This window comes from Peromyscus californicus, unplaced genomic scaffold, assembly GCF_007827085.1.
Source record: "Peromyscus californicus insignis strain IS unplaced genomic scaffold, ASM782708v3 Scaffold_8__1_contigs__length_139910024, whole genome shotgun sequence".
Classification (NCBI taxonomy): domain Eukaryota; kingdom Metazoa; phylum Chordata; class Mammalia; order Rodentia; family Cricetidae; genus Peromyscus; species Peromyscus californicus.
This window is the reverse complement of record NW_026294606.1, coordinates 26,685,438-26,973,795: the sequence shown is the minus strand read 5'-3', so window position 1 is coordinate 26,973,795 and position 288,358 is coordinate 26,685,438. Positions and strand designations below refer to the sequence as shown.

Here is a 288,358-nt window from a genome sequence, read left to right as displayed (position 1 = left end):
GAGGAAAGAACTGTCTCCACAAAGGTGTCCTCTGACCTCCACACACATGCCTCCACATACCTGTGCATGGGCACATGTGAACACACACACACACACACACACACACACACACACACACACACACACACATTTTTAAAAATTAAAGAAAAAAAGGTAGAACCAACAGTCAAAATATATCCGTGATGGTCTGAATGCGTATTCCAAAACTAACGTGTCAGGACTTTAATCTCTGATGTGTCTGTGTTAAGAGATGGGGCAGACTAAGATGTATTCAGGTCATGAGGTCTCCACACTCATGAATACATGCATTTATACACTGTACATTTATACCATTGTGGCTTTTCTCTCTTCTGCTCCTTGAATTTAGTATACCTCCATAGTCCACGGCATCTAAGATACCATCTTGGAAGTGTAGATCAGTCCTTACTAGGTGCTGGCACGTAAACCAGAGACTTTACAGCCTCCAGAAATTTTTGGAATTTTTTTTGTCCTTTATAAAGTACCTAGTCTCAGATATTTTCTTATAACAACAGAAAATGGACTAAAACAACACATGAATCACCTTAAATTCCTTAATGCTTGGCTGGGCATGGTGGTGCACAACTTTGATCCCAGCACTTGGGAAGCAGAGGCAGATGGATCTGTGTGAGTTCGAGGCCAGCTTGATCTACATAATGAGTTCCTGGCCAGCCAGAGAAAAATATAATTTTTGAGATCTGCTCAAAGAAATGTTCCATAATGTATTGAAATGCCCAAGCACAGGATCTGTCTATACAAGCAAGTGAATGAGTTCTTAAGTCTGGAAGGATTACTGATCCAGGGCTTCAACAACCACCTCCCACGGCCCTTTTAATGTCCTTTTGTGGCAGGGCTCATGGAAACAGCAGGGTGTTTGAGTACTGGGATCTCCCTTTTGTAGAGCATATAATAAGTACATTTTAAAATTTTTATCTAAACTTCCTGGTCCAACAAACTGATATTCTAATTGTACTATAAAATTATAAGAGACTGAGGAACTACTTGCTAAGCTAGAGTAATTTTCCATACAACCTAAAATCCAGAAGCCCTTGTCTTCGGACATATCGAGAGGTTATCTCTCCCTGTCATCGTGGAAAGCTGTGAGACTCATATGTAAACATAAACACTCTGCACACATGTGTGTTTGTAGTCAGGGCAAAGAGCATGCGGCGTGTGGTGAGCCCCGAATACATCCACTTCTCAGCTTCTTTTGCCCTACAAGGCTTAGGATGGACTTTGTGCTCAGGTTATGAATTCTCACTGAGAGAAATCAAAAAGGAACTCACAGTTACTGAGTGCTCTCTGGAAGCCGGAAACTTTACATAAGTTATCTACAGTGTGCGCAACAGCTCTTCAAGTTCTGGAGAGAGGATTGTGTAACCCACCCAAGGACGCACAGCCGGCAAGTGACAAACACACTTGAAATCCTAGTTTTTCTGACCCCAAAGTTCAGGGTCTGTTCACCAGACCAGGAGTTGACAAACTGAAGTTGGTGGGCTAAATCTAGTCCGCCACTTTGATTTTTTCCACTGCCTGTGAGGAAAACAAAACAATATTTTACATTTTAAAAATAGAAATATTTAAGAAAAAAAGATTATTTATGACTTGCAAAAATTACATGAATTCTCTTGCCTTTTTTTTTGTTTGTTTTTTTACTTCAAAGTATCTGACAGTAAAGCCTTATTGGAATATGGCTGTTGTGGGGTATTTGTACACTGTGTGAAGATGTGTTGCTGACTGGCCAATAGCTAGGCAGCAGAGACAGGGGGGACTTCCAGAAAAAGAGAGGAACTGGGGATTATTCTAGGTGCTTGAGGGATACACCAAGGAGACACGGAGAGAGTCGGACATACAGAGTGAAAGGAAGGTAAAAAGCCATGAGGAAAAATGTAGATGAATATAAATGGGTTAATTTAACTTGTAAGAGCTGGTGGGACAAGCCTAAGCTAAGGCCCAGCTTTCATAACTAGTAAGAAGTTTCTGTGTCGTTATTTGTGAGCTGGCGGCCCAAAGAAAGATCTTCCTACATTCGGCCCTCCTGTTTGATTACTTATTGTCTGTGGTTACTTTTGTACTTCCATAGCTATAACAGAAACTTTAAGTTTGGCAAAATCTAATGTATTTTACTACCTAGACCTTGACAGAAAGAGTTTGCCGTGTTCAGCCCTAGACTCCATAACCTTCCATGGAATCTTTTGACAGATTTAAAAAAAACAGAAGTCCACAAAGTGCTGTGTTATGTTCTGTATGGCAAATGTGTTGCTCTGATTGGTTGGCAAATAAATCACTGATTGGCCAGTGGCCAGGCAGGAAGTATAGGCAGGACAAGGAGGAGAATAAAGCTGGGAAGTGGAAGGCTGCGTCAGAGAGACACTGCCAGCTGCCGCGATGAGAAACAGCATGTGAAGATGCCGGTAAGCCACGAGCCACGTGGCAAGATATAGATTAATGGAAATGGATTAATTTAAACTATAAGAACAGTTAGCAAGAAGCCTGCCACGGCCATACAGTTTGTAACCAATATAAGTCTCTGTGTTTACTTGGTTGGGTCTGAGAGGCTGCGGGACTGACGTGTGACAGAGATTTGTCCTGACTGTGGGCCAGGCAGGAAAACTCTAGCTACAACAAAGATTTAATAATTGTGCCCCAAACTGAACACATTGGTTTTGTTTTATAGAGTTTCAGTCACTCAATAAAAGCAAAAACCACGAATTACTACCAAATACACCTCAAAGAGACCCACAGCAGGACCCCCAGTATTGCCTCACAGAACCAGTAATCCGGGCGGGCTCTGGCAGCCCTCAGAATGGTGGGAGGTGTGGGAAATGTTAGGCCAGAGAACACAAGCCTCACAGTCCATTATAAACTTTGGGACAGGGTTGAGGAGGGAATGAATGACCTTAAGTTATGAGCTGAAACAGTAGATGCCAATAAAGTGCCTAAGAAAATATGTCAAATAGATTGCTTTAGAAAGAGTTCAGATTTTTTTTCTAGTGTAAATATAACAGCAACTAAACTTAAAAGTCTTAAAATTAAAGAAACTACTTTTTCTTTTAACTTTTTTCTATAACCAAGCTCTGTTTAGTATTTAAAAGTATCTGAGTCAGATGTGGTGGCACACACTTTTAATCCCAGCAGAGCAGAGGCAGGCAGATCTCTGTGAATTCAAGTCCAGCCTGGTCCATATAGTGAGTTTCAGGACAGCTAGAGCTACATAAAGACCCTGTCTGAAAAATTAATAATTTAATTTAATTTAATAAAAAAAATCTAAAAAACTGAGACCACTAAACATTTTGATGAGAGAAAAAAATAGCTGAAGAGAACAATTCAGTAAGCAAGCATTGAGGTGCTCTCTTGGGAAGAAAATCAGTGATTTGCACTGATTGATGTAGATTCACAGGCTAGGTGGCTTCTACCACAGACATTTACTGTCCCCTGGTTTGGTTGTTTGTTTTTCGTGGGGCATTTTTGCTTGTTTGTTTGTTTGGTTTGGTTTGGTTTGGGTTTTGGTTTTCTGAAACAGAGTTTCTCTGTATAGTCCTGGCTGTCCTGGAACTCACACTGTAAACCAGGCTGGCCTCGAACTCCTAGAGATCCACCTGCCTCTGCCTCCTGAGTGCTGGGATTAAAGGAGTGTGCACCACCACTATCTCCTGATTTTAAAGCTGAGGGTTGGCAGGGTTGCTTCAGGGGAAAACTCTAGACAGATTAAATTAAATGAGGTTTACCGAGCGAAAAACATTTCACAACTCAAGCGACAGCCATCATGGAGGAGGTGGAGAGAAGCAGGCGAGCAGCTTTCATAGACCACAAAAGCAAACTAGAAAAATCACCTGATTGGCTACAGCCAGGCTTTTGCTTTATTGGGAGCTGTGTGATCAGCTGGATGCTGGTGACTGGCTGAAATATGACGATTTGTGATTTGCTGGAGCTCAGCTCTTTATGATGAAAATGACACTAAGTTGTGTTGTAGCTTTTTACCTAGGAACTGTAAGTTTGGAGATAGTCTCAGAGCAGTGGCTTGTTGCTGCTGCTGCTGCCTCCTCCTCCTCCTCTTCTCTTTTAGATTCTTTTATGAGTGTTTTGCCTGTATATATATATATATATATATATACACACACACACACACACACACACACACACACACACACACACACACACACACAGATTCTTCTCTGCCTGGCACTCTCTCGACAGTACCTGTATCGCCCTGAGACTCCAAACTCAGCCTTTCAACACTAACTACAGGCTTTGACTCTAACCTTCCCTCAAAACCCCTGACCCACCTAAAGATCGGGAAGTCACCCCATAATCTTTTCAGAAGGCCTGGTGGCTGGGTAGCCTGTAATTTCCTTGACTCGCATGGCCCATTCCCACAAAGCACAGATGGGCTCTGGACGGGACAATTGCTGGTATTTAGGAGACTCTGGATTGGCTCTTCAGGACTGATGGTTTTCCAGCAGCCACAGTTCACCGAGGGTTGTCTGGAGAGCCCGGTTTTAAAGGGTTGGAGGCGGGGTTTTGTTCCCCAACCCCTTTCCAAGCGCAGCCAGTGTGTCCACAGGGGTCCCACGCAACTGAAAATGGAAAAAAATCACCAAAACCCTTAACCAATTCACTTGCCTTCAATTTTCTGCCACGTATCACTCACAAGTAACATAAGAAACCGTTTTTCCTGCTGCCTGTGAGGACAGCCTGAAAATGGTTAGCACCAATGGCTGATTAGCCTGAGCCACAGGGAGGGAAATGTAAGATGTTAATGTTGCTTTTTTTATATGGAGCATTATGGAGTATTAATAAACACTTATTTTTCAGTGTCAAACACCACAATATGTACCTATCCCTAAAAGTGTTTGCAAAATAGGCAATAACTGCTCTAAATAGACGGTCCCTGAATGGCGAATAAATAAATAAAAATAAGAAATAAGAAAATTAACAACAGGAAAGAAGAGTTTTGTGTGTGTAGGCTGACGGGGGTGGGTGTGGGGGTGGGGGGAAGGCCACCAGGGGTGTCCATGACTCAGTCTTGTCCTCACTGGTACCCTTAGCACAGCAGGGAGGCAGGGCCACCGGCAAGAGCAATGTCTATTTTTATTTGTTTGTTTGTTTGTTTGTTTATTGGTTTTTCGAGACAGAATTTCTCTGTGTAGCTTTGTGCCTTTCCTGGAACTCAATTTGTAGACCAAGCTGGCCTTGAACTCACAGAGATCCGCCTGACTCTGCCTCCCAAGGGCGCCACCACCGCCCAGCTAAGAGCAATGTCTATAGGACAAATTGGATGCCAGGGAGGGGAGCTCTGGAGCTCTCGGGAATGGATTGAGTTCCAGATCAGGAAATGGAAGAGCGCTGAGGATGGATGGTGATGGTTGCATAACAACGTTGTACTTAATGCCAATTAGTTATATATTCAAAACCGGTCAACACAGAGGTGGGCGAAAGGAACTGTAACGTAGTAGTAGAATATACACACGAGGCCCTAGGTCCAGCCTTCTAGTACCACCACACACATACCTCAAGAAGGTAATTTTTTTGTTTTGTAAATGTTGTCAAAGTAAAAAAAAATATACATTGAGTATGTATTTTACTTTGATTCTCAGAAGAGACAGTAAGCTTAAGAAAATCATACATGGTGTGCTGGTTTTGACTCGATGTTTTTCCTCCAACTCTAGCTGGCCTTCCGTGTCTCAATGCAGTATGCTTCTGCACAGCCATGAGGAGGAGTCAAGGGTTCAAGGGCAGGGTGAGCTGAAGAGAGCCATCTAGACCCAAGCTCTGGTTCATGTCAGGATCCGAGAAGAAAGAACGAAGCTTATCCCAACCACTCCAGATCCAGAGGATCTAATGCCCTCTCCAACCTCTGCAGGCATCTGCATTCATGTGGTACACAGACTTGTAGGCACACAAAACACCCATATACATGAAATTAAAATAAAAGCCTGGCCGGGCGGTGGTGGCGCACGCCTTTAATCCCAGCACTCGGGAGGCAGAGCCAGGCGGATCTCTGTGAGTTTGAGGCCAGCCTGGGCTACCAAGTGAGTTCCAGGACAGGCGCAAAGCTACACAGAGAAACCCTGTCTCGAAAAACCAAAAAAAAAAAAAAAAAAAAGCCTGATTGTCTCCCTTGAGTTCCCTGTTGTACGTGTCATTCCGGGTATTGTTTTAAAGGAAAGTCAAGTCCAAGTGTAAGAGGGATGCTTTGGAGATTCAAGATATACTGTTTACGCTACATTTGTGTGTGTGTGATTGTAAAAAGGAGGAATTGGGTATAATATTTCATTACCTGTGGGGTTCATATGTTATGTTACATTTGTTCCATTTAAATCAGGGATATTACTGCTGCCTCCAGGTTCCTGCCATTTGAGTTCCTGTCCTGACTTCCTTAGATGATGAACAGTAATATGGATGTGTAAGCCAAATAAACCCTTTCCTCCTCAACTTGCTTTTTGGTCATGGTGTTTCATTATAGCAATAGAAACCCTAACTAAGACAACATCCCTCATCCCTCCTGAATCTCCAAGGCTGACAAAACCATTCTACCTATTTTTTCAAATTGGTCTCTACTAGGTATCTTCTATCATTAGAATCATGCAGTTATTTGTGCATGTGACGGAGTGTGTGCATGTGTGTGTGTGTGTGTGTGTGTGTGTGTGTGTGTGTGTGTGTGTGTTAATTCACTTTCTATTGCTATGATAAAATAACATGACTAAAAGCAATTTCGGAGGTGTCTTAGTTAGGGTTTCTATTGCTGTGAAAAAACACCATGACCACTGCAACTCTTATAAAAGAAAACATTTCATTGGGGCAGCTCACTTACAGTTTCAGAGGTTTAGTCCATTATCCTCATGGTGGGGAGAATGGTAATGTGCGAGCAGACATGGTGCTAGAGAAGTAGCTGAGAGTCCTACATCTTGCAGGCCACAGGAAGTCGACTGAGACACTGGGCAGTATCCTGAGCATAGGAAACCTCAAAGCTCACCCCCACAGTGACACACTTCCTCCAACAAGGCCATACCCATTCCAACAAAGCCATGCCTCCTAATAGTGCTACTCCCGATGAGATTATGGGGGCCAATTACATTCAAACTACAGCAGGAAGAAGGGGTTTATTTGGCTTACTCATTGCAATCACAGTCCAGCATGAGAGGAAGTCAGGGTAGAGACTCAAGCAGGAACCTGGAGATTGGAGTAGAAACAGAGGCCTTGGAGCTGTGCTACCTACTGGCTAGTTTCCCACAGTTTATTCTTCTATTTTACACAGCCAGGATTATTTGCCCTGGGGTAATACCACCCACAGTGGGCTGGGCCCTTCTAAGTCAATAATTAATCAAGAAAATGCCCGACAGACTTGCCTACAGGCCAATCTAATGGAAGCAGTTTCTCAATTGACATTCCTTCTTTCCAGGTGACTCTTTGTATCAGGTACACAAAAAAATAACCAGCACATATATGTATGTGTATATGTGTGTGTTTATGTATGTGTATATATGTGTGTACATGTGTGTATATATAAACATGGGACTGATTTGTTGTTTTTAACATAGTCTTTCATTTTCATTCATGTTGTAGTGTGTGTCTGATTTCCTTCCTTTTGATCCATGAACATTCCATTGCATGTATTTCTCACATTTTGTTTGTCCGTCCATCCTTTAATGGAAGTTTGAGGTTGCTTCTGCCTTTCAGCTACTATGTGCAATGCTGCCCTGTGCCTGTGTGTGTGAATGTTCAATGGAAATGATGACTGGTGAGCTCTGAGTGTCCAGAAAAATAAAGTAGGTGACCTCTCTCACACTAGTACTGAGAAATCATTTATTTCATGGAACTGGAAACGTTAGAGCAGGAAACAGTTATAAAACCATCCTCTCTATTTATTTACAGACAAGGAAACAGACATGAGGCAACCAAACAAGGATGTCTTATAAAATGTGCAGCCTCTTGCAGGGGGAGGGGATGTTGGAAGGGAACCCCTCTCCCAGGCAAAATTATCTTCATGGCTTGTCATGTCACATACCTCAAATTCCCTGCACTGGAGATAGATTTACTTGGATGAAGACACTGGTAATATTACCAGAAATTTTCTAGTAAAATATAAATAGCTCCAAGGAAGTCATTGCTGACCCACAATCCCCTGTCTGGAAAGGCTGGTTTTCCACAGAACAGGAGGTTAGAGTAGGGTGCTGTGGGAACAGAGCTGCACCAACTGTGGTGGGCAGGAGTATTCCTGAGTGTAATCCTGAGTGCAGATGCTCCACAAGATACAGCTGCCTCATTCGGGGTCCAAGCATCCAGCAGTCGCCAGTACCAAATTCAGAGGCTAAAGGTGTGATGGAGTTGGGAGTGAATCTTTAACCGCAGCACTTAGAAGGTAGAGGCAGGTGGATCTCTCTGAGTTCAAGGTCAGTCTGGTCAGTTCCAGGCTAGCCAAAGGTATATAGTGAGATCTCAAAAAACAAACAAACGAAAGAAAAAAGGCTGAAGACTAAGCTAGCTGTGCTGGTAGATTCCTGTCTTCTTAGCGTTTGGAGGGAAAAGGTAAAGATCTTAAGTCCTTGGCTAGCCTGAGCTGCATAGCCAGGCTCTGTCCTTCAAAGCGGGAGTGGGGCTGGGTGTGGTGGTGCATACCTTTGATCCCAGCACTCTGGAGACAGGCAGAAGATCTCTGGGAATTCAAGACCTGCTCAGTCTACATCATAAGGGCTACTACAGAGAGAGAGACCTTGTCTCAAGAGGGGGGTGGCCACTTAAGATTCACCAAGGCAACTGACAGTATACCGTGCTGCATTTCAAAGTGCATGCCTTCTGTAAGCGACTGTGCTGAGACTCCAGTCTGGGTGTTAATGTTGCAGGTCCTTCTCCACCACCATCTGAGGCATACTCATTATTTTCTTTAGCTAGGCAGGAGAGAGAACAAGAGAGATTTTCAGAAAGGATTTTTTCAAGATGAAGTAAAAGAGAAAGTTACTATTAGAAGTGTGTGTTTCCTTATTTTGCCCTCAGATAGGAAAAAGTCTAGTTCTCACTGAATTCGTGGAGTTTTTTTGTTTGTTTGTTTGCAAGAAGACATGGAGACTGAGTAATTAATGACGGAGATCTGAGTGATTAAGAATGTTTACAGACATTAGTTATATGTTTAAGGAACTAGGTAGGAATCATACTCAGATGAGAACCCAGAAGAAAATCCGCTTTGGTTTTTATTTTGTTGTTGATTTTCTTTTTGTTTTTGTTTTTTTTTTTATTTTGTTTTTTTTTTCAGTTTTTTGAGATAGGGCCTCATGTTTCCCAGACCATAGGTTCTAGATCCAAGGATGACTTTGAAATCCTGGTCCTCCTGAATCCAACTGCCAGGGTTTACAGGCATGCACCACCACGCCCAGCCCTGAAGAGAATGTGATGGCAAAGCTGCAGATCCCACACCCAAAGATTCAATCAATCAAAGATGGAAAATATTTGGGGAGTGGGGGAGCATGCACCTGGAGTATACACACACAGACTTTTGTTACTTTTCAATCTTCCTTAAACAGTACAGGACAACAACTATTTACACAGCCCTTGCATTTATTGAGTAGTATAAGTCATCTACAGATGATCTGAAGGATATGGGAAGACATACATAGGTTATATGCGAATACTATGCTGTGCTAGTATATAAGCTTTATGGACTTGAATATTCACAGATTTTAGTACAGGATGGGGTGTGTGTGTCTGGAAAAATCCTTCAAGAATAAAAAGGGTCCTTCTATTGTGATGTGTATTCTATTGATAAGCGTAATCTACAGTGGCAAAATAAATTGGTACCAAATTAATTAAACAATAAATTAATAAATGTAGCTCCTAACATCAGTCCAGTTCCCTTTGTGATTGTGTTTGGTTTATGTTACAAGTTAACCAAGTCAACATCACACACCCCAAGAGGCAAGCCTCACATTACCTTTCAGTTTCTTCCCAGGAGGGTTTTTAACCTGTGTCTCCCATGGCCTAAGAAAGAACACCAGAGCCTATCGTACAATCCTCTTTAACAGCTCCTACCACTGAGTTAATATTCTAAGAACTGAACTAGGGACTGTTAGATACCAGTGAAGCTCCCCTCTCCAGTCTGCAAGCTCCATTTTGTCTTTCTGTTGAATACACGCATACACACGTACAAGTACACACACAGACACAGACAGACAGACAGACAGACACACACACACACACACACACACACACACACACACACACACGTTTGAAGAGATGGTTCAGTGAGTAAAGTACTACTGTGGAAGTGTAGAACCTGACTTTGGATCCCCAACAGCCATATAAAAAGTCAGATGTAACAATATAGGCCTATATCCCAGCATCAGGAAAGCAGACACAGGCATGTCTGTGGAGCTTCCTAGCCAGCGAGTTAAGCCAAGGAGTCCCAGATTGATTAAGAGAGCTTGTCTCAACAAACACCCTACATTTGACCTCTGATCTCCACATACACACACACATACACACCCGCACCCTCACACATAACATACACACACAATTAAGGGATTCACGTAGATACCTGTAGTCGCAGCCAAAATGAGTCCAGGAGTTCTGGAAAACCTGGGGGATGTAGGAATGGGGGCGAGGGAGGGAAGGAGAAAGGCAGGGCATAGGGCATCCCTTCAATAGGCTAGAATACATTCTTCTAGCATGTCTCATACTGTTGTACCCTGACTGATCACTTGGCATAGATTTTCAACTTTATAATGGTATAAATGTACGCCTACGCAACCGTTTTGCTTTTCACTTTGAGTACAATATTCAGTAAGATACCTGGCACATAACACTGTCATAAAATAGTTTGCTTTAGATGGTTTTGCTCACTGAAGATTAACCTAAGTGTTCTGATTTATGTTAAGGTGGGTGGGGCTACGCTAGGATCGTCAATAGTTTGGGTGTCTTCACTGTCCTTTTGGTTTATGATATTTTGATTGGCAGTGGGTCTATCAGGATATAACCCCTGCATCAGCAGACATGTGTCTGTCTGTATACAGTTGTGCAGCTGGCGTGCATCCTTTGATGTTTACAGTCTTCACAGGTCTCCTTCAGGCTTTTAAGTAGAGGTGTGAGCAGGGTTTGGTCTCTCCAAAGCCCATTCAGAACGCACCCCTGCAAGCTGTTCTTGCCGTCTGGTCCCTCTCATGTGAGTGGCAGCCACACAAAAGCAAAGGAATGCCGCCTTTATAACATGCTAGCCAAGAGGGATCAGCTTTGGCCGGAACAGAAGCCATCCTGGTGACCAGAGGATCATGCATAAAGATAGCAGATGAGAGAAGATGCCCTGTCAGGTGGACTTGGAGGAGGAGGATGGTAAAGCTGGTATGTAGAGCAGGCGCCAGAATCAGCAAGAGGAACTGGAAATATGAGCTGGTTGGTCTTGGATAGAAATAGTGTGTTGTTGCTGGGAGTAGAAGGGACCATGGAAGAATCAAGCAGGAAACTAAGGAAAGAAGAAAAGAGCCGTGAAGGAGAAGCACTGGATGTAGTCACAGAAGTGGGGAGGAGGCCCACACAGGGTACACACCCTTCAGCTTCCAATGCTATTTCCCCATGGAAGGAAGGGTGCTGTGGGATAATCTTTTTTTTTTTTTTTTTTTTTTTTTTTTGGTTTTTCGAGACAGGGTTTCTCTATGTAGCTTTGCGCCTTTCCTGGAACTCACTTGGTAGCCCAGGCTGGCCTCGAACTCACAGAGATCCGCCTGCCTCTGCCTCCCGAGTGCTGGGATTAAAGGCGTGCGCCACCACTGCCCGGCAAGGGATAATCTTTTTATACACTGTGAAGATGTGTCTTTGCCAAGACATCTTCTGATTTGTTTAATAAAAAAAAACAGACTGGCTGGTAGCTAGGCAGGAGGTATATATAGGTGGGACAGCCAGACATAGAGGACACTGGGAAGAGAAAGGGTGGGGTCTCAGAAGTCTCTGGAAACACAGAGAGAAGGAAGATGAACATGCTGTGTTGAAAGAAGGTACCGGGTTGGGGATTTAGCTCAGTGGTAGAGTGCTTGCCTAGCAAGCACAAGGCTCTGAGTTCAGTCCTCAGCTCTAGAAAAAAAAAAGAAAGAAAAAAGAAAGAAAGAAAGAAAGAAAGAAAGAAAGAAAGAAAGAAAGAAAGAAAGAAAGAAAGAAAGAAAGAAAGAAGGTACCACCACATGACAGAGGGTAGATAAGAAATATGGATTAATTTAAAATGTAAGAGTTAACTAGTAACAAGTCTGAGCTATCAGCCAAACATGTATAATAAATATTAAGTCTCCGTGACAGTTATTTGAGATCTGGTAGGCCCTATGTAGCCTTCCTCCCTCAACCTGCCTTTCCTTTGGTCATTGTCCTTACTTAGTTTTTCTTACTTTCTCTGCAGATATGTGCCCCTTATAGGAAGTCTACCTCTGTGTATCACCCCTGTAGCACTTGACAAGAACCTCATAAGGGAATTCCAGCTTTGTGATAATAGCCAGCTCCATCTTTCAGGTCCAAATTAGGGTTTCAGATGCAATTAAGGTCCTAACAGCAAGGCTTCCCACTCACAAAAGGCTGGAGGCATCTAGCCATGAGCCAACACAATAAGAAGTAGAAGCTGACTGGGGAGTCAGGAAGAGGGCTAGGGAAAGGTGACATAAGAAAAGGCTGTTGTTGGCCGGCGGTGGTGGTGCACGCCTTTAATCCCAGCACTTGGGAGGCAGAGGCAGGCAGATCTCTGTGAGTTCGAGGCCAGCCTGGTCTACAAAGCAAGTTCCAGGAAAGGCACAAAGCTGCACAGAGAAACCCTGTCTCAAAAAAAAAAAAAAAAAAAAAAAAAAAAGAAAAGGCTGTTGTTGGATGTGGTCACACGCCTTTAATCCCAGTACTGGGGAGGCAGAAGCATGTGGACCTCTATGAGTTCAAGGCCAGACTGGTCTACATCGCCAGTTCCAGGCTAACCAGGGCTACACAGTGAGATCCCATCTCAGAAAAACAAAAAAGAAAAGGCTGTATACATGAGAGAGAAATACAAAGTCCTAGGTGGTCACTGTGATCTTTGCAAAAGTACAGGTCTGAGAAATGAGGAGTAGCTGGGCATGGTGGCACACGTCTTTAATCCTGGCACTGGGAGGTAGAGGCAGGTGGACCTCTGTGAGTTCAAGAACAGCCTAGTCTACAAAGCAATTTCCAGGATAGCTAAGGCTGTTACATGGAGAAAACTTGTCAAAGAAAGAAAGAAAGGAAGGAAGGAAGGAAGGAAGGAAGGAAGGAAGGAAGGAAGAGAGGAAGGGAGGAAGAAAGAGAGGAAGGGAGGAAGAAAGGAAAGAGAGAGAGAGAGAGAGAGAGAGAGAGAGAGAGGGAGGGAGGGAGAAAGGAAGGAAGGAAGGAGGAGTAAAGGCATCAAAGGTTGGCAATGTGAGAAGCTGCACAAAAGTAATTACAACATTGATGTCGTGGCCACTGAAAGCCATACAGATTCCGAGGTCTGGGCTGCCACCTGAGGCCATGCTGACATCCGGGCTGGCCCCCTCCTTGTCAGCAACCAAAATGGGAGAGATGGCCTCACCCCTTACCGTGTTCTTGGGAGAGCTGACCTTGATGGTGTGGGTGCAGGAGAGCTGGCTCTACCCTTTGCCTGGAGGGGCGAGTCCCTGTAGAGGCCCAGCCTGATCTACTCAGCTACCACCCAGGCTCACATCCAAGGCTTTGAGTCAGCCCACCTCAACTTCTACCCCATCTATGACCTCTGGAGTATTTGAAGGGATTGTTCCTGTGGAACCATAGCCACTGGATCATCATGACCCAGGACAACATCAGGATATCTGAGAGAAGTTTCGGTGAGGGTCCAGTATTGACGATGTACCAGAAGCCAGAGGTCTTGAACCAGACCAACAACTCATTGCAAGTTGAACATTTGCAAGTAAAGCTGTCTGGGCATAAGGGTATACTGTGTGACACACAGCAGCTCCCAGTGCAACTACGACTAATGAAGAGGTGATGGAGAGGCAGGAAAGACAATGGAGCAAAATGTTTTTCTTTCTTTTTTTTCTTTTGGGGGGAGGCTACAAGAGTGGAGGGCAGACATGGAAGAACTGGGAAATGAGTGGGATTGGGGTACATGATGTGAAATTCCCAAAGAATCAAAAAAATGTAAAAAAAAAAAATATTTGCAACACCTGGACTCTTTTTTGGTATCAGAAAAAAAACGTGAAGGTCAACAGATTGGATCAATGGAGTCTTTGTGCTGGTCCTGCTGTTTGCTTTGTTTTGTGTTTTTGAGACAGAGTCTGGCAGTGTGGCTCAGGTTGGCCTTGAGTTCTTTACCCTTCCTCCCCCGCCTCTGAGTGTTAGTATTAGAAGGCTGTGCCCCAACAACTAGCTTAATATGGATCATGAGTGGTGCCATGCAGACATTTATCTGGAAGAATCCTGTGGGCACCTGGGCTCAAGGTCAGTCATATGACTCATCTGACCAACAGAGGAGTTGACGAAGACCATGGTCCATTTCAATAAGGTCCTCAGGAGTGACTCTTAGGAGTAAGGATAGCACGAGGCACTTAGTCAGGATAAAGTAAACAAGGGGTGTGGAGAAAGGGAGATAGGAACGGTCCTTTGCTTTAGGAAATGCAGACTCATGAGGCACCATGTCCATATGGCCTACCAGACAGTTCCCCCAAGTTCTGTGACATCCCATCCCTCCCGTCACTTCTGCAAAGAACACAGTAGGAGGGGCTTGTCATCTGGAGACTTGGGACACTGGGCCATGGTAGGCCTAAATACAATACTAGGCAGTCATCCGCTGGTGTGTACAGGGAGTTGTTTCGGAACACTCCTTGTCATGGAGATGAAAATCCATGGGTTCTCAAGTCTCTTATATAAAAACGGCAAATACTTCATAGAACTTACACAAAACCTCCATATCCTCCCACACACTTTAGACCTTCTCCAGGTGATTTATACTACCTAAAACAATAGGAATGCCATCTCAGTAATTGTTACAGTGTGGTGCACAGGGAATAAGGGCAAGGAAAATGTCTGTGACATGTAGTAGAGGAAGTCTATCACATCACAACACAACACGCAGCTACACAGGCACACTGCCCAGACCCTGAGGAACCTGCACTGCAGTGTGCCATGGCATTTAGGCATGTTGATGTGTGTGCTACAGGCTGGGAATGTAGCTCAGTTGGTAGGAGGCTTACTTTGCATCTGTGAGACCCTGGGTTTGATCTCCAGCACCATTTTAAAAAGTGAATACTGGACCAGGAGAATAGTTCAGACAGTAAACAAGCCTCCGGAGTGGATGGTTAGCCCTAGAACCTACATAAAAGCAAACAAGAAACTTGGCATGCTAATGTGTACCTCTAATCCCAGCACTGGGGAGGCAGAGAGAGGAAGATCCCTGGGCTCAGTCAGCTTTCCTCAACTAGTGAGTTCCAGGCCTACAAAAGTCATTGTCCAAAAAAAAAAAAAAAAATCAAGTGGATGTTGCCTGAGGATAATGACATCCAAGGTTGTCCTCAGGTTTCAACACACACACACACACACACACACACACACACACACACACACACACACACAGGAAAGTACACACTTTCATGCATGCACATACACGTGCACCTGCACACACATAAACACATGCGTGCACACACGCAATGCATGTAAAAATATGTTCTATAATGTAACAAGTTAATCTTATTTTGTTGCTTTCTACCATAAAGCTCCCTTCAGCCACAAACTTGCCCCTTTTTTTGTGACAACCTGAGTTCCAGCCTCAGAGGCTACATCTAGGGATCTGGTTTGAGCAAGGACGCTTGGCTTTGAATCCAATTTGAGAAGTTGGGGGTGGAGCAAGAGCTGGAAGGTCATAAATGAGAAAGGTGGGACCCGGAATGAGAAAGGCAACAGGCTCTGGCTCCATTAAATTGTCTTTGCTCCATTTCTTTTCCCATGTGCTGGATTGAAGTATGTTTGTCCTCAGCCATAAGAACCAGATCTTTTCGGGCCCATTAGTTAACAAATCACATCTCCATCTCCACGCTCGGCTATAAAGACCTAGTGGAACTTGTGCCTACCCGGCTGTAAGGCAAACTAGAAAGCCAAGGCTTAGCTGTATTCATTCTTAGAAAGTGCTTGCCACTTAGATTCAGGAATTTGATTTTTCAAGTTTTCATAATTACTTCACCCAAATCAGTTTGTGTGGAAACTGCTTTTGACCAGAATTTTTTTTTTCAGACAACCATCATTAAGCAATTGTATTGCTCTATCTCACTTTATACAATTTTCACTGAAAGCACATTGATAAACATCAGCCAGGCCAGTTACTGGATGTCACCCTCGCTCCCCGAGGGCAAATTTCCAGAGCAGTCTGTACCTGTTGGCCGGTCCTCACAGGAACACAGTGATAACACGGCTCTTCTGGAAAGTTTGCAGGCATGTTGACCAAAGAAACTCAGAAATGAGGCAACAAGGGCCATAGGTTGTGGCTTTCTCTTTGGAGGGACAGAGTCTCCTGCTTCTGCCACAAAGCAGGCCAAGGGGCTGCTTTCCTGGAGTTCCAGGGACAGGAGAGCCTTCTGTCCCTTAGCTGCTACTTCCTCCTTCCTTGTTTACTCAATAGCCTGCAGCCAGAGGTTGCAAGGAACTCTGCAACACTCTGGGGGAGGTGGCGACTACTTGTCCTGAGCCTCCAAGCTCGTGGGACAGTGGGCCATCGTTCACCAAGATGGTTACAGGTTAACAAAGAAGGGACTGGACTCAAGAAGAGGTCCAAGTTCTGCACAAGAGAGCAGACTCTAAATGTAGCTAGAGGCAGAGCACTCCCTGCAAGGGAAGATTGCCTGAAGGAAAGGCTCCAGCACCTATAACCGAAAACTGATTAACCGCAGTTCCCGTGTGCACTTCTCTGACTGTTAAGATAGAACAGTGGACCAGCCATGCACGTCCTCCTCATTGGTTCCTCCAGTTTCAGAAAGACGAGGCCCACTAACATGCGCAGTGTAGCAGAGTGACCAGGAGGCCAGGGAGAACTCAGGAGGTGATGAGTAAGTTGAGAAACTAATGATAACAAGGAAGAGAGGGCTTTAGAGCAGAGGATGATTCTGCGTGCCACACCAAGGTTCTCATGTGACACTCCAAGCCCCATAGCTTCATCCTTGAAGGTTGTAGAGGGGGTAGGGTGGAACTGATGTGTTCACAGATAACTACACTCACCCATTGGCTCTTGAATTGTGGGTAGTTTTGAGGGAATGGAGTTCCTACATAACAAGGGCCCAGTGTGCAGAGCACAGTTTCTCTTTAAAGATTCAAATGCATCCTGAGCTGCAGAGCTCTTAAAATGTGTTAACAGTTGTTGTTGGTTGGTTGGTTAGTTGGCTGGCTGGCTGGTTGGTTGGTTGCTTAGTTGGTTTTTTTGGTTTTTCGAGACAGAGTTTTTCTGTGTAGCACTGTCTGTCCTGGAGTTCACTCTGTAGACCAGGCTAGCCTCGAACTTACAGAGATCCCCCTGCCTCTACCTCCCAAGAGCTTGGATTAAAGGTGTGCACCACCACCCCCAGCTCCACATTCCCACACAAGTCCCTCTGGATCCCATATGTTGCCACACCATGCTGGTTGTGAGGTGGGCCCAAACACTTGCATCTCTGGTCTCACTGGTCCTGTCTGTAAAAGGAGAGAAAACGTAATCACGTAAGGTTTACACAAGTAACTTCTAGGAAAGCACGTGGATGGGAACTGGCAGTCCGGCCTTGTGAGCTACTGCACTGCTGAGGTTCACATGACCCATCACCCACCTCTCTCCTGCGACTCCTCCTTCCTTGGGCTTCTGCGGCTTTGCACTAGACTGACTCTCTTTCTTTGACAGTTCCATTTCAGGTTACTTTACAGCTTCCCCTTCTTCCTCTCACTTCCTGGAAGCCCTTCAGAGTGCTCAGAAACTCCATCCGTGTGCCGTGACACCAGTTATCGCCTCAATGTCGACTAGTCATAAGCCTGTCTCCGGCCCAACCTCCCCCGCACAGGACCTCACCCACTCTCTCAGCCTTGCTGCTCCCTACCCATGTCACATCAGCATCTCAGACCCTGCTTACCATCTTTCCCAGACCTGGTCCTTCTTCAGAAGTGCTCTTTGACGGTGGGCAGCTTCCCCACTACCCCACACCGAAGACTCTCCTCCTCCACACTGTAGTGTGCCACACCTAGGGAATCAGTAAAGCCCGGCCTGATGCCTCCCCAGCAGCTCCAAAACCATCATGTCATTCTTCCCTCACCACCCCCACATCTTATTATGGTCACTGTAGCTATGGCAACCTCCTCCCAAAGATCTCCTTGCCTCTGGTATGTGTCTGTTATCTCTACTTCCCTTTGCTCAAGTCCCACACACCACAGTAAACTGACCTCACACTGTTCAGAGTTGAGAAAGGCCGTTCAAGCTCAAATTTTCTCCACCTACCATCCCACCAAGCCTCCTTCTGTATCTGCTGGCGTCCTCAGTTCTCCTCTTGACCATCCCTTCTTCTGAACTCCACGTCCTTGCCTGTTACTGTACTCTAGGGCTGCTCATCCACACTTACCCCTCTCCTATCCCTATCCACACCAAGTTCCAATTCCCATTATCCTAATAAAGGGTTGGTGCCAAAGGCAAAGGGATTCCCACCAGGGCTGGAAAGTAAACATGCTAGCTGCCAGTGCCAACATCCAGACTTTCTTCTGGCACATCAACTATCACCAGGGATCACAGCCCAGCTGAGAAAACCAGCAGCCGTGTGGCAAACACCAAACTCAATGCACTGAGGAGATTAGACCCTGGGGAAATAAGCACTACAGGAAAGAGGTGAGCGTTAAATTAAGTATAATTAGTGTCTTGGGAGGAGGTGTGCGAGGATGCTAAATCCATGAATGACCGGCTGCTCCGAAGAAGATACCAGAGTGCCGGGAAATTGAACACATAATTGCTCAGTGAGAACTCAGCTGATGGGGCCAGTCACAGAAGGTTGCCCTGAGTGGTGTGAGTCAACTGAATGGAAAGATGGGCTGATTTGCCCAAAATAAAGGTCAAAGGTTAAGAGATTTGATGTGAGGCCTGATGAGATGGCCCAGCAGGTAAAGGCACTTGCCACCAAGCTGGACAACAGGAGTTTGAGTCCCAGGCCCCACATGATAAAAGGAATGAACTGACTCCGGAAAGTTGTCCTCTACACACACCATGGCATCATGACACGCATACAAATGCATACATAAATAAATTATTAAATGTAAAAAAGCATAATGTTTTAAAGAAAGAAAGGGATGTAGGGAGGAACATAGAGTAAGGGACACGAAAGCCTGAGCCGTGGGTCACAGCCGCACACACAGCCGCACAACAACCCAGGACCTGGTCAGAGCCAGAAGAGAAATACATTTTACAAGAAAGATTCAAGTCCTTTTATCTTTTTGAGATAAAGTGGTTTTGAGATTATTAAATAATGTGGAAAAAATACTGAGGAACCCATAGTAAGTAGCTGTCATTTCCATTATTAGAAAAATTATTATATATATTATAGGTGTAAATGGTAACAGTTTATTACCATTTCTCCCCGCTCCACATCCCTTTAGAGACAGGATCTCACTACATAGCCCCGGTTGGCCTGGAACTTGCTCTTCTGCCGCCTTTGCCTCTGAGTAAAGGGGGTCACAGGCCTACACCACCACATCTGTGCACCACCACATCTGTGCACCACCACATCTGGCAAGCATCCTTCAAATAACACTGTTTGCTTCATGCAAAACAAATGGATTCCCTTCTCGGTCTTTCAGATCTTTCTCTCTCTCTCTCTCTCTCTCTCTCTCTCTCTCTCTCTCTCTCTCTCTCTCTCTCTCTCTCGGAAACATACACAGCCTTTCAACTCCCGTCACACATCCTCTCTTCTTGTGTAGCCCTCTCCACGGGCTCAGCGCCTGTGCTGTTCACAGGCTGTGCCTGATGCCTCTTGGAAGGCAGTCAGTCCAGCACCCACCCAGGGCAGAGCCCAGCAAACAAAAGATGAGTGGATGAAAGCTCAACCAAGCACCCTCTCTCCCACACCTCCACTGCCTCCAGGGTGTGTGTGTGTGTGTGTGTGTGTGTGTGTGTGTGTGTGTGTGTGTCCCCTGATCAAGAGTGTCCCTGGGCTGAAGGATTCTTCCAGCAAGAGATCTGATTGGGCGCTGCTGGAGGCAGGCCCCCTGCAGTTGCCAGGAGGGAGGAGGAAGAAAGTCTCAGTGGGCAGCGATAACAGGAAGTAGAATCAATCTCCCAGAAGTACAGTGTAAGGAACAGGGTGTCTCACCAGGCAGGAGAAGCCCCAAGGGGCCCCAAGAGCAGCCCCTGTTCATAGTGAGCAGGATCTGAAAAGCAGATTGGAGAGTCTTACATTCTGCCCAGCTAGGCACAAGCCACACCCCCAACCCACCCTCAACTGTCTGTCAGTGTCCTCTCAGTCTAAAATGCCCACACACCCAACAGGGAAGCCTTGGGGAAGAGCACCAAGTCCAATCAGGAACTTTGTGTTCCCAAGATTATCTGGAGGAGGTGCCCAAAATGCCTGGAGTGCAAGCCAAGGTCAATGCCGCATGGCTGAGTGTCCTCTCTCTGGGGTTCAGCTGCAAGATTGAAAGTTCACAGCAAGAAAGGGCAGAGCAAGAAGTCAGCCACGCCGGCCGGCCAGCTGCTCTGAGTGAACCTCAGGTCCAGGAGAGTGCTGGACTTACATTGGCACCTACATTCTGCCGTTCTGAGCATCCATGCCTCACACAGGCTTTCCCTCACCCCTCACTAAGTGTCATTCTCCTGCCTCTTACCACCAAGCTGGGCCATACGAAACTGCCAAACAGTCCCTTGTGTTTGTCCTTTAAAAACGGTGATTTCATGTGGTCCGATAAAATGCTTCGTCAGAATTTTGAAGGCAGAGTTTGTGTATTCTTTGCCCATTTCTTTGAAGGCTGGGCCATGCAGGAGATGAAAGAAATACAAACCACACAGACTGGCGGTTCTGTGCGCTTATTTTATTTCACCTTGCCAAGTAATTCACCAGTAGTTTCTTAGAAAGTCCCTCTGCAGCCCTTAAGTAAAAATTAGTTTGCACGATTTCTCATTACTAAAACGGGGCCCTTCTGTAGTCCAGGCATAATAACTACACACAGAAAGAAAAACAAAACAAGCAAACCAACAAAAAACAGTGGTTTGACTAATACCTTCTGGTGCCATTCACTAGCAGATTCACCAGGACGATCTCAAAAGGAACGTACTGTTGGTCTCATTTCAAAAAATTAAGAAATTCTTATAGAGTTTTGTTTGGTTTGTTTGTTTATCTTGTTGGTGGTGGGGGCAGTTTTGTTTTGTTTTTGTTTCTTTGTTTGTTTTTTGAGACAGGATCTCTCTACATAGCCCTGGCTGTCTTGGAACTCACCCTGTAGACTAGGCTGGCCTTCAACTCAGAGATCCACCTGCCTCTGCCTCCCTAGTGCTGGGATTAAAATGTGTGCCACCATACCTGCTGCTACAGAGTAATTTTAAAAGCAATTATTTAAAAGAAAAATTACAGCCAAGCAACAGGCACTCAGGTGTCTGAAATAGGAGGATCAAGAACTCAAGGCCAGCCTGGTTTTTATAGCAAGAGCCTGTCTCAAAAAGAAAGGGAGCCAGGCATGGTGGCACATGCCTTTAATCAGCATTCAGGAGGCAAAGGCAAACAGATCACTAAGTTCAAGGCTAGCCTGGTCTATATAGTGAGTTCCAAGACAGGCAGGCTGTCTGAGAAACCCTGTATTGAAAAAGAGAGAAAGGGGGTGGGGGGGAGAAAGGAAGAAAGGACTGGGGATGTAACCCAACGGGTAAAGTGTTCACTGTGCAGCCTGAGGACCAAGCCACACAAAGCTGGCTGTAGTAGAGTGTGTCTGTCATTGTGGTCCTCCTGTGGAGAAATGGTGGGTGGGCTCCTGGGCCACCTTGGCTGGTGTACACAGCAGTGAACAGAGAGACTGCTTCAAATAAGGTAGAAAGCAAAGCCCAACACACACACACACACACACACACACACACACACACACACACACACACTCACAAGATCAAGCACATACACACAAACATGCATACATAAGCACACACACAAAAAAAAGAGATAAAGAGAGGAGAAGGAGATAAAGAAGCAGAGAGAAAGGAGGCGAGAGAGAGGGATGCAGGAGGAGAGAAGAGATAAGAGGGGGGAAGGGGGATGGGGAAAGAGAGCAGAGGGGGCAGGAGAAAAGGAGGGAGGGGATGGAAGGAAGGGAAAATAAAGAGAGGAGTGACCAGAAGGACAAAGGAGGAGAGGAGAGGGAAGAGGAGAAAAATTAGGGAACTAGGGAGTCCAGAGGTCAAGAAATCCATAAAATATCACACAGCTGTTACTGTAAACAGTAGAAAGCTAATTCAAGTCTACATGATTCCAGGCCCACCATGCTCTCCCAACCCCACCACTAAGGAAATTTTTTGGAAAACATTTTATTCACACTGAGGGCCATGCAAAAAATAAATGTATCCACAGAAGACAAGCATACCAACAAAAGTATGCAGAGAAGCTGAGAAGCCGCAGTGTCCTGTTAGGGATCCCCTGAGTGCCAAGCATGGTAACACCCACCCTTAATCCTAGCACTTGAAAGGCAAAGGCAAACAGATATGTCAAGTCTACATAGTGAGTTCGAAGCCAGACAGGGCTATATAGTGAGACCCTGTCTGAAAAAAATACAAGAGCTAAAAGAAGAAAACCTGATTTTGTACAAATATCCCATTCTACATCCCCCCCATCCCACAGGCCGCCTCTTTAGCATCTTCAGTGTTCTTGACTTGCAAGACATTTTAACTTGATATACTTTAACCTTTTTTTCCTTTTTCTTTTATTTTTTCTTTTATTGCGTACACTTCTATCATAGCATATAGATTATTGCTAAAAATCAGGAAAAAAAGCATCTTTTTCTGGTGTAATGTGCATGACATACTCACTCACATCTGTGCCATAGTGTCACTGTTTCACATGTGATCCAAGGGTCCCAGTTCCAAAATTTTGCAGTTTTCTTTGTCATTCTTTGGTCCTCAGCCAGGACCACAGGCTGGCCCTGCATCTTTTCCTCTAATATGTAGTTGAGATGTCCATTGCCATGTCGATGAGCTTAATTCTTTTTAATTTTTATCTTTATTTGCATTGGTGTTTGGCCCGAATGTCTGTGTGAGGGAGTCTACGATGGAACGTGAATTACAGACAGTCGTGAACTGACATGTGGGTGCTGGGAATTGAACCCAGGTCCTCTGGAAGAACAGCCAATGCTCCCAACTGCTGAGCCATCTCTCCAGCCCACGGTGAGCTTAATTTGCAGGTCAGGGGCTTGGCCATGAGGCAGTCCACACGTTTGCACATAGAGACACAGAATCTTCCGCAGTGGAGCCTTGCTGTTGCCTGTCAGTGACAAATGAGATACTGAACTGTGACCCTGACTTCTGAGTGCTCGACACCGGGGTGTTGAGCAGTTTCTCCGACTGCCTCTTGGCTGTGCATGTACTCTCTTCTCCACTGCCCTGGCCTGCAAAGGAAGAGCTGCTGCAGAAAAATGGGATAGGAAGTAAAAGGGCAAACACCATCCAACACAGAGCAGAAAATCCACAAATGAGACCTTTTGGAGGGGTGTGAGCTGAAAGTACGGCTCGTGAACTCTTGATATCAGTGCTGTTCTCACTAGTTTTATGTCAACTTGACACAAGCTAGAGTCATCGGAGGAGGGGGAACCTCACTTGAGAAAACGCCTGTGGGTAAGCCTGTGGTTCACTTTTTTGATTAAGGATTGATGTGGGAGGGTCCTATTCACTGTGGGCAGTGCCACCCTGAGCTGGTAGCCCTGGGTGCTATTAGAAAGCAGGCTGAGGGGGCAAGGCAGCAAGTGGCGCTCCTCCAAACTTCTGCTTCAGTTCCTGCCTCCGCGTTCCCTCCCTCCCTGAGTTCCTGTGCTGATTTCCTTTGATGATGGACTGTGATGTGGACCTAGAAGCTGAAATTAACCCTTTCCTCTATAAGTTGCTTTTAGATCATTGTGAGCAACCTAGTGGGTGCTCGATAAGTGTCTTCTGGTGAGGAGAGACCAATTATGTAAAAATTCAAGAGGGTACTTAAGACTGTGGTCATACTTAGGCCACATCAGACATTTACTGGGCAGCATGTGTCTCAAACCTACAGCCCAGGTTTGAAACACTAGATCACACCATTCTCCTACAATCCATTGTTCACTTAGATGTGAGACCTAGGATTTACAGAAAAGAAAGCAAGCAAAAACTAAGATCATACAACTGAATGATTCTACAGAATTTCAAAATAAGAACCACTCCTTAAACCAGATATGGTGGTGGATGCCCATAATTCTAGCACTCAGGAGACTGAGGCTAGAGGATCAGGGGTTAAGGATTACCTGGCTATAAAGCAAGATCCTGTATCAAAAAACAAACTATCGAAAAACCAAAAAAAAAAAAAAAAAAAAAAAAAGAAAACTAAACAAAGGACCTAGAAAACTCTTGAGTACAGCACATCCAGGTTTCGAGAACATCACCCCTGCAGTTGGTCAGGAAGAGGTGTGCACCAAAGTATCATGGCCAGCCCAAGGACACCTTTGGGAAAGAAGGGCCATCATTGGATGAATGTAGAAGAAAAGGAAAAGAACACATCAGCATTTTAAAAGTAGAAGCACAAGCATAGTCCCACCCTCCTCTCAGAATCTCCAAACTTCCTCAGTAAAATCGCCTTGAATTGGGATGTGATCATTCATCTCCACAGTCAACTTGACTTTGGAATCACCTGGGAGACACACTTCTAGATGTGACTGTGAGAGTGCTTCCAGAGAGGTTTAACTGAGGAGAGAGGACCCACCCTGAATACGAGCAGTCAGATCTCAGGTTTTGGAATCCTAGACTGAATAAAAAGGGCGAAAGAGAGAGAAAACTGTGCACCACCATTTCCTCACTGTGGCTGCAGTGTGACCAGCTACCTCATAATCCAGCCACCGTGATTTCCCACCATTGACAAAGCCTTTCCCTTCTCAAACTGTGAGCCAAAATAAAACCTTCTCTGGGGAATGGAGACCCGGCTCAGCAGTGAAGAGCACTTGTTGCTCTTGCAGAGGACCCGGGTTTGGGTCAAGCACCTACTAGGTTGCTCACAATGATCTGCAACTCTAGTTCTAGAGGATCCTACACCCCCTTCTGGCCTCAGGCAAACACACACACACACACACACATAAATAGAAAATTTTAAGTAAATCTTCCCTGCCCTTATACACACACAACAAAAACTCTCAATCCACCATGCATAACTCCAGTTTCAGGAAATTCTATTTTGTGGATGGACATCATCAGACATGCATGTGGTACACACACATATATAGACAAACACTCATATACATAAAAATTAAAAACCCTTTAAAAAAACTTCTGTTGCTATTGGTCATAACAATAAGAAAAGTAACTAATAGATACAGCTAAATACAGATACCCAATGAGACTGGAGAAATGGCTCAGTGGTTAAGACATATTTTGCTCTTGCATAGGGCCTGAGTTCTGTTTCCAGCACGCACGTTGGACAGCTGACAACTGCCTATAACTCCAGCACTGAGGGGAAAGTAACCACCTCTGGCCTCTGTGGGCACCTACACTCACGTGCATGTACACACACACACACACACACACACACACACACACACACACACACACAAATTAAAATGTAATTACAAAAAAAAGGCACAACAGTGGAAAACAGAAAAAGAAGTTCTTGTTTGTTTGTTTGTTTGTTTGTTTGTTTTCCAATCTGGCCACATTGCTAAGAGAAAGAACAATGTCCAAGACCACCTCCACCACCTGCCCAAGACCCTCTTTAGGTTTAAACAGATACGCACAGCTAAACAATCCTGGTCACACTGTGGTCCTGCCCAGCAGCATTGTCTGGGCTTCTGTTCTGCTCCCTCCTGCAAGGTGGTCTGACATGGAGTCAGAACTGTGTGAGATCTCTTTCCAGGAGATGAGGTGTGTGGTCCTACCACCCTCCCCCACCCTCCCTTCCAGCCCCCCAACACACCACCACCACCCCATGTCCCACCCTTCCACCCAACCCCCTCCCCCCACCGGGACTAGCTGGCACCAGGCTCCTGGCTTTTTCCTTCGCCCAGGATGAGATTCCTGGGGAAATTCTGCTCCTTGGGGTCCACTGTTGGTCTAAAAGCCTAAGGAGAAGCACAAGTGTCTCTTTACAGCGTCTTCATTCCTGCCAGGATGGTAACAACTTGGCCTTAGACCTAATTCTGGTCCTTGCCACTAGCTTGTTCCAAGAGCTTGATGGTCCCACCTACAACTGCTGTGCAGAACTTCCTAGGACTTCCACATCTCAAGACTGACTTCCCTGAATCTTAAAGGACCCATGGGAAGGGAATGAGACAATACTTGCAAAGCGACTTTTAAAAGTAGAAAGGGTTGTATCTGGGGTCAGCAAACTAACAAAAGAATGAAGTCCAGATCTGACCTTTTCCTATGCCTGTGGGACAGAATTGGGGGTAAAAGAAGGCCCATAGTGAGGGTGTCTCCAGCTCCCCCAAAATGACTGCAAAGCCACTATTTAATATACAATAGATGGACCCTACATAGCCCAGCAACATTTACACAGTGACCCATGGGGATGAAGTTCTAAACTGCGGGTCTAAACTTGACTTTGTCTCCCAAGAGTTAGTAGTTCAAGAAGACGTGAAAAAAATATTCACAAAAATGGCAGAACCAAACTAATAAGCCCAGAAAACATAAAAAGTTGTTATTGGGAGTGGTGACAGAAACAAACCATGGAGATGGCTAATGTTGATCAGGACCTGGGATAATCTGGGATGTCAATGACAAGGTGACTGGAATGCACTGGTCCTTTGGACCAACACTCGTTTTTGAGGACCAGGACCAGCTCCACTTTCATGCTTTCTCCTCCCTAAGGGAATTTTCATCCTTCCTTTAAAGAAACTCCTGAAGCAATTGGTTTCTAGGACTCAGAGGAATGAATGAATGATTGAATAAATGAATGACAGGGACTTAGATTGGTGCACATCTTAGTTACTTCCTATTGCTGTGGTAAGACACCATGACCAAGGCAACTTATAAAAGCAAGAGCTTATTGGGGCTTACGGTTTCAGAGGGTGAGTCCATGACCATCATGGTAGGGAGCATGGCAGCAGGCAGGCAGGCATGGAACTGGAGCAGTGGCTGAGAGCTCACCTCTTGAGACACCACTAGGCAGAGAGGGTGACACTGGGAATGATGCAAGTCTTTTGAAACCTCAAAGTCCACCCTGGGTGACACATTTTCTTCAATAGGGCCACACCTCCTAATCCTTCTCAATTAACTGGGAACTAAGCATTCAAATACATGAGCCTATAGGAGCCATTCTTGTTCAAATCACTACAATGCATTTATTTAACACATGTTCATTTTATCCAAGTCCTACAGTGGGTTCCAAATATATGCACAAATTCTTTGATATCCTGCCCTTCAAAAGGTAGAGACTAATTCTCCTCTCATTGAGAATAAGTGGTATTTAGTCCTTTTGAACGAATTCCTTAACTGCCAGTGTAACCAAAATAATTATTCAAATGAAACTAGGGCATGGAAGATACAGCAGTTTAGGCTGAGACTGTACCTCAGTAATAGAGTACTTGCCTAGCATGTATGCAGCTCTAAGATCAATTAATTCCCAGAACCAGAAACAATAAAAGGATACAGGAGTTTCTTTTATGCTCTTTCTTCTGGGTCATCACCATAGCATAAATAAGTTACCTTCTTTTTTTTTTTTTTTTTTTTTTTTTGGATTTTTCGAGACAGGGTTTCTCTGTGTAGCTTTGCGCCTTTCCTGGAACTCACTTGGTAGTCCAGGCTGGCCTCGAACTCATAGAGATCCTCCTGGCTCTGCCTCCCGAGTGCTGGGATTAAAGGCGTGCGCCACCACCGCCCGGCAAGTTACCTTCTTATACTGGATACTTTCATGGCAACTTGACACATGATAGAGTTACCTGAAAGGAAGGAACCTCAATTGAGATCCAGCTGTAGAGCATTTTCTTAATTAGTGATTGATGGGGGAGGGCCCTGCCCATTAATTGTAGGTGGTGCCATCCCTGGGCTGGTGATCCTGGATTCTACAAGAAACAAGATGAGCAAGCCATGAGTTGCAAAGTAGTAATCAACACCCACCCCTCCATGGCCTCTCCATCAGCTCCTGCCTCCAGGTTCCTACCCTGTTTGAGTTCCTGTTCTGGCTTCCTCCAATGATGGATTATAACATGGAAGTATAAGCCAAATAAGCCCTTTCTTCCTCAACTTTTGGTCATGGTGTTTCATTGCAGCAATAGAAATTCAATCTAGGGCTTGGGGATTTAGCTTAGTGGTAGAGCGCTTGCCTAGCAAGCGCAAGGCCCTAGGTTCAGTCCTCAGCTCTGAAGAAAAAAAAAAAAAAGAAACCCAATCTAAGGCACTTATCATGTGGGTTTTCAAGCAAATATCTGGAGATTCCTATACAGTTTTTCAGAAACTGAGGCCTCCTGTCAAGGATCATGGGAGTGGCCACCTTGGAGGAGGGCCCTTTAGCCTCTGGATTACAGCAGCCCTGGCTAATATCTTGTCTCCAACCCTCTGAAACAAACACCCGGCAAAGCTGCTCCTGAAATACTGACTCACAAAAACTAAGTGTTAATTAAAAGGTGAGAAAAAAATTGACCAGGTGAAAGGAGCCTGGTACATAGTAAAGCCTATAAAGGCACAATGTGGCATGTGAAATTGGAGAATTGTCAGTAGTAAGAGAAGGACAGCAAACTCTGGGGCCAGGTCATTCAGGGTCTTACGAGCCAAACCTAAGTGTTGACCCTTCCCTAAGAACAACAACCACCGATGAGGTCACATCCTGAGAGGTGTGTGGGTTATCAGAAGGAGGACTGCACACAGGAAAGCAACCAACAAAGTGATGGAAGTCAGAATAAAAAGATCCAAGTCACTGGGCGATGCTGGCGCATGCCTTTAACCTCAACACTCCAGAGGCAGACGCAGGCCGATCTCTGTGAGTCTGAGGCCAGCCTGGGCTACAGAGTGAGATCCAGGACAACCGGGACTACAAAAAGAAACTCCATCGCAGGAAACAAACAAACAAACAAACCAAGATCCCAGTCACGAGCCAGGCATGATGACTTATACCTGTATGCCTAACACTCCAAAGATGTCTGTAGAGACACTGTCTCAAAAAAACAAACAAACAAATAGATACAATAAGTTTTGAAATAGAACTTACAGAAACAGCTGTCGTGGAGAAAGAGAACAGGAAGAATCAACAATGATGACAAGGTCCCTGGCTTGGACAAACAGATGGCTAGTTGTAGGTACCTATCACAAACAGAGAAGACAAGAGGATGTGGGATAAACAGGGTATGTTACATAATGGATCTTACTTATTTATGGCTTTTGGAAACAAGTAGCCTAGACTACTCCCAAACTTGTGATCCTCTTGCCTGACTTACCACTCAGGATTACAGGTATGCCCTGCCACATCCAATTATGTATTAGATATCTGGATCATTTGAGTTGAAGTTTCTGAAAGTTTATGTTCCATAACTGAAAGGAAAGATGTAGTCTAAAGACAGACATGGGGAAACCATTCCCCGCACATGGAGCTCCCATTTGAAGTCTTGACAATAAATGAGATCTCTGCAAACGAGAATGTCCTGGGGCTAGAGAACAGGTATGTCTTTGGAGAATATCAGTCCTGGAGAAACAAGCAAAACATCACTCAAGAGATGTGAAGAAAACTAGAAAACCAGGGTTGGAGAAATGGCTCAGCAGTTAAAAGTGTATACTGCTCTTGCAGATGACCCAAGATCAGGTCTCAGCACCTACTTCAGGTAGCCCATAATCACCTGTAACTCCAGCTCCCAGGGGCTCTGACATCTCTGGCCTCCACAAACACCTGTACCTATGTGCATATAATATTCCACATACACATAACAAAAAAAATAAAAATTAACATTAAAAAACTAGGCGACTAGTGTTTTCCCGGCCTCTAGAGGGCCAGAACTTAAAAGAAAAAAAACAAACAAACAAACAAAAAAAACTAGGAGACTGAGAGAATGGATTCATTCAAAAGATGACAGTAGCAAATGCTGCTGAGAATTCAAATAAAAACTATGACATGCCCTTTAAATATAGCAACAGGGACATTGCCCAAGACCTTGGCAAGCATGTCAATCTTCGGGATGTTCACTTGGAGCTGACAGGGCCATCTTAATAGTTTTAGATATGTGAGAAAGAATTTCCCCCTGTATAAGTAGAAACCCAGTCACTGGTATCACCCCTCCCCCCCGCCCCCCCACACACACTGATCTCTTTCTGAGAAGGTGTTCCTCACTGAATTAGCAGAATGGCCCAAAGCTTTCCTTAAGTGTATCAGAGAAATCACTTATTCAGCCCAGAGCTAATGCGTCCTGGAAAACATTAAGAATCTACCCCAAGGCTAAGGAAGGAAAAGAGGCTTCAGCAACATCTTCTAAGTACAACTAACTCCGCCCTATGTCCTTCTGGAGTAGAAGAAACAACTCCTTTTCAGGGAAACCTGGGAGGACTTATTTCTAGGGCTTTTCACAGCACAGGCAGATACCATCCAAAAGGGCCTTTCTCTGCACTGCAGAGCCTTGAAGCCCAGTTTGAAACCAGCTGCACTCAACTTTACTTCCTTATGTCTCCATGCCCTCGTCTGTCAAAATAAGTGAAAATTTAAGTCACCGCGAAGGGTGGATGAAGTCCATGCCAATTGCCCTGGTGCTCAGCACATCGGAAGATAGGGGGATGCTTTTGTTCTTCCTAGACAATATTATACTGTGAACATTACGATATAGTTATCATCAGAAATCTTTCTGTTTTCCCTGCAACGTGTGAGCCTGCAGGTCCCTCGGCCTCTCCATCACCACCTTCACACACCCCGCTCTTGGCAACCGCTAAGAGACACTGTTCTTGCTGCACACACAAGATCTAGTAGACGTTCCAGCACAATAGTCATGCTTTGGGATGAGTTAGTAAAGATCCAAGGGTATCTACCAAAGGTATTTCTCAGAAAAAAAAAGTGTTGCTCCCGGGAATGGGAAATATCACATGTGGGGAGGCAGAAAAAGCTGGTAAGTAGGAAGCAGAGAAGTTGAAGTCTGCAAGTAGTCTTTCTGTCTAAAGGCCTGAGATCCATTCTGAAACCGCTTGATAGTTAAGTCCAGTAACAGAGCAGCCTGACCGCACAGCAGGGGGGAAAGATAACAGTCCTGTGGGTTGCTGGCTGTTTTATCCTCTCAGGGGAACTCCCTTTAGAAGCAACAGAAGAGGGCAGTTTTAAAAGAATGCATATCTCTTGTAAACGCCACAGACCACCTTCCTATCACTCCATCAGTCTGGAGCTAGAGGTGGTGAAGGTTCTGGGGACCGATGACAATTTGGGAACACCAAAAACAAAACAACAAAAAAAACGGACATAATCCAGCAAAACCCAATAAATTACATGACATTTCAAACCCAGCAGGAGACAAAATGCAGACCCCCCAAAGAGGAAGTAAGGCGGTCACCCTAGCCAAACAATGAAGTCAACACTTTGAAAAGGGGGGGGGGGACATCCAGCACAAAAGGGCAACCTAAATACCTTAAACAACAGAGAGAGCTGTGACCAAGAAGTCTGTGGCTACCAGTCTCTGCCATCGAACTGGCCCTGGGACTCAGATTTGTAAGCTGTCAGCTTCAGGGGTGAGCAAAGAGAAATTAAATGCTCCCATCTTCCATTTTGTCCTGCAAAACTTAACATGAATGACATCAAGTAAAAGAAGAAGGGAATGGGGGGGGCACCGTGAGTGGACAGTCAGTAAGATGACCTGAAGGACCTCGAATGGTATTCATTCAGACCTATGCTGGGGAGATGACCATAAAGATATATTCTTTCATGTAATGAAGCCCTTGTAGGTTATGTCCAAAAGAAAAATCGTAAATGTGAATTAGGGTATTACCTATACCTCTAGGTGATTTCATTTTCATCCTTCATGTTTTGCTGATAAACTGAGGTACAAAGAAATGAAGGAAATCTCCTGAAGTCTGGCAGTGTGAGTCAGCAGCACCATCAGGAAGCTGGGGCTGTGCCTCCTCACTTCCTGGTTTCCTCTATAAATATTAGTGTACATCGCCTTCCTCTCAGACTAGGGTCAATGGTGGCAGCTACACAGTGTAGAGAGGCAGTTTTCCAGCGGGAAGACACAGATTTGAACTCTACTAGGGTGGGGCAAGATATCCTGACATGGGTCAGCAGAAACCGGAACATCTCCCCAGATGGGTCTTTCCCCTTCCTAGGCCTGGAAAACCCATCTAGTCTGATGCTCTAACATCCTCTCGTAGAGGTGTGTCCTCCCAGCTCCCCGCCCATCTCCCGGGCTCTCGGGCAGTGGCTGCGCAAATTAGCAGTGTTCTTTGTCCCCGGAGCTCCAGAATTCAATTGTGCTCCAGTGCGTGCCAAAAGCTCTCAGAGTGTGCCGTGCATTGTAATAAAGCTGGCACGTGCTCTAGCAAAGAATTTAGTTCTGCTTAACGGCCCCCCAGAACATTTGTTTGGTCACCCGTCCCTCTGAAGCAAAATAAGGGGAAGAAAGGAAAGAAAAGGCTGCAAACTGCTTATTTGATGCTTCCAGAGCTTGAGTGGAAGTTTAACTAACTTCAAGGAAAAGCGCGAGAACACTACACCCCCAACTGTTTGAGGACCTTCTGCTTTTCAATGCACCGGAGCTGGGTTCTGGAGCAAAGGGCAGCAGCGATCATTCTAGAGGTTATGTCATAGATGGTGTAACACTACCTTCTGCCCACTGGGATCTTATCAGCCCTCTGTGTTCCTGGTCTATTTTGAGACCCATCTGAGCCTGCTACCTGGGACATGGGTAGTGTTAAAAAACCAGCCTCCAGCTGCCAAGAGGCCAACCAGTCTCATCTGGAAAACAACGACAGGGCAAGACCTCTCTAGGCAGTTGACTTTATGCTTCAGAACATTGCTTCTTTGCCATGAAACTTAGAGGTATGCTACACATTTAGGGGCATGCTGTACATTTAGAGGTATGTTGTAAATGTGTAACTGGGGCCCAAATCAGCTGAGTAGGTATGGAAAAAATAGACGCATTCTGTTACTTAGATCTCTTTGTTATTTAAGCAAGAAGATAGACTATTAAAAAGAATGTCAGCCAGGTGGTGGTAGCACACGCCTTTAAGCCCAGAACTCAGAAGCCTGCCTCTCTGAGTTCAAGGCCAGGGCTACACAGAGAAATCCTGTCTCTAGGTGTGGTGGTGCATGCCTTAAATTCCAGCACTTGGAAGGCAGAAGCAGGAGGATCTCTGTGATTTCCAAGCCAGCCTGATCTACATAGTGAATTCCAGGACAGCCAGTACTACACAGAGTGACCCTGTCTCAAAAACAAACAAACAGACAAAAACAAAACAACAGTAACAAAAATCTCTTAGCCTAGTGTGGCACACACCTTTAATCCCAGCACTCAGGCAGGCAAATCTCTATGCGCTCAAGGCCAGCTTTGTCTACATAGTTTCAGGTCAGCCAGGGTTACATAGTGAGACCCTGTTTCAAAAAAAAAAAAAAAAAACCAAAGAACTCTTTTCTTGAAGCAAAGTCTTGAGCCACCATACTAGACTGTTAAGTCCACACAGTATGTGTAAGTCTTCATTCACGGCCCATGGTCCCAGACACTGACTTCTCTCTTCCTGAAGGCAGGTAGTCAGCTGATCAGTCTAATTATCCTCCTGCTGTATTCTTAGCTGTTCACAAAAGTGGGCAGTCCACGAGCGGCAGCTTCAAGAAGCAGTGCTCCGGTCCTCTGCCTGTCCCTCACGCCAGTGTGGGCCGCCTGGTGCTACCTGTTTCTCCCAACTGCTTCTGTTACTTCCTCACACCCAAGACTGGAATCCCTGGTTTCCGACCTTGACACTCCCTTCTCTCCAACCCTCAAATACAAATGGCTCCCTCACATTTTTCCATCGAGTGAGTGGAGGCAGGGCAGAACTCTTGGAAGGTCAGAGAGTCTTATTGCCAGCATGTGGTTTCGTCCTCCTGAGCTTTTCAGAGTGTGTGTGTGTGTGTGGGGGGGGGGGGGGGTTCTATTGGACAGTCTTTGGGGATTTAAAGTGATTGGTTGGGCTTTGTCTCTACCCATCTCAAAATTATTGGTGCAGCATGGGGATAAAGCTTCTTGTCCAGGACTTAGCCAGAATGCTTGAAGCCTTGGGGGGTAGGTAGGGTGGTATACTTAGAAAACAACCAATTAAGGTCAGCAGCACATGGTTCAGCATCCTGAAATGAAGGTAGGAAAGGAGAGACGAGTTCCCATCAAAGCCTGTGGAGAAGCCAGGCCGTCGAGCCGGAAGGATGCCCTACTTTTTCAGCCACCATATGTGTGGAGCAGTGAGCTCTGCCAGCTTCCACACGGGGCTGGTTGACTTGACAGCTATTGTATGCGATCGCCTTTAAATTGTCTTCTAAGACGCTAGCAAACAAAATGTCTCTCCTATGGAAAAGCCCCAGACTCGTTTGTTTTCCAAATAATTTCTTTTCTTTTTTAATATACTAAAGGCTAAATAAGTCTTTAAAAGTCTCTCCTTCTTGATGACCATTTCTAGCTGTGAAAAGGCCAGAATAATTAGGTTAAGTCACATCCGGCCCAGTGCCATCTGTGCGTCAAGTTCAAGGATGAGCTGGTAGCGGCTAAGCCACTTACATGCCTTCTAGTTCCTGGGAAGTGTAAGCAAGAAGTGATGAATGACAGGGGGCTAAGGAAACAGCTGTCAGTATCTGGCTTCAGTTGCTTCAACCCTTGCCTTTCCAAAGATAAGAGCAAGCGGGTGCTTAAGGCATGAGACCCCTCTGCCATGTTTAAGGTTCTGGAGTCACAGACCCGTGTTCAGATTCAAATTCTGCCGCCGCACCCCCCCACACACAGATAAATAAATAAATAAATCAGCTTAACGTGTCACATCTCTTCATCTGAACAATGGAAAAACAACCATATTTGCCTCACCGAGTTGTGAAGATAGCCATAAAATGCCTGCTGCAGAGCAAGAGCTTGGCAAGGATCAAATAATTAATAGAAAAATGAGTAAAACTTAGTTTGCTAGTAAACAAGCCTCTTCATACCAGTCCTACCTCCAGTTAAGGATTTGGGAGCTCAGCCCTTGAACTGGATCCTCACTCAGCAACGATGCCATCTGCTTGCTGGCTTGTTGTAATACTCCAAGGGTGAAGTCCCTTCGAAAAGTACCCCACTGAAGAGAGAATTATAAACAGTAAGTAGAAAACTGAGGGCAAAAACACATCCTATAACAAGAACCTTCTGAGGCACTCTGAACAATATCTGGGGTCCTCAAAAGAGCACCACATTTTAAGTGTCTATTGCTGTTAAATGCTGCAGCAAACATCTGTATCTTGGTATTTCCAATCTGACAGTGCATATGGATTGTGAAAGCTTTTCCTGGTGTTGGATATTAAAATGAATGCAAGCATCTCTTGGCATCCCAAGGAGATGGATTCTCAAGCTCCCCGCGGATAGCCAAAGTCTCAGATGCTCATTGCTTCTATAAAATAACTATGTATCTGCATAGAATATGCTATAAATGTGTATATATGTATACAAATCATCTTTAGATTACTTGTAACACTTAAAACAATGTAAATGTGGGCAGTGGTTGCGCACTCTTTTAATCCTAGCACCTGGGAGACAGAGGTAGGTGGATCTTTCAAGGCCAGCCAGGTCTACAGAGTAAGTTCCAGGACAGCCAAGGCTACACAGAGAAACTCTGTCTAGAAAAACAAAAACAAAACAAAATGAAAAAACAAAAACAAGAACTCACAGGGTGATAGATTGCTTTGGGTCATTTCTTTGCTGGGCAGTGGTGGCGCACGCCTTTAATCCCAGCACTCAGGAGGCAGAGGCAGGTGGATCTCTGTGAGTTCAAGACCAAAATAGTCTACAGAGTGAGTTCCAGGACAGCCAGGGCTAAACAAAGAAACCCTGTCTTGGAGGGGGGAAAAAAAAGTAAACGCTGAGTCAATAGTTATTATACTGTGATGTTTGGGTACTAGTAACAAAACTTATTACATGTTCAAAATACAGCTTTTAAAATATTTTCTCTCTCTCCCAGCATGTGTGTGTGTTTTCATCACGTGTATGAGCGCTTCCTGCACGTGTGCTTGTGTACCATGTGGATGTCTGGTGCCTGCAGAGGTCAGAAGAGGGCACCAGATATGCAGGAACTGGAGTTAGAACTTGTTGTGAGCTGCTGTGTGGGTGATGGGAACTGAGCCTGGGTCCCGTGCAACAGCAGCAAGTGTTCGTAACTGCTAAGCCATCTCTCCAGCCCCTAATGTATTTTCCATTTGCAGTTAAATATAGAGACATAGAATCCATGAATGTAGAGAGTGAATTGAATGGAAGTATAAAGAAGGAACAAAGAAGGGAGGCCCGGAGCTTCCGAAACAGCTCTGACACATATAAATGGTCCCTGACACCATTTCATCCTTCCGTCATTGTTGTAGGTCAGATGTTGACTCTCTGTCCCCCCTAAATCCCCATGTGTTGAAAGCTTTCTAGCTGATGGGACTTTTGGAAGGTGCTGGGACCTTCAGGAGATGGGGTCTAGTAGGAGGGAATTGGGTCATTGTGGGCTTTTTTTTATTTTTATTTTTTTTGAATTTGTATTCCTTTAAGGGGATGTTGGGAGTCATTATTAGTTATTTTTCACAGTGCCATGAAAACACCAGTCCAACCAAAGTCACTTAAGGAAAGAAATGTTGATTTTTTTTGGGATCATAGTGTGAAGATGCAGTCCACCATGGTAGGGAAGGTGTGGTAATGAAAGCAGCCCTCACTGTGACCTCGGGAGTCCCAGTCAGGAAGCAGAGAAAGATGAGTGCTGTCGCTCAGCTCACTTCTCCCCTTTGTCTTCAGTGTGGGACCCAATTCCATGGGATGTTGCCATTGTTCAAGGTTGATCTTCCCTCCTCAGCTAAGCCTCTCTGGAAACACCTTCACAGACACATTCAGAGGTGTGTCTCCTAGGCGATTTCAAATCCAGTCATGCTGACAATGAAGATTAATTATAGCAGACTCTAGCCCCTTTCCCTACCACCTCTCTCTTTGTTCTGCTACCTTCTCTGTTTATTTACTTTTTTTTTTCAGTTTGCCAAGCTGTGACTGTTTATTAACTGACCAAATTACAAAAATACCATGCCAGACACCTTAGTTCATCCAGCTAATAAACCTGTTAATCTGGTCTTCCCTGTTGCCAGCACCTCCACCATCCACAAAATGAGTTGAGCTGTCTTTCTCTTCTGCAGGGGCTTCACCTTCAACTCTGCGAAATTCCTTCACTTTTTCTTAGGGGTTTCTGCACAGCAGGAACCTTCTTTATTTTTCCCTCTCTGGCACAGCCTCCATGGTTCCAGTAGGAAAAAAAGAGTCTCTCTTTCTCTCTTTAATTTTATTTATTTGGTTTTTCAAGACAGGGTTTCTCTATATAACAACTCTTGGATGCCCTGGAATTTGCTTTGTAAATCACCTTTTCTCTTTTTAAATGAATTTACCTTGGGCGCTTTGTCACACAATGATGGAAAGGTGACTAACACTGCAATACGCTATGCTATAAACAACAAAAACATTGTGTTACATGAAATGAAGCGACACAGGAAGGGCGGGGGCGGAGAACGGCAAAGTTATCGGAGAATAGGAAGGAGCTGGCTTTACATTTACCAAGAGCTTCTCCTCCAGAAATGGTTGCTTTTATCTGCCTGCTCCATACGCAAGTTAAACTTTCAGGTTTTTGTTTCTTTATCATGTGCCCCTCCTGCCATGGATTTTTCTGTGTAACAGCCCTAGCTGCCCTGAACTCTCTCTGTAGTCCAGGCTGGGGTTAAAGAAAGGCATACCCCATACCCCACCACACCTGGTTTAGTTTTTGTTTAGTTAAAAGATACATAAGAATGGTAGAGGGGGTTGGGAAGGTTGGGGGTGGCACATGCCTTTAATCCCAGCACTCAGGAGGCAGAGGCAGGCGGATCCCCCTGAGTTCAAGGCCACCCTGGTCTTTAGAGCGAGTTCCAGGACAGGCACCAAAGTTACACAGAGAAACCCTGTCTGGAAAAGAAAACAAACAAACAAAAAGCTGGGAGGTGGGGGCACACGCCTTTAATCCCAGGCCAGCCTGGTCTACAGAGTGAGTTCTAGAACAGGCTCCAAAGCCACAAAGAAACCATGTCTCTTGAAAAAAACAAAAACAAAAAAAAAAAAAAACAAAAACAGGAAAAGAAAATAAAAGAATAACAAGAAAGCACATGTGGTAATACATTCTTATCACCCCAGCATTTGAGAAGTTCATGTTCATCTTCAGCTACATAAAGAGTTCTGGGCTACACAAGACCCATATTGAGTGCCAATTTGACAGAATCTAGACTCCCTTAGGGGATAACCTTCTAGGCATCCCTGTAAAGAATTACCTAGATTAGATTAATGAAGGTGGGAAGGCGATTTGACTATGGGTTGTACTGTTCTGTGGGCTGCAGTCCAGGCCTGAATTCAAAGGAGAAAAAGCCCAGAGTGCCCTCCACTCATCTCCCTCTACTTCCTTACTGCTGGTGAAATGTGACCAGCTTCTGGAAGCTCTGCTGCCATCATTTGGCCCACTGTGACCTAGTGTAACCTGGAACTGTGAACTAAACTAAGCCAGTCCTTCCTTAGGTAGCATCTTGTCATGTATTTTGTGACAATAACGTAACAAAGTAACATAAGTCACCATTTCTAACACAGAAAGAAAGCCATTATATACATTCAGAAACACATCCAAAGAAATGTATTGGCCGGGCAGTGGTGGCGCACGCCTTTAATCCCAGCACTCAGGAGGCAGAGCCAGGCGGATCCCTGTGAGTTCGAGGCCAGCCTGGGCTACCAAGTGAGTTCCAGGAAAGGCACAAAGCTACACAGAGAAACCCTGTCTCGAAAAAAACAAAACAAAACAAAAAAACAAAAAGAAATGTATTAATTGGTGACAATGCCTTTATATAGCAATACTGTTACTACCTGGTTAGACCTGTGCAAGACTTTGCAGACCCTTTGCAATAGTTCAGCACCCTGTGAGAGTATTCAGTCACTAAGGAGGAAGCACGGACTTAAAGCGGAAACATTTTGTCTCAATGAGGGTTACTATTGATATGATGAAACACCATGACCAAAGCAACTTGGGGAGGAAAGGGTTAATTTCACCCACAGTTCTATGGTGATATTTTATTTGTATTAAAATATTATTTGTATGTTAATAAATAAAGTTGCCCGGAGGTCAGAGCTATTAGCAAGCCATAGGAAAGCAGGGCAGTGGTAGCGTACGCTTGTAATTCCAGCACTTGGTAGGCAGAGCTGGGTAAGTCTCTGTGTGTTCAGGGATACAGCCATTATTGGATAACATGCTTTTAATCTTAATACCAATCATGGAAAACCTGGAGGCCTATACAGACAGGCTGTGAGGAGGCGGTCATGTGGTTGGGTTTACAACCAATGAGAAGGCAGGACAGGAACTCTATATAAAGACTTTAACACAGGGGTAGCTCTGGTTCGGAGAGGTAGGACCACCGCAGGAGGAAGGGTAAGGTTTTAGCTCTTAGCTCTGACCTCTTGGCTTTCTTCTTTGCATTGGTTCTGTGTTTATTATTTAATAAGAAGGTTGGATACATCTACACAGTTCCATATCAAAAGCAGTTCATCCTCAAAACCAGCCAGGACAGGAAACTGGAGGTAGAAGCTGACACGGAGGCCATGGAGGAGTGCTGTTTCCTGGCTCACTCATCATGGCTTGCCCAGCCTGCTTTCTTATAGAACCCAGGACCACCAGCCCAGGGATAGCATGGATCACTAATTAAGAAAATGTCCTACATCGAGATCTTATGGAGACATTTTCTCTTAATTGAGGTTCCCTCCTTTCAGGTAACTCTAGTTTGTGTCAAGTTGACATAAAGTTAGCCAGGACACACAAGAAAGCAGAAAGAGATGCTTGGCACATCTTTAATGGGTTTTTTGGTGATTTAAGTCAAGTGGGATGAAATGCTTTTCCCTTGGGTGGTAGCCTGTGCGTGTAGTCCCAGCTGTTCAGGAGACTGAAGCAAGAAGATTGCTGGAGTTCGGGAGTTTAAGACCAAGCTGAGCCATCTAAGCGGCCTCCATCTAAAACTAATAATAAATATTTTAATTAAAAAAAAAAAGCTTTCCCCTAAGCTTCTGAGTCCATTTGGTTAGTCTCCTGCACTTTGTGTCTTCTCGGTGTATTTGGAAATCCCACCCCATTCCAGTTTTCCAGCTCTCTATAATATATCACCAAATATTTATTGAATGATATCGATCTTGCTTATAACATCAATGGTATCTATACCTTAAATGAACTGCATTCATTGTGTTGTCCTTGTGATATTTTGATGGTTTCCAGATGCATATAGAGCATATGAATAGAAGGGGGGTGGGGATACAGCAAAGCCATTCAAAATAGAACCAGAACCTCAGCTCCCCCATGTGTTTTAAATATATTACCCATACAATTAAGAATACAGTATTATAAACCAGCTCTATAAATCTTAGGGTAAAACCAATAACATAGCAGCTCTTCTTAGCCACAAAGAGGCCCTTAATAATACAGATTTCACGATGACACACTTTGAATATTCCTGAATATTCCATAGCTTCCTAAAATAAACAACAGCACGTTCCATTCTGTGCAAAATGAAGAGGGACATTCTTCTTTCATGTATATGTGTCCATCTTATTTTGGAAAAATTTAAAGACATTTTTAAAAGATGGTTTTTAAAATGCGAAGTAGAACCTGGATGTAATGGCACACACTTTGAATCTTAGGACTCCAGAGGCAGAGGCATCTTGATCTCCTCAAGTTCAAGGTCAGCCTGGTCCTCATAGCAAGTTCCAGGATAGCCATAGCTACATACATTTCATTTATGTACACACACACACACACACACACACACACACACACACACACACACACAGAAAGAGAGAGAGAGAGAGAGAGAGAGAGAGAGAGAGAGAGAGAGAGAGAGAGAAAATTAGATTATTTTAGTGACAACACAGTATAAATACTGTTTAAGACTTAAGAATTGTGCTTTAAGCCAGGTGGTGGTGGCACATGCCTCTAATCCCAGCACTTGGGAGGCAGAGGCAGGAAGATCTCTGTGAGTTCGAGGCCACCCTGGTCTACAAAGAGAGTCCAGGACAGCCAGGGCTGTTACACAGAGAAACCCTGTCTTGGAAAAAAAAAAGGACAACAACAACAAAAAAACCGACTGTGTTCTAAATATAATCACAAACTTCCCAACACTTAATCAGTAACAATAATTCCTTTATGCTCTCCAATACATAGTTAGTAAGTCTTCCCTAAAGGTCCTTAAAAACAATCAGATGTGCCTTTCTTCCCTTTTTTCTGAGTGTGTGTATGTGTGTGTAATATGTAGTGTGTGTGTGTGTGTGTGTGCGCGCGTGTGTGCGCGCGTGCACATAAACAGGTACATGTGTGTACATGTGCACATGAGATCAGCAGTAGACGTTGGATGTCTTACTCAGTCTCTCTCCACCTTATGTTTTGAGACAGGATCCCTCACTGATGGCTAGACCAGCTGGCCAATAAGCTTCAGGAATCCTCCTGTCTCCGCTCCACCCCTCAATGTTGGGGTTACAGATGCATACCCACTGCACCTAGTTTTCTTTGTTTGTTTTGATTTTGAGACAGGCTCTCACTCTGTAGCCCTAGCTGGCCTGGAACTCACAGAGATCTGCCTGTTTCTGCCTCCTGAGTGTTGCCTGGCCTGAATCCATGTGGTGGTCCAAACTCACAACAAGTACTTTACTGACTGAGCCATAGTTCATCCTCCCCACCCCCTTATTGAGACAGCAACTCAGTTTGTAGTTCTGGCTCACCTGAAACTCAGTATGTAGACTAGAGTAGCCTAGACTTTGTAGCTACTGTCTTGCCTCTGCCTCCTGAGTGCTAGGATTACAGGCGTGCATCACCTTGTCCAGTTTCTATCTTCAGTTTTTAAGAACAGTAGCTGTTTTTTGTTTGTTTGTTTTTTAAGATTTATTTTATTTTATGGGAATGAGTATTTTTGCCTGCATGGGTGTATGTGAGTAGACATCAGATTCCCTGGAACTAGAGTTACAGACAGTTGTGAACTGCCATGTGGCTGTTTTTAAGGACTCATGGACCTGAAATCCCCTTGCAGTTCCTCTTAGGAGTATTTCCTTAAATAAATGTTTAGTCATGGGATATTTTATCACAAATTCAACAGTCCCCAGCAGCCATCGCTGGGATGGGTCCCCACTGCTCAGCAGTGGAAACAGGACTGCCAGGAGCCTTTCCTCGTGTCCTCTTCTTACTAAGGCAGCTGCTGAGAACAGAGAGTGAGCAGCTGGTTGGGAGAGCTTTATCCCAATCCCAACTCATCATTAGCTAACTCTACAGAGTAACTTGGAGCGAATTCTTCTCTTATGTGTCTGTGCTGAGGCTGGAAAATGAATGTTAGCCTAAACAACCTCGACATTTCCTCTGGTCCTTAACATTCCACGAGTTTGACTTTCATTTTAATTCTTTTTTTTTTTTTTAAGTCAGTCTTCTATATCTTAGTGCTCTGCATCAGCAAATTCAACCAACTTGGGGTGGAAAGTGTCCCAAAACTAGCACAGCTGTACTAAATATGCAGAGACTGTTTTTCTTGTCCTTGTTTTCTAAACAATACTATGTAACAGCTTTTTACATAGCCTTTATATTGTATCAGGTGTTACAAGTCACCCAGAGGTGACTGAAAGTACATGAGAAAGGACTGGGCGGAGCTCCACCTGCAGGGTGCTCACCTGACACTCAGGAAGCCCTGGGTTCATTCTCCAGCCCTACATAAATGGAGAGTAGTGATGCCAGAACCCTCCAGACACATGAGGATCAGAACCTCAATGTCATCCTACCCTGCAGAGTTTAAAGACAGCCTGAGTTACATGAGACCCTATCTTGAAAGAAAAAGAAAAAGAAACAAACAAACAAAACAAAACAAAAAACAATGTACCTAGGATCTATGCCAATACTACACCATTTTATATGTGGATTTGGGGTATTCAAAGGGAGGGGGCTGGGACCAATGAGGCATGGATGCAGAGGCAACTGACTGATTATGATTATACTATATATCATGGCGCTATTTGCAAAGATAAAAACATTAGACAACAGATTATTTGCGATCATAAAACCAGTCAAAACCCAACTTTCATTCACTTGAGTAAGTCATCAACCATCGTGAGCCTTACTATCTCTCTAATTGCAACTATTTGTTATGAATATGATCTTAACTACTGGACACAAACTTTTAAAGAGGTTTTCTCATATCTATCCTCATAATACCAAAATCCAGTGCCACATCTGGAAACTGGTAGGTACTCAATATATACCTGCTACAAAAACAAATGGTGAGTCCATAATCTGAGGCCACAGATTGTTCCATCTGCCTTACAGGACCCTAAAGAGTAAAATGAGCTGATGCATGTAAATACATACTTTATATTTCATAATTAAAACATAAAATCTTATTGCATGTAAAAACATTCCAAATAGACCAAGCCTTGCTTCTAATGTATGACAAGGGATGAGTGGTGGGCATTTTTCTTTCCTAATCTCAATTTCATCTCTCTTTGTAAAGTGTGTATCTCTCTATCTGCATTTACTTTCCCTCCCTCCAGTACTGGGGATTAAACCTAGGACCTAGCTCATGTTAAACAAGCACTCTACCACTGAGCTTGTCTTATACACTACCCCTCTTTTTACTTTTTTATTTTGATACAGAATCTAAGGTATCCAAACTGTCCTTGAACTTGCTCTGTAGCCCAAGTTGGCCTTGAACTTGAGATCCTCCTGCCTCAGTTTCTTGAATAGCAGAAGTTAAAAACCTGTGCCAGCAGGTCAACTTGCTCTTGCTATCTATCTATCTATCTATCTATCTATCTATCTATCTATCTATCTATCTTATACCTCTATTCACTCATCATCGTTTTTATTTTTCTCTAACAATTATTTGGGGAAATTTTTGGACTTAATGACATTTCTACTTATAGTGTTTTTCTTTACAATACACATTGAGTAGAAACTGTCCTTTGGGGACTGGTGAGGTTCAGTGGGTGAAGGTGCTTGTCACTCAAGCCTAGTGACCTGAGTTTCATCTCAGCAAACCATGTAAAGGTGGAAGGCAAGAATCAACTCCAGAACGTTGTCCTCTGACATGTGGCATTCATGACTCCCCCCATATTATGTGCACACACACAAATCTTGTGTGCACACATAATTGTAATAAAACATTTTTATTTTAAAGAAATTGTCCTTTGAGTCAGGATCTTTCCCTCAAGCTAGCAAGGCTAGCAATCTGCAATCTGGTCCTCTCATGGGGGAAGGAACCCAGACTGCATTGCACTGTGTTGTTGGCATTATTTTAATATGGTGTTTTAACTGTTCACGACCCATCACGTGTACAAAATGACCATCAGTGAGTGTACAGAGCTAGTCAACACTTTCTCATAAGATAGGCTTGGTATTGGGTGACTTGGCCCATCCCTGTCTAGGTCTTGTGATAACAGGTAGGATTAGTGTGTAAAAAGCATCTTCGAGGAACTGGTAAGATGACCCATGGGATGAAGATGTCTGCTATCAAGTCCGATGACCTGAGTTTGAGTTTCATCGCTGGGACTCACATAGTAGAAAGGATCAACTCCTGAGAGCTGGTCCTCAGACCTCCACGTGCACACTGATGTTCCTGACCCCATTTTAATTTTCTTAAGATTTATTAGTTTTATTATTTATGTGTATGAATGTTTTACCTGCATGTATGCATATGTGTGTGCACCACATGCATGCCTGGTATCCTGGGAGGTCAGAGGAGTGTGTCAGATCCCCTAGGTCTAGAGTTACAGACGGTTGTAAGCCAACATTTGGGTGCTGGGAATAGAAGAATCCAGGCCCTCTGCAAGAGCAACAAGTGTTCCTAACTTCTGAGACAACTCTCCAGCCCTCTCCCATTTTAAAAATGTAATAAAATAAATAAAGCATCTTTGAAGGCTGGGCAGTGCTCACCTAGCTTGCTTACAAAAACTGCTTTTTAAAAAAACTTACAACTTGGAATTTACCATATTTATTGTATTGTATTGTATTAAGATTTATTTAGCCAGGCAGTGGTGGCACAAGCTGGGTGGTGGTGGCATACGCCATTAATCCCAGCACTCGGGAGGCAGAGCCAGGCGGATCTCTGTGAGTTCGAGGCCAGCCTGGGCTACCAAGTGAGTTCCAGGAAAGACACAAAGCTACACAGAGAAACCCTGTCTCGAAAAAAAAAAAAAAGATTTATTTATTGTATTGTATTAAGATTTATGGGAAACCAAATGAACTCACAGCCATCTGTAATTAGGAGCTTAGTGCCAATCTTTTTATTTGGATTCAGGGGATCAAACTCAGGACTTGACATATGCTGGGAAATTCTACCACCAATCTGCACTCTCAATCCAATAAGCCAGTCAAATTTAAATAAAACATTTTTCCTCACCTTTTCCATATTAAAATAAGGCAAGAGGCAGTGTAGCATTTATTATATATTTGAGATACATAACATTTCTGACCTGCCATAAACATTCCTAACAAACCTGAATGACGGAAGCTGAATGGGAATAGTTCTTTGAATGTTTCTTCAAAAGCTTATTTCCTTCCTACTTCTTTTTTGTAATGACACTAAATTTATTTTAAATAATTCCTGATGGAGCCATTTTGAAACATAAACATTTCCCTTCATTGTGTTCAAATCTTGTAGGAGCCCTGAAGTGGCAGTTCCTAAAGAGGACTGTTAGTTCTAAGCAACAACACACTCGAGTGCACACATTTATACACACATACACACACACAAACACACACACGTGCACACATGTGCGCACGCTCATGAACACATACACATACATGCACACAAATGGAGACCTTTTTTTTTTTAATTTTAAAAAGTGGACATTATAATCTCTCCTGGATGACATGAGGCCTCTTCCTGCATTGAACACTGACAGGTCTTGTGATAAAGCTGGTGGTGTACTTACTGTATAACAAATAAACTGGATTTATTTATCAAACTTCCTTATTTTTATGGACCACTAAGAAGGAAACCCAGTGAGTCTAAAACTTAATGCCAGGATGTCAGCAAGCAGAAGTCACCAGAGATGTTCAAGTTAAACCTAAGATGTTAAAACTAGTGCACCTGGAATGGATAAAATGTGGTATAAAGGATCTCAGGCACCACCCACTCACCCTGCCGATATAACTTATGGCCATGTTGAGGATCTTCGAAACAACTCTGGAAACCCACGCTCTGGCTCTAGGCTTTCACAATTATTTTCAGGGGGAAGTATTTCCCAAACCGAGAAGATGAAGAACAAACATACGCAGAGAGGTTGAGGGGGGCAGACGGATGCCAGTCACCTTCGCACAGTGGGAAATGAATCGACCTTGCCGAGTGAGTTAAAGAGTAATTTCCAGGTACACATCAGAAGGAACTGTCCAGCTGGTCTCAATGAGCATCAAATCTCTTTAAATTAAGATGGCATGTAATTAAACCATTCAGCTTGTTGACAGGCCTCTCCATGAAGGTAGTTTACTTTCACTTGAAATGACCCTTTTGCTTCCGAATATCCCCACACCCAGAGTGACTCAACTTCATAACACCACCATTAAAATCTCTAGCTTTATGGGCAATAGGCTGAGGCGTAAAGCGTCAGTTACTCTACAGTGAGTCAGATCAAGTATGTGAGTGGCGGGGAGGAGGCTTGGAGGCCAGGTTGGCTTCCAGGGCTGGGGTGTGGCTGATAGCTCAGGCTCTTAGCGCGCCTTTGCTTGAGTGCGAGGATCTGGTCCAAGTCTTCAGTTTACACCCTTCTTCCACCTGACTGGACCACCCCACCCCCATCTGGGGCAGCCTCCCCTGGGAGGCTGACTTTAAAGACTTTAGGTACCATCTCAAACCGGCCCAGAATTCTCTGCACCCTCAGTGTCAGTGTAGGCCTTTCAGACGTTTTTGATTTTGTCTTCCTGGACGCGCCCCCTGGGTTTTTCTAAGCTGTCTGGGCTGATGGGACTAGAGGGTGCCTCGTGCTGTCCTCTGAGCCCAGAACAAGTAAGTATCTGATGACCGATGACCTCCGGGCGGGTCACCTTCACAGTAGCCTCCGCCCCACAGGCCGGTTTACACCGCCGCCTCCTTCTTCGCCTCTAGAAGAGGTGGGCGCGGAAGGCGCTGGAGATGCGGTCGGATCTAGAAGAACTTGTGCTAGCTGGGCCGCGCTTACCCCAGGCACTGCATCCGACTGCAAGATGCTGGGTGCAGGGAACCGCCTCATGCAGCCCTCTCCCTAGTTACCCACTCCGCACAGTTTCCACGGCTCCGCCGCCATCCTCCCGCCCCTCTTCTAGCGCGGAGCCCAGCAGGAGTCGCCTGGTGGGCCGATAGGGGACCGCGCGTTCTCCTCAAGGCCTCGGTGCACGTAGGTGCGCCCCGTAACGTAACTCTAGTGAAGTTTTGTCATGTTCCTCGCCCCTTTCCCAGTCGCCTGCACTCCCGATCTGTCCCCTACCCTGGCAACGCGCAGCCCCGGGCCGGGCCTGGTGACGCGGGGGAGGGGCGCGCGGCGCAGGCAAAGTTGCTGAGTTGCGGTGCAAGCTCAGAAGTTGCAGCTGCGACGGCTGCTTCCCGCCCCCTTCCTGGACTCCGCCGCCCGGAACGCACACCCACTGGTCACCGCCCGCTACCTGCCCTCTCCCTTGCAGCCCCGGCCGGGACTCAGCAGCATCCCCGCCCCGCGCCCACAAGAAGCCCAGGTTTCCAGCGCAGTCGGGCTGGGGGCGGGCGGCGGGCGCACCCCACCTCTGCGTTCCGCCTGGGGGAGAGGGAGTGGGGGGCAGGGTCCCCTCCACCCGTAGGCCCCTGAGCCCAGCTGAGGGAGGGAAGCGGGTTTGCAAACCGGAGTCAGCGTTCCCATTGCCTCCGACCAGGGTCTTTGCCCGGAGGGGCGCGCGGGGGGGAGGTGGGGGCGGGAAGCAAAAAGTCTGGGCCTGGGGCTGAAGTTGCCAACAGGTGCTCACGAGCTCATGTGACCCGGAGGAAGTACACGCAAGGGTAGCCGGAGGTGGGGCGGGGCGGGCTTTCTCAGGGTCCCCCGCAGTGCCAGACACCCGGTGCACCCGCCTGCCGTGGTCCAGGGAGTGCTCGCGGATGGCTCCGAGCACTGGCGCCCTCGCGGCCAGTCGGGGAGTAGGAGGAAGAGGAGGGGGAGGGAAGGGATGCGAAAGTGGGTCAGGAATGTGACTGGATGCACACCCCTCCTCTGGCCGCCCGAGGCAGCCAGCTCCAGCCTTAGAAAGCGAGTCATTTGCTGTTGTGGCTCCGCTGCATTATAGGTGGACAGTTACCAGGGGATCCAGACGAATGTGTTTCTCTGTGACCCATGGGGAAGAAAAACTTAGTTGTCTCAGTAACCGCGTTTGGCTTGGATGCAGTGATGCAGTGAACGTTGTAGGTGAACCTGGCTTTGCAGGAGACAGCAGTTGCACTTAGGGGACCAGAATGGAAAGCTGAGGAGGAGATCCGGCTTTGCTGTGTTTTGTGTTTGTTTGCTGTTTACCGTCTCAGAGGACATCAGTTTACCACAGTTCTTATTAGTGGCGAAGTAGACACAAAAGTTTGAAGTTGATACCCTGGAGTTGGAAGGAACAGGAGACAGTCACAGTTTTGTATTTGGGGAAGGCCTGAGAAACAAACAGTAAAAGCCTTTTATTAAAAGGAGAAGGAGGAGGAGGGAAGGGGTCCAGCCCTCTCAAAGCAGAAGAAGCTGTTGAGTTCCCTCCTGGGTGCTGGAGCAGCTCACAACCCGAGCACGTGATAGGGAAGGAGGAATTGAGATTTGAAAGTGATGGCCTTTGGGGTTGAAGGCAGAGGAGACAGGAAAAGAAAGAAGAAAAGGGGGGGGGGGTGGCGTGGAGGCAAGCTGGGCCTGCACAAAGGGGGACTGGTGTTCGTGGAATTTGTAACTCAGACTTTTCTTGGACACTTCCTGGTTTCTGTCCCATTTTCCTTCCATGTGGTGGACCAGAGTCACATGGTGTAGGGACAGGACTGAGGAACTCATGAGCTGAGAAATCCGTAGACGCTGGAGTTTTTGCTCAGAGGTCAACGGGGTGCTTGGTTCTCCAGAGTCACCCTCGGAGTTAGGTAGCCAGGGTCTTAGGAATTAATGTGAAGTTCTGTTTATTTCCAAAGAAGTCCACATGGGTCAAGATGGATCTTGCTTTGGAAGAGTATATACTTCAAGGAGACAAATCTCGGGCAATTGAGCTGGATAGGAGGACACAGGCCTGGGAAGGGAAAGGGGATCGGGAGTTCAAGGTCATCCTTGGCTACAGAGCCACTTGGAGGCCACCTTGTCTGAAGAAGCAAAAACAAACAACAACCGGGAAAATGTATTTGTTATCAATTGAATCATATCTAAATATGTAAAGGGAGGTTGATTATTTCGCTGTGAAAACTTTTGTAGAGATTTCATCGACAAAAAAAGAAAGTTTTTTTTTTTTTAAATTGGGTGTGGGATTGAAGTGGCCCTGGTTGGCCTGAAATTTTCTATGTAGACCAGGCCAGCTTGTCACTTACAGCAGTCTTCACGCCTCTGCCTTCTAAGTGCTGGGATGACAGATACACCGCCACCACGACCAGCTCTCTTATTCATTTCTCTTGATGCTGGAGATTGAACCCAGGGCCTTGCAGATCCTAGGCACAGTCTATCATTCAGTGGTACTTCCAGCCCAAATTATTATTATTTTGTGCCTGGATGACCTTGGCTGTTGCCTCATGAGTAGAATGGCAATCATGTTAGTTATTGGAACAGCTGGCCTCTATTCGAGTAAAGGATTGTGGCTCTTTAAATTGAATTTTATGCATAGGAGTGTGCTTGTCTACATGTATGTATGTGTGTCACATGTGTGCCTGGTACCTGAAGAAGTCAGAAGAAGGTGGCAGACGTCCTGGAACTGGAGTAGTAGATGATTGTGAGCCAACATGTGGGTATACATGCATTGAACCTGGGTCCTCTGAAGAGTAGCAAGTGTTCTTAACCACGGAGCCATCTCTCCAGCCCAAAGACTGGGCTTTGGAATCTTTATTTCAACTAGAAAACAAACATTGTTATTTTTACTTAGGATGTTTGCATAAGCCATGGAAAGGTTTTATTTAAAATTACAAATGGCGCCGGGTGGCGGTGGTGCATGTTTTAATCCCAGCACTAGGGAGGCAGAGCCAGGTGGATCTCTATGAGTTCAAGGCCAGCCTGGTCTACAGAGCGAGATCCAGGACAGGCACCAAAACTACACAGAGAAACCCTGTCTCGAAAAAAAAAAAAAAAAACAACAACAACAACAAAAGAAACTTTAAGTAAAATGAAGCAGTAAATGTCCTTTTCCCACCTACCCTTTCTCCAAATTTCACCTCTGAATTCATGATTCTTCTATATAGGATGATCTGCCTTTAGTTACAAACCAGATTTAGAACACAAATTAAATTGTGGAAGGAATATATGTCAATAAAGAGTTAGCAACAGGACTCTTTATTAGCTGGGAGGTAGTGGTACATGCCTTTAATACTAGTATTCAGGAGGCAGATCTCTGAATTTGAAGTCAGCCTGGTCTACAACTTGAGTTCCAGGACAGCCAGGGCTATAAAGAGATGCCATGTCTCAAAAAAAAAAAATTGCATTTTTCCTGCTTGTGTATGTATGTGGGTCCATGTGCCATGGTGTATATGGAGTTTCCTCCTTCTACCAGGAGGATTCTAGGGATCAAACTGAGGTTATTAGTCTTAGTGGCAGGTACTCTCACCCACTGAACCATCTCACTGGCCCCAACAAGCCTCATTCCTCTGTACCTTTTGGGGTGCTTTCTAAAGAAACCATCCATGTAGCCGGGAATGGTGGCACACGCCTTTAATCCCAGCACTCGGGAGGCAGAGGCAGATGGATCTCTGAGTTCAAGGCCATCCTGGTCTACAGATTGAGTTCCAGGACAGCCAGGCATACACATTGAAACCCTGTCTCAAAAAAAGAAAAGAAACCATCTTTGCAAAGTAGGGATATGGCTCGGTGATAGAGCACTTGAGGCATGGGTGAGATCCTGGGTTTGTTCTCCAGTACTGGGGAAAAAAAACTTTTTAAAGAAGTTGTCACTGGGAGGTGGTGGCACATGCCTTTAATCCCAACTCCTAGGAGACAGAAGCAGGCAGATTTCTGTGAGTTTGAGACCAGCTTGTTCTACAGAGCAAGTTCCTGGCCAGTCAGAACTACACAGTGTACACAGAAAGACAGCTGTCCTGAGGAGGGAGAAATGACCTATTCATTATATCCGATTTTCACATACGTTGCTATGGGTGATGTGTTAGGAGCCATCGACTCACTGACAGCCCCCCAAATATTTTTTAAATGAGCACATATTTGAACATCTGATCTACCTACACTATGTACTGTGTTAAGCACTATGGGAATTACAGACAAACAAATGGATGTTCCTAAAAAAAAAATGTCAATCCAATAAGGTCTCATTGAGGGTGATAGCTAGATGACAAATGTGAGAAGCTTAGTTGTCCAGACTTTAAACAACATCAGTAAACAAAGCAGGCAGAAGAGAAGATGGTGGATTCATGTACAGAAGTCAGTTGTTGAGAGGTAAAGTGAGAGGTCTAAATATGTTTTTCTTCTGGCTTCTATTTCTCTAAAACATCGACAGTGAGCTTGCACATTGCATCTGTATAAAAAGAAAAGACTGGCTGTTTTTTAGGGTGGTGTTACCACCAGCCAGTGTATGAATGACTGCCAGTGAGGGGCTGGACAAAAATTGTCACTGAAAATTCCAGAAGGAATAGAGAACACAGCAGGCTAGGCTGGTGGGGCTATAAGGTGCCAAGTGCTAAGCTTACCTAGTCAGAGGTGACTGCAGAAGCTACCCAGAAGTTCATGCTTGGGTGTTCTAGGGTGCTGGGAATGTTCTGGTACAATGGATGACAGGTGACAACCATCAAGAAGTAGTTCCGAGGAAGGTCTTAAGACTTGAACTTGGGCCTTAAATGATGGACATGATTTTTGTAGCTAGAAAGAAGGCAGTCCTCACGCTCTGAACCTGTGAGCCAAGAGGCCTGAAGTTGCAGAGCACACACCAGGAATCTGAGTTGACCAGCTTTGCTGGAAAAGAAGGATCAGGTATGAAATTTGTCATTTCAGTGTTCAGATTAGGGACAGACCAATTAGGGACAAGGAATAGCTAGCCAATCTCGGTATGGGGACTTTATCTGCAGATAATGGGGAATTATGGGAAAACTTTAAGCAGGGAAAATACAGACATCCTCAGTTTGTGCTTGGTGGATACTGCTATCTGTTGAGAGTTTGTCTAACCCCGAGTCAAACAAATCCATTTTTCCAATAGCTCAGATGATTGTTAGCAATTTTTAGCAATAATACAGTATGTACAGATGGGTAGTGGTGGCACATGCCATTAATCCCAGCACTGGGGAGGCAGTGGCAGGCAGATCGCTGTGAGTTCGAGCCCAGCTTGGTCTACTAAGACAGTTCAGGACAGCCAGGACTACACAGAGAAACCCTGTCTCACAAAAACCCCCCCAAAAAACCAAAATAAATAAAATATGTTCATCGTCTTATTAGACATAATGTTGCATAGTTAATAGACTCCAGCACAATTAAACATAACTTGAATATGCTGAGGGAAACCAAAAAAATTCTGTGTGACTCACTTTATTCTCTTCACTTTATTGCAGTGGTCTGGAAAGGACCCTGCCATATCACCAAGGTAGGTCGTAGGAAATCAAAGTTAGATTTGGAGGCGGTCAGCCTTGGGGGTCAGGTTGCAGTGGGAGTTTAAAGAACATGAGTAGCTATTCCTGGAACCCAGGAGGACAATGAGAATAACTTGTCAAAAGAAATAGGAGTGGGGATGAAATTTAGTGGTGTATACTTACCTAGTATATGCAAAATATAGTCAAAAATCAAAAAATAATTTTTATAAAGATAAAACAGGGGTTGGCTGGAGAGATGGCTCAGTGGTTAAGAGTGTGCTTGCTGCTTTCAGAGGGCCTGGGTATGGTTCCCAGCATCCATGTTGGGCAGCTCACAACTGTGTATAATTTCAGCTCCAGGGGATCTGATGCCCTCTTCTGGCCTCCACAGGCACCCACACGCACATGCACGCACATATACACACATAAATAATGAAAATGTAAATATTAAAAAAGAAAATGACAATATTTTATTGGATGTGTAAGGGCAGAACTCAGAGGTCAAGGTACCTGATGATGTATGTACATCTAGATGCTTTGAGTGGTAAGAAGATTCACAGAGAGCCTGTGTTCAAAACAAACGGAAAAGTTCTCTTTGAGAAAAACTTGTATTCGAGGTCATGTCAGAACCTGGGTTTAAGTGACTTAGGGGAATGGGTGAGTCATGGATGTGTGCATCACTCACTGGAAGTGATGGCGGGTTCCAGGTGTAACTGAGCACCTGAGTTGGAACCAGTTGGCAAAAGACCTGTTTTAGGGAGCATTCTCAGTGAAAATGTGCCTCCATCCAATTTGGGAAATCTCCCTCCTCTTAGACCACACATTAGTCATTTCTGGGGCTTTTTGGAGAGCCCAAAAGATGGCTCAGCACTGTTCTAACCAAAGTGCTTTAGCTCAGTGGCTCCTGACCTGCCTGATCAGATTAAGGTGCCCCACCCTTAGGCACAGCATCAAATCCTCCTGGGGTCAGCAGTCCGTTTTTTTAATAAGCCCCTTAGAACATCCTGGTGTGGATCTTTTGGGATAACTTTTGCCTTCACCAGTTTACGGTCCAGCTTGAGACACCCCCAGGCCTCCTGCGACTCTCCTAAGGAGACCAAGAAAGTTCCAGCTTTCCATGCATTCTCCTCAAACCCGTCCTCTGTTTGGGGGTTGCACAGACAGCCCTTGACAGGCAGCACTCAAAGTTGTTTTTATCCTAGTGACCTGCTGCCTTCCAAATTTAGCAGTGGTCTGGAAGAGAGGATGGATACCTCAAGTCTTCTGCCCGGCTGGGTTGGAAGGAGGTGGCATTTCTGAGCCCTGTGTGGTGGGCAGTGACTCAAACTGTGTACATGGAAGCCTGTGGAGATGATGCAATAACCCAGCTTGGGCAGACCACTTCCTGTACCTTTGGATTCACAGACCTAGGGTGTGGCGATTGGCAGTATTCTCAGGAGCAGACTGTTTGGCTGACGTCTCAAGGCAGCTCTGTCAGTCTAAGGTGAGATGAGGCAAGCCACAGGCTGTAAGCCCACAAGGTCTCACAGGGTCTACTAGCTTAAACACAGATATATCGTCAGAAATTTGGACTTAGATTCTAAAAGGCCATGGCCATGGATGCAAGAAATACCCACCTACGTATGTGTCTTTATTTATTATTGTTACAAAAGAAATGTGTGTTCTGTTGAACAACAGTCAGATATTTTGTCCCAGCCAACTTTCAGTCAGGCCAGTATTACCTATCCAGCTACAAAGTGATCGTTGGCTCTTCTTTTTGTTTATAAGATATAAAGGGAACAGCTCATGTGTCTACAGTATGACTTGCCTTGGGAATGAGCAGGCGAAAGCTCATGTTTACAATTGACAGTGAAGATTGTAAGTGACAGAAGTCTCACCCCACACTCCACCCTGTTCTTCTGTGTATGCAGGGTTTTGCTGTGTTCACTGGAGTGCTGGAGACTAGAGGGATCAGATCCCCTGGGGCTAGAGTTACAGGTGGTTATGAGTCGAATCAAACTCTGGTCCTCTGGGAGAGCAGTACATCTCTTAACCACTTATCCATTTCTGCAGCCCAAGAGTCCATTTTTAAATGTTATTTTCACAATTACTTACTGTTTCCCCGCAGCCATTCATAAATGCCCACAAAACATATCTGAAGGCCATCACTCCAGCAGGTCAGCTTCAGTTCTAAGTTTGTGTTTTTCCAAAAGAGAAATGCCCTCCCACAGCTGTGGCAGCTGGGGACATGTATAGTTTATTTCATGGCGGTCTGCTTGAAAGTACTGCTGGGTTTATGAAACTCAGAATAAGCTGATTTTACTCAAAACTGCTTTTTGCTTATCAGCCTTAAAAAGATGTATTAAAACCAGTTTGGCAACTTTTTAAATATAGTATGTTAGAAGGCCTAGAGAAGAGAATTATTAAACAATATCAATGTTGGAATGAAAGCAGAACACTTTTTTCAAGACAGGGTTTCTCTGTGTAGCCTTTAGAGCCTGTCCTGGAACTCGTTCTGTAGACCAGGCTGGCCTCGAACTCACAGAGATCCTTCTGCCTCTGCCTCCCGAGTGTTGGCTGGGATTAAAGGCATGAGCCACCACTGCCTGGCGAAAACAGAACACTTTTTAAACAATATTCATGGTGATCACGTCTCTGAATTAGTACGACTCTTTTTTTCCTCATTAGACTGAATTAACGGCCTCCCATTGTGCTGTAAGCCTGTATTTAAGACCTCTTCCCTCCTTCAATAAACAGCATTCAGCATTTAAAAAAAAGAATTAGAAAATATTATTTTGAATTTCTTATAATAAACATTAACTTCAGCCAGAAAAAAAAAGACTGAATTAACAATAGATTTTTTTTTTTTTAATGAGAGTGTTCAAATCAGGCATAAGTAGTGTAGAGTTTCATCAACAACTTGGGAGATGGCTGATCAGGAATGAATACCTGAATACTCACATCCTCACAGTCCTGGTACCCTCTCCTCCCAAGTATGACTTATTAGAACCAATTTAGAAACAGATGTAGCAGCTATTTCTAAATCCTTATACTATGATAGTGTAGAAATACAGGGCTTCAGATGCGATTCATTCCTCCCGCCATCTCTCAGCCTGAAACAGTCTCACGTATATGATTGTCCTGAATTTCTGATCCTCCTGCCTCTACCTCCTAAGTGCTAGGATCACAGATGTGCACCGCCACATTGGAGGATCTGCAGTGCTAAGGACTGAACCCAAGGCTTCCTGCGTGATAGACAAGCACTCTTCCAGCTGAGCTATGTAAAGACACAGGCATAAGCAGCCAAGGACTGCTCCTTAAATGATTAATTTAGGAGTCCCCATTATTTATTTATTTTTTTATGGGGCTAGGTATGAAACCTGGGACCTCACAGACGCTAGGCAATCACACTATGCACCTGATGGTATGCGTTGACTATTTCATACTGCATTTCTAGAATATTTGTCTTTCTCAGTGCACAACAGTTGTGGGCTTCAATAAGACTGCTGGAGTAAAGGGACAATTCATTCATATTGTCAAATTGCAGATCTCTAAAAAAAACTGAGTTGAGACTGTCTTGGGAGTGGAGCATTATCTTAAGGTTAGCTTTTGTTTTAAATCCGAGGTGGTTGGTTGGTTTCTTGTTGAACTAGAGAAGTACTCCAACTTTTAAACCCCAAACTGCAGCCTGGCAGTGGTGGGGCATGCCTTTCATCCCAGCATTTAGGAGGTAGAGGCAGGTGAATCTCTGTGAGCTCAAGGCCAGCCTGGTCTCCAAAGCAAGGTCCAGGACAGCCAGGGCTGTTACACAAAGAAACCTGTCTGTCTCAGGGAAAACAAACAAACAAAAAACTGTAGCTCTCCATACAAGGCTGTGTGTGCAGTGAAACTGTGTGATTAAATGGAAACCTTAGTGCTACACCACTACGAAAGTACGTGGTCTCACGGCTGCACCCCTTTGCCTTGTCAGTCCTGTGTTCAACAGAACTGCTGCAGACTCCTAAAATGTCAGCTGAGCTCTCAGCCTCTGTGTGTCTTACTTTTGATGACTTTGGTCCTCAGCCAGCCTCATACTTGACACTCTGGGCATGGGCAGTGTTGGTGCCACTTGGTCTTGAGCTGTTAATCTTTTTATTATTTCCTGTCATTTTGTCCCGTGATTGATGCTCTTGAGCCCAGGGTGGGGTGGGGGGCGAAATGAACGTGACTTTGAAAATAGCTTTGGAAAGGAATAAGTTAAATTGGGACTTAGGTCTTACTTGAGTATTGTCGGAGGTTTTTGCTCTTTTTGGGGGGCCCGCTAACCAGCTCCCAAATAAATAATACATGGAGGCTTATTATTACTTATGAATGCCCAGCCTTAGCTTGGCTTAGTTTCTAGCCAGCTTTTCTTAACTTATCCCGACTACCTTTTGCCTCTGGGCTTTTCCCGTTCTCTTACTTCTGTAAATCTTACTCTTACTCTGTGGCTTACTGTGTAGCTGGGTGGCTGGCCCCTGGAGTCCTCCTCCTTCTCTGGCTCCTAGATCTTAGCTGTCTCCTCCCAGTTTTCTCTTTCTATATATTCTCTCTGCTTGCCAGCCCTGCCTATCCTTTCTCCTGCCTTGCTATTGGCCAGTTCTTTATTAGACCATCAGGTGTTTTACACAGGCACAGTAACGCAGCTTCACAGAGTTAAACAAGTACAATATAAACAAAAGTAACACACCTTAAAATATTCTACTACACATGAGGAGAGAGAAAGACTAAAAAGAGCACATAGTATGTTTTAGAAGGGTACATGGGGCCTGCCATGGAGGGAGCGAATGTGCTCCTGAATGCCTTGCAAAAGTAAAAGGGGGCGGGCTGGAGAGATGGCTCAGAGGTTAAGAGCACTGCTTGCTCTTCCAAAGGTCCTGAGTTCAATTCCCAGCAACCACATGGTGGCTTACAACCATCTGTAATGAGATCTGGCGCCCTCTTCTGGCCTGCAGGGATACGTGGAGACAGAACACTGTACACATAATAAATAAATAAACCTTTAAAAAAAAAAAAAAAAAAAAAAAAAAAAAAAAAAAAAAAAAGTAAAAGGGGGCTTTTCTGGTGTTTTATCATGCTTGCATAATTCAGATCTCCAGGTCTGTGGTGTAAGGGACAATAAGACCTCCTAGGGTCTCTGCCCAGTTCTATGGAAAAGTTACTGAAAAGGGTCCTCTTCTCTTGAAGTTAAAAATAAAACGAATTTTTGGTTGTAGGCTTAAATATCTTCCCAATATTCCCCCTACCGCGTAGTTCACTCGTGAGGGCTGAGCTTGGCTTGGAAGCTGCCCACCCTGTAGCGTGCAGAGAGACCCTCTGGGATGTGAGAAGAAACAGAACGTCACCTTATGGATTTTTGCCTTTCCTTCTGTAATGTTAGATTTTTCAAGATAAACTATTCTATTGTGACCTTGTAGCATAAAATTTGCTATTGTAACTAATTAAAGCACATAAGCCAGTGGCATGTAAGTAGCACTGTTCTCTACTGTCAACATTTTTTCAATCACCCCCAAACAAAACTCCTGTGTTCATTAAGTATTAACTCCCTATCATATCTTGCTCAAGACCCTCATAACTTCTAGTCTCCTTGCTCTTCCCTGTGGACATTCTGGATATTTCATAGCAGTGGGACATAGTTGTCTTTATCTTTTTGAATCTTGCCTTTTCATCTAGCGTACCTTTTTTTCAAGATTCATCTCTGCCGTAGCATGGGTCAGTACTCCATTCTTTTTCTAATGGCTGAATGGTATCCTATTGCCTGTGTGTGTAGCCCACTTCGTTTAGTCTCCACATGTCTTAAGGTTTCCTTTTAATCACTCGGTTTCATGGTGAGAACAGGCTCCTGTGTTGTTTGTGGCTCTCAGCTGATTTGAATGATGCTGCCAGAAATACTTGCAGGTATCAGTGGGATTGAGCTTGTTGGGTCATATGGTAAAAGTCTTTAACTTTTGGGGGAGCTACCAGGCTGTGTTTCCCTGTGGTTGCACCATTTTACATTGCTTCCTGCAATGCACAGGGCACAGATTTCTTCGTGTCTCTGCTAGTATTTCTTATTCTCCATTTTTCAAAATTCTTGACAATCAGGCTGCATGGTGGTACACACCTTTAATCCCAGCACTCAAGAGGCAGAAGCAGGCAGATAGATCTCCATGAGTTCAAACCAGGCCAGCCTGGGCTATATGGTAAGACCGTGTCTTAAACAACAAATTCTCATCACCTTATTGAAATTAAAGTGGGATCTTATTGAAATTTTTATTTATTTATTTTTATGTGTATTGGTAGTTTACCTGTATGTATGTCTGTGTGAGGGTGGCAAAAACCCCAGAGCTGTAGTTATAGACAGTTGTGAGCTGCCATGTGGGTGCTGGGAATTGAACCTGGGTCCTCTGGAAAAGCAGACAGTGCTCTTAACCACTGAACCATCTCTCCAGCCCCCTCACTGAGATTTTGATTTCTCTGATGATATTGACCCTGTTTCTGGTTTTTGTTTTGTTTTGTTTTGTTTTCTCCCAATACTAGGGCCTTATTCATGCTAACCGCACATTCTACCACTGAGCTACATGTCCATCTCTTCTTTTTATACTCTTATTTCTTTGATGATGATGACGATGTCTGTGTGTGGTGTGTGTGCAGGCAGGCGTGCAATGTGCAAACCAGAGGACAATTTCACCTGCCGACCCGCTTCACCGAGCTTTTCCTTAGTGGTCATTGGTATCACTTCCTTCAAATAACGTTTATTAAATCCCTTGTGCTGCCCTATCTTGCATATTTTATAACATATCTTAGTAGCATATAAAGATATGGGGATACTTGGCTGTATGCAAATGTTTTTTAAAGATAGGAGGACACGCTTTGTTAGGAAACCCTTACTGTGGTCAATGATGATCCATTTTATTCCTTAAAGCCTGATATTAACAGAAGACTGTTTGTTTGTTTATCTGAGATCTTATTTGTTTGGGTCTCATATGGCCCAGGCTGACCTCAATCAAATTCATTATGCAACTGAGGCTGCCTTTGAACTCCTGATCCTCCTGCCTCTCCCACCAGAGTGCTGGAATTACCACCACACCTGAAAGAAGGACGCGTTGATGAAAATCCTTAAACCTTAAGAGAAATCTAATTGATCAAATGTTATGTGTACCGGAGCCTTCCATACGAAATTAAACACTGGGTCCCATAGCTCTCTTTTATGTTACCTTTTGGTACTTAAATTAAATCCTTGATGGGAAATAACCCCAGCCCTTGGAAGACTGAGACAGGAGGATTTCTATAACAGGCTAACCTAGGCTACAAAACAAGTACCTGAGCATACAGGGCTACATAGCAAGACTCTGTCTTAGAGAAAGAGAATGGGAGAAAGGGGCAAGAGAAAGAGAGTGGGAGTAAGGGGACTCTACTTAAACGGTCTTCAAGTTAGAGACTTGTCTTGAGCTTGGTGCAACTGTGTGGTGAATCGAGGCATTTCAGGGTGCTTATGATATTTTTGTTTGTTTGTTTGCTTGCTTGCTTTCTGAGACAGAGTTTTACTATGTAGCTCTGGCTGTCCTGGAACTAGCTCTGTAGACCAGGCTGGCCTCGAACTCACAGAGATCTACCTGTCTCTGCCTCTCAAGTGCTAGGACTAAAGGTGTGCGCCACCACCGCCTGGCACTTATGAATCTTATTAAGAAATGGCATTTGGGGCCAGGGAGAAGGCTCAGTGGGTCGAATGCTTGCTGCCCAAGCAGGAAGACTCGAGTTTGGATTTCTAGCACCTGCATTAAAAAATAAATAAATCTGGACTTGGTAGTCTGTAACCCCTGAACTGGGAAGTACAGACAGGCCAGTGCTGAGCACTTGCTAGCCAGGAAGACCCAGAATAGGGAGCCCTAGGTTCAGTAAAAGACCTTGTTCAAATATGTAGATGTAATTCTAAATGGTGTTATTAAATAAGAAACACAGAGCCAAATAAAGAGTTAAGAGCCCAGAGATCGAACCGTGGCCAAGAGCTAAGACCACCTTATCTTACCACTCGCTGCTGTCCTTCCCCTGAGAGAGAGACCTTCTTCCTGTGTCCTGTCTTTCTATTGCCTTTCTGTTCTGCCTTCTCATTGGTTCTAAACCCAACCACATGACTTCATCACTGCCTGTCTATACAGACCTCCAGGTCTCCATGGTTGGTACTGGAATTAAAGGCGTGTGTCTCCATGCTGGCTATGTCTTTGAACACACAGAGATTTTGCCTGCCCTGTGATCGGATTAAGGGTGTGTGCTACCACTACCAGACTTCTGCTTAATGGCTTGCTCTTAGCTCTGATCCCCAGGCAGCTTTATTAACATACAAATAAAATCACATTTCAGCACAAATAAATTATCACCATACAAATATAAGGTGGAGAGTGAAAGAGGAAACTGATGCTGATGTTGACCCACAGCCTCCACACACACACACAACACAACACAACACATCCCATATGAGGACCAGAACTCACAACTCTTCAGAGACAGACCTGGCTCTAAAATTACCATTATCAGTTAGTATAATGATGTCATTTGCGAAACTCACCTGACTCTGTAAGACCTTCCCTGGGGAAGGATGGAGCTGGTCCAGTCAAGGACACAGCCAGAGCATTTCAGGCGTGGGACTGAGCTGTTAACCGCTTGACTTACCCTTTGTTGTTTTGTCCTCTGAGAGTAAACTTTGTGAAGTTGCCCTAAAATGCCAACTTCTATCAAGGGGTGACATCACCCTCCTGGTAATCCTGGTGTGTTTCTTGGAAAGTGACCACACAAACAGGCGTTCTCCAAATAAAACATTTGTTTCAGTAAACAGGTATTTTACCCAGCCACTCGAGTGGAGGATTTTAAAACCAGTGTTTGTTTTGCCGGCAAACATTTTGTTTCAATCTTTGCAGCTTAACACGTGGGGAAGATTTAAGTGGCTCCTAGAAAAACCAATGCCAGGCTGCGGATGGGAACCTCGGGTTAAGTAGCTATCTATTTGCTGTCAGAGACTGACTTCAATCACACATCCAGAGAACCAGCTAGTGCTTTCTGGATAGCTCTGTACTTGGTTGCAATCCAAATGAAAGTCTCAGGTGTGTGCATGCCTTTAAGCCCAGCACTCAGGAGGCAGAAGCAGGAGGAAGTCAGCATGGTCTACATACCAAGTTCCAGTCCAGCCACGGCTGCATGAGACTTTGCCTCCCTAACCGTTCCCCCCACCCCCCCAACCCCCCACCCTCACAAACAAACAAAACTTAGGTTTTAGGTTTGGGAAGGGCTTTTCATTATTTTCTTATGTCAAAAGATGAGTAGAAAGGAATTATTAAATTGGAAATTGATTGTCCTCAAACTCAAGATCCTCCTGCTTCTTCTTCCTGAGTGCTAGGATTACAGGGACTGGACACCATCCCTGCCAAACTACTTCTGCTACTTGTTTGTCTCAGTTAGTGGTATGGCGAGACGCAGTCATGTTGATGCCTGTAGTTGTGATTTTGTTGCTCGCTGCTTGTAGCCCTCTGGATTCCCACAATGCCATTTTCCACTTTACTCTTGGTGGACATTGGAGCTGTTCTATATTTTGACTCTTATGCAAAAGGCTGTCAATACCTGTCTTAGATGGGGTGACGATTGCCGTGATGAAACATCATAACCTAAAGCAACTCGTGGAGAAAATGGTTCATTTGCTCACACTTCCAGATCTTAGTCCATCATTGGAGGAAGTCAGGACAGGGCAGGGCTGGAATCTGGAAGCAGAAGCTGATGCAGAGGCAATGGAGGGGTGCTGTTTACTGGCCTGCCCAACCTGCTTTTTTTCTTTATAGAACCCAGGACCACAAGCCCAGGGATGGCACCACCCACAATAATCTGTGCCCTTTCCCATCCATCACTGATTAATGCCCTACAGCCAAATCTTATGGATCATTTCTCAGTTGGCGTCCCCTCCTTTCAGATAACTCTAGTTTGTGTCAAGTTGACATAAAACTACCCAGCACGCCGGGCGGTGGTGGCGCACGCCTTTAATCCCAGCACTCAGGAGGCAGAGCCAGGCGGATCTCTGTGAGTTCGAGGCCAGCCTGGACTACCAAGTGAGTTCCAGGAAAGGCGCAAAGCTACACAGAGAAACCCTGTCTCGAAAAAAAAAAAAACCAAAAAACAAAAAACTACCCAGCACAAGACCTGTCTTCTAAATAGTTTTCCTTTGTATTGTGTAAATGTTTCTCCGGGATGGATATGGAAGGTGATGGTGTGTCAGATTGCGTCATAGGATACCTGTTTGTTTGCTTGTTTGTTTTTTCAAGACAGGGTTTTCCTGGCCATCCTGGACCTCGATATGTACACCAGGCTAGCCTCGAACTCAGAGATTTGCTTGTTTCTACCTCCCAAGTTCTGGATTTAAAGGTGTGCACCACCACTGCACCACCACCACCTGACAGGGATACTTGTATCTTTTATCTTTGTGCTATTAGTTACAAAGTTTTCCAAAGTAAATATTTCAGTTGCTACCACTAACAGCAAATGTGGGCTATTTTTCTAATTTTACTGAGTTATAATTGATGTTCATTATGTGTATGCATTTGTGGGTATGTGCACAAGAGTGCAGGTGCCAAACAGAGGCAGAGATCTTTTTTTTAATTCAATTTTATTTATTATTAGTAGTATGTGAGCAGGCATGTGCTACAGCAGTTTGTAGGTCAGAAGTCAACTCTCACAAGTTCTCTCCACAGTCCCAGAGATTGGACTCAGGCTGCCAGGCTTGCAGGGCAAGCTTTTTATGCAATGAACCATCTCCCTGTCCCACGGTTATCTTTTTAAAAAACTTTGCTGAAAGCTGGAAGGATGGCTCAGTGGTTAAAAGCATTGGCTGTTCTCCCAGAGGATTCGGGGTTCAGTTCCCAGCACCTACATGAAGGTTGATAACCCTCTGTAGCTCCAGTTCCAGGGAATCTGGTTCCTTCTTCTGACTCTGTGGGCACCAAATGTGTATGTGGTACACAAACATAGAAGCAGGAAAATACCCATAAACGTTAAAATATAATTAATTAATTAGAAACTTTGCTGAATGAGAATATTTTTTGTTACTCTGCATCCTCACCAAAATTTAATATGCCAGACTTTTTACTCTTTGCCAATGTAGTAAGAACTAAATGGCACTCCTATTATCGTTTTAATTATCTTCCTGATTACTAATTAATAACAATAGGCCGGGCTGGAGAGATGGCTTAGAGGTTAAGAGCACCGACTGCTCTTCCAGAGGTCCTGAGTTCAATTCCCAGCAACCACATGGTGGCTCACAACCATCTGTAATGAGATCTGGCGCCCTCTTCTGTATACATAATAAATAAAGAAATCTTTAAAAAAAAAAAAAAAAAAAAAAGAAAAAAGAAAATCACTTTAAAAAAAAAAAAAAAAAAAATAACAATAGGCCATTTGGATTTCTTTTTTCCCTAAGTATTTATTCAAACTCATTGCCTATTTTCTTTTTTATTTGTTTACTTTTGAGAGTCATTATGTAGCTCAGGTTAGTCTAGGACTGTAGAATGTAGCCCAGGCTGACCTAGACTCTCAGCAGTCCACTCAACTTCTTGAGTATCAATCCCTAGAAAACTGAGCAGGCTCTTGATACCACATGGGGCTCAGTTTTCTGGGGATTGTCTTTTCTTGATGATTCGCTGTTTCTTTTCAGGGAGTTCCTTTGTGCAGCCTGATGTGGCTCCTTCATTGTACGCAGACTTGCTGCGAATATCTTCTGTTTATGTGCCTTAGCTGCACACACATTCTTAATTTTAATCTTTTGGAGTTTATCAACCCCTTCCTTTATGGAGAATACTTTGAATCTTAAAGAAGTATTGTCTTGGGGCTGGGGAGATAGCTCAGAGGTTGAGAGCACTGGCTGCTCTTCCAGAGGACCTGGGTTCAATTCCAGTACCCATATGGCAGCTCAGAACTGTCTGTAACTCCAGTTCCAGGGGATCCAACACCATCACACAGACACAAATGCAGGCAAAATACCAATGCACATAAAATAAATAAATAAATCTTAAAACAAAACAAAACAAAGCTATTGCCTTGGGCTACCAAGATAGCTCAGCGGGTAAAGCACTACCCATGCAAGCATAAGGCCCCGAGTTCTATCTTTAGAGGCAACACTTTTGAAAAGCTGCCTACGATGGCTTGTGTTGGCCATCTCAGCGGTGGGAGACAGGATAGGCAGATCCTTGGGACTTGATGCTCGCTAGCTGTTGAATTGTGTAGGTCAAGTTAGAAACCTTATCCCCCTACACCTGAAGAACAACAAAGGTTGACTTCTGGCTTCCACATGTACCCCCCACTCCACCCCTACAAATAAATTATTCTGAAGCTCAGTGTGGTGAGGTTTTCAAGAAATGCCAGCATTTACGGGAAGATCAGAATTCACTGTCGTCCTTGATTTTATATATAGTGAGTTCCAGGTCAGCTTGGGCTACAAGAGATCCTGTCTTAAACAAACAAGCAAATTATTCCCTATCCCTGAAGATAAACATGATGTTACTCTGCTGTATTCTTTATCAATTTTCCCCCATTCACATTTTGTTATTGCATTTCATTCATGTGGATGTGATTTTGGTGAGTGTTGGCTTTATGAATGGACTCTGTCTTCAGTGCTTGTCTTGGTGACTATTGGGAGGTACTGCCGAGGTGTCATCCTTTTCACACAGTCTGGAATTGTACCTATCACATGTGTGCCCTGCCTGACTATGGGCTTTCTAGTCTGCTCAATGATGGCCATGTCAACTCTCAGGGCTGCAATTAACTGCCACAGCTTTCTGATGACTCATGCCACCCAGGAGGGTAGATTTCTCCAATAGTCAGTCACATTAAAGGCACTGTGCAGAGACATCAGTGTCAGACTCCTGGGTACCGACCCTGCACTGGGTCTCATTGACCATGTGATTCGCAAGAATTTACTTCATCTTGCTGTGCCTCTGTTCTCTCACTTGTAAAATGGGGATCCTGGGCTGAGAGATACAGGCCAATGATAGAATATGTATTTGCCTTGCACAAGGCCCTGGGTTTGATGCCCAGCACCAAAAAGAAAAAGTAAAATACTGAACCATAGCATAGGAGAAGCTGTCTCACATCAGCTGATTAGAAGCAAACACAGCTACCTTTCTGAGAGTAACTGGAAGACTTCAGTGAGTAAATGTGTACTGTATGATATGCACACAGGATCTTATGTGTTTGAACACTGATTCTGTTTGTTCACAGATAGCTTCCTCAACATCCAAGAAAGTCTGATAATTTCCCTTGTAAAGCTCTATCTAGGGGCTGGAAGGATGACTGGGCACTTCTAGAGCAGGAGTTCTCAACCTTCCTAATGCTGCCACCCTTTAAGGCAGCTCCTCATGTTGTGGTGATCCCCCAACCATAAAATTATTTTCGTTGCTACTTTATAACTGTAATCTTGCTATTCTTATTAATCATAATGTAAATATCTGTGTTTTACCATGACCTTAGGCAAGCCCTGTGAAAGGGGTTGAGACCCACAGGTTGAGAAACACTGTTCTGGAGGAACTGAGGTCAAATTCCAGCACCTATGTTGGGTAATTCACAACTGCCTGTGACTCCAGCTTCCAGGGATCCATCTCTCTTTCTGGCCTTTATGAATACCTTCATACACAAGGCACATGCACACAGAGAGACATATAAATATGTAAAAAGTTTTAATAAAAACTAAAACTATCTGAAATATATATTTTATATTCCTATCTATCCCAACATGTGTAGGGCACATTAGCCCATGTATGTGGAATATATTACTTAGTATTAGTATATAACATATATAAATATAAAGCACATTATATAATAATATATAAAGCACATTATATAAATACATATATACACATTTTTGATGCATGAAATGGTATATCAAGCATCTCTGTGTGTATGAGGTCCTTGAAGATATTTAATCTATTTTATGACCTGAATGTGATCATATTTGCTTAACACTAGTCAAATGTCATGAGCCACTGTTTAGAACAGACAAGAAATATGGACAGTATGACAATTCATCATGACCACTGCTCTGTTCTGATAGGACTGAACATTGTTTCTATTTTACCCGATCTGACATTTTACCCAATTCAAACCTTTGTAGACTATTGATTTCTGTTGTTGAAGTTTATCCAAAAATTTGACAGTCTGCTTCATTTTTTTTTTTTTTCTGCTATCTCAGGCTGTTTTCAATCTCTAACTTCTTTCTTACTGGAAGCATTAAGATGTCGCAGAATTTACAGCTAGACCACCCACAGAGTGTCTGGGGTCCTCCTACAGTCTGTGTTTTCTGGTTTTTTTTTTTTTTTTTTTGGTTTTTCGAGACAGGGTTTCTTTGTGTAGCTTTGTGCCTTTCCTGGAACTTGCTTTGTAGACCAGGCTGGCCTCGAACTCACAGAGATCCGCCTGCCTCTGCCTCCTGAGTGCTGGGATTAAAGGCGTGCGCCGCCACCGCCCGGCGAGTCTGTGTTTTCTAATAGTGTGTTTTCTGAATTTGGTATGAGAGGTGCCATCCCATTTGAGTTCAGAGTCACTTTATATGCTGACTAGCATCAGCCTAAGTCAGGACCCCTTAGATAAAAAGCAAATGTCATTCTTTTTCCATTTCCTGTCCCTGTCATAAAAGTATCTGTGGAGTTGTATTTTTTTAATGTATGCTCATACAAAAAAAAAACAAAAAACAAAAAACAAAACCTTATATACAAAAGTTCTTAACAGCATTATTCACAAAGAAGCCCAAATAGGCATTAGTTGGTGGAAAGATAAATAGAATATCGTACATCTCTACAATGGAATATTATCTGACAATAAAATGGGGTGAGATACCCATGCATGCTACAACATGGACGAGCCTTTCAAGCATCATACTAAGCCAGACAGAAGACTAAGTATTATAACTCTAGGATGTAAATTAGAACATCAAAATCAAATGGTCGAATTCATAGAAAAACAGAAAGGAAAGGAAAACATACATCCGTTCTCCTTGCCTCGTGCCCCTCTACCCGCCCCCCCCCCCCCAGTTTCAGTTCTTCAGCATGGACTCCATCACGTGGCTCTGACTCACATGGGAGGCTCAGACTAAAGCTGCCAGGCTGCGTGTGATTTCACTTTGTTGGAGGACACGGAGACTCAAACTGAAACCAGTGAAGAAACCAATGTGTTCTTAATGGTTTTTACCCAAACCATAAGTCCCTCCCTTGGAGAGACGGGGAATCACCCAAAAGTTGGCCCAGTTCCTACAATATGCTGTAGAACAGTATCTGTTGATTTTTTTTCTCAGTATCCGTCAATTCACTTATCACCTGTGTCCACCTCACTCCAGGAATTCATCTAAAACACTAATTCCTGGGCCTGTTCTAGACCAAGGGAACTGGACAGTGTGAAAGGCAGAGAAATTCAGCCTTTCGAAAGGTTCCTGGGAATACTGTCCATCAGGCAGGGCTTGCTACAAATGATGAAGGTGGTGTGGGCTGGGGTTCCATGGATCACTACTTATCACTTAATGGAAAATGTCATCAGATGGAGAATTGGGGTGCTGACACTCATTTAGTGATGTGGTAGGGGAGCACCTCATGTTCTAATAGAAGGTAGGTAGTCTACTGTTAGGGAACTATTGTACAGAAGGGCGGGCAGCAACACAGAGATGTTGGATAGCATATCCAGCATCTAACCTTTAATGCATAGCTGTCATGTTCTTTGTGAACCTCTATGTTAATTTTAAGTTAAGTTGGGTTTCAGCAAAAGGGGACCAGCAGAGTCTACTTCTTTTTGTTTGGACTTTTTATGTTGCTGGGGATTGAACCCAGCCCTTCCTGCATGCTAGGCAAGAGTGCTGCCACTGTGCTACATCTCTACAGGGTCTGCTTGGATCATAGCTGTAGCTTAAGAGTTCTGCTAGATGTTTCATAAATTATTCATTGCTTTAGAAAATCCTTACCAAGTGTTTAGCGTTCCTATGGCTTGGAGTAGGTATCTCACAAAAGAGAGGCATGCACAAAAGCTTTCCGCATATCAGACAAATCAGGAACTTCTTTACCCATGTCCATACATAGATTAGAGGGACTTTGGGGGTTCGGAAGACGACTAGGCTCTATTGTTATGCGGTATTGCCTTATACTGGGCTGTGTGCTAAGCGTTTTAAGTAGTTTTTCACAAACTTGTTTTTTTTTTTTTTTTGTCAAATTCTATTAATAATGCATTTCATGGGAAACTAAGCAAAGAGATATACAGGCTATGCAACTCCTATGTCATAGGTATGATGTGAAGATGATACTCATTTATGGGCATGCCATTTGCTTACCAGTGTCTGTAATGGAAAAGGAGAAAATGCAGACTGTCTCTTGGCTCAGCAGGTAAAGGAGCTTTTGGCACAGGCCTGATGATGTGAGTTAGATTTGGGGAATCCACAGGATGAAAAGAGAGAACTGACTCTTACAAGTTGTCCTCTGAATGGAATAAGTGTGCTGTGGTATGCACATGCCCACCCCCACCTCCCAACACACACACACACACACACACACACACACACACACACACAAATAAGTGGAAAAATTTTGAAAGAGAAAATATGGGAGCTGGAGAAATGGTTCAGCAATTAAGAGCACTTGTTGCTCTTGCAGAAGACCTGGGTTCAGTTCACAGCATCCATATGGTAGTTCACAATCATCCGTAACTCCAGTTTCAGGGGACCTGACACTCACTTCTGACTTTTGTGGGCACCAGGAAGGCATGTGGTGCACAGGCAAAATACCTATATATATATATATATATATATATATATATATATATATATATATATAGATCCTTTTTAAAAGATGACTTCTAAAAGAGAGAGAAGGAGAAAATGTAATCAAAAGTTAAAAAGGAGAAGGAGTATACTGCCATGATGATGATGATAGTAGTGCTGGTTATTTTGCAGCAGAATTTTGCTATGTGGCCCTGGCTCACATGGCTCTCACTGTGTCACTTGGACAGTAACAATCCTCTCACCTCAGCCTCCCAAGTACAAGGATTATAGGCCTGACCCACCACGCCCAGGTATGATTATTATTTTTAGATCTAGTCTTGCATTGGATACATATGCATAGGTTCTAACCCATACTGTCTCTCTCTGATCCAGTATTTTAGAAATAGATGTTTAAATGGAAGAGATATAAAAAGATATCCTCTAGGCCGGGCGGTGGTGGCGCACGCCTTTAAGCCCAGCACTTGGGAGGCAGAGGCAGGCGGATCTCTGTGAGTTCGAGGCCAGCCTGGGCTACCAAGTGAGTTCCAGGAAAGGCACAAAGCTACACAGAGAAACCCTGTCTTGAAAAACCAAAAAAAAAAAAAAGGTATCCTCTAATTAAATTTACTAATTAATGGAAAATAATCATATATATGATATATATCATAAGTATATGATTTTATATATATATATATAAAGTATAGAGTTCCCCAAGTTTTCACACCCCTTTGAGCTTTTTGGCAACATGGGCCTGATTTCAAACCCTGGCTCTATCTAGCACTTCCCGTCTGTTAAATAACCTTTGAGGGCCTCAGTTTTCTCACCTGCCCAATAGGGAAGAAACAATTGTCTTTCTCAGGGATTTGTGAGACATGAAGAGTGATACCTTCATTTCCCGGGCATTCTTTTCTCTACTCCCAGGAGGAGACTTCTTCGTACAGACACCTCTCCAGTGCATTAGCTGCGCAGCTGAACATTTGCATTGTTAGGAAACCATCTGCAGAGATGTTTAATAACATGGACTGGATGAAACAAGTGAGCTGGGTGTGGAGGCTCACACCTGTAATCTCAACACTCTCGAGGCTGAGGCAGGAGGATGCCATGAATTAAGAGCTAGCCTGGATTACACAGTGAGATCTTGGGGTTAGGGGGAAACAGAGAGCAGTACCTACTCCCTACTTTCGTGTTTGAACCATTTACTTCTGAGATGCCTTTGAAAGTTGGTTTGATTAAAGTGAATCAGCTAGGCATGATGGTACTTAGGAGACTGAGGCAAGAGGATCATGAGTTCCAGGCCACCCTGAACTATAGTAAGACCTTGTCTTTAAAGAAAAGTAAGTAAGTAAGTAAATAGACTGGAGAAATAGCTCAGTGGTTTAGAGAACTTGCTGCTCTTGCAGAGGACCTAGGTTTGATTCCTAGCTTCTGCATAGTGGCTCACAACAATCTGTAACTCCAGTTCCTGGGGACCTGGTGCCCTCTTCCAGTCTCTTCTCACACCAAGCGTGCATGTAGTATATAGACATACATACAGATAAAACACTCATGTATATAAAGTAAAATAAATAAATCTAAAAAAATTTAAAACAATAACGTTCTAAAGCTTGCTGGGGTCCTAGTTCCTGAGACCCTCCCTTGGCTCTTACCAGATCTCCTACCCTTAACCTCCCACCTAGGAATCTATAATAAACTTCACTCTAAAATAAAACAAAACAAAAATCTCTATTTTATTTGCTAGATGTGGTCAGTGGAATTAATTTTGAATATCTTGCTAGCACTCAAGGCAACTGGTAGAAGTCATTCCTTGTCCAGTTCAGAGGACCCTAGGAAACTGAAAAGAAACAGTTGTGCAGGAAAAACCCAGCTTTTTGCTTGGCCCCAACACCTTCCTGCTGTGGGTCTTCATAAAGACAACTGGACAGAAACCAGCGAGGTCCCCCGTGATAGAGAGAACAACCTGATTGGTTATGCTGGGCCTTGTGGTGCTGACAAATAACACAACACTGATGCCTCACTTTGTAAAAAAATAGTTTGAAAAATGACCATCAAACCTCTTGCATTGTCTTCTCCAATATTGCATCTATCCAAGGAAAATGAGTGTAGACTGCTCAGACCAACCTGGGATAGCGTCATCGGTGAGCTCCGGCCAGCCATGGCCTGGGAAATGGGGCTTCTGGGTTTAGATCTGGGGAAAGAACAATTAAATACTGTTTTCCACAGACCACCTTAAGGAGGGGGACCAGTTTTCAGCAAGTGCTTTGACAAAGAGACAACTCACTCGATATAAACCAGTTTGAAAGAAGATGCAGGATGTGCCATGAAAGACCATTGGACTTACTCTGAGGAGCTGAGAATTATACTTACAAAACTTAAAACACACCAGCACTCCCACCAATGAGGAGCAAGTTGGAGGGTAGAGTAAGGAGGTCAGTTTTAGACTGTATGGGAGACTGTGCACACGCAGGTGAACACAACACCCTTGATGTTGGCTTAGCCAGAATAGTTGGATGATTCTAGAGGCAAATTATGAAAAACAGAACTCAGGGTGTTTTGTTTTGTTTGAAACAGGGTCTCCCTTTGTAACCCTGGCCGGCCTTGAACTCACTATGTAGATCAGGCTGGCCTGGTCTGCCTACCTCTACCTCTGGAGTGCTGGGATTAAAGGTATTTCCCAGGCCTGGCAAATGATGACCTCTTACTATCATTCTTGATGATATAGCTGTTCTGGAATACTGACATGGGGATTCCTTGGGAATCTCTGATATCTTTTAAGGGGTACATGGAGTCAACACTATTTTCATAACAACATTAAAATATGATTTGTCTTATTCCTTTCTGTTCCCTCTGGCTTTCCCATAGGATGCATGATGTGTGATATTGCAACAGACTGAGCAGAGAACCCAGTGACCTTCCATTAAGCCAGCTATTCAGAGATTTGCAAAAAAGTTAAATAAAGTGGCTCCATTCTTCTCATTAACTCTTTTGTGAGAAAATAGTTATGTTTGTAAAGTATGGTATTGATATTAACACAGGTCTAGTTTGTCATTGTTATTTTAGCTGAACTAAAATTTTTATAGTTCTAAGCTTTGATTTTTAATACATAAAGTACTGATTGGCTCATTAACATACAGGAGCTATCTGGGGTCCTCCATAATTGTAAATGTCCAAAAGAGTCTTGAGGCAAAATGTCTGCGAATCCTCATGTCAAGCATGCACTCACCATAGACTTTGTTGGTCTGGTACGCTAATTATAATACACAAAACAAGAGCTGGCATGTAACCTAGTGGTAGAGAACTTCCCTAGCACTCCCGAGGGACTGGGTTTGATCCTCACTCGGCACTGCAGAACAACAAAAGTCAAAGCAAAATAGTCCACAACGCACAGAATGGCTGTAGCTCCAGAGAGGTGCATGATGTTGTCATCAGTAACCCAGCTCAAATGTGCAGAATTGTTCCCAACAACTAGACACCTCTGCTTTGTGTACTGATATAATCATCTGATGGGTATTCACTTAGCACTAGGATTAATTACAGCGGTTGATAAAAAAGAGAAGGCCCTTGTGGAACTTACTTCTAAAAAAAGTGCACCAAGAAATCAGGACTGTTTTACTAGGACCACACATCCAGCTGGTATCTGTGTCTGTGGAACTGGTAGGCTGAGACTCTCTTGAGAGAATGAGCCCCGTTCCTCACTGCGAGCCAGGCCCTGGGAAGAGAGTCCTGTGCGCATTATTTATTCAGCATGCCAACCCTATAGTAGCGGTGGTCATATGTCTTCATAAGTGAAGACATGGAAAGAAGTGGAGATGGAGAATTTGAGTTGTCAGGTAACAGGGGATAGAACCAAGGGCTGGGTGTGTAACAATGGTAGAGTTCCTGCCGAGAATATGTGGGGCCCTGGTTTTTCACCCTCGACACAGTGGGAGCCAGAATTTGTGCATTTTAATAGCATATTTGTTTTAGGTAGTCTGTTGGACTTCCCATTTACGAGTTCCCACATCCTTTTTAGAGAAAGCATTGATTGCCCAGGTGGTGCTTGTGTATCACAGTGTGTATTTTCAACCATGTTCTCACACAGATCAGGGAGCAATGGGTGAAAAAGCCTCTGCCACGTCCAGGTTGGGAAACTTGTACTGCAAAAGCAGCAGGGTGAATCTGAGTGACATTATCAAAAAGGAGTTGTCTAAATTGAATGAAGGAAGAAGTGCAGCCAGGCAACCAAGAGAACCACCCACAAGGGCACTGACACTGTGGTGCTGGGCTCCAGGAAACCCTCACGGTAAAGCCTGCATCTGGCGTCATCTTTATCACCACAGCCAGTTCAGATGTCAAATTGCTTCTTTCTTTGCCAAAATGATAGTTTGAAGTGTCTGCTAGAGGTGCCCTTCCTGGGTCTGTAACTGGTTTTATTTCTTTTCTTTTTAAAAATAAGTTATTTAGTTAGTTTTCGTTTTTGTTTGTTTGTTTATTTTTTGAGACAGGGTTTCTCTGTGTAGTCCTGTGTGCCCAGGAACTCACTCTGTAGACCAACCAGGCTGGCCTCCAACTCACAGAAATCTGCCTGCCTCTGCCTTCTGAGTGCTGGGATTAAAGGCTTGCACCACCACACCTGGCTTACTTATTTTCTTGAAACAGGGTCTTACTCTAATCTCAAACTGCCCTGGAACTCATTGTGTGCCTAGTCTGGCCTCACACTCTCAACAATTTTGTACCCAAGTACAAAGGTTATAATAGGGAGCCACCAAGTCAGGCTTGGATTTTCATGTGGATTCAAAACCAGTAAGTTTTGTTTCCTCAGCGTTTCCTCGCACTGCCACAACAGTTTTTGTTATTTCTGGTCCCACAGGAGCCTCTGATCTGTCTTGTCTCTTTACCATCTCTCTCCCCTCTACCACCCTCCTGGGGAACTTTCTCCACCTGTGACCAAAAGATACCGTGACTTATAGTCATGCCCTGTGTGGTGACGGCTTTGTGTATTAACTCCAAATACAGTTGATGTTTGCAGCCCAAACCCATGTGATCTGCAATCTTTCAGTGTCTTCCAGAAGTCTAAGGAACTTGGGGTAAGTCCTAAATGGAGAGCTCACAGGTGCATGCATATTTGCAACAAGGCTCCCTGGGTGTGGAATCAGGGCCTCCTCTTGCCCAGTTTTGTGAAACACTGTTTCATTCTCTCAAACAGTGTTTCATTCTATCATTTGAAACACCGACAACAGGTGCTGTGGATACAGCCTGAGACTGATGAATAGTGGAACCGTCAACAAAGAACCATTCCTCAGACCTCTGAGTTCCATGCTGAGTTCAGTTTGCCCAGTTTCCTGTGGACGGTCATCTGAGCAGTTAGCTCCCTGGGAGAACATGTACTTAGCATGTGTGAAGTTGTGGGTTTAATGCCTAGAATTCATCTCTGTACCCCCTCACCTCCCAAAAAAGACAAGTTCCTGAACCAGGCTTGGTGGTACAAGTTACCAGGAGGCCGAAGCAGGGAGTTGCAAGTTGAAAGCCAGCCTGAGTTATTACAATGTTGAGTTCAAGGCCAACTTGGCAATTTAGTTAAGACTGTGTCTCAAAAATTATATATAATAATTAACAGGGCTGGAGATGTAGTTCAGTGGTAGAACACCTGCCTTCTATGCTTGAGGCCCTCAGTTCAAGGACCAGTACCATAATGAGAGACAGACAGAGACAGTCTTTCACCATAAGTAGTTTGGCAACCAAGCTCTCCCTGGGAACACGTGGTGCTCAGCGCATCTTCTTCCCTATGGCTTCTCTTCAGAGAGTTAAGTCACTCTGGCACTCTGAGCGGCAGATCTGTTGCCAAGCTTATCAGCTTCCCACTGACCTTTGTCCTGTTGACTTGGTAAAGTTTGGGTGCATGGAAGGAGCTGGCAGAAAACCAATACATCCCTGTTGAAGCTGTCCTCCCTTTCCTTCCATGGTCCTTTCCCATTCTCTCCACCACAGTTCAAATGAGAATCTTTCCCCATCACTCCCAAGTCTGATGTCCTGGAGAACACTTGTGAAAAGGAAGAGAGGCAGGTCAAGTCAGGTGCTGACAGCCAAATGTGTTTGTAACTGACAAGAAGACGTGGCAAATTGACTCACCCCCCCCCCCCCTTTTTTTTATTTGTTTTTTGAGAGAGTTTCTCTAGGTAACAGCCCTGACTGTCCTGGAACTCACTTTGTTTTTTTTTTTTTTTTTTTTTTTTTTTGGTTTTTCGAGACAGGGTTTCTCTGTGTAGCTTTGAGCCTTTCCTGGAACTCACTTGGTAGCCCAGGCTGGCCTCGAACTCACAGAGATCCGCCTGCCTCTGCCTCCCGAGTGCTGGGATTAAAGGCGTGCGCCACCACCACCTGGCTAAATTGACCCCCTTTTACCATCTCAGCAAACTGATGTTGGCTTTTTCTTACATTTTGAATGTTGGCAGGCCTGCTTTCTTGCCATCTTCAAGGTGAGGCATTCACACAGAAAGAGTAGTATTCAGCTGGCTGGTATAGTTCAAGGTCATCTGAACAAAATAGTTATACTTGGTGTACTGTTTTATTGACAACCCCTTATAAAAGGGTCAAAATCACTATTTCAGATAGGGGCCATGTAGAGAAGAGGACCTCTTTGCTGGTGTGTTTTCTGGGCATCGGTACTGTGTTCACAGTTTATAACAAGGTGATAAGAGCAGGGACTTTTGAGTGACACCGGCTCACTCTGTGACCTTGGTGATTTAATCCCTCTAAACCTTTCTTCCATAAGTGAGGCATTCTGTCCTTCTCAAAGGGTGACTGCAAGGGTTAAATGAGATCATGTAGGCTAATCACATGGCTCAATTTTAAGCCAGGGCTTTTAGTACACATGCACATTTACTCCCAATCAACTTCCTGATCCAAATCTGTGAATGGTGGTACCTGTGTGTGGAGAGTGAGGAGACAGGAGGCTCTCACTATTTAGCATGTGGTCCACATGCCTGTAATCCTAGCACATGGAAGCCCAAAGCAAGAGGATCATAGATTCCAGGCCATCCTAGGTTACATAGGCAGATTTGCAGGGAGGGGAGCCTTTGAAGGAGGGCTGGGGTCTGTGGCTCGATGGTAAAGCACTTGCCTAGCTTGCAGAAGGCCCTGGTTTTAATGCCCAACACTAGCAGTACTGCTTGAGACGGATGGGAAACAGCAAAGGAAATAGGTAGAAGCAAGGCCTCAAGCAATGTGATACTCCTGGAGAATTCCTAGGAGGCCTGAGACAGACCAAGGCCCACAAAGAGATGCAAGCATAGGAGGCTTGGTGGGTGGTTTGTACCCCCCTGCTGGCCCTGAGGGGGCTTCATCTCCTCCCCCTGACCTTTGAAACACTTGCACAAGGATGCAACCAAAAACCTAAAGCACTTGGCAGAGTTCAGGGACTCTGTCCCAGTCCTGCACCTCCTATGACCAAGAAGGCGAGTCATATGGCCTTGTCAAGTCACTTTCTGACCCATGCTGGTGGCAGTCAATGCTTTCAGATTCAACACAGTGAGAAGACTACTCAGCTCTGAACTCTGTGGTCAGGACTTGAGTCTCTGCTTTGCCATTTGAAGGAGCTTCAGCCAGTGACATCCGTTCTCAGGACACTGAGTTCCCTGTTAAATGAGTTAGGCTCATCTGACACTGGAAACTTTCTGCATTTGAGCTCATCTCTCTGAGGGTTTTGTTTTTATTTTTTATTTTTGGTTGTTGTTTTGTGTTTGTTTGTTCGTAGTGCTGAAGACAGAATAAGGAGCCTCCAACATTCTGGGCAAGCCTCTGCCACTAAGCTATATGCCCAGCCCTCAGTCCTTCCCCATCCAGGCAGTGGCGGCGGCACCTCTGTCAGGTTGAGCACCTGGGACACAGGCCCTAAATTTGCCAGCCCTTCTCAGACTCTGGCCTGTTTTTTTTTTTTTTTTTTTTTTTAAGTTGTAGTTTTTGGACCTTGCTGCATACAACCACACCCACAGTTGTTCAAAAATTTCAGCTTACTTTCCAGCATCCTCTCCAGCCTGGCTGTGACTCAGCTGCCCCTCAGCTCCCACCGCTGCACCTGCTCGGCTTCCCTGCGGGGTCTGAGACTGAGAAACGATCATCAGCCACCTTTCGCTTTCGGTGTGCCTCTTCCTGAATGAGTCGGGACTTCCATTTTTTTTTTTTTTCTAGCTTCTCTCTCTCATCTCAAGGGCCACATCTAACAGAATGCTTAAGGGGGGGGGGGGGGTTGACCTCCATTTCTCTATGAATCAAAACAATTTTGGTTTAAATTAAATGCCTTCCATAGAACTTGTTTTAGAAGATTGGAGCGGTTCATTAGAAAGTGAAAGTAGCTGCTAATCCTTTTTAAATGTGAACTAGCAAGTCATTTCACACACACACACACACACACACACACACACACACACACACACACCACCGGAAATTTTGTACAAATGAGCAAAGATGCTTGAATCTTGTCACCATCTGCCTCCTTTTGCCCAGGATGAAGATGTTATAGCTGCCCTTACGAAGCACACTCCTGCTAAACTCCTTAGGTAGAAGAAATAATTGGCTTTTCCTTGAGGGAAGGGTAGTCACAGAGTGCGTCTGAGCCAGTCTCTTGCAAATCCCCTGGGTTTTGAATAATCAGGCCGGTCTAGCTTCCAGTCTGCAACTCTCTTCTCGCTTTCCTTTGAACAAGGCCAGTCCATTGCTCTTTTTCAGCCCAGCTCTGGCACTGAAAAAAAATCCAGTAGGTGGCCAGAGACTGAAGGGAGCTTCAGAGAGCCACTGAATCTGGTTTTAAAAAGAAAGCACACTTGTGTTTTTGTATAGCAAAGAATCTTGAAAAGCTGAATGATGCTTTCACACCCCAGCGTAAGGACAGGTGACTTCTTTCGGTGTGTCACAAGTGGAGATGTTGAACTGTAGCTAAATGACGTTCTCAGGCTAATTCTTGCAACTGGAGCCCCTGCTAGTAAAGCAAGTGCTCAGATCAGACCTCTCAGGCCTACACAGTTTACCCTTTAACGGGGACTTGCTGTCATCCTTCACACCTCCCAGCAAAGCCCCTGGAGTGTGCTCCCTGGCACATGAAAGAAGTCTTTCCACATCACAGGAGCCAAACCCCAGAAGCTCTGAAGGCTGAGAACTTTGCCCTTGTAAACTGCTTTGGTAAAGAACTCTAAGGCAGGAGACTGTGATAAGGAAATTGCTCCGCATTGTTTTATGGTTCCAGCAGTCACCCAGTTTCCTGTAGTGTCCCATGTTCTACTTGAATCCTAGAAGCCTAAGAAGCCAGCATAACCCTGCTGTCACCCAGCTGTAGCATCCCATTCTCCCAGTCTCAGGCACAGGTCGTGTCACGGGGTAGTCTAAGGGGCAGTCTGCATCTTTGAGTCAAGTACCTGCTGGATCTGGCATGACTTCAACATTCACATGGAAGTGTTTTGTTTTCTTTTTTTATTGGGGTAGGGTATGAATTACTGTAATTTTTTACCAGCTTAACTATTTTTAAGTGTAGAGGCCATGGCATGGAGTCCACTCACACCATTGTGTAACCGTCACCACCGTCCAGCTCCACGATCCTCTTCATCTTCCCAAACTGAAATTGGCCTGAAACAATAACAGCTTCCAATTTCTCCTCCCCTAGCCCCTGGCAACCTCCATTCTACTTCCTCTTTCTAGAGTCTTCCTGCTCGAGGAACCTTAAGTAGGTAGAATGGACCGTATTCATGACTGGTTATTTCACCTAGCAGAATGTCCTCAAGGTTTATCAACTTGTAGTGTGTGTCAGAGTCAGTCCCTGCCGTGTGTGTGTGTGTGTGTGTGTGTGTGTGTGTGTGTGTGTGTGTGTGCAGTACTAGTATCAAATGCAGAACCTTGTGCTTGCCAGACAAGTTCTCCTCCAGTGAACTACATAACCCCCCCACCCCATCCTCTTGCAATCTCCTTACTATCTAAAGCTAAGCAGTATCCCAGGGATGGAGAGATGGCTCAGCAGTTAAGAACACTAGCTGCTCTTCCTGAGGATCCAGGTTCAATTCTTAGAGCCCACATGGCAGCTCACAACCATCTGTAACTCCAGTTCCAGCAGAGCTGACACTCTATTCTGGCTTCCACCGGCGTCAGGCATGCCAATGGTGTACAAACACATAGGCAAGGCGAAACATCCATACACAGAACACAGAACTAAAGAAATCTTTAGCGGTTCATGCTTCAACCCTCAAACTCAGGAGGGAGAGGCAGGCCTAATCTATAAGGACTATACAGTGAGATTTTTTTCTTAAAAACAAACAAACAGGCCGGGTGGTGGTGGTGCACGCCTTTAATCCCAGCACTCGGGAGGCAGAGGCAGGCGGATCTCTGTGAGTTCAAGGCCAGTCTGGTCTACAGAGCGAGATCCAGGAAAGGCGCAAAGCTACACAGAGAAACCCTGTCTCAAAACACAAAAACAAACAAACAAACAAAAAAAACAACAAAAAAAGACAAACAAAAAAAGTGTTCGCTAGCTGGGCAGTGGTGGTGCATGCCTTTAATTCCAGCACTGGGGAGGCAGGAACAGGCAGACCTCTTCCAGGTCTACAGAGTGAGTTCCAGGAAAGCCAGGGCTCCACAAAGAAACCCAAGAAAACAAAACAAACAAACAAACAAACAAACAAAAGTGTTCTATATTTCCAATCAATGGACTTGTAAGTCGTTTCCAGCTTTTGGCCACTGTGCATAGTGCTGCTGTCAGCATAAACACACAAATATCTTTCAACACCCTGTTTTCACTTCTTCAGGGTATATACCCAGAAGTGTCATTACTAAATCATATGCCAGTTCTATTTTTAAGTTTTCAAGGAACTGCCAAACTTTTTCCATTCTGACCAATGCAGGCTAGCGGCAGTTTTTCCACACCCTCAACACACTACTTCCTAATTGTTTGGACAGTAGGCATCCGAAAAGGTGCCACCTTCAGCATCATTTGTTTTTTCTTGCCTAGTTCCTACTCCTTTATTTAGAAATTTATAGTAGTTTTTCTAAAATTTTGATGCATTTATTTATTGTGATGTGTGTGTGTGTGTGTGTGTGTGTGTGTGTGTGTGTGTATGTGTGTGTGTGTGTATGTGAATGTGGAGGTCAAAGGACAACTTTTAGGAGTTGGTTTTCTCCTTCTAGCATGAATCATATAGATCATGTTCCTGGAATTGAACTCAAGTTGTCAGCTTGGCAGCAAGCACCTTTCCCCACGGAGCCATCTTGCCAGCATGCTTCATAGTTCAATATCTAGCATCTCTTCTTTCTATGGTTTTTTAGTAAAGTTGTTTTTGTTTACTTCTGTTGTTCTGTTATGTTCTTTTAACAGCATCTCTCAGGCTGGCCTTAAAGCTTTTTTTTAATATTAATTAGTTAATTGATTTCTATGTGTGTATGTATGTGGGTGTGGGTGGAGGTCAGAGGACAACTGGCCGGAGTCGTTTCTCTCTTGTATGGGTTCTGGGAAGCAAACCCAGGCCGTGAGATTTGATGGGAAGCACCTTTACCCATTGAGCCATCTCCCTGGTTCCATCGAGCTGGCCTTCAACTCCTGGTTCTCTTGCCTCAGTCTCCCAAGTGTGGGACTGCAGGTCTGTACTGCCATGCCCAGCACTTCACCAAAATCTTATTTGCTATTCTCATTTGTTTCTTTCAGATGCACCCAAAAATTATTTTTTACATTTCTATATTTTATAGAAATTTTGTTTTATATATTTGAAGTTTTTTATTGGAGTTGCATTTGTCATATAAACTTAGGATGCACATTAAAGGCGTGCACACCTTTAATCCCAATACTTGGGAGGCAGAGGCATATGGATCTCTATGAGTTTGAGGCCAGCCTGGTTGGTCTACAGAGTGACCAGGACAGCCAGAGCTACACAGAGAGGCCTTGTCTCAGAAAAAAAAATGTATATTTTTGATATTCATTGTTTTCATAATGAAAATATATTATGTAGATATGTATATCAGAGAATATTATAATTATCCACTCTCTTCCTTCTTTCTTTCCTTCCTTCCTTCCTTTCTTTTTTTGGTGTTTTGAGATAGAGTCTCTTGATATAGGCCTGGCTGTCCTATAATCCACTATTTAAACCAAACTGCCCTCAAACTCGCAGAGATCCTCCTGCCTCTGCCTCCCAAATGCTGGGATTAAAAGTGTGTGCCACTACACCTGGCTAATTGTCCACTTTCTAAAGCGAAGCAATACTATATTGTAAAGAACATAGTCTTTGCAGACAAGAAGACTTGGGATATTTGTGTGTATGTGTGTGCACATACGCACGCACGCACGCACGCACGCACGCACGCACGCATGCACGCACACACACGCATGCACGCATGTACATGTGTGTGTGTGTGTGTGTGTGTGTGTGTGTGTGTGTGTGTGTGTGTGTGTCTGAATGATAATATATGTATGTGTGTGTAGCCAGGCATGGTGGCACATCCCTTTAATCCCAGCACTCAGGAGGCAGAGGAAGAGGCAGAGGCAGGTGGATCTCTGAGTTTGAGGCCAGCCTGGTCTACAAAGTGAGTTCCAGGACAGCCAGAGCTGTTACACAGAGAAACCCTGTCTCAAAAAACCAAAAAAGTGTGTGTGTATACTAATGATAGGATATATATATATAATGATAGAGTCTTGCTGTAGCTGGGACAGTCTAGAATTTATAATCCTCTACCCCAGTCTTCTAAGTACTTACATCACAAGTGTGTACTCACAAGTCCCAGGAGAGTTGGGTTTAAATCTCAGGTCTGCCACTGACCAGATGCATGACCCTAAGAAAATGTGAGTGCAGTGTTTGTGGCTCTTACACCAATAAATTGTGGCTAATACTGTTAGAGTTCTCTTTAATATATTTCCATTCATTTCTGTGTTTTCTCGTCACACAATGATATGACAGACAATTAATAGTACTGTTAACTTTTCCTTCCCAATATTTATATCTCTTAAATCTGATTCACGTCTTACTGAATTAATGAGGAAAACTAGCCATGCAATGCTATGTAATTATGTTAGTTCTATCTTGTAGGGTATTCTGCTTGGGGAAAGAGTGCTATAACTGTTCATTGGTTTTTGTTGTTGTTTTTTTGTTTGTTTGTTTGTTTTGTTTTGTTTTGTTTTTCGAGACAGGGTTTCTCTGTGTAGCTTTGGTGCCTGTCCTGGATCTCACAGACCAGGCTGGCCTTGAACTCAGAGAGATCCTCCTGGCTAGGCCTCCGGGAGTGCTGGGATTAAAGGTGTGTGCCACCACCACCTTGGCTAAGTATTTCCATTCTTGTTAAGTATTTTAAAAATGGAAATCAGTTTTTTGGGGAGATTTATCCAAGCTAGATATTGTATTGTGTCTAAGTTACAATGTTAATGTTATCCAAAAGCAAGGATAAAAATGAAAGATCCACCTTGTCTTCTTCCTCCCTCCCTCCCTCCCTCCCTCTCTCTCTCTTAATTTTTCTTTCTTTCTTTCTTTCTTTCTCTCTCTCTCTCTCTCTCTCTCTCTCTCTCTCTCTCTCTCTTTCTTTCTTTCTTTCTTTCTTTCTTTCTTTCTTTCTAGATAGGGTCTCTCCATGTGATCCTGACTGGCTTTGAAGTTACAGAGATCTGCTTGCCTCTGCTCCCAAGTGCTGGAATTAAAGGTGTATTACACCCAGCCCAGGGCAAATCTGTACCTTAGTTCACATCTAATTTGAGTTCCACAACATATTTTTATCTTTGATTCCAATTATATAATGAAGCTTAGAACATTTAACCACAAATCATGGGGCTTTTTTTTTTAAATACTTATTTGTTTACTTTTTGTGTGTGTGTACACATACACACCATAGCATCTGTGTGGGGGTTGGAGGACACCTTGCAGGAGTCAATTCTCTCCTATCATGTGGATTCTAGGCATCAAACTTGAGTTGTCAGGTTTAGTAGCAAGCACCCTTATCCACAGAGCTATCTCACTGGTCATAAATGCTATATTCTTTTTTTTGTGTGTGTGTGTGTGTGCCTTTCCTGGAACTCGATCTGTAGACCAGGCTGGCCTGGAACTCACAAAGATCCACCTGACTCTGCCTCCCAAGTGCTGGGATTAAAGGCGTGTGCCACCAACACCCGGCCCACTGCTATTTTCATAACAATTGTTTTCTTGATATGAAAGAAATTTTTCTTAATTTTGATTTGTCGTTATTTATTTTTGTTTCTTTTCCTTGAGACAGGGTCTTACTTGGTAGTCTAGGCTATCCTGGAACCCATTTTGTTCCTCAGACTGGTCTTGAACTTGCGGCAATCCTACCTCAGCCTCTCTATTGGTTCTGATGATAGAGAAAATGAACCAACTCCCACAGGTTGTCTCTGACCTCAGCATATACACACCGTGGCAAATATGCATGCTCACACATGAGTATACACACAGTATATAAATATGTAAGTGTAATTTTAAAAAAATCAAGGGATATAATCTTTAAATTTCCAAACTTCTATTTACAGTGGTTGAAAATATAATTTCCACAACCGTATATACATATATCCTGTTTTCTGAGCTTTGCTAAAACTAGAGGTTGAACTTTTCAAACAGGTTTTACTAGTTCAATGGGGGAAGAAATCTTACTGTGTGGTTTATTACTGTTGATGCTGAATATCCTCGATGTTTACTAAGTATTCATATGTCTTCTTCTATTAATTATTTCTTTCTGTCCTTTGTGTACTTTGAAGTCTTGAAGTGTCCATTTAATTGATTTAGAACATCATAATTAAGAGAAAAGCTTGGAGGCAGAGGCAGGTGGATCTCTGAGTTCAAGGTCAGCCTGGTCCACATAGGGAATACTAGGACAGCCACAACTCTGTGGAAGTGATGGCTGGGTGTGGTGTCCAGTGCCTCTCATCCCAGCCAAGGAACTCTGTGAGTTCCAACACATCCAGAACTACAGTGTGACCCCTACTCAAAACAAAGAGTGGAATTCAGATCGCTACCCCTCAAATCTCTGGGGTTTTTTTGTTTGTTTGTTTGTTTGTTTTTTTGAGACAGGGTTTCTCTGTGTAGTTTTGGTGCCTGTCCTGGATCTCTGTCTATAGACCAGGCTGGCCTCGAACTCACAGATAGTATGTATATTTAAATGCGGAGCTAATTAGGGGGCTGAAGATGGCTTAGAGGTTAGAAATGTGACTTTGTTGGTAGAATACTTGCCTAACATGCACAGGGCCCTGGGTTTAATCCCCGCACCACATAAAACAGGGCATGGTGGTACACACTTGTAAATCCCAATCCTGAGAGGTGAAGAGGCGGACCAGAAATTCAAAGCTGTCTTTGGACACATAGTGACTTTGAGCCCATTCTGGGCTACAGGAGACTGTTTCAGAAAAGGAAGCAAAATAATCTAATTTAAAAACATACAGGAGCTGCAGCTTACTGAGAACCTGCGTGGGCCGGGTGCCTTACTTGGATGCTTTCTGCACATGCTCTCCTTGAATCCTTCTAGCAAGGCTGTGAGTGGTACCCACAGCTCTTCTAAGTAAAGGAACTGACTTCACTCCAGGTAGACACCTGTACTAGAGCAACATCGCAATCGGTATTCGAGCCAGGGCAGCTCCATCCATGCCCTCTCTCTCCGCTGCAGCCTGCCCTTGTTGTCTTCATTTTGTCTGATAAAATACAATTTCTAATAAATTGCAGAGGGAAGGAAGACCTTCAGTTAAGTCTAAATTTTGAATTTCAGCATAGGCAGAAAATAGCATATGTATGAAGAACTGATGGAAATCATTTTGTTATTCTGTTTGTTTGTTTGTTGAGACAGGGTTTCTCTGTGTAGTTTTGGTGCCTGTCCTGGATCTCACTCTGTAGACCAGGCTGGCCTTGAACTCACAGAGATCCACCTGGCTCTGCCTCCCAGGTGCTGGGATTAAAGGCGTGTGCCACCACCACCCGGCCATTTGGTTATTCTTATTTGTTGTTGTTTCTCAAGTCAGGGTTTCTCTGTGTAGCTTTGGCTGTCTTGGAACTTGCTCTTTAGACCAGGCTGGCCTCCAACTCATAGAGATCAGCCTGCCCCTGCCTCTTGAGTGCTGGGATTAAAGGCGAGCACCACCATTACTACCCAGTTTAAAAATCATATTATAAAGATAAATTATGGAAGAGATTCAAAGGGAAGAGGGCCAAGTGCTTTACAGTTTGTTACCAGTCTTCTCTCTCACATTCTCAAAAGAATTGCATCAGATGATTGACTTTAAAGATTGTTACTTGTGCAGGGTGAGGTGGGACACACCTTTAGTCCCAGCACTCGGGAGGCAGGTGATTTAGAGAGGAGCCTGGTCTCCATAATGAATATCAGGACAGCCAGGGCTATTTAAAGAGACTTTGTCTCAGTTAGTTAAAACAAAGATAGTTACTTGGGCATGTGAGATGGCTCAGTAGGTAAAGGCGCTTACAACCAAACCAACAACCTGAGTTTCATACTTGGGACCCACAGGGTGGAAGGAGAAAACCAACTCCTTCAAATTGTGTTAATCCCACCAGGTGAGAAAAAGAGCACTACCACAATTTTTGAGCCAAATTTGAAGAGGGTTTTATTAAATACTGGCCAAAATGATGGATACTTGCCAGGTCCATATTCGGGATTCCTAGAGTATGGCAGTGAATTGCATTAATCAAAGGTTCATAAAGGCAAAACCTACAAGTCTATATGCTTCCCACTTTTGTCCAATCAGGGACAAGCGTACGTTCTGATTACTTCCTGCCTCCATACCTCCTACCTACATGTGATCAAACATAGCCTGTGCAGTTAGGGCAACCAAGCTTGTTTACAGAAGTGAAAAAAGTGGCTTGTTATCTTGCATGAACAACAGTCCCAACATTCCAGCAAGTTATCTGTCCTTGGGCAAGTGGGGCTTACAAGGCATTTTTGTTTTATAGCTCTCCTAAGCACAGTAATTTAAACTTAAAACACAACGTAAGCCATTACAGTTGTCCTCTGACCTCACACATAGAGGCAAGTTTGTGTGTAAATAAAACATAATTAAAAATTTTAAATTAAGAGTTACTTCCAGAGCCAGAAATGTAGTTTGGTTGGTAGAGTTTTTACTTGCCTAGCACGCATGGAGCCCTAGGTCCTGTCCTTAGCACAGAAAAAGGGGAAATGAGGTGATCACTTCATGTAATGGGTTTAATAAATTTTCCTTTTATAACAAAGTTATTACATGTCTATAATAATATATATATATATATATAAAATAGAGACAACCAGAATGAAAAAATAGTAACCTCTTATAATCCCATTACTTAGAAATAAGAACTGCTGAAAATTTCTGTGTTCATGCCCTTTATCTTTTCCCTTTCTTTTCTGGGTGAGGGTTGAGACAGGATTTCACTATGTAACTCTGGCTATCCTAGAGCTCAATACGTAGACCAGGCTGGTCCTGAACTCACAGAGATCTGCCTGCCTCTGAGTGCTGCCACATCTGGTTTTCACATTTATATATGAATATAGGTTTTTTTTTTTGCTTGTTACTTAAACAGAATCGATTAAATATTTATAGTCAGCTTTTTTTTTTCACTTAAAAATATATCATGAAGGGACTAGAGAGATGGCCCAGATGGCTCAGAACACCGGCTACTCTCCCAGAGGACCAGAATTCAGTTCCTAACACCCACGTTAGGTAGCTTACAACTCTCTCTAACTACAGTTTTAAGTCACTGGACACCCTCTTTCGACCTCTGTAGGCACTACATGCCTGAGGTGTTTATGTATTCAGGCACACATACATATATAGATAAAATAAATCTTCAACTGGTGTGGTGGCACATGCATGCCTATATTTCTACTGTTCTGGAGCTGGAGATGGCAGGGTTAGAAGTTAATGATCAGAGTCATCTTTGGGCTACATAGTAAGAACCTGGGATACATGAGACCCCATCATATATTCATGCACACACACATACAACAAATAAATGTTATATATATTATATACTGTGTTATAGGGTGTGTGTGTGTGTGTGTGTGTGTGTGTGTGTGTGTGTGTGTGTGTGTGTGTTTTGCCATAACACTCATATGGAGGTCAAAGGGGAACTCGTAGGCATGGGTCCTAGGAATCCGATGAGATTAGGTGTGTTTAGGAGGATCTGTCGGGTCCTCAGAATCACACTCAGGTCACCTGGCTTTGCAGCAGGTGTCTTTGCCCCCTGAGTCATCGATCTCATCAGTCCATATCATGAACTTTCAAAGTGTAACAGTATCTTCTCCAAGATCATTTTAGTGGGAGCAGAGTGCTTTGTTCAGAGAGCTAAGTAAGATCCGAATTCTGATAAAATGGTTCCAGATTGCAGAATATCCCCCACACCGTGAAGCTCTGTTGGCTGTATTAGGCTAGGGCTGAAATGTCCAATTACAATGGCCTGCTTTGCTTAATTAACAGAAACTTAATCTTTGCATAATAACGTAGGTGCTAAAAGGTTAAGGGGATGAAGAAATGGCTCGCTAGTTAGGAGCACTTGTTGCTCTTGCATAGGATCTAGGTTCAATTCCCAGCATCCACATGGTGGTTCATAACCATCTGTAATTCCAATTCCAGGATGAACTCTTCTGACCTCACACACCAGACACACATAAGGTACCCTGACATACATGCAGACAAAACATCCATATAAAATAAATAAATAAAAATTAATTATAAAAATAAATCCAAAACACACACACATATAGATCTATACATGCGTGCATGCATGTATAGATATGCACACACATACATGCACAGATTATGAAAGTTAATTTCTTGTAGTCTCAAAGCTTGGTTTCTAGATGGGCTTCTCTGTGTGTCTTTACATTTTCTTCTTCTGTACTCTTTCCTATCGTAATCTCTTCTTTAGCTTTTTGCAGAGACAGGGATGGCATCCAGAGCTTTGTAAGCAAGGGCTCTACCGCTGATCTGTATCCCCAGCCCTAATCTCTTTCTATCACGTTAAATTAGAACCCACTAATGTGTCCTCATTTTTCTTTTCTTTTTTTTATGGTGTCTCTTCATTGCAATAGAAACACTAACTAAGACACCCACTCAGTCGATGGAAATTCATGTCTGGTATTGCAAGCTTAGCCATGGTTGGAGAGGTTATAAACCTGAGAGAAGAACCGACTACTGCCCTTGTTCTAAACCAATATATTTCTAATTGAATCCTACACGTATATACCCATAGATAAGTATGGTTCTCATCCCTCATCAAAGAGACTTCTTTTTGAAGATGATGGAGAGCATTACAAAGATTCACAGCTACTCAAAATATGGTAAATAAGGAATTGTGGGCTGGCCTTCTCTTTTTTTTTTTTTTTTAGTTCTTTTTTTTTTATTTTGCAATACAGTTCAGTTCTACATATCAGCCACAGATTCCCTTGTTCTCCCTCCTCCCTCATTTTTCTTTAATAATCTCTTTAAAGAGTGTATCTCCAAATATATCACATCTAGAGACTGGGCTTTAGTACCTTGACGCGGAGATTCATCCTTAACAGTCATACCCTGGCCTTCTCTTAAGATTTGAAACGATTTTTTCTGGACTTGATGACAGGGGTTTTGTAATCCAGATGTTTTGGAAACTGAGGCAGGAAGATTACAAGTTCAGGGTCTGCTTAGACTCCAGAATGAGTTCAAGGCCAGCTTCAGTAATTTAGTGAGATCCTGTCTGGAAAAAAAAGATTAAAAAAAAAAAGTTAAATAAATGAAGAGGGTTTTTGTTGTTGTTTTTAGTTTTTTTGTTTTTTGTTTTTTTAAAGCTGGAAATATAGGTCGGTGGAAGAACATTTTTCCAGTATGCAGGAAGCTCTCTCGAGTTCTGGGGAGAGGGAAAACTTTTAACTATACTTTCTTATTTCTTCTCTATACTGGGTTACAACCAAGGACGTCCTGCATTCCAGGCGAGTCCTCTCACCACTGAGCTGCACCTCCCAGCTGCAGTGGCTTTCTTCTTCCATTTTAGCTTTTGTTTTGTTTTGGTGCTGGGGCTAGAACCCATGGCCTCACATGCTAGACAGGTGCTCTGCTAGTGAACTTTGCTGCTGGTCTACTGGCTTTATTTTAAGAGATCTCTCCGAGGAAATATAGGTTTGGGTTTGTTTGGTTTGGTTTTTCAAGACAGGGTTTCTCTATGTAGTCCTGGCTGTCCTAGAACTCGCTCTGTAGACCAGGCTAGCCAAGAGCTTCCACCTCTGCCCCCTGAATGCTGGGATTAAAGGCGTGTGCCACCACCGCCCAGCGGAGATATGGTTTTAAAAGGTGTGTGTGTGTGTGTGTGTGTGTGTGTGTGTGTGTGTGTCTTTTTAATGGCATTTGTTGTTTTAAACATAACCAGTCTTAAGTCCCTAAGAGCCACTGAATGTCCTAATTTAGTTCCCTGTGCATGTAGAGCATAAAACTGCAGCACGTCCATCAGTAGCTTCTTCCATGAATGACCAAATGGAGGTCAAGTTGCTTCAGTTACGCAAAGACTTCATTTTCACGTCATGCCATTCTCCATATTTTAAAAGATCTTGCTGTGTTGACATGTTAAACTTGTTGGTAGAGTGCTGCCCATGGTAATGCACAGAGCCCTAGACTCAATCCCCGGTATTGCATGGCTGTTTTCAGTGTCGATGGACAGACAGGGTTTTTCATAGCCATCTAGTAGTGTGACTTACTGTAACGTCTTTGGCACTTTTTACAACTGAAAACTCTGAGTCTGATCCTTTGACTGGGGAACATGAGGGCCTGTTCTGTGAGTAGGCTGACCGACGGCCAGGCAGAACCATTACATAGTCAAGGGCTGGCTGGCTGGCTGGACTAGTGAAGTGGCCCGCCTTTTACCAGCATCACTTGAAGCTGAAGTTAAGGAAATTTTGTTTTGGTTCTGACCATCATTCAGTTGAAATTGTAAAAGATACACACTCATGGCTGGGAATGTAACTCTGTGATAAAGCATTTGCCTGGTGAATGCAAGGCCCAGGGGTCAAACCCTAGCACTGGGAAAAGCCAAAAAAGGCTAGATGTACATACTATTTACTGAGGAAGTGTGTACTTTATTTATCTGTACCTCACCTCTCGAATGAAGAGCTCCACCCTACAAAGAAACATGGAATTTTAAGGGCAAGTCTTCTGGACAAAGAAAGATTTTCATGTGATAAGGATGGCAGGACTTTTGTTTATTTGTTTGTTGTTCATCTTGGCTGACCCTTTCAGAGTCCTGGAAAGGAAGGACTAAAAACTTGCACTATGGAGGGAGGATGGGCTCAGAAGAGCCGTGTAACATTTCATGAAGTCTTGTTTATTTCTATCTTTGAAACATACATTTGCCGTCCAGATGTGTGCTAACAGTACATCTGTCTAAAGCCTGATTGGGAAGTGTAACTCAGTGGTAGAGCCCTTGCCTGGCATGTGTGAGGCACTGGGCTCCATCTCCAGCACTGCAGAAATAAGATGATGGCGGCTGGAACCCGGAAGTAAGCTTGGCTGCAGACAGCAAGAGGAGTCGGTCCTCCTGCTTACTTTTGACACATTTCTAACAGCCTTGGTTATCCAGTTTCCTAACCGCTGCAGATTAGAGCAGATCAATTCAAGGGGAAGAGCAGGTTGCTATTGGCAGGCACACAGATTTCAGAGAGAAGTGGCAAGGGTCAGCCAGATAGTGAGGAGGAGGAGAAGCAACACGAAGCAGACAAACACTCCAGCTGGAACGGACTATGGCGTCCCAGGAAGGGCTGGCGAATAGGGTTGGACACCTAAAGACGAACAGTTTCTTCATGAGGTGACCACCTGCAGCCTGTGCTAAATTGTTGTTTATAAAACATTGGAGTGGGCCTGGGAACATAGCTCAGGTCACACGTGTGCCTGGTATGCACAAGGCTTGGGTTTAACCCTTGACACCAAACAAAGGCAACAAAAGCTATTGAGTGATAGTCGTTAGTATAGGAGTTTATGATCGGATCATTTTGTTCATGTATTAGTTTTCTAGTGTTTTAGAAAATGAAGCAAAACCAGAGCAGTATACAGTGCATTTCAGAGAGGAAAAAAAAAAGTGACTTCTATTTCAAATGGGAACCCCTCAACCACCAGAAACGATGCGTTCCTCAAGTCGTCTGTGTCGATAGAGGAATGGTGGACTTAGGGTGACCGAGGTTGCATTAAAGTGTTCTCAGTAGCCCACTCCTACCAGCCTCTTTCCTTTTCTGAGATAGTCTCACTGTGTAGCTCAGGCTGACCTGGAATGTAGACCAGGCTGGTCTGAGGCTCACAGAGATCCACCTGCCTCTGCCTCCTGAGTGCTGAGATTAAAGGTATGTGCCCCCTCTGCCAGCTACTTCCTACTGCGTGTCTGGGACTCCTTAAGGGAGCGTTACTAAGGAAGTTCAGAAGCTGCAGATGACATCTCCCCACCTGCCCAGCCTTCTGCTGCATTTGTTACTCCTAGGCAAACCCTTCCTCCAACCACTTACCCCTTTCCAGCTCCCCTTACCAGCCTCCTCCAGGTTGGTTCAAACGCTGTACACTTTACCACATATAGCTATTAAGAATATGAAGGACTGGGGTTGGGGATTTAGCTCAGTGGTAGAGTGCTTGCCTAGCAAGCGCAAGGCCCTGGGTTCAGTCCTCAGCTCTGGGGGGGGGAAAAAGAATATGAAGGGATTTCCCTTCTCTTAAGAGAGGTTTCATCTCTGGAACCCCTCACTCAGAAATCAATTCCTAGCCTTTCCCTCTCCTCATTCCTCTGTTAGAAATTTGGCTTATCTGGGAGGTGGTGCTTTAATCCCAGCACTCCAGAAGCAGAGGCAGGTGGATCTCTGTGAGTTGGAGGCCAGCCTGGTCTACAGAGCATGTTCCAGGACTGCCAGGGCTGTCTGCTGGGATCAAAGGTGTGTGCCACCACCACCCAGCTCAAATTGGGTAATTTATAAAGAGCACAAAGAACGGTTTGTCTAGCTCATGGTTCTAGATCAATCACATGGCACAGGCATCTGCTCAGCATTTGGTGAGGTTCCTTTTGCTACATCATAACACATTGAGGTGGTGGAGCTGCAGCATCCTGTGGTGATATTGTGTTCCCCAATGTATTATGAACACTAATAAACTTATCTGGGGTCAGAGAACAGAACAGTCACTAGATACAGAGGCCAGAAAACAGTGGCACACACACACCTTTAATCCTAGCATTCCGAAGGCAGAGATCCATCTGGATCTCTGTGAGTTCAAAGCCACACTGGAAACAGGAAGTTTAATTCCAGGAAGTGATGGCAGGAAGCAGAAAGGTATATAAGGCGTGAGGACCAGGAACTAGAGCCTGGTTAAGCTTTTAGGCCTTGAGCAGCAGTTCAGCTGAGATCCATTTGGATGAGGACTCAGAGGCTTCCAGTCTGAGGAAACAGGATCAGCTGAGGAATTGGCAAAGTGAGGTAGCTGTGGCCTATTCTGTTTCTCTGACCTTTCAGCGTTCACCCCAATATCTGGCTCCCAAGTTGTTGTTGTTTTTTTTTTTTTTTTTTTTTATTATTAATAAGACCTTTTAAGATTCATGCTACAGCATCCTATAGGACAGAGTAGACAGGCTGGTGACATTGCTCCCTTAACTCACTGTTATACAGGAGGACCTTGAAGTTTGGATTCTCCTGCCTCTACCTCCAGAGTGCTGGGATTACAGATTGCACCAACCCAGAGCATCATGCATCCTAGACAAGAATTCTACCAACTGAGCTACATCCCTAGCCCCCTTTCTTTCTCCCTTCCTTTTTTTTTTTTTTTTAATAAAGCTATAATCCAGCCAGACATGGCAGTGCTCCTCTGTTATTTTAGCACAAAGGATGCAGAGGCAGGGGTACTGCACGTCAAGGGGCAGCCTGAGCTGCACAGTGGAGACTCTGTCTCAGAAAAACAAAAGAGCAGATAGCCCCTAATTCCATCCTTACCTCCATGACCTCCTTTAATCCTAGTGACCTCCAAAGGCTCCAGCTCCAAAATCCACAAACCTATCAACACTGCACTTTGGAGATCAGGTTTTAGCTTACATTTGTGAGGAGACAAATGACTGGATCCCAATACCCTCTCCCCATGGCTTGAGGAAGTCTGCCTTCTTGTCTCCTTCCTATGTCATTGTTCTCATTCTCTCTCTCTCTCTCTCTCTCTCTCTCTCTCTCTCTCTCTCTCTCTCTCTCTCTCGCCATGAGTCAGATTAGATCAGGACCCACCATAATGGTTCCATCTTCCATCAGTCATCTCTTCAAAGATCTGATACAGTGCCTTTCTGAGGCATTTAGAGTTAAGGCTTGCAAGTAAATTGGTGAGGGGACACAGCTGAGCCCACCATACTTCCTCTGATATTTATACATTCCCCTTCTCATCTTTTTTATTAATTAATTTATTTTTTAATTACACTCATGATATTTATTAATTACACTCATGATATAAATTACATTTGTGGTATTCATTGATTACATTCACAGTATTCATTCAATAACTATACTTATGATATTCATTAATTACATTAATTGTATTCATTTTTTACATTCATGCTATTATGTCCTGATACTACGGTCCGTTTGTGGGGCTTTTCTATCACACAAAACAGAGATTCTGTACTTCGGAAATCATTGTTCTATTTTCCTTTCTTCTTCATCTTGAGATAATGTCTAATCTTTCTGTCTCTATGAATTTGTATATTTTATATATTTCATGTAATACAATTCTATAGTATTTGTCTTTTTTAATGTAAAAACATTTTATGTACAACTGCAGGAGAAATAATACACAGGTAGCTTGAACATAAAAACAGGTTATAATTCAAAAGTCCAGGGTTATTTGAAACTGGAAAATATTTTCTCTGTAGAAAATAGTAAAAATGATAACATTTCCCAATAAGCCCTTTTAGGCCAAATAATAGCTGAATTATAAATATAAATATTGATTAGATTCTGGGATACAGAAGAAACCTATCTTCTTCTGTTCAGAGAGCTATGTTTTACTTAAGTTGTGTAAGTAGATTCCTATTCATCTTCCTCTTCACTGTTTGAATTATGGCAGACATTTTTTATAAGCTAATCCATAATCTATAAAGATTTTAGCCTCCCCTCCTGAAAGTACAGCCAGCATTTTCTTTCATCAGCTTGATATGGTACAAATTCTTATCCTAACAATGAAATGTTTCACTAAAGCTTGCCCAGTGATTGGGCAAAACCAAAACTTATTATAAGCCACAGTCATCCTAGGGTCCCCTCTTCTAGGTAGCCTCCCTGGATCTGTGGGTTGCAGTCTGATTGTCCTTTGCTTTATATCTAGTATCCACTTATGAGTAAGTACATACCATGTTTGTCCTCGTGAGTCTGAGTTACCTCACTCAGGATGACATTTTCTTTTTTTTTTTTCTTTTGGTTTTTCGAGACAGGGTTTCTCTGTGTAGCTTTGCGCCTTTCCTGGAACTCAGTTGGTAGTCCAGGCTGGCCTCGAACTCACAGAGATCCGCCTGCCTCTGCCTCCCAAGTGCTGGGATTAAAGGCGTGCGCCGCCGCCGCCGCCGCCGCCGCCGCCGCCGCCGCCGCCGCCGCCACCACCTGGCAGGATGACATTTTCTAGTTCTATCCATTTGCCTGCAAATTTCATGCTGTCATTGTTTTTCTCTGTTGAGTAGTACTCCATTATGTATATGTGCCACGTTTTCTTAATCTATTCTTCAGTTGAAAGGCATCTAGGTTGTTTCCAGGTTCTGGTTATTATGAATAATGCTACTATGAACATAGTTGGGCATGTATATTTGTGGTATGATTGAGCATTCCTTGGGTATATGCCCAAGAGTGGTATGGCTGAGTCTTGAGATAGATTGATTCCCAATTTTTTTTTTTTTTTTTTTTGGTTTTTCAAGACACGGTTTCTCTTTGTAGCTTTGTGCCTTTCCTGGAACTCGCTTTGGAGACCAGGCTGGCCTTGAACTCACAGAGATCTGCCTGCCTCTGCCTCCCGAGTGCTGGGATTAAAGGCGTGCGCCACCACCGCCCAGCTCGATTCCCAATTTTCTAAAAAACCACCATACTGATTTCCACAGTGGTTGTACAAGTTTGCACTCCCACCAACAGTGGAGGAGTGTTCCCCTTGCTCTACATCCTTTCCAACATTAGCTCTCTGAAGTGCTTTTCATCTTAGCAGTTCTGACAGGTGTAAGATGGTATCTCCGAGTCATTTTGATTTGCATTTCTCTGATGACTAAGGATGTTGAGCAATTCTAAAATGTCTTTCAGCCATTTGAGATTATTTTTTTGAGAATTCTCTGTTTAGCTCTGTAGCCCATTTTTTTTTTTTAAAATGGGATTGTTCAGTATTTTGATGTCTAGTTTCTTGAGTTCTTTATATACTTTGAAGATCAGTCCTCTGTCAGATGTGGGGTTGGTGAAGATTTTTTCCCATTCTGTAGGCTGTCTTTTTGTCTTATTGACCGTGTCTTTTGCTTGAAAAGCTTCTCAGTTTCAAGAGGTCCCATTTATCCCCTTCTCATCTTCTGAGTGCTACTGCACATTGCCCCCACAACAGCCTAAGCAGCTATTTTATACTTTTCCTCCCAACACCAACCCTTTCATCATTTTCTGTGGCAGGTCCATCCCCACGATTGATCTGTGTCTGACTCATTTCTTTTTTTCTAGATCTTCCTTTAGTTTATGTGTGGGAATATTTTCCCTACGTGTATGTATGTGCACCACATTTGTGCCTGGTACCAGCAGAAGTCAGAACAGGGCATCAGATCCCTTGGAACTAGAGTTACAGATGGTTGTGAGCCTTCATGTTGGTACTAGGAATCAAACCCAGGTCCTCTGGAAGAGCATCATAACACAGCACTCTTTAATGCTGAGCTATCTCTCCGGTCCCGATCTCCTTGGTTTTGCTTCATATCTGCTCCAGTTCCTCAACTCAGACTTCACCATCTCACCAGCATCTATCTTTGGATTCTTCTTCCCAGAGAGCCCCAGGCCTGGCTCCTGTTTGACCCCATATTGCTTGCTCTCCTTGCTCTCCCAGCGAGGCCTGCTTTCTTTGTCTTTACTCCCTTTGGTCAGGCCCAGCTCTCACCACCTCAGTCCCACCCCCACCTTGCTAGCCACCTTTCTCTGTTGGCCTGGCCATGCCACACCAGCATCTGATCATGCCCTAGAGGTATAGAGGCTTTTAGACCCCTTCACTTTGTCGGCCTTCCAGCTCTAGTCACCCCCCACTGTTGCCTCTGCCTCTTTAGAGGACAAAGAGAGGGCTGTCTTGTCACCCCACTTCCTTCTGGCATGAAGGCCTTGGAGGGAAACTCAAGAGTTATGTGCGTGAGCCGTGTTAGTCTCAGCCCGTGGCTCTTTCTTGCTCTTTTGTACTGGTAATTTATACATTCAAGGTCATCAGTTACTAACTCTCACAACTTGCCCCTCGCCCCCCATCAATATTTCTTCCGTGTCCCTACAATTCTTCCTCCCTCTCCTTTGTTAGGGGAAGAATGATCATTGTGGGGCTGGAGAGATGATGGCTTTGTGGTTAAGAACACTTGTTGTTCTTGCAAGGGACCCACATCAAATCCCATAACCCACATGGTAGTGCCAATCACCTGTAACTGCAGTCCCAACAGATCTGATGCCCTCTCTGACTTTCCCAGACATCAATGCCATGGCTTCTCAGCCTCAGGGCTAAGTCATCCCAAGGCTGATCTCGTTACCTTTTCTTCTCTGTTACAGACACAGGTGTGTGCTCCTTCCTTCCAAAGCTGTAGCTTTCTGCTTCTGATATCTGTATTCCCTCCCTTTCTGACGTCAGTTTCTTTCCTTTGGACATCAGTTGTCAGAGTGGTTTATCCATTCCCACCTCTTTCACACTGATCCTCCGGGAGAGCTGGCCGCCTCCTTCATGGCACAATCAACACTTGGGACCAGAGAATTCTCCCCTCTGGAGCTTGTCCTGTTCATAGCAACATGTTAGGCAGCATGCCTGGCCTCATTTATTAGGGGCCTAGAGTACCTTTTTTCCAATTTGTGATAGGCTGGAATGTGGAGACATTGCTTAGCATCCCTTGTAGAGCAGAACTGCCTGTTTAAAAACATCAGTGTAGATGCTTAGAAATGTAGATTCTAGGCAGAGGGTGGTTGTGATGGCCCACACCTTTCATCTCAGCACTTGGGAAGCAGAAGCAAAGGCAGGGAGATCTCTGAGTTCAAGGCTAGCCTGGTCTACAGAGTGAGTTCCAGGGCAGCCAGGGTTACACAGAGAAACCCTGTCTCAACAAAACAAACAAAACAACAACAACAAAAGGAATGAGGGTTCTGCCAAGTCATTATTTCCAGTCTCTCTACAGGTGTGTTGAAATCCATAATATGTCTAGCTAAGGCTTCAGCATTATTCTGAACATACAATACTTGCAGAACAGACAGAGGTTTGTACCTCGTGTTTATGTGAGGGAAGGACAATTATAAACAAAACTGTCAAAAGTAAAAAAGTGTAGCATCTTATCTTTCTGATTAAATTCTTTATATAAAGACATGGTCTCGCCGGGCGGTGGTGGCACACGCCTTTAATCCCAGCACGCGGGAGGCAGAGCCAGGCGGATCTCTGTGAGTTCGAGGCCAGCCTGGTCTCCAAAGCGAGTTCCAGGAAAGGCGCAAAGCTACACAGAGAAACCCTGTCTCGAAAAACAAAACAAAACAAAACAAAAAAAAAAAAAAAAAAAAAAAAAAAAAAAGACATGGTCTCACTGTGTAGCTCTAACTGGCCTGGAACTCACTATGTAGACCAGCCTGGCCTCGAACTCACAGAGATCCGCCTGGCTATGCCTCCAGAGTGATCGAATAGGCTTTTTACAAGAATCAGTAATCTAATTCTCAGTTGGCTAACGATAGCAGTAGTAAGGGATGTCGGGCCCCTGGGGTCAGCTGGGGTCTACATTGCAGTTCTACTGTCAGTTATTTGGTATTGGGCCGACAAGTAATGCCACCGCTGTAGAATGGGCACAGTCATAGCACCTACCTGACCAGAGTGTGGAGGGGCTGAAGCATGATCTTAGCTAGAAGCTCACCCTTGGGCCAGCGCCGGGCACAGCGAGTGTCCAGTGAGTGTAGCTGCTACCTTCTCTGTTGCTCCTTTCCTTTCTCTTCCTTCTCAGCAAAGCTCACAGCCTTCACTTCCTCTTCTTCTTTAACCCCTTCCTTCCTAGGCCTGACCTTCCACACTCTCATCAGTCTGGTGTCGCCGCGCGAGCTTGCCTTTTCCCAGTTATGAGCCTTGATGGCTCTGTTTCAGGGTTGACCAGCTTTTCTTCAGAAGCCGCCGCTTCCTTGGCTGGTCGGCTTCAGGGGAAAAAAGAGAGGGCCCTCCTGTCACTCCCACTTCCTTCTCCTCCTAACTGCCGGCATTTCCCTGGGTTCAGCCTGCTGGCCTCTTACACTCCGTTGTCTCTCTGGGCCCTTATGCTGGACCCACGTCCCTGTCTTCTTCCATGCATCTCCTCTCCAAAATTCATGGCACTAGTGAGCTGACTTCCCATCTCTGTAAGTCACAATCAAGGGACCAAAACTAACAGTTTCTACCTCCTCCCCTCCTCCCCCTCTTCCCTCCTGTCCTTCCCATTTCTGCTGCGTTCCTGCAGGGACACTGGCCACTCTAACACCGCTTAGTGACCTCCCTTCTTTTATACCACACTTTTTTTTTTTTTTCAGAGCTGCGGACCGAACCCAGGGCCTTGCACTTGCTAGGCAAGCGCTCTACCACTGAGCTAAATCCCCAACCCCAATACCACACTTCTTGATTAGTGCTCTATAGTTCCTTTCACTTTCTCTCTCCCATATTGAATTGGTCAGTTTCTCTTCATTCCATGGTCCTTGAGTTCACAATCCTCTTGCTGTGTTCAAGCATTCCAGGCCTGTAGCACCATGCCCAGCTTGTGGCCTCATGTCTCGAATCAGTTTTCTCCCCTCTACCTCAGCAGCAGCACCTGAGTTTTCACTCTTTCTGAGGTGAACTCTTCTACTAACTCCTAACGAGTCTTCCTGTCTCTTCTTGTCACCTCCCAGACCACTCTCCACAGTACCATGAAGGAAGCTGGCTGCCCTCCTCTGCAAGCTCGTTCTTGGACAAGGTCCAAGTTTGCTTAGTGGTTTGCAGAGCCCCCTGGCTGTTGCTCCAGCCCCATCTCTTGCTGCCTCCCCCTCCTTCCTCCCAAGCTGCTGTCACCCAGAGGTGTTTGCAGTTCAGGAGCCTGACCTTGTGTTGTGCCTCGGTGCCCTTGTGCCGGCTGCTCCCAGACTTCTCTGTCTGGTGTGCACTGCCTCCTCCTCTCCGCCTGGGAGACACCTCCATGACTCCTGAGACTCAGCAGGCTGTGTCACCTCATCCAAGCAGCCTTCTCCAGGGTCCACATCCTTTCCTTCATTATCCACTTCAAAGGCATGGCCCTATTTCCCATCTATTTCTACCTCAGGTCTCTGTGTCACCTGCTCTGTTACCTTCTACCTCAAATAGGCTCCCATCTCCAGACTTTCTCATTCTTATTATTCTCTTATTTACCTCAGGCATAAGCTTGGTCCTGATTTCTTTACCTCCACTTCCCAACCTTCCCAACCTCTATCAGATGTTTTTCTGACAGCTTTTTTCTCTAAGAGAGCCCCTCTGCTTCCCACCTTGGGTACTCAAGATTTTTCATGGATGATACAGAAAAATTCTATTGGTGTAATCTCACATATTTAATAATGTCCCATCACCTATCAATTCCTGTCCATGTTTTAATCCATCCATCCTAGAATCTGCCAATTTTAGGAAAAGGCCCATAATTTGCTACAATACTGCTTTTATGTCTACTGGTTTTGCTATATATGTTTTATCATATATATATATATGCCCTTTTTGGTGTTAATTTTGGCTTTTGGTGTGTGTGTGCGTGTGTGCGTGTGCGTGTGCGTGTGCGTGTGCGTGTGCGTGTGTGTGTGTGTGTGTGTGTGTGTGTGTGTGTGTGTGTGTGTGTGTGTGTTCTGGCCATGATGGTACCCTCAGAAGTCAGAAGAGGGCATCAGATCCCTGGAGCTAGAGTTATAGACAGTTGTGAGCTATCTGATGTAGGCGCTGGGAACTGAATCTGGTCCTCTGTAAGAGCAGCAAGTGCTCTTAAACACTGAGCCATCTCTCAGTCCTCATATTTTTGTTGTTTTGAGATAGGGTCTGTATAGATAGTCCTGGCTGGCTTGGAATTTGTAGTTATACTTCCGCCTCTGTCTTTCCAGTGTTGGGATTAAAAGTGTGTACCACTATGACTGGCCTGATTTGTCAGTTTTATTCCCAATTTCTATCTCTTAACTTGCTGGTGATTCTCTGTAGCTGACTTCCAATTATTGTGTGTGTGTGTGTGTGTGTGTGTTTGAACATGTGCAGGCATGGATGCATGTACTTTGGTGTACAGGTGGAAGCCAGAGGATAATATTGTGAGGTGGGTTCTCTCCTTCTACAGGGGGGATTTGAGAAATTGAATTTAGGTCACCAGGCTGGGCAGCAAATGACTTTACCTGCTGATCCATCTCAACAACCTTCAAATTCTTATTTACTTTTTAAGCTATTTAGACTAATGCTTCAATAAGCATCTTTGTACAAATTTGATTGAACACATTTTCATTTTTAGTATATGACTTGGGATTAGAATTGCTGGGTCATATTGTCACTTTTTTTTAAATTGGCTTTTCAAAACAGAGTTTCTCTGTGTAACAGCCCTGGCCATCCTGGAACTCTCTCTATAGACCATTCTAGCTTTGAACTCAAAGAGATCTGCCTGCCTCTGCCTCCCCAGTGCTAGGATTAAAGGTGTGTGCCTCTATGCCTGGTTAGAATCTAATTCTTTTTATTATTTTATTATGTTTTATTTTGGCTTGAGATAGGATCTTACACTATAACTATAGCCCAGGCTGGATGGAAGTCATGGCAATCCTCTGAAGTGCTGGGATTACAGGCTTGAGCCACCATGCCTCATTAGAATAATAATAAAAAATTCATGGTGACCTTTTTGTTGCCAGAATTATCTACATGGTATAAAAATGGTGGTGATTTATCATGAGAATCCATGCAACTTTGGACACTTGAAAGTATTTTACAGAATAAACTGAACTGCAAGTAAAACTCCAACTTTGATATTGTTGCTGTTCGTGGTCCAGCATGATGGGGCTAGCCTATAAACCCAAGCACTTGGGCAGTGTTGGCAGAAGGATGGTGAGTATAAGGCTGGCCTGGTCTACAAGGGAAGAGCTAGGGTCAAACAAATACATTCAAACAAGCAGCAGCAAAACCCCTCTGCCTCCCAAGAGACAAGTAAATAAGGTAGCATTGTCAGAGTACCCATCCTTAACCCCCTTCATTTGAACAGGTTATAAACTGGAACCACAAGTCTAATTTCTTTTTTCCCCCCGAGACAGAGTTTCTCTGTGTAGTTTTGGTGCCTGTCCTGGATCTTGCTCTGTAGACCAGGCTGGCCTCGAACTCACAGAGATCTGCCTGGCTCTGCCTCCCGAGTGCTGGGATTAAAGGCGTGCGCCACCACCGTCTGGCACAAGTCTAATTTCTTTGATGACCATGTGAACTATTCTATTTAAAGACCAGTCCTCACAACAACTTTTGGTAATACACTTGGGAGACAGGATGGAGGTAGCAAGATGCTTAGAAGAATGCAACTAGCCGGGCATGGTGCCACATGCCTTTAATCCCAGCATTTGGGAGGCAGAGGCAGGTGTATCTCTGTGAGTTCAAGGCCAGCCTGTTCTACAAAATGAGTTCCAGGACAGCCAGAGCTACATAGTAAGACTGTCTCAAAAAACCCCAAAACCAAATGAAACCAAACAAAAAGAAAAACAAACAAACAAAAAAGAAATTGCTGAGGCTGGTGGAGCACTTGCCTAGCATGAGCCCATGCTGGTACTTCATAAATAAGGCGCGATGGCACTAGGAACCACAAGTTCAAGATTATCCTTAGTTAGCAAGTTCAAGGCTGGCCTGAAGACCTGTCCAAAAAAAAAGGAAAAGAAAAAAATGCTACTACTAAAATTTCACCAGTTAGTTTTGCTCAGCAAACAGTAGACCCTGGGAAACATAACAGGTTCTGAAAACTTACTTTTAATGACTGGAAGTCAAAGAAACAGCCAGCTGAATCAGTTCCCTCACAGTCTGTGGTTTAGCCTACTTATCTCAAGTCAGGGGTAATGGTCCAACTGTTTTTCTTGGGTTCTAGAGAAATCTATCTTGGCCAGGCTTCATTTTGTTCATTCTATCCCCAGACAGACACTTCTGTCTGCAGCCCCTCAGACTAGAGTACATTTGAAGGAAGACTTCAAATTAAAGTCCATAATGGGCTTTACAACTGTAGGGTGCTTGAGCCTTCCAAGAAGAGCCCGTGGGGTGGAGCCAGGGCAAAGGCCATACTAAATAGTATGTAGCAAGCTTTCTGCATGTATAACATCAACCCCGTAGTCCCAAATGCATAACTCTATAGTCCTGTTTTCTGTGCTTTTATCTTCAGAATTTTGGTGTTTGTGTGTGTAAAGGTAACTGTCATTCTTATCTTTCTGAAGATGTATCCAAAGGCCGAGAACAAGCCCCTTTTGGAACCTAAGTAGAAACCGTCTTACTAGTTGGAAACATGTCAGCTGCTTTGTGGAGGAAGCACAGCTGAGGCCTGGTTTCTCTGGGTTCTGTGATAACTCGGGCCAAGGCTGTGTGGTGGCTTCAGGAGCCTCGGGGATGGAGAGAGGCTCGCAGGAGGACCCGAGGTTTCAGAGTTGAAACAGGAGCCCTCTGAGAGAAAGAGATATTACATGTGGCTTCCCTGACGCCTAGAAGGGAGACGTGGATGACACAGCACCAGCCATTCCGTCGCGGGGTGGGGACAAGGTGGAGGTAGACGCCATCCTTAGGCCCCTCTCGGGCAGGCAGCCTCCGCCGAAGCATCACTTGTAGGCAGTGAGAAGGCAAAGCGACCAAAGTGTAGGGCCCTGGCGTTTGTTGGAAGAGAAGCATGCCCCAAAGTCGCTGCGCTGGTGGGAAGGACCAACCTGGGAGAGAAACTGCAAGAGGTTGGGGGCGGGGTGAAGCGCCTGCTCTTTAATCTCCGGCCCCATCCTCTACTCGCCCCACCTGGATGCAGGGCGAGGACCGCGTACAGAAGGAACTGGGCGGGTGGGGCTCCGTTTTCAGATTCAGGGGAGCGGAGCCGGATCTGGGGTCCACCGTCACCACACTACCCTCTCTCGGGCCTCCCAGGCGTCCCCCGCAAGCTCCTCTCCGCACCTCCGCCTCTCCCCTGCTCTGTTAAAATAGTGAAACAAACCGTGTTGTAAAGTGATGGAAAGCCGCGGGCTGAGAGCCACTGGCAGTGAGGGGTTGGAGAGGAGGGGGCGCGGTGGCCGGAGATAGTGGCCAACAGTGAGCGCCGGGTGGGTCGGAATTACGCTCAGCTGCAGCCGCTGAGACCCTTCCCCTCGGGCGGCCGGGCCCGCCCCTGGCCCCAGGCGCCTAGGGAGGGCGTTGGGCAAACTTGGGTCTGCTATTGGGGGTATGGTGGGGACTCCACCTCCATCCATCCTGGGAGAGTGGCAACTGCGGTTGCCTAGCTAAAATTGAGGCGGGGGTGACGACAGGGACAGCCGGGTACCGCGGTCCTCCCGACTCCCCCAGCTCAAGCCGCCGCGGCTGCCGCGGCAGCTCTGTAACACGTCCCCAGGAGACTCGCAGGAGCAACACGTGATGTGTCTACTTATCAGGGTGAGAGGGGGAGAGCGAGTCTCTGAGCGTGCGGGCGAGGAAGCGGGGCGGGGGGCCGTGGCGGGGGCCGAGAAGACGGCTTGGGCAACGGGGTCGCCAGCTCCTCGCCCACCTCCCTCCCTATGGGAGAAAAGGAGGAGGGGAAGTGACTGCGGAGTTGATGAACTTTGCACATCCAGAAACGCCATTTTGATTCCTTTTCCGGAACAAGTTTGCATCTCTCCTCGTTCTCTCCCCGAAGCCCACCGGTCCCCACTGCATCATGCCTGGGAGCCCAGCACCCTGCCGGGCCGTAAGTACGCGTCCCGGGTCCCCGCTTGCGGCACTCTGGTGCCTGCGAGATGTCCGGGGCACTGCCGGAGCGACCTTTTAAAGAACTTTTTGGGGATGGGGAGGGTGAAGTGTGCAGAGAGCGGTGTACTTCTGAAACTCGGCGTTTGGCAGAAAGGACCCGCGCGCCCCACGCCGCGCAGCATGCGCTCGGTTGGGGGTGCGGGGTAGGGGCGGCCGGGATGAGCTGGGCAGCCCTCTCCCCTCGGGCTGCGCGCCCGGCCGCTCCTCCTCCTCCTCCTCCCCTTCCTCCGCTCCTTTCCCCTTCCCGAGCCGCCGGCTCTGCCAACCAGCTCCCTGCGCGAGCCGCCGCAGCGCCCCGCCAGCAGGACCTGATGCGCATCCATATTAGCCGTCCGAGCGCAGGAATCCGGCCCGACCCGCGCCGCCGAGTTTATTTTTAACCAGTACCGCCGGGACTCGGATGGTGCGCGCACCGCGGGCCAGAAACATCTTCCCAGCGCTGCTCTCCATCTTCCGCCCTCTCTCCCCCGACATCCTCCCCCCCCATGTGGGAGGGGAAACTTTTCTCCTACATACTTTCTAGTCTCTCTCGGGTCGGGAAGCACGGAGATGACGGAGCCCGCCCGCCACCGCAAGGTATCCGGGGGTGCCCACCCGGGGTGCAAGGCGCGGGGGCTGAGCGTTCGGGGCTGCTCAGTGGGAGCATCCGCCGCGCCCTGCTCTGCGGACTTTGATCCTCCCGGGCGGACGGCGCCGGCCGGGAGGGGCGGCAAGCAGCCCCGCGCCCTCTGCGGGCTCCCGGCTGGCTGCGGGGCTGCGGGCGACCACCGTCGCTGGGGAGGAGGGGAGGCGGCGACCGGGGCCGAGCCGACACGTATTGTTGGTGACTCTGAGGCTGACTGGGTACGAGCTTTGGGGGAGCCCCCGGCTTGGGGCGAGCTTGCATCGCGGAGGGGGGGCTCGCGCCCGGCGCCGTCACGAGCACAGGAAGGAGGCCGGGAGCATCCGAGGCGGGGCCGGCGCCCGCCCCACCGCCCAGCTGTGGAGCGCGCTAGGAAACTTTTGTCCGCCGCCCGCTGGACCAATTTTTCTGGAGTTCTGGGGCTTCGCTTTCTCCTCACACCCCGGCCCGCACCGCCGAGCAAGGAGGCTGGGGGAAGCTGGGGACCGTGGTGGGGGGGAACCGACGACGTCGAGAGTCAGCGCCCCCCCCCCCCCCATCAGGCCCAGCTCCCCGCTCCCCCACCCGGTTCGCGGTCTCTTAGGAAACTGCGACCTTAATGGTTGCTAAGGAGCAGGGGAGGTCCTTCCCGTCGCCGGCCCCCTCCTTGGGAGGTGGTGTGTTTTCTGTACAGGGCCAGGGTCGCGTCGAGGATGTGACCCTCTCTCCAGCCCCGGGTGAGTGCGGGGCGCGGCGACGGTGCCCGCGGGCAGCGGGCCGAGGTCTAGGGGCGCGGGGACCCCACTGGGCTCGGGCTCGGCCACTTGACAGGCGCCGCATGCAACTTGCGTCCCTCGTCCTCGGTGCATCCGTGATGGGTTATAAAAGAGGAGGAAAGTTATTTCTCCTTGCTCAGCAGATTTGCCCTCCCTCGCTCCTTACTGGTTAAGAGATAGAACGTGAGCCCAGATCCGGACGAGCAGTTCACATTCCATTACGAAATTCTACACGGCTTCAGAGCCAGCAGCAGCACACATTCGGGGCACTTCGGAGGGGATTTTCTTCTTTGGGGGATGCTGGTAGTGGTGGTGGTGGAGACCGATACAGGGGTGAATAAAAAACAACCTTTTGGGGATGTTGAAAACCTTGCCTTCAGGTTTTCAGCCCTCAGTCTTGTTTTAGAGTTTAGAGCTAAGCATATCCTTGCTAAAGCTTATGGGAAGAAAGTTTGCCTGTTGGATGTTGGAAGTTGGCTGACTTGCTGCTTGTGCATCCTCTGGTTGTGAGATTACTTTTTCAGATAATATGGTGGTCTGTGTCTGAGTGCGAGTGTGTTGTGCAATAGTTAATTGGAGTGGAAGGTGGAGAAATGAGAACAGCCAAGAAAAGAATGTGTTGATGTTTTTTCACATCCTCTAAGTTTGATGCTTTCTTGAGTAGGCAGGTATAGTTTCCAGGATAATTTAACCCGGAAGTCTGAGTTGGAGGCTAAAGTCTTGGTTTAAACTCTTAAGAAAATTCTGTGCGTGCTCAAAGAAGCCATAGTTTTTGTGGAAAGAGTTCAGTATACTCTTCAAACATTATGTGCAAGGGTGGACTCGTTTTAGAGATTTGGAGTTGATTTTTTTGTTTTGTTTTGTTTTACCTCTGCCAATTGGGGTATCTCCTGATGGGTCTTGCTTTGATGTATTTGGTTACACTGATGAATTAAACATTTGAATGGCTCTAATCAAGTTTTAAATGTATGAAAAAAATGCCTTTCCCAATTTTTACAAAAGGAAGGGGAGAGAGGAGTACTTTGATTTAATTGTTTCCCTGTCTCCCTTTCCGGTTAGTCTACTTGCACTGTCCCAATCTTAACAAAGTATTTTTAAAGCAAGCTAGTTGTCTTTTCAGGGTGTTTGGTTTTCAAGAAAGCATTTACTCCTAAGAAATGCTGCTGATGCTCAGTGGTACATGGAATATTATTCTCGGCGTTTCCCTGGATACCACTTTATTTCTCATCAGAAACTCAGACAGCACCCTCACCATAGACGTGATGGGGAGCATTTGTCTGACTCAGCTGGTACAGGTGGTGCATCCATTCCTAACCGTTTACATCATCAAACAAGTGACCTTTTGATGGAAGGGGCCTTTATTTTAGATTTCTTCAGGCAGAACTATCCAAGAGAGCTTATTTGCATCCAGTGCAGGTACTTGAGTGTGGAAGGAGGAAAATAAAGCCTAAGTGTATTAGTCCTCATCTGATCAGCAGCTGTTTATTGGTTATCTGCCCTAAGTCAGACCCTGGCTAGCAGCTGTTGGCAAACTTCTGTTTTTTGCTTTTCTGTTTGGAACTGCTGTGTTGGTTCACTTCCTAGGTCAGTTTGGAAGTCTTTCTTGGTATTGTGTGCTCACTTGCTAACATCACTTAACAGCTTCAGCTAAGTACATTTCCTGGTTAATGAAGTTGAAGAATTCTATCCTCTTAGGGTTTTGCATGGCATAGTTAATATAAACTTTTACAAAAATTGGCTAAACAGGCCCTCTAGAAGCAGTGAGAAGTGGGTGCTTTTGATGTTTCTATTCATTATCCTTCTGAAAAGTAGGTGGTGCTTAGAAGGTCATAGGATAAGGGTTGCTAAGCAGCTAAACAGAAGGATGCTAAAATTAACCGAAGCTTTTTTGAAAGGGAGTCCTTCCCTGTTTTACATTATTTACTAGGTTTAATTAATTTCTGAATCCTACGTGTTTTTTCACCTAGGAAGGTAGGATGTTAAAGTTGATTTTTGTTTTTGTTATTTAAATAGTCTTTCTTTTGTAAGTGTCTTTAATTGAAGTTCAGTATTCTCTGACCCAGTGCTGTGGTATCAAATGGCAGCTTGTCTGGGATGACTTTCTTGTCTGTTAAGAGGTTGAACTTCCCCCTTGTTAATGTGTGTGTGACTTCACCTGCTTTCGAATTAATAACAGATTTTTATGTTTGTTTTGGAAATTCTACATAATCCACAAAGTGGTGTTTTACTTTTGTTTTATATTTAAATTATTTGCACTTCAAAAGATAGAAGTGCAATATAGTATCAATAGTAACTACAGTATTGTCTCCTGATAAGGAGACAATAGCTTTCTTTCCTCCTGGATTAGATGTGGATGTGACTGTTCCTGGTCCATGTTACCCTACTTCTGTGGCTCTTTTTATTCAATCCAGCTCAGAGATAACCTTTTAAAAAACCGTTATTCTGGGTTTAGAATATATTTGGAAGGACTGAGCAGATGTTGGAAGGCAAAAAGTATTGTGGTTTGCATTTTGCCTTGAGTGTGTTACAAGGTTCTGGAAGTTTTTCCTGGAGATGAAAGATGGCAGGTTGGGTTGAACTGGTGGCTGGAAACTACCACTTCTGTTGAGTGTCAGACCTGCTGCAAAGTAGAAGCTCCCCTGCCTCAAGGTTATATGTCTTTCTGATCCATCAAACAGGCCTTGTTGAGTCATATTTTTTATATTCAAATATAATTGAGAGATTGTCAGGTTTCCTCGTTTCTTTTCTCTCAATTTTTAGATTTAGACTCTAATTCTTGAGTAGAAACCATCAAGTCTCTCTCTTAAATGCAGGGGTCAAAGAATGCTTGCCATGCCCAGGGGTAGAGGATAAATCAGAGGTAAAAAGGTGTACCATCTGAACCCAGAGGGAGGCATGAGATGTGCTTTCTGAAATGCATCGCTTACCTTTAATTTCCCCCACTCCCACATGGCAAGCCGACCAAGGAAAGGAAACCTGTCTGTTGGTGTTTTCTTTACTGCAGAGGTAGAAGAATGAGGAAGGTGGGGAGGAGCTTTTCCTCGTTAGCAGTTAGTCTTGCTGGGCTCTGTCATCAGCCCAGCTTTTCTCAAGGTCTCTCTTGTCACGTTCCTTGGGTGCCCAACTTGGTCTGAAGGGCAGCCGAGCATGCCTGGAGATTTCACTCTGCTTGTTGGCAGCTGAAGCGGGGTGGGTGGGTAGGGAGGAGGGGACAGGGAGCTGGGATCCTGCATCCTGCTTTGATGGGCCTGCAGGCTGCAGGTTAGCCGTCTGCCCATCAGTAAAGGTGACTGCTGGTGAATAGGCGCTTCAGACAAAGCAGTGGGAGAGGGTGGAGACTGTTTGTTCTGTATGATTCAAGCAACTAATGCTAAGAGAATTCGAAAACCTCGGTAAAGGCCGGGGCCTGGGGACTGGCCGCTTCGGCAGCGATTCACCTGAGGGCTCCTTGAGGGCGGTGGAACTCACGGTGGAGAAAGAGAATGAAAACCCCCACTGGCTCTGTCAGACAGCCAGACTGAAGAGAAAAAGTCTCAGTGGGGGTAATTAGATAAAGCTTTTAAATGCTCTATTTGTTTTTCCCCTGAGCTTGCTTGGTATTTCATCCCTTTACCCCCTTTTCCAAGACTGGGGAAGGAGTGTTACAAAAGCGTTTGATGGGCTGGTTGTTGAATTACTTTTACATCTCCTTCTTTTTTTAAATTTTTTTTTATTTGGGTGTAGCTTCTTGGACTAAGTTTCAGCCTCTTTTTGTGAAGACAGTTAGCAAATATTCTAAGTTTAAACTCAGAACAGCACAGATTTACAGCTAGGTCCATCCTGACCTCTGACTCCTCACTGCTGGTTGGAAGCAGCCTGGCCTCAGAGGACTTAGCATTTCCTATATACTGTGGATTTCTCTCTTGGTGGTGTTTGAAAATAAGGCCAGACCCTTTTGGAAGTAATTCTCTGCTTGAATTTGAAGGTGTCATAGAATTAATTCAGACAAACACAAACAGCCCACTAGCAGCGTTACTGCTGCTGAGTGTGATTATACACATCTTTTCAGTGGCTTTTCTACCTCAGGGCATTGTTGGGAGGGTGAAATTAATGTTCTAGAAACTCAAAATCTATATATGGAAAAAAGTGGTGTATTTTGAGCTCAACACGTTTTGTGGGTGTCCAGTCCAGATTTCCTTTCCAGGATGTTTTACAATTCCTTTACCTTTGACTGAATTTACCTAGAAATTTCTCTTAAAGCGGGGAGGGGGGGAGGAGAAATAGGGGAAATGACACACTGCATTTTTGCTTCCAGGGTGGGGAGCAGGCACAACCAGCAGATTCTTCTTAGTGGGGTTCACTTAAGGATGAGCTTTAAGAGAAATCCAAGAGGCAGCCTTAGGACTTACTCACCATCAAAGGCATGGCTGACTGCCTGTTGGTTGTAGCAGTGTCTGGGTATATTTTACTCTGACCACTTCCCAGCCCCATTGGGGAGGGATTCTGTTGGCCTTCAAGGAAGGAGACCAGATGCTAATACACTTCCTGCAGGGCAGCAATGCAGGGCAGCCTCCCTCCACTCATATGCAATAGAGACTTGATTATTCATCTCCCCGTGTGTCCAGGAGCCAGGGTGGAAAGGTCTACCTTCCAGTGGTTGAGCTGAGGGTGCAGCTCTGCCCTGCTGAGCCCTGGGTTTGATCCCTAGGACCACCAAGGTAAAGGGGGGTGGATGGTACAGTAGTAGTTGTACCACACATACAAGCTGAATGTGCACTCCATATTGCATGCATCTTGTGGGGAGATGCAGAATTCCATAAAGTAGGTAAGCTCTTCATGGCATGCCTGTAAGAGAGCTCGGTTGGCAGGTTCAAAGTTTCACGGACAGTTGGGGGGTGGTGAAAATGTTGAGTGGTGTTAAATACGTTTGAAAACCCCGGTAGTAAGTTCCAGGACTCAACTGCTTCTAAAACAACCTAGATGCACTGACAGGAAGCCGCTCCCGGAGGTGGCTCCGCTCTCCCATCACTCTGCAGCCACACTGGCAGGTCTCCCTCATTTTGTAAGTTATGTGGAATATACCTTTTTTTTTTTTTTAAGTGTTTGAACTAGCCCTTACTTGCTTGATGCTTTTGGGCACTCTGTCTCTCTTCATTTTGCTTCTCGAATTTTTGTAAAATTCTTACATAATTATCTATCTATCTGAGCCCAGTCTTTGATCCAGACATCTTGAGAGGGGGTGGGTTATCCCATGGCAAGATAGGCGAGAGAGGTAAGAAGGAGCGAGCACAGGGGTGGGGGTAGAGGGACAGTTATTGTATGTACGTGCTTGCGACCCCAGAAGGAAATGTCTAGCAGTGGCAGGAGAGAGATACAAACACCCCTGGCTTTAACCCTTTCCCTTGTCTCCTCTGCTACCACCCTGTGCCTCTCACACTGGTGGCAGCAGGCTAGGCCTGGAGCCCTGAGGGTAAAGGAGCCAGTGTTTCAGACAGGAAGGACTGTGATGTCCTGGGCTCCCAGTCCCGCTGTGTGCCTCAGGACCATAGCTTCCATCTCTCACACCAGTGGACCAGCTGTGCCCAGGGCACACAGTGCCACAGCTCAGCAGCCATCTTTCAGGCCCTTACCTGGGACTGAACGGCCTCCAGCCTTTGGGTGTTTTCCTGCCCTCTTCTCTCACCTCTGAACGGGCAACTCCCAGCTCTTTCTTTTTACAGCTTTGCCCAAGCTGGAACCTTCAGGCACCTCGCCCTGCAGGTCCTTGTAAAAATGAAAGTCATCTCCCTCCCTTCTAGAAAGGGATCTGCAGGGTGTCGTGTACCCAGGCGGCCAGGCCAGGCCAGGCCAGGCTGTCTGCCTCCCTGTCTTCCGAGCCTGTCCCTCCAATGGGCAGAGCCCCTCCTGGTGTTGCAAATGTCTCTTAAGTTAATTTCCTGTCACCGGTTCCTGCCTCCTGCAGTCTACCCTGCATTGTCCACAGAGTGGTGTGTATTGTCCGCTTAGAAACATCCCGTGGTTGCTTGTGTCTCCAGGAAGACATCCAAGTGCCTTCACATGGCCCACAAGGACCTCCATCAGCTGCTTCCACATGCAATCTCTGGCCTCAGCTCTTGCCAGTCCCCCTTCACCACTGCCATGCTGAGCCATTTCTCCATGCTTTCAAGGCTGCTGTTCTTCCTGGGTGTCCCCAGCTCTTCTCCAGCTAGAATTCTTTCTTACCTTTTTTTTTTTTTAAAACTCAAACCCTGTCTTCTGGGGACTATTCTGTCCTCCTTACAGAATATCCCCCACCCCCACCCCCATGTTTTCCCACCTCAGGAACATTTTTCCCATCCCTAGTATCTAGCCTGATGATTGCTTAGCTGGTACTCATGCCTTAGCATGTGCTGAGTTCTGATACAGAAACCAGTAGATTTTGGAGAAGAGCCATGTGGAATTTGGAACCGAGGCCTAAATAGTGCTACAGATGCAGCTAGGGAAAGAGCCATGCACGTTTTTCTGCACACCCATCATGCCAAGGTTTGGTTCTAGGTGCACATTGATGGGAAAGTCTTGGATTTCTGAAATCCTAAAATAAAAGTTGGCTCAGTTTCATTTAAAAGAGGGGAAAAAAATTGAATGCTTGGTTGCTCTAAAAGCTGTCACACTGGGGCCTTTACTAATTATAACCACTTTTCATGGCTCTTGGTTTGAAGTTTACATTAAATAGGAGAGATGGGCACCCAGATCAAAGACGAGAGCATTTCAGAGCTCCAGTGAGTGGGCCCATTTTCTCTGCTTAGTTAGAGTTTTGCTTCATTAGTGGTATGAGTTAATAGGAGTGTTGGTCTGTGTATAATTCAACTTCTTTTCCCCCCATTACTCCTTGGACTTAAAACACCAAGCCAGAAACATACAGGATATGGATCTTCCTTCATTCCTCCTTCATTTGTGTGTGTATGCGTACACACACTTGGTAAATATAGGCCATAGGAATGAAGACTTGTCATTATTTTAGGGGACTGTCCTTTATGCTGACTGAAACGGCTCTGGAACAAATGCTTCTGAATACACAAAATCATCTCAGTCTTAACCTTCTTAAAAAGATACACACTTTGTCTAGAAATGAGAGGATCCTGGGGAACTGGAGTCGGGCTTTAAAAACACATCATGGTGGCTCACTTTGTAGAGCACTTGCTTAGCATCCAGGAAGCCCTCCATTCGATACTCAGAACTCAGAAAATGGAGACAGGAGGACCAGAAGTTCAAGGCCATCCTCAGCTATATAGTTAGTTTGTGGCAAGCCTAGAGTGCATGATACCCTGTTTCAAGAAAACCAAACCATAATATAAAACTCTAGCCATGGGTTTCCTTGCTAAATAATCACACACACACACACACACACACACACACACACACACAGAGAGAGAGAGAGAGAGAGAGAGAGAGAGAGAGAGAGAGAGAGAGAGAGAGAGAGACCAAAGAGCCAAACATTAACAGAAATTTACAGCATCCTTTTTTTAAGGATGAAGTTTTTGATACTGCCATATGCAAGGACATGGTTTTGTCCCTCAGTAATGCATTCACACTTTCAGTCTTAAACACTTACCCGTTCCGTTAGCTGTAGGTCAAACTGAGATTTGGCAGCTGCAATCAGCTGTGCTAACTTTTAATTTTAACTGAATTCCTTTCTGATGGAGAAAGTAAAATTTTTGTTTTTTTGAGACAGAGTCTTTCTACATAGTCCTGATTGCCCTGGAACTTTCTATATAGACCAGACTGGCCTCAAACTCACAGAGATCCACCTGCTTCTGCCTAGGAGTCCTGGGATTACAAAGCAAATTTTATTTATTTATTTTTGAGGCAGGGTTTCTCTCTGTGTATTCCTGACTGTCTTAGGACTCACTCTGTAGACCAGAATCTTAAAATTCAGGGATTCACCTGCCTCTGCCTTTGGAGTGCTGGGATTAAAGGTGGGCGCCACCACTGCCCAGCATAGAAAGTACAGATTTTGAAAAGCCATTTTCTCTTTTACTGTAGGACATTTAATTGTTTGGAGAATGATTTTTATAGAAATGTTCAGTGAACATCTCAAAGTGGTTCCCATAGAATGGTTAATTAAATCTGTATTTGGCTAAGCACTTGAAGTTTGAAATCAAGTATAATTTACCTTTGTGTGCAGTGCTGGGTACTGAATTTAGGGCACTGCACATGCTAGGCAAGCACCTCTGCCTCTGGGTTATAGCTTTGCTGTTTTACATAATTTTTTTTTTTTTTTTTTTTTGAGGCATGAGGCAGGATTTCACTGTGTAGTACAGGCTGGTCCCAAGGTTACCTTAAATCTGAGTGCTGGGATACCACACCTGAACACCAAGCATGGTTTACACTTCTCTGAATTGGATCGTTAGCCATTGACTGCATTGTTGGTGATGAACGTAGTGCCTTGCAGATGCTTGGCAAATGTTACAGCAAAAGAAAAAAAAAATCATGATTTCTTTTCTGTGTGTCACCTGAGTCAAGGAAACATGTTCCTCCTTCTTGTTGTAGGAAAACGGCTTGCAGATTATAATTCATAATGGCCCCGTGGACTTAAAGTGATCAGGCCCTAAAACGTTGTTGTGATGAGGTTTCTTTAGCAAGTTCGTGTTTAAATTATCATTTATTTGATGAGTGAAGTTTTTAACTTGCTTTGCTGTGTGAAATTTCAAAGGGATGTTTTTTCAGGCTGGAACAATAAATGTCGCTGTGCAGTTTAAACAACAAAAACAAAAAAAAACCCAACTAAATATTGTATCAGCCAATTCAGTATCAATTCAGTCTCTTAGGAAAACAGGTAGTTTTTCATCACTTTTACGAATCCCATGGTATTTTTTTTTTATGTATTCTAATATGCATAAATGTTTATTTACTTTGTGATGATACTGATGATCACCAAAGCTTTAGTTAGGGAGAGAAATGCCTGTTAGCCTTGAAGAGGACACATTTACATACAGAGAGGCATGGTCAGCAATGTGTGATTGATGTCTGGGCCATAAATTAGCATGAAGAGGGAGGCCGGGTCAGTGGAGGATTCTGGGTGACGGGCCAGGAAAGGCATCCTGTGGAAGTGACATTTGTGCAAGTACTTCAGAGGACAGCTTGCTCCAAGGCCTGGGGATTGGAAGAGGGACTGTCCCTAAGGAAGGAAAAGACAAGTACTGCACGGCAAGAGTGGTAACAGCTAGGCTTTATGTTCATCTCTTAGAAATTACATTTTCCTCTACCTGTACTGTTTATTTGGTTAAAAAATATGTCCCTAGCATAGATGAAGCGTGAAATGTCATAAATGATGAGAGAGGGGACATCAGGTAGACTCTTAGAGGGAGCAATTGAATGGCTTTCTTTTTCTACCTTCTCTCTTTTTTAGTTTCCTGATTTTTAAAGGGAACAGGAACTTTGTTCTCCATGGTCTGAGCTTTTGAATTGTATTCAGATGAGATGTACACATAAAGTATTATTGTTATTTTAAATTGTGTTTTTGTTGTTTTGTTTTGTTTTTCGAGACAGGGTTTCTCTGTGAAACAGTCCTGGCTGTCCTGGGACTCACTCTGTAGATCAGGCTGGCCTGGAACTCACAGAGATCCTCCTGCCTTTGCCTCCCGAGGGCTGGGATTAAAGGCGTGCGCCACCACCGCCCCGGCGCGTTTATTTATTTGTGAGTGTGAAGGTCAGAGGACAGCTTGGGAATCAATTCTCTCTTGAGATGATGTGGATCCCTAGGACTGAACTCAAGTGGACAGGCTTGGTGAAGAGCGCGTCCCCCCACTGAGCCACCTCACCTGCCCTGTACCTCACCTGCCCTGTACGCTCAACACTTAAGAGCTGGTGAGTTTTCATTCATTCTGCTTTTACTGTTTTTGGTTTAGGAGCAGAGGGCTCGTGGGAAGAGGCTTTAGGTAAGGTACCCAGACTAGGATGCTTCAGTATTGCTCAGATCAGGGCCCTTTTCATGACCTGGTTTTCTAACTTAGTTGTTCATTAGAAGCACGTGAAGTCCCCCAGGGGTCACTCGATGCCCTTGCTGTCTTCTTGGTAGTTGCATCAATATTTTATTTGACAGAAAACTTGTGTATCTTCTGTGTGTATACTGGACTCTCCCTTAGATCTGTGGGTGCCAAAGACAAAGGTTGAACCTTGGAATTCCACAAGGGAGGAGGAACTTGCCCCTTGAGAGTGGTTGTCGGTCTGGTATCCGTACACTCGGTGATGGCAGACTCACCACCCATCACCCAGGCATCCTTCGGGTCTCTACTGTGCCGACTTTCTTCCCTAGCTAACAGAAATCTTTTTGGAACCAGGCAGAGTGTTTTCTGCTGAGTTGGTACACACTGGAGACTGGCATGCAGGCGTGTTCCTTGTACTCTTGCCATGAGGAGAAGAACGGCAATCTGACTCTCAGAAAGTTCCATGAGGTTCGGGGCTAAGCCAGCAGCAAGTAGCCAGCCATGTCCTACTGAGGACTCTTGCTTCCTGGGGATGGGTGTACTTGTCTACACAGCCACCCCTTGTGCCTGAGTTGGGCCCACCTGTAAGATGGCCTCACAGAGAAGGCTCATCAGTGTTTTTCTCTGAGGCCCTTCAAATATTAGTTAACCTCAAGGAAGCCCCACTAAGCCTCAGAGGTAATGACTTTTTCACTGTTCTCAGTCTTTTTCTTTTTTTCTGGTTTTTTGAGACAGGGTTTCTGTATGTAGCCTTGGCAGTCATGGAATTCACTCTTTAGACCAGGCTGGCCTTGAACTTACAAGGATACACCTGCCTCCTGAGTGCTGGGATTAAAGGTGTATCCCGTAGGACTCCGGGCAGCTCTGGTCCCACACTCGGAAGTACATGCTTTCTTTTGCTTGGGATCCTGCATGTTTTTACATCATTGGCCCATAAATAGCGTTACAACTGAAACCGCACTTTTCCTGGGCCTTTATTTAGTAAAGAGCTGAACAGAGGATGTGAAGAGACCCTTCCCCTGCCTCCTTTTTTTTTTTTTTTTTTTTGAGGAGCTTGGGTTCAGTCTCCCACTACCACAAATTATGCAGTTTTAAAAATGGAAATAGCCATGCCGGGCGGTGGTGGTGCACGCCTTTAAGCCCAGCACTCAGGAGGCAGAGGCAGGCGGATCTCTGTGAGTTCGAGGCCAGCCTGGTCTACAGAGTGAGATCCAGGACAGGCTCCAAAGCTACACAGAGAAACCCTGTCTCAACCCCGCCCCCCCCCCCAAAAAAAAAATTGGAATAGCCCCCTGTGCAGACTGAGACACAGTACCGAGCCTGTAACCTAGCCAGTGCTTGAAGGATAGAGGTAAGGAAGATCAAGGAAGGGTTCAAGGTCATCTCCCCCGCGACATTATGACAAGGCCAGCTGGGGTGCATACCACCTTGTTTCAAAACAAACAAACATTAGCTTAGATGCCTGGCAGGGGGTAAAAATAAAGCTGGATATAAATTAATTTTGAAATTTAAAATTGGAAAATCTAGATTCTTAAGGTACTATGGAAACAATAGAGGGGCCTTCAGCTCACTATGTATGACCTTGACACATGCGTGGCTTTGGCCATCTAACTTGGTTGTAGGTGGCGCTCACTCGATAGTTGCCTTGTAATGAGTGTCTGCATTATTAGTTCAGTAGTTCATTCAGGACCCAAGTTTTGGGGACAAGCATGTAAACCCACCTTTGGGCAGTCCACTCATAGTCACTTATTTTGGGGTCCTTTAACAGACTTGGGGTACTAGCATATTTTAGGTGTGCGTGTCTTGTCTTCCAGATACCCTAGTCCATCTGTTGCCTAAGGATGAAATGAAAGCTTTTTAAGGAAAACCTCTGCAGACTGATGAAATTATGAGGTGAATGCTTTAAAATTTCAGCAAGCTTTATTTAGAAGTTCCTCGTGATATGACCTGAGGGTGTCTCTGCCCTTTCCTGAACCCAAAGCCACTGTTATCTTACCTGAATGTGGTGCTGGAATTTTTGCTAGCCTGGCAGGTGTGGTGGTACACGCCTTTAAGCCAAACACTCAGAATACAGAGGCAGGATCTTTAAGTTCAAGGCCAGCCTGGTCTACATAGAGAATTCCAGGGCTGGCCAGGGTTTCATAGTGAGACCTTGTCTTTAAAAAAATAAATAAATAAAGATGTGACGAACAGACTTGTACTTTTTCCTCAGAAAAGTGATGTTGAAGCACAGTCCATGTTTGGTACTGTGCGGCAGGAAGTCATGAATGGGGATGGGCATCCCTCTTGCTTCTTGATTTTTGGAGTGCTGGCCAATGGAGGTACACACCAGGAAAACCCTCTGCCACTAAGCCACACCTCTGCTCCTTGTTTCTTTTATTTTAAGTGAGTCAAGCAGTTTTATTTCAGAATTTATACAAAAAGCTCATTTGAAATACATGTGTTACAGCCAGGCGGTGGTGGCACACGCCTTTAATCCCAGAGCTCCGAGGCAGAGGCAGGTAGATCTCTTTGAGTTCAAGGTCAGCCTGGTCTACAGATCTACAGAGTGGGTTTCAGGGCAGCTAGGGCTGTTACACAGAGAAACCCTGTCTCAAAAAAAAAAAAAAAAAAAAAAGAAGAAATTCATGTGTTACTGTGGTTCAGTAGGGCAGGAGGCCCACTTCAGTGTTAATTCAGCCTTGATTTTAACATAGCACACCTTAGCATTTGCCTCATAGCTCGTTTCAAACATTGGGAATTACAAGCAATTTTCTCTGCCAGCTTTGTATAATTTTGGCAAATTCTTTTTTAAAAAAATTTTTAATTTTTTTTTGAGACAGGGTCTCACTATGGCCTTGAACTCAAGAGATTTTCTTGCCTCTGCCTCTAGAGTGCTAAGATTAAAGGTGTTATCGCACCTGGCAGAAAATTTAATTCTTAGTTATTCTCTAAGTCATGTAATTTCATTACCATTTTCAATGAAAATTGGCAAGAAAGTGTTTTCAGTTTCAAAATAAGTCATAAGTTCATTATATAAAACTGTGAATTTTGAGAATTTAATTCATTTTCTTTGCAGTAGTAAATTAAAATGATGAAAAGGATTAATAAATAATGTGGATGCCAGTCGGTGGTGGTGCACGCCTTTAATCCCAGCACTTGGGAGACGGATCTCTGTGAGTTCGAGGCTAGCCTGGTCTACAGAGCAAGATCCAGGACAGGCACCAAAGCTACAGAGAGAAATCCTGTCTGGAAAACAAACAAAAAATAACCTGGACAACCAGTACACACTTTTTTCTTTTTTGAGGTGACTCGTAGTGCAGCGGTGGGTGAATAATGGTGTTATGTGCATTGGTGACTGTGACTGTGAGAGTGGATGGTTTGTGATCACATGACCGTATCATTTTGTATCCAAGAAGAGGGAATGTTAGGTGTATGTTGGGGGGCGGTCAGTGGTTAATGCTGGTCAGGTTCTTCTATTCCAAAGCAGCTTCAAGGATGATGGGTGATAAAGCAGTGGTGGGGGTGACGATGTGCTGGCTAAGAAGCCTGATGTCCTGGGTTTGATTGCTGGGAGCAACATGGTGGCAGGGGGGTACTGACTCCTGCAAGTGCTCTTGGCCTTCACACGGAAACTGTGGCCTGTGCACCCCCCCCCCCACACACACACAGTACCCCCCTACACAATAACATCAGTAAAATGTAATTTTAAAAAGCGAAGGTTCACTTGATTGTTGGTTTGGAAGTGCTGTTTGTGCTGCCTTGCCTCAGGAAGTCTGATAGCAGCTGTAGTAGAATGTGTCTTGTTTCGCTGCAGAAGATTGAATACAGGAAAGCAGTCTTTTTTGTGGGTGTGGGGGGAGTTCTCTACACATAGGCTGGTCCTTCTGCCTCTGCCCACGTTCTAGGGTAACGCCTGTACACCACCACACCCAGCTAGAAATCTGGTCTTAAAACAGGAGAAAGTAGCACATGGGTATTCATACCACAGATGAGTCTGTCTAGAGGACCTTGGAGAAGTTCAGCAAACAGTGTTCCAGTTCCAGGCCACCGTTAGTGAAAATGTCACTGGTGAGGCTCACCTGAATACGCATTAGCCAGGTACAGCATAAGTGAGAAAGGCCTGTTTCTTCTCTCTCCCAACCCTACTTTATCCATAGGGTAGGATAATTCACCCTTTGGTGGCATTAGTCTGTTGTGTAAAATAACTCTAGGTATGGTTGTAGGAGCAGCAGTCAGAGTTAATATGTATTGAGAACGTACTAGTTACCATTGTCCCAAGTTCTTCACCTGCGTCATTTCGTTCATGCTTCACAATTCTTGGCTCCAGTGATGTAGGTACAGTTCTTATCCCCCTGATTCAGATAAGGAATTTGAGACCCGGAGAGGCAGTGTAGATTCACACAGTGAAGTGGATTCCAGGGCCTTGGCTAACCACTCTGCTAAACTGCCTCTCATAAAAGTATCACGGACTCACCAGTGCTGGGATCAGAGGCCTGAACCACCTTGTTGAGCTGTTTGGCTTTATTAACAGGAGACCTGTGGATTGGAGGAGAGACAGAGAACACCCCGTCTTTTTCAGTATTTGGGAGGTAGGGCTCACCAGAGTGCTTTGTTCTCTACAGGGGGCCTGAACAAGTTGTAGAACTGGGTCTGAATTGCTTCTGGTGGGTCTGTGAAGGAGGATTGTTTTGAGGCAACAGAATTTTATTCCCCGCCCCGCGGCGCCCCCCCCCCCCCCCCATGCTGCCAGCTCAGTTATCACTGGCCTGCCTGTGTGCTCTGTTGTTATAATCCTTGTGATTTTGCTCTTGGCAGTTTGATAATTTTAGTGGAGGTCCAGTGACAGGCAAATTGGATTAGGAGAAATTTGTGCTCTTTATTTCTCAACGGTGGCTTGTCCCATCAGCCTGCCTGTGTTGGTCACCCTACCTTGTCACCTAGTCCAGGTACCAGGCTCTGGGAAGACAAGGATACCCTGATGGTTTCCTGACTTAAACTTGGCAACTGGCAAGACCATGTGGCAGAGATGCAAGTGGGAAGTGGCTGGGGAAAGAGGAAGTGAGGCCTCAGCCATGAAGGGTTTACCATGTGGAGAAGGAGGTGGGGAAGGAAAAACACGATGTACTTCTCGGCTGAAAGAGCCACGCACACACTGAAGCAGGAAAATGTGAAGCTGATCTGGGGACAGAATGAGACAGTTGGAGAAGACTGGAGGGCTTGGGGGTACCGTGTAGATGGAGACGTGAGAGATATTGACTGGTACTTGGTTTTTCAGGCTGCCATAGGCTTCAGCTGCTTTCAGGGACTTCCAGGTAAAGTCATGGTGGGACCAGCCTGTGCTTGGGAGAATACTATTAAGCCTAGAGCAGTGCTTCTCAACCTGTGGGTCATGACTCTGGGAGGGGGGCAGTTGAACGACCCTTTCATGGGGATCACGCATCAGATATCCTGCGCATCAGATATTTACATTATGCTTCATCACAGTAGCAAAATTCCAACCAAATAATTTTATAGTTGGGGTCACCACAACATGAGGAACTGTATTACTGAAAGCATTAGGAAGGTTGAGAACCACTGCCCTAGAGGAAAATTAAGCAAGAGAGATGGCTCCATGTTCAGCAAAGTGTAATACCAACGGGAAATTTGGTATCTTTGATGTCACTGGGCTGACCTGCAGCTCCCTGTGTCCTAGACTAGCATGGACCTTGCAGTGAGCCTCCTGCCTCTGCCTCCTGAGTCCTAGGATTGCAGGTGTATATACCACCACGGCCGGCTTGGTGTCCTCTTCCGTTTCAAGACTGTGGACTCTCTTGCCAAACACTGTTAAGTGATAACTAAGGGGTTTGGGTGTATAGCTTATCAGGAGGGTGTTTGCCCTAGCACTGCAAAGGTTTTTTTAAAAAGAAGAAGAGATCATTGAAAGGTGGGAAAATTTGTTTGTAGCAAATAGAAGTCAATCAGACACTGTTTAAACTTCTTTTATTGTATTTTGGTAATTGGCACTTATTTAAGTTCATTAGAGAGCAGACAGAGACTCAACCCCTCCCCCCCTCACAAATGTTACAAGGGTTGGGCTGGGGCCGGGGCTCACTCAGTATTAGAGCATTTCCGTGATGTGCACAAGGCTCTGGAGTCAATTTCCAGCACCCAAAGAGAAGCAAAGGAGGTGACTACTAGGAGTCTAACGCGGACCGTTTATTTATTGTGATACCTGGTCTGTCTGTCAGTCCTCATGGAGTGAATGCAGGCTGGGAGTAAGAGTGAGCAGAAAATTCACAGTCTTGGTAGGAGCACAGTGCTTCAGGGGCTAAACGCCTCTGGTGCAAACAGTCTGTTCATAAAACAGATGCTCCTCAGATGCTCCTCAGATGCTCCACCTCCTTCACTGTATGTAGATGAGGCAGCCAGGGAAGGGGGGGGCCATGTCCAGGGCTTTAAAGTATCTTGGTAGGTGTGAAAGATGTCAGCTGGCAGGCTCCACAGACAATTAGTGGCTTAATAATTACTGTAGACACAGTGTTCCCTTGGACTGTGAAGTTTTCAGAGTCCTCTGTCCTCTGGGGAGGAAACACTAAAATTTTTTTTTATAGGCCTAACTTCATACATTTCAAAGCTTAATATGCAGCAGACTGAAGGAGCCGTCTGAGAGGACTGGGGAAATGTGTGTAGGCCTTTGTAAATTTGGCAGGTCAGAAAGCACACTGACCTTCAAGTTACTTATTTTCATCACTCGAAACTCATTGATACGTTTTACGATTTTCTGTGTTGCTGTCAACCTTTTATTGCTTAGTTTTGTTTTTAACAGTGGAGCTACAAGTATGCAGGAGGAAGTGAGGTCCTCCTAAGCTGAAGCAGGGCTTTGGGGAACCAGGATAGGGGAAGGCATCTGAGAATGCCGATCAAGGTCCCTTTTGTGTATGTGACCAGTGGGGCAAGGTGGTTGGGGAATGACCCGTGTGCAATGTTCATCACGATCTGGCAGGATATAGCTGCTTTCCTCTCCCTTCTATTTAACAAAAATACTGCTTTTAGGTGAATGCATATGACTGTTTTGCCTACATACATGATTGTATAGTATGTGCATGCCCGCAAATGAAAGTCAGAAGAGGTTATTGCCTATCCTGGAACTGGATTTACCGGGACTGTTGTGAGCTGCCACATGGGTGCATAAGAGCGTTCACCTCTTAACCACTGAGCCATCTCTCCAGCCCCTTTGTCTTCCTTCTAAAGGAGGAAAACTGGGGGTTGGAGACATTGGTGTTTCTAACATCATACAGCTAATGGTGGTTTCCCAGGAAGCTTTATGGCCTATTTCCATAGTCTTAGGAATAAAAATTCTCTTTTCTGGTGTTTTTTGTTGGTTTGGTCCTAGGTGTGAAACTCGGAGTCTCACACATGCTAGGTGTGCCCTCTTCTGATGAGTTACACCCCCAGCCATTTTGTCATTTTCACTGTGGATGATCTCTCTACCCCTTGGTCCCCAGAGCAGCCTACTACTTAACTCAATTCAGGTGTCTTGATGATTGCTTGATGAGAGTATTACATACGATTTGATTGCCTTCACCTCCAGTTGAAATAGCCTTAATTGAGCAGCTGTAGTGTTTAGGGCATTTGGTTTAGGTTTTGGCATGTGAAACATGGTGGTTTTTGCCTTCGGGGAGTCTATGTTGTGAAAGGAATCCACAGTGCTATGGACCCTGAGCCAAGTTCCCATGGGAAGGACAGGGTTCGGGGAGGCTCTCTGGACTGGGTCTGCACTTCCAGGAAAAGCACACCAGCAGGAGCTGAGGTCCCAGCAAGGGAAGACAGGTTGGTTTGGAAGTCCAGGGTATAATGTGCTGTTGAAGATGATGTACTAGAAGATAACAGGGCTTATGTTTGGGTTACTTAGAGCCCAGGTCAGGTAGGACAGAAGTTGACCTTTCCAGCTCCTGGTCATAGGAACCATAGGATTTGAGCAGAGTAGTGACTGTCCTCCTGGGGCCTGGACAACATCCTTAAGAAAGAGAATGTGGTTTGAACATTGATGCTTTGGTGTGGCCACCATAACCCGAAGCAGAGAATACATCCCAGGGCATCTGGTACAGGATGCACTAAGCTGAGTGCTTAGCATGTTAATTGCTCTGAGCCACTGCACTGATGTGCACACACAAGGAATTCTTTTCTTTTAGTGTGGACGTGCTAAAAAGCTGACTCACATTCTCTCGCTTAATACTGGACTTGATAGCTCCCAATTCAGGTGAGCCACTTTTGAGAGGTGTGAGGAAGGTGTGACTAGGTAGCAGGCAACTGGGTTCTAGTTAGGCTTCTACCTGGAAGGCTTGGGCTCATTTCCCTTTGGTCTGGGAAGCTCTTCTAGGGTGCTTTGTGTTTATAATGTTGGCAGTTGAGCTTGGGTATCAGTAGGAAAGCTTTCCTGCACATGTAATGTGGGGAGAGCTGCCAGTCAGCCAGGATACCAGGTCTTACTGCCCTGGGCCTGCCCAGGGTCTCAGTGCTCTTCTCACGGCACCCGATCCTATCTCCTGACTTTCTCCATTCTGGCTTTGGGGCTGCTGGCTCTGTCTCTGTCCACAAGGAGAAAAGGACCCAGGCCTTCCTTACCTGCACTCATCAGGGCAAGGCAAGTCTGGATCTATGGCTTTTTACTGGTAATAACCCCCAAATCATTTTGATCCTCTCCAGCCAACTGGCCTTCCGCTAGAAACCTGCAAAGCAGTAGTAAATCCCTCTGCACAGCATTGCTTCGCGCTCCTCAGCCTCTGGTAAAGCTGGAAGTGCCTGAAAGAGAAGCAGCCAGAGCCAGGGCCCACATAATCCACACGCTCTGGACGTCACCCCGGGTGACTCAGATTCAGTTGCGTTTGCTGTTTCACAACACCTGCATCTGATCTCCCTCCCGGCAAACTCTCTGCCTGGCGCCTGGTACTAGGAGCATGGTGCTCTTCCAGGGATGACTTTTCCCAGCCTCTTTTTTTTTTTTTTTTTTTTTTTTTTTTAAAGAAGCAGGTGTCGTGAGTGTTGAACAAGTCCTGTGCATTTTCTCTGCTGCCCTCCTAACAATGCTGGCAAGTGTGTAGACTTAACTGTTTCAGAGATTAGGAAGATAGAACCTGAGGAGACTGTCCTAGTCATCATCATCGGAACGTTCATCTCATTTCATTTTTGCATCCACCTAGTGAGGTCATTGTTACTTCCTTCTTACACATAAGGAAGCTGGCGCTTAGAGAGATGTGGCTAATTTGTCTAGGGTCACTCCAGCTAGTAAGTCGAAATTCAAACCCAGGCCAGGGTCCCACAGCACTCTTAATTCTTGCTCCTTCGCAGTTGTTTTATTAAGTAAAATTGTTGTCTCCTGTGTGACTGACATAGCCTGTTACTTCCATTGGGTTCATTTTTTATTTGTTTGGATCTCAATCCCGCATTATAAAAGGGAGAAGAAAGTGGGCTAATGTATATCAAGTGTCCAGTAAGTATCAGGCACTTATTTATTTATTTTTCCTAAAAGGGAGTGAAATCAGCTTTCTTCGTAGTGGAGGGTTAAGCTCCATGAGGCCTTTGGTCCGTTTTAAACTGTTTGGTTGTTGTTGCATGCCAAGTACCTGGCACATCACTGAATGCTCAGTCAGTGGTCACTGAAGACGGGATGAATAAGGCAGGGTTACTTTACCTGTTTGACGGGTGTAGACACAAGACGGGATTTGGATGTGCAGCTCACGACATGATCAGGAACAGCCTTTGCGTTTCACACTGCAGGTTTTTGTTTTGTTTCTTGTAAATAAAAAGTAGATCCTTTTTGCACATGTAAGCTGAGAGTAATTAGATCTATGCCGTGGGATTACAGAGCATGATATAAAACACTATAAATACCCAATTCCAGCACCATATAAACAGTGGATAAACTGAGCTGTATTTGGTGGTTGGCATGTGTCTTCGTTTTGGGCAGAATTACCCCACACATTAGCGCAGCTGGAAATGTGCTAGTCACTGGAATGCTTGGAAGCGTGTTTAAATCTGACATCCCTCCCCTGCTTTTCAAGTAAAGTAGTAAAATTGGTGAAGTTAGTTCAGCTGTACTTGGTCGAGTAGTTAGGAAGGTCAGGATTTGGTGAATCTCTTTTCTAATCTTTGTTTACAACCATTGTATTTAAAACCATACCATGGTTCGCTTATTCTCCTTACACTTAACTAGCAGGTGAGGACCATGAAGCCTGCTGAGGTGTCCAGGGCTGGACCATTGGTCTTGCATGTTAGATTTTCTTAGACGTCGGTATGTCCTGTCTAGCCAGGAGACCCAACGTTCGTCTTCATTGGCTTTCCTGAACACTCATGGTGGGCCACAGTTACTCATGCTATGGTGTTAGCAAGCAGTTTATATCAGTAATCTGCCACCAGCTGGTAAATCAGAACCACACTGTGATTGTAAAAATGTTCACATTCATGGTAGATAATGAGGCATGTGAAGAAAGAGTGGTTTGTCACCCCTTTTGAAGCATTACAAAGAAAATAGCCCTAAGGAGTTAAACATTATTTTTTTTCCTATAATATTTAAAAAGGTTTCTTTATTTTTATTTCATGTATATGAGTATTGTGCTTACATATGTCTGCACTACATGCATGCCTGGTGCAAAAGGAGGTCAGAAGAGGGAATTGGATTCCCTGTAACTGTACGTATGGAGGGTTGTAAGCTACCATGTGGGTACTGGGAACTGAGCCTGTGTCCTCTGTGAGAACAAGTGCTTTTAACTGCTGAGCCATCTCTCTAACCTTCCTATTAGATTTTAGAATTATTTTCCCACATATATGATTCATATTCACCAAGGAAAATGAATTAAAAGAATAATGTGAATGGAAAAGGAAGTAGCAGTATTCCTGCACATCTGAAAAGATCATTACTGATACTTTACTGTATATATCTTTTTAGATGGCTTTTGGGCGGCAGGGGGCAGAGGGGATCTCATGCAGGCCAGGCTGGTCTTTGAATCCCAGAATTGCAGGCATGCACCACCATGCAGGTGGGTATGAACTGTGCCGAGGGTAGAATCCAGGACTTCATGCATGCTAGGTGCACGCTAACCAGTGAGCCGCATCTCCAGCTCTAGAGGACATTTTCCTCCTATGAACACAGTATGAAGGTATGATTCATTTGTGGATGAGAAATTCATTTTTATACATCCCCTTAAACTATACTATATCTTTTTAAATTTAAGAATATATGACAAGTCTTTTCTGATATAGTCAGCATGGCATAGCAATCACATTGTTTTGATGTGACATAATCTGGGGTCGGATCATAGGCAAATAATAAATAGTTCCCACTCCCTGGATTCTCATTAAAAGGAGGAAAGATGTTTTCTTGTTTTTTTTTTTTTTTTAAGATTTATTTATTTTATGTGCATTGATGTTTTGTCTGTGTGAGGGTGTTGGACAGGAGTTACAGACAGCTGTTAGCTGCCGTGTCGGTGCTGGGAATTGAACCTCTTAAACCACTGAGCCATCTCTCCAGCCGCCATGTTTCCTTTTTTATTTTTTTATTTTTTTTCCATGTTTCCTTTTTTTAAATGAAGCCAGTCTAGGATTAAGTTTTTTGAACACAATCAGAAATTGGTTTAACTTTATGTAAGAAAATACTGATCAAAGTGTTTTGTTTTGTGTAGCTTGTGATCTTTCCTCTTAGTATCCCGAACAAGCTGAAGTCAACAACAAAAAACAAATTGAGCAGTTCAGAAAGTCCCTCTAAAGGGCCAGACTCCAAGCTGGAGTTGTAGCAAGGTCCCGGACTTGAGCTTTTAAACTGAAAACAAAACAAAACAAAAAACCCTTTTTAAATTTAGAATGAAGAATTGAGTTAGGGGAGTGGGAAAAGAGTGGCCAGGGTCTTTGTTTTGGGCTTGGGGAGGTCTCACATCTAGGAGCAAAGTTCTTTTTTGTTTATCTACATAGTCCTGTGGATATGACGTGTCATTTACCAGTGGTTGAATTTCTGTTGAGATATTTATTGTGTTTTAATCAGTCATGATATTTAGGCAGTCTGTCATAATCTTTTCAGATATAAGAATAGTTATTACTATTATTAACATGTATGTGTGTGTATACACACACACGTATTTGCAGGGCCAGGCCTTGAACCTAGGGTCTCACACTTGCTAAACACAGGCTCTCACTAAACTACACCCCCTCCCCAGCCTTATGAATGGCTTGCTCCCTTTTTTAATCAACATATAGAATGATGGGGTTCTTTTTGACATTTTCCTACATGCTTTGTGTTGATTCCTCTCTCAGAATCTCTTAATATAAAAAGGTAAACTAAAGTTCAAAGTCGATATAGTGATACACACTTGTAATCCCAGTCAAGGCCAAAGGAAGAAGGACCTGAGTGTTAGGGCAGCTTGACCTATAAAGGGATAGTTTTCAAAAAAACGAAACAGGCTGGGAGTGGTAGCCTATGCCTTTAATCCTAGCATTCAGGAAGCAGTGGCCAGTTGTGAGGCCAGTCTATGCTACATGGAGAGTTCCAGGCTAGAGGGTTACATAGTGAGAACCCATCTTAAACCTTCAAGACCAAGTATGACTTTATATTTTTAGAATATGTTGGCAGCTGTAATGACAAAAAGGGTCATAATAGCATTTTAGTGGCATTCAGTCTTGTTAATTATAGCAGAGTCTTCATATACTTGCCAAGGAATAGTACATATATGTAAGGGTACTTGGCTAGTAGATAACTTGCTGAAGAGATAATTGGGTGGGTTCCTTGAAACAGCTCCCCAGAGGCTCCTGCCCCAGAGACAATTCCTGTGTGTGAGTCATTCTAAGGTCTTATGTCAGGAAAATAACACTTAGGTCAGTTCTGAACTGTAAATGGAATCTCTTGCCTCAGTCCAGAAATGACTGTGAGGTCCTGACTGAGTTGGGGCCGTTCTTTGACAAGTTAGGAAGATGTGTTTCGTTCCCACTGGTCCATCAGTAGGACATCATTCCCCCAGCAATCTCTAGTGTGACCCTTTGATTGACATTCGTTTTTCGGCAAAGACTTGCGTTGGGGAGTGAATTCAGTCTGCCAGATTGTCTGAGCATCCCTGCCTACCTCTTGCTATGATTCCCTCAAAAGACCCTTTTAAATTTTCTACTGTGATCTGTTAGCATGAGCACTGAGTTTGTTAGTTAGGAGCCCTTAACCCAAACCCAGTCTTACTTACAGTTAGTCTTAGTTTTTCATCTCTGAAATGAGCAGACTCTATTTCTTGTACCATATTCTTAGGTGACAAAGTGATGCCCCTAGGCAGTTGGTTGTTGTTTTTCTTAGCAGTGCATTACAGGGACCCTTTGGGAGGAGAGACGGTATTGTCTTTTCACATAAAGGAAAAGTACCATAAATCTAGGGAAACTCTAAACGTCTTGAAAGCTGCTTTGAGGTGGAGCAATAGCAAAAAGACCGTCCAGTGGAAGGAGAACTTCCTCAGAAACCTTATCTCCATTTCCTCTGGTTGTGTTTTCCTCTTTTTAAAACGGGATGCCTCCTGTCATCACTGACTTCGGACAACAGAGTTACTGCGCTGTTGAACTCGCCAGGGTGCAGGCGGAGGCAGCAAGCATCTCACTGAAACGGCCCTTGTTATCTGTAGGGAGACCGTTCCACGGTTCCACCATTCCCATTCCACCATTCTCGTTTCCGAAGAGCCCGGGCCAGAAGCAGGTATTCTGTTTACATTTTAGGCGGGTCTGTATGTGCTCTAAAAACATTTAATGGTCTCCATTTCAAACTTTTATAGCTTTTCCAAGTTGCTCACGGAACTTTAGGCGGCAGCTTAGCAAGGCAGAGTAGACAGTGAGTGCTTATCAACTGAGCCTGAGAAAGTACAGGGGTCGGGAAGCCAGCATCCCTAACTAGTCTGTAAGTGCTCGAACACAAGCAGGGATAATTTGAGGAAGGGGATCTTGTGAGGGAGATTGTAGGTGACCTGTCGGTCAGCCAGGCCTAGGTTGAAGAACTTGTGGCCATCTGTGTACCATGTACCTTTGCTTGGTGAACTCAACTGTGAGGCGGCAGGCTCCTCTGCCTTGACCAGAGGCCCTGGTTACTTTTGGTACACGGTGACCTCATGAAGGTCTTAGGGGGAAACTCTATAAACAGAGTTTAAGAATTCCAAAACCGTTTTACCAGCTTGATTCTGGCAGAGGTTTGAGTTGGAGGGTGCCTCCTCCAGCACTTTTTTTTTTTTTGCCTTTGTAGATGTAATTAGAATTTAAAAAAAAAAAAGATGGAAATGAGCTGTGATGGATATCTTAGGGTTTTAGTTTGTTTTGAAGTCTTAAACAATTGCCTTGGAATTTTTCACCTTCAGTAGCTTACTTTGGGTTCCAGTGATTAAGTAGTATGGAGATAATTAGAAATAAGCATGTTCTTTTTAAAAGAAACTATTTGAGAAAGAGGTTATAAAAATATGTATATATGCAAAAAAAAACACACGTAATTTTTTTTCCTGAGCATACCTGCCTTCTTGAAAAGAAAGTGATTTTTTTTTTTTTTAGGTGTAACAGACCATAAAGTAAATAACATTCTCTAAAGACACAAATCTATAAACAGAACGTAAATATCTTTATTTAAAATGGATTAAGTTCTGAAGCCTAATGCTTTTCAAGTGTTGCCTTATCAGGTAGCTTACAAAAGTCTGTCACTAATCATATGTGTTGCCCTCAGAATTTCATTAAGTAGGCATGCCCTGGCTCACAGATTTTTAGGTGCGGCGGCAGTGAAACAGAAACTGGGGATACAAATACCAAGGAGGGTGAAAAGATGAGGTCGTCGTCCGTGACACACCTGACTCCTTCCCTACTCTTTCTTTCCCAACTCTGCCTCATTGTGATGTTCTTCCAGAAGATGGAGGAAGCTCTGCCCTTAGGGTCATCATCCTGGATCGGGGGTGGGAGTGGCCCGGCACTGAGAGTCCTTCCTCAGAAGCCCAAAGCTGACTCTTCACTTTATAGGCTGTCAGGAGGTGGGCAGTCCTGTCCCCAGGCTTTCCCAGAAAGGCCTGGGAGGAGCAGGGAGGAACAGGGAGAATGTTCTACTCTCCTGGACACTTCCTCCCCACCCCTGGGGTGCAGGGAGGAGGTGGTAGGGAGTTGGAATCCAGGGAGCAGGCCTGGAGGGGCTGAAAGCTGTCACTGCTGTTGTCTGCCCTGGCCAGGCTGCTGCGGCCCAGAGGTTGCTTGGCTGCTGGTCTTGTACCCTTCATATTTGGGTATTCTGGGAATGCATCTGATGAGTTTACAGTTGGCTCACACGAGTAGGGGCACACACATACATGTTTAGATGTCGAATACACAGGCAGAAGCCAAACGCTGAGGGGTTTGTTGTTTTTCTAAAGAGTTGAAACTGGCATTTCTGTCTGGGCCAACGGTGGAGTCGCTTGCTCCAATTACTCCAGGTAGTCACTAAAACAACCCGGAGAGGTGCAGTGTTGAAGTGAGGCTCGGAAGGCTCCCCGTGCTTTCCTTTTTTGCAGCCCTGGAAGGAGGGGATGGGAGAAGTCACTTGGGCCTGGCCTGACTCCTCCCCTTCCTCTCTCTGCCCAGAGCTGCAGCCCTAGGGTTCAGAGTGGCTGCCTGGTGCTCAGTGCTGTGGCCGGATTTTCAAGTCGTTTTCAGTTTTTAGTATCATCGGTCATCATATCCAGGGTTCCTTCTCGTTTTCAAGAGCACCCTGTGTAACCGTTAAGCCCTCCCTTCAGTGTGCCTCCTCACTGTGCCAGTCGGGGAGCTCGATAAAGTTAACTGATGTCCTGTCACCGTAGAGCAGCGTTTGTTAATTAGACTCTTACACACCCCCCCCCCCCCCCCCCCCCCCCCCCCCCCCCCCCGTCAGATTGCATTAGACACCCTTCGTTCACTTTTACTCTGGGACATTAAAGACCCAAATCTTGGAGGGAAAAAGATGGGAAGAAAAAAGACTGGCACTTTCTCCAGTTAAAGCTGCATGTTGGTCCATGTTAATTAGGCATTTGTCCCTAGTCTAGAGGTGATAGAAAATGCCAGTTACTGTGGTATTTAACTGACACCAAACTGCTGTCCAAATACTTCAGTTAGACCCAGGCGTCTTTCTTAATTGGTGGGAAGGAAAACACACCCAGAAAAAGGAGGAAACTGTTACTTTCATTGGACGTTTTAAGTTTTTCATGCTGAAGGATCTGAAGAACACGTGTGTGTTTCTTTTTAATTAAGTGCCCATTTGTGCTTTTTAAAAACAGTAGCCGTCAGAATCTCTCAAGATTTGAGCTGCTCAAAATGATTCATTTATGAAAAGCTTCAGCAAATGAAAGTGTGGTACTGGTCACCTGAGGTCAAAAAGTAGTTCGTGCTCTCTGAAGTCCATATAGATTTGTGTATTTCTTTGCTGTTATTTTTAAAAATTGTTCTGGAAATTGAGGGTTGTTTGTTTGTTTAGATTTTTATAGTAAGATTTATCAGTACCGGAAATTACATAAGCTAGTTAAGGCACCATGCAATATATACATTTTAAAAATAAATATGGCAGCTTATTAGAATAATGCGATGCCTTGGTCGGAATAATTAGATGAAACATGCTTTTGCCTTTTTTTTTTTTCAACTTTCTCGCTTTCTGGAGAGTGATCATCAGTAACAAGAATGTGCTTTATATTTTTTCATCTAAAACAATTCCAAAAATAATAAGTTGTTTGTTTTTTTTTTTAACTTTAAATCTTACTTACTTTGTGTATGATGTCTAGCCAAAGGCTCTCATGTTAGAACACACCTCAGTGTTAGTAATGAACTACTTTCTGGTGCATTGAATGAATTTAATATGTTAATACTCCTGTAAGGCCCAGAATTGCTTGGCTGCCCCTTGCCCTGCCTGCCTGGTACTGGCTGAAAAGGTACCATTGTTTGTTCTGCAAACACTGGGTGATGTTTGTTTCCAAGGTGACTGATTCTATTGGTGCTCTTTAAGCAAGGGGGATGGGAAAGGGAGAAAGTTAGCTTTAAACACCTGAGAGCATCCTGTTTGTGACACAGCCTATACATGTTGGATGTGTGTATGTTGAAATTTTATGTTAACTGAGGTTATTTGAAGAAAAAAAAGGGGGATAAAGTAGAAATGAGAAATAGTGTCAATTACTAATAAGTTCTGATATTTAATTCAATATATAGTAAATGTAATGACAAGATTTGTTAGAATTAAATCTACTTAGGCTGAAGTGAACTGTTTACATTGGGAAATTAAAGAGCTAAGGAAAAGATATTTTAGATGACAACTGTTGAGAAACAGTAGGCTTTTTTCCTTTCAGTTATAATAACCTATATACAAGCCATTCTGGTAAATATTTGGCAGTATAATTAAAATTGGTTATTGATAATATGGGCCTTCAAAAAATGACAACATGAAATATAAATTTGTTTCAGTTTTGTGTTTTATTGAATTGTTTTTCTGACAACTATGTAAGATCATTGAGGTGTATTTCTTCCAGAAAACTTCCAGAGGCAACAAAATAGATCAAAAAGCATCTTTTCATGGGTGATATATATTGACATAATTCGTTAAATGGGATGTTTGTATTTTATCATTGAGTATTTTCAAGTTCAGACTAGAGAAGAATATTCTTTCATCCCCCACCCCCCTCCAGTACATGGATGCAGTTAGCAGAACTTTGCCTTTTCACTCCTATCTGGCTTAGTACAGTTCATGCGCAGGTTTCAGTAAACATTAACTACTTTTATCAGGGCTTGCAGTGTGCTGAATGGTTAGTAAAGAGAGTGTACTGCAAGAGACAGATGAAAATGAGAGTCCAAGGTCAGAGGGCTGTTGAATTTTTTTTTTTAATTATTGAGAATTTAGGGGAAAAGTAAGTCTTTACAGGCCTACTGGGAAGCTATTCTGCCTACCATTATATGTGTTGAGGCCAACTCAGATTTGTTCAGATGCTGTGAGTGGCTAGGCAGGTTGACGTTCGGACTTCCTTTCCTCTCATGAGAAAGCATCCTTCGAGGATAAAAATGTTCTTGAGGCCTCAGCAAAGAAATGAGGTCACACTCATGTTACAGGGATTTCCCTCATTCTCTTCTAAAAGAGGATTCGTCTTTGCCCTCTGATCATCATTGGTGTTTTCTAGAGCTAGTACTGTAGCTCATAAACCAACGTGCTAGAATTCAATATTGCCAAATATAGAATAAACACGCAAGTTTCACATGTCATGTAATATTCCAGAACTTTGGCTGTCAACTTTCGAAAATAAGAACGTGGTTCTCGCTCTTTTAGCTTTTGAAAAGGGTGAGACGATTGCAACACGGATAACTAAGCCGTCCCCCTGCTCCTCCGACCCAGGGGGTTTTAGAGCCCCGACAGCGGTGGCTCGCCCACTCGCATCGCTGTTGGCCCGGCCGGCGGGTCGGTCGCTCCTGGAAGTGCTCCGACGACGACGGCAGCAACCTTGAGGTTCAAGTCGTTGGCGACACTTGACGCCCTCGGTGTAAGCTTTAAAAGTGCAGGGGCGTCCTGGGGCCCAGGTCTGTCCTTGTCAGGACCTGGTCAGCGCGCCGGGTGGCCCCGCGCGGGCACGCCTCGCCCTCCTAGGGAAGGGCGTGAGGGAGACGGAGGTGGGCAGCCATTATGAGGGCGCGCGTCCGCCCGTCTGCCCGTCCGTCCGCCCGTCCGTCGGCGCGGGCGGCTGGCACGGTGTGAGGCGCCCGGGCCGCCGAGCCCGGCCCTCTCAGGGCCTGTGGTGCCCGCCTCGGCCGAGGAACTGGCCGTGCTCGTCCAGGCTCCGAGGGACCTGCACGACGCCCGCCTCGCCTCGGCTCTAGGGCTGGGCACTCGGCAAGCGGGCCCCGGGGCTGTCAGTCAGGCCAGCGGCGCCGCCGATTGGCGGAGGCGCCGGCGGGGGGCGGGGCTGGGCGCTGGCATCCCTGAGGGGACCTTGCAGCTCGGATCTCAGCCTCCCAGGATCTCTCTCTGCACGCTCTCCCTCACCCACAGCCTCTGTGACCGGAGCCGCAGCCTAGTGGCAACCAGAGGGCCTCAGAGCCCCGTGGCGCCACCGACGCCTTCAAAAGCATTCTCTCAGGGAGAGCTTGGAACGTGTGGGTGCTCTGAGCAAGACCCTCTTCCTCTTTACGCCTGCCTTCCTCCGCCTGCCTTCCTCCTCCTGGGTCGTTCGAAGGCTTCTAGCTCGTGGCCACGTGTGCAGTTTCGGGAGTTCTTCAAGCCTGCGCTGGTCCGCCCGTTTGCTCGCTCGCTCGCTCGCTCGCAGAATGTATTTTTTCCCTCAGAACGAGTCCCTGTTAGGGTCTGGGGTTTCCCCCTCGATGGCTGTGACTCTCAGGAGGGTGGCGCTGGGCCTGCGGCTGCAGAGCTGGACCCGCTGGAGGCCCCCCGTGGAGCAGGAAGTCAGGGACTTCCATGTGGGGGACAGCAGCAGAGTGAAGCCCTGGTGCAGCTCGACCAGGCCTTTCCGAGTCCCTGGTCTGAGGGGGCCGCGGGCTTCTCAAAAACGACGCTCATTGCTCATTCGGAGACTAGAGGAAGAGGCCCAGCACAGCGCTGCCGAGCCAGGCCTCAGGCTGTGCAGCCTTCACGGGGAGCCCACATGCTATAGTCACTGTGTCGAAAGTGGGGCGCCCTTGTCTGTCTCATCTAAGTGCTGCTTCAAGTTTCTCTTCTCGGGACCAGTTAGTTAGGAAAAAAAAAAAAAAAAAAAAGAGCCTGTTGAGCTGTGGTGAAGTTTCTTGATGTTCTGTACTTGTACATCACAGGAGGGGATGCCATTGCCACTGATACTGATGGCCAAAGGTCGCTTGCCACGGAGCCGGCTTGTGAAGTGTGCTCGGTCTTCCTCTGGGATAGTTAGTCCATGGGGTCAGCTTTGAAGCTCCCTGGCAGGTGCTCTAGTAACCCTGCAGTCATGCCGCTCAGAACAGAGCTGGAGCCAAGCGCAAGGATGCAGCCTCAGAGAAGTGGTCCTGCCATACAGCACCCTAGAGTGGCCTAGAGATTTGCCTCCGTTTTCCTGTACTGTTTTTTGGTGATCGGCTCCAGAAGATTCTGATTGAGCTAGTTTAGGTCAAGGCTAGCAACAGGCAATTGGGTACATTTGTGTCAAAAACTTCTGATGAGGTGGGCATGGTAGTATACACCTTTATTCCAAGCATCTCTGTGAGTGTCAGCTAGCCAGAGCTACATGGATCCCATCACACACACACACACACACACACACACACACACACACACACACACACAAATCTGATGAGATAAATGGATTTTTTTTTTTACATGTGTTGATGCTCATGTGGATCATAAGAGAGCTTTGAGAGCTTTCCAGAGTCAGTTCTCAGTGGATTCTGGGGATCGAACTTGTGTTTTAAGCTTGTAGCAGACACCTTTACCCTCTGACCCAATCACAAGCCCAGCAACTAGATTGTTTTTTAAAACATCGATGTAAGGGTTAAGAATTGGTAAGCCCCGAATTGTCCTAGCTGACGTTTGCTTGTTGCAAAGCCGAGTTTGCTATTAAAGAAGGTACTGTGGCACCTGTGCTAGAACCAGCATGGCCCTCAGCACTGGCAGGTGTAAATACCACTAATTAATTTTTTAAGAACTCGGAGCTCTGACAGAATTATCGAAGATGCTGAGTAGCAGGTACCAGATGTTTCTTTTGTTAAAGTCATGGAGAAGTAGTGTTTCAGGTAATCAGGCTATGGAGGTTTAATAGCTTAGTCTGATGTTATGGGGCTTGGAGTAGCGAATGTTTTCTTTAAGGAGGGAAGAAGAGGGTGTACATTCTGGTTCCCTCTCAGTGTTATCTTAGGTGGAGGTGTTGACTCGATTATCATTAGGCCCAGGTCCTGGTAGAAGAGGGTTAAATAGTCCTCGGGGGGGCCTCTTTATCTGAACCGTTTTGCCACAGCTGAAGTTGGCCGCCTGTGCCTCTAACTGAATTCAGTCCTTTTGCACTGGGGGCCAGCAGGACAGTCAGCAGCTCATCATGTCGAGCAGCTTTACAAGGCTCTCAACAGCTCTGCTCTTGCAGTTCATGAATGCACCATTTGTTGTTGGGAGCACAACTGTTAGAATCAACTGGTCTTGCAGCCCACTCTGCTCGTGACCAGGGAGCATCAGCACAGATGGATGCCTCCCCCAACCCTTGCTCCTCCCCCCCTCCCACCCAAGAGACCAAGTTTTTACTTTAAATGCTCCTATTTTGTCCACACTAGAATTTCTTTGACCCAGTTTACAGTTTTCAAATGTGTAATTTTCAGAAATAAGGTTTTAGTTTGCTAAAACTGGTCTGAGAATTCTGAATAAATATTTCAGTTGATTAAAGAAAGATTTTTTTTGTGTGTGTGGCTTTTGCACACATGATTTTTTATAAGTCAAACTTTGTGTGACTTAGTTTAGTTTTAAATTAGTTTGAAGTTAGAGAGTTATCCTTATGCATCATCTCTTCATCAAATATTGCCTTCAATTCAGAATTTAAGATAGATTTTAAATGCTTTCATAGCAAAACAAATAAGCACATGAGATGATGGGTTATTCAGTTTGATTTAACCATTTTACAATGTATGCATATATCAAAACACCATATATATACTGTAAATAAGTACAGCCCCCTACCCCCAGTGCTAAGACTCAACTCAGAGTCTTTGTTCTGCTAGGCAGTGACTACCATTGAGGTGTCTGTCCAGCCTGACAAGTGTTGTCAACCACACCATAATAAAACTTACTAATTAAAAAATAATTTAAGAGACGCTGTCAGTTAAACTGTAATGTGGTATTCTCAAGTATTTCTGGATAACTTGATCATTCTCCTAAAACAGGACTCCACAAATGATAATGCTCCTGTTAGAATTTTCACTTCTGTTTTCTTTTCCTCTCACCCGCACATTTTTGGCCCTGATTGGTTGCAGCAGGTGTTGACATTGAGATTATTCCTTCTTTATAGTTTAAGGTCTTTTAGTTAGAGGGTATTAACATCTCTTTCTGTTGTCCTTTTCGTGTCCACATGGATTGTTCCAAATGCTGTTGGATCTCGGATGGGCCAAGGAGATGAATTTCTGTCAAAAACATCCTATAATAACTGATTCTACACGCCTTGATATCCTAGAGCTTCTAAAAGTGATACTGTCAGGTTGCTGCAAATGAAGAAGCTTTGTGTAGTTGAATCTTTGTTTTGGTTTGGTTTTGAGACCAGGGTCTCAGTCTATATAGCCTTGGCTGGCCTGGGCTTATGTTATAGACTAGGTTGGCCTCGAACTTACAGCTCACTGTCTTTGTCCAAGTTCTGGGATTAAAGGAGTGTGCCACCACACCCTGCTATGTAGTTAAATCTGAAAGTAAATTATTATTATTATTATTACTACTGGAGACAATCTTGCTATGTAGCCCAGGCTGGCCTCATCTGTCTTTCAGAGAAGTTATGGAGACCCTGGATTTTATTTGTGTTTTTTGTTAAAAACTGGCATGAACAAACACATACAGGAAGAAAGTACAGTCTGGTGTGAGATCTTTTTTACTTCACTGTTTTTGCTCTTGTTTTGTGACGATGTCTCCTAAGCAGCAGCTTAGGTGGGGAAGCAAGCTCACGTTGAAGGGTTCTCAACAGCAGCTTTCTTAGCCCTGTCCTTAACTTTTAAAGCGTGTTTTACATACACAGCATCCCATGTTTCCAGGCTTGGTTTGGATCTGTGCCTTTAAAATGCATGAAGTTGCAGATAGTTCTCCCTTTACAGTAGTTTGTGTGTGTTTAATTATGTGTGTCATTTGAAATGGTAACTAAAACACCACCAGGAATTACCAGCAGGTAGAAACTGCTTTTCCTATGTCAGAACAGCCAGTGTGGCTTAGTGGATGCTTCTGTTGCTAAGGAGGTAGGTTTCTGGTCTGGAGGCTGTCCATTAACCCTGTAAGTGCCTAACGGTTAGTCAAAACGATAAAGAAAAATAACCCGTGTTTTCTCCAGCATCATGCTTTGTCTGAGAGCTTGAAAAGTAGACACAGGGCAGCTTAAACCTGACTTACTCATTCGGAGGAGGAGGAGGACAGCTGGAGAGATGGTGAGGACTCCAGCTTAGCCGTTTTCACTGGGATGAAGGCGCCACCCAGGAGTTGATAGTGAAGGTCTCAACAATATGATCAAAATTATCGGTTGGATCCCAGCGAGGAATGGGTTTAGCTCCTCTCTTTGGTATTTTCCTCTGTAAGCCTGCCTTTAATTGCCCACATGGCTGTGGGGAGAGGAAGAAGGAAGAAAGGAGTTGCTGTTTGCATCCATTTGCCAGAAAGGAGTTAACAGAACATACCACAAAACAGGTTGGGCAAGACTGTTAAAGTCAGTGATGAAGTCGGCCTCCCCCTCTTCTCCTCTTCCTCTCTTCTCTTCTCCCCTCTCCTTGCTCTTCCACATTCAGGACTTTAAAACATCTTTGGGTTCTTGCCTACACCCTCACCCCCACCCCCAACTCACTGTCTGGCTTCCCCTCTCCTAGTCAGAACACTTGATGTGAATAAAATACTTTGTGCAGATGAAGAGCTTGTCAGCGACAGGCAGGCTGCCTGGCCAGCTGTTTCTCAAGCAGCCGATGGTGCCCTCTGTCATGTAACATAGGCCCTATTCAGCAGTAGCATTCTTGAGTATGCATTTATGCCTCTGTGGGACTGTGGAGTGGACAGCCTGGGAGGGAGGCGGGGTGTGGAGGCAGGATGAAGGGAGTGTGTGCATTCGTACAGACTTGGAGCAATGAGCCACTCAAATGCCACCAAGTCAGCAGACATTGCTGTTGGAAGCATGTGCAGTTAGCTCTGACTTCTGGGGTGTCTTGGGGCCTAGGATGCAGCAGAACTGGGTCCGTTGCAGGCCAGCTCATGTCTGATATAAGTTCTACATGGTGTTTGCATCCATTCGTCCTATAAACATACCATATATAGTCAGGCTTTCGCTCACTATAACATCACAAGGGAAGCACTCTTAATGCACGGTTCCTTTCTTGCTCAGAAGCAGACTCACAGAGGCTATTTCTGGTCTGTTGTGGCCTCCTGTCTTTGGGGAGGGGGGAGAAAAGAGGCTCTTGCTTTCCATATTTACACTGTTTCTAATGTTTCTGATTCTTGTTTGCCTGGCACTCTGAAAGTTAAATGAATTTTACTGTCATGGGAGGAAAAATGGAATTCTCTGAGTGCATCTGTTTTAGGATAAAAGTCTGTTTTTCTTGGTGTCTTTAACATCACATACGTTTTGTTTTATGGGCCCTGATCTCCCACTGTTCTGAGCGCATCTTTTCATGTTGTTTGGATGAGCCGTACCCTGTAACGTAGTATTTATTGGTGGCCATGGAGAAGTTTTTCTTCTGTTCTTTTTCAACCTTCCCTGAACTGACCAGATTATTTACCACGTGTCACCTTAAGATGTTCAGGGCAGGGCATGCAGCTTCTGTGGAACTGGTGGCAGCATTCAAGCTTGGCAGAGCTGGGTCGGCTGAGTTGAGGAGGTAGCAATGAGAAGAAAAAAATGCTGTCCCTTTGTCCCTACCTTGAATACTTGTATTTCGGCAGCAGGGCATTAGTGGTTCAGATAAGAAGTCGGTGTGCACAACCCCCCCCCCCCCCACACACACACGGCCCCATTGCACACCTTGCACCTCTACTCCCCAGAGTGTGTTCTTTTCAGGACACATGTAAATAACTTGAAGGAAAAGACGGTTTGCCAAGCAGGGACTTGGAATACTATTGAAGAGTCAAGATGGGCACTTTCTTAGCCTCCTCAGTGAATTTATATCTATCCGACTGTGTGACAGTTAATTGTCGCATCCTTCCACTTTCCTAGGCAGGTAAGCCCCTCTGTGTCTATCAATCCTCGCCGAGACGTTCTTAATGTGATAGGACAAAGTTATCATATTTTTATAACTTCATTTCCTTAACTTACATAATTGTGTTTTTTCAAATAGTGCAGGTTGACTAATTCTTCAAAAGCATTAGTAAGTTCAGATTGAAAAAAAAATGTGCTGGCCACTCCATAGGCAGGTAGAGCTCTGCGAATTTAAAGCCAGACTGATACACATAGAGAGACTTTGTCTCAGAAATAAACAGAAGCCAAACAAATGTCTGAAGAGGTGGCTCTGTAGTCAAGAGCACTGGCCGCTCTGCAGAGGACCCAGATTGGATTCACAGCACCAGTGTGGCAGCTCAGAACGGTCTGTGCCTCCAGCTCCGGGAAATCTAGCATCCTCTCCTTGCTTCTTTGTATTCTTCATGCACGTGGTACACAGACATACACCAAAGCAAAACAAAACAGATTAAAAAAAAAAATCAAAACACTTCCAAGTGATCTACATTTGTTTCTAGATTATTAGCATAATTGCTAATTATTATTATTAGCAATTTCTAAACATTATATAATGTTTAGAAAATAGACACTGAGTACTTCCAGAGGACCTGTTATCACCATGGAGACAGCAGTCAATTGGTTAGTATGCAGTTGACTGACTTGCATTGCATCACATCCACTTATGTGGAGGCCACTTATTTGGCATTCTCAGGACTAGAATGAGTGAGATCTAGTGGGGGTGATTTATATAAAATAAAGTTTTCAAAAGCCACACAAGTTAAATCCTGGCAGTAATACCCATAGCCTTGATTTGTGTGATGTGCTAGCATTATTTGGTTTTTTGTTTGTTTGTTTGTTTGAGACAGGGTTTCTTTGTATAGTCCTGACTGTCTTGGAACTTACTCTCTAGGCCAGGCTGGCCTCAAACTCAGAGATCAACCTGCCTCTGCATCCTGAGTGCTGGGATTAAAGGTGTGCACCACCACCTCTGGCTTTGTTTATATTCATTTGTGTTTATAACTAAAATAATACATTAGATGCCACTGATGTTTTTTTTAAACAAAAGAGATTTTTATTTTATTTTATGTGTGTGAGTGTTTTGCTTGAAAGTATGTCTGTGAATGACATGCATGGCTGGTGCCCATGTCAGTCAGAAAAGGGCATCAGCTCCTCTGGAACTGGAGTTACAGACACTTGTGAGCCGCTGTATAGGTAATGGGAATGGAACCTGGGTCCTCTGTAAGAACAAGTGCTCTTAACTGTTAAGACATCTGTCCAGCCCCAAGATGCCATTTTTTTTGTTTTGTTTTTAATACTTTTCTATTGTAAAGAAGGAAGATGCTCTACACCAGAAAAGTCCTAGGTACCCTGGAAGACACTGTCTGTAGAAAAGGGATCTTGGACTTGGGCTGTGTGTACTGTGTAAGATTCATTTTATTATTTTGTAGATGTGTGTGGATATATGTACATACGTGCTTGTAGGTTTCTGAAGGGGGCATCAGATACCCTGGAGCTGGAGTTACAGGTGGTTGTCAGCTACCCAATGTGGATGATGGGAACCAAACTCAAGTCCTTTGCAAGAGCATCAAGCCCTCTTTTTTTTTTTTTTTTTTTTTTTTTTTGGTTTTTTCGAGACAGGGTTTCTCTGTGTAGCTTTGCGCCTTTCCTGGAACTCGCTTTGGAGACCAGGCTGGCCTCGAACTCACAGAGATCCGCCTGGCTCTGCCTCCTGAGTGCTGGGATTAAAGGCGTGCGCCACCACCACCCGGCGCATCAAGCCCTCTTAATTGAGTCTCCTTGAGCCTCATTGTGTGTGTGTGGGGGGTGTGGGGGTGTGGTTTGTTGTTGTTTGCTTGTTTGTTAAGAGTCAGGGCCCTGCTTTGTAGCCCAGGCTGGCTTTAAACTAACTCCTGTTCTTTTGCTCCATCCTTCCATGTGCTAGGATGAGTTTGCAGGCATATTGTCACCATGCTCAGAAGGACCACATTTTAATAATCAGACTTGTGGATACATTTGAATAGTCACATTAACTTTCCTTAAGACTCCTGTGCATTTATATTTGCTGTAGTACATTACTTACACTGATAGAAGGGTGGTATAACCTTTCTGTTCTTTTTCAGATAAGCCCTTGGTGTGTTTTTCATAAGCAAAATTGTTCTTTTGAAAATTTAATTAGAGTTAAAATTGGGTCTTGCCAGTATCTAGGGAAACTTGGACTCCAGATTACCACACTAAAGATGGAAAGTATTCTCTTACACCGTAGTTGTTTTTCACACTGTCAGACAGGGGAAACACATCTGAATTACATATAAGAAATAGGAATTAGTTGTCTGTATGTTAGCAGCTCAGAGCAGCTAGAAAAGCAATTGAAAGCCAGGACTTCCCAAGAAGCAAGTGGCAGGTTTGGGAGCTGGCCCTTTGAAGTGGGGGATAGCACAGAGGATAAGTACAGAAAGGTGTTGCTGAGGGGGTTGGAATACTGTCTTTGAAATTTGTGACAACAGGTAGAAGTGACCAGTAGCAGGGTGTGATGGCTATTCCATTTCGATGGTGTGTTGTTGGATCCCCTGGGTAGGTGGAGCCTCAGGGACAACTGTTCCAGTGGAGTGGTAGAACTGGAGGAGCAGGTAGGGAAGTGTCCAGGCACGGAATGGAATAGCCTCTGGCTGCCTGGAGAGCAGCCCTGTGAATCATGGGCATGGAGAACTTTGTTCCGTTGGAGCTGATGGGTAGAGAGCAGGAAAGTGCATGCTCCCAGTTAAGACTCTGATGTCCCTGCAGAGTTCTGAAGACACCACAGAAGTTGCTGGGCCGTTAGTAGCCCCTCAGTCTGCCACATGTACCACTAAAAGCTCTTTCCCCCTCATAAGTCTTTTTTTTTTTTTTTCAATTTAAACTAGATGCCACCAATCAGGTTTAAAGCCAGCTAAAATTGCTCTTATAGATACCAAGTTAGTTATCAAGAGGGGAGAGGAGACCAAGGAGAAAAATTTGATCAATTGATTTAAGATTGTTGGAGGATTAAAATATTACTTGATTGCTGGTCTTATCCTGGATTTGGAGATTTCAAGGAAAAATGAACAATGCCAGCTTTTGTCCAAGGATTTCAGCAATCACATGATCTTTATAGCCAGTTCCACGAGCAGAAAATGCTGGCATCCTCTGTGCTCAGTTCACTTAGAGAAGGAAGTGCAAAGTGGAAAGGATGTTCTGGCTTGGAAATCATTTAACTGAGAACTGAGTTTGGTCCTGGCCTTAATTTTATACAAAGATTGACACCTTCCAAAACCATGACATGAATGGGCTCCAATATTTGGTGTAAGGTGGAGTTTAAGGAGGAGGCGACAGCAGGGAGACCAGTGAGGGAGTCACTTCCAGTTCTCTGTTGCACCTAGGAGAAGCTAGCTCAGCCAGGTTGGGGCCAGGGCAGAGGGATCATCTTGATAAACGATCTCAAATAATTTATAGATATGGACAGTTTATTCAAGTCTGAAGCTGCAAACCTCTGAGCATAAGTAAGTGGGGATTTGGGTTATATAAAGGATACCATTTATAAACTCCCAGGAATTTACTTACAGCTAGATTCTCTCGTGATGGGCATGTGTGCAGGAGAAATAAAGTGATCAAGTGAGACCACATGAGCCATGTAGTATTGCTTTATGTGGTTTTGTTTTCTCAGTGTTGGATCCCCATATCTCCTTCACAGATGAACATGCAAGGACTCTGGTTGGATGAAACAGTATGAGTGTTATAAAGTCACTTGGCTGAATAATAAACCATTTAGGAACTTTGTGGGAAAGTCACTAGCAAGATGTGAGGCTGTTTTCCTTTAGTTAATAAAACTCTTTTCTGACACCACACAATTCCTGCTTTTGTAAGTGGTTGAGGAGAATGTGCCATGTTATTTCCTTATAAAAGTGAAGAAATGATCCTGCTTTGGGATTCAAATGAAGATGTATTGATCTTCATAATACAAGTAGAATGACAGCTGGTTTTTGGGGGGGACAGGGGTAAGTTAAAAAGCTAGGTTTTCAGGGCCGGGAATACAGTTTAGTGGTAGAGAGCTTGCCTAACAAGTGTGAGAGCCTAGTTTGAGCTCCAGCATGGATGGGGTGCATGGGGATGGGCATCTGGAAAGGGCGTCTTGCAATTAATTAATTAATTAATTTTATGTTTGAGTGATCTGTCTGCCTATGTCTGCATGCCAGAAGAGGGCATCAGATCCCATTGTAGATGGTTGTAAGCTGCCATGTGGTTGCTGGGAATTGCACCCAGGACCTCTGGAACAACAGCCAGTGCTCTTAACCACTGAGCCATCCTTCCAGCCCTGCTTTAAATTATTTTTAATGCTAATTTTTCAGCTGAGTTATAATATATGACTAAATGTATTATATGAATGTTGACCCTTTTTAGGGGAAGCTACATAAAAGTACCCTAAAAAGATAGAATGTGATACACCCAGAGAATGTGTTCAAGGGGCCTTGACACAATAAGTTTCCTTCATCTCAGATGTTGACTTCAACAGTGCTAAGAAGGGAACAGGGAGCCTGAACTTTTTTACAAAAATTTTACTAAGTTTTTAAAGTAAGTGTGTGTGTGTGTGTGTGTGTGTGTGTGTGTGTGTGTGTGTGTCCGTCCGTGTCCGTCCGTGTCTTTTTGTTCCATGTGGAATGATGGTGTGTTCTAGTAGGAAATTCTTCCTCCTTTGGAATGAGTTGTAGACTAGGGTCTTCATGGATAGCCCTCCAGGGAAGTGCTGTTCTGGCTCAATAGACTGGAAGTCCATGTGTGATTCTGTTAAACAGAGAGAAAATACAGGACAGACTCGGGTGGGCCTAGATCCTTATCCAGATGGGCCCAGAACTTTCCCAAAGGTCTATTTATAACAATGCCAAGGGGTAGAGCAAAAGACCTCCCCCTCCCCCCGTTGCTAGTTAGACCCTTACAAACACCTGGTACCCAGGCCCATGGTCCAGTCAACCTCCCATGCAGTCCTGCTGGGTACAGCCACTAGGAAACCTAGTGGGCTCCAACAGGTTCTTTCCAATTATTTCAGTTTTGTGTATTTCACTTCCTAGTTTAAACCTGGCATTGTGGTGCATGCCTCTAATCATAGCACTTTGGGGAAACTGAGGCAGCAAGAAGAGATTTTGAGGCCAGACTGGGCAACTTAGTGAGATCTTGTCTGTCCTATTCCTCAAAAAGAAAGAGATTCCCGTTTCTGTTTGGGCAAAATAAGTTGTCAGTCCGCACACAAAGAAAAGGGAAGCTTTGTGCTCTTGGTCTGTCCCGGAGAAGCAGAATGAGAGGCAAAGAGTTCCAGGAAGGAGAGGTCACCCTTTTCACCCTCTGTCTACGGGCGGCAACTTCCAAGATCCCTTGCCAAGGATGCTACAATTTAGTAATCTCTAAATTATTTGTAATATCCAATACCGTTCTTATGCGAATTCATTCATGATTCAGGGTAGTATAGCACTCAGCACACAGCAGATCCAAGTTTTGCTTTAGAAACTTCTGAGTTTGGGGATGTGGGAAGATAAGATTATAGGAACCATAGGTAGAGATGGCTTCCTGTGTATGCTTCGTCTACCCGAACTCTTGTTCCAAATCCTCCAATGTGTTTACTTTTCACCTTGGAAGTACTTGTTAGCATATTTAACTTTCTCTCTGACAATTGCTTCATGAGGATACTGCAGTGAGGGATTTTTATAATTGACTAGAAACAGACCTCAAAAGGGAAGACATAAAAATATTATTGCAGATAAAAGTTAATGAGGATAGGGTAGACATCCTGGCTGATTTTTAAAAATAGCCCACTCACCCTCATACATATGTGTTTAATAGGTTGGATAGGATGTGAGTATTTTTCTCATAAAGGTGATAGGCATTGTTTGTTTGTTTGTTTTTGGTTAGTTGGTTGGTTTAGACAGGCAGGATTTCATGGTTGTAGCCCTGACTGGCCTGGAACTCACTGTGTAAACCAGGCTGGCATGGAACTTAGCAAGATTCACCTGTCTCTGCATTCTGAGTACTTGGATTAACGGCATGTGCCACCATGCCCCAGCACTGATAGACATTGGTTCATTTAAGCTGTACTGAATGAGGTATCAAATAAGCCTTGAAGTCTAAAACATTTCATTCATGCCTTTACTTGTCGAAGAGTTACAGCTCATTAGTCTAGCTCCATCCCATGTTGTGATTCAAGGATCCAGGCTGAGGTGGTCGTATGGCCACGCTGGCATTGTCTATGCTTACAGGTGGCAGCAAGAAAAGAGAGCTAGCAGGTCATATGGGCAGCTTTTAAACGCTCCAGCCTGTAGTGATTGCATCACTTGTGTTCACAGCCTATGGCCCTAACCGGCAGTGTGGCCTGCCTGAACGCAAAGGTAGTCCGTCCATCATTCTCTAACTAGTGAGCCACCTGCGTTGTCTCCTTTATCATTCCTTCTCCTGAGGGTTTACTTTGAACATAAAAAAAAAAAAATGAAGACTTGGGCCTAAAGCCGAACCATGAGCTAACTGTTCTTCACAGTGATGCTCAAGAGTGTGGTTCCCCCAAATAAGCTGCATAAGTGTCACCTTGGAACTTGTTGGTACCAACGATTAAGCTTCTCTTAGGTTTCATCAGAAACTGGAGGGCTGGCTTGTTCCACGGTGGCGTGTTTGCTTTTATGTGCTAGGCCTTAGGTTCTTTGATTGATAATTAGCACCCCAAGCAAAAAAAGGAACTTCAGTGGGGCCCTGGGAAGCTGTTATACTGAGTTTTTGAGGTATTGGTAAAGATTAAGAATGACTTAATTGAAATTTTAGCACCAGTTGGATTTATGATTGAGGAATTAAGCCTAAAGTACTGACAAGCACTTACTAGTGTGAATGTCCAGGAAACATCTGAATCACAAATATGACAACAGCAAGCATCAGAGGGATTTCACTGTGTGTCCCAGTCTCTCAGCACCTAACAAATGTACTCCTGTTGCCCACAGCAACCACATCATGTAGCTGCTGTTACTGTCTTCGTCTTTTAGCTGAGGAAACCGAGGCACAGAGGTTGGTGTCACAAGGTCAGGAGGCAAGTGGTAGATGCAAGAATTGAATCCAGGCTCAGAGAATGGCTCCCGAATCCGCTCCCTAACCACAGTGTGCGTGCTCGCCGATCTTTAGGGGGACAGTTTACCAGGCCCTATCATAATTTTTTACCTTTTCTTGGATGGAGACAATCTGAGAAATAGCAGGAAGTGTGGTATGACAGTGACAGTTCACATTTTAAGTTAAGCCCCTTTCCCATGAGCTTTGTGCGTTGGTGGTTTACATGTGTGGTGGCCTACTGACAGTGTTGGCCAATCATGGAGGTGCATGGCTAGGCTGCAGTTGCTCAGTCATTTAAAACTGAACAATAGGCAGAATAAGGTTGTTAGGGGCAGAACCAAGGAATTAGTGGGAAGTGGTTTCTCAGAGTGAGGTAGTCCAGTCACATTACAAGAACATTTTCTTCAGTTAACCTATGTGCAATCTCCTGGCTTGGGAGGGAGGAGGGCCTGTTCTCATCACCTTCCCTTTTGATTCTTCTGTGGCCTTTCATCTCTCGGCGCCCTCTGAGATGCCTCTGCGAAGCTGGATTCCATGAGACAGTTTAAAGGTTTAGGCTGAGTCTTCGGTGTTAATAGAGAAAATGTGGTTTTCCTTCCAAGAGCTGGGGTAAAATGGTTCTCAGCCTTCCACTTGAGAAGGCTCGTGGAAGGAGTTACATTACATGGAAGGGATCTAGTTATTAGCATTTTAGCATATTAGCATTTAGCATTTAGCTGATGAAAATTTTTTGTTTCCAAATGACATTAAGAATTGCTTATTTCAGCCGGGCGGTGGTGGTGCACGCCTCTAGGCGGATCTCTGCGAGTTCGAGGTCAGCTTGGTCTATAGAGCAAGTTCCAGGACAGGCACCAAAACTACACAGAGAAACCCTGTCTCGTAAAAACAAAAACAAACAAACAAAAGAATGGCTTATTTCCTTGCATCCTTTAAAATTTGTGACAGGGTCTAGAGAGATGGTTCAGCAGTTTAAGAGCACTGGCTGCTCTTCCAGAGAACCCAGGTCCGGTTCCCAGTTACTCATGTGGTAGCTCATGATCTTCTGGAAACTCCAGTTCTCCTAGATCCAGTGCCTTCTTCTGGCCTCCTCAGGCACTACACATGTACATAGTACACACACATGCAAACCCATATTATATGTGTGTAGATTTTATAATATATACGTAATAGTACATATAAATATATTATGTATATATTATTTATACATTACAACATGTGTGCCATATATATATTATAAAAATAAACACATTTTAAAAAATAATAAAACGTGACGATCAAGTTCATCTTCTCCAAGGCGGCTCCGATAGCTCTTGCTGTTAGGTGTCCCTTGCTGGTCCCCACACTTGCTCGCCTGCTTTGTCCCTTGTACTCAGCAGACTGCAGATGAGATGGCTCCTTGGCAGTGCTGCCGAGGACAGTGTACTGACTTTGACTCTAGGTGGAGGATAAAGATAGCATCGCCTCTTTCAGGTTTCATGTTGGCTGGGAACAACTGCTATGCTTTGTATGGTCTGAACATAATGCTTCATTCCCAAATTGCCGAAATTTTTAGTTTCTGCAAGCTAGGGCTCAACTGAGGTTTTAACATTTTGACTGAAGTCTAGGAATTGAGCAACAGTTGCTCATCTAGTAATTGAATAGAGATGGGAAAGAGCAGAGGTAGGGAGGAGGAGGAGGAGGAGATTATTTGCATAAGTTGTTTCAAAGTTCCATCCATCTACTTCCCTCCCCTTCATCAGTTTAAATGGTTTGATCTGCTGAGGTCCTCCAGTGATGGCGTAGATAATTGAAGGAAGTCTTGAGTCAAATCTAAACAAAAGAACTAACCTAAAAAAGAACAACTGAGTTCACACTCATTGACTCACAGATTGGTCCAGGCTTGGCTGCACCTTGAGAACTGCCCAGATCACAATGCTCTTGGTGGGCCTTGTGCTTCTTTTTGCTGGGTATGGTGGCCCCTGGATTTAATTACAGGACTTGAGGCCTTGGCAGGTACAACTCTGCATTTCAGGCCAGCTCTGAGTACATAGTGAGACCCTGTCTTGTGTGGTCATCAGCCCGCATTTACACTGTGCGGTATCTCTGTTAGAGCTGCAGAGTTCAGCCCAGAAAGAAAATGTGAAAGGATTTGGGTTGAGAATTTGGAAGGTGTTTTCTCCTCTCTGGAAGACCTGGTGCTCTTGGTATTTGTGCATGGAATCTACTAGTTTATATTTAGGAGAACAGCTACATGACTGGATTGGGTATCAGCTGGAAGAAAAGTAACAGGCTTGCCTCTAACTACTGGAGTATAAGATGCAGTGTTTGAAATAACACATTTTTCCTTTTCCTCTGCCACCCATCAGGAGTGGGGAGCAGAGTGCCATAGACTCCCTGAGTAGGAGGAGGGCCTTCCAGAAGTGCCATTTCACTGCTCTTGGGACCGTGTGTGTGTGTGTGTGTGTGTGTGTGTGTGTGTGTGTGTGTGTGTGTGTGTGTGTGTGTGAGAGAGAGAGAGAGAGAGAGAGAGAGAGAGAGAGAGAGAGAGAGAGAGAGAAAAGAGAGAGGGAGAATGTGTTTTTTTTTTTGTTTTGAGATACAGAGTCTTACTTTGTAGCTCTGTCTGGCCTGGAACTCACAATTCGGTGCTGCCAGGATTACAGATTATAGACACGTCTGGGATGTGCATGTGTGAGGGTGTGTGTTTCGAGGTAGACTCATATAGTCTCGGCTGGACTTGTAGTCTGTGTGTGGCAGAGGATGACCTTGAACTTTCTCCATCTTGGAAATACTGAGATTGTAGACATGAGCCATCCATCAGGCTCAGGACCGATGATGGTGAGTACCTTGAGGTCATGTCCTGTAAAGACTTAAACTGAGGCGTCCCTCTGTTCAGCTTCATCTTCCTTGGCTGCTGGGCTGGTGCGGAGGGGGGGGGGGGTTGGGGGGGGTGGGAGTGGACATGGGGGGGTCCTGTTTGTCTCCGACAGCCATTGGGCCGTCTCCTGCCTGCTGCTGTCTGGGTTCCTTTGTTCATTAAACCGGCACTCGCCCCATTTTCTTCTTCTGACTCACAGCTAGGACGAACTGCCTGTTTTCTGGAGATTACCAATCCGGTCCAATATTTGAATTCCTACTGTGTGCTAATGATGAAGCAAAGGAGCCTTTTGGGACCCTCTGGGATTCCACTCTATCTTATTCAGATGAACGGGATCTGTTATGCTTTGAGGCAGGGAGTGTCTCTTCAGTTCCCTATTTCAAGCTCCCTCCCCTACCGCTTCTACACTGCCACCACCTTCTGGGCAGGCCTCTGCATTGTGTCACACCCAGAGTCTCTAGAATAAAATGTAGCCCAGCTCTGTCACGCTGCGTCTGAAACTTCTTCTTTCTGGATCCCCGTTCCTCGTGCCTCGGGCCACTTGCCTTTGGCTGTTGTTTCTCCTGCCTGCCTGCCTGCCTGCCTGCCTGCCTTCTTTTGAAAATTGTTCTGGTTTACCTTCCCTGTTCGCTTTGTTCCCCTTTCTAGTCACCCCCTCCCCCAGTCACCATGTTCGAACAGGTTTTCTGAACTCTTACATCATCTTCTCAGACTACTCTGAGCCTATACTCCTTACTATCCCAAACCCAGCTTTCCCAGTTCCCCATAATTTGCCCCCCACACCCTCTGTAATCACCCCTTGGCCTTCAGCAGCACCTGGTGCTGGAGTATCAGCTCCCCCACGGTTTTGCCACTCCCACACCCTGTCCCCTGCACACACCTGTCTTCTGATAGATGGGAGGACCTCCCCAATTCTGTCACCTGCTTCTTCTGCCCTCTGGGTGGGAAGTGTGTGAGTAGTTCCCCTCTCTTGGCCTAATAGTGGATTTTGTTTGTGTGGTGGTTGTGGGTGGGTAGGGGGTAGCATTTTTATCATAAGAAATATTTACCAGGTATAGTGGTGTATTCCTTTAATTCCAGTACTGGAGGGCAGAGGCAAGTGGATCACTATGAGGTCAAGGTTAACCTGACCTCCCTAGTGAGTTCCAAGTTAGTTAGGACCACACAGTGGGACCCTATCAAAATACAAATATACATATACATAAATATAAGTAATATTTGAGGCCTTAGGAGTATTTCATTCCCACAACTTTGGAAGCGAGAGTGCAAATCCTGTTTGTTGTTCTTAAGGTATTTTGGAAGAGGAGTTGTGAAACAGGGTCTCACTGTGTAGCCCTGCCTGGAACTTGCCCAGTCTGGAACTTGTAAACCAGGCTGGCCTCAAATTTATAGAGCTCTACCTGCCTCTGCCTCCAAATGTTGGGATTAAAGGTGCCTCTGCCTCCAAATGTTGGGATTAAAGGCGTGCACCACCATGCCAATTCAGGTTTCTTTTTAAAAACTCTTTGACAGCTTGAAGCAAGGAAAAAAACAAAACAAAACATTAGTTTTCTAATCTTCAAAGGATGTATGCAAGAATAAGGACGAAGCTAGCTCAGCACCCAATGCCTACTAATCAGAGTCATATTCCCATTTCCTCATGATTCTTATTCTTTTGTCTAGGCTGTTTATGCGTTGCAGTCTAAAGGGGACAACTTTTAGGGCACCCCAGCTTTAATTCATGGTTTCAATGTCAAAGGCTCACTAAGACCTTCATAACCTTTTGTTAGTTACAAAACAAACATGTCCAATAAGACGACCTTCTGGTCTGTGACGTGAAATTCCCAGGAGTTGACAGTGTGGGGCGTGTTCACACATCCCCGAAGGCTTTCTGGGAGCACCTTTAGAGATGGCCACAATGTATAGGCTGAATGTTTTCCTCTAACAATTACCAAACATTCTGGACTCTCGGAATAAATGGGATGTGGACAAACCTGAATAAAGGGCCGGGGCTTACCATTTCCCCCTTCCTTTGTAGGAAAAAGAGCCGTGTTTGGGAAGTAGGCTTCAGGAGGTTTTAGAAACCGATTTGACCAGTGGGTATTGAGTTACTGTTATGTGTTGTGATGGTAGCTCACTAAATTCTACATTTTATCCTCACAAGAAAAGGGATGGTTGGAAGTCCTGTCGATGCCACTGCTGTCACTTACTGCGGGGTCCTGCCTGAAAGCGGTGGCACAGGGATGGACAAGCCTGGGGTGACGGGAGTAGATGGAATACAGTTCCTGCACTGTGTTTCGTCCCTAGCGCAGGGGAGGAAACAGTAACAATAGGAGACGAAAAGGTCGTGCTGTGTGACATAGCCAGGCTGCCGTAGAACTAACTCACTGTGCATCCTCGGCTGGCCTTGAACTGGGGTTCCTGCTGTCTCAGCACATGCCCCCGTGTCCCACTATATGTTTTAAATTTTTATCTTATTTGTTTTAATTTTTAGCTTATATATTTGTGTATGTATGTGTATGGGCATGTGTGTGCTATCTTTTTTTGTTTTTGTTTTTTTGAGATAGAGTTTCTCTATGTATCCCTAGCTGTCCTGGAACTTACTCTGTAGACCAAGCTGGCCACAAACTCAGAGATCCACCTGCTTCTGCCTCCCATGAGTGCTGGGATTAAAGGCGTGCGCCACCAAGCCTGGCATTTTTTGTTTGTTTGTTTTAAGAAATTTTAGTTTTATGTGTATGAGTGTTTTGCCTGTATGTGGACCTCATGTGTGCTTGTTGTCAGAGGCCAGAAGAAGATATTGGATCCCCTTGAACTGGAGTTGTCAATAGTTGTGAGGCACCATGTTGGTGCTAGGAACCGAACCTGAGTCTTCTGCCAGAGCAGCAAGTGCTCCTAACAGCTGAACCATCTCTCCAGCCCCTAGATAGGATAACTTAGAAGTTTCTTCTCTCTGCCATGTGGATCCTGGGGATCAAACTCAGGTTTTCAGGCTTGGTGGCAAGTACCTTTACCCACTGAGCCCCGTCTCACTAGCCCCCACAGTAATTGTAAATACTATACAGTTAGTAAGGTATTATCCTCATTTTAGACTAGCTTAAGCCCAGGGCCTCAGGCATGCTTGGCCAACACTCTTAGCACCAAGCTATACCTTCCTCTACTCCCAAACTGCATTTAAAAGGGACCTAGATTTATAAACATTCTCCCGATGTTTCGGGCACTTTTTTTTTTGTTTGGGACAGGACTGTTTTGAGCAGGAACTGTGTGGATGAGTAAGGTGGGATTGACTCATTTGCCTGCTTAGGAGATGCCCCTGTCTTGTTGGTTTCATGGGCTGTTTCTCTCTATATACTGAAACTCATAAATAGTAAGCAAAGTAAGTTACATCTGTGAACTGTGTCCTCTTACTAGACTATTTTTATTCCTGCCTTGGGGCTTAAAAACAAAGGACTACAATGTAGTAACCCAAGAATACTAGAAAAAGCACTATAGACCTGCCCTATCCAATGCTATAGCCTCTGGTCATGACTAGTCATTTAAAGTAGACTCATATAAAACTTTTTAAAAGTTAGAGAGCTGGCTTAGCGGGCAAAGGAGCCTCTTGCCACGCCTGAGGACCCGAGACTTTCTTTATTCTGCTGTTCCGTAATCAGTCTCATTCCACTGTATGGCCCATATTCCCTCCTGCAGGAGGAATTTCCTGCATCTGCTAACTGCTTTGTCATCCGCTGTATTACCTGAGGCAGGCAGCCCAGGATCGTTCTGAACATTGCCCTGGCCGCAAAAGCTTCCTCTCAGATCTCCTTTGTGATGCTCCATGCCCCCTCCCCACCAGTACCTCTTTATGTCTTCATGTCTGTCCTTTAAACTGTCCAAGTTGCTTCCTAACTGGGGTTATGTGCCTCTAATTATCCCCTTAAAAAAAAAAAAACTACTGCCAAACGCTTTTTTAAAATATGGATAAATATGGATATGATTAGTTCATCCTAGGCCAAAAAAAAAAAGCCCGACAGTGGGTTTCCACAGTGGCAGGCTAAAGTTCATCCCTTCCCAGATGGAACCTTGACCCCAGTGTCATTCTGCCAGCCCCCTCTTTGCCATTTCCCCTACTCCACTCTCCCTCCTTTCTCACAATGTGCTGTATGCTCTGAGCACTCCCAGAGGAGTTTTTTTCATGGGTCAGAAACAAAGCAAAAGGTTTGTAGTTAGATGGGGGGTGGGGATGGAGTGGTGGTGGTAACTTCTCCTGCCAAGTAAGGGCATGAGAACACAGTCTCTTGGTCACTTCATGTCCTTACCTCATTTTAAGGAGAGCTTTTCAACCTGAAGGTAAAAGTAATTAAATAAATAAATAAATGCACACAAACCATGGGCTTCGGCATCTCCCTAGAGAAGGGTGAAAAGAAAAGCATGGTCCCTTCGTTAGGAACCCATGCTTTCTCCACATTGTGTTCTTGTTGCTAACATTTGGCCAAAAGCTGGGTCCTTTCTTCAAGTTGAGGTTTGCCTTTGCCCTCCTGCCCTCCTGTTCTGCACCTCTGTGAGCCCCACAGCTTTAAAGCAGTTTGGCTCGTGGGCCACTTTCCCTTGGGTTGCAATTTCACTCCTTGTATTTGCTCTGTCTTCCCAGCCTGCGAGCCAGGGGCTCTTTCGCTTGCTTCCTGGTGTCTCTGATAGCTGGAGCCTCAGTGGGCCCTAGAGCCTGCACATGGCAGGCTCTGTGGCAGGCTCCGGTTCTCCTCCCACCCAGAGCACAGAAACAGTGCAGAGCATCTTCTGGAACTTTCTTTGCCTGATGTGATTGCCAGTAAACTTTGACTATGAATTTGGGTTAGAACTAGTAAAACACACTATTTTTACCATTTCCACACAAGATAGGTAGAACTAAATTGTTTCCTTTAAAAAATATTGTACTTCTCATTGGGATAATGTCAAGATATGAGCAGCTTCTAACATACCTGTGGAAGTGTGCTTACAACTCCAATCCAGTTAGGCAACCGCTGTTCGCTTGAATTGTATGTTGACTTCTGCAGAAGTATGTATGTGCCTGGGTCTAGTGGACTGCCGGTTTGCTTCCTCTCCCCACCCCACCCCACCCCACTCCACCCCACCCCACCCCGAATTGTAATGAAGCATCTTTAAGAGCTTTGAAGTTTTCCTCAGGTGTACTCAATGAGTACTGTAGATACCATTGTTTTGCAAGTTTTCTTTGTACAGGTTGTTCCTAACTTCATGGCTGGGGGGGCGGAGGGGGGAGCTTGAGGATGTTGAAGCTGTTTGCTGGTGGGTCTGAACCAGTTATCTGGCTCCTGTTCTTTCACGTCCTGTGGCTGTGGGATGGAGGCCTCATGGACAGCAGTTCTAGGCTGCGATGGGGTAGCATAGCTCCCCTAGTGGAGTGGCTTGAAGAAATACTGTCTGTGCTCTGGAGTGGTGGCCTTGAAAGTGGTGCTGGGGACTCAACCTGTAAATAGTCTAGTTTGTCGCTTGCCCCTGGCCTGATTTACCATCCTTACCCCTGTCTCCTCTCCCACTCAGCTCTCTTGTCTATGAAATTGTGAGAAGCGACAGATGTTTAGACAAGGAAGTATCCCTTCTTGGATTATGGAGAGGATCTTCATACAGCCAGAAAGGTGGCGGTTAGCATCTTGATTTTTTATCATTTTCTAAACCAGAACATGGAACTTTTCCTCATGGTGGGCAGTGGCTGCTGTGCTCTGGGTGAATTCTCTCTGGCCCATCGGTGCACACGTAAGTAACAAACATAGCTTTCACAGCTGCCTCGATGGTGCACAAAGAAGTGACCTTTGCTGCTGTTATCCAGATCTTGGGCTAAGCAGACAGGGGTGCTTTGGAGACCAAACTGTAGACCGCCCAGGCACTGCAACAGTTGAGTGTTTAGGGCTGGGCGGGCTGATTGACAAGGGAGCCAGTGCACTACTCTCCATTGAGGGTGCACACAAGCATGTGCTCTTGCTTCCAGTGGCTAAGGAATAGTAGCACATATGACTTAAGGTAAGAATAGTAATGTATGTAGATGGAAATAGCGGCTTACACCTGTAATCCCAATACCCAGAAGGCTGAGGCAGGAGGATCATGAGTTCAAGGACAACCTTGTTTGCATAGTACGATCCTTTTTTTTTTAAAAAAAAGAGTAAGCTGTGCATTATTCTAGCTATTGTTACAGTTTGTATACTTTGATGAAGATAGCTGTTGTGTTTGCTGTAGATGCTTAAGTGACCCCAGACAGCATGTCCTTTTCTTGGCCATGTCAGGCCTCTCCCACATCAAGACTCAGGCAGGTGAGATAACTCAGTGGTAAAGGCTCCTGCCACCAGGCCTAGTGGCCTCAGTTTTATCTCCAGGACTCACATAGTGGAAGGAGAGAATGCAAGATGTTCTCTGACCTCCACACATGTGCCATGGGTACGCGTGGGACACATATGCCCACAAAATAAGTTAAAATGTAAAAACAATTTTAAGTGTCTACTCTATTGCACTGCAAGGTTGTTAAGTTTGTTGCTGCAGTGGATTTTGGGTAGGTGTTGTTGAGGCATTGGGACAGGCAGCAGAGGCAAGTATTTAAAACAAGTCGAACAGCCCCTCCAGGCTAGCGTGAGGAAGTCCAGCCCTTGGCTTTGAGTGGTCAGTAGGAGATAAAAGTATGGACTGTTAGAGGCTTGGCCCCTCCTGTCACTGGATGGCAAACTGTGAGAGGAAGATAAAGAGAGTAGGGATGTTCTCTTTGAACATCGGGAGTGCCTTTGTCACATGCTCCGTTTATGATTGTATTTCAAATGACTCTCCCTGAAATGCAGGACTGCGTTCCATTGACGAGAAAGCAGTTCCTTGTGTTTTTGATTGAGAATGTGTAAATCACTTCCCGCTTATGTAAATAGACATTAGCTTGGTTATCCAAATCTGTGTGCTAGGGAGATTCTTTATGCTCAGGTATCTGTCTCTTGGAATTGGCCAGCCATCCAGCCATGTCCCAGATGTCTGGGCCCCTCCTGGGTCTGGGGGCAGGGCACCCCTTTTTCTTTAGCTGTGGGTTCAGTGTTGGCCACGTGGTGACTTAGATAGGAGAAGGGAGTTCAAGGAAAGGACCTGTCTCTCTTGGTTATCTTCCCTTTCCTTTTCTTTGTATACTTTGTAACCCTTGGTGGGAATTCAGTTCTTTGTAAAGGAGCTGTCTGTTTAGGGTGGGGCTTGCAAGATGTGAACCGACATTTGGAAGCCTGTGTGCGTTCAGCACCTGGTAGGGGGTGAACCTAAAGCAAATGAACCTGTGTACCTTGGGGACACAGGTTTCTTTCAGAGTTGCCCCGGAGTGGAGAGCAACCCTTCACAGCAGTATGACCAAAACCTAATCCTGCACGCCACACCTTTGGCAGTGCAGTTGATGAACTAATCACCCTCCCAGCGTTCAAGGCCAGGGTAGTCAGAACCAGAACCTCAGACTTCTTTTAGTACTGCATTAATCTCCCCAAGCCTGGACATATGCTGGGCTGGACAAGCCTGTTGGTACTCAGAATGTGCCATGATTTCCTGACACAGGGTCTCTTAGGAGGGACATGTCTTGCACCATAGTAGTCACATTTGATTCACTGTTTAAGAAAAACCACTTGCTTGCCGGTGATTTTTTTGGTTTGTACTGTGTATAAACATTCACCAACCACTTATATCTCAGAGTATGTGTTTGCCTTCACATGTGCAGTGGTGAATTCTTTTCTTAGAGGGAAAATTGGGGAGATGGGGGGTGGCGGGAACAACAACCATCTGTTCCATTCAAAGAGGGCAGCCCATCAGGTCCCTGGGAGCACGTCACTTCCCCAGCACAGTCATTGTCAGCTGACAGTTGGTAATGTCTGATTACCCACTGTGAAATTTTGACCACAGCTGACCACTTTTCCAGTGGGCAAATGAAAGATGTGAATCTCCCCCTTTCAGTGCCTTCTAGAAGCAGCCAGGGGAGGAGCAATTCCAACAGTAGTTTTATCTTCCACAAAATCACTTTGGGTTTCCTAGGAGAGTCATCCTGCACCTGCCCTGAATTCTGGGAATGTGCAGTCCCGTCTAATCTGAGGTTGATCGCCTGCCCTGGGGTTCTTGCACTGGGCTCCTCCTCAGGGAAGAGCCGAAATTCCTGATTCTGCCGTGCCCTTTCCCTAGCGTATCAGAAAAGCCAGCCTGAGACCTCAGGATTCATGAAAGGGTGGAAGAATATGGCTCCAAACTCTGCAAACTGCTACTGAACTTTACCCTAGCTTTCCCGAAAGCTGTAATAGGATACTTAGTTCTAGTTCACAGAAGTGCCCAGAGGAGTCAGATCACTGCAGTCCAGTTGCCTGAATGGACAGGGCAAGTTACTGGTTGTGAGCAGCACCAGGTTCAGGTGCTGCCGTTGGAAGAGAAAAGGTGTGTTGGGGAATGGAGGAAGCAGCAGCCGTGGCCCCCGTCCTCATGGGTGCCAGGAGTGTATACTGCCTTGGTTTAGCAAATGTGGAGTTGACCAGGATTTATTTCAGCAGTGCACAGAGCCGGATGGGTTTTATTTCCTACTTGCCATACAGCATGGCAAGAGTCAGCAGCTGTTCTGCTCTTTGCTGCTGTCAGTGGGATTGCATTTGTGATGATAAGCCAACTTACGTATTTTTAATTGTCTCACTTAGGGGCTGAAATGGGATTTTTTTTTTTTTTAAAAACAAAGCTCATCAAATTGGGCTGCTATCCGAACTCTGCAAATCTAGTAAGAGAAGCTGAAGGCAGCTCCAGGTAGACAGCACGGGGGGGAGAGGGTAACTGGGAATGCTGAGTGAAGAAGCATCACATCAGCAGCTCAGACTACGTACCAGGTGTTTGAATAAGCCTCCTTCACTCTCAGATAGGAGAACTGCGGCTCAGAAATATGCAGCCTGTCAGCCAGAAGAGTCATATACTACTCTGGTCAGACTGATAATTTTTTAAAATTATTTTCTTAATACTTTGGTGTCTAGTTGCTTACCCTTTCTGTGTGAATACACCCGGAAGAAGCAAGCTCGTGACAGACCTTACCGGGCCTCATTCCAGCCAACTGCTGTTCTCTTTCAAAGCTCTGGTTGAAGGCTGGCAAAATGGCCCAGCAAATAAAGGTGCTTGCCACCAAGCATGTAAACCTGAGTTTGATTCCAGGAACTCATGATGGAAGGAGAGCCAACTCCTACAGGTTGACCTCTGACCTCCACACACGATAAATTCATGTTTTGTTTTAAGCCAAACCAGAGCAAGGCAGTAAGCAGCATTCCTCCACCTGTCAGCTTCAGTTCCTGCTCTTAGGCTCCTGCCCTGATTTCCTTCAGCGATGAACTGTTACCTGGAGAACCATAAAATGAAATAAACACTACCCACCAACAAACAAACGAGCAAACAGCCCTGGTTTAAAGAATCACGGGTCCCAGCGCTGTTTCTTTGTGTCTTCTGCCATTCCTCATGCTTATCCTGGTGGACCTGTGGGATGTATGCATCCTTTCTAGTCCTGCAGCATTTGCAGCAGGCTCTGTGTGTTTCAGAAAATGTTCTCAGCTTCTCCAGCTCCATTAGCTCTTGGTTTTCCACTGCCTTGGTTTCCTAGTCCTTTACATTGCTCATTTCCTTCCACTGAAGGGTTTTTCTGTGCTCTTGGTGGTGTCTTGATTGGTACAGGAATCTTGGAGCCACAGAAACCCAGATTGGTAGTGTGTAGCATCCATCAGATAGCTAGTCGTTGCTGTACAGGATTTGGAGGAGGATTAAATACATATAAACTGCTTGCTGCATTTCTGGCATAGAGTTTATGTCTCAGGAAATACCCCCCAGTTCTCTGGAAGTATCGTACTTGAATACAAGCAAGCTTCTGGTATACTCTTAAATTGAATCCTATTTTCTGTGATTTATAGCCTTGTCTTTTCCAGTTTTAAATTCTACAACCCACGTATATTATAGAGGCCCTTGCCTAGCCTTTCCTGTACCTGTTTTTACCTGATAAGCCAGAACTGCTCTGGAGGTGGGGTGCGGTAGGAGTCAAGCTTAGCCCCCACCCTAAACCATGTGGCCATGTACTGTGGGTAGGTAAGGACTCTTGCTCTTCTGTCTGCACAGGCAGGCATTCCTTGTGCGGTGCAGACCACCTTGACCTCTTGCCCCCTTTTCCTTCGGCTGTTGGTAAAGTAGAGGCTTCTGCTAAGCTAGGAAAGAAAGGGATGAAATACCAGGACCTAGTGGCCGAGCAGAAAAACAGTGTTTAGGAAAAGTCTGGCCTGCCTGGGGAGAGGGCCAGGGACTTGTTCTTCTCACAGCCTGGTGCCAAGGGCCACCCGTGTTCCCCTCCCAGGGGAGGAGGGTGCTGGGTGACAAATGGCTGCCAGGTGGCAGCTGCGTCTTGGCCTTGTGAATTTGGCAGTTGTTAGATCCTGTCTGTAAGATGTGTTCCCTGGAGAAGAGCCGCAAGGAGAGGAGTCAGCTTCTCCACAGTGCTGCGTGCTTATAGGAAAGAAAGCGTGCCATCAGGGAAGGTGCTGCCGACATCCTTCCTCTGAAGAAGCAGAGATGCAGGGAGATGAGTGGCTGCTGTGGTGATGATGATGGTCCAGTCCAGCGTCCAGCAGCCTCTGCATTCTTCCAGCTGTTCACCTTTTGTTGTTTGCTTTTGTTTTCATCTGTACGGTGCTAGGGATAGAACCCAGGGCCCCATGGATGCTAAACATGCTCTGAGCTACCCGAGGCGTGTTCCCCATTGACTCTCCCTACCATCCTCCCTCCCTCCTGTGTCCTGTGTCTATGAAGAGGCACACCTCAGTAGATCCTGAGCTAATGCTAGGGCTGTCGGAGGCAGTAGTCATGCTCTCTAACTCTTCTGTCTTCCTCTCCACCCATGTTGCACATTTCTTACTGCCCAGGAGGGGCAGAGGAAAAGGCGAAGGAAGGAGGAGGTCCAGGTCCACAGAAATCCTGGCCAAAGTGCTCAAAGAGTCTCAAAGAAACTGGATTCTCAAGGAGTGGCATAGGCTTGAGGAACACCATTTGCTGGCCGCCCATGCATTGCACTCCAGTCCTACCCCGTCTGAAGCTTATATCTAACGTGTTGTTTCTCCGGAGGAGCCTAGATACTTCCTTTCCCCTTTTCGTATTTAGTTGTGCTATAGAAAGTCAACGCAAAGTTGGAACTGGATTCTTAGGCTCTGCTTCAGTGCTTTGATGTTTGTTCAGGGCTTTGATAGGCCAGTGGCTCTCAGAAAGGTCATTGATGTAAATCCTTGGGGTTTTGACCTTGTTGTTGACCTTCATGAGCTCGTTCTCAGGGTTGAATAAAGTCCCCTGAGATAGGCTGCTAGGCCCTCCCTCAGAGGTGTGAGTTTGAGGTAGAGCCCAAGAGTGAAGGAGGTGTCATGCACACTTAGGGGCAAGAAACTGAGTAGAGTGGTAACCATGGGTACTGGTGGGTGACAGGGGCAGAAAGCAAACTTTGGGCTCTCACGGAGAGCTTCTGAGTGACAGGTTAGAGTGAGCATTTCCTGTAGAGGAAGGAGGGAGAAGAGACAAAGATCATGCATTTTTCTTTCATCCCTGGATGGCCATTTCATCCTTTACTTTCATGCTCATTTCCATCTTTTAGCAACCCATCTTCATTCGAGGAAGCAATACAGAGTTGGCTATGGCACCTCATAGTGCTCAATTGAGCCGGGCTTGGGTGCTGCTACATCGTGCTGCTACATCATGCTTTAGCCTTCATTTTACTAAAGCCTGTGCCAGTGGGGTGGGGCCTGGTGACTTTCATCGGTTGCCACCCTATCCAAAGCATAGCCTACCCCCCAAGCCAAGAAACACACCAACTTCCTGGAATTCAGAGAGCCGCCATCCCAGCCCTCTCAGCCTTCAGGGCACGTACAAGGCCATCCCGGTTAGCAAATACGGGTTTGCCTTGGGCTTGGGGCTGGGCAGGCTTGGACTTGGTGGTATATCTAGTCAGGTTAGATTCTGTCCCCAGCTTAGCCCACCCTTTAGATGTCTTTGTAGCTTGTCAAGCGCTTCAATCGGTTTCATAGCTGAATTTCTACTCTTGTATCTTCTACTTTGTATCTTGTTCTGGGTTGGCCTGAACTGGTCAAGTCAGCTCTCTCCTCATACATCCCTCACAAACCATCCAATGTAGTTTTGGACATTATAGGGGCTCACGCTGTAGCCTTTTTCAGTCAAGTATTATAACGGCCATCATCCTCGGCATCTCACCTTACTCCATATTTCCCGAGAACCTGAGGAGAGATTTTAGATTTCATCTTCAGAAGCTGGGATGCCGCTCTTTACTTCTAAATCATCCTTGCTTTTTATCTTTCATCTCTCTGTTGCTATCTCCCTGGACCTGGAGACAGGCTCCTTAATCTTCTCTTTCTGGCTTTGCATAGCATTGTCCCTTATCTGGGGAGTGGGAGGTGGGGCTGGCCTTCCCCACCCCTCCTCCTCCCAGGGGCCTCTGCCTTCTCTAAGATATCCTGCCTCTTGGACTTGCACAAGCCTTCTGGGAAGGAAAATCCAGATAGATAGTCAGCACCCCACACCTGCCCTCAAATGCTGTAGCCAGTCCTTGTCACATTTTCTCTTCTTGGACATAACTAGCAACAATCCCCACACACACCCTTTTTTTCCTGAAGTGGTAGTGATGGAGGTGAGGGGTATCTTGAATCGCCTTGTACTTTTCCGTCCTCCCAGCTTTATGACTCCCTGAGACCTAGTGGAACTCAAAACAAACAGGGAGGTGGCTCTTGTTGGTCAGCATTCTCAGTATCCAAATCGGTTTGCATCCAAGGTCAGATAGAGGATGCAGTTTTGAGAATCAAATCCAGCCTGACCCTTTGCTTTGAGTGGATCCTTCCCCCTTGGTTCTATGTGTGTGTGGGGAAGTCACTCTGGGCTGGACTGCTTTTTTAAGTGTCTAATGGAGAGAGAAGGAAGTGGGTCTAAGTCTTAATAGGATTTTTCGGTTCTGTAAATGTGTTATTCCAGACCCTCTGACCCTGGGAGCATGCTTTAGTTCACTTAACTTGTTTGGAGACCTTGACAGTTTATTGAAAAATAGGAGGGGCTGCTTCTTTCTAGACTCTTTGTTACTGAATCTATCGTTACATTTTAAAAATTGTGCAGTACTCTTACTTTTTTTTCCGGTGATGGACATTGAACCCTGAGCCTCAGCTGCCTAAGTTAGACAAATACTTTGCATGAGAGTTACATCCCAAACCTCCTATTACTTTAAAACTGAACACAATCAGGGAAAGTTTCTCTCTCTCTCTCTCTCTCTCTCTCTCTCTCTCTCTCTCTCTCTCTCTCTCTCTGTCTCACTCTCTCCCTCACTGAGTGGCACAGGAGGAAGAAATGAATGAATCTGAGACCTCAAAAATGCTAGACTAGCCGGACAGTGGTGGAGCACACCTTTAATCCCAGCACTTGGGAGGTAGAGCCAGGCCAGGCGGATCTCTGTGAGTTCCGGGCCAGCCTGGTCTTCAGAGCGAGATCCAAAATTACACAGAGAAACACAATCTGCAAAAATCAAAATGGGGGGGGGGGTAAAGCTAGACCTATGCTTTACCGCTGAGCTATGTACTCCAGACTTTTTTCTTTTAAAAAAATAATGTTTAATTTCTCCCTAGATAAGTGATAAGTTTAGATAGGTAGGGATGTTCTGCAAGGACATTTTTAAAGACTGGATGGGAATTTTATTTATTTATCTGAGACAGGTTCTTACTATGCAGCCTAGCTGGGCTGCCTTAGACCCACCTCTGTGTATGCTACCATGTCCAGCCTTTGATTTGTATTTTAAAGGATGCTGAGCTGTGTACCCCAACTTCTTTTCTTTAAGATGGGTCATAAAACAATAAAAGATCCTTACCCCGCTCTCCCTGGATAGGCATCTTCTATTAATAGTGAAGAACAATGTCAAGTGTAAAGAGAATACCATAAAAGATGGCGACTGGAGTCACTGAAGTGTAAACAGAAGAACTGCTGGGGGACCATGGTGTCAGAAACCCCAGGAAGTGCTTGTGACAGCAAAGGGTGATGGAGCGTTCCCATCCACGCAGACCAGTCCTGCCCAAGGTGCTTGGGGCCTGTTTGTAGATGCCTCCAAGTAAGATGGGAGATGATAGCTATATCGAGATGATAGCTATATAGAGATGACCGCTATATGACACACTTACGCAGCTTGTTTCCAGATGCTCTGAAAGAAGATAAAGTGAGAAAATGTGCCGAACAACTGCATCTTGACATTCTTGTTTATATGGGAATTTTTTTTCCCCACTTTGTGGTGCTGGACATGGAACCTAGAGCCCCTGTGTATGCTAAGCTGGTGCTGGTCCTCCGAGCTATACCCCAGGTTTTATTCTGCTTAAGTTTGCACTCTGCTTCAGCTGAGAGATGCTGTGTTGAGAGCAAGAAACGGAGTTGTAGCTCTGGGAACGTGCTGCATCCCACCTTTCTCCGCATCGAGGAGCAGACGTAACCATTGGATCAGTGCTTTTGAGACCTCTGAAACTCCAGAGCAGACACTCTCATATTCCTGAAGAGAATGTGTGGAGATGTTTGTGTGTGTGTGTGTGTGTGTGTGTGTGTGTGTGTGTGTGTTTCTGTAGAAAGAGAAGGCCATGCATTTGGTCTTATTTGAAATATGTTAAGCCATGCCTCCATTAGCACCAAGTGCTATTTCTCTTTTGTTTTTCATCTATGCTGGAGGATCATCCATATCTATTCAGCCATTTTTGTCTTTCTTTGTGGTGCAGAGATGAAACCCAAGACCTCACACATGCTAAGCAGGTACTCTGACATTGAGCTATACTCCTATCCCAGGATTATTACCTTCACCTAGAGCCAGCAGTCTGAGCATTCTCATGTGTCATTGTCCTCAGAATTGCTGGACTAGTGGGTGAACTTTGGGTAGAGGTAATGGGGGGCCTGGCTGTTGAAGACACACTCATTTTCAGCAGCAATTGAGTGGATTCTGGTGCGATCAACTAAAGTTTGCTTGCAGTTGCAGATAGGGAATGGGAATTGTCCTCATCATGGTGGTGCTGAGTAGAGGAAACGATACAGAAGCAGAATTATTCCTTTTTTTTTTTTTTTTTTGTTTTTTTTTTTTTTCAAGACAGGGTTTCTCTGTGTAGCTTTGTGCCTTTCCTGGAACTCACTTGGTAGTCCAGGCTGGCCTCAAACTCACAGAGATCCACCTGCCTCTGCCTCCCGAGTGCTGGGATTAAAGGCGTGAGCCACCACCGCCCGGCTATTCCTTCTTTTAAACCCTTCTAATGTTACCTTTTTTCCCCCACCAGGTCATTCCAACTCTGTGCTCCAGAAGTGGTGGCTGTGAGGTGTGACTCTGCCCACATTTGGGCCCAGTCTGTGTCAGCTCCTCAGAAGAAAGAAGAAAACAGGTCAGTTACTCTTTATAGGCTTCTTTGAGTCACAGTAATGACCAGTCTTCTATGCTCTCCCTCTCCTAGCCTCTAGCCTCGACTTGAATTGTCCTGCTTCTTTTCCAAGTCCATGTGTCCTGTCTTATCCTATCTTCTTTCCTGCACCACATCCATTTTCTTTTTCCCAAAGTGTAGGGCAAAGTAAGGTTAAAATTGCAACTTGCTGGTTCTTCTCGATCCGTTGAGTCTCTGGTGTGGGATGAGGAATCTCAGGATGTCTGGGGTTTGCATCTCAGGAAGCAAAACTTCAGACACTCGTCCTCCTCCTTCCTCTTTTCTCCTTTCCACCCCACTTCAGATCCAAACCACAGATTCAAAACTAGAAGGGTAAAGCTGAAATAGTCAGCCTGATGATGCTGGTCAGTCTCTTCTGGGACTTGGGACCTCATCTGGGGTCCTGATCTTCTCTGATTCCAGTTGCAGGTGTTCGTATTAGCATGGGCCAGTGGTTTTTATTTTAAAGATTTTAAAGTGTGTATGTTGGGGGGTGGGGTCAGAGGACCACCTATGAGTATCAGTTGACTCCTTCTGTAATGTGGGTCATGGGGATTGAACAAGGCTGGCAGCAATCATCACTACTCATTTAGTCATCTTGGCAGGTTGATCATTTTTACTTTTGTTTTAAATCTTAAATGATCTTAGATGCAACACATAGGAGAAGAAACTGTGTGGGAGAGAGAATGAAAATTCTCTAGGTCTGTAACTATTAGGTTAAAAAACAAACAAGTAAGCAAACAAAAACACTGTAAATGGATCCTAAACTATTAAAACCATCTTTTAGGCCAGTAGATAGGAGGATCTTTCCTGACAGCTTAACCTCACATGGTGTGGGATTTCAGCCCCTCGGGTGTAAGCATAGGCTTCTCTCTGTGACCTGGAACTTGTGTTAAGGCATGGGGCATCCTCTCATTAGCATCCTCTTCAAGGCACAGGGTGTGTGGGGCATACATGGGAAATGGCGTCCCTGTGGGGACCAGAATGGGTGGGAGAATCAAAGAGAAAACTTGACTTTCATAACATGAGTATCAACAGGTTTAAATGTTTTCATTTGGATGGTTATTGTTCAGTATTGCTGGGTGGTTACAAAGGATCAACTAGAACTGGCCAGTTTGTTTCTGGTTAAATTATCCTGTACTTCTGCCTTAATGTAAAGATGGATGTTGGGGTTTGTTTGTTTGTTTGCCCTAAGGCAGAACAAGTAGTGACGTTTTGCACCAGTCTTTTCCTTCTGCCCTGTTCCAGGATCCCAAAGGGAAATTGCAGTGCCAGACTCAGTCAAGACTAAACTGGCGTGAAGTTATACCCCAGCAATACATAAAGGAAGCAAACAGAGGGGTTTTCAGTGCCACTCTTGACACTTTATCCCCAAGGAGGAAATAAATGTAGCCAATGTTTTCCTGCTGAGACAGTGGGAAACATGTCTGCAGGGCTTTTCTTCTTTCCAGGTAGGAAAATGTGCTAGGTAGCTAGCTCTAGGCACTCCTGCTGCATGGACAGCCTGTATTGAAACACTTAAGATAGTTTGAAAGAATCCCTCTTGGCTGTCATGACTGTGGGGCAGGGATTACCAATAGTTTACCTCTGTCCAGTGAATATGTTTTGTCACTTCCTATTGAGGTGGGCATGGTGGAACACAGCCCTAAGAAGGCTGGGCGTGGTGGTGCACACCTTTAATCCTAGCACCGAAGCCTAAGCTTGCTTCCCCACCTAACCTTCTGCTTATAGTCGTTGCTGCTTACTGTTCATCCAGACCGTAAGGAGTCCTCAGAAGAACAGTAAAGTGAGAAATGCTTTCACACCCGGCTGTACCTTCCTCCTGTCTGTTTGTATATGGTCATTTTTAACAGAAATAAAAATGTAATCCAGGGTTGGCGTAACTTCTTTGAAAGACAGATAAATATCCCAGTAAGAGGGAGTCTGAAGGAGGCCAGCCTGGGCTACAACAGAAAGATTGTCTCAAAAAAGCAACAACAACAAAAAGACAATAGATAAATAAGCCAGGTATGGTGGTGTACAACTGAAATCCCAGCACTCTGGAGTTCAAGTCATTGGGAATCTCTTGAGTTAGAGGCCAGCATGATCTACACACAGAGTTCTAGGACAGCCAGAACTAGGTAGAGAGACCTTGTCTAAATACAGACAAAAAGATGGGCTATATAGGTTTATACCCTGTCTCCCCCCACCAAAAAAAAAAAAAAAAGTAGTGGTAAAACCAAAGTTCATCATCTAAACTCGGTAATAATTGGTAGAAAGATTCATTTTCTCTTTACTGAAATAGTAGAAGTATAGTGATGATTTCTAATCAAGGATCTTAAACTTTTCTATACATTAAAAATACAGAGGGGAATCTTTAAAAGAAAGAGATGAGTTCATTTCTGAGCCAAATGCACGTTTGTGCATACTGATTGGTTACAGTAGGGACTGATGACATATTGGTTAGCAATCTGTTTAAACAGAAGTATGCGTGTCCACTCTTCTGAATCTGCACTCTTGTCTTCATGGTTTTCCTCAAAAACAAATCACCCAAACACTATTAATTTTTATAACCTTCTGTGGTCTGCTAGCATGAAGAGGCAGCAGTTCAGGTTTGAGTTTCGTGTCGTTCCCCAGTGAGGCAGAGTCGGTCTCCTCACTCCTCCTTGCTTCTCCCTGGATGTCAGCAACCTTCTAGAAGGCCCCACCCAAAGACCGTTCATTAGCCTGTGAATTGGAGAATTAAGTTCATAATGCACACTTTTGAGGGAACACGTCAGATCATAACAACATGTGAGGCACATTTTGTTTTTTGAGGGGAGGTGCTAGGGATTGAATCCAAAGTCCCATGTATGCCAAAAAGTTCCCTACTACTGAGTGGCTCCCATATTGTATCTTTTGACATTCAAAATTCTGTTTCTGAGGTTCTCTGGCCTTTGGGGCAGGATTTTTAGATTAATACTACTTTGCTGGTAGAAGCATCTCTTTACAAAATTCCATCCCCAGGCCTTTCCTGCTCTGTAAGGCTGTACATCTGTGGCTCTTACGGGTGGGACCCACTGTTGCATCCCCTTAAAGTTGAAGGAATGAATCACAAATTTATGGTTTTTTTTCCCAAGCATCAGTTTGGAAATGAGATGATGGCCTTGACCTTAGGCTCCTGCTTCATTAGGATACCAACAGTTATTACTAGCAGGGATTCATGTACTTATAGTGGTTCTCAACCTGTGGGGCACAACCCCTTTGGGGGTCAAATGACCCTTTTACCGGGGTCGCATATCAGATAACCTGCATACCAGATATTTACATTATTATTCATAACAGTAGCAAAATTACATTTATGAGTAGCAACAAAATAATTTTATGATTATGAGTCACCACAACCTGACGAACTGCATTAAAGGGTTGAAGCATTAAGAAAGTTGAGAACCACTGATCTAGAATATTTTACCAGATAAAAATGAGAAGAACATATCACCTATGTTCTTCTAGTTTAGGAATGAAGTCGATTTTGATGTGGCTTGGGCTATGGATTTCCTTTTGGTATTCATTTCCTGTTGCCCAGGTGTCTTCTAGATATGACCTAATACTGTCTAGACTCTGAGCTCTTAGGAAATGAGAAATGAGGTGGATCAGGTGGGGATCTATGAAGAAATGGGGTACAGTATAAAAAAATTGGTGTGAAATGGTAGCTGCAAAAGAGTAAAATACTAGGAAATCCCTTGGCTGTTGAGGGTGTGGGAGGCAGCATAGTATAGGGACATTAGGATGAACCACATCACACAGTTTATAAGAAAAAGCTGATAGGCCAGGTGTGGCCCCACACGCCTTTAATCCCAGCACTCAGGAGGCAGAGGCAGGCAAATCTCTGAGTTCGAGGCCAGCCTGATCTACAGAGAGAGTTCCAGGACACCCAGGGCTGCACAGAGAAACCTTGTCTTGGGGGTTGGGGGGTGGGGAGGAAAAAGCTGACAGAATTGTCTCTCATTTGTCTTTGTATTTTGTGAGTATAGTGACCTGAGGTCACAGCAAATAAATGGTTCCTCTTTTTTCTTTCTAAGCGAAAAGACTGAATCTATTCCTTTTCTTTTTTGAGATAGAGTCTCTTATGCAGCCCAGGCTAGCATTGAATTCAGATCCTCATACCCCTGCTTTCCGTGTCTAGGGTCACAAGCATGTACCGTTTACTCCCAGCCAGTACTGAGTCCTTTTCCTTGCTGAGTTAACTAATCCAGTGTCCCCTGTTTCTCTTCCAGTGTAAAGGAGTGATACCAAGAGAAGAAAAGAACTCAACAGAGTCATTTCCTGCTTCACGTGGATGACAGCTATAACAAGGGACTGTCACTTGGGACAGAAATGGAGGTAATTAGAATGGCGGCCCTTCTTTCTTCCATTTGATGAGTTATAGGTTGCTTACGTTTTTTATTTTGTTTTGTTTTGTTTTTAAAGAAACAAGGTTTTTAATCTTAGTTAAATTTGGTTTTAATTCTTGCAGGGTTGTCTTTTAGAATTCACACACACACACACACACACACACACACACACACACACACACACACACACACACCTTTAAATCACTGCACTGTAGCCATGAAGTTAGAGGGAACCTGAAGTTTCCTATAAACTAGTTCTTAAGTCTAGAACATTTAGGTAGAAGAAAGCAAGTGCAGGGCGGAATGTGCTAAGCAAACGCAGCCCTGTTTTCTCTTGTCAGCCTCTGCTCACCAAGATGAGGAAAGTCGTGGGCTATGGGGATGGCTCCCTAGATAAACTGCTTGCCCTGTTAGTGTGAGGATCAAAGTCTGAATCCCCAACACCCACATTAAAAAGCCAGGTGTGTATGGTACACATACACACCCAACTCTAGTCCCAGCCCCATAATCCCCATGCTCAGGAGGCAGAGACAGGATCCTTGGACAAGTGGGATAGACCAGCCAAATCAGCAAGTTCTGGCTTCTTCAAGAGACAATTCCTTAGTACGTAAAGTAGACAGCTATCCAGGGAACCATGCATATGCACACATGCACCCACTTTCATGCAAACACAAAACACACCATACACAATACACATGGGATTAAAAAAAAGAAAAGGTAAAGAAGGCTGCTTCAGATAACAGGAATTCTGTTGGTGGCCTGCACTTAGAAAGCAAACAGGTTACATCGGTAGAAGAAAGCTCTAACTATTTTGGAACTGGGTGTATTAGCTCATACCTGTAATCTCAGTCCTTGAGAACCTAAAGCAGGAGGATCAGGGAGTTCTGAGTCATCTTGGCTACAGAGTGAGTTTGGACAGCCTGGGCTACATAGCAAGCCCTTGTCTCAAAAAACAAACAAAAAGTCATTTTGAGCTCTATTATGGGTATGGGCTTGAACTAGGATAAGGGTGTTGGATCTGTCTCCCTTACTATGATTAGTACTACGTGACTGTGACAAGCCTAAATGCTCATGATAACATCAATAATATCTGTTTTTCAGTTCTATAGCAGAGAGTTCTTAGAAGCATAAAACCTCGTCCCGATGACGTCAAATTCACCCACTGGTTTAGAAGGCTCAGACCTGTCTTCCATCAACACCATGATGTCGGCAGTGATGAGCGTAGCGAATGTTACTGAGAATGGTGGGAGCCCCCAGGACATCAAGTCCCCCATGAAGCCCCCAGGACCAAATCGGATTGGCAGAAGGAACCAGGTAAGGGTCTGTGGGTTGGGTGGTAGCAACCTGTGGCTTTCGTCTTGTGAGAACGTAGGGGAGAAGTTCCCAAGCTGCCTAAGAGGAAACCCTGGACACATTCTGAATTAAAGATATACCCAAAGGCCTCCATCATTTTTCAGGAGCAGATTGTTTTCATGATTTATATCTTTGCATGGAGGAAATTCTGCCATTGTATCTTTCAGGGAAAACACCATTATTCCTTGCCCTGTGATTTGACTTAAGCACAAGCTTATGTTTAAAGAAATGAACTTGACTGCCTCTGCTACGATGTGGTTTCTTTTCTTTTCACACAGTAGCTCCTTGATTCCTTTTTTCTCCCTTCTCCCAAGTGTCTTCACATTAGGTGGCAAATACATTCCTGTTTGTTCAGGATTCAGCTTTCTAGTTTTAGAGACCCGCAATTATGGCTTCAGAGAATCCCGTCTAAAGATCCATTGAATGGAAAAGGGTTGTGCTCAGTTCACAGAAGTGCAAGGCCCTGAGTTCAATCTGTTTAATCCTCTTGAGTTTTCAGTGGTCACAGGATCGGGAGAGGCTGCAAAGAGTAAATGCACGAACAGAAATTGGGAGGAATGCTGTTAGAACAGCCCCCGTCTCCTCTGTTAAGAACAAGATGTTGTCTTTTTCAGTTAATGAGCAAATGGGGCACTTTTTGAAAAGCTGCTGCTGTCATGATAGCAACATTTTCAACAAGGTACATAAGGAGGCAGAGGGCAAATAATTCTCAGTCCATCTCTGAAATCAAATAATGTAAACTGGCTTCCCCATTAGTTTCTTGTTTCCTGGTATAATATAGTTACACTAAGACCTTGTTTGGAGACAAGGCCTTCTTCTCGGGTTGTCTAGGATCCAGGGTGGAACGAGAACAAACCTGTTGGGGCTTTTGTGAATTAATGACTGTTCTTATACAGATTTCTCTCCAAGCACATCCATGATGGGTTTTTGACAAATTCTCAGGTTTTTAGTACAGTGTGCCCCCTCGGTAGTGATAGCAGCCCCACGTCCTCTGAAGTCTGTAAGTGTGCATGCCTCTGTTCCTCGCCTCAAGCCTGAGGACTCGGTAGAGCTCAGGATGTTTTAGGTTTGGAGCATTGATAACTTTCTCTCTCTCTCTCTCTCTTTTCCCTTGCCTTCGTGTGCCTCTCTTCCTGTGGGTGCCTGAGAAAATACTCAGCCTGAGTACAGAAGGAGCACTAATCCTGGGAAGAAAAGGTTTATTTCCACTCCCATATGCCTGTCCGTCCATCTCTCCATCTGTCTCTCTTGTCTATCAACTCATTTAACAATAGACCCAGCTTCTATTTCCGGCTAGCTACTGTGCCAGGTGTCTAGCATTCAAGGATGACTAAGAAATGAGAGGTCATTGTCTTACTCATCCTTCTCTGCTCTACCAAGAATGAATGGAGGACAGCGAAGAGCTTTTCCTTAAATAGCATGGCATGGGCATAGCCGCTCCAAGTCCAGGCTCTAGACCCTTCCTAGTTGTTCGAGACAGTTAGGGTCACTGAGGATCCCCAACATTCCTTCCACCTCTGGATACTGAGTAGAGGTTGTTTCTCAGGAGTGCAGTGTAACTGGGCCAATTGTCGTCCACCTCCTTTCTCCTTCAGGGATCTGACACAGTGGCTTTGTTTTTGGAAGGGAGGCTTAGGCCAGAGGTAACGTGCTAAACGCAGCCCCCAATTTAAGGCACCAAAGCATAGTGGCCAGCCAGCTCAGGGAGTGAGTGTCAGGCCCTTACCTGACAACTGCTGGCAGGGAGAGCAGGAGAGTGCCTTTGGAAAGGTTGCCTCCATGTGACCATAGCATTCCAGGAGAGATTAGCCCTGGCCGGATGCTGACAGGGGTGCCAGATTGTTTCATTATGGACTGGTTAGTTATCACATTAGCTGCTAATTTTATCTCTCAGCTCAGGAAGTATGTTTCTTTCACCAGTGTGGCTATAATAACGACGGCTCAGATGTCTTTAGTGGGCCTTTTCCACCATCACAATGCTCTTTGACTATTCTGTCCACCTTTAAATGTTAGTAAATCTGATTCCATAGACCACCTCGGGGTTTGTGGGGGTTTGTGAACTTACATTATGGCCTGCACAACAGTATTACCAGCTTCAGGCTTGACAGAGGTTAATGATCAACCCTAGAGTCAATATCAGTCAGCTCTCTGTGCCTCCACACAATGTGCCTGGTGTCTACTTCAAGGTGACCACAAGATGATTTTATTAAAATAATTCACTTGGAGGCCTGGGGTGGGGGGGTGTTGTGTGTGTGGTTTTTTTTTTTTCCGTTGTTGTTTTGTTTTGTTTTTTGAGACAAGGTCTCACTGTGTTGCCCAGACTGGCATGAACTTGGATGCTTAAACAGTTCTCCTGCCTAAGTCTTCTGAGGAAATAAAGAGATGAGCCACTGTGTCTGGCTGGGTTTGGGCTTTTTTAAACGTGATTTAGTACACAAATTTACACCTACTGGTAAATCTTTTAGTATAAAATGTCTAGAGTATTGTCAATCTGATGACTTGACATAAATACCTCATAGCTTGACTTTTCCCTAAAGTTTTGACCTAGCTGTGAGGCATTTTCTTATTATGCCTCTGAGAGAACAAGACCTGTATGGATAACTGGGTGAAACCAGATTTTATCTGTCTATCTATCTTTCTATCTGTCTATCTATCTATCTATCTATCTATCTATCTATCTATCTATCTATCTGACTTTGTAATCTTCAGCTTCCTTAGAATTTGAGAGTGGAAAAATGTTTGACTAGCCTAGTTCTTCAAACTGCTTCTACAAGTTAGGAAAAAAGCTTAGAATTTGAGAGAAGACAGCCACAAACAAGCCATCATCCCATATTCATTTCACCCGTCTGGTTGGTGGGGCCATTTGTTTTCACAGTCTTTAGGGTAACCTTTCCTCTCATGACATCTCATGAACAACCAGAAAGGTGTTGCTTTTCTGTGCTGTGGGGCAGACTTTATTTAGGATTTTGATTTAGGGTAATGGGCCATTGAGCAGCTAGTCTGAGTGTTAAGCTGGTGTCCATTTCTTAATTGTTCTCTGTTTGGAGCAAGTTCCTTGTCCCTCTGTACTGTAAAGTTTCTTTTTCCAGAAAATGGGGTCCATAATTATGAGCATCTCTTAGTGATTGTGGAAGGAAAAACCCCAGACCTGATGTTGCTGTAAATTCACTGATCAGCATGTGCTCAATAATTGGTATTAACAGTAAAAGCAGAAACTCATTCAAATGAGTGCAAGTGAAAAGAAATCTACTCAAAGATACCCAAGACCAGAAAAGGATGTGGAGGTTGGTCAGAGCATCCAGCCGCTCTTCCTCTCTTGCCTCTCACTTCATTAAGCACTAACATCCCCCCTCCCTCCCCCAAATGCTTTCTTGTGACTGGACTTGCCATAGTGTGAGCTCTGGATCCAACTCTGCGTGAATTCTCTGTGGATGTGCTCATGATCACCTGATCAAGTAATCAGTTGTCCCTAAACCTAAGTACATCAGTGTCTGCTGGGGAGATTGTAAAAAAAAACAGATCTCAGGTGTTCCCCCAACCCTGGACTACTATGTTGAGAATCTAGAAGTTTATATTGCTCAGAGCTTCTGGATGGTCCTGCTGTTTTTGGAAGCCTGGTGATGGCAATATTGGAACATTCCAATTCCTGAGAGCTGCCCAGGCGTGAGTACAGTTAGTTTAGGAGCATAGACAGGGACCCATGATACTTGAGTTCTGTGTGGGTAAGAAGGTAATACTGGGCATTCCTTGTGATTTCCCATGAATTACTTAGAAGGAGGAACTTATAACAAAGGGTCAGTGAAAGAAGTTAGCCTTTTCCTTGGAAAAGTAAGACTATATTGCTTGAAGGAAGCTTGTCCTGTATGTTTTGAGGGAAAATAAAATGAGCCACCTAATCAAATAGTGAGCTGAGTTTATCACCTCTTGTGGAAATCTTTGACTACTTTTGACAGGGTCAGAATTCTTCTTTATTTATGAACACTGTCAAGAAGATGCTAGCATTATGGGCAGAACTTTGTTATTCCCACTGAGTATTACTGCTAGGCACTAAGAAACCCTTCCAAGGTAGGGTGGACTTTTCATAATCTCTCTTAAGTTCCTGAGGGACCTTGAGACCTGGCTGTCTCAGCACATGGAAGGCGGAGGCAAGAGAATCAAGAGTTAAAGAAAGTCTAGGCTGTTTAAGGAGGCCAACTTGGGCTACTCGAGACAATAACAAACTAGCAAACCACAAAAGGAAATAGTCCCTGGAGCTTAGGTGTGAGTGGAGGGAGAACTACACCCTGTCCCAGCTGAGCTGTAGGTGACAAGGCGGTTTTCACTCACTGGGGTTAGTGAAATGAAGTATGATAGACGACTGTAGACCTGTGAGCCTCTTGTCTGCTGAGCATTGTGGCACTGCCTACTCTTTGTCGACTAGTTTAGTCTTAGCACAGTGTGGCCAATGTTAGTTTTCTCCTTTGGAAGCAAGGAAACAGAGGGCAGATGGGCAAGTGACTTGCACAAACACCTGGACAAGCTCCAGTCTAATGGTTTCAGCTGCCTAGACCCAGCTCTTAAGACATGGGCTTAAACAGAAGGTACCAGTTTGCTGTGATTGGCTATTCATGCTCTGCTTTAATCTCTTTAGGAGACGAAAGAGGAGAAGTCTTCCTACAGCTGCCCCCTATGTGAAAAGATTTGCACCACCCAGCACCAGCTGACCATGCACATCCGTCAGGTTTGCTGCTACTTCTGTATTTTCGGTTAAAACTATCTCGCTAAGGGGATGCTTTGATCTTGATTGAATTGTCCAGTAAATTGTAAGCTATTAAAATTTAGTGTTTTAGCAATCTTGGGGTCATTATGAAATAATTTTTGCATAGTCATGTTTCTATGACAGAGTCTTAAGAATACGTTTTTCAAACATAGTTGAACATACAGTTAACTGATCACTTATCTCGACATTGTGTTTCTTATTGTTTGTAATGGTATGAACTAAATCTCTTATGATAAAAGATTACAAGTGTCAATCTCCCTGCCCCATCCTCTGTACTTTTTCTGGTTCTGTATATGTGTGTGGAGGAAGGGGAACAGATTACGGGTATCTTTTCATGGAGTCCTAGTCCATGCTGGCTTTGAATTCAGTTTGTAGCCCTGGTTATCCCAGAACTCTTAGCAGCCCTCTACCTCAGCCTTCTTAGTGCTGGGATTGCAGGCATATATCACCACACCTGCTCCCCCCCCCCCAACTTAGTATTTCTTAACAGGGTCTTGCTATGTAATTAAGCTGGCTGAAAGCCCCCAGTCCTCCTGCCTCAGCCTGCTTCCTGAGTGCTAGAAGACAAATGTGTCATATCATGCCCATCCCTGCTTTTTAGTTGATACAAATGTACTTCGTGCAGCTGAGGATGGCCTAGACTTGAGATCTTTACAGTAGACTGTATTCTTATTTATCCCCCTTACTCCATTGCTGCTTCATGAGAGACTGCTGGGGAAGAGAGGTCAGTGGGAAATGATGGGTGCATTCAAATCAGAACAGGCTGCTAAATAGTAATGACACTGAGAAACTTCCTAAAGAAACTTGAATTTGGGTAGAAATGTTTCTTACCACATTTCAGAAGCCCAGACTACCTCCTATACAGGTTTCTCTGTTCTCTAACAACCAGTCTAGGTCGTCAAACTGGAACCCGGTTTGGAGCCTCCCAGTGTGAAAACCGTATTTATTTCACATATTGGCTATATAGTTAAGACTCCTTCCAGCCAGAGGAGTTATTATATGTGTTCATTTAACCCATCGACCTGCAACGACTAGCTCTGTCTCAGCTTTGCAGTAGAACTAATTTTCAGAACTAGAATATGGGAGTGGAAGACAAATCAACAAAATAATTATATGCCCGTGTCCCTAATGCTTTTGGCTCTTTCAAAGACACTTAAAAAGGAACGAGACAAAGGTTGAGAAACTGACTGGCTGTTATTAGATCTGTATTTCTAATGCCATCTTCTCAAGTGACGGTTGCACCGATTGCTTTCTGTAGCACAACACGGACACTGGAGGAGCTGACCACTCATGCAGCATCTGTAAGAAGTCACTGAGCTCTGCCAGTTCCCTGGATCGCCACATGCTGGTGCACTCCGGCGAAAGGCCTTACAAGTGTACCGTGTGTGGTCAGTCTTTCACCACCAATGGGAACATGCACAGGTAGGTGAGGTGTCCTTTGCTGGGGTGGCTGACGGCACCACTGGGCCACTGAGCACCAGCAGTAGACTTACTTGCCTTACAACCTCAGAGTTTTCATTTTTTTCTGTTCCCCATAGAGAAAAGTCTGAGATGGTTTTAATTGCCTGTTCGGAGCATCTCAGGGTATCAGAGGTATCGGCTAGGCTAAACCTTTGGCCCTTTGGCCCTTTGGGGTGGAACAGTGTTATCTCCCCTGTGCCACCACTTGGAGTTTTTCTTTGTGAGACAGCCAGAGGTGGGTAGCTTATTGCATATCAAAGCACCCTTAAGACGAAGCATCATGTATGCAGCCTTTCACTTTAAACAATATCTTCATGTGCCTACCAGATCTCACAAAAGTTTTCCTAAAAAAAAAAAAAAAAAAAAAAAAAAAAGTGGAGCCTTTGAATAGTTAAGTGGCCTGGTTCTGAGGCTTCAGAAAGAGGATAAAATGTGTGTGTGTTGGGGGGAACATCTGATAAATGCTAGGAAATAACTTCCTGGCGTGATGCTCCTTCAGGGATGAGACAGAAAGAGAACAGAGGTGGGTGTATTAAAATGCCGAGAGGTGAAGCACTGGGAATGTATTTTATAGAGCAATAGCATGTGTTTTGAGTGGTTAGAGCAGAAACAGCTTCCAAATGCAAACTTTTTGGTTTTTCGGGACAGGATTTCTCTGTGTAGCTTTGCTCCTCTCCTGGAACTCGCTCTGTAGACCAGGCTGGCCTCGAACTCACAGAGATCTGCCTGCCTCTGCCTCCCGAGTGCTGGAATTAAAGGCGTGCACCACCACCGCCCAGCACAAATGCAAACATTTTAAGAACATTTTAGGAATAGAATTATGAGAAGAGACTCAAAATATCACATTCTCACAGAGTCAGTGACACACCAGACTCTTTTAGTGTTTGTAAAGTTCTGTTCTTTATCTCTTTGGACATCCATTTTAAATTGTTGTTGTTGTTTGCTGCTGGGCATTGAACCCAGTCTACTTAGTTGGATTAGGATGAGGATTAGAAGGTATGAGTTTAGCAAGTAGTTCCAGGCACATGGTAAACATTCAATAAATATTATCTGTTGATATTATGTGATATCTAAGTAATTCTTCAATAATTTATAGCTGGTGAATCTTGGGCTAAGCTTCTAGAAGTGAGGTATGCTACAATTTCATGAAAGGCCTCAGTTTTATAATTTTGTTTTATTTTATGTGTGGGGGTATTTGGCCAGAATGAATGTATTTGCCAGTTAAAACCCTCAATATTATAAAGTGCTCTGCTGGATCTCAACCCCTGTTTCAATTCTTATTGGGCATCAAAGAAGGAAGTGGATTCTTTCACTTTTTAATATACCTACACTGTTTCGCATTGTCATTTTACATTAACACGTGATTTTACATTGTAGCTTTTGGTTATTTGACCACCATATTGACCAGGGTGGTGTCACTGACTTGTATTTGAAGCCTGTTCTGTTCCTTTTATTTTCCCGCCTCCTCTGTCTATCCCACACTTGATACTCTCAGCCTGGTCCCAGGGTAGCTGCTCCTCTCTTGGATGATTCCACATCTTTTCCTACTGAATAGAGCTCTGTGTAGTGGTTCGAAGCTGGCATGTGGCTGTGGACACACTGCTGAGAAGAGCCTCCTGTTTTGACCCTCACTGCTGATGGCCGGTGGTTCATTCACCGTTGTACATCTCTAATCGTTACCCAAATCACTTCTGATGTAAAAATTTCTCCTTTTGAGATCGTGTCTGTGATTAAAATTAAACATATCAAATATACCTGTTAAAGACAAATTGCTCTCTTTGACAAAGGATGTTTCTGGCAGTGCATCAGTGAAACTCGGTCCTCCCCAAACACTGTATTTGTCTACTCAAAGAGGGATAAGGTAGCGTAAGGAGGTTCACAGTTTGTTAGACTTAAGTTTATGATCCGTTTTGAGTTAATAAATATGGATAGCTTACTTTTCTTTTCCTCGTTGAATTACCTTGCTGCTCTTGTCAAAAATTCACAAATGTCGAAAGAATCTCATCTTCCTTCTGCTCCGTTGATCTGGGTACCTAGCCCAAGGCCATTACCACAGTGTATTGCTTACTCTGACTTTCAGATGAGTCTTCAATAAGGAAGTTTGAGTCTTTCACCTTTTTAAGTTGCCTTCTGAGCCCCAGTATTAAAGTCATGCCTAAATTCAAACTTGTTTTGATTAATCTGACTTGTTTGCATTTCTGTCTGGATAATTCAGTTTTGTTGTTTGGAGGAGTATTAGGGCTCCAGATAGGCTGGGCAAGTAGTTTGGTACTGAGCTAGACCCTTACCCTATGTGGAATTTAGGAACTGAGGTCAGTTTCTTCAGAAAGAGCAGCTACAGTTATTGTAGGGGTACATTCAGTCAGTAAGTCGGTTTTGGTATATTGCCATCTTTGGGGGCTTTTTTATTTGTTTTTATTTTGTTTTGTCAGAACTAGGAATCGAACCCTGGGCCTAGGGAAGCAATCCACCACTGAGCTGCATCCCAGCCCCATTACTGCCACCTTAACAATATCGAGTCTTTCCATCCAGTGGCGGAGGCTGCTTCCCCATTCATTTGGTCTGTCTGGGTTTCCTTGAGCAGTGTCTCAAGGTTTTCAGATTATTATTAATTAGTTTTAGGCTTTGTTAGATGAAGTTCCTCTTTTATTCCTTATGGTGGTACTGAGTAGGATTGTTTTCAGTTCAGTGCTGGTATATAGATAACAGTTCAAGTTTATGCATTGATCTTGTTTCCTGAAATCTTTCTAGGCTTCTTTCTTTGTTCTTAGGAGTTTTTTAGTAGATTCCTTAGGATTCCCTCCTCCCAAGATCACGGTATTTGCAGTAGAGATAGCTTCATTCTTTTTTCTATTCTGGAGGCCATTGATTTTCTGTCTTATCTCTTGGAGTGCACAGACCTTTAATAAATGGAAGTAAAAGCGTGTAGACATTCTTGTCTTTTTGCTCCTTTTCCGAAGAAAGTGTCCAGCCCTTCCCTTTTAACTATGATTCGGGTTGTCGGTTATCTTAAATGAAATTTACCAGCTGAAGGAAGTTCATCTCTATTCCAAGTTTGTTGGATTTTTTTTTTTTTATAGTGAAAGTGGGTTAGATTTTGCGAATTTTGTCTGCATCTGTGTTTGTTGTCTTTGTTAGTGTTTTTGTCCGTCTGTCCTGTCCCCTCCTATGGGATGTTTCTCCCAACACTACATTTATTTTTTGTCTTTTCTGCTAAAACTTGTAAAGAGTGGGTTAAAAGAACATTCGATTTTTGCTAATCAGTCACAAAGTCATTATCACCTTCATTTGTTGGCAAAGCTATACTTTCAAAAAAATTATAAAAATGTGAAAACACTGACAAAAATGTGTCAGAGTGGAGTTAGATTTATATGCCTGGATGGATCCATTCCAGAATCTGAGACTTCAGTGGTGATCTGTGCTCTCTCCTAACCACATACCTGTGCTACATTAATCAGGAGCCAAAACTGTCCCGGGATGTGTATAGGAATTAAAACAATGAGACCTGAAGTTCTGGTGGCCATGGATGGAAGGAAGCAGTCAACTGAGAATGTAGTATTTGGGACCCAAGTCCTTTCCCCATTTCCCTGCTGTTGCTTCCCGGGGTCCTTTGGTACCTACCAGGATCGAGTAGCATACAGGAGCTCCCTTGTGGGTTTTCGGATTTGACACTGAGCCAGACTGCCAGAGGACTACACCGTGGCTTCCCCGGACACCTGTGAACCCATCTGACTTTCCCAGTTCCATCTTGGTTTTGTTTTTTGCTTTAAGATAGGGTCTGGGGTCTGGCTATGTCATCACAGCTAGCCTCAAATTCATTTCTTCTGATTCAGCCTCCTAAGTTATAGGCTATCAGTGTGTGCCACCATACCGACACCTATATTTATGACTGGCCATAACCAGTTTCCTTTGACTCAATGGCCATATGATCTGATTATCAATCTCTCTCTTGATTGGCACAAATTGCATCTAATCTCTGATGTGGCCTGATTTCCCTTGGAATGGTTTTCTGTTTTTTTATTTCTTTCGATCTCAGGTATAGCTCATTGCATGTACTTAGCCAACTTTTTAAATGCAGAATTCAGTTTCTTTGAAGACTTAAATCCATGAGAAGGCAGGATACAATGTCACTGAGGAGCCTTCCTCAGTTTGTGCTCTAAAGGCTGTCTGTGTGATGTGCCTCCATGTGTACACAATTCTTGCAGATGAACTCTGACCTTCCAGTGGTTGCCTTATGAGACAGGTCTAGGCTCTATTCCAGGATTTTTTGTTGTTAACATTAAGAGGGGGAGCATGACCAGTCTCACAGCATAAGCTCCATGGACCCAGGCTCCAGGGAGTTCTTGGCTGATACTGAGGTCCCTTTAGTGGAGTACTTCACTTCTTTGGCCACTAGCTGTTCTATGAATGTTTTGGTTATTCTAGTTTTTAAGTCAGTCCTTTAGCTGTGTGATTGTCACATTAGTCAGATAAACACAGTGAGACAGCATACTAAACTGTTCTGGGTAGTCACATTGATAGTTGCTTTGCAGCACCCATAAAGCGTATATTTCTTATACCTTAATTACATTAAGTAAATTTACATGGTAGTTTGATTTGTGTATGAATGTGTGTGTTCACTCACTCATTCATTAAAGTATGTTACCCAGGACTCTACACAATCATCCTGTCTCAGCCTCTCAGGTACTAATACTACATGTGCACGCCAGGACATTCAGCATAATGTGCTGTCTTAAAACTAAAGGTAGATAGAGTCAAGAAATTTTGAGAAAGTTTAGGTAGGAGACTTTTTAAAAGAGTGTATTATCATATGTGGTTCCAGTCCTGCAGTTCTCATGTTTTTGAAGTTTGAAAATGTGTGTGTGTGTGGGGGGGGGTGCTGCTTCTATACATATTTTTATGTGATTTACATAAGCAAGTGAAGGCTAGAGATTGTCAGGTATCTTCTTCAGTTGCTCTTTACCTTATTTTTTGAAACAGGTCTCATTGAACCTGGAGTTCACCAAATCAGCCAGGCTGTTTGGCCAGCCAGTGAGCTCCAGGGATCTGCCTGCCTCTGCCTTCTCAGCACTGGTACTGCAGGTGTGTGCTGAAGGGCTTGACTTCTCCTGTGACTTCTGTGCATGCTGGGGATCCAAACTCAGGTCCTAATGCCTGTCTAGCAACACTTTTTCAACTGAACTTTCTTTCCAGCTCCCTAAAAATTCCTTATCTCAAACCCATAGCTTAGTTTATGAGCAGAATAACAGACTCCCGTCAAGCACAGAAAATAATTCACAGAAACATCACTGTGGGTCCAGCCACTGACTTTCCCAAACTCTTTATCAGCTGCTCTCATGTTGAAAATTAGGATTAAACAGAGTGTGCCTTCCAAAACAAACTCAGGAAACCAAGCCAGAACACATGCTCCAGGTGAGGCTGATGCAGGAAGAAGGGCATCTGCAGTTTGTAAAGGTTGTTCAGAAAGCCTTCAGTTGTGGAGCCATGACGAAGTGAGACCTGGAAAGAGAAGATGGGGAGAGACCTTGTTTGAAATGTCTACAAAAAACAAAAACAAAAGCCTGCAGACCATAATTGTCTTTGCGAAGTAGGAAACTCGACTCCACTGTGCTCGTTTCCCAGACTCTAAGGCATAGAATTATAGGTGTTTGTTGGGCTGGAAGGGGCTGAAGACCTGGAAGGCGCTCCCCTGACAGCCTTTCCCTTTACTCTGTGAAGAGCAGGCATGTGTTCTTATTTTGACTGTCATAGGAAGGTGAAAAGAACCTAGTGTGGTGGTGCACACCTTTAATCCCAGCACTCTGGTGACAGAGAGAGGCAGGTAGATCTCTGTGAGTTGGAGGCCAGCCTGGTCTACAGAGCAAGATCCAGGACAGGCACCAAAACTACACAGAGAAACCCTGTCTCAAAAAAATTTAAAAATAAAATAAAAATTAAGAAGAAGAGAAAGAGAAAGGGAGGGAGGGAGGAAGGAAGGAAGGAGAAAAGGAAAATCTGAAGCATCAACTAGCTGCTTTCCCATGGACTTTATTGCCTGACCCCAAGAATGCTGCTAGATAGCAGATAGTCTTCAGGAATAGAGGCTTACGTGTTCCTCTTATACTTGAAGAAAATCTTAGCTGCACAGAAATGTGGCTTCCTCCATGATAAATGACTCCAGAGGCTCTCAAGTTAGCTTGCTCTTCTGCGATGCTTGAGCTAAGCCTGCTGCTTGCACGCACAGCTGAACTCAGCTTTCTGGAACAGGTGGTCAGCACTAAACAGGACAAGGAGCAGAGGTGAGGCAGTGTCTCCAAGGGGATAGTCATTTCTTTACCCTCTGTCCCCACCAAGAGGAAGAGCCCTGTGAAATTCTCTCATAGTCATACTGAGTTTCTGAGGACTCCCTGTAATGAATCCTGATAACTTGCTGCTTCTCAAGTGTGGAGGTGACCATGCAAAGGTTCAGCCAGTCCCCTCACAAAATGTCTTTTAATTACCTGTTCACCCTGTCACCATGTTCCTCTGTGGGAAGGAAGGTGTCAGGCAAGAAATTAGTTCCATGAGAAAAACCTGTGGGGCATTCCACTAAGGACAAACTGTGAAGTCTTGTTTCCTATAAATATTCCCTACCTGTTCTTCTTTGTTTATTTGAGATAGGGTCTACCTATGGCATCCTAGACTGGCCCCAAACATCTGGGCTGTAGTTGTCCTCTCAAGTAGCTGGAACTATAGATACCTGACCTTTAGATAGTTCTAAAGAAAGGAAGAAAAACTTTTTTTTTTAAAAGAAGGTACCTATTTTGAAGAAACAAGACAAGTTAAAAGTAAATTGCTTTAGGAACAACTGGAAATCTTTTTTTTTTTTTTTTTTATGCCGAATGCTGTTTATTGAAGGAGGAGAGAGGTCTTAAATACAGGCTTACAGCACAATGGGAGAACCCCGGAGGCCAGAAGTTCACTACAGATGTTTTACAATCATTCATCTAAGCTGTTAACGCCCATTATGCAGGATACACAGACAAGGAACTTCTTCCTTTAAGCATTCAGGAGGGTGGAACCCGGCAGGGAATTACCATAGGGAGGATATCAAGATCAAGGTCAGCAAGCAAGGCAACAGTTACCCAAAACGGGTGCCAGGGCCCTACAGGTCCCCCTTTTACTAAAAAATGAGCTTCTGACTTAGGTTACGTGGGACATCAGCAGGTCACCTTACCCGTCATGGAGACGCCTGCCTAGGCCACACAGGGGCTCTGTCTTAGGTTGGTGAGCGCCCCCAGGCATTACCCGTCTCTGAATACTCATTATCATACAGGCTCAATTGTGTGTGAGCTGCAGAGTTAACTGCTGCCAAAGATCTCAGAGTGGCACTGGGCTTGCAATCTGTGTGTTCGACACAGAAAAGACCATCAGAGGTCCTGTCCCACCCATAGCCAGTAGGCTAAAGGCAACTGAGTCATTCCCTTCCTTAACAAGCCTTACTGCAAATTGGAGTCCTTGTAAGATGGTATCCCAAAAGCAAATGGAACTTGAGTTTCTGAATTTATAATTTTCAAAGCCAATCAAAATGTATGTAACGAATTAAATTTATCATGCCACAACTGGAAATCTTAATACCTTTAATTCGGCTTAGAAGACCATACATCATAGTTGGACACAGTGATATACACCTCTAATCCCAGCACAGGATTTGGAAGGATCTCAGAGTTGCACACCAGACTGGGCTACAGAGTGAGACCCTGTCTAAAAACAAAACAGACAAAGAAGTGGCCGGGCGGTGGTGGCGCACGCCTTTAATCCCAGCACTCGGGAGGCAGAGCCAGGCGGATCTCTGTGAGTTCGAGGCCAGCCTGGGCTACCAAGTGAGTCCCAGGAAAGGCGCAAAGCTACACAGAGAAACCCTGTCTCGAAAAAAACAAAAACAAAAACAAAAAAAAAAAACAGACAAAAAGATCATATATAAATGTTATCTTGCATGCAACGATATAACTGAGATTACCAAAGATTTCATGTGTGAATTTAATTGTATATACACACAGAATATTAACATCACTGAATATATGTTAATGCATACACATCACACACAAAAAACATATATGTTGAGTATTCAGTGAGTGGTAGTTTTATGGTAATAGTGTTAAGTATCATCAGCATATCTAATATTTTATTTTAAAGTAAACACACCTGTGATATAGTTTAGAGGACTTTCTTTAAGTGTTGAAACTTGTAACCAGGGAAGAAAAAAAATTATATATATTAATCCCTTTTCACTCCTCAACAGCATCCTGTTGAGTATCCAAATGATTCAGTGGCCTATTGTTTTTCCCTGGACAATGAACATAAACATTTATAAATCTGCTCATCACAGGAGAATTCTTAAGTTACCAATTTTCCCCTAATTACATTATTAAGCTTTCAATAATTAGCTTTCTTACTTGGTTATATTTAAAGCTATCTTGTTTGATTGTATTTAAACATTTTTAGCCTTTGTTGATATCTCAGTGACCAGGTTTGGGACTTGGATGCTTTGATAAAGGTGACATTTTCTGGACTGCTTCTGCAGCCGTTGATCAACCTTCCTTCCATTCTGGCTTTCTAGGAAAGAGGTCTCCATGGAATGGCCAGAAAAGTCTCCCAGGGTCTGTCCTAGGATTCAGAGCTAAGCCTACAACTGGCATTAGGTGCTTAACAACTTGGCCCAATACATGTTCTCTTAAGATATTTTGTCCAACAGTCTGTTGCATGCCAGATCTGCACACAAATTTACAAACAGCAGAAAACAGACTCTGTGCCCTTTAAAAATGGAGGAACAGGATGCATTCTAAGAACCCAAGTCTGGTCAAAAACAGTGTTTTGCAGAGAAGCTATGTACCAGATGCCTAAGTCTCCATTTTTAAATTGTGTAAATTCTCATCGTTATCTGAATACATCTTTTCTGCTTGTTCTGTGATGAATTTATACTTAGAGTGGGGTGTGGATTTGCACTGAGCTATTAAATGATATTCTATGGCTCTTTTCAGTGCTTTTACTTTGCATTTTAGAAATCTGCACCTAGCAGAACACTATGATTATTCTCTGAGAAGGAGTAGGCGAGAGTGACCTCTCACTTAATTTTATTATTCAAATAAGATAAAGCGCCTGAGAAAACATCAAAGCAGAAAGTTAGCTGCTGTTGATTGCGTCTCTTGAGTAGCTGTCTGGAGATGGCAGTGTTTTCTTCCACTTTGGTTTTTCCTTCTTTAATATACTTTTCAAGGATCACTGCAGTTTTCTTTTTGAGTGAATAATTTAAAAGTGTACTTGTGACTGGTGCTTATTTTTTATTTCTTTCTGAAAGCCCACTTGGAGTTCAGTCAGGTTGAAGGGAGGGAAAGAAGTCATAAAACTGTCCACACACAGCGTGTGTTAAATGGCAGTCAGGCCGTCTTCCCTTAGTGCCGCTTCTCAAGTTCATGATCTGGTCCATAATCCTTTATCATTTGGCTGGCTGGATGCTAATATTTTTAACAGCCTTTCTTCTGTTATAGCAGTAGAAATGTTTATTTATTCGTCTTCTTTGGAGAGGAAGTAAATACCAAGGTTTTCTCTTGAATGCAGGCAGTGTGATATTTTGTTGAAATATTTCAAAAGCTTAGTCATACTAGGTGAAACTAGTGGATGATATGAAAACCCAGAGCATCATGCTTGCCCATACTTGAACAGCCCAGTAGTTAGGAGAGCTGAGAACTAGGTCACAGCAGGCAAGGGATAGGTGTGCTGGGAGCAGGATGAGAAGTTTGTCATGGCCTCTTCCACTGTGCATCGGCCCCATGGTCCAAGGATTTGGCATAGACAGTGGGTGTGGATCCAGTTCAATTTTATAACAAGAAATTAGTAGCATGGAGGAGGATTCTGGTTTCCAGCACTAGCTCACAGATGGAGACCTGCAAGGGTGCTGGCTGCATTTCCAGGGCAGCACTTCCCTGGGCTTTATACCTCACATTTTTCCACCTTTGTTTAAATATCCAACCTGTCCAACCTGTTTGGGCTGTGCAAGCCGGTGCTAGCAAACACCGAAACGTGCCCACTCATCAACGTTTTTCTGATTTGTTAAGAAAGGCAACATCTCTTCCCCTCACCCTCTTCGAAGAGGAAATGAACAAGAAGCACAGAAACTGTGTGTTTATGGCCCGGAATCAACATCTCTCCTCTGGTGCCCGTGCGCACCAGTGAACTGCTCTGTACTTCTTTCAGGGTTCTAGGATCCTCCCTGGGAGCTTATTGGCCTTCAGTGGAGATTTTATATTTTCTCAGATCAGACTGTTTCATAATGTGTTCCGTGTTTATATAACCCAGCTCGCTCACCAGCTTTACAGGTGAGAAAACTGAGGGTCAAGATTATAAGCTGCTCTTCTGAGGCCCCCTCCCTCCTCAGAGTTGCTGAATTAGAACAGTATGCAGTTCTTCCCTCAAAGCACGGTATTTGATTGTGTCATCTCTGGAAAGCAGAGGCCATCTGTGCCCTATATCTGTCCCATTTAAGATAAAAGGCAGCTGTAACTGCTGCAGGCCTGGAGAAGAAGCCCCAGTGGTTTTGCCAGGTGATCATTCTCCAAGATCATTTGTCATCCTTCTCCCAGTCCATATTCCTCCTCCTTTCTCAGTTGGTTCTCACTGGCTCCTAAGTGATACAAGGTGTCCCTGGGCAGCAGAGCCTTGTCCTTATCATCGTGTGTGTTCTTCTCTCCACCCACGATACTACCCTCCATTTTTTCCTGTTGGGCACGAGGTGACCATCTTGAAGGGCCCAACCTTGTTCTTCTTCTGGAAGGGCTGGGGAGTGGTGAATGTTGATTCACTCTTGGCTTACTATAAAGATGGTTATCTTTTCCTCCTCCACAAAGGAAGATAAATGAATGATGAGGTTCTGCCATCTTTCAGAAACTTAAGAAGAACCTCCTGCCAGGCTGAAGTGACATGTCTCAGTGACCGAAGCCTTCCATTCTGCCATGAAGCATAGCTTTGGGCTTGGTTTGACACTGTTATTTCAGCCTGTGCCACAGACAGGCTTTCTCTGTGGTGAAGCTGGGTTCCTACAGAGGGAATGGCTCTGAGCTAGTGAGGCTACTTTGAGAGTGGTGACTTCATTTGGGGCCCCATCACATGAGACTGTCATTTTCAGGACTGGACTGCCTATGGATATGTACTTGGGACTTCAGGCTGTAATGGGAAAGTTAAGGGAAATGAGGTAGTTTAGCCTGGGGAGGAACTGCCCTGGACTATTTAGGGACTGTTAGCTGGAAATGCTTCCTTCCAGTCCGTCTGCACTCACATAGGGAAGATCCCAGCCAGTGATTTCAGTTCTGTGTGAGTAAAAGTTCTGTTTGGTAGAAAGAGATCAACTCATGCGACCTTTGTTGTCTTTGTTTTATGTGTTTTGTTTTTTTGAGGGAAGTTTATTGTTGTTGGACTTTCTCATCAGACTTTCTTTGGACCACCAGTCCCCAAATAATGACATAGAGACTTATTATTAATTATGAAAGCTTGGCCTTTAGCTTAGGCTTGCTTGTTCCCAACTAGCTCTTATAACATAAATTAACCTGTTTCTATTAATCTACATTCTGCTATGTGGCTCTTTACCTTTCCTCTATTCTGTATGTCTGGCTCCCTCTGTCCTGCCGCACAATAATCTGACCCTGAGTTCCTCCCTCTGCCTGGAAGTCCTGCCTATTCTCTCCTGCCTAACTATTGACCACTCATCTCTTTATTAAACCAATCAGGTGCCTTAGGCAGCTGAGGCAAAACACAGACAACATCTTTATGCAGTGTAAACAAATATTCCGCAACAGTTTATCATCCAGGCTGGCTATAAAACTCCTGACCTCAGTCTCTCTGGTAGCTAGGTCAATAAGCATTGATCCCAACTGAACATGGAATTTTATAGACAAATATGCTCAATAATCTATACAAAATATAGTAACTGAGAAATGACTTTAGGAAACCAGTACATGCAAAGGGGAAAGGAGAGTATATGGGGTCAAACGCCTAGCTGTTAGGAAGATGTCTAGAGTAAAGATTGAAGTGATGGACCTGGGCTGCCTGCCAGTTCCCTTCCTACTGGATGTGAGTCAAGCAGAGCAAGAGGGAGCTAGCTGTAGCAGCCACTACCAGGGGCCCCTGTTTCTACGGAGACAAATGATAGCCAGAGGCTGCCATTCACTTCTTTTTTTTTTTTTTTTTTTTTTTTTTTTGTTTTTTTTGTTTTTGTTTTTCGAGACAGGGTTTCTCTGTGCAGCTTTGCGCCTTTCCTGGGACTCACTTGGTAGCCCAGGCTGGCCTCGAACTCACAGAGATCCGCCTGGCTCTGCCTCCCGAGTGCTGGGATTAAAGGCGTGCGCCACCACCGCCCGGCCACTTCTTTTTTTAAAGAAGGGAAAGGAGAAGGATGTAAAGGTCAACTTCTGTCCTCAAAGAATAGTACCTCTTGAGCGTCAAAACTGCAGCTCATTTCATCAGTGAGAACTTGTTTATACCGGGACAGGTCTTATGCAGGACCAGGACAGAAAAGAAATTGTCGACAGATAGATGGGAATACCCTCTTTTTTTTTTTTTTTTTTTTTTTTTCCAAACTCTGGAAGGCACCTGACACAAGAGACCAGAAATAGTGGACTGAGGGCTGAGACTCTCAGTTTAGGATTAGAGAGAGTACCTGGGCCGGCAAGGTAGTGCCCAGAAGCATTTGTTAATGAGGAATGTGAAAGTGGTTCATGCCTTCTTTGAAGTAAGATCCCCTAACCTAAATAAAATTGATCTTTCCTTTATATTGGCACCATTACTTGAGTATTGTGGGGTAAAAGGGGACATGTTACCTGAGTATTGTGGGGAAAGCAAATCTTAGGAAAGCAGTCTGTGATCATGGAGAACGTTGTCTCAACAGGTGCCTCCTGAGCAGGGGAAGTAGGAATAAACTTCAATATGAGGACGAAGGGTCGGAGTTTCACTTTAATGGCCTCCATTGGGCCCCATTGTCCTGTGAGAGGCCATGGAATCTAACTGGGTAGTGGTGGGATAGGTATACTATGTGTAGGGCATTTGACCCATGCATCAGAGAGACTGGGAGCACAGCCAAAACATTCCCACAGAATGCCTGCAGACAGAAAGTTTTTGCCTCATGCTCCGCTGACTTCTAGACTGTTCCGAGAATGCAGGTGGTTGGGTCAGCACAGCGGCTCACACATGATCAAATCTTCCTCCACACCCTGGCATGGCTGGTATGACCTTCCTTCTGGACAAGCATGACTGAACATGAACAACAGCTTCTAGTAAGGAGGTGTCATTGCCCTAACGGGTGGGGCTCATTGAGACTGTCTTCCCGTTCCGTCTGCATGCTCCATCCGCCTTTCACTGCACAGAACTTGACTGACAGTGCAGGCATCACTCCCCGCCTTCTACCCTAAACCCCTTTGCTAGGTATTGGTTACAAAAACAAACACACTTCTTTGTAGAGACATGCTTTTCTTCAGTCAGAAGTGTAGTTTGTAGAGCTATGATGCTTCTTAGATTTATTCACTCCCCCTTGGCTTATCACAAGGACAAGAAAAGCTAGCACCAGGTAGATGGGGATGTGTCTATACTCAGGTTGCCAGAAACCTGTTGGAACCAGTCACCTTCAGTAATGTAGAGCTGCCAATGTAGAGTGTAGTGATGGGGTGACCTTTCTTGTCATGTCATTTGTTCAGATTATCAAACACTTCAACCCCTCCACTAATACATCTATGAGGAAATTATACCTGGAAAGCTAACATGAACTGGAAATATCTAGATCTCTCCTGAGCACTACTCTTCTGGTGTAAATTAGATATGGGAGACTTAATGAATGCCACTTACCTGGCATTCAGTCCTTAGTTTGGGTCCCATTTAAAAGTATTCAAGAGAATTTTAAGAATGTTACATTCCAAATTTCTTTTAAGAATTCATACCTGGTATATTGGAAGATGGGTCTGAGAGAGGTTTAGCATTTACATCCAAAAACTGTCCACATCCTAATCTGATGTTTAACCAGATCTGAAGGCAGTGTAAACAGCTGAAGAATTTGAGTAGGCTCTCCAGTTATTCACACTCGAGTCCTTCAGTGTCACCCGCAAGGCCTGTGAAAAGCCAGGTGCGTGGGCCCCACCGCAGCCTCCAGCCTGGAGTCCAGGGCAAGGCTTTGTGGCTCTAAGAAGCTTCCAGGTGAGCCTGATCTGAGGTCCAGGTGTTAGAAATCAGTGTTGAATACCCAGATTGCATCACAACTTCAAGGCCACTGCAGCCTACCTTCTAAACTCCTACTTCCTCCTCAGACCGAGAGAACAGTTGACCCCATGCCCAAATCTGATATTTACCGATTACTTCATCTGCTGAAATATCAGCAGAAAGTTCCTGTATTTGAAAGTAGAAGAGATGTCAAGAGCTAGTGAGGGGTACATTTTAGGGACTGAGCCGTGTGATCCATCTTCCTCAAGTTACTTAAATCAGTTCTTGTACAAACTATAAAAAGTACAGTTTAACAGCGATACTGTTAGTATTCTTATGGATAGTTCACCTTACTAAATGGGTCTTCTGCTGTGGATATCTCTCTGTATAAATAAAATTCCAATTGGCCAGTAGCCAGGCAGGAAGTATAGGTGGGACAAGCAGAGAAGAGAATTCTGGGAAGTGGAAGGCTGAGGCAGAGAGACCCCGCCGCCCCCGCCAAGAGAAGATGTTAAGATACCGGTAAGCCACGAGCCACGTGGCAACTTATAGATTAATAGAAATGGGTTGATTTAAGATATAAGAACAGTTAGCAAGAAGCCTGCCATGGCTATAAAGTTTATAACACAGTCTCTGTGTTTTTACTTGGTTGGGCCTGAGCAGCTGCAGGACTGCGGGACTGGCAGGACCAGAAAAACTCTAGCTACAGTCTTCTCATGACCAAAAGGTTTAGCTCATTGACAGATTACTTGCCTAACATACTCTGGGTTTTATTTTCCTGCATTGTAATCAATCAGTCAATAAAATGAACCCCAAATTTTAGAAAACAGAACAATTACATTTATAGAAGGAAGTGTTTTTTTTATTTTTTTTGTGCGTTAGTGTTCTACCTACATTTTTGTTATGTGTACCATATATGTACCCTTGGAAGCCAGAAGAGGTCCCCAGGTCCACTGGAACTGAAATCACTGGTGGTTATGGGTAGCCATATGGGTGTTGGGAATCAAACCTGGGTCCTACAAGAGCAAAAAGTGCTTTTAATCATTGAGCCATTTCTCCAACCTCCAATAAAGGAGGAAGTTTTAAGTTGAAAAATTAGCGATCACCCTCAAATTCAAAGTAGTTGTTTTAAAAAAAAAATTCAGCTAGGGTCCATGACATGGTTCAGAGGATAAAGGTTCTTGTCAACATATCTGGTGACCTGAGTTCCATGCCAGGACCCACATGGTAGAGAGAGCTGACTCTTGAAAGTTGTCCTCTGACCTCTACACCAGTGCCACACACGTGCCCACACACATACACACAGATCCACACACAATAGATAGATGTCTAAAATAGACTTTTAGATACTCATCTAGACTTACTCTCAGTTTCTGAAATGCCTGCATTGTCTTTGTTCATCACTGTAAAAGCCATGCAGATATTGGAAATGACAAATGAGTGTGAGAGATGATGCCATATTCAAGAACTTTTGATATCCAAGACAGTTAATCAAACCTGTAGACAGTGCGGAGGGCCAAAGAACTTCACTAAGTTTTGGTGGAGAACATTTCTGATTCTGGAAATGTTAACCAAACTGACAGTTTAGACCACAGTGTGACAGATTACTACTCTTAATATATCACATGTCCAAAGGAAAATTTTAGAATTTTATGCAATAGCAGAAGTATACTTTGGCTATACGTTAACCTCTCTTGAGTAGAGGCACTATTTTGAGCTAGTTAATTAGTTCTAATAACAGGGGAAATTAACTATATCTTCAGCATTCATTTTTGGCATGGTTGCCATTAAAATCGACAACACTGCCGGGCGGTGGTGGTGCACGCCTTTAATCCCAGCACTCGGGAGGCAGAGCCAGGCGGATCTCTGTGAGTTCGAGGCCAGCCTGGGCTACCAAGTGAGTTCCAGGACAGGCGCAAAGCTACACAGAGAAACCCTGTCTCGAAAAACAAAACAAAACAAAACAAAAAGAAATTGCCTTGATGCTGTGTAGAGGATGAAAAGCAGGAAGAGCAGGTAGAAAGGCAGTGTGTGGCTAGCACACAGTAGTACTAAGACTGTATAGTCTATGATGCAACCATCTCAGTTATTGTAAGACAGCTTATCCAGGCATAGTGTATTCCCCATCCCGACGTGCTCTGTGTGTGTGTGTGTGTATGATCTTAGATGTGGAGGTTAAAGGACAGCTTTTGAGAAAGGGTTCTTTCCATCCACCACTTGAGTTCCCAGGATCAAACTCAGGTTGTTAAAGTTGGTGGCCACATTATTGAGTTTTCAGACATCCGTCTTCCCAGCATGCCACCACCAGAAGATAGGTTGAGACGGAAGAACCTCTAGAAGCTTGCAGGCCAGCTGCTAGCCTGGCAGACATAGCAGTGAACAAGAGAGACCTTGTCGTGAATAAGGGGGGAAGGTGAGAACCAATACTCAAGGTTATGTTCTGACATCAACATGTATGCTGTTGCACCTGCACAGCACATGCACATACACACACATGTGCAACTACATACAAGAACTGTAAATGTGGTTAGGGTAATGGATTATATCCTTATTTAAAATTCTGGTTTATGGTACTCGGCTACTTTTCAAAAAGATGATTATCAGTTTTCACATCTACTAATACTCTATCATAAGTCATCTTGGTCAATCTGGAAAGTGAAAAGATATCCTCAATTGAATTGTTCAAGGTAAGAACGGGGAAGGCTGGATTGTGAGCTCGGTTGAAGGAATCTTAGGCATCATAGTTCACAGCAAACTTAGTGAGAATTAGAAATGGGTCAGGTAAACTCACTTGTTCAGCAGAACCGAATCAGGCTCTTTTTCTGCCGTCTTCCGTGATCAGTGTGGCACAGTTGTGTGCTCTGGACTCTAAGAACATGTTCATTCAGATTTGTATTTCCTGGATTCAGTGCGGTCCAGATGTTGATTAGCACATACTCTGAGTTCAGTTAGTGACCTATATGAGTCCTCAGACTTGTAGGCAGTGTTGGGGGGCCTACGGTGTTTTAATTAGGAAGAGAGAACTTGGCAAAATGAAACACTATAATCCCCTTGTGCTGTTCGAAGAGCTGCCCTGTGGAAGGTAGTATAAATGGTCAACTTTGTCACCTCTGAGGACAGACAGACACTTAAAGCAAGAGAGGCATTTCCAACTGGTGTGCCAAAGATGGAGTTTTACAGTGAGAACAGCTGGTGAAGGTAGAGAAATCCCTGTGGCTGAAAGCACGCAATGAATGTCCCCTGACAGGAAGAGGCGATTATTGGCTCATTGTGATGGCTCACCCATGTCCTGTGAGCCTTTGGAAGGAAGTGTACAGCTGGAGGCTAGGGATACAGAGCCAGGTTGAGAACTCTGGCTGTTGACTGAGTCACCCTGCCACTATTGTCATCATGGGACTAGAAGAAAATACTGGGCACTCCCCATACAGTGGCCAGCGACCAGAGGTTTCACTGTAGATGGAAGTTGTACTTGGGTTTTGAATCTGGTGTCCCAGCAGGAATGTGGGAGAAGTAGAATGGATTGCTCTGTTCGTCCAGCATTTATGTGCCACAGAACTTCTCTGACCTGCCACCTCTGCTCTGTGTCCAAAGCACCCCTGCAGGTAGAGGTGTAAGGCTGAGGTGAAGGTTCTGCAGTCCTTGATCGAGACTGGAGTCAGGGCATCGTCCGTGCCCGACCTCTTGGCCCTTCACCCTCCTTTATCTCCTGTTGCATTTTGCCAAGAGTTTGATATCTGCTATTCTTCCTTGATCCATAAGAAACCAGTAAAAGGGCCCAGGTCCAGGTTATGGTCCTGAGTTTCCAGCCGCTGATCCAGAACAGAAGTGATGCCTGAAGTGGCCTTTGGAGGCTGTCTTGCTTAATAGGTAGAGCATGACGTCAGGTTAGTTATACTGTTGCTCATTCTGGCTGGAAGACTGTGGCCTCCCTGCATCTGAACTGCTTTCGCTGTGGAAAGGACAGTCATCTAAATAATGTTCTCACGGAGCCCTCACTAAATGCTGGTTCCAGACCCTCCTTCCTGTCTGCTGTGAAAACAGTTTCTCTCATAAATCCCCAGGGTGAAATAATACAGCATTGCCTTATATATCCACATGTGTTTGTACCATGATTGAGAATATGCAGCCTGAAATGGGCCAGTGTTTACAGCTATCATTCTCTAATTCCTAGTGTTTTTACCATCTTATAGGAAGGAATGTTCATTTAGCTAGTTTAATTAAAATTCATCAAAAGACCAGATTGATACTAATTGATAACCCTTACAGTTGAGTTCTTTTCAAATCTTAGATTTTTTTTTTCAAAACTTAACATTTGTGGTGAATCATGCAACAAATGTCAAAAAGAAACTGACCAGCTTGCCTTTTTTCACCTATAAATGTTGATATTAAAAGAGATGGTTTAGACAGCCATAATGGTGCAAAAACCCAGCATAGTGTGCATCTAAAGTCCAGGCCAGCCATAGCTGCATAGTCGGACCCTGTCTCAAAACAACAAACAAAAAAAAGAGATGGTCTCCTTGACTCACAATCACTTTGGTACTTAGAGCAGAGCTATTTGTGTCTATTAACTTTCTTATGGCTTAAGGTAGCCAAGAACTGAATAATAAAGTATCCTTCCCTCAGAGTCTAAGCAAGGGATTCTGTGGCCATATCCTGATTATCTGTGATTCTTGCCTATTTTCTCCCACTGGATACTTTAGGTCTTTCTGCTCCACCACATCCATTTCCACAAAAGAACAGAGGTTTGGTTGAGCCCTCTTTCCCCAAAGCCTATATTCTCTATCTCTTCCTTTGGAAGCCAGGCTACCTTTTCAGCAGGTCCGGCTTGGCTGATGGTTTATGGCTGTAGTCTAGACAGGAGTTTCTAATTCTAGAGTACAACTAGGAGGCAGAAGGAATGAGCCTGTGGCACTCTGAGCATCACTCAGCCACACCTGTGTAGGGAAGAGGCCTCCCGATGCTGTAGGACAGGGACTGAATGTAAGAAACAGCATCCCAACCACCTCAAATCCTTGGCTTGATCAGCCTCCACATGTGGCCTGCCACTGATTCACAAACTGCCTAGCCTTTTCATACTCAGCCTGTCTCCTTTCAAGAAGGCATCTGAGGAACATGAGCTAAGCTGCTTTTCAGAGTGAGGGGACAGCACATGAGAAATGTGCTCTTTTCCCACTCTTAAGAACTTCTCGGAACTAGTCCTAATGATGCTGGCATATAATCCCATCTACTGTGGAGACTGAAGCAGAAGGATCACAAAATCAAGGACTTGTGGATACAGAGTGAAGGACCAGCCAGAGACAGTGAGTCCCTGACTCAAAAAGAAAAAAATTAAAACAGATGTGGATAAAGTTCCACTGTATAACACTTGCCTAGCGTGCATGAGGCCCTAGCTTCAACCCCAGAACTGTGAAAATGAACTACGAAAACAAATGCTTGTCATCTGGGTAGAGCTCAGTGGTAGATAGTTCTTGCCTGGTACCCTCAAAGTCCCCTTGGCAGCGCGGATGAGGAAGGATTAGGGCATCTCAAGTAAAACTGTCATTTAAAAGAATTATTTGTAAGAACCTACTCCTATATTCCTACATCCCACACAGTTTGACCTTGATCCTGATAACAATGGTGGTGGTCATTAGCAAATTGAAACAGTTTTATGTTGTAAAATAAGGAGTTTGTTTTTTCTTTTTTTTCTTTTTGAAATCTAATGCCATTCCTGTCTGTATTTCTTGGGACCTTTCCTTAGAATTTTGCTTTAAAACTTGATAAAATAAGGCCACATACATAATTAGTCATAAGACTCCCCTTTTGGAACTGGCACATACGTAGTATTTATAATGCTTTCTTGTGTGTGTACCCTAGTTCTGTAGATGTCAGAGTTGCATCATATAATGCACTCATTGTACTGTCCAGATGGTTTCATGGTCTGTTAGTCCACATAGATCTTAAGCACCCCAGACTTCTGCTCCGTCGGTACACTTCCAATTTGATAACCCCAGATGCTTCCACGGGTAGAGCATGACAAATACACCTAATAGGTGGAAAGTGGTTTCCAGGGGCTAGTACAGAATTGGGACTTGGTGTATGATCTAGTGGAAAGATTTAAGAACCAGGGAGTTCTTTATACTGTAGAATCATGTGTCCTAAAATATGCTTTTTGTCCAAGTACGGTAGACCAACTGATAGTTTGTTCTCATCTTATTAATTCCAGTCAAGTTTGTGACTGTCTTCCAACAAGACACTGAGCAGCACTTCTGCACTGTGCTTGCAAGATCATGAAAGATTCAAGGAGATGATGAAGTGTTACAAAGACTGAAGGCACTATAGAAATGATGCCCTTAACTAATAAAGTTTAGGGGTGTGATATTGTTCAGTGAGAGAGCACTTGCCTAGTGTGTATGACACAGTGGGTTCAGCCCCCAACACTTGAAAACAATGGTGATGACTGATGAGTACCCTGCTTTTTGTTGTTGTTGTTGTTTTTTTTGTTTTGTTTTGTTTTTTTGTTTTTTTGTTTTTTTGTTTTTCAAGACAGGGTTTCTCTGTGTAGTTTTGCGCCTTTCCTGGAACTCACTTTGTAGACCGGGCTGGCCTCGAACTCACAGAGATCTGCCTGCCTCTGCCTCCCAAGTGCTGGGCTTAAAGGCATGCGCCACCACCGCCCGGCCCAGTATTAATACTAGTTTTTTGTTTGTTTTTTTTTAAGATTTATTTATTTAGTATACAGTGTTCTGTCTGCATGTATGCCTGCAGGCCAGAAGAGGGCACCAGCTCTCATTGCAGATGGTTGTGAGCCACCATGTGGTTGCTGGAAATTGAACTCAGGACCTTTGGAAGAGCAGCTAGTGCTCTTAACCTCTGAGCCATCTCTCCAGCCCCAAGTACCCTGCTTATATATAATATTAAAAAAGAAAAGAAGCCAGACCGTGGTGGTGCACACCTTTAATCCCAGCACGTGGGCGGCCGAGGCAGGCGGATGTCTGTGAGTTTGAGGCTACCCTGGTCTACAAAGCAAGTTCCAGGACAGCTAGGACTGTTATACACTCTAGAAAAACCAAAAAGAAAAAAGAAAAGAATGTGGGTCTTGTGGTGGTGGTGGTGGTGGTGGTGGTGGTGGTGGTGGTGGTGGTGGTCAGATCACATTTCTGTGTGCGTTCTTTCTAGACATATGAAGATTCATGAGAAGGACACCAGCAGTACTCCAGCTGCAGCCCCTCCGTCCCCTCTGAAGCGTAGGCGGTTGTCCTCCAAAAGGAAACTGAGTCACGATGCCGAGTCCGAGAGAGAAGACCCAGCACCAGCTAAAAAGGTCCTCTGAGTTTATCATATGGATGTGCCCCACCATGTGACTTTTGGCAGAAATATCTAATCTTTATTATCACAGTGTAAAAACTTGGAAGACATCAATTCTAAACTTGGGTTTTTTGTTTGTTTGTTTTTGTTTTTCGAGACAGTTTCTCTGTGTAGCCTTAGCTATCTTGGAACTTGCTCTGTAGACCAGCCAGGCTGGCCTTGAACTCAGAGATCTGCCTGCCTCTGCCTCCCAAGTGCTGGGATTAAAGACATGTGCTGCCCCCACCTAGCTGTCTCTCTTCTTTTTTGGTTTTAATTAATTCTGGACTTTTTCACATGTGTTTTCCACACTGTTTTCATAAAGTATCTGGAAAAGGCTCCTATATGTGCTTCCTCTTTAGAAGTCCCAAGTAGTATATGGAGGAAATGAAGAATTTCCAAAGTTGTTTCCATGCTTTTTACATTGTCTGTGTAGCTGAAGTGGAAGCTTCGTCAGCATCAGGGACTGTTTTGTCCTCAGACCTTGGTACTTAGTGAAGAGCATACTTTTAGAACTTTCTAGACTAATGTTAGACTCTCTTCGAAAGCAAACTTGTGTGGGAGACCACCTTGGTGATGCCCTCTGTCCTTTTTCCTAAGATGGTGGAAGATGGACAGTCGGGCGATTTGGAGAAGATGGCTGAAGAAGTCTTTCACTGCCCAGTGTGCTTCAAGGAGTTTGTTTGCAAATATGGACTGGAGACCCACATGGAGACTCACTCAGATAACCCATTAAGGTAGGGAATGTGAATTAGATCGGTGGTCTGGAAAATTACTCGGTACTGTTTCTTCTGGCATATAACATTTTTATTTCTTGTCACTCCAAACTGGGCCCCAGCAACTGAGCTTATTTACAGGACCTTGAGAAGGCACTTAGGAAACACATGGTATGGAGGAAAGGTTGGGTTGAAGACTGTGACCAAGTGTGGCTGTAGCCATGCGTTCCCTTTGCTCCTTTGTTCTTCCTGAGGTCCCTTGAGTAGTCACTGGGTCTCCAGGCATTGGAGAATCTCCTGTCACAGACATAATTCCTTTGCAAAAGGTGTTGCAACCCAAATGATTGATTGCTGTACATGAATAAATGGTCTAGACAGGGACAGCCCATGTGTTTCATGTTCTCAGCACAGCATTAACATGTACCAGGTGCTCAGAAGTGCTTCAGCTGAGCTGGACTCAGTGCAGAAACCTGAAGCATTGTAGGTAGGAAAGAGTTCTCGGGCATACAAGCAGGAAAGCCGTTATGTAGTGCAGGTGTCCGTCCGGTGCTTGTTCTCCCCTAACTTCTGTTAAGGCTGAGCAAGCAGAGCTGATCCTCGGCTCCTGGGGGCTAAAAGTGTGGATGGTGGTATAATTTCCAGCAGTGTTGGAGAGGGGAACACTCCAGTCTTTGTCTGACTTCTCTGGTAACTTCTATCAGCAAAAAAAAAAAAAAATCTTGTGTTCTAGATGAACAAATAGGTTTAGAAATTCTCCCTACAGAATTGCTGCTGTTTATGCGTTCCATCTATTTTAAACATTAGGAAGGACGAAGAGCTACATGGGAGCCTCTGCTCAAGCATATAGCTGAAGGTTCATCCGAGGGCAGAGGCCAGGCTCCCAGGTTGTCACAGTTTTAGGAGATATCTTGGGAATATAGGTTTTGGGTATCTGTTTACCTAAATTCTCTTATATCAGTTTTATGGCGGTTTTTCACTGGAGTGAGAGAAAGAACTTTCGGGGAGGTCAAAGTGTGAGGCAGTGAAATGCTATCAAGTACCTGGATGGAACTTCCCAATCTCAAGACAGTGGCTAATGGGCTGCCCAGTGTCCAGTGGGATTCTCTCTCCATCCTCAGTGAGGAGAAAGATCCCAAAAGTGCACTGCCTGTCCTACATCCAAGCCTGTCTCTGCCCCTATGTGGTTCCCATCAGCTACACCTGTACCTCTGTTTCCTCATTCACATTGAAGTAGGGCTAGTATGGGTAAAGAGTGAGCATTGAAATGGCACCAGCCTCACAATGAAAGTGGTGCAGAGACAGGAGACTGACTGGCACGTGGGACCCTAGTTCCTCCAGGTAGGGATTCCTGGCAGGCTGCCATGAATTTCATGTCTTGTGTATATTTTATTTTGTGATCAGATACTATTTTAGGACCAACCTGCTTTTACCTTTCTTGGAAATTCCATCATACAGGGAAGTAACCTGGCTCTTCTGAGTGACTTCTAGGCAGTATGAGTCTGCACAACATGGTGTAGCCATGATGAGGCAAGACCAAGTGTCGTCCCTTTCTGAAATGCTGATCTGGAAAGACTTCTTCCCCCGAGCAAGTGGAGGTGGGAATCACATTAGACATGAATCAGTCTTTGGGCAGAACCGTCTGGGCCATGGTGCATAGGCTTTGAGGTTGAAACTCCATAGTCCTGTACTGTTACCAAAGCAGTTTCCTCCCCTGCTTAATGGTGACACTGTCTGGTGAGGGGTTGACAGAAGTTTCTTAGCGCGTTGGGTGGACTTAGCCCCTTCAGGCAGCCTTTCATTCCACTAACCCCACAGCAGCTAGCCATGGATGGCTCCTAAGAAGGGGTGGCTTGTGTGCCCGGTGAGCAGACCAGCCCCAGCTTCATAACTCTATCTAGTAACTCTTGTGAGGCCGGGTGGGGCTGGCTTTTGAAAACCGAAAAGAGTCGATTATAGAACGTAGTTAATTCATCTTTTCTCCTGTCTGCTCAGCTTCCACATAATAGCCTGCTATCAGAGGAAGCCTTGGGGCCAGGCATGGGCCAGTAGCGGGCTAACTGGGGTGGTGCATTATGACAGTAGCTGATGGGAGAGACTGCTTGTTAACCCAGAACTAAAATAGGCAACAACTCCACTTTCAAATCCCAAAGGTGGTAGAGTCACAGCGCTACCAGTTTAGAACCGGAGTCTGTAACTTAAAACAGCTGTTGGTTTCTTTCTCCTGCCCTTGCCCCACTCCCTCCCCTGCTACCAAAGTTGGCGAGGTGCCCACGTTCCTTAATAAAGTGCTGGCAGTCCAAACTTGTATATACGCTGAGTCTTTTCTCCTCCACTCAGCTGTGTTTCAAAACGATGCAGTTCTGGCATGGAACAAAAGGAAGATGCAAAGTCACTGGTAAAGATTCTCGTTCTTAAGTTCGGATATTGATTGTGACGCCTTCTATCTTGCTCCTGGGCAAGGGGTAATAGGGCAGAGAAGAAAGCTGAGTAGAGCATGCTGGGCGATTTGGAACTGACAGTGGGGACAGTGCCCAGAGCAGTGGTGCAGAGGGAGGGTGTGCCTGGGGCCCAATGTCTCGCTTTGTTGTTAGAGCCGAACAGAGCAACAGCAGCAGGCTGCACCGCTGGGGATGTAGTGAGCTGGAGCAACGTGCAGACTAGCGCTGCTTAGCAGAACAGCTGACCCCACTGTCGTTTGAAATCTCCTACCTGCCACATTTGAAAGTGGAAAGTGGTGTTCGTGGTACATTTTTACTCTCTTGCTATCTTCTATTTAGTAATGGAAACCTGTCTGTGCTTATGTGCAGTCATAGCCCCTCTTACTGGAAAGCAGCAGTCCCATGCCAGGTGCTGATCAGCCCACAAGACCAGGTTAAAGACAAGCCAGGAGTCAGCGAGGCTTTCCCCAAGAGTGGGCTGTGGAGTGGATAATCACCATGTTGATGAAGGAGCTGCCAAAAGCAAACTTGGCCCAAGTTATTGTATAATCTTAGGTGGCTTCTTGATTAAAGGGGATTGGGTAATAAGTAATTTTAACATTATTTCAGTTAAAATATATCCAACAAATGACTGATTCCTCATTGTGACAGTACAAGGCATTTGACCAGTCTTGAGAAAAACAGGGATGTTTGAGGTGGGACCTGGAGGCTGATCAGGAAAAAATGGGGGTCAGGGGTTTGGGGAGTATGCAAGTTCAGAGCCAAAAAAGACACAGTGGCTAAGAGCTTTGGATCTGACATTAGATGTTGTGGCACTCCTTTCATTCCTCCAGGGTTATTGCCATCATTATGGTCACATTATTGATCTTGGGATATTTTTAAGTTTAAGGCAGTGTCCTCATATCAGTCAGGAAACAGGATATGGGAAGCTCGAGGGGTCTTTGGCAGGCACCCGGGGCTCTGAGGGGAGGCTGAGCAATACCGTCGCCAGAACAAGCTGTAGGCCAGCCATCCCCTCGCTGTGCAACCTGGCTGTGAGGCCACTTGGTGAGATATACCAGGACGTTCCTGTCTCTGTTTCTTGATTGTTCTGAGGAATATTCAGCTCCCTTCACTGTATACCCACCACCTGCAGAGAGATCCTGAGACTCTCGGTGTGTCATTGGCCTCATTCGCAACATGCTAAACACAAGGCAAAGGTGAATAGAGTATTACTTTTATTAAGACTCCAGGGGTCCAAGGATCAGCCAGAGGAGGACAGAGGCCCCTGGCCTGGCAGTTAGAGGCGCCTTAGTCATACCTTTCAAAGCCTCCTCACCATCCAAGAGTGGAGCAAAGGCCAGGTTCCACTGGCTTCGGGGCCGTCTCCTGTCTTCCCTGACCCCTTAGACCACTCCCTGCTTCATGTTTTGCTGGCTTCATTGAATAGGCCTAGCTGGATGCTGGTCAGTGGTAGGGAGCCTGAGCATATTCCTAGGATGTGGCAAGGGAAGGCAACCCAGCCAGGGCTCTGTCACAGGCCATCATTGCTGCTCACAACAACTGGGAGAGATTACTTACTGCAGCTGTGGATGTCAGTTTTCTGCCCCAGGATGGGCCAGGAAGGGTGGGCTGAGGGAAGAGGAATGTCTGGGTGGGGTGGGGCTCTAGCTGAGGGATTGTTTGCACTTATTCCTTTTGGCCTCTGGAGACAGAGCAGGAAAAATGAAGCATGAAATCTCTTTTTAAAAGGAATGCCAGTCTCCATCAAAACTCTGTAATGAGCAAGGAATTGGCCGTTTCAGGTATTTCATAGGTTCTGCTCACTGCAGGGAGTGGGGAGTCACCAGAGTCAGGAAAGGTGCCCAGATTGAGGATGACATGAGTCAAGGAGGAGCTGGGACATCTGCAAATGACTGTCCTCTGAGCAAACAGGGTTGCAGACAGCCAGTGTGGTCCCAGCCTGCTGCCTGGCACCTCTGTGACCTCAGGCAAGTAGAGACTCAGTTTCCCCATCTGGAAAATAAATTTGATTTGTGAGGGTGAAGGAGAATGACCTAGGCCTGGAGCTGTAACAAATACTAAGTGAGTTTTTTGTTGTTTTAGAACGTTGTTTCTTAAAGGGTTTTTATTTATTTTGTGTGTGTACGTGTTTGTGTGGCAATGTGCTTTCATATGTGTGAAAATCGAAATCACGCCCAACTTTTATGTGGATCCCTGGTTGGTTGCTGTCCTCATGTTTGATCAGCCAGCACTTTACTGAGCTGTCTCCCCAGCCTACATGTATCCTTTTTAGTATTTTAAGCCCTCTAGCATAACAGTCAACAATTTGGTGTGGTCTTTCCTGACTCCCATCCCAGTGACACAGAGGAGTCAAATTCCAGGACTTCTTCTCCCAAGTACCATGGACTTGACAGAGCATAAAAGCATTTGTCCTTTGCTCTTTATTGTCATAAAGTGCCATTTCTATCTACCTTTGCTTTTGTAAATGCTGAGCAGCTGTTTAAATGGGGTTTGAGTTCTGCCTCCTGGGAGTATTGTAACCCTTATAGACTGTCAAATAGGCAGATTTAGAAGCTTGAAGAACCTTGATGCCTTGAACCTTGATACAAATAAGAGAGCCACACATCATTTTTTGTAGCATGTTGGAGAAACCAACAATTGTTTAAAAAAAAAAAAAAGTTCCTTAAGTTGAAATTTACCACTGTAGTCTTTTGAAAATACCTTTTGGGTAGTTAATTTTTTAAAGTTAGCCCTTTCTTTATGCTTAAGAGGGGGGAGGGTGTCTGTCTATCCCTCTGCTACTACCCCAATTTCCTTTTGTTTATTTTTTTGAGACAGGATCTCTTTGTGTAGCCCTAACTGTCCTGGAACTAGCTATGTAAATCAAACTGGCCTTGAACTTGCAGAGATCCTCCTGCCCCTGCCTCAGGAGTGCTGGGATTAAAGGTGTGGGCTACTATGCCCAACTTAATTTTTTTCCAGGATTTATTTTCTTCTTAATTATGTGTGTGCACATGAGTGTGGGTGTCTACAGAAGTCAGGGTGTTGACTCCCCTGGGGCTGGACTTACAGGTGGTTGTGGGCTGCTTGGCATGAGTGCTGGGAACCGAACTTGATTCCTCTTAAGAACAGTACTACCTCTTAACCACTGAGACATTTCTGCATCCCTCCCTGTATTTGGAGGGAGGCATTGTTTTTTATTGTTTGAGTATTACTGTTTTATTTTGAGACCAGATCTTGCTATATAGCCCAGTCTGAGTGCTACTGTTACAGGCAGGCAGACTAACACCTAGAGCCCTACTACCTGGGAGGTATACATGCTGGGACTGTGCAAGACTGAAGAGGCCATAGGGGACCAGCTGAGTGGCTTACAGACCACACTGCCCAAAATTGTGCTCGGTGGGACTGGGCAAGAGTGGGGAGGGCATGGGGACCAAGAGTGGCTTACCTCTTGTTGAAGCTTTTCTGCTAACTCCAGGATTTCCATCTTGCTCTAGAACATTAAGGTCACCAGATATTACTGTAGCAGATACTGGAGGAAACACATCCCAATATTGCTTAGCTACAATGGATGTCTGGTTCCATTGTTTTTTTGAACTGTTTTGGACTGGATCATTGAGTCCCTGTAGTGGATAACATCCCACTACATTTCTACCTTAGCCCCACTGTTTTCTTGTAAAAAGAAAAAGTAGCTGACAGAAGGATACCTTCCTTCACTGCAGCCTTTCCCTTTTTTACAGGGATGCTTGCCATCAAAGGAGTAGATATCTCAGCTCCCTTCCTAATTAGGCATGTGGCCTACAGCAGTTAGCAATTTTGTTTGGGATGGCTTGGCTTCCAGCTTGATATGTAGCCCAAGCTGGCCTTGAACTCCTGACCCTCCTTCCTTCCCTTGTAAGTGCTCGGGATTACAAATGTGCATCCCCCATACTCAGTTTCAATGTTTTCTAAATCTTTAATTGAGCTTTTCCTTCGAGACTGAGTGGATTGGAGTATGAACAACGTTGCCCGTTTCATTAGTGTCTTTTAAGAACTGAAAGGGCAAAAACCTCAGCTCATGGGTGTGTCCTTGACCTGGTGGGTCTGGCTGGCCTACTCCTGGCTGTGGTGACTTTGAGCAGGTTGAGTGCTGGCTGGCAGGATTAGGTCTTCTGTAGCTTGATGGCTTGAGGTTAGAGTAGAGATCAGTCCCCGTGGAGCCAAGTACATTAGCAATAAAATCTTTCCAACCTGGCAAAAGTCACAGCTAGAATGTGATGGTCTTCTGCTAGTTGATAGAGAAAAGACGGGGAACTTCTTTTTCCCCTATGACTGGGTAAGCAGCTGTCCTGCACTCAGCTACACTCCCGGCCTACTGAACAGTTCTGTGACTGTGCCTCCCCACGTCCTTGACAACTGAAAAACACTTGTCTAAGCATATACCGTGGGTTCTCTGTGAGCAGTTTCCCAGCACCTCCATTCTACCTCTACAACTTCACATACTAACACCCACAATCAAAACTTTGCTCAGTTATCCTTCCCTGCTGCTGGGAGGAGTTTCCGGGCCTTGGGACCCCCACCTACAGACCTTCCTATCTGGACTTCACACCTACCCAGAAGCCCTCAGTGATATTACAAGTGGTACTAAGGGAGACTGGGAGAGAAGAGATAAGCTGCAGGCAAGCTCTCTTCTCGTTGTTCCAGCGCCCCAGCTCTCTCCTCCTCCCACCCCTCCTCCCACATTGAGGTAGGACCCCAGATCCAGTGACGCGGAAGAATCTTGGACTCTGCCCTAACATGCCAAATTCAGATTCTCATCTTCTTAGCTGTACTGGCTAATGCGATGCTAATTTGGGTTCTTTCTAAGTGAGTCAGTATCTCTGTTCTGCCTGGGGGTGCAGAAAGCTGTTGCTGTGAGTCAATATAGTGAGCATGCTTGTGGAAAAGTCAGGCGAATATCTGCTTTTTTTTTTTTAATCACCCCTCTGTCCCATATGTAATTTCTCCTTAAACTGTTCGATGGCAGTTTTTCCACTGAATCCCGCCCCTCCCCCGTCCCGGGAGTAACCTATTTCAATAGGATTTTGAAAAGACGGTTTTGTTTTATGGAAGGAAGTGTAAGTTCTTATAGTTTCTTTGGATTTCCAGGGGGGAAAAAAATCCACACACTCCCCCCACCCCCATACATTGATTTTACTGACAGCAAAAGTTGGCTTCCATTTGGGAAAGCTGCCCTCTGTTTCCAACATAGGGCCTTTTCCATTGCCAGAAAATCAAAAGACAGTCAGTCTGGTATATAAAAGTTCTCTCTGGCACATCGTCAGGGTCTGTTGCAAAATGAAATTCTCCTACAGCTCTCCCCTCACTGTGACTCTTGAGTATGTTTCTGCCTCTTCTAAATATTTTGCAATCATTGTCTTTATGGGTTTCCTGGCAGGGCCGAGATATTCCACAAACCCAGGTTCAGGACAACAGAGTCCTGGGGACCACCCAGCCAATGGCTGTAGCCTTAATGAAGAGTGAGTGATAAACCCAAGCCAGGTCTGCCGATACCCTGAGAGGAACGCCAGCTGCAGGCTCTGCCTGCTGCCACGGGCTGCACAGATTTACAGTGACCTCCCTTGTCCTTCAAGCCCTTCGAAACAAGGTTGCAAAGCCATGCTTCCCGCTCTGGGGAGGGCTGTTAAACCCTTGTCTCTGATAAAGGCCCCACTTTTCTAGGTGCCGGTTTTCCTCCCTGGCTTTATTTAAAGTCCGTCAGCAGGTGCAGACTGTGAGGCAAAGAGGCACAAGATTTTCTGAGAGTGTCCCAGCCTCACAGTGCATTTATGATTTCAAAGCAGGTGTGGGTTTTTGGTTTGGGTTGGTTTATTTAAGGGGATGTGTTTTGTTTGGGGCGTTATAGCTATTTGCTTTTCTGTTTTTTATCTTCCATTTCAAGCAGCTTGCTTGTGAGCCTCTAGAGCCGTGGTTCTCAACCTTACCAAGGCTGAGACCCTTCAATGCAGTTCCTCATGTGGTGGTGACCCCCAGCCACAAAAATTATTTTTGCTGCCACTTCATAACTGTAATTTTGCAACTGTTATGAATCATAATGTAAACATCTGATGTGTGACTGTAAGGGGGGTTAAGACCCAAAGGTTGAGAACCACTGCTCTCAAACCTTTTTAGAAGGGAAGCAAAGGTGCCTGTTGTCTCAGCCACTTGGTGTCACGGGGATCCTTTTAAAAACAGACAAAATCCAGCCAGGCAGTGGTGGCCCACGCCTTTAATCCCAGCACTGGGGAGGCAGAGGCAGACAGATCTCTGTGAGTTCCAGGCCAGCCTGATCTACACAGAAAAACCTTGTGTGTGTATGTGGGGGCGGGGGGGGGGGGGGGGATCCAGTACTTGGGAGACAAAGGAGGCAGATTCCTGTGAGTTTAGACCAGCCTGGTCTACATAGAGAATTCTAGGCCACCCAGGACTACATACTTGAGACTCTTAAGAAATAAGGGAGAATTTCAAACTGTGAAATACGGGTGCTTAGGCTGAATTCCTGTGAGGGTGGACGTGTGAAAAGTAGATCTTAGACTTGATTTGGAGGGTCCAAGCGTGCAGGTTGGAGAGAGTGTTCTCTTCTCAGCTGTGGCCCCAGGGAAGGCAGGCAGGCAGGGCCTAAGGAAGCCGATGGATGGTTAAGAACAGAGGGTGGACCAGAGAGAGCACTTGTTTTTCCACATTAATCCCTCTCCAGATTAAACCTGTGTGCTGAGGAGGAGCATGTGTGGCCATTGCGAGAGCCTGCACTGAAGCTTTGCTCCGGGGGGAGCTGGTTCCTTGCTGACTTTTTTTTTTGCTATTTCAAATTGCTTTATTTTCACTTGGTCCTGAGACTTGGGAGGGGCTCCAGAGGGGTTAACAAAGCTGCCTAGAGGTTCGGGTGAAGGTCCTGAGGCTGGCTGGTGCAGAGCAGAGGAGGGAGCCCTTTGGAAGGTGAGGCCTCCTAGTCATGCTTGAGAGTGAGCCTCTCGAAGAGGTACTCGCCCAGAGATGGCGAGGGCACACCGGTCTGTGCTGGCTGCAGCCCAGCCACCCTGCGGAGGTTGGTCAGGTGGTTGCCCATCTTCTTGATGAGCTTCACCGCCTCATCCAGGAAGCCGGAGATCCTGTGTCTGTGTCTTGCTTCAACAGTGTTTGGACGGAGCAGACCCAGGGCCTCCCTTTGTTAGCGTCCAGCCGCCTCCCAGTGTCTCCAGTGGCAGCCTTGCTGACTCCTGATCCATTTCATCCAGCTAAGATCAACACATAACTTTGTGTTCTGTTTAAAGCCTATGTGTTGAATATGTATTATTGACTGGTTAACATTGAACTCAACAACCAATACCACTGTAACCCATGACTGAATAGAGCATCCCTAATGCATGTTCTCTCCTTAAGGCACATCGCAGCTTCCTATGCTTAAGACACTAGACAATACTTCAGAACCACATCTAGAAACCATTATTTACCAAAATCACCAACAAAAAGATCCGAACACAAGAAACATGGTATGAAATATCAGAAAGAACATCCACCTATAGTTTAAGGGGTGATCAAGGCCACATGTGATTTCCTCCTGTTTAAGCAGAGAATATTTACTAGACAACTCAAATTTGTCATTGCTTTGTACATATTTGTGAATGAACACAAAACCATTACAAGTATCAATTTGGGATTTAATTTAGTAGATAAATTTACAAGTGCAGAACCCCTAAGCAATGATGGTCATTGTTTGGTATTATCACTTATTTATATTTGCATATTACATCACAAATGTCATATTTAAGGTATATATATCTTGTGAGACCTCTTTTTACCTGATCAACAAGCCCTTCTGCTAAGTACAAGCCTGCTGGCTTCAAACTAGACATGTGCTGAGAATAAGTGTTCTACTCCCGAAGTGACTGCTCATTCTTACCAACTTTCTCTACTGTGGTTAGGATAAAATGAGCCTAGATAGATGCTGTAGGACCTTAGTGTCTAGGGCAGTGCCCAGCACTAGTAAATGTTAATTTAAAATTCTACAAATACTACGGAAAATGTAGTAAATTACCCTGAGAAGAGTAAGTTAACGAGTTCTTGAAGACGGTCAGTGGAGATGCCTACAGGAGGCCCTGGAGATGGGTCTCCTGCTGTGTCCCTCCTTGTCTTTTCACCTGCCAGGGAAGGAAGGCACAGTGTAGCTTCTGTCTTCGTCATTGCCCTTGAATTATCTTTGGTTCATAGAGACCAACACAGTGTCACAGGCTTGAGCCCAGCAGCATGGTGCTGTGGGACATTCTGAGCAATGGACATTTCTCTTCCTTCCCTGTGCCCTCCCCACCCCTTCCAAAAGCTCTCATAGTATCTATAAGTATGCCGGCAGAAAAGCATGAGAAGGAACCCTTCGCATTACATGTGCCGAAGGGAATCAGGGTTAGTGTCTGTCAGCTGAGGCTCTGCTCCACACTCAGCAGCTGCTGAAGGTCATCATTGGTGAGATGTGAAGTTATAAAACCTCACCTCACTCTTACTAGTTATTTGAGGTAAAGTAGTTCCCCTTCTGATGAACGTGTTAAGGAGCATTTAAAGCATATGCAAAAACTTAGCAGCAATTTCTTAATAACGAACATGGTGAGAGGTCGGTTCACCTAATTCTGATAGTTCTTTCATCTTTTTAACTAGAATAGCGTGAGGAGGTGGGCTGGGTATCCACATTCAGTTGACTTGAACCTAAAAGGTCTAAAAGCTAGAGTCCCATTTCCAGACAGGTTTTCCCCAGCCTCTGAGGTCAGCATCATATGTCTGCTCTCAAGTCAGAACTCGAACCTGTTTCAGCCGAAAATAGATCCTGGCCTAAAGTGCAACGTCTGTGCTGCTGTCCTGCTTAGCCTGTGACTTAGCCCTCTGTATTCTGACAAGGGATGGAGCCTGAAGTCTCCCTTGGACATGCCCTACCCACAAGGTGGGAGCCACACCGGGGGAACCCATGGATGAAGCATTTCCAGTCCTCACGTGTGCTCTGGCCACAACTGTTGGAAGCTCAGTAGACTCCCCTCAGAAAGAGCATTGTGTTTCCAGTGGCTGATGGGAATGCATCATTTTAAATCTTGCTTAGAGGGTGTGTTTCCAGATTACCAGGGGAGAGGCGAGAGGTAGGTATCCGACAAGGCTACACTCTGCTGCAGCTGCTAAAGAGTGATAAAGGGCTGCACAGACTCTTCCTCAGCATTTCAGCAGCAGGAGCTCAGTGACAACGTGGGGGATTTCATTGTCTTTCTTTCCAGAAAAGAAGGAACAACAAAGAAAGTTTCCATCAGCGAGTATGTGGTGTAAATGGGAGCAAGTTGCTTTGCCTCTATAAAAACAGTGGTAACAAGACCCCTCCCCAGGGGGTTTATGAGTGTGAGATGTGGTTATACAAATAAATAGAACTTTCTGCCATTATGCAAATGTGCACATCTGCCCTGCCCCATACCAGTGAGCTGTATGTGCATGAGGAGTTTTGATGAATTTCCATTTAACTAGCCACATGGGCTCCAGTGACTATAGTGAATTACAGACTGGGGGATGCTTATAATGCCATTATTACAGCACCTGAGATTTCACTCAGTGAAGATCTAGAGATCATGACACCCACTATCCTGTTGGCCTCCTGTCCACTTCCCCAGCAGAGCTTTTGCCCTTAATGTGAGCTCAGTATGTGGCTATTTTTCTGGTAAAAGTGGTACTACCAATATACTCAGTTTATCTCTGCTGCATACCAGGAGTGCTGTGTGATTTCACTAGTGCCGTGTAGGCATGTGGTGTTTGTTTGGGAAAGGGGTTTTGCCTTTGTGTCTCTTAAGTGCCCTGTACCACCATGCCCAGCAGGATAGGCTTTTTTGTGTTTTGTTGATGTCATACAGATATTTTATACCACCTGCAAAGATTTGGTATCCAGAGTTATTAGAATATGTCTTTACAAAAACAAAAGGGGGAGAGAGATTTTGTGTGTGTGTGTGTGTGTGTGTGTGTGTGTGTGTGTGCGCGCGCGCGCGTACAGTAAAGCACAATTGCTTTATTGTATTCAACTAAAGTGAAGCAACAAAGCCTATGCTAAAGCTAACAGACCGTAGAGACTGAGCTGCCTCCTCATGGCTGTCTCTCCCTCCTAGATGTGACATCTGCTGTGTGACTTTCCGCACACACCGAGGGCTGCTGCGCCACAATGCCCTTGTCCACAAGCAGCTTCCCAGAGACGCCATGGGAAGACCTTTCATCCAGAACAACCCTTCGATTCCTGCTGGCTTCCATGATTTAGGATTTACTGACTTCTCCTGTAGGAAGTTTCCTCGAATTTCTCAGGTATGCTGATGGACCCATTCAGCCTGCAGCTACCTCTGCATTCTGTGCAGCGGGGTGGGGTGGGGTGGTTTCTGTAATGTCCTCTCACTAAAATCCAGCCTGGCCTAGTCTGTCCTCCTTGGGTTTCTTGAGCTGAGAGGGGCTCATGGTCTTTTATCTTGGGTTGAGTTTTCCATGAGTTTTTGCGTGAACCTAGCCCATCAGTGCCTTTTTCCCATTCTTCAGGCTTTGAGACATAAAGTTGTGTATTCACCATTCCCACCAAAGCCCTGTTGGAATCGTTAGTGTCTGCTTTACAGCTAGGTGTTTTTAGCAGTTTCTCTTAAAATGCATTGAACTTTTTTGAGGGGGTGTGTGTGTGTGTGTGTGTGTGTGTGTGTGTGTGTGTGTGTGTGGATATCTGTCATATGTATGTGGATGCTCCTGGAGGCCAGAAGAGCATTGGATCCCCTAAAGCTGATTGTAAGTGGTTGTGACCCATCTGATGTAGGTGCTAGGAACAAAACTCGGGTCCTCTGGAAGAGCAGTAAGCATTCTTAACTACTGAGCTGTTTTTCCCAGATCCTGGGATCATTACAGATTTGAATAAGCCAATGAGCCAATTTGTTCCATGCCTATACGGAAACTACCAAAACTACTTTTTAATTTTTTCCATGTGTGAAGTTGAGATAGGAAGCATCCACAGATCTCAAGTGCGTTGTACCTGACACATGTACATGCCTGACTCTCCCAGGTGATTTATGTCCCCTCTCCCAAAGTCACAGAAACAGCCAATTCTTACCATTTTGTGAAAAAGGCACCCTGGTTTGTCCTCTCAGCTTGTCTGGCACTGCCCAAACTGGCCATCCTCCTGCCTCAGTCTGCCAGGTGCTGGCTTTGTGCTATCACCACCAGTGTAAGCACTCTCCACCTTGGTGTTATTTCACTGTACTTTTTAGTATCTCCCTGGTGACGGTGTCCTTAATCAAACAAGCATGATTCTTTCGGGCATGTCCATCTTTTTGGAAACCTACCTTGCTGTGAGGCAGACACTAATGACTACAACAAGGCTTTGATGGGACAGTAAATATACAGCTTTAAATCTCAAGCATGAAGAATGGGCAAACGGCACCGATGGGCTAGATCCACACAAAAACTCACAGAAGACTCAACCTAAGATGAAAGGTCTTCTACCCCTCAGCCCAAGAAACCCAAGGAGGATAGACTAGGCCAGGCTGGATTTTAGTGAGAGACTGAACATTAGAGAAAAAGATCAAAATATTACACACATGTGCACGCGCGCACACATACACACACCATTGCAATAAGATGTTGCTATGTACAGGGTTCAAACTTGTGAACTGTGCAGTTGAGTGACAAAGGAAGTGTCTCATAATGTTTTAAGTAGGTTTACAGTTCTGTGTTAGACTGCATCCGTAGCTGTCCGTGGCCACACGTGGCCACACGTGGCCCACAGGCTGTAGACCAGACCTCCTGCTCCCCGTTTGTCATTTTCCTAGTTCAGTCTCAGATTCACACTCAGAAAGGCTGGCTCCCAGCATTAATGAAAGGGGCTGCTGTTATACAACAGACACTTCCCACTTCTCCCTTTCGGGTCATTTCTAAATCCTTACCTTTTTTCCCCTTGCCCTTGCTGGTGGGATTCCCTCAGGCCTGGTGTGAAACAAACCTGCGGAGGTGCATCAGTGAACAGCACCGGTTCGTGTGCGACACCTGCGACAAGGCATTCCCCATGCTGGCTTCACTCATCCTGCACAGGCAGACCCACATCGCCGCTGATCAGGGCCGGGAAAAGCTCCAGACCAAGACCCTGGCTGATGACACCGAGGACCAGAAGGTCTTCCTGGCCTTGCTGGGCCTGCAGCACACCAAAGACATCAGGCCTGCACCTCCTGAGGAACCCCTGCCGGACGACAACCAAGCAATACAGCTCCAGACACTCAAGTGTCAGCTACCTCAGGACCCTGGCTGCACCAACGTGCTGAGTCTGTCCCCTTTTGAAGCTGCTTCTTTAGGTGGTTCTCTGACGGTCCTCCCAGCTACCAAGGAGAACATGAAGCATCTGTCCCTGCAACCCTTCCAAAAGGGCTTCATCATCCAGCCGGACAGCAGCATTGTGGTAAAGCCTATTTCAGGAGAGTCAGCCATTGAGCTAGCAGACATCCAACAGATTCTAAAGATGGCAGCTTCAGCTCCTCCACAAATCAGTCTTCCGCCACTTTCCAAGGCTCCTGCCACACCCCTTCAGGCCATTTTCAAGCACATGCCTCCCTTGAAGCCAAAGCCCTTGGTCACACCTCGGACAGTGGTAGCCACCTCTACACCCCCACCTCTCATCAATGCACAGCAGGCGTCCCCGGGTTGTATCAGCCCTAGCCTTCCTCCACAGTCCCTGAAGTTCCTCAAGGGCTCAGTCGAGGCAGCCTCCAATGCTCACCTGCTCCAGTCTAAGTCTGGGGTCCAGCCAAACACCACCACACAGCTCTTCCTGCAGCAGCCCGGAGTGGAGTTGCCGGGCCAGCCTGAGATGAAGACGCAGCTGGAACAGGACAGCATCATCGAGGCCCTGCTGCCCCTCAACATGGAGGCAAAGATCAAGCAGGAGATAACAGAGGGTGACCTCAAGGCCATCATGACAGGCCCCAGTGGCAAGAAGACCCCTGCCATGCGTAAGGCGCTCTACCCCTGCCGCTTTTGTAACCAGGTGTTCGCTTTCTCTGGAGTTCTGCGCGCCCACGTTCGCTCCCATCTGGGCATCTCACCCTACCAGTGCAACATCTGCAACTACACTGCTGCGGACAAAGCCGCTCTTATCCGCCACCTTCGCACACACAGCGGGGAAAGGCCTTATGTCTGCAAGATCTGCTGCTACCCATTCACAGTCAAAGCCAACTGTGAGCGGCACCTGCGCAAGAAGCACCTCAAGGCCACCCGGAAGGACATCGAAAAGAACATAGAGTACGTGAGCAGCAGCGCATCGAAGCTGGTGGATGCCTTCTGCTCCCCGGAGACGGTGTGCCGGCTGTGCGGTGTGGATCTGAAGCACTACCGAGCGCTGCGCATTCACATGCGCACACACTGCAGCCGAGGCCTGGGTGGCTGCCCCAAAGGCCGCAAACCTTTCGAGTGCAGAGAATGCAATGCCACCTTTGCGGCCAAGCGCAACTGTGTCCATCACATCCTCAAGCAACACCTGCACGTGCCCGAGCGTGACATCGAGAGCTATGTGGTTGCCACAAATGGTGGCCTTGCCCCCACAGACGCGCCCACGGAGGCCTCTGCCAGAGGAGAAGAGGGCAACTGCATTGCTTTTGGAGAGTGCAAGCCCCTCACCACTTTCCTGGAGGCCCAAAATGGCTTTCTTCACACGAGCCCCACCCAGCCCCTGCCTTCCCACATCTCTGTCAAGCTGGAGCCAGCCAGCAGCTTTGCGATGGACTTCAACGAACCCCTTGACTTTTCACAGAAGGGCCTGGCGCTGGTCCAAGTGAAGCAGGAAAATGTGTCCTCCTTGCTGACCTCTTCCTCCTCTGCCCTCTACGACTGCTCCATGGAGCCCATTGACCTATCCATCCCCAAGAGCATAAAGAAAGGAGACAAGGACACAGTTGTTCCCAGTGACGCCAAGAAACCAGAACCAGAATCTGGGAAAGCTGAGCAGCAATCTCCCTGCCCACCACCCTGCCCAACCTTGTCAGTGACTATGGAGCCCAGAGGGAGCTTAGAAAACCCCACAGGTACTGTGGTGGCCGTCACCACAGCTGCCAACCTGGAACCCCACACTCAGCCCCTCCAGGGCTCTGTGCAGCTGGCCGTTCCCATCTATTCCTCAGCTCTCATCAGCAGTCCTCCCCTCCTGGGCAACTCTGCCCTCTTGAACAACCCCGCCTTGCTTCGGCCATTGCGGCCAAAACCTCCCCTCCTCTTGCCAAAGCCCCCCATGACAGAGGAGCTGCCTCCACTGGCTTCCATTGCCCAGATCATCTCATCTGTGTCCTCGGCCCCTACTCTGCTGAAAACGAAGGTAGCTGACCCTGGGCCACCGATCACCAGCAGTAACACGGTGGCCACAGACAGCTTAGGAAGCTCCGTCCCCAAAGCTGTCACTACCCACACTGACGTCACAAGCCCTAAAGAATCCAGTGACCCACCCCCTACGGCCAGCAGCCCAGAGGAAGCCTTGCCTACTGAGCAAGGACCCTCTGGCTCATCCAGGAAGAGGGGTAGGAAAAGGGGAATGAGAAGCCAGCCCCTCACCACCAGCAGTGGTGTGGACCTGGACTCCAGTGGAGAGTTTGCTAGCATTGAGAAGATGCTAGCCACCACAGATACCAACAAGTTCAGTCCGTTTCTGCAGACTGCAGAAGACGATACTCAGGATGAGGTGTCTGGAGCCCCTGCAGAGCAACATGGACCCAGTGATGAGGAGCAGGGTGGCCCTGCTGAAGACAGGCTGCTGAGAGCAAAGCGGAACTCCTATGCCAACTGCCTGCAGAAGATCAACTGTCCCCACTGTCCCCGGGTCTTCCCTTGGGCCAGCTCCCTCCAGAGGCACATGCTCACACACACTGGTAAGGCCCTCGGGACTCACCGGGCGGTGAGTCTTGAAAGAAGAGACTGAGGGGGAGGGGGAGGCCTAAAGTCTGGGGCCCATCTTCTGTGTCTCAGAAGCCACAGGCTCTTAGTTTCCATGTAATCTGTCTGAGCCACCAAGGGTCATCCATTGGTAAACACATGCATCAGACACAGGTGACAGTGGTCATAGGCTCTCTCACTTCCCTCCCTATATCCCTTGCCTGACAAGTGTCAGGATTCTCTACTAAGTTAAGTGTGGAGGCAGTTCCAGAGAAGTGGGACATTGCATTGAGGTTCTGGGGATGTAAGGAGCTTGGTGCTTTGACGTGAGAGATCTCACCCTGGTATCTTCAGTGACACGTTTTCATTTTGAATGTTCTGTGGCGTTCTTCGGCTCCCATACATGTGAAAGGTAATACTGCAAAGTGTGGCCTGGCCATTTTCCCCCTTCTCTGAAGTAGCTGCACCTTCCCTATTTTTTTATTTTATTTTTTCTCCTTTTTTGAATATTTATAATGCATAGATGATTGGTAATGGTAATAATTTTAAGTTCTATTTATTGTAAAATGTCACCTGTTGAGGGAAACACGCTCATTATAGTTCGAAAGTTCTAAATAACAGAGCTAAATTACCAAAGTGATATCCCAGAAATATTTTTCAGATGTCAGTTTCTAGAATCTTAAATACAGAATATTTGTTGAATTATTTTATGCCAGATACTTTGAGTACTTCAATAGTCATATACCTTTTATCATAAATGTAATTTTCTGAATATATTATCACAGGATTTGTATCATTGGTCATTTGTGCTATGTAGATTGAGTTGAGGTCCTTACTCTTTTGGTATTTACAATTCAAATATTAATAGATAAGACTAAAAAAAAACCAAATTATTCTTACTATATGTGTAGTACAGGATTGCTAGGTCACCAGCAAAATTGAAATTTTAGGCCAACAAGTAATTTTTGTAGTGTTAGGGACTAACACAGTACTTGTTGATTTGAATGAAGTTCAAATTTAACTAGATATCTTGTCATTCTGCTTGCAAACGACAGAAAATCAAGGTAGTTGGGAAGTTTACAACAGCTCTGTGAAGGGCAGATGTGTGCCTGGTGGAAACACTCTAGGTCAGACTGATAGCCCCACTGTGCCTTTTGAGATGGTCTGGACCTTGTGACTTCCCCCAGCCCCTCCCACATTCTCTTCGAGATGAATGAGAGTTCTGGGCTTGGTGGACACTGCACATTTGCTCTGGATAGCCCATCTCCCAGCAAACTGACAGTCTTCCTGGAAACGGATGCATCGATAAATTTCTTTTCAATTTGTGCTGGCATCTGGAGATACTAGAGACACATCCCCACTTGAGAGTCCAGTCCTTATGATTGCCTGGGTTTTGATTGCCAGAATACCATCATTGCTGATTTAGGAGCTTCTGAACCTGTTCAGTCCCCAGGACCCACGTGGTAGATGGAAAGAATCACTCTCACAAGTTGTTCTCTAACGTCTACGTGCGTGCCATGGCATGTACGTGCTCACACTCATGCACGTGCGCACACACACACCCACCCAGAGAGAGAGAGAGAGAGAGAGAGAGGATAAAATTACTTTTTAAATGAATAAATTCCAGTCAACAGCATTGAGCAAAACCCAATTTCAACTGTAGTTAAGCTAATTGCCTACATCATGAGAGATGCCTTCTTCCGTCCTGTCGTCTACTATGTGGGATTATTCTAGCATCTATACTTTGTCTTGACACATTTCTCCGGTTTACTCACGCCCTACAGTGGAGCAAAGAGGCCAAATGCTAAATGTCCAAATAGGGGCCAGCCAGCACAAACATGGCTTTAGCTCTTTATCCTGCTTAGGTTCCAGGAACTGCATCTGAGGAGGAAGCTGTCATCTTTCATGTCCTCTTGTGTGGTTTCTACATACTCAATTTCCTCCCTTCTCCAACTCTGTCCAAGCCCGTGGCTCACTGTTCTTTCTCTCAGTGTGTTGGACCTCGTGAGACAACGATGCACTGTTCCTGCCAGTTCCCCTCTTGAGCATCTCATCCTGTGTCTTTAGGCCACCGGAGGACAGAGTGCCAGCAAACAAACCAGTTCCTTTCAGCTTCAGTCCTCATCTCTTCCTCCTTCCCTTTGCTCTGGTTCCTTGTTCCACAGTGACGGGTCAGGATGGTGCAATATCTGAGAATCCCCTCCAGCTGTAACAGCTGGGGTTCCCTAGCTGGCTTTCTCATGGGTGCTTCAAGCTCCTTTGCCAGCTCTGGGCTCTTCCCCCTCACCTCCTACCCACTGCTAATGGGTAACAAGCACTGAAGTTTGAATTAGGAAGATGTCCTTTGAGTGTAGAAAGCAACCAGAACCAGTTGTTCTTGGATGACTTTTACTAAGGTTCAGTTGATGTTGATGTATGTGTGTTTGTATGTATGACTGCACCTACGTGTGCAGGTACCTGGAGAGGCTAGAAGAGGGTGTTGGATCCCCTGGAGCCAAAGTTACAGGTGCCTGTGAGCCAACAGATATAGATGCCGAGCACTGACTCAGGTCTTCTTCAAGACCATCTCTGCAGCCCAAACTTTTTCTTTACCACTTTTACTTAAGTGGCAGCTTTGACTGCAAAAGAAGAAGAAGAAGAAAAACACCAAAAGAAAGCTGTCTTGACCCTGAGGGTGGAGCTTATGGAAAGTTCAGGGAGGCTTGAGTATCTACAGGCCTGTCACCACAGAAACTCCATCTGAGTCAGAGGCTAGTTCCAACCTTGATTCTCTTCAGAGAACATTTGCAGCTCATCCGTCCGTGTAGGTCTTGACAAACAAGGTCCCGTTGTCCTCAGCAAACTCTTGTTCTTTCTGCCTGGCTTTGCTCCCAGTGCCCTTCAGATAATGCCTCTTCCTTTTCTGACTGCTCTGCATGAATGAAGATTGACTGACTGGCTTTAATGTTCACATTGGGGTGGGGGACATACAATCCCTGGGTACAAAAGTAATTCCTTATGGTTACAGCTGTTCTTACATAGACACACACATGCACACGCACACATGCACGCACACAATAATAATAATAATAATAATAATAATAATTAATAATAATACAGGACAATTACCAATGGCCATTTAAGTTATGTGATGTGGGTGCAGTCCTCTGGTGATTTTCAGATCTACTATGAAATGCTAAAAAGGCTTACCACTTTTACATCTCTGCTATTTTAAAGATAAGGGTTTTTTCTGCAGTGAACTTGTGAGCTTTAAATGATGGTGTTACTTGTCAGTTTGAAGCCCTTCCTATGATCTCAAGCTCGGGTACCACCGAGCTGTCTTTTAACTGTCATACACTAACATGACTCTTTGTCATGAAATATAACCTGGCTTCCAAACCACCTGTAAAGGAAAAGCATATGAAAACTAAAAAGTAAATCATGTAAGACATAGGAATGTACCATTTCCTTTGAAATCAAGAGTCGTGGAGCTGGGGAGATGGCTGGGTGGTTAAGAGCAGAGTTCAGATCCAGCAGCCATGTAATATGTTGGGCATCTTAGAAATGCTTGTGACCCCATCTCCAAGAGATGCCACGTCCTCTTTGGCTTCCCACACATGCACATGTACTCGTACACACAGACACAAATGGAAAACATGAATGAATCCCAGCGTAGTAGCTTCTGCTTCTTCCCTCTTTTAAGCCCCCCTCCACCTTTTTTGGTGCTGGCTCTTGATCCAGCCCTTCAGTGTGCCGCAGAGCTCCTGGTCCGCCACTAGCCCCGCCCCCTTGTTTCTCCTCTGCCTCCCTTCTCTTCCTCCCTATCTGGCCAAACCTAAAGAAGCTGCCATCTTGCTTTTTGACAAAGAAATAGTAAAGGAAATTTTTAAATATTGTGTTCAATTATTAATGGAAAGCAAGACAGTCACCTGAAAAAATACACAGCAAAGATGTTTCTCCAGCTAGTCACTTTATGACTTTTTCTTTTAATGAAGGTGTTTTCTGTGCTTTTAGCAGAAAACTTCTGTGGACCCCTGTCAGGGGACTCACCAACCAACTGGTGGGTTTTCAACTATGGTGCAAGGTCCCTTTTCAGTACATTCTAAATGTGCACATGACAGGATTTTGATGTGGCCTTTCCAAGGTCTCTGAGTATGCTTGGATTGATGTAAACATTTATGTCTGTCTTGTCACCCTCAACCCTGTACACCTTTTGTGTGCCTTTCTACCCCACGAAGTAGACATTGCTGGGGTAGGGGTCTTTATCGGTTTCTTTGGCTGGTTTTGTGGGTGGATGTTGCTGCTGCTGCTGCTGCTTTTTTCGATGTTGTAGTTCAAGCCCAGAGCCTCATAAGTGCCAGTCAAGAGCTGTGCCCTTGAGCTCCATCCCTGGCCCATCTGTACTGTCAGCCAGCTCCTAAGAAGGTCTGTGAGCTCTGTGCTCCCAGGAGGGAATAAATGCCCCTTGTCTTCAATTATCCCTACTAACAATTCTGGGTGCATTGTCGCAGGCATTCTGGGCCTCTCTCCCCTGGAAAACAAGAAGCCCATCTGGCTTTTCCTAGCAGCAAGCCTTGGGGGCCTCTGCAGTGCCAAGCTTTGCCGATATTAAAGTCTTAATCTAAAAGGAAAGTCCCTGGTTTGTGTTTCCAGGGAGCTGGGCCCCGTGACTCTGTGTCAGTTATTGAAGATTGCCTACAGGTTCAAGGCTCCAAGACTGCAGCACTAGGCAGCAACCCCATGCTTTTAGTCCATGACACCTTGTCCCAAGGGAGTCAGAAACTGGGACCTGCAATCTGACAGCTGGAGCAAGGGTGAGGGGTGGGAGCGAACCAGTGACACCGAGCAATCCACCTTTGCCTTCTCTCTCCTAAAGCTCACGATGCTGCTCTCTTCCTCTCCCACTTCCCATTCCCGTTTTCCTGCCTCTCTTCTTCCCCCTCTTCCTTCCTTACCTCCTCAACTTCTCCTGTCCGACTTTATCCTGCATACTCTCCTGCTGAGCCTGTGCCCTTCCCCGCTGCATCAGTCCACACAAACCCAGTCACAGAGGAGCGTCCAGTGCGTTTTGAAACACAGTGTTTACCACGCAGATGGAATCAGATAAGTGAGGGGGGTAAGCAGGCCAAAGCCGAAACCTCCTCTGGGAGGGAAGAAGGGCCTCTCCTCCCAACATGTCAGCCTGTTCATTCACAGCATTGTAGAGCGTGTAACCCCGTGTAGACCTCGCCGTGTGCTGGTCACTTACCACCGCACAAAGCTGGAGTAAGAAAACCTGGGAACTGTGCGGTGAATCCTCCTATCACTTATTAGTAGGGCCTAGGTAAGGTCACTGCAGAATTCCCTCCATGGGAGCCACAACTGCCTTGTCAAGAAGGGGGAAAGCTGCCACGCTGGACGGAGGACTCTGACTTCTCACCATGGGTCCTGAAGGGTACCAGGGGTTCATGGCCTCCCCTAGGGAGGTGTGAGCTGCTTCCCTGTCCCAGCTCACCCCTCACCTTCAGTACCGCCTGCCAGGCTGGAAGGGAATGGTTTTTCTCTGGTTATGTAGGTATTGCTTGCCATGCCTTAAAAACCTTGTAGTGGTGTTAACGTTTTTTACTGTCTTACTTGAAACACATGTATCTTGATTTCATTGTTAACTTTCTTTTAGCCGCTTGAAGACAACTTCCATTACATGAAGGCTGAGGGGAAAATGGTTATTTTAGTTGTCGTTTCTCTGTTTTTGTTTTAAGTGTGTTTCTCTTATTTTCTTAAAATGAAAGGGTGGAGGGGTGAACAAATGCCAGCAGTCCAAGGAGAGTAGATCAAAAGCAACTTTTCTTTTTTATTGCAGTAGAAAGCCAGATAAATACATATTTTTTTTTCCTGCTTCAGGTCAGAAACCCTTCCCTTGTCAAAAATGCGATGCCTTCTTTTCTACCAAATCTAACTGTGAACGCCACCAGTTGCGCAAACACGGAGTTACCACCTGCTCCCTAAGAAGAAACGGGCTTATTCCCCCCAAAGAGGGTGATGTTGGATCCCATGATAGCACAGGTAGAGCCTCCAGGTGATGGAGAACCAGAGAGAGGAGGGCGCTCCCCAGAGCTCGGTTAAAGCTGTGTGAGCTGGAGCTGAGCTCTGTGCAGCCTCAGCTTGGGGGCCTTGTGGAGGATTGGAAGTCCAAGCCCTGCCTAGACTTCCTGACACCAAGGCCTCTGGAGTTGGGGAAATAGCGTCAGTGCCTAGAGGACTTTGGAGCTGCTGAGGGGGAGATCCAGCACTGTCCTTCCAGAAATTGCCATTGTTCTGGTCCTGGAAGGTGGGATGTGCCACATGTGGTATACTTTCAGCTCCTGGTATAAATCCCTGAAGGAAATGCAAAGCTCTGAAGTTTGGGGGACCCAGCTTCTGCAGCCTTCTTGAGAAGCACTTGCCCAGTGGACTCAGTACTGCAGGAACTGTGGCCCCCGAGCTTTTAGATGGGGGGGGGGGTCGAGGTGGGACAGAGTAGGGTGTTTCTTTTCAATAACTCTTTCCCAGTATAAACCTGTCCTTGTTTGAAAAAGCACTCTGCATGCCCTTTCTTTAATCACAACTCTGCTTGACCTGGATCCGGGGATTATTCTCCTGTGCTGATGTGTGCCTCCTCCCTCCAACCCTACAGAGTAATTAACACTGCCCGTTCCTTTTATACCAACTTCCCCCCTTCAAGCTTCTGTATTTACTCATGTCCTCTATCCGATACACTCCACAGTCGGACTGCTGGAGTATGCTCCCTCCTACCCCCGAAACACCACTGTAGAAAAACCAGGCTGCTTCAGGCCTCCTCAGCCAGCCAGATAGGAGTGAGGGCACTGCAGATGCCCGCTAGCTCTGTGGGTGTTGAAAGCTGGCATCTGCCCATTGCTTGACACTAAGCCCTGGATGTGTTTATCTAGGGTTGCAGTTGTGTCTTGTGACCTCTCTTCCTCAGACTTGGGTGGGATAGAGTGCTGTGTAGTTTGGGAGGTACCCCAACCCTGGGCGTCAGTGTGTACAGAGTGACAGTCATTAATCCCAACCCCTGACTCCCTTGTCCTTACCTCAGTGATGACACATCACAGTGGACTGGATTTCAGGGAGAGCTGACCCTAGGGGACCAGACCACCTCTACCCTTCCCACACCTTCACTCAGCCTGTGAAAGCAATGGAATGCCTTTGGCTTGCCTGGTCCTTCTGCCCGGGTCAGACCCTCTAAGGACAAAAATTGGCCCATCTGATTTGCTGGCTCCTCTCCCCACCCCGACTTCCATTTCCACATCCTTCTCCAAGATCTCTGAGTACAGAAAGGTATCCTGCCATGGCTGACTCCCTGTGAGCCCAGCCCGAGCTGCTTCTCAAGCTCCAGGAAGCCCGAGGCGCTGCCGCAGCTGTCTTTGCCGCAGACTGTCCTGTTAATCTTTAACCATCATTGCCAGGGCACCTATTAGACTGGAACGGTTTCTTACAGCCTGCTCTACAGAACAGTCCTTGATTCTTCCCAAACCAGTGCAAGAGGGAAGGCAGGCAGCCGACACAGGGCTTGCTCTGGGGTGGGAGTCTCAGTGACTGCATCCTACTCACACGGGAGGATGTTCACAGGAACTCTCCTGCTGATGGCGGAGCTCAGTCAGAATTTATGGTCTGAGCTTAGCTTTGGCACCAAGTGTTAGCCTGTGGCTGTATTTACTTTTTAAGTTTACAATTACAGGTTGTCTTTTTCCAAGGCCCTGCCCCAGAAGTTATATAGATTTTCTTAAAGGGACAAAGCCTCTCAGAAAGGAAGTCACTGAAAGTTGTGAAACTGTCAAAGGGATACGTGTCTGGTTTAATTCTAGACATGGCTCACAGTAAGAAAGAGTACAAATTTAGGAGGGAGAGAAACCAGAACAGGAGACTTGGGAGTTGAGGGATCTGAGAAATGTATAAACCGCGTGGCTGTGATACTAGCTGAGGGGATGGAGGAAAAGACTTCTTTTCAAAGTTCTTTTCTGAGCCCGGCGGTGGTGGTGCACACCTTTAATCCCAGCACTCAGGAGGCAGAGGCAGGCAGATCTCTGTGAGTTCAAGGCCAGCCTGGTCTACAGAGTGAGTTCCAGGAAAGGCGCAAAGCTACACAGAGAAACTCTGTCTCGAAAAACCAAAAAAAAAAAAAAAAGTTCTTTTCTGTTTTGACCTTGGAGACAGGATAGCCCAGGCTATCCTTGAACTCAAGGATGACCTTTAACTTCTGGTCCTCCTGCTTCTACCTCTGAAGTTTCCCCAGAGTATACCACCACACCCAGTTTGTGTAGTGCTTAGAGGCAAAGCCAGGCTTTGCAAGTCCATCAGCTTGGGTAGGCGAGTACTCTCCCACCTGAACCACATCCTCAATCCCGGGGCAGACTTTGTTTTAAGGAGTCGGGAAATGACCAGGAAGTTCCTGAAGTTTTCAAGGTTCAGTTTATGTGCATAGATTGAATTCTTTTAAATCCCTAAATACGTCTTATGTCAGTATGACTTTTCCAGCCACATGAGATCTTCTATGGAAATGCACCCCAGATTTCCCCCACACCCAGTGCTAAAAATACTATGATGGGGGATAGTTTTCCCTTAAAGGGCTGTGTTAAATACTCGGCTTTAAATGGAGACTCTTCCCTGTGCTAGGCAGATGTGGCCTACTCTGCTCTTGAGGAATCTTCTTGGTTCTTAGTGATGCATGAAGTAGAAATCATGTTTGTAGGTACCTGGACAGGACCCTTTACAATATAAACTTGAGTATTTTTAAACTAGTCCTTAGTGGAAGGCACCTTTTCCAACCCAGAAGTCCTGTTGTCCACATGCACTGGTACCCAAAAGTGTTGTCCACATGCACTGGTACCCAAAAGTGCTTCAGCACATGAGGCAAGGCGCAGGCAAAACTTTCCATCAGGTCGTGTAGGTCAGTTGTATCTGTCACATTAGCTGAGTGGCGTTTCATTTCTAAGCAAGAGATCCTTAGGTGTCAAGGGCACTAAGTGGGGACTGATGGGGACACAGAAGCATTGCCCATAAGAAGTGACGAGCTCAGCTGCCTACATTTGGAAGTGGGGTTTTGAGGAGAAGCCATAATAGGATGTGTCCTTTCAAGTAGTCTACTCACTCACCATATGTGAGGAGGTTAAGTCTATTGTTCCCGAGAACTGTACCAAACCAGGTCACAGGCTACCCTGCTAACACACTCCCCCTAGTGGGAATTTGGAGTGCAAACAAGCTACTTTTGTTCAAAAGAGTGAAGCCTTATTGGACATAGAACTTGTCCATCCTCAGAACTGGATCATGAATAGGGTAATTCAGTCTCAGTGCTTGTACCTGGATTTGGTTTCAGAATTCATTTTTGTTTTTTCTGGTTTTTCGAGACAGGGTTTCTCCGTGTAGTTTTGGTGCCGGTTCTGTAGACCAGGCTGGCCTTGAACTCACAGAGATCTACCTGCCTCTGCCTCCCGAGTGCTGGGATTTAAAGGCATGCGCCACCGCTGCCCAGCCTCATTTTTATTTTTATAAGTGGGTTTTATTTTTGTTTTTTGTTTTGTTTGTTTGTTTGTTTGTTTGTTCTTGAGACAAGGTTTCTCTCTGTATTCCTGACTGTCCTAGAACTCGCTCTTATAGACCAGGCTGGCCTCACTGAGATCCGCCTGCCTCTGCCTCCTGAGTGCTTGGATTAAAGGTGTGTGCCACCACTGCCCAGCTTATTTTTATAAGTTTATCACCTTAAATACATTCTCCCCAATTCAGACAACCATGTGCTGCGTAAGTCCAGGCTACTCCGGGCCTAAGAAGGGAGAAGCACAAGTTCAAGACCAGCCTAGGATACATAACAAACTCCTGTTTCCAAAAAAGAAAGAAATCATGTTTTGCTGAAAAACCAATAATAGGAGCAGCCTAAGGTGTACTAGAAAAAAGTAGAACATTACCTGTTTGTGAACTGGCCTAGGGACGTGGCTCATTCTGCATTGTTTGCCAGACAAGCATGAGGACCTGAGTTCAATCCCTAGGACCCATTCAAAACACTGGGTTGGCTGGTGCCTAAAATCCCTAGACTGTGGTAGCAAGAGACAAGATGGAGGAGGACCCCTGCAGCTTGCTGGCCAGCCGGTCCGGCCAATCAGCAGTCAGGTTAGTGAGAGACCCTGTCCGAAAGAAATAAGACAGAGAGTAGTGGAGGAAGACAGCAGACATGGACCTGGTTTCCAAACACATGTGCGTGACAACGCGCGCGTGCATGCACAGAATTGCTCACAAAGCAAACAATCTAAGCCTTCTCTGCTTTTGTTGTAGAGTTGAAACCAAACGTAGATGTTTCCTTTAAAGTATAGCCCAAATATTAGTGTACACGTCTCAGGATTGCTGTTTCTTGTCACAGATTATCTTCATACCATGATTACTTGTTTAATTCTGAAGTCTCCTGAGATACCCAAACAGTAGCCTCTACCAAGTAGTACAGTAAGAACGAAACTAATGAATTGACGCAGGTGGACACGTCCTCACTTGGCTGTAGGAGAGCCCAAAGCCCCAGGCAGGTGTGAAGTATAAATACCATCTCAGAGGCAGCTTCTCTCCCCAGCCCCAAGACCCGCCTTGACGGCACATGATGGAGCATGTGACACGGAAGGAATGATAGGCATGCGGTGGCCTTCTGGTGTATCCCACCACAGCAAGTCTCAGATTAGGTGCATGAATCTTGGCTGCCTCAAGCACTGATTAGAGATGTGCCTATCAGAGGGTGCACCTTCTTTATGTGCTCCAAAACAGTGAGTTTCCTCTTTGGGGTTCAGAGGAAGCACTGGAAATCCATAGTGGTAAATTGTGCAGCTAAACAGTAGTTCTCAGCCAGATTCCACTTTGCTGTTAGAACCAGTAAGTCCTTGTTCAACCCCAGTAGAGAAAAACTAATGTTTCTCAATATCTGTCTCTGTCTCTGTCTCTGTCTCTGTCTCTGTCTCTGTCTCTCTCTCTCTCTCTCTCTCTCTCTCTCTCTCTCTCTCTCTCTCTCTCTCTCTGTGGGTCTGTTTCATAGCCTAGGCTGGCCTTGAGTTCACTGTGGAGCCCAGCCTGGCCTCAAGCTCTTACCTACCTGCTTTTATTTGAAGGGCTGATACTACAGGCGTGCACCAAAGTGTCTGGCTTTGGTGTCAATAATGTTGGTCATGGTGCCTTCATTTACAGTCCTTAGAAGCTGATGGACTTCCCACGTCCAGTTTTGCTGTGGGAGGGAGACAAGCGGGAACAAGAAATCACGGTCTGGAGACTCCCCTTCTAGGTCCCTGTCGTCATGCCCACCCACACTCTCACATCCCTCTGAGCCGCCTGCCATCCCTCCCCATGTGCTCTTGACCAGGTTTGTGTAGAAGGTCCTCTGCATGCATGGTTTACAGGTGCAGGAGCATCTTCTCTGGCCTCTCCCTGGGGAGGTGCCCGTGGACCATATACACAGAATCCACACGGGGGCTCCTTTTCCGTGAACCTCCTTGAGGACCACGTTCGGAAGATGGGGGTTGTTCTTGTGTATGTTGCATGTTCATAAAAGCTCTTTGCACTGGAAAGATAACCTTTACAACTTGGCTTCCTCAACCTCCCTAGTACTGCAAGTCTCTGGAATGCACGCCCTGTCTGTCTGCACTGCCTGAGTCACTCACACCTTCCTTGGGGGTGGGGACAGCTGAGTGAACGTGGGTGTGACAGTGGAGGTCAGGAGTTCTGAGGCACAAGAACCCATCTGCTTAACTGGGAATGTGAAGGCTGGTTTGGTCCTTCTTGCCACTCCAGGTTCAAAAAGTGTCCAGGTTGCCAGGGTGGGTCCAGCCAAGTCCCAGTAGAGCCCTTGAAAAGGACATTCTCAGTGTCACCTCATCTGAACCCCTTCCCTGCTCTGCTTGTTTACACAGACAGCCAGTCAGACACAGACCCTTTGACCACGCCAGCTGAGGTGCTGGATCTTACAGCACGGGAGAAAGAGCAGCCGCCAGCAGAGGGAGCCGTGGAGCTCAGCCCAGCTACCCAGGACCTCACTGATACAGAGGCCAAAGTAGAGGCAGCCCCTCCTGAGAAGGAGGAAGAAAAGGGGACAGAGGAGAACCCAGAGCCAGAGGAAGAGTGTGGCTTGGGAGAGGGCACCGGGGATGCAGATGCCCTGGAGGAAGACACAGCCAGCAACCAGAGCCTGGATCTGGACTTTGCCAGCAAGCTGATGGACTTCAAGCTGGCCGAGAGCGAGGCAGGCACCGTGGACAGCCAAGGCACAGCCCAGCAGGACCAGAAGCATACCTGTGATACCTGTGGAAAGAACTTCAAGTTCCTGGGCACCCTGAGCCGCCACAGGAGGGCACACAGCTGCCAGCAGACCAAGGAGGAGATGGAGATGCCTTTGCCGGAGAACGAGAGCGCGGGCAGAGCAGCCGAGGGGCCCTCGCCTTCCCCCGAGCCTGAGGAGAAGCCTGCCGAATCCCCAGCGATCGATCCAACCCCAGGAACCAGGGAGGCCTCAGTGGAGAAGCAGAATGAAGAGACAGAGGGTCCCTCCGATGGGGAGGGCACAACCGAGAAGAGGGGTGACGGCGACAAGAGACCAAAGACGGACTCCCCCAAAAGCATGGCCAGTAAGGCGGACAAGAGGAAGAAGGTCTGCAGTGTGTGCAACAAGCGCTTCTGGTCCCTGCAGGACCTCACTCGGCACATGAGGTCACACACAGGTATGAGAGACCAGCCCCAGCCTTCCAGGAGAGGCCATCCAGAGTCTAACTGGAAGTCAGTTCCAGAGGCCATTGAGAAAGCTGGCTGGGTTGCAGGGTCGTCCTTTGAGCTGGGGAAAGTGGGGCTCTTAAGGAGTTGTCTCCTTGGCCCTGAGTGGCCCAGACCTTCTGCAGGACAGGGCATGGTCCTCTGCAGTGCTGTGTTGGAAAACACTGTTTTCCTCAGCCGCTCGGCTCCAGTCTTGTCCTATAGATAGGGATGGCTGCCCTGTCCACGGGCTTCTAGAACAAGAACAGCGGGCACATGTCCCATCCCATGTAGCCCTAAGCCAGATCCTAAGAAGGACACGGGGGAATATATGCCATGGAAGTCAGGTGCTGGCCTGGTCTGTGTTGTGAAGATCCCATGTGTCCTCCATGAATAGGTGGGTGGGACTGTTCTTTTCTTGGCCTTCTAGCAGCCAACCTGATGGATGAGGACGCACTCCTCTGCTAGCTGCCACATGGGCACATCCTTGTCCCTTGTGGCTCTTAGCCTGCCACCTGTAGGGCTGGTGCTGCAATGTCCAAAGAAGGTCCTGTTATTTTGCCAGAGAGGGGGCGGGAGGAGGGAGGGAGGGAGGGAGAAGAGAGGAGAGGAGAGACCTGGGTAGAAAGAACCGTGAAGCCAAAAGATAGAAACATCCTTCCTCCACCATCCCTCAAAGAGAGCACCCTTGTCCAGATCTCACACTCCATGCTCCCGACCACAAGCGGCCTTGGCACTGTCATGGGCCCTACATGATACCTTGTTCTGGCCAGAGATGTTCTCAGCTGTGGCAGCTTGATTTGTAAACTATCAGAGGAAAGCCCAGCTACACCTTGTGCCTTGAGTGAGGGGCTGTTGCTGGCCCTGCAGACAGGCCTGGGCGAGGACCATTCAGTCCTTCTGCAGGACTCTTTGCTTCTGGGATTCTTTGACAATCAGACTTAGGTTGAGAGGAACAGGAGGAAGAATGTGACCCCTAGTCTTGCCAGTTTGGACAAATAAGAGAGCTTTTCCTGAGCAGCGAGGTTTATTTAGTTTATTTACTTCTGGATGCTGCATTCGTGTAGAGCAGGGAGCTGGGAACCAGTGGCCTTTATGCTAATGGACATCTCATTTTTCCTTCTCTTGGTGCTTAGGGGAAAGGCCGTACAAGTGTCAGACTTGTGAGAGAACCTTCACCTTGAAGCACAGCCTCGTTCGACACCAGCGGATCCACCAGAAAGCCAGGCACAGCAAGCACCATGGGAAAGACAGTGACAAGGACGAGCGGGCTGAGGAGGACAGTGAGGACGAGTCCACCCACAGTGCTAACAACCCTGTCTCGGAGAACGAGGCCGACGCGGCTCCGAGTACCAGCAACCACGTGGCCATCACCAGGAGCCGGAAAGAGAACTTGGCCAGTTCGGGGAAGGATTGTAGCCAGGAGGAGAGGGCTGCAGCAGAACAGGCAGCTGAGCCTGGCCACAGCACCCCCAAGCAGCAGGCGTCTCCAGGTGAAACAGACCCCGAGAGCCCAGCAGCCCTCGTGCAGGACTTGTTGGAGCTGTGCGCCAAGAGGCCCGCTCCCATCCTGGCAGCCCCCGACAGTGCCTCGCAGCTCCTGGGGGTGGAGTGACAGCTTGTCCCGTCCCCGTCAGCACACAGACAAAGCTAGCAGAGCCTCCCCAGTAGAGATTCCACAAGATTTTCTCAGTGTCCTTCAGCTGTCTGGAGAGAGAGAGAGAGAGGAAAGAGGGCAAGAGAGAGAGAGGCAATGCAGCCAACCAGCTCGTGCCATAGCCTTACTCAGTGCGCATGCTCCCGGCCCCAGTACGGCGGCCTCCAGTGCCTTAACTACTTATGGGTCCTCCCATGTCATTGTGGGTGTGACAAACCCCCCCCCCCAGTGGCGTTTTAACAAAACAAATATTTTAATGAGTTGTTGGGAGTATCTCTTCATTTAAGCATTAACATTACCTTTTGTATTGGTGTGTTTGAGCTTGTTTTTGTGAACCTGTGATAGTACTGTTTGTTCTGTGAGCTGGAAACAGAAGAAGAAAGCCTAACCTAACCCTTGGATCCCCGTAGCCAATAACTGGAAGAAAATGATGTGAATTTCATGTACATGACCGAAGGGAAGAGGGTGGGAGGCTGATTTCTAAGCTAGACCTTTTTCTCTGGGTCACCTGGTGGAGGAGCCATGGATGTGGTCGATGCAGAGTTCCAGTGTGGTGTGAGCCAAAGCCAGGAAAGATTCTAGCTTCAACCTCACGTGTCTCCACTTTCTCCGTGTTAGAAATGGTTACTGTTCAAATTTTTAATTTACAGAAAAGAATGGCCTCCTCAACAGCGTAACCTATGGAGGACATACCTGGATGTCATATATTGATTTTCCCTTCTCCCATTCGATATATGTTATTAATATTATTATTGTTATTATTATTATTATTAGTTCATCAGTTTGCTGGGCTCTGCATTCAGCAGAAACAAATGGGCAATATTTGTCCTGGGAGACCTGCACTGCCGCCTGGTCCCCGCATAACGTGTGCCTGAAGCTTTTGCTGGCACATCAGTGATGGTCCTTCTACTGTACTCAGACAAGCCTTTCTTCCGTGACTGTAGAAGCCAGCGGGGCCAGGAGTGGTCGGTCCTCCAAGCATGGCCCAGGAGTGGCTCAGAGAGGACCAGGATGCACGTGTCCAGGCCACACCTGGGGCACCTCGGAGTCAGCGTGCCAGGCATCCCAGTCTGCCTGCTGAGCCGGGCCCCAGCCTTCCCCCAGCTGTGCTACTGTCGTTTGAAAAGCAATGAGATACTACTGCTGGTAATGACCTGAACTGCGTGGGCAAAGTTTAGAGGAGAGGGCTGTCTTCCTGCACCTTCCTGCAGTGTGGGGTCGCTGCTTGGAGAGAGCGCTTTTCACTTCCTAACTGCCCCATCCCCCAGTGCACAAAGGCAAGGTTCTTTTTATTCCTGAGTGTTCTATACAGGCAGTAGATGTCCTTCATTAGCAAAAAAACAAAACAAACAAACAAAAATGCTCCTACTGTAGCTGACCTCTGTTCAGCACCCTGTCCTTTAGCAGAGACCGAGGATGCCTGAGCCACACTGCTACTAGAGCCCTGTGCTTGTCCCTTGCCTGCAGAGCCTCGAGACTTCCTTAGGGGAGGTCTCCCTCTGCTCCACTTCTTCCCCTCACCCTGTGGCTCCATCTGCTCCTCTGGCTCTGAGACATGCGTACCCTTTTGTCCACCAGTTTCTAGTGGCTAAAATCCAACCACCCTGACTTCAATGGGAGATAGATATTCTAGAGATGATGAAAAGTGATATTTGCATATGAAAAAATGTTGAGGTATATATGATTTTTTTTAACTGTATTAGGGATGTATGAACCAGTTTAAAATTGAGATTTTATTTACTGTAGAGAGAAATCAGAACCAATGACCCCATGGTCTTCTAAGTTAAAGCCAGCTCCTGCATCCCTTAGTTGTTGTTTATTATTATTACAATTGTTATTTTCATTGTTATTATTTGGGGTTTCTTGTGTTTTGTTTTTCTTTGCAACTCTCCACACTAAACTAATGATACTGTGGGGAGAAGCCATGACTGAACTCTACGCTGCGGTAAGATGTACCAGGGAATGGTTCCCAGCAGCGGTCGTAGCCAGGGCTGCAGCTCGCAATAATCACTATTGATTTAAAGCTTTATGTAGTCTGATCGATTCCTTCCTAGTCAATAAGGTCTTGCCACATTTTATTAGTGAGATTGAGAGATGTATTACTTGGTCGTCCTGCCCGCCTTCCTCCCGCCATATTAAACTGTGAAATTTGTGATTTGTTGAAACGCTGGGTGAATCATAGCTTAGTTTGCATGTCCAGCTAACTTGTTTCTAGACATTTTGTTTGATTCTCTTTCTCCTCAGGGCTTTTACAAATATATATATATATTATATATGTATATATATATATGGATTGTCTGAAAAAATTTTGAGGTGCAAATTTTTTCTTGGTTATTTTGTTGTTGTTTTGTTTTTGTTTTGTTTTTGTTTTTCTCTTTAATGGACACAATGCTGAGATTCAATCACTACATAAATACCTGGCTGTGAAAGCAAACAAAGAGGCCCAATGGGGCTGTTTTCCCGGCAGCTCTGGGGACGCCTCCGTGAGTCGGATGCCGATTTCAGATAGCTCATCCTGCGTTCGCCTCTTTCTTCTCTCTTTCCTCAAGAAGTTGATCCTGATGATTTCAGCCCATGCATTAAACAGGAAACAATAATAACTGTAGAATTCATATTTTTCTAAAGGGAACTTACAAACTGCTGCTACATGTCATATACAAAACTGGTTTATGCCACACGAACAGAATCACAAGTTTGGTTTTGGTACTTTTGTTCCTCTTTGTACTCAATTGTATAGAACTTCCAAATTCAGAATGAAAAGAAAGCTGTTCTGTATCAAACCATCTAAGCAATAAATGTTATATTTAAAAAATGGCGCGTGGCCAGCCTGTGAGTTCCTCCAAACTGCAGCCCATTCAGGGCCGGTCTTAGTTGTCGGGCATCATGGGGCTGTCAAGGGTTAATTCCCAACCAATGATGCCCGAAGAAGCCTGGGTGCCTAGGCAACATCTTTAAAAGACAGTTGGGACTGGGGAGACGGCCCAGTCAGTAAAGAGCCCAACACAAAAGAGTTGAGGACCTGAGTTCAGATCCCCAGAACCCATGGAAGAGCTGTGTGTGTGTGTGTGTGTGTGTGTGTGTGTGTGTGTGTGTGTGTGTGTCTAACTCAGGGTAGGGTGGGTGTTAATACAAAGACAAACAGATCCCTGGAACTCCCTGGGCAGCTAATCCAGTCAGATTGGTGATCTTGGGTTTACTGAAACATCCTGCTTCAAAAACTAAGGTGGAGGGCTGGCACAATGGCCCAGTGGGTAAAGGCACCCAAAACCTGACAGCCTGAGACTGATCCTTAGGACCCACCTGGTAGACGGACAGAGGACTCTCAGACAAAAAACAAACTGGAGGGGTTGGGGATTTAGCTCAGTGGTAGAGCGCTTACCTAGCAAGCACAAGGCCCTGGGTTCGGTCCTCAGCTTCGGGGGAGGGGGTAGGGAGATGTCTTTATAAAAAAACAAAACAGACTGGAGCAAAACACATAAAATGAATAAATTTTTCAAAAATCAGAAAACCTTTCATTAATAAAAGGCTGTTGGGGGCTGGAGAGATGGCTCAGAGGTTAAGAGCACTGACTGCTCTTCCAGAGGTCCTGAGTTCAATTCCCAGCAACCACATGGTGGCTCACAGCCATCTGTAATGAGATCTGATGCCCTCTTCTGGCCTGCAGGCATACATGCAGGCAGAACACTATACATAATAAATAAATCTTTAGAAATAAATGAAAGTAAGTTGGCTGCAGTTAAGAGGTTCTGTCTTGAGAATGTGGATGGGGAATGTCAGCAGCTGTGGTGAGATTTCATAGGCCAGATGGGGTCACCTGATGGACAGTAGAGATGGCTGGAGCTGGGGTGGCTCACACAGCCAGGTCTGTTTTCCTATGCAGTCGTAACTACTAAGGAGAATGCCTGGCCTTTCTTCCCTAACTCATTTGTAAGGGACTGAGTTAGCATGGTGTAGAGCAGTGTTTCTCAACCTGTGGGTCTCACCTCTTTAACAGGGGTCGCCAAAGACCATCAGTAAACACAGATACTTACATTATGCCTTATAACTATGGCAAAAAAAGTCATGAAGGAACAATGAAAATAATTTTTATCGTTGTGGGGGAGGAGGGGATCACCACAACATGAACTGTATTAAAGGGTGGCAGCATTAGGAAGGCTGAGAATTCTGGTAAGCTGAAATCTTAGTGGTGCAGATTTTAGTGAGCCTAGCCATGGGACAGGAGTCCCAGGGTTTAAAGACAGCTGGTCAAACCCATGTGTTTGTGAAGAACCCTGTATCTTCTCACTGGGGATTAGCCTCCAGGCCATGGTGGTGCACACCTTTAATCCCAGCACTCAAGAGGCAGAGACAAGCAGATCCCTGTGAGTTCAAGGCCAGCCTAGTCTACAGAATGAGTTCTGGGACAATCAGGACTGCTACACAGAGAAACTCTGTCTTGGCGGGGTGGGGGGGAGCAAACCTAGAAGAAACCGATTTGTGGGAAAACTAATTATAGATTATGATATAAAGTCATTGACAATGCTATTTTAAGTTCCAGATCACAGCATGGCAGGAGGAACGGGGTCTCTAAGCCTTCTCAGGCTCCTCTGTTGGCTCCAACAACTGGCTTTGATGAGATACCAATAAGGATCCTAACATGTCCCACAGGGCTAGACAGATGGCTCAGCAGTTAAAATTCTGGTGATGATCATCACATACAAGCAACTTAGCAGCACAGCCTCCAGCCTCTCCAGCTGGATGGAAGGGCACTGCCAACCACTGAGTTATGTGTCTGGCACCTGTAAACATGGACTCAGTGCCCGGGTGCATTGGACTGCAGCTGGCATTCTATTTGCTTTCTGCTGATGTGATAAACACCATGACCAAAAGCAACTTGGGGAGGAAAGGGTTGATTCAGCTTAGAACTCACTCTTAGATCACAGTCTATTATGAAGGGAAGTCGGGGCAGGAAGTGGAGACCATGGAGGAATGCTCTTTGCTGCCTTGCTCCCCCTGGCTTGTTCAGTCTGCTTTCTTATACACCCAGGACCACCTGCCTAGGGATGTCACCACCCACAGCGTTCCCCCTGACTGGGAGGGACACTACGAAAACCACACAGAAGAAACCTGACTTCTTTGCAACTTAAGTTCTAACAGGGAAAAGTGACAGTAAAGGAAGTAGATGAGGAAAATAAAGATGTGAGTTCAAGGGGAGAAGGAACCGGGATGGGGCAGGGATGGTCGGCTCCGAGGAAGGCGCCCATGCAGATGTCTGTGGAGGGACAGAGGAAGGCCTTTGGGCCACAAGCCCTGCAGGAAGCCAGGGAGACAAGTAGAATGAACAAGGACTGGGGTAGGTGGAGTGACAAGGACACCCTGAGAAGAGGTGGGGTTTTGTTTATTATTAACACAGCTTCTCACTATGTATCCCTGGCTAGCCTGAAACTCACTCTGTAGACCAGGCTGGCCTCAAACTCAGAGATCTGCCTGTCTGTGCCTCCTGAGTGCTGGGACTAGAGGCATGCGCAGCCACACCTGGCAAAGAGAAGGGCAGGGTTAAGGACTTCAGGAGAGTCCCCAGGACTAGATGATAAGCCAGGTCCTGGGTGAGTGCTCCCGGGCGGTCAAGGACAGACACATGCTTGCTCTGTGGGCCAGGGGTTAGCTTTGAAGAGAGCTCCCCCACCCCGCCCCCATGACAAATGATCTTGAGAGAAATATATTGTGCCTAAGAGCCCATTTCCAGGAAGTGGCTGAGGGATGTGGGAGACTTGCTGCTCTTCTGGGCTGAGTCCCAAAGAAGCCCAGTCTCCTGCCCCACAGGGACTCTTGAGTCTAGCCCACCACCCTCATGCCATCCTTTCCCTCTTTCCAGACTACTGCCAGGTCAGCTGCCCACCTGTCCTGAAGACCACAAAGGCACAGAGATTCCAGACACCCGGAATGGTGACCAAGTAGTGAGACTGTTCCCTGAGGACGTAGCGAGACAGGCATCACAGTTAGACCTGTGGGGCCGTCCTGCGCAGAAGGGAAACCTTGGATCTGAGGTCCAGACGTCAGGCCTGGGTGGTTCAGCCTGAGAAAGATATCTTTCCTTTCATCTCTGTTGCAGTGCTTTTACAGTGTCTAAAAGCAACAGGGAGGGAAGGCCTTATTTGGCTTATACTTCCAAGTCACAGTCCACCCCTCGAGGGAAGTCAGAACAGGATCTTGAAGAAGAAAACAAGGAGGCATGCTGCTCTCTGACTTGCTCGAAAGGTCATGCATAGCTAGCTTTGTGGTTCAATCCAGGACCACCTGCCAAGGGAATGGTGTCACCCACAGTAGGCTGGGTCCTCCTGTATTAATTATCAGTCAAGACCGTCCCCACAGACATGCCCACAGGTCCGTCTGAGCTAGGCAATCCTTCACTTGAAACTCGACTCCCTTCTCAGCTGACTCTAGACTGTGTAAAGTTGACAGTTAAAACCAACAAGGACAGTGACCGTGATGATCTGCTAGATGTGTGTGACCACTCAAAGACCCTCCCTTCACTTTGATGGCCATTACCCAGTGTTGGGATCCTGCTCTCACTCTTCTGAGTCTAATGTCTTACATCATCGGGGGCGTGGGTGGCTGCATCCCCGCCTTAAAAAGCCGGACACGGACCCCCACCCCTTCTTTCTGTTTCCTCTCTGCTCTCTGCTCTGCTCCCCGCATCCCTCCCCTGCCAGGCCTGGCTTCTCCCTCCTATCCCCTCTTCTTTCTAATAAAGCCCATTCTAACTCTGGCAGCCATGGCCTGTGACTTTTTCACCGACCAGCCAGCACCATTCATCCTTTCACCCAGGACATGGATGAGTGCACAAAAGGAGCCAGCCATGAGCACCAAGTCCAACGTAGTAACCATCTGTGCTGATCTCCCACACTTGGCCCTCAGGAATCTTGAAATAAGAGTGATGGCACCCGCCTTTAATCTCAGCACAAATCGAGTTCCCGGACAGCCAAGGATACACAGGGAAACTCTCAAAAAAAAAAAAAAAACAACAAAAAAATGTTGTTAATCCTGGACTTCATGAAAAGAAATTGACTTGAAGGAAGAAATGTGTCTAGTCAATGGTAAGCCAGTGTCCGACCTTGACTTGCTGGGTTTCAAGGACGGTGCTTGTGTTAGTGAGCTTTCTGAGGTTGGCAGCTTGTGAGAGGAGGTTTATTTGGGTGTGTGGTTCCAGAGACATGGGTCCATAGTTGCTTAGCCCTTGACCTACTTCGCTTTCTGTTGCTGTGATAAACACCGGGACCAAAACCGACATGGGAGAGGAAAGAAAGAGTTAATTTCATCTCACAGGTTACAGTCCATTCTCAGAGAAGCCAGGGCAGGAACTCATGGCAGGAACTGAGTAGAAATCATGGAGGAATGCTACTGTGGTAGTTTGAAAGAAAATGGCACCAAAGGGCACTATTAGGAGGTGTGGCTTTGTTGGAGTAGGTGTGGTCTTGTTGGAGGAAGTGTGTCACTGTGGACATGGGCTTTGAGGTCTCTTTTGCTCAACCTTCGCTCATTGTGACTCAGAGACCATTTCCTGTTGCCTGCAAGATGTAGGACCCTCAGCTACTTCTCCAGCACCATGTCTGCCTGCACACCGCCGTGTCCTACCATGATGATAATGGACCTCTGAAACTGTAAGCTGCCGCCTTAATTAAATGTTTTCCCTTATAAGAGTTGCCATGGTCATGGTGTCTCTCCACGGCGATAGCTACTGACTGGCTTCCTTTCAAGCTCATGTTCAATTACCCTACAAGCTCAGGACTACCTGCCTTGGGATAGTACTGCCCACAGTAGACTGAGCCCTCCTACATCAACCAACAATCAAGAAAACACCCCACAAACATGCTCACAGGCCAATCTGAGGGAACCAATTACTCAGCTGAGGATCCCTCTTCCTAGATGTGTTAAGTTGGTAACTAAGATTAACCATCAAAAGCCTGGTGCTTTGGCTCTGCGGTGAGGCACCACCACAGCCCTGGTGCTTTGGCTCTGCGGTGAGGCACCATCACAGCAGAGGCTTACAAAGGCTCCTGCTCAGTGCTAGAAAGAGTTGGGAAGAGGCTTGGATTTCACAGGCCCCCTGCAGAACACACCTCCAAAGACTAACTGCCTCCCCCCAGGTCTCACCCCTTAAAGATTCCACCACCACCCCTATCATGGTGTAGGCTGACAATCAAGCTTTCAAGGCATGGACCTGTGAAGGACATTTACTCAAACCACAGCAAGGTGACCATCAGCCCCTCTATGTTCTGAGAACTTGGACTCAATCTGGGCTGTCCTGATGCCTCCGTTTGTCACAGCCTCTATTCTTCCTGGAATTCGCTTTAAGGAGTAATAGCCTCTTGCCACTAATCAAGTGAGGGGCTTGAGGTATTGCTCAATAATGGAGCACTTACTTATTCAGCATCCCTCAAATATGTGTAAATAGCATTTGGTTTGTGTGTGATTAAATGTATCAAATAAACTCTTCTAATCTTGCTTTTTGTTGTGTTTTGTTTCGTTTTGTTTTGTTTTCAAGACAGGGTTTCTCTGTGTAGATCTGTCTATCTTGGAACTCTCTCTATAGACCAGGCTGGCCTCGAACTCAGAGATCCACCTGTCTCTGCCTCTCCAGTGCTAGGTTTAAAGGTATGTGCCACCACTGCCCAGCCAGCCTGGCTATTTTTAAGTGTACAACTCAGAGACATCAAGTCCAGCACATTGTTGTGTACCCATCACCACCATCCATCCTCCTAGAGCGAAGCCCTGCCTGCACTCGTTAACACTACCTCCCATTTCCCCACCTCCCATAACCACCTCCACTCTGCTTCCTCTCTCTATGAATATTGCTCCTTAGATAACTCACACAAGCGAAAAGTGTATTTCAAAAACACATTTACTGAGGGCTTGATTTGTGGGAGGTCAGGTGAGGGACATGCCTCTCAAAATTTGTGTCCAGGAAGCGGATATGGATTAAACAGCACTGGGTACAGAGATGCTGAGCCTCCGGGCTTCCTGGTGAAGACACAGCCAATTGTCTGCCCCTGCTGATTAAGGTGGTGTGGGGGTTGATATTGAGGAGCAACTTGACAGGGTGTAGAACCTCCTAGGAGACAAACCTCTGGATGTCTGAGAGAGGGTCTAGTTCACATTAAGTGAGCAAGAAAAACCACCCTCGCCGGGCGGTGGTGGCGCACGCCTTTAATCCCAGCACTCGGGAGGCAGAGCCAGGCGGATCTCTGTGAGTTCGAGGCCAGCCTGGGCTACCAAGTGAGTTCCAGGAAAGGCGCAAAGCTACACAGAGAAACCCTGTCTCGAAAAACCAAAAAAAAAAAAAAAAAACCACCCTAGCTATGGGCAGCATCATTCCATGGGTGGGGGTCCCTGTCTGGATAAAAGGGAGAAAAGATGAACCTTTCACCTCTCTCTGCTTCCTGACCACAGCTACCATGTGACCTGCTCACGGCCTCAGGCTTCTACCATGACTTCTCCACCGTGATGGACTGCCCCTTAAAATGGGAACCAAGCAAACCCATCCTTAACTCACTCATCAGAACAGTGAGAAATGTAACTTGTTGCGGAGTATTAGTTTAAGATGTGTTACATTCGTTTATGCTGTGGAATATTTGTTTAATGATGCAAAGATGTGTTGCATTCTTGTATGTTGCATTTGTTTAACTCCGTGAAGCTGTGTTATTGTGCCTGTCAAAAACACCTGGTGGTCTAATAAAGAACTGAATGGCCAATAGTGAGGCGGGAGAAAGGATAGGTGGGGCTGGCAGGCAGAGAGGATAAATAGGAAGGGAAATCTAGAAAAGGGAAGAGGAGCAAGAAAAGGAGGAGAGGAAGATGCCAGGGGCCAGCCACCAGCCACCAGCCACCAGCCACACAACCAGTCACAGGGTAAGAAGGAAAGAAAGATATATAGAATAAAGAAAGGTAAAAAGCCCTGAGGCAAAATGTAGTTAAAGAGAAACAGGATAATTTAAGTTAGAAAAGCTGGCTAGAAACAAGCCAAACTAAGGCCGGGCATTCATAAGTAAGAATAACTCTTTGTATATTTATTTGGGAGCTGGGTGATGGGCCCCCAAAAAGTAAAGGGAAAAAAAAAAACTACAGTAACTTATACAGATGGGTGGAGAAATGGGCAAGAGCTGGGTCTACAATGTCAAGCTGGATGCACGTAGGTCCCAGCTCTGCCTCTGATCAGTGGCTCTGTGCCCTGGTCTCTCCTTCCTAAGAATGTAACAGTAATAGCTGCCTCCTGGGATTATTGCATGGATTATATAAGTTACTATATATGAAGAGAATATTCACAGCTCTCATTGACATCACTGTAGTAACCATGAAGGGAGCAGACAGGACTTCCAGGCCACACATGGATTCCACAGATACTGGAGGAGCTTATGAGAGACTCAGGCCAGGCCAGTCAAGGCTTCCTCTACCTTTCTCCTTGGTTTCTCCGTGCTCAGGATCCAGGCACCTTCCAGTTCAAAGCACTGCCACACTCAGAACTTTTCTGTAGCCGGGATGCTTGTCACATGTCCTCACTCCAGGAGGTGGGAGGGGAATACCTTCTAACCTTCCTCCACACACACACCCCCTCCCCCCTCCCCCGCCCGTTCTGCGTCGGAGCCTCATCCGCAGGAGAGCTGGCCTGTGTAGATCACCCAGGACAAGGCCAGCCCTAACTGTCTGGTTCCCCAGGGTCTGGCTGAGGACTGAGAGCACCCATGTTCCTTGGAGCTCGTCAGAATGAGTACATCAGGCCTACCTAGACCTGCTGGATAATAGCCCTGTTTTAATAAAACGCCAGGGAGTCCATAAGTGTATTAAAATTAGTGAGGCTCAGGTCTAGAGCAGAAAGTTTGGTTCAGAAGAGAAATCAAGTAACCTAACCAGCTGCACCGAGCTCTTAATAGACTCCGTCTGTGTTAGCCAGTTCTTCCATTACTATAACAAAATACCCAATTCTGTAAATTATAAATCTCTAAGTTATAAAACGTTATCACCAACTGAGAAAAGAAGAAAGGGCTGAAGCGTCTGCTCAGCAGTTGGGAGTGTTTGTCCCTCTTGCAGAGGACCTGGGTTAGATTCCCAGCACCCACATGGGGGCTTACAACTGTAACTCCACTTCCGGGGAGCTGATGCCCTCTTCTGACCTCTGTGGGCACCAGGCATGCACATGGTGCCCACAGACATACACGCAGGCAAAGCACTCATGCATGTAAAATAAAATAAATAAATCTAAAACAAGACAAAACCTTAAAAAAAAAAAAAAAAAAAAAAAAAAAAAAGGAAAAGAGTAACCAGGCATGATAGTGCAGGCCTAGAATCCCACCACCTGGGAGGCTAAGGTAGGAGGATCTGAAGTTCAAGGCCAGCTTGGGTTTATTGCGCAGCAAGAAGTCAACAAAAACAAGAGTGGAGTCTGTTGGCGTTCACAGTTTCAGAGGTTTCTGGCCAGGGTCAGTTGACCTCTTGCTAACTGTGGCTGAGGAAGCCGCTCACCTCACAGCCATCAGGAAGCAAAGAGAAGGCTGGCCAGTGTCCCTGTAGCCTCTTCAAGGGTATGTGCCCAGCTCACTTCCCCCCACTGGTCCTGCTCCTTAGACAGGAGGACCTGTCTTCCAGGAGCGTCACATGCTAGGAACCAAGTCTTTAACTCGGAAGCCTTGGGGAGAAACTCCAGGTCCAGATAATGGCAGCCTCCGAGGTGGAGAGTATGAAATCTGGCTGTAGATTTACAGTGAGGCTCTGAGCCACGCTCCGGCCTCAGTTGCTGGCAGACCTAGCCATCGCGTCATCACACAAGCCACCCTGGAGTCCTGGGCTTTATATTAGTTGCTTTTCTGTTGAGGCAATAAAACACCATGACCAAGAGGCTGGAGAGATGGTTCAGTGGTTAAAAGTCAGTTTCAATTGTTAACACCCACATGGCAGCTCACAACCGTCTATAATTCCAGTTCCAGGGGATCCGACACCCATGGCAAAACACCAATGCACATAATAAAAATAAACTTTTTTAAAAGTCAAAACAGTAATATTTAGTCAGGTGGTGGTGGCGGCTCATGCCTTTAATCCCAGCACTCGGGAGGCAGAGCCAGGCGAATCTCTGTGAGTTCGAGGCCAGCCTGGTCTACAGAGTGAGTTCCAGGACGGACTCCAAAGCTACAGAGAAACTGTCTCCAACAACAACAAAAACCCACCATGACCAAGGCAGCTTATGGGGGGGAGGAGGGATTTGACTTGGGCTTATGGTTCAAGAGGGATATGAATCTCTCATGGTGGAGGGGCATGGCAGCATGCAACTGAAGCAGCAGCTGAGTGCTCAAATCCTGAACCACAAGCTTGACACAGAGGGTAAACTGCAAGAAAGGAGAGGTCTTCAGCTCTCAAAGCTGCCCCCGTCACATACTTCCTCTAGCAAGGCCACACCTCCTAAACTTCTCCAAACTGCCAGAGGGTTCAAACGCCAGAGCCTATGGGAGACATTCTCATTCCAACCACTATAGGGGTCCTGACATTTGCCACGCCCAGCAGCTGCCTGCCAGCCCCACGTGGTACCAGTACATGGGCCTCAAGCTACTGGGGCCCCTCCCTTGCCATGACCAACTTCCAAGGAGGCCGGGAAGAAGAACGACAGGGTTTATTTTAAACCTATAATTGAAGGTTGCGTGTTAACAACAACAAACAGTGGCCTCTAAGCCCAGGCTGCCAAAGTTGGTGTCCTAAATAAGGAACAAGCTCCTTTCCCGTTTTACTTTCAGAGGAAGAAAGCTGAAGCCGACTGGAGGAGTGGCCTGCCCGGCTGTGGCTGTGGGCTGTCCTGAGTCTTGCCTGCATCCTGCAGGAATTAACAACATGGTGGTGGCTAGGGCCCAGGCTCCCAGATGGGGAGGGATGGCGAGTAGAACTGCTCACAGCCCTGCTTCCCACAAGGACCCCACACAGCGCTCTCCCATGAATATTAGATCTACTCTGCATGAAAACGTTAGGAGTTTCAGGGAAATGGGAAGGGGGGAAAATCAATGAGAACTGAATGCAGTCACATGTGATGGTGCACGGCTTTAATCCCAGCACTGGGGAGGCAGAGGAAGGAAGCTCTGTGAGTTCACGACTAGCCTGGTCTACATAGGGAGTTCCAGCGTAGTCAGTGCTATAGAGAGAGACTCTATCTCAAGAAACCCAAACCAACTAAACAGCAAACCTAAATGCAGTTGTCTACCTTCCCACCACTTTGCATGCACTGTGTGGTGCTATTTTAGGGTGGTACAACACCCTGCCCCACCCTGCTCTCAGACTCATCCCCAGGACTTTGTACATGGTGCTTTTGTGTCTTGCCTTCAACCTCAGTCCAATGAGCTGAGAAGAAATAAAACCATTTCCCGCCGGGCGGTGGTGGCACATGCCTTTAATCCCAGTACTCAGGAGGCAGAGGTAGGTGGATCTCTGTGAGTTTGAGGCCAGCCTGATCTACAGAGCTAGTCCAGGACAGGCTCCAAAGCTACACAGAGAAACCCTGTCTCGAAAAAACCAAAACCAACCAACCAACCAAACAAACAAAAAACCCTTTCCCTTCAGAGCAGGGGTGAAGGGTGAGATGAGTAGCCCAAGTCTGCCTTGCTAGGATGAAACTGCCCACCAGACACAAGGCTCAGCACATGTGGGGTGTGAGGTGTCCAGGACAGGAGGATCGATCTGTCCCCACCCAAAGGGCAGTGACTGAAAACGAGGAACACATAGCTCCTGTGAACTCTGGAGACAGATGTGATGTGGCACCCTCTCAGTACCCCAAGGCCGATGGTGACGTCCCATTCTCTCATTGCGTCACAAGTGACCTACTTGTGATGTAAGGTAGGGCTCTGTAGTGATGGCTCACACCTGCTATGTTGGGATGGAATATCCAGAAATGTCTTTTCCCTCCTACCAGGAAACTCAGGGACAGCACACACATGTTCAGACACTGTCAGACAACTCCCTAGGCTGCTTGTTTGAAAACCCATTTCAGACCTGCTGATACAGGATTTCAGGCAAGAGAACCTAGCCATGAAATTCTCATGGTTCTGGAGCTTGGGAAAGTCTGCAAGCCACAACTCTAGAAGCTGAAAACTGCCCAGGACTCTGTTCCCGTGATCTCTCTCTGTATCAGTAGGGGTTGTCTCCAGGATACCAACATTGGAAAATGATCAAGACTTCTCTATAAAATGGCATCACAGGGCCTAAAGAGATGGCTCAGTAGTTAAAAGCACTGGTTGCTGTTTTAGAGGATCAGGGGTCAATTCCCAGCATCCACATGGTGGTTCCCAATTAGAGTTCCAGAGGGTAAGATGTCCTCATCTTGAATCCTCATCTGGCCTCCAAAGGCACCAAGCATGCATGTGATACACAGTCATATACACAGGCAAAACATTCATTACTACTACTACTAATTTATTACTATTATTTAAATGACATCATGTTTGCACAGAACTTGTGCACATCTTCCCATAATTTCTACATTTCTGTTTATATAATTTGTATGCACACATGTGTGAACATGACATGGTGTCATGGTGTGCATGTGGAGGTCAGAGGTTAACTGGCAAGAGTTGGTTCTCTCTTTTCATCATGCTGACCTTAGAAATCTTTTTTTTTTTTTTTTTTGGTTTTTCGAGACAGGGTTTCTCTGTGTAGCTTTGTGCCTTTCCTGGAACTCACTCTGTAGCCCAGGCTGGCCTCGAACTCACAGAGATCCACCTGGCTCTGCCTCCCGAGTGCTGGGATTAAAGGCATGCGCCACCACCGCCTGACTAGAAATCTTCTTGATAGCAGGTGCTGTTACCTGCTGAGAATACAAAGTAACTGCTGTGAGAAGAGTTGTTTAGTACATTTGTTGGTAAACTGCACCAAAAATGTTAGTAAACTGGTTGCAAAAGGTGAGTTTTGCAACTCTGTGGGTTTGGTGTCCTGACTACCTGGGGAGTCAGGCAACACCTGAAGCTGTGTAGCACAGCTGTGATGGCTAAAACTGCAAGGAAACAGTTCAGCCCTGGAGGGCGAGGTATCCCGGACACCTCGAGCTGCTCAGAACAACAGCTCTGCCTTGAAGGTGTCCCGGACAACTGGAGCTGTTTAGCTCAGCTCTGACAGCTGGGACTGCAAAGAAACAGCCCAACTCTGGAAGGGAAATTTTTCTGACTTCTCGGGAGAGTCGGGCCTGGAGCTGCTTCAGCAGGGAAGGGTATCCTGACTCTTCGGGAAAGTCAAGCTATACCTGGTGTGATGGGGGATGGTCTCCCTGCAGGATACAGCAATCCTGCTCCTCTCCTGGAGAGCCGTAATCTCCAGCTCAGTGTTACCAGCTCTCTCTTGCTCAGTCCACTATGGGACATCTTAGCAAGGTTCTTCTGTTAAGCTCCCCCTTGCTCAATCCACTATGGGATGTCTTAGCAAGGTTCTTCTGTTCAGCTCCCCCTTGCTCAATCCACTATGGGATGTCTTAGCAAGGTTCTTCTGTTCAGCTCCCCCTTGCTCAATCCACTATGGGATGTCTTAGCAAGGTTCTTCTGTTCAGCTCCCCCTTGCTCAATCCACTATGGGGTGTCCCAGCAAGGTTCTTTTGTGTACCAGTGAATGAAGGTCTTCACCCAAAACTCTTTTGAGAAAGAGATTTATTTGGGAAGGAGGAATCCAGTAGAGTAGCTGCCTCTACCAGGGTGGGGAGAACAGCTCACAACTGACCAGGCAGGGCGTTTTATATAGGATATCCAGGGGGCAGAGTCAACTGTGATTGGTTAGTTTTTTTCTGCCCAGGGATTGGCCAGTTTTGTGGGCAAGGGGCAGAGATGGCCCTGATTTCAGGGTTAAACTGTGTTTCTCTCACTGGCCTTATCTGAACCATCCTTCCCTAATTCTGGGCTCCAGGGTCAGGGTGGGTTTCTTTAGCCAGCCCCTTTTCCCTGCAACATTGTTTAAGGACTAACGACAAGAAAGAAAAAAATCTGCTGTATCGTCAACACAGACAATATTTTAAAACATCTGCGTTCCTATCTGCCTCAATTACATCTAGGGATGTGGACCACAGAGATTCAGGATGGGTACCTATCGTCACCCCCCAGGCCCATGCTAAAGCAGATTCGATGCAGACCTTTGACTCTGGGGCATTGCTTTGGCTGGAATAGCTCTCTGAGATCTGGGGACAATGCCAGCTCTTCCACAAACAACATCTGGCCTCTCCCCCAGCCTGTACAGGTATTCTGTGTGTCAACTCCGTGGGGTCACCCCACCTCTGGATCAGCTTCCAATCCTTCCGGAGAGAACTTCCAAGCAATTGTGACTGGGCTCAACCTTGGTGCTCAGTCTGGGAGCAGGGGCCTCCCAAATACTGCCATGGTCCTACCTCCTGTCTGGAACTTTGAGGCATGCTGCTCCTGACACCTACATGTTCCTCAGCCAGATCTGGTGATGAAATGTGTGAGACTTGGTTCAAAACAGTGGGGAAAGAGTTTTCATCTTTGTTTGTGTTCTCTAGAGTCCTAGTTTTCATCCAGGCACAGTCTTAGCTATACAGGGAGCTGAGGCAGGAGGATGGCTTCAGCCCACAAGTTTCAGACCTCCTGTGCAACCCAGCAATACTTCCATCTTAAAACAAAACAGAAAACAGAGTCCTGATTATCTTAATTTGCTAAGGTCACGTGCCATGGTGATGCCGTGGGCAAGTGCCTGGTGCAGGCCTGGGTGGCTCACTTCCAGAATCAACATGGAACCCAATCCCAACCTTCCATACCTACATCCACACCCAGGCCGCCACCTGAAGGCGGGGTGGGAGGTGGTTGGCGTGCAAGGTTGGGGTCACAAGCAATCCAGAATCTGCTCAGAGAGCCGGGACCACACGGGCCCTGGAGTTGTAAGCCCTCTGTGCATACATCTGTCCTGCAGAATCCACTCACTAACCCAGTTCAGAGAGAACCCAATGAGGATGTCAAGATGACGCCTCCAAGCACAGGCTACTTACTGCCCAGCCCAAGGCTCTTGGGGCAGCCATGAGGTCACACGGCATGAAGCTGGCTCTGTCCTCTGCCTGGAGCACTCCTTCTAAGGATCTTTAGCCCTGTCTGGTCTCATTGACAATAAGGTGATGCACTTCTGTCCCTGAGATCCTCACCTACCCACACCCAGAAAACCTTCTCTTCCTTTCCACTCTGGTGGCTGTGGCCCTGCCTATCTTCTGCGCCTGGATATCAGTGTCTTTGGGGACTCTTATTTGCTGTCCCTGGGTCTGCATAAGGCTGTGTGTGAGGCTCTCCTGAAAGGGCTATCTGGTGTCATAAACAGAATGGTGAGGCTCTGTTGGGCTGGCACTCACAGCTGGGTCTGATCTCTACCACACACTGTCCCTAAGCTCTCAGTACTCAAGGGGCCAGGCCTACAAACAACCTTCCCATCCTTGCCTTGCCCTTGCTCCATAGAATATTCCAAATCCTTCCTGCTTCCCTCCATCTCCTAGCTCCACATCTCACCCATTTCATTCAAGTCCTGATTCTTCCCAGTGTTCAAGAAGCAGAGACAAGTGGATCTCTGTGAGTTCAAAGCCAGCCTGGTTTACACAGTGAGTTCAGTGAAACCCTGTCAAACCTAAATTAATTAATTAATCATTTTTGTTTTTAAAAGTCTTGACTCTCAGGGGTTTGCATTCTGCTGGAGAAAAGTTGGAGTGAAATTGTGAGAAGTGGAATCTATCAGAGGGTCTCTGTGACTCCACAGGAAGAAAAAACATAAAAGGAGAGATGTGGGAAATGACATCAAAGACGAAAACACTTGTGTGTGTGTGCGTGCGTGTGTGTGTGTGTGTGTGTGTGTGTGTATGTGTGTGTGTGTTGCACACATGTGTGTGAGCCTGAGTGTGTGGGTATGTGTGACCATATACTCAAGTGTGGAGGTCAGAGACTGACATGTCTCCATCTATTGACCGCAGCTTACTCTCTCTGAGACAGGGTCTCTCACTGGAAAGCTCAGATTGGCTAGACTGGCTGGCCAGTGAGCCCATGCCCTAGGTTACAGGATCAGGACCCCATACCCAGTTGCTTTTCATGGGTACAGGGGATCTGAACTCAGGTCTTTATAATTACACAGCAACACTTCCCACTGAGCCATCTGCCCAGACCCCAACGTAGGCATTTTAGCTGACACTAAGTATGTCATGCCAAAATTTCCTGTTATGTGTGTACAATCTTTTTAAAATGTTTGGGCCTGGCAAGATGGCTCAGTGAATTACGAGACTTTTTGCCAAGCCTGATAAGCTGGATTTGATTTTCAGAACCCACATGGTAAAAGAAACAACTCCTGCAAGTTGTACTCTGACTTCCATATGCACACTGGTAGGTGAACACACACACACACAAACACACACACACACACACAAACACACACACACATACACACACACACAAACACACACACACACACACACACACACACACACACACACACACACACACACCCTGACTAAATAAGTATAGTAGTAAAAATTTTTTTAATGTCTTCTTGAGGGCAAAGGTGTGTGTGTATGTGTGTGTGTGTGTGTGTGTGTGTGTGTGTGTGTGTTTGTGTGTATGTGTGTGTGTGTGTGTGTGTGTGTGTGTGTGTGTGTGTGTGTGTGTGTTTGCAGATTGGCTTCTTGTAGAAGAGCTTTAAAATGACCCTCAGAGAAGAGCAGGAGCCTGCAGGTGACAAGAAGCAAAAGGCTCTTGGCCCACCAGGTATGAGGTCAGCAGGAGACCTGAGAGCTGAGCTTGGGATGGGGACATGGTGGTGGTTAAGCCTGCCTATCCCTTCATTTGCAAAGCACCAATACACACAGACGCTGAGCTGGGCTTGGGAGGAAAGTCAAGGGAGTGAACAGACCCGCAGCAGGTCAGGAGGGACAAGAAGTGGCAAGAGATGCTGATGTGAGAAGGACAGAGATGCTCTTCAATGAGGTGGCAAGCACAGTGCACCAAGGATAGTCAGAGGTGACAGGCAGGACGCGCAGACCAAGTTCATGGAGAAAGCCATCTGGGAGGACTTCGGGAGTCGCATCTGCACCTGCTGCAGACAGCCATGGAAGGTTCTTGAGCACAGCAGTTAGCACAGGGGCTAACTGAGTTCTCGAAATTATGCAAGCTAGCTGTATTAATTTGGGTTCTCTAGACAACCTAGATGACAAGGCTGGAGTCATCCAACAATGGCTGTCCTACACTGGAAAGGCAGAGAAGCCAGTAGTGGTACCCAAACCATGGGACTGGATGCCTCCACAGTCCCACCATGGCTCTGACAAGGCCTGGGGGATTTCTAGAGAGCTGCTGGTCTTCAGGCCACGTGGGAAGCCCCAAAAGCCTGGTTCTAATATCAGCAAAGGAATCAGCAGTAGCAGCAATAGGGTAGTTGAACAGGCAAACATGAAGATTTCCTTCTTCCATGTCCTTTTATCTGGGCTGCCATCAGAAGGTGCTGCCCACCGTTAGGGTGAGTCTTCCCACTTCAAACAATCAGATCAAGAAAATTCCTCAGTGGAGCTCCAGCAGCTTGCCTGTTGGTTGATCCTAGCTCCAGTCAAAATGACAGCCAGGATTAGACATTACATTGGCTTAGGCAAGAGGGAGTCAGGCTGGAACAGAACAGCGCTAAGAGGAGAATGGCATGCTCAAACACATCACTGCCTGGATGAAAAACATAAAGATGAGAGCTAAGTCAACACATTAGTGTTGTAATTTGGGGCTGGGAGAGATGAGACCATGATAAGTCAAAGAAACCTTAGTTGATGGATCATGAGATTGCAGGTTCTGTCTTAGTTGAGGCACCTAAGTGAGGCTTGGTTAGCAAATGAGGAAAATCTGAATCAGGCCAGCTCTGATACAGATGAGAATGTGTCAGCCTATGTCATGAGAGTCCATGTGTCAACCTACATCATGGGAGTCCATGTGTCAAGCTATGTCATGGGAGTCCAGAGAGTGGCCTTACATGCAAACAGATCCAGGCACTCTGGGGCCAGCTCCAGAGCCTAGCTGCCACACTCCTCCGGCTTTCCTCCCTCCCTGTTCTTTCATTACCAGCAGGTCCCCAGTACAGCATCGATGGTGGCCCCACCAGGTCACTTTGATACTGAATTAGCTGAGCAAACCAAGAAGCTTGTTCTGCTGAGAGATCAGGGCCTCTTCTTCCTGCCCAGTCTGAACCAGGGACCCATGTCACAAGCCATTCATGTAGCATATGAGCCAGATATCACTCACTGCCTGGAAAGGCCATAAGAGAGGGACAGAATAGTCACTTCTCTCAGTCTCCAAATTATAACATTGGTATGTTGACTGAGTCTTGATCTTAGTTATTTTTCTTTCCCTAAGAGATGGTTCCCGGGACTCAGTCCTCAGAAGAGTGGCCCCCAGTGTAGTAGGACAGGCCCATAGGGTTGAGGAAATGGGCTCAGACCAGTTGCCAAGGCATGCACATAATGTACTCCTTATGAGCCAACCTGGAGTCTGCCTGAGGGCCTAGCAACAGGCACTGTCAGAGTTCCTAGTTGCTGTCAGAGTTCCTGATTGTGCAGAGTCTGCCTGAGGGCCTAGCTACAGTCACTGTCAGAGTTCCTAGTTGCTGTCAGAGTTCTTGATTTGTGGAGTCTGCCTGAAGGCCTAACAACAGATGCTGTCAAGAGTTCCTGGTCACTATCAGAGGTCCTAGTCGCTGTCAGAGTTCCTGATTGTGCCCAACCAATGAGGGACAACCCCACAGACTGGGCGCTGGGAGGAGGGTATAGAAGGCCTTCCCTGTTATTGAATGAAGGAGTTCTCTATTTACCTTCAATGGACTCCCAAGGGAGCCCTTAGAATCCAAGCAACCCCCCAATATGTTACTAGGAAGTGATACAAAGGAGGTAGACCCCAGAATTGAAATTGGATCCCAGGAAGATGATCTCCAGGAAGCAATCCTTGAGAGGAAGTGACCACCAGAAGGTAGTCCCCAGGAAGGTTATCATTAGGTGGATGGTCCGCAAGAAAACTTGGCAGTGTAACCAGGAAGGAGACGATCGTTCCCTGCAAGTCCTCTAGGTGGTTCAACTGAGACCTAGGCAGCTCCTGAGAGCCATAGCCAGGAGTGAGTCAGATGAAGTAGTTAAGTGGAAAGTGCTGGAAGAGAGGTCCTTTCAAAGGAGATGGCTGGGGGCCACTATGATGGCTCAGTGCGTGTGGGTACCTGCCATCAAGTCTGACGAGCTGATTCCAGGAACCCACACGGGGAAAGGAAACAATGGATTCCCACCAAATTGTCCTTTGTCCTTCATACATAAGCTCTGGTATGTAAGTAAATTCCCCCAAACACAAAATATTTTTAAACGGAATAATTCTTTTTAATCAAGAGGTAACTAACAATGTCTATTATCATCTTCCAGATGATTATGGGGAAAGGATGTAAAGTCTCCCCAACATAACCTATCTAAGTACTTCTATCCATTTCTCAAAATGATCACTTATGGGCTGGGGAGAGGGCTCAGGTGTGCGGACACCAAGGTTAACAAGCTGACCTCTTGGATCCACATGGAGGAAGGAGAGACCGGCCCCCACAGGTTGTCCTCTGACGTCCCCCCGCTTGCTTGAGGTGGCACATGCATGCACACAATAAGTGTAGACAAAAGAAAGTCCATCTCTTCTAATGAGGCACGACTGCACAGGTCTGTAATCTAAGCACTCAGGAGCTTGAAGCAGGATTGAGAATTTTAGGTCACCCTGGACCACCACAGTGAGACCCTCAAGACAAAAAAGGTTGATCACCAGCAGGAATGATGTATCACTCTTGTGATGTGAATTTTTCTTTTTCTAAAAGGGAAACGGGCAATGGGAAAGCCCCCATTGCAATTTGGGCTGCGGTCTGCTGTGGTGATGCTGCTGACGTCCTCAGTCGGCTCTTTTTGGAATTACATCCCATCCAGTAGACGCTGGTGCAGTTCTCCTCTTCTCCATTAGGTGGTGTGAGCCCTTCATCACAAGTCAGATTCAGGAGAGGGAAGGTACCCAGCAGGTGTTCAAGGATCACTGACCTGCTTTTGCCCCAATAATCATACCATCTGTTGGGTCCTGAGTTCAAACTTTGGTGTTCATTTGAGATGAGTCTTGCTATGTTGCCGACTTTGGCCTCTAACTCCTGAGCTCAAGCATTACCTAATACTTCAAACGGTACCATCCAGGCTTCTGAGTTTAATATCTTACTAGCACTAGAGAATGGCTCCTCAAGAACCAGTTCAGAATCCTAAAAACTGAAGGGCTTCCTGTGTACTCAAGAGCTTGGAAGGTGCAAATATGTGCATCTGAATCCAAGATAAAGTGGACCACGAAGTTAGGAAAGACAAGTGAGGTGCTGGTAGCCCTGCTGAGATCCAGCAGCACCCCATCTCCCCAGGGGTTCTGATTTTTTTGTTTTTTTGGACAGGATTTCTCCATGTTCCAGCTTTCACTGTCCTGGAACTCACTTCGTAGACCAGCCTGGCCTGGAACTCAGATATCTGCCTGCCTCCACCTCCGGAGTGCTGGGATCACAGGCCTGTACCATCACCGCCCGGCTCTTTTTTCTTTTTTAATGCATGCTCTTGAGCCAGCTCTCTGAAATTCCAGAGTTTGACTGAGACAGGTGCTGTAGGGGGAGGGGCTGTTTCCAGAGGATTCAGATGCACTCGGGTCACTGGCAGGGCTGGTGATACAGTTTGTCTCTATGTGACGATGTATGAACAAAGGTGAGCCTGTGTCGGGGATCAGATGCAAGGTTGCTCCCGTCAGCCGGTACGTCACTTTCAGCTCCTCTCACATTCACAACCCACAACCCCAAATGTGCTCTATCCACAAGTCCCACAGCACTGCCATTGGACACACCTGGGAGCGGGGGTGGGGGGTTGGGGGGGATGACTGTCTTCACCTTTGACCTCCCAGGGCCTGGCACCCAGAAAGATTCACATATATCTGTAAGCCTTTTACATCCATTTATTTCCACCCAATTTGATTCAAAGTAATTCAACTCCATTTACATCAGCACATTTCAAGCTCATGGTGAGCATCAACACTCAGCAAACTGCCTGAGAGCCAGCTAGGTGAATCTACATTTGCATGAAGCTTTACTCAGCTGGGTGCCTGGCTCACCTCCACTGGAGGGCCTGTGGAGGGGGGGACCACTCAGCTCTTTATGAGGTCCCGTCAGCCCAGCCCGAGGACACTCCTCATTGAACATTTCCTCAAACGGTCACAGAAGCTGCTATGGTATGTCCAGTCAAGGAGGCATGCTAGCTTCCTTCACACGGAATCCTCTGGCTCCTGCCATCTTTGTCATGAGGCCACAGATGATGTGGGGACATGAAAGCCCGCTGACCCAAGTGGCCCTAGAGCTTGGCCGGGGAGTCCCTCCACCCCTGGCTGGTTGGGCCCCTCTCCTCCTACACACTAGCTGTCAGAGACGCGGGGCTTCCTGGGAACACTCCACCCTGAGACAACACACACGGCAGCTGTCGTCACTCATCAGCCACAGCTAGTGACCCAGCCATTTCCAGCGGTGACTCCACAGAGGATTCAGCTGAGCAGCTGGTGCCGTCCTAAATTTCACAAACAGCAAGCCGGTGCAGAGAGGACATCCAGGGGCCACTGGTCTAGGCAACTTCCCGAAGCAGCTGAGGCGGGCACATCGTGCACCTGAGACCGCAGGATGGCTGAGCAGCAGGGTCCCCTCAGTGGGCCTCTTTCTTTCTGCGCCTGAAAGAGCAGGAGGAGACGGTGACCTAAGAGGCTGCATGATGTGCTCCCAGCCACTGCCCCAGTGTCCGAAGCTTGGGGGATGGGTCAATGGGGCCTAGGACCATCTTAAAGGCTTCTTTATGCTGCTATGTGGAGCCGAACACGTCACCCATCAAAGATTCTCCCCACCATGCTCTTCCTCCTATGAAGAGTCAGAGAAAAGCCTGAGCCGGGAGTTCCAAATTGGAAATTTGGCCAGAGTACGAGTCCCTCCCGGAAAGAAGGCCAAACAAGCGTGCTTCTCATTGAGATTGGGGCACTCCCATGCTTCAGGAGGGACCTGGTGTGAAAACAAGTCTCGCCATGCTGCGGAGTAAAGGAGAGCGAGTTCTCATCTAGAGAGGTATGGATCCTTGCTCTAGAAACCAAATCAGTGCCTGACCATTCCCATGCCCTCACCCACTTTACACATTTTGAGTGCCTACTGTGTTCCAGGCTCCAGACTGGGAGCTGTCATTGTCGCTGTCCTAGGGAGCAAGGCATGACCCTCACAGTCAATGGCGGCATGCATACCTTGAGAACTGTGTGAATGAATGAAACCCTGTACCTGGGATTATGGAACACCTACCCTCAGTATAAGGCAGAGAGTTCAAGAAAAGCTCCTTTGATACAGGGTGATGACAGGAGCTAAGGAGCTAAGGCTTAGTTCATAAAAGGCTTGCCATGCAAGTGTGGACCAGAATTTGGCTCCCCAGGATCCATGTCATGCTAGGTGGACTCAGAAGGGACAAGAATGGCAGTTAGTAGAGTGGGTCAAGGCTCTGGCAGCGCCATGGGCATCTGGCATGTACTGTAGAAGCATGCAGGAAGCAGGATCCACGCACACTTGTGTAGGCTGGGCAGCAGGCAGTGTGGCTGACTGCATGCCCAAAGCAGTCTGAGATTGCTTGGAGACGGATGAAGTGAGGGAGGATGAGAGGGCTACACTGTTAAATACGTCATGGTTTGGAGGGAAAAGCTCTAGTGCTTTGAGTAGCAGACACATGATCCCCCGCTTTTAGAGGGAGAAACAAAGTTACTGTGGGTCAGGCATTCCGGTCAGCTTTTTTTGTCATGCTGCATTTTTTTTTTTATAAAGCGGAAATAAACTAAAAGATTTAGAGCGCTTCACTGGATTAACTAGTAATTCTAGTTACTATTACCCCTATTTGACAGGTGAAGACAGAAGCAGAGGTAAGTCAGGGGACTAGAGGAAGGTTATCCACATAGTACATGGGTGGGTGGATTCAGGAAAGGGTTCATCCCAGTAGCTGACCCAATCTACGACACCATCATCCAATGGATGGAAACAAACTGCTCTGTTCTCATGCCATCACATACACAAGGAGATCCTGTAGCAGGCAAAGCAGAGGAGTGGTTGGCTTTCTCTGCTCAGCTTGCTTCTCCTGGGGTAGTGGTTCTCAACCTTCCTAAAGCCGAGACCCTTTAATACAGTTCCTCATGTTCTGATGACCCCCAACCGTAAAATTATTTTCATTGCTACTTCATCACTGTAATTTTTCTACTGTTATGAACTGTAATGTGAATATCTGATACACAGGATATCTGTATGCAACCCAAAGGGGTCATGACCCATACTGGAGTAAGTAGTGTGTTCAGGAATGAACTCTACCAGACTTCTCCAGCGTTCAGGGCTGGGAGGCCCTGGGAATGGGTGGTTCAGTCACTGCCATACCCTCCATGGACAGCAGAGGGCAGCAAAAATACATCTGTGTAGACAGGCTTCAAGGGAGTCTGGAATACCTCACACATTAAAATATTCTTTTTAAACTTTTTATATTTGTTGTTATTGTGTGTGTGTGTGCTTTCTCGTGCGCCATGGTGCGTATATGATCCTGGGACAACTTTGTGGAGTCAATTCTTTCCTTCCACCATATGGGTTCTGGGATCCAACTCTGACTTGGTGGCAAATGCCTTTTGGTGCTGAGCCATCTCGCCTGCCCGGCAATATCTTATCATTTGAAAGCTCCCTGTAGTGGATCTACGGGAAAAGTTATGAAGAAAACAAACAAAACAAAACAAAACCTCTCACAAGTGAAAGTGACTATCTCCTTTAAGAAACTGACTTTTATGTGCATTTAGAAATGTGTTCATTTTCTTTGTATTTGTTTTATTTTGTTTGTTTGTTTTCAAGACAAGGTCTCTCTGTGTAGCCCTGACTGTCCTGTAACTCACTCTGTAGACCAGGCTGGCCTCGAACTCAGAGATCTGCCTACCTTTGCCTCCTGAGCGTTGGGATTAAAGGCATGCGCCACCACTGCCTGGCTGTTTTTGTTTGTTTTAATTAAAACTTAAAATATATGGTGTGTGTGTATAGGCACATATGTGGATGTCAGAGGTCAAACTCTGGGGAGTTGGCTCTCTGCTTCTGATTCTGGCTTCTGCAGCACACCCCCCCCCCCACTTTTTTCCCCTGTTTTTTTTTAAGACAGGGCTTCTCTGTGTAGTTTTGGGGCCTGTCCTGGATCTCGCTCTGTAAACCAGGCTGGCCTCGAACTCACAGAGATCTGCCTGCCTCTGCCTCCCGAGTACTGAGATTAAAGGCGTGCGCCACCACCGTCCAGCCCAGCAAGTACTTTTTATCCTGTGAGCCATCTCATTGGCCCTAATTAGGTTTTCTGAGACAAGGACTCACTCTGCAACCTCACCCAGCAAGCCTCTTGCCTCAGCCCTGATTACTTTTTTACTGTGAGCATCTGCGACCAGCTGGGATTAGTTTTAAGTATTAGTGGCACCTAGTCTTCAGAGGCAGAACAATGGGTAAGGGGCTAACCTTTGACCGTTTTCCTTGCCTCTCTCCTCCCAATGCTGTCATGGCTAGTGGGCCGCTTGTGTGGCTTGTGAGGGGCTAATTTTTGCTTGGCATCATGCCTGGTCATCGTGCATGTAAGAAAGTATCTGTGGTTACAAGTCAGTTTAGGAACAAGTTTTTCATATTGAAGCTACAGCTGTTATGTTTTCGTGCCTTTTCTAGAGCTACCTGATGGAATTTCACAGGGACCATTTACCAGTGATTACGTGGACTTGGCTGCCATTTCTTCTCGAAATGAGCAGCAGTCTACACTCCAGATGCCACCAGCTCTTTACATAGACTCAAGGTGCAGCAGCTTGCAAGGTTCTGCCTGTGAATCCCAAGCATGGTATGCAAACGCCTCTTCTCCCCTTGGGTTTTCAGCGGATGGTGACTAGGAGGTAGTTTTGTTTTGGAGGGAGGCACACCATCACATAACTGCTCGGGATACACACACGAACCTATGTTTGAATCTCGGTTTTGCAGCTTAATAGTGGAGTTTGTTTCTAAATCAAGTAAACTTGTACTTTTAATTTCCTTATTGCAAATGTATCACAGTGTGGCTGTGTAAAAAAATCCTATCATCAAACACCTACCATTGAGGTACTATTTGAAGATTCCATCTAGTGACTTTGTTGCCTAGGCTGGATGTGCAAAGTGGGGCCATGTGTATTTGAGGCAATGGATCTAGTGCTGAGCTACAGTTCTGGTCCTGAAGCTCACATTTCATAGGGTGAAACAATGTAAGGATCAGGGAGGAGGACGTGGACAATAAAGCAAGGAGTGTGATGCACACGGTCAGGGGAAGCATCCCGAGGTAAGCTGGACAGGTCCCACTGCTGGAGTGTGGGGGCTCCAAGACGGTGAGAAGCTGGAGAGGGTGTGCAGGTGAGGGCAAGGCAGGGAGGGACGCTCTAATCTACACCCTTGAGCACCCTGCAGGGTTGAGCCACAGTGGAGCACCACAAACAGACTGTGTCTGTGGAAATGAGAGCTTCCGATTTTCAGCAGGGCAAAGTCAAGTTCTTGACTTGGCTGTGACAGGGATGCAGCATTGAATGTGTGTGTGTGTGGGGGGGGGGGGGGGGCGGGGGCTGGACCAGTGCAGAGCTGAGGGGAGAATGGACATTCATAGTTCACATCGAGGATGATATAAAACGCCTGTAGGGGGCTTCTGTGAATAGTTATCCCGACCTTCAAACAGGAAGTGTGGTAACACATTTTAGGCATTGGCTCACTCTTTTTGGCTACATGAAAGCTATCTGCAACTGCTTTGAGGATCACACTCATCTTTGGAGGCCCAGATAAAGTCAACATTCATGTTTATTGCTTTCATTATAAAATATAAGCACTTTACAAACATTTTGAAAAGGAAAAAAAATCACCACCCTAGCACAAAGACTGCATCAGCATTTTGGTATGTCTCTCCCTAGATTTAGCATTTAAAGGTTAATCTGAAATTTAATACTGTTCCAAGCATTTAGAAGAAAACATAAAAATACTAGTTCTTATAGTCCTTGTTTTTTCTAATTCTTCAGAGCATGTTTTTCTTTCACAGAAGACTGAATACATTAGTTAAAGAGCCACATTCTCCAAGTTTGCAGCCTCTAGTCAAGTGACCTTTCTGTGAGGAACATACAATGTGACAGTGCAGAGCTGAGCTTGGAGGAACACCTGGTCTACTGCCTCATCGGGTATCCAGATGACAATGCTTAACTGGCTGGTTTGTGATGTGTGTGATTAACTGGAAACCACTCTTAGTGTGAGTGGGAATGAGAGGAGGGTAGGTCTTTGAACCCTCATGTATCTTTTATGACCATGATCTGCAAAGTCAAGAGCCCAGCAGCACACGTGAAGGGGTGTGTGTGTGTGTGTATGTGTGTATGTGAATGCACCTGTGTATGCATGAGCGTGTGCAGTGCTGGGGATGGAAACCAGGGCCTCACACATACTAAACAAGCTCTCTACCGCTGAGCTTTTCAGACAGGGTCTCATTAAGTTGCCCAGGCTGGCCTTGAAATTTACCCTACAGCCCAAGCATGCCGAGAAGTCACAATCCTTCTGCCTCAGGCTCCCAAATAGCTGGGATTAAAAGCCTACACCATCAAGCTTGATATAAAATTCATTGTTAGTCCTCTTGATTCTACAACACTACTTTGTTATCTGGAATGGCAACATTTTTGTATGTAGAGAATAGGTTAACTTTTAAAAACATAATTCTGGCCAAAATCATGATCAAATTTTTTTTAGATAGGATCTCACTTACATAGACCAGGCTGGCCTTGAACTCTCAAGAGATCCACCTACCTCTACCTACCTCCTAAGTGCTGGGATAAAAGGCATGTGCCATCATGCCTGGACTGTTTTTTCCTTTTTTCTTCTGTTTAGTATTTTAGATATGTTTGAGCATCTCATCTCTCAAGATCAACAGCAACAGGCTAGCACTTGAGAAAGTTTTCATACTGCAGCAATGCTCTCCCAGTCAGCTGTAAGAAGGGATATGCCTTGGAAACAGAAGCAACACAGATAAGTAGCACCTTTACCTCTTGGGCTCACCAGACTCGGCACAGCCATCCCGACACTCATATGAGGAATGCCTATCAAAGCTGCATGAGAACTACTAGTTCACTGCCCCCATTTTCACTCAACAGACACAAAAGCCACCCAAAGAACACCTTCAGACGCATCACCATTAAGAACCCCCCACTGGAAAGCTTCCTAATAAATGAACCTGCTTGAAGCACACTGGGAAACCACAAGTGGGGACGCGCTAAGTTCGAACAGCAGCTCCAGGTCTCCTGAAGGAAACTGGGAAGCAGAAAAAGTGATGTTTTGAATCAGAGGCACCTCAGAAGTAGAGAGGACTGAAATCTAATAGTAATTCACAGCAGAGCCAGGGTTAGCTGTCACTCATTCGTTCAGGCTAAAAGAGAAGTCGTGCTGCTGAAAGGTGACACATGTGTTACTGGTGTGGGAAGAGAGACTAGAGGGTCACAGGCAGTTAGACTGGCCCTGAAGGAAATACTTGAGATCAAAGAACCCAGGGCTGAAATAACAACCTCAACAACACGAAACATGAAACAGTGGTGAGAAGTGCTTTAGTGCTGAAGCACGACCCTGGATGGGAAAGGGGACTTGGGGTTGGTGGCCAATTAAGATGGCTCCGGCCACATGGAGTGCCACGAGATCCTAGAAGAACAGGCTCTGCCCAGGCAGGGCTAAGTCAAAAGGAACCTGAAACACTGCAGGCCTAGTGAAGGACAGCAAGACCAGCAGCACAGGGACAGTGTGACAAGAGAAAAAAGCAGACAGTGGAAGAGGAGGATCTGCAGGACTCAAGACGAAGCAAAGCTTTCAAGAAGCAGGCAAAGAAGAGTCAGAGATGGAGAGGATGGTACGGAAGGAAGATTCCATCTGGAGATGAAAACAGTCCAATCCACAAAGTCCTCAGGAAGCATAAGGTTCACTGCAGTCCTGAGGATTGCCACTAGAACACAGGAGAGCCTACTGTGTGCATAATGAGCATATAGTCATTAAGGGATTCCTTACACCTCCAGCCAAGTTCCAGGCAGCAACTGAGCACAGAAGTGGCTGTCCCAGAGGCTATGTCACATAGCTGATGACTGAGTGTCTGTGAATGAACATGGAGCAAGTGCTTGATAAATCCGACTTGAACACGTTCATTTCTTGGTGCTAAGAACTGAACTCAGGGTCTTGTGCACACGAGACAAGTGCTCTACACACACCATTCTTCAGTATTTCTCGTCCTCTTGTCTAAAATGCCTTCAGACTGCAGGTGTATGGAGGCCAGAGGACAACCTTGAGTGTCATCCTTAGGAATGCTGTCCTCTACCTTTGAGACAGCTGGCCAGCACATGCCACCATACCTGGCATTTTCATATAGTTTCAGGAGCTCAAACCCAAGTCCTCATGCTTGCAAGGCCATTGTCAACTGAGCTATGTTCCCAGTTCATGCTGCCTTTGTTCTTGAGACAGGGTCTCGCTATGTAGTTCTGGCTGGCCTAGAACTCACTAAGACTAGGCTAACCTTTATGCAGTAACAGGCTCCCACCTAACTGAGCTAGAGGCCGTCAATACCCAAGTCTTGGGGCTCCTAATCTAGCAGAGGGAGATGTGACAGCAGGACAAACTGTCACAGGCACCTACAGAAGTCTGTATAAGGGAAAGGAAAGGAACAAAATAGGCACAAATTACCTCTGTGTCTTGAAGACTAAAGACCTATCCTTTGGGCTCTTCAGGTACCCTGGATTTTCTTTGCAATGTCTTATTATGCCCAAAGAAAATCCAAACTGAATAGAAAGTAGATCAGAAGTCTTGTAACCCCAGACCTGCCCCCACCTGCCAGTATAATACAAGCAGCTATTAACATCTCTAACACATATATGGGTATTTCAGCTAAAAAATTCAAACCATCCAAACACTGTTTTCATTTTTTTAAAACAAGGTCTTGCTATGTGGCCAGGCTGGACTTTCTCACGATCCTTCTACTTCTGCCTCCCCAGTACTGGGATTACAGGTGCTCACCATCACACGTTGCCAGATGTTTTTAAAGAACATTAGCTCTTTACTAGGGAGACATATATATGATTTAATGAAGGCCAAATGGTGTATTGTGGTTAAATAAATTATAAAAATTAAATCACTAGTTCAATTTTATATACACACACTACAAGCAAAGTGCAATGAGGCATTTCTGCAGTGCCTATGAGCTAAGTGGCAAGTGTATTCAATGTGTACATGGTACAAACACATGCTGATATTCAGCACCATGGCTATCTCCACTTTCTAGCTGCTGGATTCTGGAAAATGAGTATTTGTAAGCTGCCCAAATGCTTGGTTTTATAAAATGTCCATGTTGTCTGGAGTACAGGGAAAGAACACTGAGGTTTTTAAAAAAAGACATCTCTTGGAAGCCCTTATTTAATACATAGCCTCCAAGTCACTTAAATTCAATGACCCTTTTTACACACACTAAGTGAGAACAATGCGGCTGCCCCAGTGAGCTGTTGTGAAGGGTCTTAAAGAAGAGGGCCCACAGAACACATCTCATGATTCATGTTCAACAAACAAGACTCCCTTCCCACACCCTTACAAAGGCAGGACACCCAGCTTCAGTGTGTGTTCTACACAATTCTACCATCTAGAAAAGACCACCAGGACACTTCAGGGAGAATGACAAGGCTAGCTTTTGTGTAAATGAAAAAGAGATAAAAGCATGCAAATACCAGCAAAATTAAAGCCCCAGAGCAACTATTGCTTAGCTATCCGCAATAATTTGTAGCCCTGTTGTCCCTTCTTAGGAAGTACTCTGTACAGGTCATTTTCTCTGGAACACAGACCAGCATAACCATGAAACCTAACATCACACACACACTGCTGACAAGAAATCTGACCATGAGGTTGCGCTTCACTAAGCTGAGTAAGGGAGGATTTATTAAAGAAATACAGATCAAGGTTACTGACTAGTTCTATGGCTATAAATGCAACCCAACACTGTGTAAATACTTCAACTGTATCTAGAAATAGTCAATTTAAGCTAACATACAATCTTGGAACTCAAAGAAAAACCAAGGGTCTAGCCTATCAACATCTTTGAGAGCATATATATTGTTCTGAGCTGAATTAAAATTATTTCACACCATACTGTAGGAATTCAAGACTATCCTGAACAAGGGCATAAGACCCCATCTAAAGACAAACAAAAGGCATGACTCAAATGCACTAACTACCAAGCACACGGTATGAGTATGAGCGAACACCTTTGCACTACAAGAGACGAATGCTCTATATTCCTGCGTGTAACATCATCTACTATACCTCCAAAATATGAGCATGACCATTATTCAATATTGTACCGCTTGCCTCTCTCCCTAGCAGTTCTAGGCTGATAAACTGGCCACCTGATGTATCAAGTTCTATTTTCTCTTGTTACTGTTACTTCACATTTCTACCTGGTTCTTTCCCCTTAGGCTTTACAAAGTCTCACTTCTCCTTTCCAAAATCCTCAGGCAACATTTCAGTGGACAGTGTATCAGTCCCCAAGTCCCTTACTATAGAACATGATTCAAATGATGAAGCTATACAAACAGAGTGAGACCCATGCTTTATGACACATTATTCTCAAAGGCCTGGGTGACATTTGATACACATGATCCTTAAATTCATTTAACAGATTCTGAAACCCACTTGTTCAAAAGATGAATTCTGAAACCAAGGTTGATGATGCAAATGACTATATTGAAAGAAAAAAAAAAAGCGCTTCATCCAAGTATTTACATTTAAAAAGACATTTAAAAGTAGACTACTTATTAAGTGTGCTTGAACAAACCATGTGTGGAATTGAATTCCATTCATTATGGAGTTAGTTTCTGCTAAATACTTACTGATGCTATAGTAGACGCCTGGCACTTGAAGACCCGAGTTTTCAGCTGTCCCCAGTCTCCACTAAAAAGTAATACATTCTACACTCCCGAGGCTCTAATCTGGGCCTCAGAAACAAAGAGCTGGTGTATAAGGCAATTACTCAGGGATGAGAACGTGGCAGCTCTAAGTGTGCTTTCTGCAACTGCCCATGTTGTTACCAGGTATTTAGTCAAACTCTAGGGGCCATTTAAAGGTTTTAATCACTTATACCTTACTGTAGTATGTTACAGTAGCTTAACAAACTGAGATATTCACAGAAGGTTCTGGAAAATGTTTCTTGAGAATGAGAAGGGTCTCTTATATTACATCAAGTTAAAAACCATACAGTTCCTCAGGCCTCAAAGAACCTTTTCAAAATAAACTGATTATACAGCCCGATTAAAAACCCACACACATTATATTACAGCCATAGAAAGTTTACAGTCCAGCAATGCAAATACAGGCAATTTGACATTTCAGCCCCTTTTGCAAAATGATTAACAATTACAGAAGACCTTCCATCGTTATTGGCTTTGGCTCACATGTTAAACAGCTTGGGAGTTCTGTTTCTCTGTGTATTTTGTTTTGTTGTTTTCCTTTAGATGTGTGGGGAAGGGAATGGACCTTCCAATGAAAATGAAGTCAGGAATAAAAGAACTACTGAAATACTACTTCCTTGTAATACCACAGGGAGACTATGGCTTAAAAACAGAGAGAAGGAAGCCTCTGACCATTCACTGAACTCAGCGCTACTTTAAGTCTGACAATAACGCCAAACTTAATTCACTAGTTCAGGCAAGAGTAACTAAAGGATTGTTATCAAAACCAGCTTAACTTTGGCCCTGCAATCTTAAGTGCTTAAATTTTGGGAATTTTCCACATTAACAAAGACAAGAAGTAGGTCAACAATCAAAAACCCCAAAAGATCAGGCCAAAGATAAACCTTGTAACTACTTTAAAAGTTTCCAACTAATGTTTTTGTAGGTTAGGATTAACCAAAATGTATCCCTGCCCCTAAAACTTGATCCCCTTGGTCTGTAAACCATGACAAGTTTTCTTAAGATTGTTTCTAAGAACAAAATGCGCTGCTGAAAGCCAACAACAAGTAAAGAGGCAAGGAAATGAGGTCACTCCAGAGCTCTCCCAGGTCACAGGAACAACAGACAACACAACAACCCAGTTTGCGCAAACTATTTTTTGTTTAAAAAAAAAAAAAAAAGAAAACAGGCGTAAAATTAGGATTTATATACCAACATCAATAGAACTGTCAGGTTTCACAATTTTGTTGCTAGAGATTCCAAAATTCCTTGACTCCATTGGTGAGTTCCTGAAGGTGTGCACACAGTAAACAGCAGCAGATACCCAGCATGCCTCTGCTGCTCAGGGAGCAGTCACTCCTGCTTGTGCCTTTAGAATATAAGCTGTAGCCAGGCGGTGGTGGCGCACGCCTTTAATCCCAGCACTTGGGAGGCAGAGCCAGGCGGATCTCTGTGAGTTCGAGGCCAGCCTGGGCTACCAAGTGAGTCCCAGGAAAGGTGCAAAGCTACACAGAGAAACCCTGTCTCGAAAAACAAAAAAAACAAAAAAAACAAAAAAAAACAAAAAAAAAAGAATATAAGCTGTAGCAAGCAAAAGGCCTGTTTGTGCCCGTCAGCTTGGATTTGATCAATTCCAAGAAATAAACAAATTATTTCCTCAAAATGATCCATGGCAGAACATCTAAAACCACACTGGCCACAAATATTAATTGAGCTTGGGGGCAAAACTCAGAAAATACAAGGGAAGCGGCACCAGCGTTTTGCTGAGTATTCTAAAGGCGTGGTTCAGGTAGTTTAACAATGATTCTGGTAAGACAACTGCTCAGACATTCACACCCACACAGTTTAATGTTTAAAAAAAAAAAAAACAAAAACAAAAAAGCCAAATTTGTTACTTTAGAAAAATGAATGCAGTGCATTTTCACAATATTATCGCCACAGACTCTGACTGCTCAGTCCACACATAAGCAGTAGTTGCCTTCTATGGTGATATGGCTTCTCTGCACTAATTCCCATCAGGCCGAAAAACATTAGGGCAGGGGAAGCACAGACTGAATTGTTGCACAAAGAACATTTACTCATCAGATCCCACCGATCTCTTCTGTGCCCGCTTCCTGGGCAGCCTTCTTGGAGAAGCTTTATCTGAAAGAGAGCAAGTAAGAAGCTAACTAACTCAAGAGTGTTTTGCCTTTTCAGATAGCAGTGCACTCTACACACACACACACACACACACACACACACACACACACACACACACACACACACACATCTGGTAACAAATGTCTCTTACCTAGCTCTAGGTTTTAAAAATAAGTTTGAAAATATCCTTCCAGGGTAACACCAATTAAACTGAAATGTTCACATCGAACGTAGGAAACCATCTGAAAAGGGTTGTTCTACCACCACAGACACCAAGCACACACGCACACTCTATAACATGCTGACAAGGGTTGTTCTACCACCAGACACCAAGCACACATGCACACTCTATAACATGCTGACAAGGGCTGTTCTACCACCACAGACACCAAGCACACACGCACACTCTATAACATGCTTGTATGTGCAAAAGCAAGAATTTCAAGATACTTTAAAAGACCTAGGCATGGTGGGCCACAATCCCAGCACTTGGGAGATGCAGGCAGGAGGATTAGGAGTTCAAAGCTTATAGCAAAGGCTACTATGAGATTCTGCTTAAAAAACATTTAAAAGATATGACACATTTGAAGCATACTTATGTTGGACACTAATATAAGATTTAGTTGGGTGCATAAGTTTGGGCAACTATACAAATTTATCTGGAAAAAGCAAGCAAAGGACATTAGTACCTCAAAGCTAAAACCACTCCAGTACACAGAATCACTTTAGAATTTAACAGAAATATATGTAGTGTTGAGTTTCTACTATTCTATAAAAGAAATAATCTATATGTTTCTTTTAAAAACAGAGGGCCAAGATGGGTCTGGTGGTTCATGCCTGTAATCTCAGTCCTAGGGAAGCTGAGTTTGAGGCCAGCCTGGGCTAAATCTACAAAGGCTGTTTCAAAAAAAGGTTGGACATACCCTCACCTCATTTTCTAGGAGCACTCGGTGTACCAGGAAGACCAGCTCACTGGGAAATAAGCTATTATTTTTCCAAAAAGAATAAAGAAAATGTATACAGCCTGGTGACAAGTGCTAACTGTGGCGGCAGGAAGATCATTTGAAACCAGATACAAGGCCAGGTTGGGCAATATACAAGATCTGGTTATCTTGTCATCACCACCAAATGATTTCTGAAGATAAAAAAATTAAAAAACAAAAACAAACAAAAAACTGGAAAAAGATACTTTCACCAAGGTGTGAGGTTTATTTATAAGTATTCTATGAAATGAAAGAATATGCCTAACATCCTTTTTCTTGAAAAAGTGACTAGGATACATTTTATAATAAATGTTTATCAAGAATAACTGAAGACTAGCGGGGCAGTGGTGGCGCACACCATTAACCCAGCACTTGGGGGGCAGAGCCAGGCAGATCTCTGTGAGCTCAAGGCTAGCCTGGTCTACAGAACGAGTTCCAGGACAGCCAAGGCTGTTTCAGAGAAATCCTGTCTTGAAAAACCAAACTGCCTATTAAAAAAAAACAAAAAACAAAAAATAAACCCAGAATATATTAAGTAATATTTTAGATCCATTCTTTCAAAAGTAGCTTATAGGCAGTTGTTGGTCATTGGTGGTGTTCACCTTTAATCTCTGGAGGCAGAGAGGCAGGTGGATCTCTGTGGGTTCAAGGCTAGTCTGAGCTACAGAGCAAGTTGCAGGACAGCCAAGACTATACAAAGAAATCCTGTCTTGAAAAACTAAAAAGCACTTTGTGGTATTTCCCCCCCCAATTACAGTTCCATTATTCAACTTGCTTCCTCATGCACTATGCAGGAGCCCCCACCGTGGTAGCAAAGCCCATGAAGAAATGAACCACCTCACCTCTTCTACTCTGCACTGAAGCGACAGGGAGGAAAAGACAGGAAACGGATTAGAGAGAACTCAGACACTTACAAACAAGCTGCATGTCGGAAAGCACCTCTACATTCAATCATAAAAACACTATACACGGAACAAGTCTTTAAGTTAATCACTACACCAGAGTCTAAACAAGTAATGGAAATGATCAATGGTAAATAGTACTGACCAAGCATTTTTTTTGCTGAATTGAAACTACTTAGTTTCTATTTAGAGAAAAATTTCTCACAAAGTTTATAAGGCTACTTACTGATCTGATTCAAAGTTTCCTGAGGAATCCAGCTCATGTCAACATCATTTTGACTTGACGTGCCCATTTCTACTTTCTGTATGGGTCTCTTGCGCTATAAGAACATAAAAGACATATTTCAAAAACATGTCACAGCATTGTTTATTCTAATTTTAAAAACATTGATCAACATATATAATTTGAGTATCTTAGCAGACAAATTACATTCTTTTGTTTTCAAACACCCTAACATACATTTTATTTGCTAGAAGGATGAAAACATCATGTCTTTTTAGTGAGTAAAGATGCTTGCGACCAAGTTTGATGACCTACATTTGATCCCAGAGTCCCAAATGACAGAAGAATCAACTTCTCCAAGTTGACTTCTGACCTCCTCACATGCCAAAGTGCATACATGTGAATGCACATGTATACATACCCACCCAAAAATAAATAAATGTAATAGGAAAATGCTTTAAAAAAAATAAATCTTAGCCGGGCGATGGTGGCGCACGCCTTTAATCCCAGCACTCGGGAGGCAGAGCCAGGCGGATCTCTGTGAGTTCGAGGCCAGCCTGGGCTACCAAGTGAGTTCCAGGAAAGGCGCAAAGCTACACAGAGAAACCCTGTCTTGAAAAACCAAAATCAATCAATCAATCAATCAATCAATCAATCTTGACTATTTTCAGCCTGTAAAGAGCCTAATTTGTTGTTATACCACTGACAGATCAAATAAGAACACCATTTACCCAATAATTTTCTTTCCATTTAGGAATTAGATCATAAAAAATATCCAGTCAGTGAAATTGAGGATAATTATTGAAATGTTACAAGCAGGCAATCTTTCATTGGTAGTTAAATACAATTAAAAAGTAGGCACAGATACAAAAAAACCCACACAAAATCTCACATAGGCTGACTATAAATTCATTAATGGCATGAAATTTTCAAGGCATAGTGGTATGTATCTATAATCCCAGGACACTGCAGGAAGAGGCAGAAGGATCAGGAGTTCAAGGACTGCCTTGGCAACACAGTAAATTCAAGGTCAGAGTAGGCTACATGAGACTCTGTCTCAAAAACAAATAACAAAAAACCAAAACAAAGAGAGGGAGAGACTTTTTCTATAGCATATCTGCTGCAATACTGGACTATAAAACCAATTTAATTCCATTTTCTCTAGCCTTGCTCTGAAATTTAAAAATCTAACCTGTGCAGGAAGCTGGCGCAGTGGTACACACCTTTAATCCCAGTACCCAAAAGGCAGAGGCAGGTGGATCCCTATGAGTTTGAGTCCAGCCAGATATACATAGTTAAGACTGTCTCAAAATTCTGTGGGCAAAGTTTGTAATCCCAGCACCTGGGAGGACACAGAAAGAAGGATCGATCATGCCAGGCCAGATGGAGCTACACTGGACTTTAAGGCCAGCCAGAACCACACAGAAAAACCTCTCTCAAAAACCAAGTGCTATACTTACAGTTCAGTGTAGAATGCTTGCCTAGCAGGTAGAAACTCTGATAATCTATTTAAACAGTTTTACATAGTCTATAAATTCTGAATACACAAAAAAGTACCCCCTCTCACTAAGAATTCTAACCCAAATAAATTGGTCAATTACAGATAATTCAATCCATTCACGAGAAAATGTATTAGGTGGAAGAAAATCTTTCTGAACTCATGGAACATTACAGTGAGACAGTAGAGATCACTTTAGAGAGTAACTAGCACACTAACTGGATTTGTGCACACATCTCAGAATAAATTCAAGCCACACATCCAAAGTCTCATCTCTGGGGACTGTTTTAAAAGGCACAACAAACTACAGTAAGAACTCCAGCGTATTAGTACTGTAACAGCTGGGTGTGGTTTCCCAGCTGCTCATTCATAATTACCTTTCTAGATTCTAGGAGCTGATGAAGGCCAACAACAACCAGAAGCCCAAGACCAGCAAGGAACATATACATAAAAATTCTGGTACAAAAAAGAAAATATAGCTCGTGTTAATTCATACATACTATATCTAATTAAAAACAAAATCCTATCACATGCTACAACAGCTTTCCAAATAAATTGTAGGAAAAAGAAGTAACAGCATTTTAATTAATTCTAGGCAACAAGCTTTACAAATTTCCTTTTATTTAGAGTTAAGAACACTTTGTCAATAAAAAACTCTACCATCTAAGTTGTGTTTTACTTCGAACTCCCAGTTTAAGACAACTCAGTAGTTTTGTTTGCTTCACAGTTACATCCTTTTTCATAACTAGCCTTATAAATCCCTTCAAGTAAGTCACATTTAAGTTCACAAATGATTCTTCACTCAAAAAAAACATTTCTCAAGGAAAAAACCCTATTTTGTGTGATTATCATCGAGACATGTTAGATGGGCTAAATCTCAATTCAAACAGAAGAGATGTGGGAAGAGAAGAGTCAACTACTACCTTTGTAAAGGCATTTTTCCAGTTTCAACCATCTTTCCTGACTTGTATTAATAGGCACAAGAAGCACATAACATGTGGACTCTGCAGTAAGTATTCCAAATCTGCAGGGACCATTGCATTCTGACCATTTAAAGATGTTCTGAGATATGAGCACACTGCCCTCCAGCTCAATCTGTGAGCTCCAGATACACAAGGACCGCTTTACTTACGTTTCTCCATCTAACCCGTCCTCTCTTTCAATCACTGTAACTGTCTGATTGAAGACAGCATCTTGGAATACATTGCCCTGTTTAAAAAACACACATTAAAAATCACATATGAGATGTGCTGAAAGAGTAAAAATGACCAGTGTCCTTAAAACTGTTATCCTACTGGACTTAACTTTCCCACCAGTCACAAGGGACAATAAAGCCACATGTAACTGCAGGACTCAATGCCAGAAACAAAACCTTACGATGTTAATTCCCCCATGAGATAAAAATGCCCAGGAAATTGCCAGGACCACCCTCTACTTTCCTCAGGGAGCAGGGAGGTGGTGCCTTCAGGAGCCAGGACAGCAGTTCACAGAGGAATGGCAGGAAGAAGCAGAGCCCACAGAGCTCCTCAGTGGCAGCTGCAGGAGCAGACCACTTACAAAGCAAACCTGGACAAAGTCAGGTCCATGATCTATCTACACTGAACCGGAATGGAAACCAATTCCACTCTAAGGAATGGACCAGTGATTTATTTCCAGTTCCAAAGCATTTTTTCTATTATCATCTTAAAACAATTTTGACAATTTAACAAAACTTTAGTTTTCTAGTACAGGGAACCACCAGACACACAACAGCTGTTCTTCCACAAATGTAGCACTTTAAAACTGAACCTAACTCAACTCAATCTTAACTTGAAAATAAGATGATAGACACAAAATGAAGTAACTCTAGCTATTTAAATGTCACTTTGAGACAGAATGAGAATCTCTTCCTCTGTGCTAATCACAGTGCAGGGCCTAGCTGAAGACACAAGGTGAACACATTAACGGGGTGAGGGAAGGTGGAACCCACTCCTTGAAGGATGCTCTTGGGAAAAGAAATTGGATAAACACAGCCTCATGCAATAGAGAACGTAAGAGTTGTCACTTGGGGTCTCTGCCCCACAGTAGTGGATTCCTTTTGGGCTTAAATGAAATTAACACATAAACTTTGCTGCTAAAACTGTATTTAAAAGTGGGTTTTTTGTTTTTGTTTTGTTTTTTGTTTTTCGAGACAGGGTTTCTCTGTGTAGTTTTGGTGCCTATCCTGGATCTTGCTCTGTAGACCAGACTGGCCTCGAACTAACAGAGGCCCACCTGGCTCTGCCTCCCGAGTGCTGGGATTAAAGGCATGTGCCACCACCGCTCAGCAAAAGTGGGTTGTATTTTATCTATGAGTATACAAAAGAGCAAAACTGTAACAAAGTCTTTAGAAGCATTTAAATGGGCCAAAAGGTCTACAACAAAATGAGACAGAACAAACTATTCAGCAGCATCTGAGTAAGAGGCAGACTCCACTTCGCCCTTCCTGGCCCTTGTCAAGATCCTAACAGCAGCACCTGGTTCCACAGAGCTCAGGCAGGCACACTTACACTGTGCTGCTGCTTATTTCTGGCCATCTCCCTCACCACCTTGGAAACGCAGTTAGAGACGGATAGGCAATCCCCTTTGCATTCTTGGTGCCCATTACAGTTTGAACACAAAATAAGCACTTATCAGACAGAAAACCATTCGACAATGGCCACTGTTCCCTGCAGTCTCTAACAAAAACAAAACACAACTCAAAAGGTCTTACGTTCAAATCTTTGTAGTTCAGATTGATGACCAGACCAAAAGGCCGTCCCCCCATGGGCTCTGCAGGAATGAAGGAATACTCAAAAGTCGCCTGTCTCTGGGGTGGCACTATAGTGTTCAGAGGAAGAGCTGTGAAATTCTGGATGTAAAACTGGTAGTCCTGAGGATAACGAAATGAGGCATCTAGCGATTCAACAATAAAATCTTCTGTCCCCTTGTTTGTAAAGCCTACCAGGAACTTCACGATGTTGTTTGCTGGAAAATCTAAGACACAAAATAGGAGGGGTGGGGGTGGGGTCAGAGCACATTCAGAGTTCAAAAGGAAACACAGACACGGACTTGGTTTCAGAATTCTCTTCACCAGAGCACTCTAGTATGACTACTAGCTCTGAACAATCAGAGCGATACTACAAACTAAAAATCTTTTGTCTGTTCTCTGGGATTCCAATTTAGGAGATAAAGTGGGTATTGCAATTTCAGCCTAATCACATCCAGATTAAGAGGCTAAGAAAATCATAGCAGCAAGATTATCATGCAAGAGGTTTATATAGCTCAGTATGTTACTACAAAAGTAAAGGAAGGAGGTCATCACACACTTAAATTCCCTTTTCTCAAGTGCTGAGAATAGAACAGGGGCTTTGTACTTTCTAGGTATGTCAAGAACTATTGAGTACATCCCCAGCAATCAAATCACTTTTTGCAGGCATAAAATGGATATATGGAAAAAAGTAAGACCAAAAAAATTCACAGTTTCTGTTGTTAGTCTTCCATAACACTGTACAACAGCCTAATGGGTTGAACTCCACCTAGAATAACACAGGCTACAGAACAGACAGACTGGGTTAGAATCTTGTCTCTGCACTCTAGTTTATGTTCTGAGTAATCATAGAACAAGTTTCTTAACCCCTCTAAACCCAAGACCACCAATAACTATATCCTCAGGGTTTGCTGGGATTAAGTAAGCACTGCAAAGTATAAAGAACAATGCTATCCACAAAGCCCTCAATAAATAAATGCACTCAAGAATTTGAGTAGCCCTAGCCGGAAGAGTGGAAATGCTCCAAAATCTAAACTTTTGTGGGTCAACAAGATGCTACAAGTGGAAAATCCAAGTCTCAAGTGATGCACATGAAACAAATCCACCCTACAAATAGCTCATGTCTATAAAAATATTCTAAAACTCAAAAAAAAAAAAAATCAAAACCACTTCTGGTCTTATGCATTTGGAGCAAGAAATACACAACCTTAATATTCCTTTCTAAATTAATGCTATGCTGTAACCAAGGCCTAATTGTAAACATTTAGTATTTCACTGATATTTAATCATTCAAAAATACCACCAAATTCCAGACAGGTCTGATGATATATGCCTGTAATCCCAACACTTGGGAGGCTGAGGCAGGAGGACCTTCAGTTCAATACCAACAAACTAAACTTCTTTTAAAAGTTAGTATGGGTGTGAGTGTGGATGCAAACACATAAAACAGAGAACCACTTCTGGGAGTCAGTTCTCCTCCTCACTTGCTCAGGAAGGGCCATCTTGTTTCTGCAGGGCTGCCTACTCCCGGCTAGCTGCCTCACAGCCTCAATGAGACACCCTGACTGGGCTTTTTCATGTGATTACTGGCTCTTTTAACATGGGTTCCAGGGATTAAACTCAAGCCATCAAAACAGAACAAACCAGTATTACTGACACAGCTTGGAAAAAGTTTCAAGAATGGTACCTTTGGGGCTGGTAAGATGGCTGTGTGGGTAAAAGTGCCAGCAAGTAAGCCTGATAACCTGAGTTTGATCCCAGAAGCCGGCACAAGAGCAGGCCTCCTGCAGTCATCCTCAAGCCTCCACACGCCCCCACTGGCACGTGTGCACCCACATGCACACATACGTTTTTTTTAAAGTATTTTTGAGAAGAATGTTTAATTTCTAGTAAACCAAATAACATTTACTTTCCCCTTTAAATACCAGCATTACCACACAGTGTTCATAAACGTAAGATCAGAATTAAACAGATAATTCTGCATTACCTTCTCCTTTTACAAATAAGATAGTTGTGTCTGCACTCGGTGAAGCTTCTGGTTCACCAGATACATCTTCTTCTTCTTTATCTTCTGCCTAAGGGCAACATCATCAAAAACAGATTGCTGTTAAAGGGGTGACAAAAAAAAATCACTGAAGTACAGACTTCACTAGACTGGGATAAAATACTGATTTGCTGGTACTGGTGGTATGAATTTCTTATTTTTTTTTTTACGAGAAGATCACAAACACAGTCTGCCAATATCACAATTTATACAGTGGAGTTTTCTGCACTGGGGAAATCACTACTCAGCACATCCCAAGTCAATGGATGAGCCTCTCCCTGGGAAAGCTACCTCCTGGACCACAGCATCTCTGCAGCCAAGTAAGTATAATGGTATTACTTTGCCCTACCTCATCAATTAAACAGCTCATGAAAATGTGCACACCAAGCCAATGGGAATCTGGTAGCTCTACCTCAGGTAAAGACTGAAATTCTGTTTCAATTTCTCATAAGCATTCAGGAAATGCCATCATGGATAGGAGTCCAGCCACACTTTGAACTGCAAGGTCCTTAGAACAGAGACTGGCAAGCTAGTTTCCTTCTAAGGAGAGACCATAATAAGGTCCCCCTCCTCATCACTACTTACCTCTGCTGCTGCTGTGTGAAAGCAGCCAGATAATAAATGGATGAGCAGAGCTGGATTTGGCCAGTAACAACATTTTGTCCAGCCCCATTCTCAAGCACCTTATTAGCAGCCCAGAAAGATTTACATTCCAATTAAAATTTCCTCATGACAATCAGCCATACACCACTGAAATGGTATATCTGTCAAATACCATTGAAATGGTATGGTAATGGTGAATACACACCCCTCTACAGAGACAGAGTTCCCCAGATCTGAGGAATACACAAGGCAAGATATGACTTTTGAAGACAGAGACAGATTGCTGATTGAGCATAGGAGTTTGAAGCCAGCTTGGGCAATACACTGTCTCCAAAACACAAGTAGGCAAACAGACCTGAGACAGGAAGGCTAACAAATTCTGTAAGAATAAAGTAGCAAAGTATACTTGAGGGAAAAAAAGTGAGAGAGAGAAATCACAACTATGATTCGATTAATGGACTTCAAAAATAAAACAAAAGAAAAAGACAACAGTCCAATCCACTGGAGCCACATAAAAGCAGACAATCATTTATGGGGGAAGAAGGATAGCTGCTAAGTGCCGAACTCCATTGTGGGCATATGAAATTGGAAGTGTACTATGCTGCAAAGTGGTGGCAATATTTGTGGAGCTCAAGGTAAAGGGCTAGAAAGGAGACCTGAAAGCTATTAAAGGCGGTTGTAGTGGTTAAAATCAGGTTTTACCAACATTAGGGTGTAAGCAGAAGGTAGCAGAGAGAATCCCAGCAGCAAGCAGGCAGGAAAGAGAAAGGGGTACCACAGGCTAACAGAGTGGGATTCAAATGCAAATAGCAAATGCTAAAAAGGGCCTGAACTATGCAACCAGGAAAATGGGCCAGTAATTTGGCAATGAGGTTGCTGGTGACCTTAGCAACTTTCACTACTCATATAGGACAGATCCTGATGGGTAACGGATATGAAGCTACATAAGAGCAGAAAGCACAGATTACTCTTTCAGGAAGTACCTGGTACCGGCAAAGGCAAAAAAGCAAGTAGCAACTGAAGGTGGGAAGACAGTGTATCTGCATGTGTGCAGCTCCAGACCCGAATGCCAACAAGAAGGACCAATGCCGGACAAAAGCAAAGAATCCTGTACGATCCACAGGGTGAGATGGAGACCCTTAGACGGAGCATAACACTGTCAGGAGGAAATGCACAGAGGTGGAACTCTGAGAGCTCACTGTTGAAGGCCCTCATTTTGACACCAGAGCCAACACTGCTGCCAGAGGACTGACACAGGAGTTAAAGCTAGCAATGTCTGGAAGAACAGATGACAACATGGAAAGCTTAGGACAGTGAGATAATAACCTTATGATTTACCTCAGGTCACAAAGGAATATAAAGCCCAGTGCCTACTACCTAGTACAACAGCACAGACGAGTCCGTGTATCCCAGACCACCTCCATAAGCAGAGGACAGAGCAGGTAGCAGGTAATCTACTTAAGGCTGCTCCTCTAATGAAATGGGTTGAAGATGCACAGCCTCCAAGCATAAGGCTTGGCACAGATCACCAGTAAAGGTCTCTTAAAAGCAGGGAGCCAGCAAAGCATAAAAATTAAGGGTATTCTATTCAGATGAAATACCATGTGCCTGTATATCAAAATGTTAACTCAAAAAAAAAAAAAAAAAAAAAAAAGGAGCAAACTACCAGCTTAAGCAGGAAGAATGTTGTGGCAATGACCCCAATTTGAGCTGGGTTGTTTTTTTTTTTGAACTTTATATATATGTGTTTGCCTGCATGTATGTGCACCTATGGACCATGTGCACACAGTGCCCATGGAGACCAGAAGAGGGCATCAGATCCCCTGGAACTGGAATTACAGATGTTTCAGGTCCTCTGGAAGAGTAGCCAGTGTTCTTAACTGCAGAGCCATCTCTCCACCTGAGCCAGATATTCATATTGTCACTATTACAGAGCACAAATTTCAGAGCTAACTTCTAAGAGATCTTCTCTAATGGTTACTATTCAGAAGGCCTATTTTATCACCTGCTCTTTATCCCCTGCTCCCCAAACACACTCACATTATCCACACGAACATCAACTTTTTAAGAAAGCAGAGAAAATATCGCACTTGTTCTATCTAGTACCAGAATAGAGCCTTGCTACATAGTAGAGATGGCCCCACGGGAGTCACGGCAGGCTACTGAATGAAAGTAAGCAAGCACAAAAAAAGAAAAGACAGACCTAGAAAGCTGAGCACCGTAGGCTCCAAATTTAATAGCTCAGGTCTGCTGCTAGCCCCACTATACTGTTCTCCTCCTACATTCACATATGAATGATCTGAACATGTTCAGTGCATCTATTCTCCTCCCCTACTCCAGAAAATCCTTGTGTTCATTCTTAATGACTTGCCCTTAGGCCAACTTCAACCCAGGGGAGATAGCTCAGAGGCTAAGAACACATACGGCTTCTGCAGAGGACTCATATCTAAAACCCACAACTGTCTGTAACTCCAGTTCCAGGGGATCAAATGCCCCTGGCCTCCTTAGGCATTTGAACTCACATGCAAGTACCCATGCATTCATATAACTTAAAAAAAAATTTACCTAATTTGCCAATAAGAAGAACATATTCTTGGGCTAAGTATCTAGCTCAGTTGGTAGTGTACTTGCCCACTATTCCTGAAGCCCTGGGTTCAATCTCTGGCACCAAATAAAACACATCATGTCCTATACTTGGGAAGAGGAGGCAGGTGGACCAGAAGTTCAAGGTCATCCTAGCTACCATAAGTTTAGAACCAGTCTGGGCTACAGTGAGACTACCTCAAAATTCGGGGGGGACCCCACCTTCATGTATCATATACATACTAGATATAGTATATAGCACTAACCAGATCTGTGGGTTCATCTTCCTCTACCTCAGCTTCATCATCTTCATCTTCAATTATCGAATCTTCCACTGTTTCTTCATCTTCTGTAAGATCTTGAGCCACTGCTAATGACCCTGAAAATAAAATAAAAAATCAACACTCTTATCACTGTTTTTAAACATCAGGTCTGGATAAGAAAATGTTCTAAGCCGGGCGGTGGTGGTGCACGCCTTTAATCCCAGCACTGGGAGGCAGAGGCAGGTGGATCTCTGTGAGTTCTCTACAGAGTTAGTTTCAGGACAGTCAAAAGCTGTACAGAGAAACCCTATCTTGAAAAACAATAAAAATAAATAAATAAATAAATAAATAAATAAATAAATAAATAAATAAATAAAGATAAAAGAAAGAAAAAAAATGTTCTGCCTATAGTAATTCAGTTTCCCTGGTCAGCTGAACAATGTCACTGCACAACAATATTTATATTTTTTTATTAGTAGTCTTAACTACTGCGTATTAAAGGGAATGTTTCTAATATCAAAAGGCACAAAATAGGGAGGCCAGACTCAAACTCAGTGAGTTAAGGGCACTTGATGCCAAGCCTGACTATGTCAATTTGATCCTTAGGATTCACTCTGAAAGGCGTCCTCTAGTCTCTACATATGCACTGCAAGTCACACATACAGAAAGACAAGACAGACAGACAGACAGACAGACACACACACACACACACACACACACACACACACACACACTAAAATAAAAAAATTTAAAATATGTGGTATCTTCATGGTTAGTAGCAAAGAAAAAAAAAAACCCTTGGAAGCCCTTCAAAGTTCTAGCAGTTCTTTCCAGCACTTCTCAGAGACTGATGATGTGGCAATTCAGTAGAGAAGGAACTGTGGGAAGAGCCACACGTGCGATACCTACGGGAAACCATCTGTCCTTAGGACCATGCATTTTTAAGTTTTCACCTTCCTGAGTTAAAACGGTTCATTCGTAGTTTATACATCATTTTCCAAAGCCAGGTTAAAAAAAAAAAAAAGAAAATCCAAAGGGCTATGGTTGTAGCTCAGTTGTTAGCGTGCATGTCTTGCATGCCTGGCATGCTGGAAGTCCTGGGTTCATCCCCACCACCTCATTGATGGGGTGTGGTGCCAGACACCTGAAACCCAGCACTCCAGAGGGACAGGCACAAGGATCAGAGAGTTCAAGGTCCTGCTAGGCTACAGAGATTTCGAAGCCAGCCAGGGTTACTAACCTCCGTGAGACTGTCTCAACACCTGTCCCGTGTCCCCACCGCGCCCCCAACCAAAATCTGTAACAGTTACTCAAAGCCATACTAGCTACTAAATAGAAACCAATCACTTCCTGTTTTCTTGGAACAGCTTCTGAACGTGGATCATTACTTCTTATGCCCTGGGCCGCGGAAACTTAGAAAAAGGAATGGAATTCTGGCGATTATTCAAACTCTTTTTATAAATTGGAAAAATCAAAGTTCATGAAGGGCAAGAGGAAAAAGTTTCTACGTTTTTACATTCTGCCAAGTTTTTTTTACCCCAGGTTAATCGCTGGAATGAATAAACTCATAAATCTCGAAGTAACTTTTTCCCAGCACATTTCCAACCAGCAGAAACTGGCTGGGAAAGGGAGAGGGGAGGAGGGAGACGTTAGAAAACGAAAAGAAAGCCATCCCGTGGGAACTCTTCAGTAGCGGCTGAGGAGCAGAAGGAAGAAGGGGCGCTTTTGGACACCGAGCCTCGAGGTCCACACAGACCACGTTGGGCGATCAAGGAGACTGAGGGACTATGATCCACCGCGCCGAGGTGGAGAGTCCACTCTGGGCGAATGAATGGAGGCGCGCCCGCGTGGGGCTAGCGACACGTCAGCGCAGAGGCTGGAGGCCGGGGGGCTGGGGGTCGGGGGCCCGCGCAGCACGCGGGCAGCGGCGAGGCCGGCCCCGGCGTGGGTCCCGCGGACCGAGGGCTACGGGCCCGCGCTCGCAGGGGGCGCCGAGCCGCGGTGGGTCCTGGGGGGCAGCACGGCCCCCCCGGGGAAGAGGTCCCGGGCGGCCGCGATGCCGGGCCCATCCCCCGCGCCCCTCACCTCCGGGGCCGCCGCGGAGCAGCACGGCGGCGGGGAAGGCCAGCAGGAACAGCAGCAGCAGCCGGGGGAGGAGTCTCATGGTGCGGCCGGTCAGCGTCCACTGCGAGTCCGCTAGGGCTCTCGGCGGCTCGGGCGGTAATGGCGTTACACTTCATCCGGGCTCCGCAGGAGGGGCGGGGCACGCACGCGCGCCGGCCGTGGTCCCGCCCAGCCACCATCGACGTGGCCTCGAGGCGCCCAGGGGCGGGGCCTGCGGACCGCCAGATCACGTGGCCGGCGGGGGCGGGGCCTACCCCTTCCAGATACGTATCTCCTTCGGTGGGTGCTTTGAGGGACAGACCCTCTGTGACAGTGACGTGAGGGACGGAAACTTCCTGCATGTGTGGCAATTGGAAGACGGAAAGGGAGGGCTGTGGGTAACGACAAAAAACCCATGAGTGAAGCCGGGCGGTGGTGGCGCACGCCTTTAATCCTGGCACTCAGGAGGCAGAGCCAGGCGGATCTCTGTGAGTTCGAGGCCAGCCTGGTCTCCAAAGCGAGTTCCAGGAAAGGCGCAAAGCTACACAGAGAAACCCTGTCTCGAAAAACCAAAAAAAAAAAAAAAAAAAAACCCATGAGTGATGCCTCCCGCTGTAATCCCAGCATTTGGGAGATTGAGGCAGGAGAATTGCGGCGAGTTCGAGAGCAGCCTGGGCTCTGTTGTGAGCTCCTGGTAAGTCTGGGCTACAGAGTAAACACCTTGTCACAAAACAAAGCAGATAGAAAGGGGAACACACAGACAGGAAGATCTACCCCCATCCTCTACAACAAACAATGAGAGTTCTGGAGTTTTATTCTTTTAAATTTTACTCTGGGTGCGCGTGCGGTGTGGTGTGTGTATTTGCCGGTGCACAGATGTGGAGGCAGTCAGAGGACAACTGGGAATTGATTTTTCTCCTGCCCCCTTTATGTGGGTTTTGGACTTGAACTCTGGTCCTTACGCTTGCATCACAACCATCTCTCTGGGATTTTTTTTTTTTTTAATGTAACAAACCCAGACTTAGAAATCACCTAGCATTTCTGCTGTTTCCATTCCAGAAGACCTGGCTTCTGGTTTATTTCTGGCAACTTCAGCTGGCCCGTGTGAATCAAGCTCAGGACGACCTCCAGACACAATCCTTTATGGGGATTTTCTTAGTTATTTTTCTGTTGTTGTCAAGAGACACCATGGCCAGACACCATAGCCAAAGCAATGTATAAAAGAAAGCATTTAGTTTGTAGGCTAGTTTATGATTTGAGGATGCATTCATAACCATCACATCAGGGAGAATGGGAGCAGTCAGGCATGTTGCTAGTGCAGTAGCCGAGAGCTTGGTGTTGTGCCAAAAAGGACCAGGCAGAGAGATAATTCCAATGGTGTGGAGTTTGAAACCTCAAAGCCTACCCTCAGTGACACACCTCCTCCAACAAGGCCACACCTATTCCTTACCAAACAGTTCCACCAACTAGGATGAAACATTCGCCTATGGGGGCCAGTCTCATTCCAACCACGACAGAGGCTAAGCAGCCACCAGGATGTCTGGAGCCTCTGAGCCACAGAGGGAATAAATAAACTTCCCTAGCGATTGTTGATGACTGGAGTGGAAGTCACAGCTTACATCAAAACTTACAAACCTCAACAGGTGCAGGCCGGTTGAAACGTTAAAGGACCAGAAGTACTCACCACCTGAAGTCAGACCTGGGAAGAGGAGAGAGTCAGTGAGGCCCTCAGTGCAGTAACAATGCATGTATGACTTCACCTCAGTTACAGTCCCTGTCAGTTTCTTGTGCCAGGAGGGAGCACCAGGACATGCTTGTTGAAACCACAAAAACAACAAAAACTGGTGGTCTGAATAAGGACGGCTTCCACAGGCTCATATATTTAAACACTTAGTCATCTAAGCGTGGTGCTATTGAAGGATTAGGAGGTGTGGCCTTGCATGGCAGGCCCTGTTTCTCTCTCTGTCTCTGTCTCTGTCTCTCTCTCTCTTTCCCTGCTGCCTGTGGATCAGGATGTAGGACTCTCAGCTACTTCTCCAGCACCGTTCTGCCTGTGTACAGCCATGGTCCCTGTCACGATGATAATGGACTAAGCCTCTGAAACTGTAAGCCAGCCCCCAATTAAAAGTGTTATGAGTTGCCTTGGTCGTGGGGTCTCTTCCCAGCAGTAGTACAGTGACTAAAACAATGACCTTTCCGACATCAGCCACTCAGAGCAGGTCTGAACAGATACTCATGACACAAAAGGGCCTTTTTAAAATTTGTTTTTGTTGTTGGTTTTCGAGACAGTGTTTCTCTCTGCAGTCCTCAAAACAGGTCTTGAAGTGGAGGTGAAGGATTAGTCCATCCAGTGGAGAACTCAGTTACAGTCTCTGCCACATCGAGACAGCGAAGTGGGAGGTGGCTTCAGGGGAGCCTCTGCTGTTGCATGGCGCCCTGCAGTAGCTGCTGCAGCAGTGGCAGCACTGGTGACTATTGCTGAGCACGTTTAGGTAATTAGCTGTGAAAGGTGCGGCAGAAACCAGTTTGTGTGCTCAGGGGTGACTGATATGTAGTGACCTCAGGGAACATAAAACATGAAAACGGGAGAGAAAAAGACCAGCATATTCAGCCATTTAATTATCTAAAAAGCAGAAGTGAGTGTTTCAGGGAGTCTTGAGCCAAGTCAGCTTTCCCTCAGTGCCCATCAGAAAAGTTCCCCTTTGTTGGTTGTAGTATTTATTAAAGTCCCATCTACTAATTTAAGCCTTCCCTAATATCCCCCCTCATGTCTCCCTGTCCCCTCCCAACTTCTGACCTACCTTTTGGGAGGTGTCTGTTTTCCAGGAAGATGAGGCATCCAGGATAATCACATTGGTACAATTCAGACAGATCCACAGGTGATTCTCTGCTTTGGTCATTTGATTCCTTTATAATATGTGGGAGCAGAAAAATCACTTCCCTTGATACTTACGTTTGCCTCAGCATTGCTCGAGTTTCCTGAGCCCTGGTTTGTTCTCTGTATTCTCCAGGTGACTGCTTGTCCTTCAGAACCTCACTCATCTGGCACCTCCTCCACTTACCCTGATCTGCCTTAAAATTACAGCCCTTGGACTGGAGAGACGGCTCAGTGGTTAAGAGAGCTGTTTCCAGACGACCCACATTTGGTTCCTAGCACCCATAATTACAGCCTTCCTGCCCCTCTCTCTCTCAGGTCCCCCGTGTTCACTTCATAGTGTTTGCTATCTTATATAATCCATAGCTCTTGGCTCTCCTGTCCATTAATACACCCTAACACGGTGGTATAAAACAGTCTGACACCAGGGAACTTGGTTTTGTTTTGAGACAGGACCTTCTTGTGCAGCCCAGGCTGGCCTTCAGCTTTAGACCCTGCCTCAGCTTTCCCGGGCCTAGTACTGCAGGTGGGGGCCAGCATGCCCAACTTGTAAATAAGTTGTTGAACTAATGAGATACGGTTTTGTTATAGTTACATCTTTCCTCCTCAAATTTGTAATCCACTTGGAGGTCTAATAAAATATCAATCAAAACAGTTGTTTATTGTTTGTGAACAAATACTTAAGTGTTATCCTATGTATCAAGGAGCAGAAAAGAATTAAATCTTCTATTGTATACTCTCAGAGGGAACAAAAAAATCTATGGGAAAAGAGAATGGAAAACAAGGTTGTCCTGGCCAGTGACTCAGTTAGCAGGAGGGCCTCCTTTCCTTCCCCAGCCCACACTTCAAAAAGAACTGGATTGACCACAAAACCCACCACTTCACCTGCCTCTCTCCCCCCAGGTGCTGCCTTCCTTTCTCTTACAGTAAAATGTTTGTAGGCCAGTCAAAAGCCAGTCATCATTTGTGGTTTGGATCCTGTCACCCGTGTTAAATATGATTCTAGAACATTCCTCTCTATACCACAGTGACTGCCCTCCAGTGCATTGCTCCCATCAACATACACTACCCTCTGCTGTCGCCTCTCAAACTGACGGCTCATATCCCTTCAATCTCATTTTGCAATTTTCTTCTCAGTATAGTGCAGCTTGGATTTTAAATTCTCCACTAAAACTTGATAAACCCGGTAACACTCATGTAAAGCCAAACCCCACCCTAGCACTCATTTTTCTAGACTCTGTGGCTCCTCTGCAGGACTACTAAATAACAATACACAGCCTCCACTACCTCGGAGTGTCAGCCCTACCTGCTTTGGTTCTGTTTGAGGGTTGACAGGACACTCCCTTCAGCAGAATGGGAAGGAAGGCCCTGGGAAGAGTGGGAAGAGTGCTCAGGTGCTGTTTGGAGACAAGGGCTAAGTGCAAGAAATCCTGGACAGAACTGGGCCAGTGGCAGTGGAGATAGGAGGATGAGATGGGGGACAGGCAGAAATAGCCTGGGCACGCTAGAATGAGATTCGGTGAGACTAGGAGAGGGAGGGGGATGGGCAGAGGGCATAGTCTGTAGAGAGCTATGCCACTGTAATGAAGCACCACCCTAGAGAGAGGACAGAAGGACACCTGTTATGTCCATGACACTTCTATTTTGTGGTTGCTGTGATAAAAATACCCTGACAAAAGCAACTGAGGGGAGAAAGTTCTAGATTACAGTCCATCATTTGGGGGAATTCAGAGACAGCTGGTCACATTGCATCCACAGGCAAGAAACAGAGCAAACATGCTTATGTTCATCTCTCTCTCCTTTTCCTTCAGTCTAGGACCCAGTCCACAAAATGGTTACATCCGGTTCAGGGTGGGTCCTCCCCACTCAACTAACTTAATGAGCAAACTATTTCACAAGCTTGCTTACAGGCCAACTAATGTAGACAGTCCCTCATTGAGTCTTCCAGGGGATCCCAGATCCTGCCTAGTTGACAACAGAGACCCCAGAAAGAGTACTGCCTAGTTTATACAATTATGGGACTCAAGTTCAGGAGGCTGAGGGATGTCTACTCTTTAAAAAAAAAAAATAGAGGACCAGCCTCCAGCAGCACAGGGCTCAATGGGGATCCACAGAGTCGGCGAATTAGGACAAGGAGACACACCAGGAGGAGGTTTCTGAGGGCCAAAGCTTGGTTGGTCATTTTATTATTCTTATTGTTGCTTGTTCTACTCCACTCTTCTGATGTTTCCCTTCTGTCTATCTCCTAACTTTCCTTCTACATCTTTCCCGGTGTTTCCCTTCTGTCTGTCTCCTAACTTTCCTTCTACATCTTTCCTGGTGTTTCCCTTCTGTCTATCTCCTAACTTTCCTTCTACATCTTTCCTGGTGTTTTCCTTCTGTCTATCTCCTAACTTTCCTTCTACGTATTTCCTGGTGTTTTCCTTTTCTCATTCTTGATGTTTTCCTTCTAACTGACTTAATTTTTTCCCCTCACAGCTTATATACCCCAGCAAAATCTTTCAAGCAATATAAAAATTACAATGTGGTTGCATTCTATTTTTCAAGTGGATGATTATAATGAATACAGGTAAAAAACAGGTTTTCCATTTCTCTTACATGATTAAAACAAAGTCATTCCAAGAACCCATGTACATTCACCTCTAAGTAACTTGCTACATAACAGAGTGTAAGCAAGCAGGGTATTTTTCTCAGCCAGTTCTTTTACTGGCAAGCTGCATATTGTGGTTACAAAGAAAAAAAAAAATCACTTTATTGCTATCTTGAGAGGTAATCTTATAAAGAGTCTTAGAAGAAGCACAAACTTAAACTTTTATATATGAAAAATAGTCAGCTCTGCTTTAAATCTTTAGAGTGCATACTCACTCATCAACTTTTTTTTGTTTGTTTCGAGACAGGGTTTCTCTGTGTAGCTTTGTGCCTTTCCTGGAACTCGCTTTGGAGACCAGGCTGGCCTCGAACTCACAGAGATCCACCTGCCTCTGTCTCCCGAGTGCTGGGATTAAAGGTGTGCGCCACCACTGACCGGCAACAGTTTTTTATATCAGGAAGTTGAGGGCAGAAATAGGTACCAGGAATTAATCATCATCTTGGATCACCAACCAATCCTAGCAAGAAAGCCATGTCAGCTAATGATAATTGGGCTGCTTTGTTCTTGTTCCCTGGCCTTAATGAGTCCCTTGCTCAGCTATGTGTCTTTCTAAAACTTTAGATTGTCTTCTTGGGTTTTTCATCTCAATGCTGTTTAACAGACATCTTAGTCTAACCTTAAGTTATTTTCAAACTTTCAAAGCTTTTTTTCAGCTGTGATGCACTCCAAAACCAACATTAAGGTTAGAAGAACTTAAGCTAGCTGGTCTACTGGGACTCAATTGTTTTTCTTTTTTTCTTTTTCTTTTTCTTTTTGGTTTTTCAAGACAGGGTTTCTCTGTGTAGCTTTGTGCCTTTCCTGAAACTCACTTTGTAGCCCAGGCTGGCCTCAAACTCTCTGCCCGCCTCTGCCTCCCAAGTGCTGGGGTCAAGGGCATGCGCCACTACACCTGTTTTTTTTTTCTAAGAGAGTATATTATAACCTTCTTTGTATCTTAACATGTGACAATTTTTTTTTCATTTTTATTCATTCATTTGTGTGCCTATGTGTCCAAAAGGGAGCATTGGGTTTGTTATTATTCCTAGCCACTTCTGGAGTCACATGACTGTGAATGCGCTGTCAGTAGTCAGGCAAAATGCTTAGTCACTCCTGGGCCTTACGTCCCACATAATCCATGCACAGCAGCATGGCCCTGTAATCTGCACACATAATCTGTGTGAATGCGTAGTGTAGCTATGTAGCTACTAGCTACGTAAGCCCATATACGCATGCCATATACGCATGCGCGGGGTGACATATAAAAGCAGGCTCTACTTATACCCTGTTCTCTCCCTCTTGCCAGAGGTAGCATGCACCTCTCCCCCTCAACACACACATTTCTTTTCGGTAGGCCTACCCACCTCCTCTCTTCCGCTTCCCTAATAAGAACTTTTTTTTTTTTTTTTTTTTTTTTGGTTTTTCGAGACAGGGTTTCTCTGTGTAGCTTTGCGCCTTTTCCTGGAACTCACTTGGTAGCCCAGGCTGGCCTCGAACTCACAGAGAATAAGAACTTTTACAGTGAGTTCCG

General features: G+C 45.3%; 2 protein-coding genes and 1 long non-coding RNA gene across 9 annotated transcripts; 1 reads left to right on the top strand and 2 right to left on the bottom strand.

Moving 5' to 3' along the window:
* Positions 1-7,810: 7,810 nt before the first annotated feature.
* Positions 7,811-18,227, bottom strand: LOC128104420 (uncharacterized). Its single transcript, XR_008215996.1, has 2 exons — positions 18,078-18,227; positions 7,811-8,906 (listed from the first exon to the last, which is right to left on the bottom strand). It is a non-coding gene; the product is annotated as an uncharacterized LOC128104420 (long non-coding RNA).
* A 29,474-nt stretch (positions 18,228-47,701) lies between these two features.
* Rreb1 (ras responsive element binding protein 1) lies at positions 47,702-235,009 on the top strand. Of its 6 annotated transcripts, none has more exons than XM_052728322.1 (13): positions 47,702-48,010; positions 166,200-166,301; positions 170,573-170,678; positions 171,791-172,003; positions 176,673-176,762; positions 178,060-178,223; positions 199,614-199,758; positions 200,382-200,518; positions 213,054-213,243; positions 214,895-217,814; positions 223,678-223,839; positions 229,707-230,510; positions 231,675-235,009. In XM_052728322.1, the coding sequence occupies exons 4-13, from the start codon at positions 171,833-171,835 to the stop codon at positions 232,151-232,153; spliced, it is 5,262 nt and encodes a 1,753-aa protein (XP_052584282.1). In that variant the 5' UTR covers positions 47,702-48,010; positions 166,200-166,301; positions 170,573-170,678; positions 171,791-171,832; the 3' UTR covers positions 232,154-235,009. The 6 variants fall into 6 exon arrangements, with proteins under 6 accessions (XP_052584282.1, XP_052584283.1, XP_052584280.1 ...); XM_052728323.1 differs by lacking the exon at positions 47,702-48,010 and adding an exon at positions 104,220-104,467; XM_052728320.1 differs by lacking the exon at positions 47,702-48,010 and adding an exon at positions 104,528-104,759.
* A 20,136-nt stretch (positions 235,010-255,145) lies between these two features.
* Positions 255,146-281,490, bottom strand: Ssr1 (signal sequence receptor subunit 1). Of its 2 annotated transcripts, XM_052727592.1 has the most exons (9): positions 281,309-281,490; positions 279,227-279,339; positions 275,718-275,805; positions 273,695-273,957; positions 272,096-272,172; positions 271,341-271,419; positions 269,469-269,562; positions 267,297-267,360; positions 255,146-255,924 (listed from the first exon to the last, which is right to left on the bottom strand). In XM_052727592.1, exons 1-9 carry the CDS (start codon positions 281,385-281,387, stop codon positions 255,900-255,902), a joined length of 882 nt encoding a protein of 293 aa, XP_052583552.1. In that variant the 5' UTR covers positions 281,388-281,490; the 3' UTR covers positions 255,146-255,899. The 2 variants fall into 2 exon arrangements, with proteins under 2 accessions (XP_052583552.1, XP_052583553.1); XM_052727593.1 differs by lacking the exons at positions 255,146-255,924; positions 267,297-267,360 and adding an exon at positions 267,437-269,197.
* Positions 281,491-288,358: the final 6,868 nt, after the last annotated feature.

Bases quoted from the DNA above. Each gene is read 5' to 3' on its own strand.
- Rreb1 (XM_052728322.1), top strand. From the start codon at position 171,833: ATGACGTCAAATTCACCCACTGGTTTAGAAGGCTCAGACCTGTCTTCC. The intron at 217,815-223,677 runs GTAAGGCCCTCG...TTCCTGCTTCAG, and splicing joins GCACATGCTCACACACACTG to GTCAGAAACCCTTCCCTTGT. The intron at 230,511-231,674 runs GTATGAGAGACC...CTTGGTGCTTAG, and splicing joins GCACATGAGGTCACACACAG to GGGAAAGGCCGTACAAGTGT.
- Ssr1 (XM_052727592.1), bottom strand. From the start codon at position 281,387: ATGAGACTCCTCCCCCGGCTGCTGCTGCTGTTCCTGCTGGCCTTCCCC. The intron at 273,958-275,717 runs GTAATGCAGAAT...TTTGTGTCTTAG, and splicing joins CTTATTTGTAAAAGGAGAAG to ATTTTCCAGCAAACAACATC. The intron at 272,173-273,694 runs GTAAGACCTTTT...TTTTTTAAACAG, and splicing joins TGAACTACAAAGATTTGAAC to GGCAATGTATTCCAAGATGC.